General features: G+C 41.4%; 3 protein-coding genes across 7 annotated transcripts; 2 read left to right on the plus strand and 1 right to left on the minus strand.

Annotated features, from left to right (window-relative positions):
- Positions 1–8,658: 8,658 nt before the first annotated feature.
- FSHB (follicle stimulating hormone subunit beta) lies at positions 8,659–11,167 on the plus strand. Its single transcript, XM_054635582.2, has 2 exons — positions 8,659–8,817; positions 9,372–11,167. The coding sequence occupies exons 1-2, from the start codon at positions 8,659–8,661 to the stop codon at positions 9,606–9,608; spliced, it is 396 nt and encodes a 131-aa protein (XP_054491557.1). The 3' UTR covers positions 9,609–11,167.
- A 22,817-nt stretch (positions 11,168–33,984) lies between these two features.
- ARL14EP (ARF like GTPase 14 effector protein) lies at positions 33,985–40,337 on the plus strand. Of its 3 annotated transcripts, none has more exons than XM_077179521.1 (4): positions 33,985–34,119; positions 36,317–36,826; positions 37,696–37,823; positions 38,837–40,337. In XM_077179521.1, exons 2-4 carry the CDS (start codon positions 36,398–36,400, stop codon positions 39,063–39,065), a joined length of 786 nt encoding a protein of 261 aa, XP_077035636.1. In that variant the 5' UTR covers positions 33,985–34,119; positions 36,317–36,397; the 3' UTR covers positions 39,066–40,337. The 3 variants fall into 3 exon arrangements, with proteins under 3 accessions (XP_077035636.1, XP_054490435.1, XP_077035637.1); XM_054634460.2 differs by having other exon boundaries at positions 36,317–36,820; XM_077179522.1 differs by lacking the exon at positions 33,985–34,119 and adding an exon at positions 34,146–34,462.
- A 37,170-nt stretch (positions 40,338–77,507) lies between these two features.
- MPPED2 (metallophosphoesterase domain containing 2) lies at positions 77,508–197,618 on the minus strand. 3 transcript variants are annotated; one of them, XM_054635019.2, is made up of 7 exons: positions 197,277–197,618; positions 192,203–192,445; positions 154,570–154,751; positions 131,171–131,396; positions 85,080–85,195; positions 82,346–82,459; positions 77,508–78,941 (listed from the first exon to the last, which is right to left on the minus strand). In XM_054635019.2, exons 2-7 carry the CDS (start codon positions 192,328–192,330, stop codon positions 78,823–78,825), a joined length of 885 nt encoding a protein of 294 aa, XP_054490994.1. In that variant the 5' UTR covers positions 192,331–192,445; positions 197,277–197,618; the 3' UTR covers positions 77,508–78,822. The 3 variants fall into 3 exon arrangements, with proteins under 3 accessions (XP_054490994.1, XP_077035638.1, XP_054490997.1); XM_077179523.1 differs by lacking the exon at positions 197,277–197,618 and adding an exon at positions 196,157–196,304; XM_054635022.2 differs by lacking the exon at positions 197,277–197,618 and adding an exon at positions 195,212–196,082.
- Positions 197,619–288,358: the final 90,740 nt, after the last annotated feature.

The raw sequence follows: 288,358 nt of genomic DNA on the forward strand, positions 1-288,358 counted from the left end.
AAGCAAAAAAAATCCTGGAGTTATTAATCATCATTGCATTTCAGCAGCGCTGCATTAGCCCCACTCTTGCAGGGAGAGCTCTGACACCTTTTTTTTGCCCAAAGGCTGTACCAGGGTGAGGAAGGAGTGAGCAGAGAGGGATCTGGCCCATAGCCAGCAGGGTGAAGTGAAGCTGCAGTGCCAAATCTCACTTTGCTTGCTGCAGTGCTGTACAATCTGCTTCAGCTGGGCAGGAACTTCCAGCAGCGTGGGAACTTGACCTGGGAACCACGAGATGGCACCACAAGAAGCCAGAAAAGCTGCTCTGTTATCTGCAGCTCCCATCTAGCTGTTTATATAATTAATAAAGCTATTGAGCAGCACTGTTTCTCTTTCAGAGATTACAAATGGATCTCTGCTAAGTGACTTTTCCATTCCTCTAAGCTGAGCAGACAGTGTTTAGGCTGATCCATTTCAGGCAGCTGTGCTGAAACAGACACAACACAAATCAATGTTTAAAAAGGTGATCCGTGCCCACAGGTATCCCATTTCAAGGTAATTTTAATCACATTTAGGAGCACACATTTGGCAGGCTGGCTCGTGGAGTTTTCCTGCAATGATTCCTGGTTTTTCCTCACTGTTCAACCCCTCTCTCCCCCATCCTCTTGCAGAGCTGCCTCCCAAGGCATACCTGGCATGATGAGGTCCCATGCTCCTAAAGAGGGAGAAGAAAAGAAATTCTAGGCAAGATAAGAGGCAAGGTTCATCCTAAAGAGAGTGATGGCCAGAAAATGAATTTCTAGGCAAGATAAGAGGCAAGGTTCATCCTAAAGAGAGTGATGGCCAGAAAATGAATTTCTAGGCAAGATAAGAGGCAAGGTTCATCCTAAAGAGAGTCATGGCCAGGGTGATGGCCAGAACATGAATTTCTAGGCAAGATAAGAGGCAAGGCTCATCCTAAAGAGAGTCATGGCCAGTGTGATGGCCAGAAAACTAATTTCTAGACAAGATAAGAGGCAAGGTTCATCCTAAAGAGAGTGATGGCCAGAAAATGAATTTCTAGGCAAGCTAAGAGGCAAGGTTCATCCTAAAGAGAGCGATGACCAGTATTTTCTGATGGCAGGCTGGCCAATGCTCTGACCCAGGGTTCCAGCCATCAAATCCCTGTCCTGTTCTGCATTTCCATCTGCTGGCACCACGGCAGACACAGGAGTGTCTGTCTGTCTGGCAGGCTGGGCACCCAAACCTCCATCACAGCACAGCCTGTGCAGGGCCTGCTCTCTGTCCCACAGCATGGAATTCCAGCAGATCCCCCCCAGGAATTTTTGGGATGGGATCATTCACATCCCTTTCACTATAAAGCTGTTTCACCCTCCTGTCAGGAAGAACATTCCTAGGTTTGGGTTGGAAAGTCATGAAATGGTGGCATGGCTGACAGAGCACAAACTGCTTGGTGGACTTCTTATCTCAGCCTTCAAGGATCACCAAGGAAAAAACTTCAAATCCAGATCCCTTTAATAAAATCACAGAAACAAGTGTGTCAGAAACACACACTTCCAAATGAGCTTTCCAAACATATATTTGCATGAATAAATGCCTGTGCATCACACCCTAAAATAGGTTTAGCCCTCACACAGCAAAAAGTTCTCAATACTGTGATTTAAATCAAACTGACCTCCTGACTTCTATCATATTCTAGTTTAAGACAAGGCCTCTGGTTTAATTATTACATTTTTTTTAATACACATTCATTGGGAATTCAGCCAAATACAATACTTGTTTGCTTATGTCACCATTCTGCTGATACAACCTAACTTGTTAGACTTGATTCTCATATTAAGATATGTACTGGGCTGATACCTTAAAAGTATTTCCTTTCAAGTTTCAGATCTGTTTCCTCATTTAAATTCTCTGATCCTGATTCCTGCTGCTGTTTCATAACATTTCTTTGCCAGTTTGCAATCTGATACCACTCCAATTCCTGTAGCTCACAGGGCAACTCCATCACCCTATAATCTGCTCCAAAATGGCTCCATGCCCTAGAATAAAAAGTCCATACAACTGCTGAGAAAAAAAACAAGAAATTAAAATAAATTGTTCAGAACCCCTAAAAGCAGTTAATATTTTAGCTAAAGTTGGTCAGAGAAAACATTAAAATTGCAGCCAAATGTGGCTAGGGCTGTATGTATTCTTCTCAACCTATTTTTCTTAAACAATTTGACCTAAAATTACTACACTTGCAAAAAAACATGGGTCAGACATCTTCAGCCCAGGACTTTATGCAGCAAGTGAACTGAGGTGGGCTTCTCATCCTTCCTCCAAGAGTGCCAAACCATTCTGCACCAACTTTGTTGTGTTCTCAGTGCAGACTGCCAGCATGATTCACACCAGCCTTGTGTTGCATATCATAGCTGCAGTTTGGAAACAATCAGCAGCTGCTGGGTTTTATGTATGAATGAGGTTCAGTCCTGCCAAATGTACAGTTTTAGAAGAAGAAGGCATCATAAAAAGCATCACAGAAGCTTGCCCAGCTCCTTAACATAACAGAAATAGGGATGAAATATTACAGTGTCTGAAATATTGGGATTTTTTTATTATTTCTAGGTTTAGCAAAATAGGAACATGGCAGGTCAATGAAACAACCCACCTAGAAAATAAATGCAAAACATTCCTTACACAAACTAATGGCAGCTTTTGTCCTTTGGACTCCAGTCATTCTATTATATTTGGGCCTTGAAATATTATTTACATAATAATTAAATAATAAATATATTTTAAATGTAAAATAAGTAAATAAAACCAAAAGTTAATTAAATAATATTAAGAAAAATTAATTGGATTTTACTTTTCAAGGGAATATTTAGACATGTTTGTTTGTTTTTCTCTTTGATTATCTTTCTGATGTTCTCAACAGCATAATGACAACTCCATACAGAGCCAAGAACTGTTCAGGTAACAAAAAGGAAACCCTAGCTGATCATGTATTGAATAACTATATATATTCCATCAGGTCTTTCCCTTGCTTTGTCATTTTTCTAATATGGCTGATCCATGACAATGCTTTCTAGTTGAAAAACACTATAATAACGCTTTTTAATCCATGACAATGCTTTTTAGTTGAAAAACACTATAATACTCAGAAAAACTTAAAATAACCCAGCTGTACTCCAGGGCAATGACAGAATCAAGACTTCTACTTACTTATACACAAAAAAGGAAAAAAAGTACTTTTCATTGGGAAATTAAAATACTCAGAAACTACAAGATAAGTAAAAACAAAAGAATGACCAAGAAATAAAAAGAGAGCATTTTTAGCCAACATATATTTTTTATCCTTGGTTTACCCCTGAGCAGAATCCTAACAGATACCACTGGAGTTACCACATGATCTTATATAAGGAGCCAGGACCACCCTGTGGCTCTGCAGGAGAAAAGAGATCAAGACAATAAGAATGCCATCTCTAAAAAGCATAAGAAATACAGCTGGTTTATATATTTAGAAAGGTGGCATAAGGATCAGCCATGAATGAATTTATGTCACGTGAGACAAGAGCTACAAGAGACGACTGAATGACACCAAAGCATCTGTGTCACAGACATATTTTATGAAAAATCCTTTCACTAGGATCCTTTCTCCTGAGAAGCTGGGAAGCTTCAGCTTCTCTATGTTTTGCTGCTTTGGAATGTGATTTGGAGAATTGTTTACCCAGAATGTGAATTGTTTTTCCTTGATGACCAATGACAGCCAGCTGTGTCGAGGCTGTGAGCAGTCACAAGATTTTATTATCATTCCTTTCTATTCCTTGCTAGCCTTCTGATGAAATCCTTTCTTCTTTCTTTAGTATATTTTTAATATATTATTTTCTTTTAATATAATATATAACAAAATAATAAATCAGCCTTCTGAAACACGGAGTCAAGATTCTCATCTCTTCCCTTGTCAGGGGATGCATGCAAATTGAGCACATCTGGATTGCTGTGTTTATTAAATAATTCTCAGAATCTTTCATTTCTGCTGCTGTTGGCTGCAAGCAGGATTTCCACAAGGCTTAGAAAGACTAACAGCTTGTGTAGGTATTTGAAAATACAGGATACATAACCTCAGCTCCAAGGAATGGGAACTTGTATCTCCCGAGATTTCTAAAACCCTGTGCTACTAAAAGCACAGTCAATCCATTCTGGCATTTTCTTTAGTCTCCTGAGGGTCAAATATTCTGCTTTCATATGAATGCATATACAAATTCATCATTAATGATTAAGTCTTTAGCTGACACTAATTAGTTTCAACTATCTGCGTGCTCAGCAGGCCCGACCTACTTCACAGTTCTGCTTCATTAGTGCTGGCAACTTAAAACAACATCAGTAAAAATTCTATTGACCAACAGTGCCCAGCCCCTCAATGCAGGCACCACTGAAGGCAGTGTGAATTCAATAAGGGTCACAGTAAACCCCAAAGGCACAGGGAGAGGCAGAGCAGTGGCAAAAGTCATCTCCCACCAGCAGCAAGCAACAAAAGGGAAAACCAGAACTCCAGTCCATTTATTCAGCACTGTGCTGCTGTGCTCTGAAATTCCAACATCTCAGAGGGAGCTTAGGCTGCAGCACAGAAGCAATTTGTAAGCTTGGTACTCCAGGGATATCCATTCAGTCAGTCCCTGGGGAGCAGCAGCAAACCTCAGGGTAAATGTGGAGCTGAGCAGAAAAACATTTGGACAAGCACAGAGAGGGGAAAGGAAGAATGCTTGGTCAAGTGTCCAAAGAAAGCTGGCAGAGGCACACACCCAGCAGGGTGGCACTGCTCCACATCTTCATGGGGTGCAACCACACAGAAAGGGAATTCAGCCACAGATTTAAGCACCTTGGACATGCCTTGAGACACTTCCAGTGCATTCAGCTTGCACATGCAGAAGCTGTTTTCCTCAGTAACATATCTACTTATCAAGAGCTAAAACGTGTAATCACAACTATGAACATAAGAAACTTCAAACCACATCCCCTGACACCTTTAAGTTTAAAAACATGTAAGCATTTAAGGTTACATTAGAAGCTAAAGCTCGGCTGCAGCAGGAATTGTCACAGGTATTTTACACCAAACATGTTTCTTTCCCCACTAGAAGGTTGAATGCATCTTCTGCCAGGACAGAGTCAGATTTATTACTCGTGGTAGATGTGTTGCACACATATAATCAAGTCTTCCAATAGCATTTGGACAGATGCTGAAGTTCTCTTAGATATCTAAACTACCTTCTTTTAAGCAACACACACTTAAAGCCTGTAGCAATAGACTCATCAGTCTTAGTACCACCACACTTGAAGAAAGAAATCCCATTTTTTTAGGACATATAAAGAAGATAAAAGCTTGCAGTTCTGTATTAGATGCTGTTGCAAGGAAAACAACCCAAACAAAACAAAAAAACAATATCCCACGTATACACACACAAAACCCCAAAACAAAGAAATAAACTAACCACAAGCAGAAGAAAACAAGCATTTGCAGATAGAAGGGAAATAAGAGCAGAATGTGTCACAGCAAATTTATTTGAAGAGATTAAAAGAGGCAAAGCAAAAGCTCCCTTGTGACAGCAGTGGTGACAATGGCTTGCTAGGTTACAGCAGCAAACAGTCCAAGGGAAGGAGCCACAGAACACCAAAAACACTAAAAAAGCAGCAATACAAGAAGCCTTTCATGTCCCCAAGAAACCATGGGAACCTGCTGTCCTCTGTGACTGCCACAGGAGCTGGGACGTCACTGTAGGACACCAAACAACATGAGTGCACACAGCACTGCTCTCAAGGTGAAGAAAAGGCAAGTTTATTTTGTGACTCCAACATTTACAGTTTTCCAAGAGTGACAGTGGATTGCAGGGTGAAAGTGCCCCCTCTCCAATGACACTGGACAGACCAACAGTGCATCAAATTTCTCCTCCTCCATGAAAAAATGCTAAACACTAAGTTATTTACAGAAAGCATGTAAGAAAGTTTACTACAAGAATGCAAACATCAGAAGGCTTAGAAAATCTTAAAAAATCAGGGTGACACTGGTGTATTTGTATTTTGCCCCAGCAGAACCCGAGTTTGATGAACCAGCCCCGTGCTCACATTGAGCATCTCCCTTGAGAGCATTTCCCAGATTCCTGCACTCCCTCCAGCAGAGTGCAGAGGTCTTGGCCATCAGCTGCTCCCTTAGGGCTCTTGAAATCAGGGCAAACCTTCCATTAAAGGGTTTGCATTGTGTTCATGAACTCCATGAACTCCTCAGGAGAAGACTTTCTGCTAATCCCAGCCCTCATTCACACTCTCCAATCAATCCCATTGCTTACACTGCCACACCTCTTGGTCTCACTGACAAATATGGATTTCCAACAGTGCTGTAAAAGTCAGCTTTTCCTTTGAATAGGACAATTTCCCTAAATTTTGCTCCTGAGAGCTGGGGCAGTGAAGATACAACATAGCAGGGGCTAAACTTGCTCTGTCTGCTTGCCAAACCATGCGTTAATCAAAGTATATGACTTCCTCAAAACATGAAACAGAACAGATATTTTCTGTACTGCCCTCTGCCAATGAAACTTATTTTGTCTTGCTTAACTTGCATAAATTAGTACTTAGAAAAGATCAGATCCTCAGTAGGGATCTAACAAAAGTAATCAGCTTTTGTCTGACCTCTCTGGAATTGGAGATTTGCAGCAACTGAGAACCTCCTCTGAGAAGACAGACTGTGTTGACACTAAAAGCCACAAAAGACCATTATCAAACAGTCACAGGGTTTATATTCATTCAGAGAAAGATGTCTATTTTTTTTTTTTTTACTTCTTTATATATTTAAGTGAACTGTCTTATTCAAACGAAGTTTTTATTACAGGAGACACCCAGGGAGAATTTTCAGCTCACTTTCTAACTTGGGTGAGATGCAAAATTCATTTCCAAATGCAGGTACTGCAGGGAAAGTGGAACAGATGGGCAGCCTGCAGGACCCCAGCAAGGTATGACACACTTAAAGGGCTCATTTGTAAAAGCCACTTGGAAAAATACCCTGATTGCAGGAACCTAATAGGCCAGGGAGAACTTATTTGCCTGATAAAATGCTTTTAAACTCTATGTCCTTGTCTAGTTTTCCTTCACAGGGATGGATTTCTGTAAAAGTCAGACTGACCATAATAGAACAGTCATAACAAAGCAAGACTGGCTGTTCTGGACAGGTAATAGTAAATACAGTGCTGCTGTGAGTCATCCTCTCCAAAAGTGGTGTGTGAAGCTCAGAGACCTTTCTCTGTCCTTACTCTGGTGAAGAGGCACACATCCCTAACTTGTGAATGCAGGAAATACCCTTAACACTATCCACACACTCTTTTATTCCCATGGAAAACCAAGGAATGCATTCAAGTTGGATTTGCATGGTTGTCAGCTAAAAATATTAGAATTTTCCCTGGGACACGAAAATATTTTATCTGAGATCACAGACATAAAAACACAACTCTGGAGCCTCATTCTGACATCCTAACAGCTTCTTTCCATGACACAAATATCCCTCACGTAAGTTAAAAATGTGATCATGACAGGAACCAGGACTGCATGTACTGGGCTAGAAAAGAAAGGCAAAGAAAAGAGGAGTTCTTGGTGGTTTGACAAAATTCACATTCCTAGCTTTATTGCATCAATGAATAAACACATATGCAGCTCACTGGGTAAGACCTAGCTCAGAGAAAACCAATTAAAATTGAAAATTTCTCTGAAAAAAATAAACAAGAACATAATCGTGAGCTAAGAAACACTACAGCAGTGTCCCCACTGTTAGGGGTCCTCCACTGCCAGAGGACCAGCTTGCACCCCAAGCCATCACTTTGGGGGCTGACAGAGCAGTTTAAACACCTGACTGAACATTTCATTTCCAAAAATAGGCTTCTCAACCTTTTTTCAGACTGTGAAATGGCTCAGCTATTTCTAAATGCCACCGAATCAAACCCAGTGACATGTGGGGAGAGACACTGTGACAGTAACCTTCACCACCCCTTCCTGAGTGTGTTTGGCTTTTCTTTTTTCCTCTCAGCAAGGCTTAATCTCCCTGTCTGGCTGAACACTAATCCTCTTTCACCAAGTCCCAAAATAATGCTTGCTGCATTAAGACACTGCAAATCCTCAAGGTATAAATTACACCCAATTCAGTATAAAAGGAAAGCACAGGGTTTTCTTCTCACTACAGCTGGTGCTTCTAGGAAGGCAAGTAGAACACAGGTAAGTTCTCATCACATCCTGATGGAGAAATCTTTTTTTTTCATATTGCAAACTCTTAAAGTAATTAATTGCTTCTGAAAAATACATTATACTTGGCTCTTTCTCTCTCTTGCTTTCTTTGTCTGTCCTTACAGACAGGACACATTCTCTCTCCAGAAACTTAGATAAAAAATATTTCATTGGATGTAGTATGGTATTCTGTTATTATTACCATTCTGCAGAGACTGCTGCCATGCCATTTCCATTGCATGGGAAAACCAAACTCCTTGAGCAATTAATATAAGGAAGATCTATCTCATGTCCCTGTTCTCACTGATGATTCTGAACTCCTGCTGCTACAGAGCCACTTGGGGATAAAGCAGAGACTCAATTTCTCCCTGCTTCTCTAACTACTGGAAATAACTATACATTTTGCTCCAGCTGAGCTCTACTTTTTGCTTTATAGACAGGATGAAGACCCTTTATTGCTTCGTGCTGCTCCTTTGCTGGAAAGCAATTTGCTGCAACAGCTGCCAGCTCACCAACATCACCATTGCTGTGGAAAGAGAAGAATGTGAATTCTGTATCACAGTGAATGCCACGTGGTGCTCAGGATACTGCTTCACCAGGGTGAGACTCTTCATTTCAGGCACCAGAGTTGAATATTTCAGGTGATGGGTGGATACCCCGTTCCTGCAGTCCATAGTGAACACAGACAGGATGAGCCTTGTGAAAAACAGGCTGAATAGCTGAGTAACACAAAAGTAGACACACTGCAGCACAGACAGAAGGGTGAAATATCATCATAAAATTCAGTTAATTAACTGGCTGCATGTATTATGTTCATAATGTATGACCACAGTTAGAAGAATTACAATCTGGATCTCTGCTTTGTGCTCCATTTGTGGTTGCAAGCAGATACAATAAAGCAGCCATTCCTATGTAGATTCCTCTGCTCTTTCAAATAATTTAGACTCAAGCAATTGACCTGAAAGATTGTCTGGTGATGGGATAACACAAATTTGCTGTTCAGTCCTCCTGAAAGGGGAAATATAAAGATCTAAATGAAATTAGATGAGTCAGATCCAAATGCTTTTGATCTCAGCGGGATTTTCCCATTTTATACAAGCTCTGAAACCTAGCCCACAACCAATTTTAAAACTGTTATTTCCTTCTAATTTCAGGATCCAGTATATAAATATCCTCCAGTATCAACTGCTCAGCAGACCTGCACCTTCAAGGAGGTTGTGTATGAAACAGTGAAGATCCCTGGCTGCGGTGACCACCCCGAAGCTTTCTACTCCTACCCAGTGGCTACAGCATGCCACTGTGACAGCTGTGACACTGACACCACTGACTGCACTGTCAGGGGACTGGGGCCAGCCTACTGCTCCTTCAGCCAGAATGGAAGGAACCAGTGAGGGGCACTGGGCACAGCAGGTTGGCTCGGAATGTTCCCTGCTAGGTGAAGGTCCTGTCCAGGTTTCATTGGGAGGTAACAGGCTAGGTGTATTCAGAAACTGCCAAGACTGAAACAAAGATTTTTAAGGCCTAAGTGAAGAGCTACTGACTAAACTCCTCTTCATGCCTTCTTTACTTAACCTATCATTTGCCTTAAAATCACTCTCATAAGTCTATGAAAAACGCTGCTTCCAACCTCTTCTGCCTTTCCCCCCGTCTTTATCACAATCTTGTTATTTATATTCCTGTATTTCCACTGCCTGCTTCACAGAGATTAATCTATGATATTCTGTGCTGTCAAAAATTCCCAAGTTTCGAGTCTTTATATTCTCCTGCTTTTCATCTCTCCTAAGAGCACACTTATTTATCAAAGCCTTGCTGCTGGTTGTGTTAGCTGGACTGTAAACCTCCCTCGGCTGAGATTCTGACTGATTTTTCTTTGCATTGTGTTCCATATAGTCATCATGCTCTGCCAATAATAACAGCATGCATTATTTAAAGAGCCAAGAATCTATGTTCAAGTGTTGAATGCCACCTGAATTCTTGTACTTTCTCAGTAAGGCTTGTTAGCTCAGCCTCACTGCAACACAAGGAACATGAACTCTGCTTCGTACCTGGCTAACTTGAAGAAATCATCAGCTCTCTGTTCTCACCTGAGTGCAGGATGCAACAAAGAGCAATGTTCAGCATTATTTAACACAGGAGTCTCAAAAATTGTTTAGGGATGGATCCAGAGGCACCTGACCCCAGCAGTGCAAACATGGTGTGCTCACGTGCCTTGAGAGCTGTGCACAGGAGTCCCTTCAGAGAATGGCAATTCACAGAACCCTGCAGCAACCCAACTCTGCAAATATCAGGATGAAGTTGGGTCTGGAAGTGAGCTGGAGGACTGACTGAACCAGCATGGGAAATTACCTCATGTTGTTAAGAAAATTATATGAAGCCTACAGAATGAGCTCCTAGGGGGAAAATGAAAATACTTCACCAGAAAAATCCCCTGCACAGGCACAGGATGGAAACAGTGGATTCTGCAGCAGCCTGGCACTGCAGGCTTGGTGGTGTCAACAGCATCCAGCAGCAGCCCAGAGCTGCAGGAACGTGGGGGTGCAAGGAGCAGAGCCCACAAGACACAAGCTACCTCCAGCACTCAGCTCTGCATGGCAGGGCTGAGTGCTTCCTTCTGACAGAACTTCAGAGCTCTGAAAAACCAGAGAAAACTCACACAAGGAGAATAAGAATGGAGAAAGGCCTAAAAAAAACACCAAAAAACATCTTAGGAGAAAAAGATGATTTAAATAAATATGGTTGTTTTGCTTAGGGGAGGGAACACTTGGGGGGAACATCAGCAGAACATTTCACATGCTTGAAGACTGTCAGACAGAGAAGAGCAGTCAGCTCTCCGTGCCCAAAGAGAGCAGAACAAATGATCAAAGATTCAGAGCAGGCACCAGCAAATCCCTGGAAGCTACAGCCAGCCAGAGCAATGAGCTGGGAGAAGGAAGGAAGGAAGGAAGGAAGGAAGGGTGTGGGGTCTGTGGGTCAGCGAGCACCACAGGGCTCCAGAACACCTGGAACCTGTCGGGAATGCCAGGCAAAGCTCATTCAGCACCGGGCAGGGCAGGGCAGGAGGAGTTACCTGGCTCTGGTGACCCTTACAGCTGTGTTTATTCAAGGAGGATTTGCCTGTCACTCTGAATCTGTCTTGTAATAGATTATAGTTATTTTAACTTAGCTTTTTTACTAAAAAGTATTCATTCTCGTGATTTTGGTTCAAAGATGTATGTGCTTGGACATTTTGTCTAGTGAAGCTTTAAAAGTGGCAAGGTACTGGATAAATCATATTGGGTCTCACTGATTTCAGTTTCAAACATGAGTCAATTTCAGTTAAAACTAAGCATATTATTAATATCAGCAATTATTCCATTCTAAATGAGAGAATTTTGAATTACAACTGCAAAACAAAGTAGCTTGTAGTAGAAAAGTATGCTAAAAAAAATTATGTAAAAAATTATGTTTTCAAAATAGAACTGTATTGTCTCAAAATAGAACTGTATTGTCTCTTGTGTATTTTCAAATAATAAAAATAATTTTATTCCACTTCTCTTATGGGTCTTAATAAGCCAATTTTAAAACTTAAGAGTCCACCTGCCAACCTTGTTATGCTTTAAATTGCATGGTTTTTTCTTCCTCTCATAATTTTTTTCCCATGTAACCAGCACAGCCACCAAAGCCATGTATGCATTATATGGCCAAATCACATCAAACAAGACACATCAAATAGTTTAGCCTGATCCAATAATGTGATCATGAAATATTACATAGTTGCAATGTAAGAGTAGTGTGGATAAGAATAATGATAATCACTAATATTTTATTTACATTATAGACATTAGAACCTCTCCAGACCTGTGTCCACACCTGTCACAAATTAGACAGCATGCAGAACCAAAAATCCTACAGGTCTCATTTCATCTATCACACAAACCCACCAACATTTTCCTTTTGCAAACAAAACTATCCAGAACCTCTTCAAGAAGCTGCTCAGACTTGGAGATATCTTAGTCTACATTTGATAGTTTGTAAGACAGACTTTACCTTTTTAAAAGTTCAATTTCCATTGAATGCCCAATAATTTCATTAAGCTTACTTTTACATCAGTGTTTCTGCAAAGCTTTAGTGAAGGCACACAAAAGCCATGAATATCAGTACAGTATGATATCCAAATCTGATTTATTATTTAAGAAAAAATATTTAAGAGGTCATTTTTGTGCTTGTTGTCTAGGTCTGTCAAGATAAATGCCAGAAGGTGAAAGCTTCAGTATGCTACTTGAAAAAACAAATTGGTGGATAAGCTTTTAGCAATGTTTCTAATAGAGTTAGAAGTAGATTTTGAAGAACTCCTACCATGGGCCTAACACTTTTCATTGAAATCAATCAGTAAACTATTTTCCAGCATGAACAGAACCATTCTGCCAACAGCAAGCTTTTCCACAACTGCATATTAAATCCATTTTTAATGTCAGGCTCTGCAAAAAGACCTGGGAATGTGCAAGACTTCAGCCTGCAAAATCTAGTGTTAGAAGCAGTAAAAATTAAAATGGACTGATTTACTTGTATTTAAGCAAAACTATCTCTTCTTGCATGAGCCTGGTAGAAGCAAACCTGGAAAACTTCAATTTACACCCCCTGGTGAAGGCAAACAGCACAGAGGCAATGCACAGTGGTGGACTGAGAGCCACTTGACACAGGATTCCCTGTGCTGCAATGAATGAATGCCCAGATGTGTGGTTCAAGTGCAGGCAGAGTCTTCATTTGGGGGCAAATTCATGTTCTCTGTCATTCCTTCTGCACACAGCCTGACCTTGATCTTAGGGGGCTGTGCCAGCTGTCCTGGGAGCTCTCCAGATGTCAGGGTGGGAACACAGAGTGCAGCAGCATTCAGAGTCCTCCCAGGGAAATGACCAGTTAATCCCAGGGCCTTGTGGCGTGTAAAGCACAGCCTGGTTTTACAGGCAGGCAAGGAAACACTCATGGCTCACCTTGAGGGCATTAACAGAGCATCGATGGCATTAGCATCACCAACCACACTCTTGTCAGTGCTCAGCTGCTATTCCCAGCCTAAATAAGTCATTGCTCCTAGTTTAAAACAGGCTTGCACTTGCTTTTTAATTTATATTATACAGAAGATGCATATTAAATATATATATTATATATATACACATTATATTTTCTACAAACTACACACACTACAATGTAAACCACACACACTACAATGTAAACCACACACACTACAATGTAAACCACACACACTACAATGTAAACCACACACACTAATTTATACTATATTTATAAATACAGCCCATATAACTGGGTTCTATTTTTTTGCTTATTTCTGCCTTTTTTTTTTTGTTTATTTCACCAAACTTCATTTTTTACTACGAGCAAAAAATATACATGTCCTCTCCCTGTATAAACCCAGCTGATGAATAAGAACTCAGCAGCCACTCACAAATCCTCAGAGAAATCCAGCCTGAAGCAGAGGTAATTACAAATGGTGGGAAACAGGAATGTTTTTGTCCAGAAGTCTGGTCAAAAGGAGAGTCAGCAGCACTCTTGGCTTGGGGCTGCACTTAACTGGGACTATTTAAATGGCAAGGGGAAATGCACTTGAGCCCGGTGTTCCCATGCTATGCTCCTCTTCCACCCTCCCAGCACAGCAAGGACATTCAGTTTTGTCAGTGTGCAATATTTAGCCACATCATTTATTTTCATTTAAAAAGTACAACTGGAATCTTAGTTGAAACTACCAAAAAAGCCTGAAGAAAACCAGCTAAACAGCTAATCTGAAAAATTCATTTGGAGAGGGCAGCCTTGAGATGAGTGGCTCTCCTCCACTCAGGCAATGGGATCTATGACATTTTTCTGAGTTTCTCATGTTTCTCTTCAATTTATGTTATTAACACGGGCTCTCAGAGCCTTGGTCTGTCAGCATGACTTATGCTGATAGACATTACAGCAGCTCACAAGGCTACAGTCTGGGAAATAGAGCAAACCAGACGACAGCAGCAGGGCTGGAGAAAGGACACCCTCCCAAGAACCCAAATGTCAGCGCTGCATTCTGTGTAGGTGGGGAAGGCAAAGAATTAACCCTCTGTGCTCCACAGCCATTAAACATCAGACCTCTGAATTCACTGCAAAAACATGGCAGGTGGGTCAGATGTACTTTTTTTGCACTCTGTTATTCTGTGTGAAACAGACATTATATGTAAACATTGTTCTGTGTGAAAAAGCAAACCTAATTATGGGGCTAACACGTTTGGATGGCATTCAGCTGCAGATGCATTCATTGAATAATGCTAGAGACAGATGTATTATTCAGCCCAAGCCCTAAACTATGTCCTTGTTAAAATGACAATATTCAAGACACATAACTTAATCTAGCATTAGCCAATGGCTTGCAGACAAACCTTTGAACAACTTAACCAACCCACTTTTCCTTCATGTGTTTACATTTAAATTTTCATTCAAAAATCATCCTCTCTGTCATGACCTCCTTCTTTCATTACACAGTATTGGCAAGACTCGATGCTTTTGTGAATGCTGTGGACAATCCCAGTCAAAATAGCATGTTCACAAAGAAAAACCTTCAGGAGGTAAAGAGAAGATTTTTGGATCAGACACTCTCAAAATTTAGGTCACAGTGAGGCAATGGGTTATGGATAAGGCCTGTGCCCCAAACAGGAATTTGGAATCACCAACAGCTAGGTAACACAAACTGGGGTCTGCACCTCATCCAGCCCAGTGATCTAGAAACAACACAGCCAGCTTGAAACTAACCCTGATCCCAGCTCCAAAAAGTACCCTAGACAGCCCTGCCCAGCATGGCTCTAGCCCAATAAATTAATTTTTCCTACATGATTTCTCCTTTTGGAGAAATACCTTGATCTTGCTGACAATTCTAAAGTGAGCTAATGCTTTAGACAGGAGACTGATCTGCACCGTGGGTGTGACCAGACCAAACTTCACCTCCCTGGCTTTGTTTACACAATCTAGCCTTAAGACAAGCAGATCCTGGTCCACAAGTACCTAGATGTATCATATACTTGGATTATTATGTCTGGAACTCAAAACCCCTTCACACTGTGATGCTTAGTTCAGGGACAATGTAAAAGCTTAACCAAATTACTGTCTGGCTAGTCAGTATTGGTTATCCAGCAAGTACAGCACGTGGGCTGCCATTTCATTGAGCATTTCTCTAAGCAGAGTGTGGAAATCCCCTTGTCAAATTCCAATATCCAGCTAATAAATTCATAGAGATAATGAAGCTGTGGTGCTTGGACAAATATTCAGTGCAGCCCCACACAAGCCCCAGACATCACCCCTAAAAACGAGAAGTGTAATTAATGCAAGGTATGTTTGTCTGTAATGCTATTATAGACTCATAAGAAGCACTCCAAGAATATTTATTTTCATCTACTTAACATGATGTTATTTTAAGACTAGGACAGCCATTTAATTTTGCTTGCACTGTGTTGCTTTAATAATAAAATTAATTTAAAAAATAGAAGAAGAGGAATTCTGGAAATGAACATAATATCATAATTAGTAACCCCTAAGTATGAATTCCAATGCTTCAGGGGCTAAATATTTAAGGGCTTGTGATGTCCTTAAATAATTCAGTCTGCATCCTTCCAGTAGATATCTGAGCCATTAAATATTCACAAACACTTTGAAGACTGGAATAGTGTCAGAGCTCAAATTAGAAAATTTCCCTTTAATGTCACCCTTACCTTAATTTCTGCCATCTTATTTCAGGTTATTTCCCCCATCTCTAACTAGGTAATACTGATAGCACAAAAAAAGTTCTCCTCTTTAGAACTCAGGATGTCATATGACCAAAACAAGCAACTCTGCTTCTGACTTACAACCCATTGCCTTCCAAACAGGAAAAGTGGCCTGCCCAAGGATATGGCATGGATAACAGATTTCAGGACCTCCCAGCTTCTCACTCCAGCAAAACAACATGAAAACACACTTTTAAATTAGTAATATCACTGCAATACACCAGTCAGGCAAATCTCACTGCCCTTTCACTGCCTTAACTCATGCTCAGGATTTCAGGCTGTCTAACTCTCTTTAAGACTTCTGATCAACAACAACAAAAACAGAAACCCAAAAAAACAAACAAACCACCTCTCCCCCCCCAAAAAACCCCCTAAAAACAAACAAAAAACCCCCAAAAATGACCAAAACCCCCCAAAAAACGACCAAACCCCCCCCCAAAACAACCAAAAAAACCCCCCAAAAAAGACCAAAAAACAAACCCCCCCAAAAAAAAACAAACCCCCCCAAAAAACTACAAAACCCCCAAAAAAACCAAAAAACTCAAAAACCAAAAACAAACACAACCCCAAAAACAAACAAATCCCCCCAAAAAAAAAAAAATACCAACAAATCCCCCCAAAGCAAAACCGACAAAAAAACCCCAAAGCAAACAATTTACTGGGATATTTTAAATTTCTATTTCTAAGTTTTAATAAACCAGCTGCTTTCCTTTTCCTTACCACATTTTCTGGCTCCTGACCAGCAGAAACAGAGGCATTCTTGCACTTTTTGACCATGGCATTGCTAACAACTCCCATTTGCTTCACATGAAGCCTTCTGAAGAGCAATCTGGTCAGTTTTGAATTCTGTTCTCATTCTTTTCACACTGCAAGCACCTAAATCCTGCCTTCTTTTCCCAAGTGCATGCATGGCACTTCTCAAGTCTGCAGGTGAAATTTATCTATATGCATGCATCCAGTAGTTTTGCACTAATATTAATGGGACACAGTCTCACTTTTAGGAGCTCATAATGTCACATATAAGCTGGAAATTCAAGTTAACAGTAATTGATAAATGGCAGTGACAGTCAGTACCAGGAACAATCATCAGTCATCTGCTTAAGATGGTGAGTGGATGTTTCTGAAAATACCTTGCACCTAATTGCACAACAGCACGTGTCCTTTTCAGAAACCCTAAGCTGAAGGGCATACAACAAAATTACACCACTTAATTATGAAATGCTCATATTCTGCAGTGAAGAAGGTGGCAGAAATACCTTCTGAACCACCCACAACTCTGGTTCTCTTTGGAAAAATCTCTGCTACAGGAGTAAGTCCCTCCCACTCAGAAAAAGGTACAGTCAAGTCTGTAAAATGCTGTCAACTGCTATTTTTAAATGTTGCTTTAACTGAGCCTATTTTACTGTTGTTTGATCAAAAATCATTTAAAAATAGAATTAAATTGATATTGTGAACTCATAATTAAACATGTGAGTAATGCACTCATAAAGGTTGCTTTCAATGCAGAACAAAAGACTATTTCCCCTTTCACCTCTTCAACTCAGTCAGCTTTAAGTGTTTATTGAGCTCAATGTTTTGATTTCCAATAATGTGGTTTTTTTTCCCCTGAATGAGAATGTTCTCTATGTGCTAACTGCACTTAGGTAAAATTCATTGGGAAACCAAGGCCAGACAGATTTTCCTGTTGTTTTGGAAACTTGAGTTTCCAAAACAAATTACATGTATTTCATTGTGAGCAGTACTTTCAGGAACTCAGCTTTAGTTATCTAAATTAAAATCTCCACAAGTCAGGTTTCCTAAATCTCATTTAGCCTTTAGTACATAAATGTATCCCCAGTAGCAGAATAAGCCACAGTCTAAGTAAGAGTTGCCTGAATTCAGCTCTGAAATTCCATCTAACTTGTAAGACTTCCTAAATTCAGAATTCTTCTATAAAACAAACTCTAAATCACAAACAGGCTTTTCAGCATAAGAACCCATTCTCATTTGCCTATGGAGCATTGAGAGTGGCAAGGAATTAATGCAAACCAGAGGTTTTATATTTAGGTTTTTGGTGGTGCATCCCCTCTCCTACCCCTTTCTTCAGGCTGCTCAACACTCTCAGGAACCCTTGTTAGGCCTCAGCCTTGATTAGTGGTTTCTGGGCAATTCATCTCCCTTGAGCTCATCAGCTTTCTGTTCCCAGAAAGTTCTACTGCCCAAGGAACTTCTGTTGTCTAACAGAACAAGGCCTTGAAACATGATTTGCCAGAATCACAGCTAGAGTGAATCAAAATTAATGTAGCAGGACTTCTGAGGAAAATCCCAGTTATTGCCACCTCAGACTGTGGCCCGGACAGGGACTGGCAGGGGACTGAAGCCAAAGGAGTGGCAAACCATGAGCAGCAGCCCTGTGACACCCTCTGAGCTTTCCTGGGGGCTGTGCCAGCAACTCCCTCTGAAGGGGAAGTGTCCAGAATTTGCCAGCCCTCAAATTTGGGATGCTCAGAGGACCATCAACACAAGGAGACAACAGGGCTGATACCCCCCCTTTGACACCTTGTGCAGGCTGCCCTAGAGCAGAGGCTGGGCAGAGCTAAAGAATCAAGCAGGGATTGATTCAAAGCATCTCCTCCATGGATCCACCTTGGGCAGCACCAGAGCCCAGCCAGGCCTGCACCCAAGATGAACCAAAATGGCCCCAAAATGCACCAGCGCTCCCGGGCTCTCTCCCTTGGATCAGTTCTGCTCCATTTGCATCTTGCAGTTCATTGTCCCATCCCAGCTTTAGCCCCTGCAGTCCCACCCTGCTTGTTTTTCTCTCTGCAGCCCACGGGGTTTGTGCTCTTGGGGCTGAGATTGGGATCATTTGTCCTTGGTGCCCAGCTGGAGCAGGAATTGTTTTGTCTCCCTGCTCTGTGCACAGAGCTCAGCATCCCCTCATGTGAAGCTCAGACCCACACACTAAAGCAGCACAGAATGTGACAAATATACAAACTAAAACTCAAGACATCACCTCATGGAGGTGAACCCTTTACCCTGTGAGGGAAAAGCAACCAACATAGCTCAGTGGGGAATTTAACACCTTTGCACATCGTCCTTTGCATCTGTGTGTACACAAGTGTAGAGTAAATGCTGCCTTCTCAGCTCCACCGTTAAAGTTACTCCTGAGCTCATATAAATCCTACTGGATTGTTTTGCAAATATTAAATTAGTCAATGATTAAGTGCTGCTAAGTCCTTTAGAAATAAATTATGCCAAACTGATTCCAAGCAGATTTCCCTTTTTTGAGCCTCACCTCTCTAGTAAGCAATGGAGTGAGCCTTGCACTGAACTTTGTTAACAGTGTTGCTTCTGCATATTTATATTAAATCTGGTTTTGCTAACATTTTTGAGAGTGATTCTTTCAAGTGACCTACACCACTTATTTGCACCAAATCTCAAAACTCATTTATGGGTGCCTTCCCATCATTTTTTTAAGTATGTACTCAACTCCAGAGTAATTTAAGAGGATCTCTGGGCTATGTCCCTTCCAGGAAATTGAGAAGAGATGAAATGGAGCCAGCTACTCTTTAATTTGGGATGGCAAGAGTCTCTTTCATATGGTGTAGATGTTCCCTTTGACTGTAAAATGTACCCTGGCAGTAAGGAGCTCATTTCCTTTCATTTCAGTAGATAGGGATCTTGCCTTAGCAATCTACCACTGATCTTTTTTACCCTGTCAAAGACACAGAAAGACTGACATGGCATCTGATTCTGGAGTGGAGGCAGTTTTCCTTTTAACTCCCATAGACCTTATCTGGAAGCATTATTACTCTCTGGATCAATACTTACAGCATTCAGAAAATAATCTTAGAGTAGTGTTTGGAACAGCACAAAAACGCCTAGGATATTAAGAAATTAATATAACCTCTTTCTCGGCTCACAGAATTCTAGAAACTGATTTATCTGGTGATTTTACCCCCAGACTGCTTTAGAATATTTCCAAAGGAAGTGGTAAAAACTCAATATTTGAAATCCTATCAGTCTTAGCAGTTATGGTGAGTCACACAAACCAAGCACCATCAACCTTTTCCAGCTGAAGAATGTCAACTCTTACAAAGACTCCTTGGCATACCACCAAGCATGGGTATAGGTATGATAATCCCCACATGTGAACCTGAAAGTCAGCCTCCTTGAACAATTGGCAATAATAATTCCTCAAAGGTATTTTAAAAAAGATGCTAAAACCAGCAGAGCATAGCTGCAGCACATGAAGTGTGGAGGGGGAAAAAAACCCAAAAAACAACTCAAAAAAAACACCTCAAATATACACAGAGAAGTTGATTCTCCTAGTTTGCAAGCATCAAATAATGGCCAAATAGCAATGCACTGACAAACACATGCCAGGCACCTGTCGCTGTCATATTTTCTGAAAAATCCCTTGGCCAGGATTTCATCTCCTGAGAGGCTAAGAAGCCTCAGAGAAAGAGGTAAATAACAATTATCTGATTCACTTCTCCTGTGTTTTGCTGCTTTGGAATGTAGTCTGAAGATTGTTTATCCAACTGGTCATTGTTTGACTGGTTCCATGTGAATTGTTTTTAATTAATGACCAATCACCATCAGCTATGTTGGACTCTGAGGAGTCAGTCACAAGCTTTCATTATCATTCTTGTTAAGCCTTCTGATGTATCCTTTCTCTATTTTTGGTGTAGTTTTAGTATAGCATTCTTTAATATAATACCATAAAATAATAAATTAGCCTTCTGAGAACACAGAGTCAGATTCTCAATTCCTCCTTCATCCTGGGGAGCTCACAAATACCACAGGCACCCACCCCACCTCTGCTAAGAGGGCATTTCACACCCACAGAAACAATGTGGGCTCCTCTGCTTTCACTCAAGTGAGTGATGCAGCTGTGGCTTGCCAGGAAAGCAGCAAAAAGCCAATGAAGAATTAAGCATTGCTGTTTCAGATATGCTACAGCTAACAGTACTTCAAGCCTCTGTGTCATACGAGTGTGTCACTAATTTTGCTGCAAACTGAAGAACATGCCATGCCCCACGTGATGCTGTGCTCCAGTGACACACTTGGCAGAAGGAAAAACTGAAGATAAAGAACACTTCTTTGTCAGAGATTATGTTAACATCAAATAGTAAAAACCATAGAAAAGTGAAAATCTTTTGCACTTTTTGTAGATGATAGGTTTAGAATGCTGCTGCACAAACCATCAGCCTTGCTTGCCCATCCAAATCTATCTGTGCTACCTTCTGGTGACCAGCCCTTCCCCATAGCATGGACCATAAGGTATTTGCCATCACATTTCAAGCTCATTGTGACTGATCCTTCCCAGCCATCACCTCTCATCAAGTATTCAGAGGCCTCCAATCAAGCTGTAGTGACAGCTCCCATCATCTTTGTGTTCATCTTTTAGACAGGCACCTCTATACTTTCTGTCAAGTCAAGAGCTGACACATCCAGAAAAGCAATTTCTGGTTCTCTTTCACATCTTGCATAAAAGTCTCCTTTCCTATGATGTCAATAAGAAAAATCTTGTGCTCCGTGAAAAGAGATAACATGTGTGATCAAGAATATTAAATTGTCTCCCTCACAACTTATCTGTAAGTACTTTTGTGTTATTCTGAAGCCATCAATTATTTACTCTTCTTGATAAAGCCCTAGAGCTCTGTGGTTTATTAATGATAAATATGCAGGTCTCCCTCTGAGGTAAAAGAAAAGCACTCAGGAAACCCACAGCACTTACTCATTTTCCTCTGGGTGAGTGTAACCCAGCTCCACAAGATGGCATTGCACATGGCATTCCCAGGTGAGGAATTCTGGCACTGGCACACTCCCTGTCCTGCCTGCTTTGGTCTGGGAGGATGCAGCCCCCTGCAAACAGCACTCAAAAAGCTTACCCAGACAACTGACATCCTTATTGCTGTTCTTGGAAGCAACATGAGAAAACATACATGGGCAATAAAAATACATTAAAAGCTACAATTTTTCCTTTCAGAAAATACAGGGTACTCTGTCACAGACATATTCTATGAAAAATCCTTTCATTAGAATTTTTCCTCCTGAGAAGCTGAGAGGCCTCAGAAAGGAAATGTAAACAATGATTATCTGCTGCTGTGGAATGCAACAGGTGCATCTGTGATTGGCCTCATGTGGTTGTTTTTAATTAATGGCCAATCACAGTCCAGCTGTCTCAGACTCTGGTCAGTCACAAGATTTTATTAACATTCCATGCTTTTCTATTCCTTTCAAGCCTTCTGATGAAATCCTTTCTTCTGTTCTTTTAGTATAGTTTTAATATATCATTTTCTTTTAATATAATATATATCATAAAATAATAAACCAGCCTTCTGAACCATGGAGTCAAGATTCTCATCTCTTCCCTCATCCTGGGACCCCTGCAAACACCACCACTGTACTCACTTCATAGGTGATATTTTACAGAGAAACAAACTTCAGGTGAGAAGGAATAGGATACTCCAAGCTCTAGGCTCACTGTCACTGCAGAATTAATTCAATTACACCCTGACCACTGCTGCTTATTCGATTCCTATCAAATACAATTGTCTAGCTGAAGAAATGTTTTCCACACAAGCTGACTGGCCCAAAAAGGGTATCATTTAAATACAGTGAAAATTAGCATAGGACCAAAAAGGAGACTCAGCCTCTCTGTGCAATTAAACAACTTATCTGGCTAGCTATTTTTCCTATTTTGAGAAACAAGTGTACCTAGACTGCCAGAAGGATCAAAGCCAGATTTCTCATACATTATAATTTTATCAAGTGAAATTAACTGGAGGGGGGAAAATTGCACTAACTTCAGAGCTTTGGACTCCTCCATTACTTCCATTTATTTTGCTTCTTTTAATCTTTCTCCTTCAATCCTTCCTTTCCCAGTCCTTGATTCTTGCTAACTTGCATTCCCAGCTCATCTCTAAGTTAGGTTCTCAGTCAGTCCTCTATGGTCTTCCATTTATTCTATTCCCAGTCCCCTAGTCTCTCATTTTGTTTTCCTCTGGTACCTTTTCCCCTTCTGCTCATCCTACTAAGTTCTGGCACAAATTCTTTCTGCACTGACATCTGCTTTGGCTTCTCAGAGCTAAACATTTTGCAAAGCTAGAGAACTTGTCCCACAGGGTTGCACTGTACAGGCATCAACCTGCTTGAAAAATGATAATTCAGATATCACTTGGTGCTTGGGGAGACAAGAGTCTGAAAAGGATGGGATGGTTGTACAGTTTTTCCATGCAAATGACTGTAACAGAGCACGTTGCCTCTTTTCTGTTAGTCATGGTACTATCTGGAGAGTAAAGACAGTCAAAACAATTCATACCCATCCTGCCTGGTGCCATAAATTATCCATTCCCCAACACAAAATCTTTATTCTGCTTTTTTATATCTTGGCCGTTATTTTCCGACGCTCTCCATCGTTACAAAGCAAGCAGACAAACAAATACAAAGCTACCAGTGCACAGCCCATTGAATCCAAGAGTGACCTGACTCCAGAGCACTCCCCCTGACCCAAGCACAGCACACAGGGACCATATTTCACTGCACAGAATGAGCTCTCCCCTCCCGCAGCAGAAGAATGTTCCACTGTGCAGAGTACAAGTTAGCTCATGGGAACAAGCCCAGAACAAAGCAGATGCTTCTGTGCACTTCACTGTGCTGTGCCACTCCAGAGAGCGAAAGAAAAAGCGTTTACAATCTGAGAAATCTGATAGATACACAAAACACCAATTTATGAGAGCATTTCTGCTGAGACTGAAAGTTCTCTGGTGTGCCTCTCAATTGAAAAGCATCTTAGGATGAGCCTGCACATCAGGACCTTTCAGGTGTCTCTGTATTGTGAGAAGACCCAGGTAAAAATCCAGATTTAAGACGTCTCTCCAGCCAGGTCAATACATTACAAAACCGTAATGATTACAGCTGAGAATTTCTAAGAGGCTATCAAATATTAACAGTACGAAGTAGCCCTTTGGGGGAGAAGTTTTCTCAGCCTACATCCTCAGAATTAATTTGCTGCACTGTTTTGTTGACAGATTTCTTAATAGAAGAATTCAACAATAGAAGAATTCAATTTTTTGGTTTGCTGTAACTTTTTTTTTAATGCAACACTTGACACATGCAATTTGCAGACCACAACTGTGGCTCCTGGCTGTCAAAACAGGACAATCAGACACTTAGAGCTAATGAATTTCTAGACAGTAAGAACTTCTCCAAGGACTTCCTAATATTCCAAAATCCATAGACAGTTAGTGAAGGAATGTTTATCATCAATAGTAAGAATCATGGAGACTCTAAAATTTTAGAATTCTTCCACTCATTGTAGCATCATACTGCAAAGAGGCTGGATGAAAGCAATATGCATAGGCTTCAAAATAAAGGGGAAAAATGTAATAAAAGCCACCATAAACGCTGAGATTACATAAAAGAAAAGGAAATGACACAAAAGAAAAAACAACATTTTGGTTACAGTCTATTAAAGTGAATAATTAACCAACTTGTTGCAGTGGTATGTTTATGTTTTTAAAATAACATGAATTCAGCATAAAAAATGGCCCAAATGTTTATCTGGAGGTCAACAAAACCATAAAAACAAAACATAAAACAATAAAAACAAAACAAAACATGTTCTGAAAGGATTATCTGAATTTCAAATATCTGAAAGATGTGTCACTACACAGTTCTGAATACTATAAAACTAAAATTAAAATACTAAAGATGTAAGAATAAAAGGCAATTTCTCCTTTGAAAATAAAAACTGAAAAAGTACAAGGAGATATGTTCAAACAGTTAGCAATTGTCTTACAACTGGAAACCTGAAATCATGTCCACATGTCTAGACACCAGCTGGATAAGCAGATAATGGGAATCTTGTTGTTCCTGCCAAGGAATGAGCATCTGGATAAAATGGTACCACCCCCAATAACAGAACTGTTCCTGGCACTTGGGAATGGCTTGAAGAAAATCTCAGAACCAAAATTAACCCCACATGGTGAAACAATGATTTCTCTGGGATTTCCATCACCACTGAGCACATTTTATCAGCCGTGCAAAAGCCTGTGATGCCTCCTAACAGGAGCAGATTTGGAGGAGGCTGGATGGCTCAGCAACTACAAAAACATCTCAAGGAATTTTTAAAAATAAGTCTCAACCACAAGAAAAAAAAAAGTCAAATATCTTGCTACTGACTAAAAGAAATAAAAGTATATTCTATTCTCAGTCACACAGCAACACTGATTGTCCTACATGAACAGAGAAGCAACACAGTGGCCTGAAAATGAAAAATTGGTACTGAAAAAGCAATTTAATTATCTGAGAATTACACCGAGCTGCTCCAAAGCAAGCAAGAGAAGCAAAAACTCCCAACAATTTGCTAACTATAAAGCTCAGGAAAACTATGGCCTTTCCAAACAAAAAATTATTTAAACAAGGAATAATTTATTTTTCCACTCTAAGAGTGGTTCTAGATCATAGCAAATTCACATAACTAACACAAGAAACAAAACCTTTGACATATCATACAACAAAGATTTCTCAGAGGACAAGGAATGCTTCTATCAGAAATATTATTGGGGAAATGTGGAATTATGTCTGAATCAAACCAGCAGACTACTGAGCTGTGACTGCCTCAGAGACAGACATAGGAAAACCATTACAGATAAAATGAGAGCATGTCATTATGGTGAAGCTGGTACTCAACTTAGCCAGGGAAAAACTTAAAAAAGAACATTTGAAGCTGGCTGGAAAGAGAAGAATGTTATGACATGGAGGAGTAAAGCCAGCTGATAGAATGAGCTGCCTCAAGAAGCTGTTTGAAGAAATTCTAGAGGGTGTTCAGAGATAGAATAAAGAGCACCCTGGGCTCTCAAAGCAGCTCACTGCTCAGCCTGGAGCAGGCTCCAGCTGCTCCTGGCACTGGACCAACACCTGGAGCCTCCCCTCAACACTTTGGGGACACACTCAGAGGACAGACAGGACATCAGCCACCATGCTGGCATTGGAATGGCATTAAAACCCAGAGAAGCAAAAAGTCTCAATGTCACTGCCTCCACAAAGAAATGGTAATTGTGTGTTGCACGCTATCACCTTTCCTGTATCCCAGCTGTCAATAAAGGCAGATGATGAAAATTCTTAATTTGAAAAACCAAAGCTTACAATTACTGTCAAAACTAAAACTTTTTCTAGATCCTCTTTAGGATTAGTTACACTTTCTTTTGTCTGCACATCTGCTGATATTAACTTACATTCATTTCCTCTGGAAGCTGAGGAGTCCTCCTATGTTACTTGGATTCAATAAAATCTATCAAGAAAACTTGCTGTAACTCCTAATACACTGTACAACACTAGATAAATTGTAGCCTGACTCATATATTGCTTGGTTCAAGCATAACAAGCACTAGCCTGGGTTTGGCTTTGGTACCCAAAGTACACCCACAAAGTGGGTCAGGCTGAACAGGTTTTACTGGGGTTTTTCTGGGGAGTGATAAACACTTGATTTTCCCTCCATCATTTGCCAGTCTTTCTCTGTTTAGCTTTCAAAACAATGACAGAGGATAAAGCAACCCAAATCTCATTTTTTGAACACTTTTTAAAAGCACAGCCTAATGCAATATGTAATGGGTTTACATTCATTTCTGCAAGTCAAAAACTGCTAGGATTAGACCAGACTATTCACAGTAGCTGCTGGAAGCTGCTAACAGGCCTATCAATTGCAGAGAAATTGAGCATTTTCTCTCCAAATACCTAATGAGGCATGAAATCAGGGGGCAAACAGTGTGGTTTTAGGTCAGTGATTTGTCAGAAGGCCATAAAACTGATGGACAATGTAACTGCCTCCCATGCCTTGAGAAAAAAAAAAATCACTCTCAAAAGTAAAAGCAGAAAAGATATAAATAAAGTTTATTTCAGTAAAGGTTTCACAGGATAACTGTCTTATTTCTAAAAGGATTTCAAGGAACCATGGTAATTCCCATAGCTACAGCTGACAGAAAATTTTGATGTACAGTGAGTCACGGAGCAGAGCACTGCAGAACTGAACAACAATCACAGAATTTCTTGCAGAGCCCAACCAATTCTGTAGAATTTCTTCAAGAGAAATTCTTCTTCAAGCTCACAGAAACATTTCTTGTTTGGTTTGTGCATACACCCAGCTGCAGTGACCATTTTAATATCAAGACAAGAATATGTGCAACTCACTTCATAGTCAAATGTCAGAGGCAGTTTCTGACATTCCCTGCCTCAAACATTTCAGGACTTGCTGCTCCATGAGTGGAACTGGGGAAACGTGGTAGAACCCATGAGCCAGGAACACAAAACTTAGCAAGCAAACATCCTCTTGCAGTAAAACATTCTAAAGCATGTGTCCCATGTGAATTGTGCAGCAACAAAACATTGCACAGGAGATCACAAGTCCACCTGAGGCTTGTGAGGTGCTGTTACTTTGCTACCGGTCTGCTCCAGGATTTCAAGCAAGACATTCAACTTCTCTAAGTAATATTGCTGAGGACCTTCTCAATGAGATAACCAACAGGTGATTGTTAAGATAGACGTGATTTGCCCTGGAAAATATCCTTTTTTTAATATGGTATGCATCAGCTACCCATAGTAGCAGTGCTATGCCAGTATAGCCATGTCAACAGAGTAAATGTTTGCCTTGAATAAAAAATATCACAGGAAAATTTCTCCCTCTACAGACGACATCATACACAAGAGTTTCCAAAAAATGGCTAATAATCAATCATTGCTAGTTTTAGATTCCTTTCGTTTTCCATTATTATTATTAAACAGTTATTTTGCTAGATGGGTCTCCCAAAATTAGGGCTTAACTAGAGTGCTTTGCACAGGCTGCTGGCAGCCACAGAACTGACAATTCTTGACCTAAATGCTGATCTGTTCCTTTCTTCTCCTCAGCTTTGGTGCTCCATTCAAGGCAGCCTTAATTGAAGGCAAACAGCATCAAAGAAATGCTGAGTAACCATGTATCAAGCCCTACTATTTAACAGGAAAAAGCTGTGGAAGGCTTCCTGGAGTGCTGTGTGATCCAGAAACCCACACTCACACTGACATAAAGCCCACTCACAGATCATTTATTCATGATCTCTTGGCTCCCTGGGATATGAGGGTGCACTGGGGAGAAGTAACACACAGACAAATGATTCAGCATGCACCAAGTCAAAAAAAAAAAAGTAGGTTGCCCTTTTCGATTCTTCAATTCTTCACCAGCTGTCAGATTAACAACCTTCATTTGCCATCAAGCCAAGCATGGAGAGGACACTTTTCTTAGGAAAGGACAAACCCTAAATTCCTCAAGCACCCTGACCTGTTACCAGTGAGTAACCATCGACTGTCTTAGGGCTGTGCAAGGATTGGATGCTGTGGAAGTGACTAGAAGGAGGCTGAATGAGATTGCTTTTAGTAATATCCCTGCTTTTTTAATCAGAAATAAGTTGAATGCCTTTGGAGATGGGTAAAAGAAACTCCCAAACATTGGGTTTGTGTCCCAAGCTGGCACAGAGTGGCTGCACCAAATCCAAGTTTCTGAGCACATTCCCTCCAGCCCCAAAGCAGGGAACACAGAAGAGCAGCAGGGTGATGCTGCTCAGACAAGAGGAGCAGGCTGGAAGCAGCAGCCAAAATTCTCCTCAACACAAAGATCTCACCAGGCAGAGAATGTTCCAGGCTATAAATTTATAGGGACTGTCACGAAATCAGCCTGGAAAGGGCAGAAGATTCCCAAAGAGGCATCCCAAGGTCAATGCCAGGAAAGCAGAGGATTCTCTTCGTGAGACAGCAACACTCCAAGTGTTGAGGGGATTTTAGGTTTTTTTTTCAGCCTGACAGAATTTCTATTATTTCTAGATACCCAAAAACTCCACATAATATGAAACCACATATTCAACAGTTGTGTGCCAAAACGTAAGTGTGAATTTAAATAATCAGAAGTCTTTCTTAAATTGCCAAATGAAAATTTAAAAAAATAAAAGAGAACAACTAAGTCAGAGAGCAATTTAAGGCACTACATGCATGCTATTTTACCCATAGCTAACAAAATATAACTTATTAGCATGCTACAAAATACACCAAGGTAATTTTAAAGATTTTTTTAAATGAGTTTTATGGTGTTACCCAGACTTTCCATGACTTAAAGATTTGGTGTGAAATAAACAGCTCTATTTGTGACATTACTTGATGACTTTTGATAAAATACAGCACTTGGCATTATCTATAAGGAAAACTCACATAGGCTATTTATTTCCCTTTTTCCATTTATGTCTAAATGGTCCCTACCAAAGCTATCATCTTTTTTCTGCCTTTTTCCCTGCAGCAATTGCTCTCTGTATCTCTGACTTCATGTTTCTGAAAGAGTAGATGACGATATTTTATAAGAAAGTCATAGAGAAACTCAAAGCAGATAACATCTATGCCTGCTTGGTGTTCCAGCACATTTTGTAGGAGCTGGACAGAGATGTTTGCCTTGAAGAAAAGTAATAGGATCCCTGCTGTTAGCAAAAATATATAACCACAACTACATTCAGGTTGTTTTTTCCCAAATATGCCAAATAAAATAAAATGGACATTTTATTTCCATTTGACACTAAAGTTTAAAAAAAAAAATCCACTTGATGAGATATGATCCTATACTAGTGGAATATCTTAGCCTGTTCCATTTTAATGAAAAACCAATTTAACAGCATCCTCCAACTTGCTTAGACTGAAAAAGAAATTAAATCTGACACTTTCCACTATTCTGCTGATTTCTAGACCAGACTAACTGGATATCATATAGGTGAACAGAATCCCTGGGAGGTTTTTTAAATAAGGTGTAAGATCTTAAAATAATGCTGAACAATGGTCAAATGACAGACAGATATGAAAAATTTTTGCTTGATAACCTTTGAAATTTGAAGTGAACTACCTAGAGTTTATACTACATTGAATACAGTTACACATGGCTTTCTTCTGAGTCTATCACAAAGCTTTTGGCAGACAGCAACAAATCTGTCACTGCTTTAAGCTCTGGAAATCAAGGCAATAGAAAACCAGCAATTTTTAAGTGATGATGTTTGTCAATACTGCTTTGTACAGTTTTTACACAGAAGGGAATAGAGGGACACACAAATCACTGACTTAGTGAGCAGACACAAACTGCAGAGAGTAGGACTTGTGCTACTGCTCAACCAAAAATCCATCAAAATTTACCTTGCAATACATATTCCTTTGCAGCACGAGCTTTGACACTTTGCAGATACCCTTATGAGTGAAAATGGCAAATGGAGCCAACCTGTACCGGCAGAGAAACAAATTTAAATTCCCACCTACCACAGCTGAGACAGCCAGGACCCACAGAGCGCCACCATCCAAGTGCAGAGAATTTCAGCCCCTACAGAACAGCACCAACCACCTCAGAAGGTTACAAATACCTGCTCTTCCTGTCCTTCAGCCTTTTATACCCCTCATGCCCTGCACCTGTGTGATTGCTCAGCACCCTGGGCACTCCCTGGCTCCTCACCTTTAATATTGCTCACCTGCTTTTCACAGGTGGGAGACAATTAGGGATCAGGCTCAGCTGCAGCCCCACTCCCAATCACCACAAACTGTGTGCCAGTAGCACCAGAATATCAGAATATTTCTACCACACCCAGTTCCAGTTCCCCTTCATCCTTATGGAGAATCCTTTAAATCCCAAAGCCCTGCCTCATTAAAGCACCATTCCATTGACACAGAGGACAGCTAACGTGATCAACCAACACCAGTCTAAATCCATGGCTGGCAGATTTGTTAATAACCTGGAAGCAGCCCCGTGCAGTCAGCCTCACATATTGACACTAACAGTGAAAAAGTGAACACACCTCACTGCCCTTCCTATATTTATGTAATACAAATTGATGTCACAACCTGTAGCTCAAACATCTCCCCTCATGAATTATTCCCCTCCATTAACTCCACATATTTCATCCCAAGCCACACAAGTCAGCAGAAGCAGCCTCACTGAGGCTTTCTTGAATGATAGCACTTCACAGTCTCTCTGTCACTGCTGACTCACGGCATGATTTAATACATGGAATTTACAATGGTTTTCTTTAGTGATCAGATGGAGAAACAGCAAATGGCACAACCTACATGATGTTATTCTCACATATTAAAGCTTCACATTCCCATGCTTTAGAACCCTGGGTATCTCTTGAAGCAGGGATAAAATAATTTCTCCACAGGTTTTTAATTATTTCAGACCACAATCCTACCAATTCTTCAACACTGTTCAAAAGGTTGGGTAAAAAGGTATCCTGATTTAGAGTCTTGCATTCTAAAGGCAATTTCAGTGTCATATTTCTAGATGAAAATACCCTCTCCCTAATCTCTTTCCTAGTACTGACAAAGGCTACTGTAAATAATAGACTTAAAACAAGAAAAAAAAACCAAACAAAAACCACTTTGCTGTTTTGGGTCTTTTGTGATGTTTCTACTCCATGTGCCCAGCTGGCTTCAGTAATTAATTTCCTAATACATAAAAACGTAGCAAAAATATACCAAAGTGATAAAAACCTACTGCTAGGTCTCAAGAGAGCACCTAGCACTGTACCCAAATATTTATGGGTAAATAAAGCTGAGCTTCTATTACCCAAACTGCTGCCTCATCTCAGTCCCAAATGATTTCTTTAGAACCAAGTGTCAGCACAGCTGTGAAACCCCATGGAATTCACTGTTCTGGTGCTTACACCAGTTCCTATGGCTCACTACAATTCTGTTTTTTAGGTTCTTGCCACGCCTTTCTGTATTTGCCCTAAGAATCAGGTTCCTCACTATTAACACCCACTGGAGATCTGTTGGAAAGCAATTATTTAGTTAAACCAACAAAACCTTTGTGTGGGCATTAAGAGGTAATATGAGGCTTTATTTTAGATATCACTAGTACCATCATAATTTGAAACATTTTAAATTTAAGCCACTTACCAGGGCAACTGTGTTCTGTCTGTTCTTTGAACTCTAGAACTAACTTTGTTCTAAAAACAAAAAACTCCAATAATAATCAGGCTGTGCTGTCACTATTTAGACGTGGACCAAATGAAGGCGGGTCAAATTTTCCTATCTCCTCCCTGATAAATCCATTTTTGTCCTGAAGGATGGAAGAGACCTTCAGGTTGTACAACCACCACACCACCGAGGCACCTCTTGAACACACAGCAGAATTTATTTTAAAAAGCCAACCAACCAAAAAGAGTAACTTTTGAGGGACGTTCTGGCGACCAAAAAACAGTGACAGACTTTTGAGGGATGTTCTGGTGACCAAAAATCGTGACAGACTTTTGAGGGATGTTCTGATGACCAAAAAAGAGTGTCAGACTTTTGAGGGATGTTCTGATGACCAAAAAACAGTGACAGACTTTTGAGGGATGTTCTGATGACCAAAAATCGTGACAGACTTTTGAGGGATGTTCTGATGACCAAAAAAGAGTGCCAGACTTTTGAGGGATGTTCTGATGACCAAAAAAGAGTGTCAGACTTTTGAAGGACAATCTGGTGAGCAAAAAAAAAGAGTGACAGATTTTTGAGGGACGTTCTGGTGACCCAAACTGCATGTTGGATCTTTTCCCCTGAATGAAGAGAGAGATTTGAGGGGGGTTGGTTTTATTTATTTATTTGTTTGTTTGTTTAAAACAAAGAACAGCTTTGGTAACAACCGACTTTGGGGTTGGGCTGACATGAGAAAGAGAGGCTGAGGGACCTGGGGGAAGCACAGGGTATCCCGGGATAGCACAGGTGGGACAGCAGAGGGTATCCCGGGACAGCAGAGGGCACTCCTGGATAGCACAGGGCATTCCCAGGATAGCACAGGGCATTCCCAGGACAACACAGGGTATCCCGGGACAGCACAGTGCATTCCCAGGATAGCACAGGGCATTCCCAGGACAGCCTGGAGTTCCCCGGGATAGCACAGAGCATTCCCAAGACAACAGAGGGCATTGCCGGAATAGCACGGGGTATCCTGGAATAGCTCAGGGCATTGCCAGGACAGCAGAAGGCACTCCTGGATACCACAGGGCACTCCCGGGATAGCACGGGGCATTCCCAAGACAACAGAGGGCATTGCCAGGATAGCACAGGGTATCCTGGAATAGCTCAGGGCATTGCCAGGACAGCAGAAGGCACTCCCGGGATAGCACAGGGCCTTCCCGGGACAGCAAAGGGCATTGCCAGGACAGCAAAGGGCACTCCAGGATAGCACAGGGCATTCCCAGGATGGCACAGGGCATTCCCGGGACAGCACAAGGTTCCCCGGGATAGCACAGGGCATTCCCGGGACAGCACAGGGCATTCCCAGGACAGCATAGAGTTCCCCGGGATAGCACAGGGCATTCCCAGGACAGCACAGGGCATTCCCAGGACAGCATAGGGTTCCCCGGGATAGCACAGGGCGTTCCCCGAGATAGCACAGGGCATTCCCGGGATAGCACAGGGCATTCCCAAGACAACAGAGGGCATTGCCGGGATAGGACGGGGTATCCTGGAATAGCTCAGGGCATTGCCAGGACAGCAGAAGGCACTCCCGGGATAGCACAGGGCCTTCCCGGGACAGCAGAGGGCATTGCCAGGACAGCAGAGGGCACTCCTGGATACCACAGGGCACTCCCGGGATAGCACGGGGCATTCCCAGGATAGCATAGAGAACCCCGGCATAGCACAGGTGACACCCGGGACAGCACGGGGCATTCCCGGGACAGCACAGGCAACTCCCGAGCCCCGGCACGGCCCCGGCCCCGCTCAGTGCCGGTCTCCCTCAGCCCCGCCGCCGCTCTGCAGCCCGGGAGAGCCTGCAGCGGGCCGCGGCCCTCCGCTCACCGGCCGCACCGGTGGCGTTCGCTCAGCACCGGCCCCGGGAAACACCGGGAAATAAACACCGGGAAATAAACACCGGGAATCACCGGGAAGCGCCGGGAATCACGGGGCCCCTCAGGCCGGGGCTGCCCCTCCGCGCCGCCAGGTGTCGCTGTGGCCGCCCGCCCGCCGGAAGCGCCGCTCCGGCCGCCCCGGGCTCTGTGGCGAGGCGCCGTTGATGGCCGCCACCCGCCGGGCAGCGCGGAGGGACGGAGCCAACGGCCGGAGCGGGACAGGGCCCACACGGCGGGACACACACAGCGGGCAGGTACCGGCACGGCAGGGAGCGGGGCGGCCCGGAGAGAGCAGAAGGGCCGGCCCTACCTTTCCCCGGACGTTGCCAGGCCGGCGTGGGGCGGCCTCCTCCTTCGCCTGCCGCCCCTCAGGGAGCTCGGGTGTGCGGGGAGCGCTGGGTTACGTCGCACACACAAACCCCGGGGGTTGGGGTTTGCAGCGGTTTCCTCTTTCCGCCAAGGAGAACTCACAGCAAAAGCAGCCGTGTGCTCCTCCCAGGCGGAGGAGAAACGCTGCAGCTTCCACCAGGAATTGCTGTGGATTAATGGATGAGTTCCCCGTTTCCCTCTGCAGTGCTGTCGTTTGAGCAAAGCGAGGTGACAGACTTGTTGTGCTTTTGTGCAGTTTAATATCACATAGCGAATATCACATAGCATAGTACAGATACCACACGTTGTAATAATTATTTGGATTGGGGTTTTATTCCTTAGAAGACAAATTGGGTTTCTCAATAAGAACGTCTTCCAAGAGTCCTGACTTAAAATCCACGTGCAACTGTTGAAAATTCAGACTATCACGTGTATATTGGCATGGTGTGTTTCAGCCATACACTCACGAACCCCACTTTCCACAGCAGGAATCAGTCTAAAATGCACATTAGCACTTGAAGCAGGCTGGATGTAACAAACTTCTTTGACTAAAGTTGGTATTGCCTGAATTGCTGCTCAGATGTTACTCGGCTGCAGTGAACTTTGGTCGTTAACAGCTCCAGTTACCTTGGCTTGAAACACAAACTTTGTGCAGCTAATAATTAAAGATTGTCATTAGAGCTGGTTCACTAAGATGGTGAAGTTTGATAGGTGGTCTTTAAAAAAAAAGATTAAAAAATCGTTCACACACCAGCTGCTGTGAAAAATTTGACTCTCTCCCAGACACAACCAGTAGACTGCTTTTCCATTTTTCTGGGTTTTGCCTTTGCAGAACAGGGTGTAGATGAACATGAGCATCCCAATTAAACTACACTCATTGTAATTAAGGTTCTTGGAGAATTTGAGAGCAAGTGATTCCTTTCTTTTGGTAGAAGTTTGGTTTTTACATTGTGGTGGAAAATAGTGCAAGATGGGCTCAGGCTCTGGTGTGTTAGGGCCAGCACTGGGCTAGCAACAAGCAGGGTGTGAGACCTAAATTATTGTTACTTTTAACCCAATAACCGATCACCCGTGCCCACAGTGTGGACTTTATTATCCAATTACACAAAACCACCCAAACCCCTGGAAAAGAAGGTGAAGGAGAAGGACCAGCCTCCACCTTAAAGCCTCCATCTTGTTTTATATATATTACTATATTCTGAAACCTTAAACTCTACATTTTCAACCCTGTGATATTACACACTTCTATCCAAACTCCACACCCACAATTCCAGTTCTGTCATTCCATTTTGGAAGCCTTCTCCACAGCCTCAGGTCAAATGCAATGTTCTCTTGGGGGTCAGTGCCTGCCAGCACAGAAAGTCTGAAATTCTCAGCACCCAGGGTTCCAACATCAGTCTGTAGTGGCTCACCTGGCATCTGGTAATTTAATTTGGTGTTAGTGTCTAACTGTGAAATAACTGCTCAACAGAGGGCTGCACACAAAAATGCACACATGACCCCAGAAATGCACACATCTGGAACTGCCAGTCTTGGTGCACAGCCCAGCCTGGCTCTTGGAAAGGCTCAGGTTGATCCAGGGTGTTTACCTGCACCTGATGCATGTGGCAAGAACATACAGGAAAGTGCTGCTGGATGGGAATTGCTGACTGACACCAGCCAGCTCACCTTCTGCAGCTTTTTCCCCCCTTTAAAAACTACTTAGATGAATTGTGTAGCCATCAGCAGTCCCTTTCCTTGGGCAGCTGCATCTTGGCTAGCAGGGATTGTCCCAAGAGTGGGGGTCCCCAGGAAAACCAATGACCAGATCTGTGTGAACAATTCATCCACATTGCTCCCAGATTGCTTTTGAGACAGTCATGCCACTAAACATTTTGAATAGATACTTACTTTAGCCAAAAAATAAAAGCCTCTGAAAGGAATATAAAATGAATGGTTTAGTTCCAGAATAAATTTTAGTTTTATCTGGACTAGAAGGCTATATTTTCTTTACATGTTTTTTAAATTACTTAAATCCAGTATGTCAGGCTTATGGAGAAAAGTTTGCACTGCAAATCTGATTGATTTTAATGCTTTTTCTAGGGTGATCTTCACAGAAACCCAAAGGCTTCAAAGATTTATTTTGGGCAAAATAAATGAGCTGAGTTGTTCTGATAAAGCAAGATGGATCCTTGTTCAGTTGGAGTTCAGCTCCAGGCCACCAGCGAGTGCCACAAGATCTATTACACCCGTCACACCGGCTTGAAAACCAAACAAGATATCTCTTCATCTGACCTCCTGCTGCTGCAGCTCAGGACTGGGATAACCCTGTCAGACAACAACACAATCTGCTTCCACCACGCCAAAATTTACATTGAGAGGTTTGAAGACTTACAAAAATCCTGCTGTGATCCCTTTAACATCCACAGGAAACTGTCCAAGAAAAACTTGCGAGCGATTGACTTGGACGACGCGGCCTTCCTGAGCGCCAAGTTTGGAAGGCAGTTTGTTCCTGGTTGGAAGCTTTGTCCCAAGTGTATGCAGATCATCAATGGAAGGGTGGATGTGGAACCTGAGGAGCGACAGAGGAGAAGGCTGGATCCAGATGTATGTGTATGGATCAGTTTTCCCATCCCCTCTGAACTCTGCAAGCTATTACACTTCATAGAACTACCACATCAATTGAATTTTTCTCACCTAAAAATAAGAAAGGATGTAGTCTTTTAGATGTACAGGGGTTTGCTGTATTTAAACCTTTGTTTGGAGAACCTTAAAATCTTCTTCTCTAATTAAATAATACGGCCTCTAAGTTTTGAAAAATTTTGTCTACTTATAAATTCATGTGAATGCCAGACTGCTGCTGGTATTTTAAGCTGTTATTCAAGCCTTGCAAACAACAAACTCCTGTGCTTGAAACTGAGCACTGCAAGAGTTGCTTCTAAAGGTGTCTCTTCAGTTAAAAAGGAAAAGAAGGCATTTTCTGCTGCAGCTCATTATGAAATGAGCCTGCATTGAGGTGCATTAAGTGTACTGCTGTTGTGGTGTCTGGGCTGTGAAGGCCGTGGCATTTGGTCAGGGACACTGATGAACGGGTGTGGGAGGACACTTCTCCAGGTGCTGAGCTGGGAATGTGGCTGGTGCCTTGCTGGCTGCAGTGTTCAGGCTGTGCACAGGGAATCTGCACCCTGAGCAAAGAGGAGTTGCACCCTAGGAGCTGTTCCTTCCCCTGCTGTATTTTTCAATTATGTGTCAGTGCGATGAGGAGGATGATTTGACAGCGTTGATTAAAACTGCCACTACAGAGCTTGTGTTGCTGGGGTCAGAGGCAGGTATAGTTCTCCAGCATAAAGATTTTAAGTTGTTCCTCCTGGGAGATCATAGAATCATAGGTCAAGAATTCATCTGAGTTATTACAATATCCTTGACTAGATATTTTCTTAAGATTTGTATTTCTAATGAAGTGACATTTTCTCTTCCTTTAGGGGCGTACAGCCAAGGCTTTAAAGTCTCTCCAGTTTGCTAACCCAGGACGACAGACTGAATTCACTCCAGAGACCAGTAAAAGGGAAAAAAGAAGGCAAACAAAAATCTCAGTGTTTAATTCAGACAGGTAATTTGTTAGCTCTATTTACATGAACTTTCATTTGAAAATAAAATAGCCTTGATGGTCAGCCTGTTACATTAGCTAAGTGGATGTTTGTGTGTGTATGGATTGGGTTCTTGGTTTTAGGGATGTTGAAGATCCCTCTCATTCCTGAGAGAAATAAAAGAGAAGATAAAATGTTAGCTTACAGTTCATATTCCAGGCAAACACAAAAAGGTGTTTGTGAGGCACAATACTACGCAGACCATAGATGTAGCTATTAATACATACATAAACTAAAATTCTGATAATAAGATAAATTTGAATACAGCAAGATCAAGTAGGCTACACTTAAAATATTGGTCATCATCTTTCTGTAAACTCAGTAGTTACACTGGGTAAACAAAAGCGTGCAAGTTAGGACCTTACCTTCCTTTTGAAAAACAAAGTTAACATCCAAATTGGATAATACTGGATAACAAGTTACAACCTTCTAATGCGACTGATTAAAAAAAAAATCGAAAAATAGAAAAAAAAATTCCATTTGTCAAAATATACAAGAAATAATCACATTAGTGTGTTGTATCACATTAAGTGTAAATGTACCAGACAGAAACAGACACTAAATGTGCTGCTCACCAACTACACATCCTTCCCTCTCCCTCTGTTTCTCCTGCTTATTTTGGGCACAGAATGGAGATACAATTTTTTGGAGATGATACAATTAGGACTGACAAACATTACCAAACACAGTAGGGTATCTTTGAGATTGACAGTGTTAAAGTGAGCACCTGAAGAAAGCAAACTCCCCTCCTGTCCTGGTTTTGCATGGGAAGCATTCACAAAAGTGAAGCAAAGCTTTTAGCCACTAGAAGGCTGTACACAGCTCTGTGAAAAAACACATGCAAAAGACAAAAGAAAAACTTCTTTCCGGGAAGTTCCTTTTTTCCTTCCAGCCTAAAAAATCTCAGCAACTTAGCATCAAAACAATAAGGGGATTTTAACACAGAAAAAAAACCTGTTTGTTTTTGATTGCACAGGCAAGTGATTCCAGCCAAGAGCAAGGTGTATGACAGCCAGGGGCTGCTGCTGTACAGCGGGATGGACCTGTGTGACTGCCTGGACGAGGATTGCCTGGGCTGCTTCTACGCCTGCCCCAAGTGCGGCTCCAACAAGTGCGGCACCGAGTGCCGCTGCGACCGCAAGTGGCTCTACGAGCAGATCGAGATCGAGGGGGGCGAGATCATCAGGAACAAGCACGTGGGCTAGGGGCCATCCTGGCCATTGCTCCATCCTGAGGGGATGGGCCATGCTCTGGGTAAACACAGCACATGCAGGGTTTGGTTTACTGTCATCTCTTGGGACTGGTCAGGACCCACGGGATGAATGCGCTCACTTTCACAGTCGTTTCAGTGTGGTTAGGGACATAACCATGCTGCTGTGTTTGCACTGCAGTCAGGCTCCTTACTCATGCAGGTAGGATCTCACTGAACAGCTGTATTCAACTACAAGGTGCTCAATTCTAATGTGATCTGTCCTGAGCCACTCGCTATTCTTTCATACATTGCTCTGTAGAATGTACCATCTTCTGTGTATCCCTCATTTCTCCTTCTCAAATCCAGGATCTGAATTAAAAACAGTTTTAATCTGTTTTATGTCAAAGTTCTCAATGAATTTACATGCAGTATTAATAGAGCTCTCTTTCTAGTATTAATAGTGAATACTGTATTTTCTATAGAGTATTGAAGCTACATCTGGTAAATCCAAACCTGTTCACTTAAAAAGGAGTCAAAAGCATTTAGGTGGTCAGGTCTCATCCCAGTTACTGGGATTTGAGGTCAAGTTATCCTTATGAATTTATAAGAATATTAATTCATATTAAAATATTGAAATTAACCTGTCAAGGCACTGTGTTAAAGTATTACTTCTTACTTTGTTGATTTCTGTAGAACAAAATTAAAACAATTTTGCTCTGTTACCAGTCTGTAATTGGACTGAACCAGTACTTCAACAGCCCTCTCCCTGTTTTTCTGTCTTTTTACTGATTTTTAAAGTTTATAGGCAGTTGAAATGAGTTTGAGTGTCTCTTTCCAAACCAAGATTATCTAGACTGTTACCAAAAGAACACAGATGAATGGAAAGGATCTTTAGTTGATACATTCTCTGTCCTCGTAATATTAAACTATTACACTATAAGAAGGTTTATTGAAAAGATTTTGTAAATTAAGTCTTAGTAACATTTTTATTCTTTGTATTTTTGTTGTGTTTTGTATAAATTTCCTATCCTTTGGTGATTTGGTTTGCTGGGTTGCATTTTTTCAATAATACTGTTAAGTTCTTGCAGACTTACTTGGTAAAGTTGTAAAATCTTGCAATGTGCTCAGCAGTTCTTTCTCTGTTCTGGTAAGCATCCTGAATGTTGCCTTGCCAAAATCCAAAGTTATGCTTTGAGTTATGCTGGTCCTGCTGGAGTATAAGCACTGAGATGCTACATTTTTATTAAATCTGTTCTAAAAATAAATCAGACTGTTTTTTTGGTCAGAGCATTGGCAGCTGTTGCAGTGGATGTCTCTCATTGTTTCATCTCTTAAGCAATCTTTTCAGGCAGGTGAAAATACAAACAGGTAACTTCCAGGAGAGTGAGAAGGGAAAAGAGGTTGGGTTGTGTCATTTACATACATTTATTATTTTTTTTAATTAGACCAGAGTTGGCAGTACCCACTGTTAATAAACTTAACAGGCTTCCATGTGTGTGATGAGTGTAACCCCTTCAGGTCCACAGCCAGATTTTGGATTCACTACTTACCTAATTAACTACTTAAGGTGCCTAGAGCATCTCATGATCAGAACTGCATTTCTGCACCTCCATGAAGTCTGTGCAAAGTTAGTACATTCAGCCTCTCATTTTACAGTTGCACTAGCAGGTGATTACTTTCCCAAATAAAACACTTGTTTTCTAGCAATGCAAGTAGTGACTACTGTCCCTGAGGACACTTAGGGTTTGGGCTTTTTTCTGGTAAAAAAAATGGTATTTTGGTGTTGGCTGTTGCCATGTCCTCCTAACATATTTATGACATTTCCATTTAGCTGCATTTCCTAACATGCCTAGGCTGTAGTGTGTCATTAAGTTCAGTAGCATGTTTTTATACAGCTCCACATGCCTCACAACCATTTTTCTCTTAAAAGACATTGTTACAAGTCAAACTTTGCTAGATTTAACCTGCTTACAGCATGAATTTCTCTTTTTGCTGTTTTTATAAAGACCACACAAACTATTTTGTCATCCTTTAAAGTGAGGGCATGTGTGGGGAAGCAGATGTCCTTCCCCATCTGCCAGAATTACTCACAATTGAGCCTGTTAAACAGGACATTATTTTAATAGAGCCAAATAAAACATCTACTTTCCACAAAATCCAAAATCCAGGTGTACCTCAGTGGCTGTATTAAAACTTTCCTTTTGCTATTAATTGCAAAAATTTATGTCTTGGCAAAGTTTACATAGTAAAGGGACAAAAATCAATGATAATAAAAGACTCTGCTTTATGAAGAATGCATATCCCATTAATCAGTTATTGAGCAGAAGCTTCAGAATTGTGTAAGAAACCAAGCCAGTCCTTAAAACTCTACTTTCTCACAGAGAGCAAACTTCACTTCATGTTTAGAAAATGATCAAGTTTAACATCTTCAGAAGTCAGTGAGGGTTCTTCTGCTGGCCCTGTGAGAATTGCTGCTCAAACCTGTGGTCAGACCAGAGACAGGATGTGCCCCTTTGTGAAGCTGAACATTTAAAACCAATGAGCTATCCCTTGGGATTATTTGTGTTAAATACTCAACAGTATAGTGCAGTCAGGTAATAAACTCAGAGAAGCTTTACACTAACTTTTTCAGCATTATGCTACAAAAAGACATTTATCTTTGGAGGATGTAATAGCCTTATCCTTAGACACAGCATGAATCTGGATTTTGGGTTTTTTAATCAGTTAAATTCATTACTTCAGTAACTGACATAAGACAACTCCTGACTTTTGAATCTCTTACCATTCAATACATCAGAAAGATCTGGAAGTGGACAGACCTACACAAAAATTCTAATTTTGTAAATCCAGAAGTCAGAATTAAAGCTTCTAAATGAAAAGAAGAAAGTCAAGATAACAAATTTATACCTATTTGAGATCTGTTTTCATATTCCCTTTAGCCTTTTCTCATAGGCATTACTCATACTGGCCAGAATGGACAACTGCACCAACTCTCACTGAAACCCCATGGTGACAGAGCTCCAGAGAGGTAAAGTGGACATCTGTCCCTTGGTGTGTGACAGAAACAGCTACAGCAGTCAGCATCAAGGCCTTAAGAGTCCTCAGTCTCATGGCAAAACACAAACACACCATTTCCAGCTTTAATTGGTTTTCCCCTAAAATTCCCAATTTTCTTTTGTCATTATTGGTGTGTCAAGAAATGCACTTCCAGCATTTCTCAGCTGATCTCTCAGTGGAATATAGGGTGTGCTGACATATGGGAGCTTGTCCCTCATGATCCAGGTCTTTTTCCCCAGTAACTCCTCAGCAAACATTCTGAAAACTTGGTTCATCTTTATACTGGTTTCTAACCAATACCACACTAATGCAACTTTAAATAAAGGCCCCTTCAGACACTTCTCTCTAAATTATACATTCTCTTAAAGCCAGCTAATGGCAGAGGAGCAGTTCATTGACATTAATATATTCAAAGATCATTAATTACAAGTTGCATCTAATATTCACCAAGGTGGAAGCCATAACCAGAACCACTGTTATTAGATTGCAAATCAAACAGACACCAATTAGATCTCAAATCATCAGCTGCCCTCCAACATGTATTAAAAAACCATTGTAGGGAGGTGTGAACCCTTGCCATTAAACTGTCCAGTTGAGTGCTGGAAGGAGTTTTGTGCCACTATCCCACTCTGAAATAAGGAATTTCCACGTTTCTAGTCTCTCACACCCAGCAGAGGGCATCAGCCTACTGCAAACCTGCCCACGAGTTCTGTGCTGCACCTGCAAGAGATGCGACCCCAGAGCTGGGGGATTCCTCAGAGAGGAATTCATGGAAGCTTTCAAAAATCGAGCACAGGAGGAGAAAAGTGTCACCCACAGCCACGAGGCTGCAGTAAAGCTGACTCAGGCACAAGATTTGCACTTCAGAGAAACTGATTTGCTTTTTGGGCTTGCCAAGAGCTTTGCAGCCAATCCCCAAACACCTCGATGATTGCTAGTTCTTCCAGAGAAGAACAGCACATTTTAATAAATACATTTGAATTTTACTTTCCACTATGAAAGTTTGGTTGAGATCTCAGAAATGCAGTATTGGGTAGCCAAGGAGGCACTCACAGCAGGGCCCTGCTCTCCTGACAAAATGGAAAACTTTCCACACAAACAGGGAAAACTTTCCACACAAACAAACAGGGACAGCATTTTCCCAGAGCAGCAGCCAGAAGCAGCCTAGCCTGAGGTTGGGGTAAGGAAAAGACAAGAGAGGGACTTGGCCTGGTTCTCCCACCATAACCAAGTGGTGAGAAAATCGCCCTAATTCTTGTCTCCTTCCCTTCAGCAGCCCTGTGCATGTACTCAGCAGCAGATGAAACCTGGATCTGAGTGACTTGCCTTTCTGAGCTCCAGTCAGGACAGCATTAACAACTTTGGTCCCAAGCTCAGCTCTCCATCTCACCCACAGATGTCAGCATCCCCTACTGCAACCTCCTGAGAGAGGCTCCCTGCAGAGCTCCAGCCTGCAGCCCCAAGTCAAAGCAATTCTCTTCTATCATCTTCTGAATTGTTATTCTCCTTGTTATTCTTTCAGTTTTCCTTGCATTTTAACTGGTAGCTCTACCTGCTTTTAAATTGATTGGTTTAGCTGCTGAATTAGAGCCATGAAGTAGAAAACAGGAACATATTAAAAAGAATATAAATATATGTATGTATACACCAGCTGTGCAGCCTGGGTAAACTGGTTACCAGCACCATCACAACTTAAATTCTCAAAGAGAAATCACTGGGAATTCAAAGATCCCACTTCATTCACAGCTTTTAAGGCCTCACAAGTCATCTGAGAAACCTTTTAACATAACCACTTGGCTTAAAGGTAGAAAATAAAATTTTAGCAAATGTCAGTAACATAAGTTTTCTTAATTCACCATTTCTTTTTCTAGTTAATCCTGCATTAGAGTACCTTATAATCCAGGTGAGAATGAGTTTTCTTCTCACTTCATCCATTTTCTGTTGCAAGTTTTTTAGCACACAATAAAGACACCCACAAACAACCCCCAAACGCCACCCTCAAGCCTCCAAGCTGCTCCTCTCCTTCTGTTTTATAACATGGCAGTGCACTCTCAGCTGTCTTGCTTGTCAGTTTTCAATCAGATGGGCTGGATCTTGACAGCTGGCTTCAATGCTCCTGCAACTTCTCTCTTAACCATCTCTTTTTAGCAGTCATTGTAATTAGAGTGATTATCTTCTGGCTTAGCTTTCATTTGTTATCTTTGTGCTGCTTCCTGGGAGTTTCAGTTCAATCTGTAAAAAAAGAGAAAAAAATCAGAGCTAGTTCTCTGTTAAATACACCTGTGGTGCAGGATGCCAAACCTCCAGCAGGCTCCTGAAATTGTCAGCACTGAGGGAGCCCCAAACCTCAGCTGCCCTGTTCCATGTCTCACCAGTGAGCTCCAAATAACACTCCTGGGGCTTGGAGTGGAATTGCTTAGAGCAGTGAAGGAAGCCAAGCAAAGAGGTGTGTTCTGCCCAGGTGAAACATGTCAGCATGAAATGCTGGGACTGACAGAGCTGTTTGGACAAAGTCACCTCTCACCCTCACTGCTTTTGTGTGAAACAGGAGGAGAGATTGTGCCCAAGATCTTGTGATCCTAAGGAGCCACCATGGAAAAAAAAAGCAGCTACAGAGTGTACACCTAAAATAAAACCGCCTTCTGTTGTGGGATTCCCAAAATAAAATGCTGGGTAACCTTTGCAGGATTGTTCCCTAAAGATCCACAGAAGCCTGAAGTGCCAAATGCCTGGATCTGAACTTCAGTACTTATGTTTCCCCCAGGATGAGGCTTGGAGATGGGGACAGGGCAGCCAGACGGGCATGAGCAGAAGAGATGACTTTGCTTCTGCTTTCTGTTGGATGTGGTCAGTATAAACAACTGTACTCATGAAAGTTGGTTATATCTCCAGACAAAACCAGAATTTTATTTTTCACAAGAGAAGATTTTATTTCTTCCTATTGGGTTGGAGGGTTGGGTTTTCCCTTTATCAAAAAACCCCAGAAAGGCCAAATTTATCCAGCCTAGCCTCTCTGTTTTATGACTCCCCTGGGTTAATTTTTTGTCTGAGAGCTGCTGACTTCTTGAAGTACAGATTGGGCTGGCTGTGCTTTGGAGCAGATGAGGGTGCAGGGGTGCTGTCAGAGGACATCTGTCACAGGAGCTGCTGCAGAACACGTCTGCAATTCCTTCTGTGCTGGGAGGGGCTGCAGCACCCAGCTCTGTGTGCACACCCCATCCCACCAGGCACCTCTCCTTGTGCACCCTCTGAGCACATCCTTGGCTATTCGATTTTTCTACAAGTTCTATTTCTGCTGCAGAGTGGCAGAACCCACCTCCCCAACACTGTACCTGTAACTTATTTAATTTCTGTCTGCACAGTGCTCCAAATGGTGCAGGGCTGAGCCAGATCTCAGTGATGTGTCTGTGTGCACACATGTGTGCTTGTAGGGCTGGAATGTGCAGTTAACCCAGCCAAACTGGGTGCATTTCCTCTCTCAGAAATACCAGGTACAAGTGGCACAGCTCTAAGTTGATCTGGATTAGTTTGAAACTGCCCAAGAAGGAAGAAGTAAAACCACTTTTCTGCCTGAGTGTGTGTTCTGTCCCACAGGGTATGAGGAAAGGGGACCTGCACTCCATTGTATTGACCTTAGTAATTATTCAGTAGTCAGAACACCACCATGTGCAACAGAGCTTCTGGAGGAGCAGAGCTGGAGCCCTTTCCCCTTCCACATCTCTTCTTTCCACTGACACCACTAATTATTATTATTATTATTATTATTATTATTATTATTATTATTATTATTATTATTATTATTATTATATTTTCATAATATTTTTCCCACCCAGCGCTGATTGCTGGTGCTTCTCACATGTCCAAAATGGCTACAGACATTTCAACTTTTTTTATTATTATTATTTTTCTCTTTTCTTTGATGGAATTGCAGACAACATTGATATTTAACTAAAAAAAGCAAATAATGCATGTCAGAGTATGCATCAGGGAACATCAAATTGGTTTTTTTTCCAGTTACAAATCTATTCCAAATAGGGTAATGAAATTAAAGGATAATTACTAGAAGTGCAAGGCCAAGGTTATGCTCAGAAATGGTTACCCTTTCACTTCAAAGGGCTGTCTGACTAAATAAAACATTCCTGTGGGGCAAGTGACCCTGCATTTCTGCAGGTATCCACAAGCAATGTGTCTGGCACTACAAGCAGAGGGGCTCTTCCAGTATAAACCATCACTTTAGGAAAGGGGACAAAGATAAGAGGCCTTATCACTGATTGACAGTTGTGCAAGTTCACTTCAGGATAGGATATTAATTAATTATACATTAGTAGTTTTGAATAAGCAGAATCTTAGCACCTTTTAAATAGTAACGATGGCAACCTAGTCATACTTCCCCAGCAGTGAGCTTAGTTTGAGCTGCCATTGCTTTGATAAACAACAAGCAGCAAGATAAAGAAGCAAAAAGGTAATTCCAGTGTTCTGAGCAGTTCAGAACTGCTGGAATTCAGGGGCTGCTGTTCCCCAGGGGGGGAGATCAGATAGGGTGGAGGAGCTGCAGAGCAAAACCCTCAGCCCACAGCAGCTGTGGTGCCCTCCTGTTGCCACAGGCAGGTCCAGGGGCCCAAACAAATTGGCACTGGTGATGTGGCTCTGGCTGTTCATCCCTGTTTTGGTCCCCAGACCAAAACTGAGCCAAACCAACACACGTGTGCTGCACCCTGAGGGCCCTTCAGCTGCCTGCAGGAACACATTCCCTGTCCTTCCAAATGGCAAAGGAGCTCAGCCTGAAACACTGCCACAGGGACCTCCCACCTTCCTGCATCCTCCTATAGCCAACTGGTTTCAACTTTTCTATGTTTCCCATTCTGTGCTGCTTTAGTGTGTGGGTCTGGGCTTCACATGAGGGGATGGTGAGCTCTGTGCACAGAGCAGGGAGACAAAACAATTCCTGCTCCAGCTGGGCACCAAGGACAAATGATCCCAATCTCAGCCCCAGAGCACAAACCCCGTGGGCTGGAGAGAGAAAAACAAGCAGGGTGGGACTGCAGGGGCTAAAGCTGGAATGGGACAATGAACTGCAAGATGCAAATGGAGCAGAACTGATCCAAGGGAGAGAGCCCGGGAGCGCTGGTGCATTTTGGGGCCATTTTGGTTCATCTTGGGTGCAGGCCTGGCTGGGCTCTGGTGCTGCCCAAGGTGGATCCATGGAGGAGATGCTTTGAATCAATCCCTGCTTGATTCTTTAGCTCTGCCCAGCCCCTGCTCTAGCTCCAAGGCATCACCCCATGGCAGCAATGGAGCCATGGGGACAGCCCAAGGGGGAACTGGGGGATCCCCTCTCCCATGGAGGGGCTCTCCCTCTGGGCTTTGGCTGTCTCCTGACAGGAGTGTTGAGGTGAGCCAGAAGATCTCAGAAGTGAGAAGTTCCTCTTCCAGAGCTGATTCCCCTTCCTGGGGAGCAGCACAGCCGTGCTGTACCCCAGCTCATCTATTGGGAATCCAGCCATGGCATCTGTGCCAGCTGTGCCAGCTGTGCCACCCACACACAGCACAGAACAAAAAATGACTTTCCTGTGGCACACCACACTTTTATAACAAGCATAAAGTATTGTCACCCCCTCTCTCACTGCCAGCACCCTGGGCAATGGGGCTTTTTCCTTCAGCTGCCTCAGAGAAGGCTAAAGAGGATCTAAAACAGCTGAGAGCTGTGGGAGCTGTGGTTATAGAGGTCAGGGTGCTTCAAACTTCATTCAGATGAAGTCATGGACTCCCACCCTTCAGAAATCCAAACCTGCTGGCAATTCCTGCCTTTCTGCAGCAGTCTGTCTGCTGCTGTAGTGCTTCAGCGTCAGAAATGATTAGCAAGGTTCTGCCAATCTCTTTTATTTAAATGCAGGAAATAAAGCAGCAATCCTTTATTATTAGCTGCTTTATTGGACTGGTAATAGTGCCTAAAAAGGGTTGGGACTCCAATTTGCTCCTCTTGGAACCACTGTTTGCTGTGAGAGCACGTGGCCTCATTTCCTGCAAGGCTTTCACAGGGACAGGGACTGAGGCTTGATCCTGCTTCATTTGTCTTCATCTTTTTCCTGGAGGTGCCTGGCAGGCACTGCAAAGTACCTGTTAACTGCACCATGGGAACAAGCCTCACTTCAGTAAATGTTCCCAACCCCTTGGGTGAAAATGCACTGGTTTTGGCTGTGCCCACTGGCTTTGCCCTGCCAGGCCCCACAAAAAGGGTTTCATGAGGTTGTCCTGGGAGGCAGCTGAGCCCCACTGAGATACACACCCCAGATAACACAGAAGGGTTCAGCCCCTGGTGCTGTTAATCCCCTTGTGATCCCCTGATGAGAAGCCAGATGGTGAAAATAAACATACAGAGAATTTGGTTTATAACATTTACATTTTAAACAAATATAATAGTATTAATAACAATATGAATGATAATAGTGATGATGATAATAATAATTATAGTAATGATAACATATTTCTATTAAGTGATAAATTATTTTATTTCTCATGTCATACATCCAAAACATTTATTTTGCCTGCATCCCACAGTACCTGAGGCAGACAAAATTGCTCCTCTGTTTACAAACTGGGTAAATGGGGCAGAACAGCAGACCAGGAAATACTGAGCCCTGTGGAGCAAACAGGGAGTGGAAAAGCAGCTGAGGTCAAGCATTTCCCTCATTCCCTGGAGGTATTTCCCTGTCTCAATGACTGGAGGAATAATAAGTGAATAAATACAATGTCTTATTTAGCTGTGCTGTTGTTGGAGCCCTTTGTCTGCAGCGTACTCAGGAAAAACTTTTGGATTGATCTGGAGTGCACAAGCCTATTTTCTATTAAAGTGTATTAATGCCAGGTTCTGTGCAATTAGTGAAAAGTCAATTCCCATTACTAGTTAACATTATTGAGCATCTGCTTTCTTTAATAAAAACCTATGTCCAGCATAAAGACAATAAATCGATAGGCAGCCACTTTCTAAATCTATTCTGTCTCCTCCAAAAATGCAGAGAGTGCTGCTGTTTGGAGTCAGAATGGATTTACAAGAAGAAATCCCCTGCAACTCTTTTTTTTTTTTTTTTATATTTTAAAGCTTTGCTTTTTTCCCAAGAGCTGTACACGTGCAATCTGGTGTTAAATTTTACATTCATTCAGCAGCATCTCAGAAATCGGAGAAAATGAGAGAAATTAGAGAGTCTCACATGTTTGAATCAAATATAACCAGTATGATTTCTTTTTCTGTGAGGGTGCTGAGGCCCTGGCACAGAGAACCCGTGGCTGTCCCACCCCTGGAGGTGTCCAAGGCCAGGCTGTGGTGGGATGCTGCCTTTCCAGTGCTCATGGAAAGGGATTCATTGCATCCTGCCATGGCAGCAGAGACTTCTGAGTGCCAGGAGCTCAGCTAAAAATCAGATCTGCAAAAGGGCTGCTAGGTGTGTTTTTAAGCTTTTATATATGCAGGCTTCATGTCTGGTTAGCCCTGAAATAAATGAGGAATGTTATTTGAAATTAACAAAAATGGGAGGGGAAAAAAAACCTTGTTTTTCTTTTGGGTGAGAAAAATGAAAGCTAAAGGAGAATTGAGAGGAGGGGTGAAAGATTTATTGTTCTTCTCCTGATGTTTCTTTAGTTTACTCTGGGCTTTCACTTTCCCCATGGAGCTGCAAAACCCCAAAGGCTGCTGCTCAGAAGGGAATAAAAGGCAGCTGAAAGGCAGCTGCTGTCAGTGGCCTTTTTTGTGGCTGTTAATGTCACCTGCAGGACCAGGGGGAAAGCAGTGGCTGGGTGGCAGAAGGAGCTAAAGAGGACTCAAGGAAAGCAAATGGATTTTTCCTTCATCCTTTATGAGAAGCAAGGAAATAAAGCTGCTCTGCCTGTTTTAATGATTATTTGCTAAACATCCGAGCAGCTGAGTTGTTAGTCAGAATGAATGTAGATGAAATTCAGGCACAGACAAAGCTATTTGTAGGAATTTGTTTTTTATAGACACATTGGCAGTACTTTTTGCCCAGAAGTATTACATTTTGATTTAGCTGAGGAAAAAGAATTGTATTATGTGATTTAATTACATGATTGTGACTCACACTTTGTTACAAATACTAAGCAGTGAAAATGGGAGCAAAATGCTAGCTATCTGTTAGGTAAACATGTTCTTTTAAACTGTTGGCTGAATTTGAATAATGAATAAATTGGAGCAAATGGCAATCTGCTTGTAGAGGTTTCAGAAAAATAAAGAAGGGCTAAGCTCAAAAGGTAAATTATTAATGTTGGTATATTCGCTTTGTTCCTGTTATTTATAACATAGGAAATGTGATTTGTGTGCATGTGTCATTTTAATATTAACTCACTTGCCAGCTCAGATCTGAAATAATGAGACAGATGCAAGTCTTTCATTTCCAGAGAAGCATTTTTAATGCAAATGAAATCAATATGGTCAAACATTCTGCCCAAAGAGGAGCTAAAGGCTGGGGTTTGGGAGGTTTTATACTCTTCATTTTCTCCACCTGTGGTGGGGCAGACACATGCACACATGGAAGAGGATGGTGGCACCAGCTTCTGCTCCTGACTTCAGCACATGCTGGGCTCCTGTCTGCAGCCAGCTTGATCAGGAGCAACTACAGCTACTATAAGGAAAAAAAATTAAAAATCAGATACTTGGACACAGCTGTGTCCAGCCAGTGAGTGAGAGCTGATGCTCTTGGGGAAGCCTGCCCAATGCTCTGGTGAGTCTGCAAGGCCACAGCAGCACAGGAGCACTCAGATCCCCTCCTCCTGTAAATGGGAACATTTCAATTACCATGGAATTCTTCTTGGGCACCAAAGGGAAGTGGCAGACTGGGTCTCACATGGCTTTGAAGCTGCTCAAAACAAGGAGGGAAACTCCTTGATTTGTGAAGGAAATCCTGTAGAAAGCTGGGGAGATCCCTCCAGAGAGCAGATCTGCTCTCAGGATGCTTGCAGGGCTGCAGCTCCTTCTTGGGCTTTGTGTTGCTGAAATGGCTTTGGAGGTATTAAAGAGTCCTTTTTCTCAGCCCCACAACTGAAGAAGAAGTTGAGATTCCTCAGTTCTGCTTTTCAAGGTTGTTTATTTGCTCTTATCTGTTCCATTCCTTCTCTGACCTGCTGAGGTCTGTCCAGCAGGTTGGGTTGTGGCACAGTCCCTGCCCTTGGGGTGGTGTTAGCTTTTCATACTAAAAAATACATGTACTTTATTTACAATAATTTTCCAATACCCATCACCTATGTTAGACAGTCTGTCTCTCCTCTAAACCAATCCAGAAGTGTCACCACAGCAGAAGATGGAGGACAAGAACAAGATGAAGAAGGAGGAGAAGAAGGACAGGACATGCCCAGATTTCTCCATCTTGCCTCTTGAACCCCCATTCTAAATCCCCAAAATTCTACTTTTTCACCCTGTGACAAATTCACTATCATTCTACTCAAACCCTTGTGGCTTGTATCTCCTCACACAAAGTTGGGAATTGTTTCCATGGGCTAAAATCAAAGGCACAGGTGTTTGTGACTCCATGCCAAGGTCTCTGAGCCCCTGCCAGGGTCTCAAGTCCTCCAGGGCAGCCAGAGCAATGTCCTGGGCTCTGACATCTCCTCTCCCTTCCCTGCTCGTGGTGCCCACCGTGTTTGCCCCAGAAAGGGAGCATTGGTGAGCAGGCCCTGCCACCATGCCCTGTGGAGCATCCCTTGTCATTGTGATATTTTATGGAAAATCCCTTTGCCAGGATTTTTCTCCTGAGAAGCTTTTTATTAAATTAAATGGAAACAATAATTATCTGATGGCTTGGAATGTGGTTTGGAGGTTGCTTACCAAAGGTGCATCTTTGATTGGTTCCATGTGAATCGTTTTTAATGAATGACCAATCCCAGTCCAGCTGTGTCAGACTCTGGTCAGTCACAGGTTTTTATTATTCATTCTTGTCCAGCCTTCTGATGTCTCCTTTCTCTTTCTTTACTGTAATTTTAGTATGTCATTTTCTATAATATATAATATGATATGATATGATATGATAAATATAATATCAGCCTTCTGAGAACTTGGAGTCAATTCTCATCTCTCACCTTGTCCTGGGGACCCTCCCAACACCACAACAATTGGTGACCACAATCCCTGGGGTCAGGAGAGGCCACCCCTCTTCCATCTGGGCTTGTTTAGCCCCACTGAGCTCCAGCTCACACCTGAGCAGCTCCTGGTGCATCCTGGCCTGGCCCCAGGTCCCCACAAGTGTCACACACAGGGCAATGTGATGGGCAGAAAAGCTTGGAGCTGTCCCCATCCACTGCAGCTCTCAGCTGGGATTTTGGCTTTGCAGGCAGGGGAAACAGAGAGCATTGAGTATAAGCATTCACCTTGGCCTGGAGGGTTGTTTTAGACCAGAGCAGCCCTGTGGTGACAGGTGATGGCACAAGAATGAAATAACCCTCACCACCTCCAAGATCAGCTCTCTCAGCAACACACACAGAAGAAATAATAATGGGAGTTGGTTTTTTTTGTTTTCAGCTTGGGCAAACCTTGTGCCAAGTTCAGTGGAAGTTCACACCTACGAGCTCCAATGTGTGAAAATAATATTGCCAGGCAAAATTCAGCTGTTATTTCCATACCACAGGAGGACAGCAGCTCAGGTGCAGTTACAGGTTTTTATTATTCATTCTGGATAAAAATGCCTCTTTATTTGACTCAAAGGGTGGTGGAGCAGAGGTGAAGACACTGTGGAGTTTGGCCCAGCACCTCTCTCCTTTATTCATGCCTTCAGCCCGTGCTGTCTGGGGGTGGACCCAGCTTTCACAGCCAGCTGAGCTGCCCTGCACAGAGGCCAGGAGAATGCTGGCTTCCTCAAGGCTTAGAAATTTCCTCTCCTCTTACTTGCCATGCTGCTGACTCTGTGTTCCCCAGAGGCTGCTTGTTAACAGCACGCATCACCGCCAAAAATTAAAAACAAAACAAAAACAAAAAAAAGAGGAACGGGATGGGGAGAGGGGAGGAAGGATGAGGAAACAAGACAAACCTGCTGTGCATTCCCTCTGTGTCCCACCAACAGTGTCATGCAGGAGGAAAATTGTTCCATCAGTGAGTGTGTTAGATTCATGACCCCACCACAACCTTGAATTGGCCTTTAGTTGTCGCTGATGGGAGCTGAAGAACAGCTCCTGTCGACATGATTGCTGCTCTCCAATGAATCAGAACACACAGGGCACAGAGCAGCACATTAAACCAGCAACAGAAATATATCACTGCACTTTTATATAGATGTATTGCTTTTGCCCAGGCACATAAATGATTGGGCTATCCACTTATTTTTTTTCCAAGGACTATAAATTAAAAATAAGCTAAGGGTTTGGAAATTATGTTCTCTCTCTTTCCCCCCTCCCCTTCTCTCTCCTTTATTTTTTCAATTTTTTTTTTTTTTAACAAAGCTGGGAAGCTATTTTAAGTCTACATTAAAACATTTTAAAGGTAATCTTACTGCCTATGCCTACTTGACCATCCTTTTTTTATTTTTTTTCCTAAGAGAAATCTACCAGGGCAGTCCTTGCTTAGGTAATTTAACATTTCATTTTGATCCCACTAACTGTAAGTATGGATCCCCATGCTACTTCTGCTGCTAATGAACACCTACAAGGCTGTATTTTTTCATCTGGCCAGACAAGTTTCTGAAATGGCAAAATCTATGTGTGCCAGGTGCTGGGGGCTTTTCCCCTAACCCATATTTTATAAAGTAAGATTATTTCAATATACTTTGACCAAAGGTCACTTTGACTTGAAAGTTAGTGTGATGCACTGCTACATAATTCAAGGTAGTGCCTCAGAAATGGAAATGCTTCACCATTAAACTGCACTTAATTTTTGCAACTTTCTCTGCTTGCTGATTGAATCACCTGTTAAAAATATCCCTTTAAATTCGAGGTGATATCAACAGATATCTGCAAAAACTGGGGTACATTCTGTCCATTGCACACTTCCAGTTTTTTGCAGTTTATCACTTACCAGCTTTGCAGCCAGATGTAGCAGCAATAAGAGAGCTGCTCCCCTTGCATCCTTCCCCCAGCTTAGGGAATTTTGTTTGGGATGAAAGGCAGAACAAGAGTCCAGGGATCCATTTTTTGTGGTCTGAGCCAGGGCGGGCAGGCATCACCTTGTCCAGGTGAGCAGCCCTTGGCTGTGAAAGTAGAACAGCTGATTACCACAGGGCATTTTTTTCCTACAAGGATCCGTGGGACTGAGCTTACCAGATTGCTTTCTGCTGCCTTTTTTTTGTGTTGTAAAACCTGTTTAACTTTACTTTTCTTGGTCTACATGCTAAAGGAGTTTGGTGGTAGCCATATATCCATGTGCTGAATAAAATGGTTTTGCTGACCACAAGCAAATGAACTGGTCAAAGAAAATAAATGAGCTGGTCCCAGCTATTTCCCTTCAAGAGTCATAAGCAGCATAATTGTGTTTCTTCTGTGCCTTTTCAGCAAGCCTTGGGTGATGGAATCTGTGCTGTGCACCGCTTCCCAGCAAAACCAGTAAGATGCAAATGAAAACCTGGCTGCATCATTGTCTTCAAAAGAGCAGTAACCTCCAGAAGTTATTCTAGCATGGTCTCAGGGCCCACAGTTAACCCAGGGCTGATGGGTGAAGGGCAGCAGCTCCTCTTGGCTGTGTTTTCTCAGGGAATGGAGGCACAGCTGTAGGATGAAAGGTTTATGGTGATCACCTGCATGGAGAGCCACGCTTTGCTTGCCCAGAGGAGCCAGAGGTCAGGCTTGGACTCTGCCTTGACACAGCCACCAGCCAGCCAGCCCCATCTCCTGTGCATCCAGTCCCTTCCAGAGCCCACCTGTGGGGTGTTTTCCCCAGGATGAAGGAGGATTTGAGAATCTGACTCTATGTTCTTAGAAGGCTGATTTATATTATATTATATTATATTATATTATATTATATTATATTATATTATATTATATTATATTATATTATATTATATTATATTATATTATATTATATTATATAAAAGAATGCTGTACTAAAAGTATACTAAAGAATAAAAAAAGGACACTTAGAGAAGGCTCAACAAGATACTAATGAAAAACTTGTGACTGACTCCTCAGAGTCCCGACACAGCTTGGCACTGATTGGCCATTAAGTAAAAACTATTCTCATAAAACCAATCAAACATTCACCTGTTGGATAAACAATCTCCAACCACATTCCAAAGCAGCAAAACACAGGAGAAGCAAATCAGATAATTATTGTTTTCATTTTTTCTCTGAGGCGTCTCAGCTTCCCAGAAGAAATCCTGGCAAAGGGATTTTTCAGAGAATATGACAGTGACACACCTGGTGGTCTGTCCATGTCCATTTCCATTCTTAGGGTAATGGATGCTGATAGCCAGCCCTCCAGATTTAAAATTAATGTCATTTTACTTAAAGGGAAAAGAGACTTGCTTTGTGGCCAAAGGGCTGCCCAAAGTCATCTCTCCCTAATTTACCTTGTGGTCTTGGGAAAGCCAAGTAGCTGGTACCTGTTTGCTGAGCTAGGGCATTTGGAAGTTTGGAATGTCTTCCTTTTTCCTTTTTACAGAATTGTGGTAAGCCTTCACTTTCTAACAACTCTGGCATATCCTAATTGTTTACAAACTTACTTTTAAGCCTGACTGGTGCTAAGTTCTAGACCTAACGAAGTTTTGTGTCTCAGGATTTGCTTCTGAGCACTTTATGCTGTGAGGATGAGTCCATTTCCACTGCCCTCCTGTCAGGCCTGGGGGAGATCTCCTGGCAAGGGCATTTCTCCCTCTCTGTGCCCAGCAGAGAGGGATGCCTTGGAGGGGCTGCCTAGAAGAGAGGCTAGACAAGATTAAGAGAATAAAGTGGGTATTTATTAAAGGCTTTCAAACAGCATAGTCAAAAGCCTCTGAAGCTGCACCCAAGATGGATAATGGTCACAAGGTTTTCAGACAATTATAAGTTTGCTCCAATAACATATCAGGGGTTAATCCTCCAAATAAACTTTCAGGTAATGAAGTCATATTTGCCCAGTTCCCCCCATCCCCCAAATCACTTTTGTTTATACTTCTCAGAGCCTGAGACTATAGGGTTTCTTTGGATCACAGGCTGAGAGGGATTGTTCTCTTTGACCACAGTGTGAAGAGAGTTAACCACACTCTGTACGGAGTTTGGAGTTATGCACTAATGCAGTAGAGGATTTCAAAACTATAAAGCTAAAATCCTCAGGCATCAAGAGGAGCAGAGGGGGCAGAGGCACAGCTTGGATTTTGCTCTTCAGGGACAAAAGGAAGATCTCTCACTAAGCTGGGGGCTGGCTCAGGTATCTCCCTCTTGTGATGCCTTGTGAGGCCTTGGAGCTAGAGCAGGGGCTGGAGAGAGCTAAAGAATCAAGCAGGGATTGATTCAAAGCATCTCCTCCATGGATCCACCTTGGGCAGCACCAGAGCCCAGCCAGGCCTGCACCCAAGATGAACCAAAATGGCCCCAAAATGCACCAGCGCTCCCGGGCTCTCTCCCTTGGATCAGTTCTGCTCCATTTGCATCTTGCAGTTCATTGTCCCATTCCAGCTTTAGCCCCTGCAGTCCCACCCTGCTTGTTTTTCTCTCTGCAGCCCACGGGGTTTGTGCTCTGGGGCTGAGATTGGGATCATTTGTCCTTGGTGCCCAGCTGGAGCAGGAATTGTTTTGTCTCCCTGCTCTGTGCACAGAGCTCACCATCCCTGAATGTGAGGCTCAGACCCACACACTAAAGCAGCACAGAATGTGGAGGAAGGAACCTATAGGACTGTCAGGCCAGTGAACCTCTGCCAGCTCTGGGCAGGAGCATGCCTGCATGCTGTTTTCTATAAAATACCACATCACTTTCTGATCTGGTCTTAAAAGGCCAGAAAAAGCTCTTGAGAGCAGCCATGGGAAATGAAGAACAAGGCTCTAGGAGCTGTCTTAAAAAGGGATAGTGGTGGCCAGGGAGCAGCACAGGCTCCCAGCACAGTGTTCCAGGCCCTGAACTATTCACATCCAACTGTAACTCAAGCTGGGTCCTGATCTTAAGAGAGGTGAAGTCTGAGTGATCAACACTTGTATAAACACCAGTCCCCAGACTCAGACAAACCTGAAATACTCCCCCCCAATAAGCATCACTTGAAGGACACATAGAAAGTCACTACTGAAAGGTGCTAACTTTCCTGATAATGAATTCGTTTTCTGACTCCTTGAAGGCTTTGTCAGCCCAGTCAGGAGATGGTTTACAGCACAGCTCTGGCATTGCTGCTTGCTTATTGATGGCATGAAGTCCATAATTTTACTTAGGGTTCAGGTTATCACCAGATGTTGAGATTGTATTGGGGGATGGGGAGAAATCTTGCAAAGTCCTCACCTGATCTATTCAACTGTTCCTGCAGCAGCTGATGTGAAGGGGATTGACAAATTCCTGATCTCAAGCCAGCTGTCAGGAGAACACGGGGTAATAGCTGTCCTTGTCAAACGTGCCAATGAATTCAGCAGCCTGTCAATGCAGGGGGGATTGATGGACTCCCCATTCTGGCTGAGTAATGAAAGCCTAAAGCCTTGCTAAGCCCATTCCAGCTCCTAAGAGATCCTGCAATCTCACCTGAGCTGTGCTGAGGGGCACTTAAAGACACCCAACACACAGAACAACAGCTTGCTGCAAAAGCAGGTAGAGAGGTTCCATGTGAATCTTCCTTTTAAGGGTGGAAAAGGATGTGAAAAGAAAGGCTGTGGAACAATGCCATCATATTTTGGAGTGACAGTTTTGTTCAAATGCTGCTTGAAGTCAAATAGAAAATGCAATTAGAGGAATTATTTCTCTGTGAGAAGCAGAATGTGTTCTGGAGCCTTCCTGTGTTAATGAGAGAGCTGCTTTTAGAAGAAAATGTGGCCATTGTCTTAAAAAGTTGTGGAAAGGCAGTGTCAGCTCAGCAGGCTCATTAGCATAATCCTTTGTCTGACTCAGAAATATTTGTTAAGAACTTATAAAACAACAACAAGAATTGCTGTTGGGGTTCACTGACTGACTACTGTGCTGGCTCATCTACTTGCAATGGAGATTTTAGTTTAGTAAATAAAGGCTTGAGGTCTTCTGGCTTTAGAGGACAGGTTTTATATTAGGCACTCATTTTACCCAAAGGAAAAAAAACCAAAACCAAAATCAAAACAAAACAACTTTCTTTTTTATCACCACAGCACAGGGATAAGGCCGAGCAGAAAATAATAATAATAGCATAAAAAAGAATGAAATGTGTCTCACCCTCTGCTGGGCTGTCACAGCTGGGGGTGCTGCAAATGCACCAAGGCTCTTGGCTTTGAGAAATACCTGCTTGCTGAAGGAGCAGGGCCAGGGCCAAGCCTGCTTCTCTGGGCTAGCACAAATCATCAGCAGGAGCCCCAGGGAGGGAACAAAACCCACCTGGGATTTTCATGGATGCTCTGAGAGTCTGAAATTAAAAAAAAAAAAACAAACTGATCTTCTAGGATAATTTAGGACAGCTTTTTATGGGGAGGGACTGTGGGTTCTTTATGCAGTTCAGGAGGTGATTGAGGGACATTACAAGCACTGGCAATGATGAGAAAAGCAGATGAAAAAGGACCAGCAATGCTGGTAGCTCTGCTTTCCTGCTTCCTAGGATTTATGTACTTAGGGATGAATTTAATACTTGGTGATCAAAAGAGTTCAAATAGTGGTTGTATTAATGATTTCAGCATAACCTCTAAATCCCAGGATGGCAGTAGGAATCTTCAGCTTGGTCTTAATCTCCTGACATTTTTTATTAAGAGCAAAATTAAGTGCTGTTGCCTGATGATAAAGCCTCTTACAGAAGTGTGAACTGAGGCACTGCCACCACACTGTGCCCTGGTCTCAAGCTCTGAGCACACCAGCCAGTCCCTTCCCAACAAAATGAGTTATTGGAGGACAAGATCCTCTTTGGTTTTGATTTTTGTTTGGTTTTTGTTGTTGTTGTTTTTGGGGATTTTTTGGGGGATTTTTTTGCTGGTATTTGGTTAGTTCTTACCTGGTCTTTACAGGTTCTGGCTCTGACTCTGCAGAGTGATACACATTATTGCCTACATTTGTCACAGTGCATTGCTGTGTTATATACTGAGCCTCTGCCAACTGCTTTGGTCCTAAATTACCACTTTTTCTTCCTGTTTTCTCACTAAATGTTTGGTACCCATTAAAGACACCTGCAGGGCTCCCAGCTCATACACGTGTTATGCATCTTGCAGCAAAACCTGCCTTGTTTTGGAGCTCAGCTCACCTGTGATCTGTGCTTTGTGGCCAAAGAAATATTAATGTGCCTCCAAGTAACATGGGAATCATCTCACCATCACTCTTCTCCCCTGCCTCCCACACTTTCCCTGAAGTCTATTGATCTTTGATGTGCTGCCTTTCTGGAGCCAATTTGAAGACAAATTGGGATGGAAAGAAGTGATATTTGAAGCTGCTCTCAAACCTCAGGACAGTTTATTCTGCCTTTGCTACGTGAGTCACAAAGACTCCTCAGTTTCTCAGTTAGGGGTAAGTGTTATCTGCTAATTGAAGGCAATGACATCCCCAAAGATGAAAACTGCCAGCTCTAGTCTTGATTTTGAAGCTATAAAATGTGGCAAGGTCTGATCCCAAGGGCCTTGAATGCAGGACAGGGATTTTGGGGTTGACATGCTATTATTGTACCGCCCCCATTGCAGGGGGGACAGAATTCTGTACAATCCTCCTGTGGCAGAACTGGATGGTGATAAAAGAGATAAAATAGTTTCTGCAGAGTTTCTTCTTCTCTCTTACATGAGGGAGCCCAGATCTCACCATATCAATTGTGATGTAGCCTGAGAAATGCTGGGGACAGGGGTCTGATAAGCTCCTCCACAGTGCAGGACTTGTCTTTGTCCTGCTCCTCCAGTCCCTCAAAAAACACTCCAAGATCTTTGGATCAAAAATTAAATGCTTATTGTAATGTTATTCTAATTATTAATTAATCAAGAATTAATTATAATAAGTATAATGACATAATATTAGATATAAATATTTGCTAATAATATAATTAATTATATTAATAATTATAATTATCAATACAATTATAAATATATATTATATATAATATATAATATATTCTATATAATATATATAATAATATATAATGAATATAATCTTATAATAATATAATATAATGATATATAAAATATAATATATAATAATGTTATATATATTAATATATGATATTATATATAATATCATATATAATATTATATAATAAATTAATATAATAATATATAATAAATATATTATTTATTTATTATTATAATATATTATAAATTATATCTTATTATTAATGTTATTTTAATGTTCCCACACAGGATGTGAGGAAGGCAAGGTGTTATACTGACAGCTCCTACTTATTAAAATGCATCTAGGATACTTCCAGAGGAAAAAAAAAATGGAAGGAGAGCACAGTGGCAGCTTCTCCATGCTCCCCCAACTCCCTGACCCCAGGTTAGCTGAGTCCCTGTTTGTGTAAGATACATGGCACTAATATCTGAATCTTGTGGCCTTCAGTGAATGCAAGGTTTAAGATGTGAAGGGGGAGACATCCATAAATTCTCTGTGATGAATGGCTGGCAGTTTCATTTGAGTACTTCCTGCCACAGATATTTAACATTTTCCCCAAGGTGTCAAGGTTTAACCCCAGCTGGCAGCTAAGCCCCACACAGCCCCTCACTTATTGTCCTCTGGAGGGATGGGGGAGAGAATGGCAAGGGTGGAAGTGAGGAGAACCCTGGTAAAGGATTTTGCAGGTAAAGACAGAGGTAAAGACAGTTTAATAGAGAAAGCAAAAGCCCCATGTGCAAGAAAAGCAAAGCAAAGCAAGGAATTCTCTCCCCAGCTCTCCTGGGCAGGCAGGAGCTCAGCCATCCCCAGGGCCCAGCTCCCATAATGGCACCTTGGGGAGACAAATGCTGGCACTGAATGTGTCCTCTGCTCCTTCTTGCCCAGCTTTACGTGCTGAGCATGAGGCCATGTGGCCCGGCATGTCCCCTGGGTGAGCTGGGCTCAGCTGGCCTGGCTCTGTCCCCTCCCTGTCCCTTGTGGCCCCCAAGGCCCTGGCTGGGCCGAGAGGAGGAAAGGCCTTGGTTCCATGGGAGCCCAGCCCAGCACCAGTTCAGCTTTTCTCTATTATTAGCTAAGCTTTTTTAAACGAGTTTTTAAACTTTTCTGTGTTATTACAGCAGCCTGTCAGGACCCAGGACATTCCTCTGGCTACCCTGGAGGACTTGAGACCCTGGCAGGGGCTCAGAGATCTTGGTATGGAGTCAAAACCACCTGTGCCTTTGATTTTAGCCCATGGAAACAATTCCCAACCTTGTGTGAAGATTTACAAGCCACAAGGGTTTGAGTAGAATGATAGTGAATTTGTCACAGGGTGAAAAAGTAGAATTTTGGGGATTTAGAATGGGGGTTCAAGAGGCAAGATGGAGGAATCTGGGCATGTCCTGTCTTTCTCCCTCTCCTTCTTGTCCTCCCCCTTCTGCTGTGATGGTGGCACTTTTGGATTGGTTTAGAGGAGAGACAGACTGTCTAACATAGGTGATAGGTATTGGGAAATTATTATAAATAATGTACATGTAGTTCTTTGTATGAAAAGCTAACACCACCCAAAGGGCAGGGACTGTGCCACAACCCAACCTGCTGGACAGACCTCAGCAGGTCAAAGAAAGAATGGAACAGATAAGAGAAAATAAACAACCTTGAAAAGCAGAGCTGAAGAATCTCAACTCTTCTTTGGTCACAGGGCTGGGAAAAAAAGAATTTCTAACACCTCAGGAGCCATTTCAGCAACACAAAACCCGAGAGCAGCAGGCATGAGGCAGAGGGAGAGTTAACCCCAGCACAAAGGGGCCAGTGGCAGAGACCAGCAGGAGGAGCAGGAGATGGTGGTGGTGGTGGTGGTTTCAGCTGCACACTCACACCCCCTGGGCATGGACACCACCAGAGGATATCAAAGCTCAATCCAAGCCAGTGGCCCCTGTGGCTTCCCCACACAATGGGAAGGGTGCCCTGCAGGGAGATCAGCTTTGTGGACAGCAGCACAAACATGCAGAACCCCCTCATCTGCAGAACCCCCTCATCTCCAGGGTTATTGCCCTGGATAATAGGCTTGGGGAGAGCCAACAATCAGTAGGCATGCAGGATTGTCACAAGCCACCACTAAAAGGTGGGAGCAGCAAGCTGGAAGCTGTGCTGGTTTGTTTTGAAAAGGCCAGGGGAAGCTGGGCACCCTCTCCCTGCAGGTTTAAGGCTGCACTCTGAACCTGCTGGGGGGGAAAGGCTAACAGGATCTGAAAGGATCTGAAACAGGATCTGCTTTCCTTACCTCCAAGGACTGGAGCAAGGCTTCTTTGTGCCCTGAAGCCCACTTGAAAAGAGTAGGGCCTGTTATCCCCACTCTGAATCAAGTTGAGTTTCCCAATGTTCAGCCAGCAATCAGAAAGGGAAAACTCATGAAATCTGTTTGTGAAGCCTTTATCTGTGTCCTCTGCAGCATTTCTGACCGAAACCACATTCAGTTATCTGAGGCAGAACTCAGAAGGAGCATCTCATATTCTCCTTTTGGTGAAACAATTGGATCCACAAAGCTCAGTGCAAGGCTCATCCTTGTAAATGGGGAGGAACAGAGAGATGTCAAAAGAAAAAGCATTTTACTTTGTAAATGGCCTTGTCCTTATTTATTTTTCAGGGTGTTTTTCAAGTTAAGTTTTTTTCCCACGGTTCTGTGATCAAAATATGAGGGAAAAAATAATCTGCTCACCACAAACTTTTTTTTTTTTCATTTAGAAATATTTCAGTGTGAGCACATTGATTAACACAATAACTACAAAGTGACAGGGTGATTTTAAATCATGAGACATGAAAGCAGTTCTGACAAAAATTTGTGCCAATTGTTTTAACTCTACTGGGCTCTCTGTTGTTTCCACAGAAGTGGAACAGAAGCTCAGGGTGCAAGGGGCTGATTTAGGGATGGGATGGTGTTTGGGATGGAATTCATTTCCTCCATGGGAGCAGGTATGGGATTGTGTTTTGGAAACAAAGTTGGTCATGCAGGGATGCTTTCCTTGCTGCTCAGCAGAGTGTCAAGGCCCTTTTTGGGGAGTTGGGAGGGGACACAGACAGGACAGCTGACCCCAGGGATGTTCCAGACCATCCTGCTCCCATGGAGAGCTCGGGGAAGAAAGAGGGAAGGGGGTGATGGTGTTTTTCTTCCCAGGTAACCCTCCCTGTGATGGAGCCCTGCTCTCCTGGGGATGCTGAGCACCTGCCTGCCCTGGCAGTGGGGAATGAAGCCCTTGCTTTGCTTTGCTTTGCTTGCACCTACGCCTTTTGCTTTCCCTGTCCAGGATTTTCTCAGCTCCACCCTTCCCATTCCCATCTGGAGGGAGGGAGTGTTTGTGTCCTGGTTTAGGGCAAATTTGGGAGAAAACATCTAAAGGGGTTTAGAATTTGCTCTAGAAAGCAAAGATTTCCTTGGAGAAAAGGGGGAAAAAACCTGTTTATTTAACAGGCAAAGCATTCACCAGCACAAAAAGTGAATACTATTAAAGAGCACTAAAAAGTCACCCCAGGACACTGCTGGGCTCAGCTGCTGGCTGGAGTTAAACCATGACAGGACAGGTCCAGGCAGTAGAGTTACCCAAGTCTAAATGTTATGAATATCAAAGATCAATCTAGAGGGTTAAATTTCTGTTCTTACCTTTGCACACAAATCCAGGACCTTTCCCCTTGAACGCCCAACATTGCATTTCTCTCCTCTGAAGAAAACGTGAGTGGAGACACAAAACGCAGCAAACTGAACCCAGCAGCGTATTTTGACTGGAGAAACCACAAACAGAGAGGGAACAGAAGGTGCTCTGAAGGCTGGATCACTCTCTGGCTGTCTCTGAAGGCAGAGTTGGGGCAGCCCAGCTGCCCTGAGTGAGGGATGTGCTGCACCAGCATCCCCATGGCACAGCAGATGCCACCCTCAGCCTGGCTGGGGAGCAGTGAAAGCCAAGGGAGGAGCTGAACAGCAGATTTAGAAGAAGAGTTTTGAGGCTGATTTCCCCCAGCCCAGCTGTCTCTGGAACTCCTTGTCTGCTCCAAGCCCTCCCAGGGCTCCTGGGCATTCGGTGTCCCAGCAGGGTGACACAAGCTCCCTCCTTAGGTGGCTCCACTCCCTCTGGCAGTCACCACCAAGACACCCTGGCTTCCTCAGCCATGCCCTATTGATTTCTGCAGCCTCTCCTTCCCTCAGAAATTGATCCAATGAAGAGCAATCTGAGCATTTAATGGGGCTCCTTCAATATGATGAAGTTTGATTGCTTGAAGTTGAAGTTCATGATAATTTTTTATGCTGACAGCAGCCTCACAGACAATAAAGCCTGGCCCTTTCCTGAAGGCCTCTCTTCATCAGGGAATTATTTTAATCCTGCTGTGCTTACCTGATACACTTCTCATTATTTAATATATTTACTATATATATTACTAAATATATTAATTATCAAGTATACTTACTTCTCATTATTAAGTATGATAACAATCAAAGAACAAAATGTATTCTATTTCCACCAAAAGTGGTACCAAAACTCTTGTTTTGGTTCTGTTCTCACTTACCAAATAAAACCCAGTAGCACCACACCTGCAGTTTGGAGGTTAACAGCAGAAGCTTTAGCTCTTCTGGGTGGAGGATCAGGGCTCTCCCTGCTCATTTGCACTTGCACAGGACTTATTAAATCCATTTGTGATGAAAAGTGCAGCATTTTTGTCATGTCTAAGAGGTCTGCCTGTAATCACCACTGTGACTTAATAAACAGATTTATCTGTGAGCAAGTGTTTTCATGAGTGACAGAGAGGCTGAAAAATAAATCTCTTGCAACTTCTCGAGTTCTATCATTAAAAACCCTCGTGGCTGGGTACAATGAAACCATCCTCAAAACGTGGCTCTGTGTGTGTGTGTGTGTGTGTTTGTGGGTATCCCACAGAACCTGAGGATGTTTGTCAATGCACACAGCACCAGCAGGTTTGCATTTGTGCTCTGTGCACACACACACACACACAAAAGTGAAAACAAGATGTGGTGCATTTATACCCACATATAGAAATACACAGGTGTAAAGGAGCCCTCCACTATAAATGGAGCGGTGCAACTCCTCAGCCCACCAAAAAGTGAAAAGGCAAAAAAAGAGAAGGCAATTTTCTGATTTTCTGATTAGTTTTTTTTCCTTTAACTTTCCTCCCCCCCCCCCACCAAACAACAGCTACATCCATCCTCAGAGCTGTTAAAATAGAACACATTTTGGGACAGACCCACACAAGTGCTGCTTTTCTGTGGCAGGGAGAAAAGCAATGCCTGTGGCTTTCCCAGCAGCAATGTAGCACTCACCTGGGCTGGGCAGCTGTTGGAACCCAGGAAATCCCTCTGGCTGCCCTGGAGGACTCCAGCCCCTGCCCAGGGGGCTCAGAGACACTGGCACAGAGCCCAAGACCCCTGTGCATTTGATTTTAGCCCTTGGAAAAAACAATTACCAACCTTTAGATGAAGAATTACAAGCCACAAAAGTTTAAGCAGAATGATAGTGAATTTATCACAGGGTGAAAAGTAGATTTTTTGGTGTTTCTAGAATGGGGCTTCAGGGGGCAAGATGGAGGAATTTGGGCGTGTCCAGCCCTTTCTCCTTCTTCTTCTTGGCCTCCATCTTCTGCTGGGATGTTGGCACTTTTGGATTGGTTGAAGGTAGAAGCTCACTGTCTAACATGGGTGATAGGTATTGGGAAGTTATGGTAAATATTTTACATGTAGTTTTTAGTATAAAAAGGTAACACCACCCCAAGGACAGGCAGTGCCTCTGTCTGTCCTGCTGAATGAACCTCAGCTGGACAGGAGAAAGGATTTTATAGATAAGAAACAATAAACAAACTTGAGACTGAGAAATGAAGAGCTCTGACTCCTTCTTCAGCTGCTGGGCCAGGAAAAGAGACCTGAACACATCTTGGGGTCACTGTGAGCAGCTCAAGCCCCCAGAGGCAGCCCTCCTGGCGTGGAGAGGATGTGGACAGGGCTCTGACACAGCCTCCCTTTTTACCTCAACTTCCTGGCCACATTTCCCTTCTCTCTTTCCCCATTAGCTGAGGTACTTGAACGATATAAACTTCCTGATACACCTGATACCAAAAATTTCCTTCTGATATATAAACCTCCCTTTTGATTTTTAATTCTTATAGAATTTAGGGGTTTTTCTTCCCCGTTGTTTCTTTCATCTCTCAATGTCTAATTTCATTTATCAGCAAAACCTAAAGTTTATTTGCAAAAGCAAATACCTTTTTCTATTCATTAATCAGTAGAATCCTTCCCATTGTTTCTTTTATCCCCCAGTGCTGGTTTTATCTACCAGCAAACCCACAGCTTGTTTGGAAAGACAAATCTGCTATTCCTCTCACTCTCCTGCAGCAGTGACAGGGAAGGAGCAGCTGATCCAGGAGGGGAGGAAAGCACATTGGAGGAGTTCCCTTGGATGGATGGCCTTGTTTATTCCCTGCTTTGGCTCTCATTTGCTCTTTGTCACATCTCTGCCCATCCCTTTTGGACTGTGTGTCAAAGCACATCTCGTCTGCCTGGATTGCTCTGACACCCAGGGATGCCTTGGCTGCCTCCATCCATCCCCTTGAGGGGCCAGGCACAAGAGGGGCTGGAGCTGCCCCCAGGACATGCCAGGGTTTGCATTTTGGGGGACACTTGGCTGCTTGGAGCAGGGGAGGGGTTTTTTTGGCAGCATGGCTTGATGCCATGAAAGAAAAGGGCTTCAACTTGCTTCTCATTTGGAAAAAAATAATAAAGCAGGGAGGCAGGGAGGGAGCTGCTCTGTTTCCATAAGGGAGGGAGTCTGTGTCAGCCCCTCTGCTGAGCAGTTCCTGCCATTCCCTGCCCTGCTCCAAGCTTCTCAGTGACACTGAACTCCAGGTGACCCTCACACACAGTAATTGCTTTAGCATGGGCCTGACAACAACAGCAACAACTGCCCTAAAAACAAGCAAAGCTTAAAATAAATTCCAGCTCTGGAGAGCTGCTTGTGTGAGGAATCCAGTACATCACCTGTGTTTTCCTTGAAGAGCACCACAGTTCTTGGCAGCTGGAAAAAATGAGAGTTTTCAAGGGATTTCCAGTGCCTAACCTGGTAGGGAATTCAGCCAGAAAAGACAGGAGGTGGCCTTGAAGGGAACCTCATGGGACAGCTCCAGGCCAGCATCCCTGCTCACTTACCTCACTGAAAGGTGGGATTTAGAGAAAACCCAATTTCATTGCAGCGCCTGGGATAAATGCCTTTCCTTGCTTTGTAGCTGTAACAAAATGAATTTCAAATGGGTTCATCATACCTGGCAATAAATAGGCCCTAAAAGCTGTTCATCAGATATGCATTTAGTCCTTGGGAGAATGAAACAATTCCCTGCCCCTCTGCAGGGCAAGGGAAAATTCCAGCTGCAGGAATTGTGTGTTCTGGAAGAGGTGCCCACAGGACACACACAAAGCAAGGCAGGTCTGCAGTTCCAGAGCACTTCTGGAGCATTTCCTGCTAGAACAAACCACCTGCAAAGTAACCATCATGGCAAATTAGCCCTGGTCCTGCAGAAGCTTAAAGAGGTGGATGTACCTTGCTGCTACAATGAATCTGGAATGCAAATTTTCAGTAAATTCAATAGAAAGTAACCCTTCCATTTTCAAGAAGAAAGTGTTTGACTTGGAGAGAATGCAGTTCCCATTTTCCAACCCACACAGCAGTGGCACACACACAGGATGGATTTTGATGAGTAATGAAGAAGAGAAATCATTTTTTTTTTCCCTGGCTCTTTTTTAAAGACATTTTCCTCAGTTTTCCAGGCTGACTTTCTGCAGGCAGCTGTCTCACAGTACGAACTAGTGAAAGTTAGAAAGTACCTGCCCACATGGCACAGCCTCCCCTGCTTCATCTTTTGGAGGATGGGACATTAGGAAAAGGCTTTCAGGACATTGGAGATGAACCCCAAACATGGAATTGTACACAGAAATGAATTTGTAGAAAATTCTTAAAGCTTAATCTGGGAAGTAACCCAGGCTCCTGTGTTTTATCCTCTTAGGAAGACTTCAAGTATTTCAAAAAAAGAATTCACATCAAGTTTCAATCCCCTATAGCAAACATATAGAAAATAAGTGTTCCAAACTTTAAATACCAGTGGGTTCCAGGATGTGTTGTGTGAGGCAAGAGGAGACATAATTTCCCTGCATATAGCTGTCTGGAAACTGGTTTCTTTTTCTTTTCCCTCCCCCTCACCAATAAAAGCCAGAGTCAGATCCCAAATGTAAACTGAAATACTCACCTGACAGCAAATATTCAGATATTGCAGGCCATTTTAAAGCAGCACTTTCTCCTGTGACAAATGAAAGGTCTGAATTCTGAAAAACATATATATAGTCTACAACCTTTGCCTGTTGTCTGATTAAATACACTTCTGCTCTATCATCACTGCTGAGGTCAGTTTGGTCCAACAATTTTTGATGAGACACTGCAGTGGACTTCCTGTGGCTTTTTATTAAATGCCTGCATTTTAGAAAAAAAAAATTCTCTATATCAGCTTGCTAAATAACACAACTCATGGAATTACTTCTTTTAGTCAGCATTTGGATTTGCAGTCATTATGCCTGTAATAGTAAAATGAGATTTTAATGCTGATTAATGAAACTGCTAAATTGTCAAGACTGCTGGCCACAGTTATCAGTCTCTGGAGACTGTGCCCTAAACCAGTTGTCATCATGTGTGTAATATGGCTCCTTTTGTGGGGCCAGATGTGAAGCATATGGTGACCTATTACAGCAGGGATGAGCTGCAAGTCCACCAGGGCTGAATTGTATTGGACAAACTGTGAAAAAATAACACCCACTGATCACTGCAGGATCACAGCAACTTTCCAGAGGGTGAGGGGTGAGGAAGGGCTTGGGAAACTGCCTAGCTGAGGTGATCATTGCTGTAATTCTGATTTTCTTCCACGTTTGCTTGTGTCCTGGAGGAAAGCTGTGCATGCAAGCACGCTGTAGAACATATTGCTGCTGTTTGCACTCTTTATTCTCATACTGTTCTCTTTCCTGCCTGTCTCAGGGAGGGAAATCCAGTGGGGTGCTGGGTGCTAGCAGGGGGAACCTGTGCAGTTCCCCAGAGGAGGAAAGGTGCTGGGGGATAGGAAGGATGCTGGGCTAGCCAGAGCACCAAGCAGAATGCAGGAAAATGAAAATTAATGTCATGAAACTCTCTGCCCTCGTATGCAGAGAGAGTTCTGGTGTGTTGGGCACATTTCAGCTCCTTTGGCCACTGTCACCGGGGCAGGAAAGCAGAGAGTGGCTCCACTGAGCTCAGCAGGGCCATCCTGAGAGCACTTGTGCCCCTGGGAGGAAGAAAGAGAGCAAACTTCTCTGAACAGCCATATTTCCCTGTGCTCATTACCTTGATTGCAATCAAAAACTGTGCTCAGTGCTCAGTACACTGGCAGGTACAGCCCAGAGCAAAGCACAATGGGCTGCTCTTCAGTTTTGCTACTGCCACTTTGTGTCACTCCTGAAATGGTTCTCATTTTGTGAACAGTTTAACCTCTTTACTCACATGCATGAGGACAGGGTTGAAGATCAGAGGGGCTTCATTTGCCCTGAGGAGCTTCTGCCTTTTCTCAAAGGGAAGAGCAGCAGCTGAGCTGGATGGCAGGTCAGGCACTCTGTCCCAGCACCCTGCCAGCCCACGTGGGGAGGGACAAACAGCCACAGAACACACACAAACTGCTTTCTAGAGGCCAGGCAAGTGCACACAGCTATTTCAGTGACTAAACACACGAGTCAACGTGCAGGATGATGCAGATGGTTCATAGGCACATGCACTGTGCTTCACAGTCATTGCTAAAATCAGTGCTGTGGTTGCTGAGGGTCACACCTCAGGCAAGATGCTCCTGTTTGAAATATGCTTGGAGGAGGGAGTAAACCTTGTGGAAACCCCTTGAAATCTGTCATTTTTTCCCAGCTGCCAAAATATCTATTAGACACCCTTCCAGGATTTCTCCCATTGCCCTATTCTTGGGCTTGAGGACTGCTCTGTCCAACAAAAGTGGACAACAACTTTATTATCTTCCTACAACAACTTCTTCCAACAACTTTTATATCTTCCTACAACCTGCCAGGTCTCACTGCTTTGTGTGTGGCTTCACAGCACCCAGCCCTGCACCCTTGACACACACGAGCAGCAGCACCAACTTCACCCAATCAGATCCTCAGAAATGCTGAAACTCCACCCTACCATACTGTAACCATGCAGGGATTATTATTATTATTATTATTATTATTATTATTATTATTATTATTATTATTATTATTATTATTATTATTGTTGTTGTTGTTGTTGTTGTTGTTGTTATTATTATATGTATTAGATATTAATATATAACATATACTATATCATAAGTCTAACAGAAAATATAATAAATATCGTAATACATAAAATTATATAATTATAATATATAATGTGCAATTATATAATATTTAGAAGATATTATATATTCTATATTATATATAATAGAAAAGCTATACATTATATATATAATATATAAAATATTTAATATATAATGATACATAATTATAATATATAATATAAATTAATATATAATGATATGTACTATCTATAATGTCTATTATATAGTAAATATATTATATATAAACACATATAATATATATAGCATATATAACATATAATATACATATAATATATATATTTATTATTTATATATATATATATATATAAAATTATATCAGATAATGAGCATCAGATTTACTACAGCAGAAGCTCTCTTCAAATTGTCTGGCAACAGAAACTGAGGTATTTTTATTATAAGGCCAAGCTTTCTGTGACAAGTAGTGCCACCACAGCTTAACTGTCATTTCTACAAATACCCAGGACTGTAAATGATACTGGTGGAAGCCAGAGCTACAGCTGGGGCTGTCTGCATATGGTTACTGCACTGGGGCTGGATAATTTGTTCCTTGGAAAAGCCTGTTTTCACAAAGCAGCCTCTCATGTGCCACAGTGTGGGGAAAGCACATCACAGGCAGAAGGTAATGACTGCTGACACCAGAGCAGCTCTCCTCTTGTTCCAAATAAAAGCCAGCAAACTCGAAATCATCAGCGCAGCCACGCCGTGTACCTGCCCCCATTGTTCAGCCTTGGCTTTAAGCTGGGAACAAAATCTATCAAAATGCAGCTTCAGGGGGAAAAAAATGCACTGTGTGACACGTACAAGTGCAACTGGCTGCTCTGAACAAAAGTAAACTGGGATTAAGATTTCAACAAAGAGCACTTCCTACTAAGGAATGGTGCCTTGGGAATTACTCCATGCACACATACACACAAAAAACCCTCCAAAACTCCCCTCTCCAAACAAAAGAAAAATCTGGGGTGGGTTGGTCCTGGATTTGTTCCTGCCCTGGCATTTTGGCACACACAGCCCCTAAAGGAGGAAGATTCCAGCAAACAAGCCATAAAGAACTGTTTGTCCAACATTTGCCAAAACTACCAGTTTGTGTCTCAAATGCCTTTTCTGTTACCTATTGGTTATCTTTGGCTCAAATGATTTCACTTTCAAAAAGTGAAATCTTTTGTGGGCTTTCAAATTATTTCGTTTTTCCAAATGAGGACGAGAAAGCTGATTCATTCTCATTGTGTGATCTTTCTAAATAAAAAGTTGTGAGGAACTAAACAGCAGCAAAAATCAGAAAATAAGGATTCCATCCTCAGTTTGGCTACAGGCCACTGGTGTAACTGTGGCTAATCAACTTGATTTTCCTCCCACAGCTGCTCTAACAGTAAAAATAGCACAGTTATTGGCTTTTTGCTTTTCTCTGATTCTTGTTTGACTCAGGCTTCACAGTGAAGGGACCCTCTGACCATGTTTGACAAGGAACACCAAGTCAGGGAAGTCTTTGTGCTCCTGGAGTGCAGCTGAGAGCTCCAGCTTTTATTCACACAGCTGACAGTTTGCTGCAGGGCATTATACTAAGGAAAGTAAATTTTATTATCTGACTATCCACAGTGCTAAAGTCTGACTGGTACCTACAGCACCTCCAAAAAAATCTTAGAACAACAGGTAAGAATTTTTTTTATAAGACATGCCAAAAAAACCCAGGATTTTTAAAACATATTCCCAGATACAACATGTGATGGGGAATTCAAGAGTAACATGTTACTGGCAATGTAAACATGTCTGAAAATCTGGCCTCAATTTGGTAACAGAAATGCAAATCACTAATAACAACAAACCACCTGAAATTCATTTTAAACTGATACAGCTCTTGGGTTTCAAAGTTCTGTACTGAATGCAGTTGATTATGAATAAGTCTATGTATTTTGGAGTTTCAAGTCTGCAGAAAATTCAATAGCACTTTGTGCAAGAAGTCGTTTTGTTGATTAGGAGACCTTAATCAATACAATTTAGCTCCTCTTAGGAACTGCCCCTCTCCCAGCCAGAGCTGGGCTTCAGCCTTGTGGTGTCAATATGATGCTCAAACCGAGCCTTCAAAATTCTCCAGATACCTCCTAACACAAATCCAATAACAGGGTGGTGTTACAGACAGAGCTGCAGTTTCTACCTCACAATAATGCAGATTTTCTACCTGCTTCAGACCTCTCAAAGAATCTATGGTAGTGCTCATAAAAAAGTTCACATTCTTCCTGCAATAGCAGTAAGTCACCAGAAAAGAAAATATTTTGCTGTGGTCCTTGCACAAGAGTGAATGTTGAAAATGCTTGAGCACAGCATGCAAAAGCCCTCATATTTGTGGTGCTGTTCCTTTAGCAACTGAGGGCCCAACAGACTGACACTTCTGAGCCACTTCAACTGTCATGGTAATAAAAAAATACATCTTAATGCAATTCCTTTTATTTTACACTTTGAAGTCCTTGCTTTCTAGCCCAATTTTTTGAATATGTTGCCATTTCTCTGAACTCCTTGGACTTTGTGCAGTCTCGGCTCCTGAGTCCATAAATCTGACAAGCTGCCACCTCCCTAAAGAAGCAGTACCCACTGTTTGGGGAAGAGATGAAGCTGGGCTGTTCACTCAGTCATCCTAAACTCAGGGTTTTGTCACACCCCCCTTTGTGAATGTAAACCTTCACAAAATAAGGGACTGAGCTGTGTGTGGTAAGAATTACAGGGAAATGCTGCCCAGAGGAAATGAAGGGCTCCTCTGATTCTGTTCTATAATCAATCAAGAAAGCAAATTGAGCCTGAGGAAAACAAGAGGGAAAACAAAATGAGATGCATCCACATAGCCACATCCTAATGGAATCACTGCAGCACTGCTGGCTCCTGCAGAGGGGCAGGCAGGAAAGGGATAACTGCATGGGGAAGAAACAAATCAATATGGATCACTGCAAACTGATTTAGAGCACTGAGCTCACTCAGACTTCTCTTGCATTTTCCCTTGATGAGGCTGGCAGGAAGTGGGGGTGAAAATGTTCAAACCTGTCTTTAGCCTTCCATGCTGCACTCCTGAGCTGGACTCCCTTTGCCTGCATTTCTGCAGAGCTCTGGCAGCTGGAACCTGCCCCCAGGGGTGTCCTCTGGCAGCTGACAGCCCTGGCCAAGCCTGATCAGAACACAATTTCATTTGGGTAGCTCAGGTAAATTAGCTGGTGATAGTGCTCAACAGCCTGGCCACAGCAAATGAGGAACCTGCAAGGCAGTTAGGATTGGTATGAAGGAAAGGAAATACAGCTGCTTTTACAATGCATTTCTCTTTCCATTAGGAAGCTGTGATGTTAGGCAGAGAAAATTCAGAATCCCTCCCTGCCTCTAACTGCTAGAGAATATTAAGTTGAAAAAAAAGACATGGGGAGGGCAAGGGAGAGAGGGGGTGAAAAGAAAATTCCAGAAACGTAATTCAAACACCTGTAGTCAAAAAGCAAGCTCTCAAGAAAGGCCCTGGGGTCAATGTAACAGAATGGAAGGACTACAGAGTTTGGACTTTAAGTCATTCCCTGTGACCTAAATTCCAGATAGTTTCCAAGAGTTTCCTTAATGAAATTTGTCTAAGGAGAAAATATCGGTGTCAGTGAGGGGAAAAACTCTGATCCACAGAAAATGGAAAAGAGAAAGGCAGCCTCAACTAGGAGCCAGTCATCAATCTATTGCTGAGACAGAGTCTTGGCAAAACCCATCCTCCTGGTAGAACTTGCCTGGAGTAGAGCAGATTGATTTGACAGTCTCTTAGCCTAATAAATGCTTGACCCCAAGGTCTGCTGAATTCACTAAATCCACTATGCAGGGAGAATTGGGAAGCAGTCACCTCTGGGGAGCATCCTGCTCCTCAGCCCTCCCCTGCTGAAGGCCTTGACTGCTCTCAGCCTCGTGGAGATGAGGAGATGGGAGCTGCTCTCCCAGGAAGAAAGGTTAATCGACTGCACTGCTGTTAATCAATCACCTGGGAGGCTTCAGCAATTACAATAGGTAGGGCTCTCCTCCCACCAAGAGATTCCTGCATCTTAACCAAGCACCATCTCCTCCAGCTGGAAGGATGAGTAATAGGCAGGAGCAGAGTCCAGAGGGATGGCAGGTGTCTGATCCAGAGCCAGCTGAAGTCAATAGAAAGGCTCCTGGTGAGTTCACTGCGCTTGGGCCAGACCCCAAAGAAAGACTTATTACCCAAGGTTTGTTCTGCATACATGCATCAAGCTACTTTCAGCAGTGAAAGATCCTTGAAAAGAAGCAGATTGATCACACAATTTTGCCTCCCTGTGAAATCAAACTTCTACAAGCCAGGCTGTGTCCCAGGCACCCTGATTGTCAGATATGGCTGACATCCAGCAAAGGAGAATTACCTGCCTGTGACAGCACACACAGACACCTAGAGACATTTAGAAATCTCCAAGGAGCACAAGAAGATAAAAAAAAAGCCCAAGTGGTAATATTTTCCTGGCCTTTTTTGTCATTGCTGCTAGCCAAAATGAGAGCTTCCTCAGAAGAGGAAAACTAGATCAGTTCCTAAAAGGACAGAAGAAAATGGAGGGAGTAAAATTTAAAATACCCTGGCATGGAGGAGAAGGAGCTCAGTGCTGAACCACCAGCAAGATGAAGCTGACAGAGCCTGAGAGAAAAAAATATCAGGAGAAACCAGAGGGTTAGGAAGTACCCCTGAGGACTTACCTCTGTACATGAACAGCTGCATTTAGCACCAGCACCAACTGATGACACAGCAGTGACTGTCCTTGATGATTCTAAATGGCAGGAGGAAGCCTTAGCCTGCTGGGACAAATCCAGGCTCTTGCATCCCAGTGCAGAACCCCTTAGTAACACACCTGCTGCACCACACAGCCAAAAACCCACGTGGCAAAGAGCTGAAACCAAGACTCACACCTTTAGGACACCCATGGCTACAGGTACCAGCTTGGAGGTTATCCCAGAGGCTGCTCAAGATCTGTTCCCTCACAGCACTGCTTCTGGTCTGTCCTCACCTCCAGTCTTAGCCAAGGCACACTCCTGGATGAGCTTCCACTCCTTTTGCTGCCAGAAGTCTGCTCAAGTCCTGGAACAAAGCTGTTGGCTTGGGATTTTTGCTTTTGCAATAAGCCAGTGTCTGTGAAGAGGCAGAGCCATGACAGCCTGGTGCTGTGGGCCTCCTGCTGCAGCTAATGAAGAGGGGCCAGGCTCTCCAGAAGGCTGGAGAGCACAAGTGGTTATTCTCTGCTCACCTGAAAATTCATGGCACTGCAGAGCACCTGAGGCTGTGGGACTTCCTCCTTAGGCAGTGAGGACAAGCAGGAGATCAGTGACACAGAATAATCCAAGGTGTGCTACACACATGATTTCTATGTGCTCCAAGAACTGCTTTTCTTCCAAGGACAGCCATCTCAAAAGCTCTTTGCCAGCAGACAGCTGTGGCTGTCAAAACCAATTTCCTTGTGTTCTCACTGCTAGATGAAAAAAAAAAAGCCCAGACCCTGCATCTAGACCCAAAAGTAAGGACTAATATTTGGTGACCTTTCTTCCTTTGGCTCAGTTGATAAAATAAGCAACACTGCAAGCAAAGTGAGGCAGATATCATTAAGGAGTGAAGGTACCTGTCTATCTCCTAAGGAAACCTGACAAGGAATTCCACATACACAACAAGAACTAGATTTAAGAGATACAGCAGCTTCTTCCCCAAAAAAGACTTTGGTATGGCAGCCTTATAAATCTGAAGATTTTGGCCAAGATCTGTGACATGCATGTTGCATCAAAATACAGACAGTGGCCCTCTAAGTTGTACTCTGCTGTAAGAGCCTTGGATTTGTTTGTCTATTTTGTTTGTCCCATTTTTCTAATCTTTGTATCACAATAATGTCCAAAGTCACCAACCTGTTAAGATAAATGGAGATGCTCTGTCTCTCTCCAGGTGTTGCTGTTCCTGAGAATGCAGATTCATGCAAACTGTAAGTTATTTTCTCCTGTCTAAAAGCAGATTTTTGCAGCCATAGCTCCTGGTTTGGAAGAAGACTCTGTTATTATCTATACACCTGGATGCAGCATCACCAGCAGCTCCTGCAGGGTTTGTCACCCCCCTGGCATGCCCAGAACTCCCCTGCCCTGCCACTGCTGCATCCTGCTGCAGCCACAAAACTGACAGGAGATCCACAGAAAAACTGATGTATTTCACCTACTGACAATAATTTTTTAACCCAGAGTGGGTGAGCATGAGACACCTGCAGCTCAGTGCCAGTGACCAAGTGAGGCAGCAAAAAAGTTATTGCCTGATCAATTCTTCCTGGTGTCACCTGGAGGAGGGTCCCACAAGGCTTAAACTTGGTCACACAACACCTAAAGACAAAATCCCTTCTGCCTGAAAGGAATGAGAGATGGATGGCACAGAAACAGAAGGGAAACTCTGAGCGCTCCACTGAGCCAGCTGGCATCTGATGAATATAAATATAAACATATTCAATAGAAATGTGTTGAGAAATAGAAAACTTCTTACTTACCTTTATCATCACTCCCCAAAATTGTTCAAGGCACAAAAACAGCCACAGAATTCCCCTGAACCACGTATTTAAAAATCTTGCAATTTTATTTGCATATAAAGGCCGCTAGATGTAATATCACAATAAATTTAGAGAAAAAACTGCAAATCTCAAAAGGAATGAGAGATGGAGGGCACAGAAACAGAAGGGAAACTCTGAGTGCTCCCCTGACCCAGCTGGCATCTGATGAATGGGCTGCAGTATAAATGTACTGAGAAATAGAAAACTTGTTACTTACCTTTATCATCACTCCCCAAAATTGTTCATGCCACAAAAAAACCACAGAATTCCCCTGAACCACGTATTTAAAAATCTTGCAATTTTATTTGCATATAAAGGCCGCTAGATATAATATCACAATAAATTTAAAGAAACAACTGCTTTTCTAAATTCCATTAACAAGGTAACATAAAACAGAATGAAGCTCAATAGCATTTACAGTGGTGGAACAGAAATAACTATCTGCAACAATATTTTGTGCTAGTGAGATTGCATTTACACACAGTGCAAAATAAGAAAAAGGAAATAAAAAAGACAAGAAGGATATTTAAATATAAAGGACAACTAAGCCTTATTTTATTTAGGCTTGATTGTATCCATTTGACTCTATACATGCCTGAACTACAACAAAGATTTAACTCGGGCTCTCGAAGGCCTTGAGCACTTGGAAAAACATGTCACATCCTTCATAATTTAGATGTGCTGTACAGCATAATTTTGCAGATGCTATACTGGCAATATTAAATCCTAGCTTAGTTATAATGCACAAAAAATACATATATATATAAATTCATATTTAAAAGGAGTCCGCATTTACAATTTTTTTCTTTTTTTTTTTACTGCATGAAATACCTGCTCTTTGCAGCTTTCACCCCCAGTCTTTTAAAGCTAAAATAATTTAAAAAAATAAACAACAGAAGGTAGATATCACATACAGGCTGTGGCTATCAAGATCAGTCTTTATAAAGCAGGTAGAGACAAACAACTGAGAAGTCTATTCTCCCCTTGCTGCATTCTACCATGAATAGAAACAAGTTAAAGTACATGCACACATGTCAAGAGGCAAATGGACCCCAAAACACTGTTTGTGCTACTAAAAAAATTGATATAAATTGAGATAAAAAGCTAACATTTAAACCTAGGGAAAAAGAAGACACTTAAAAAAACCCCGACAATAACAAAAGTTGTGCAAATTTGGGTGTATTTAAATGCTGCCTATTTTTTAGCTTATAATATAATATTAAAATAAGGTTTCTCACTTATTAAAAGAAAGCTTGGCTGTCCTTTTGAGAACACTATAACAATTTACAATGGCAAATTTATTGAAAAACAAAATTCATTGTACAAATTCACACTGCTTTATCAATTTAAAATGAATGCTGCATTTCCAAAAAGCACAACCTCTAACTTCTCTTCTTGTTTCTTTGCACCAGCAATTTACAAATTAAAAAAAGAAAAAAAAACCAAACAAAAAACAAAACCCCAAAACCCAACCCAAAACAAAAACCCCCCACGGCTCCCCCAAAATCCCCCCCAGCCCCTATTTTGAAATAAACATGAATGTAAGTTTTTAATTAGAAAATGGCAGTTTATAGACCTTCCCCAGTAGTGCTTCAGGATCCTTGAGGGGTGGGAAGGTCAAAGATGATGGGAGGGTTGGTGGGTTGGAAGCTGACGGTGCAGGTGGAGGCGTTGATGTAGGTGGTGTAGCCATCTGTCATGATCCCATAACCTGTGGGGACAAGGGGCACACTCACTGGGATGCCTCAGGGTTTGGCTTTTCTGTTTTTCCCATTCTGTGCTGCTTTAGTGTGTGGGTCTGAGCTTCACATTCAGGGATGGTGAGCTCTGTGCACAGAGCAGGGAGACAAAACAATTCCTGCTCCAGCTGGGCACCAAGGACAAATGATCCCAATCTCAGCCCAAGAGCACAAACCCCGTGGGCTGCAGAGAGAAAAACAAGCAGGGTGGGACTGCAGGGGCTAAAGCTGGAATGGGACAATGAACTGCAAGATGCAAATGGAGCAGAACTGATCCAAGGGAGAGAGCCCGGGAGCGCTGGTGCATTTTGGGGCCATTTTGGTTCATCTTGGGTGCAGGCCTGGCTGGGCTCTGGTGCTGCCCAAGGTGGATCCATGGAGGAGATGCTTTGAATCAATCCCTGCTTGATTCTTTAGCTCCCTCCAGCCCCTGCTCTACGGCAGCCTGAACAAGCCATCAACTGCCAGGGACACATGGAGCACCCCACGGCTGCTGGGGCATCCCTGCTGTGCAATAAAACCAAACTGACCCCTTCAAAATGACACCAGCCCCTGCTGGTACCTCTGCCACAAAGGCTCGACTGTAAAAAACCCAGTGGGCTGTGTTTGAGATAAGAACGGGCGCTTTTGGTTTATGTAGAAACCTTTATTCACCCCTGGGAAATCATCTATTGCAACTGGGTGTGGCAGAAACACAAACCACACATGTTCTTTTTCTAATTACTTAATTAGTGGATTATAGCTGGCATACCTGTCAGAAGAAAAAGACCATTCAGAGGCAAAAGATTTTGAAGTAACTTTGGTTTAACCTCAACACCTGCTCTCCAACAAATGCCCTGAACTCTGTCACCTCCCCTGTGCTGGCCCTTATCACCCTGCTCCTCATCCCAGCACTGCCCAGCTGCTGCTCACACTGATTGATTCAAAGCATCTCCTCCATGGATCCACCTTGGGCAGCACCAGAGCCCAGCCAGGGCTGCACCCAAGATGAACCAAAATGGCCCCAAAATGCACCAGCGCTCCCGGGCTCTCTCCCTTGGATCAGTTCTGCTCCATTTGCATCTTGCAGTTCATTGTCCCATTCCAGCTTTAGCCCCTGCAGTCCCACCCTGCTTGTTTTTCTCTCTGCAGCCCACGGGGTTTGTGCTCTTGGGCTGAGATTGGGATCATTTGTCCTTGGTGCCCAGCTGGAGCAGGAATTGTTTTGTCTCCCTGCTCTGTGCACAGAGCTCACCATCCCTGAATGTGAAGCTCAGACCCACACACTAAAGCAGCACAGAATGGGAAACATAGAAAAGCTGAACCTGAGGCATCAGCTTCTGAGACCTCAGGAGCTCCTAAGCAGGTTAAAAACAAACACATTCACACCCTCAGGCTGCCCAGAGAAGCTGTGTCTGCCCCAACCCCAAAGTGTTCAAAGCCAGGCTGGACAGGGCTCAGAGCAACCTGGGATAGTGGCAAGCATCCCTGTACATGGCAGAGGGCTTGGAATGAGAAGATCCTTAAAGTCCTCTCCAATCCAAACCATTCTATGGCTCCATTATTTAATTTATATATGTATTTCAAAAGAACTTTATAAAAGTGTGTGTGTTTTCAGCTAACATCCACAAAAAGCTAACCAAGAAGCTTGAAAACATCCAGGATCTATTTGGCCCAAATGCACTTAAAAAAAAAATAATTGAAAAAAACCCCCAGAGTATCATGGAGGAAGAAAGCTTCCCATTGCAAACCCACAGAGGAAAAAGGTTTTTTCTTTTAAACCATTATGATAGAGTACAGATCACTGCTGTCTGAAAGCTCAGATAAATGCAGCTACCCACAGTGCCTATCAGAAAGAATAATCACTTCAGAATTGCTTCCCTGTCCACCCATATCACTTTATTTATTTAGACTGGCAATTTTGATTTAGATCATCTCATGGTGGGAAAAACCTTGTTTGTGGTTGTTTTGCTTATCAAGCAGGGGAGAAAACCTGCATCACCAACATGTGTATATGGCCTCTGTTGGTTCAAGGGAATGTGATCCATACTCATCTCAGCTGAAGCTGGATAAAAGTTAATTGCACCCTGAGATAATGCTCTTTTCATTTTGCAATTTCTTCCTGTACTGAAACGAGCCATTCTTATGTCTTCTGTGCAGGTACTAGAAATTATTTTAATTTTTTTTCTGGTGTTTTTACAAGAAGTTATTTGAATGCTCACTTTTAATATGTCCTGCCACCTCTCCCAGGAGATTTAAATGTGGTGCTTTGGTTCTGTACATTCAGACACCCTCCTCTCACACCCTCAGCACAATTACAACCACAAATTTCACCACCCAAATTTACAATTTACACATTTCAGCTGGGAGTCTTGCCATGTTCATTTATTTTTAATATGTGAGGACTAATGCTTGTACAAAATACCCAATCTTTTTAATGGGTGCATTAAGGGACTGTTATTTATGCCTCTGTGCAGAGGGTCATGTCAGTATTCCCAGTACAAACTCTTTATTTACAGATTCCAGGCATGGAAATCATTGTATGAAGTCACAAGGGCTTCAGAAAAACCAACACCATTGGCAGAGAGAGCTGTCCTCTTTTTATTTTGCTTTTATGAAGTCCTGAAATCTTTAGGCCTATGGAGAACCTAGTTAGAGACAATGGAGAAACCTCCAGGGGGAGAATATAAAACATTTAATGTGTAATTTTGAGTTCTGGGGTCATGAAGTCTTTCACTCTCTCTCAGGCAGAACTCCTAGTGTTTGTCTCTCAGCCACATGAAAGCCAGAAAATTGTATTAAATATTGAAGTATCTCCAGAATGTATTTAATCTCTCAGTGCCACAGACTGAGCTGGTTGTTCCTGAAGCTGACACGACGCTCACGCTGCCTGTGCTGGCAATCACAGAGGGGGAATACCTCCCCTAAAACATGAGACTGAAGCCTGACTCCACATGCCCTCCTTTCTGCTTCCCCTTCATACCCTGAGGGAGGTGAGCAGAGGCAGCAAGTTGTCTGCACATTTCCTTTTTCTCCTCCAGCATCTTTCTTAGCTCCTGTGCTCGGAGTAATGGGGATAATTTTCATTTTGGCTCGCAAGTGTGGGAAATCTCATCTGTTTCTCTAACAGAGTTTGTCAAAACTTGAATTGCTTTCAAATAACCTGCATGGAACAACCTTTGCAGCACAGTGAAAGATGTAGGTGGCTAAATGTAGCACACATTCCTGAAAGAGTCTGCTTTAATTCTGGAATAAATTTACAAAGTGCCACGCAGGCAATCACTTCCCTGAACTCCCTCCCTTACTTTAATGCAATCTGCCATTACCCACTGCAATACACCATCCAAATGTGCCTCTGGAAATGTGAGATGAAGCAGGGAACAGCTCTGCTGCTTACCTTCATGAATCCCACCAAAGACATGCAGCTTGGGCCTGACCCTCCTCTGCACTGTGTTCAGCAGCTCCACACAGCCCACTCTCTGCAGCTCCTTGGGAACCCAGTCTCGAAAACCTGGAGGCAAAAAGCAGTCAGAGCATTAATTTCCCCTATTCAGGTGAGGTTTCACCTCTTCTTTCAGGAAGTCATCATTCACACAGGGCTTATTCCATTATCTCCAGTCGTAACCTCTCCATTAAAGCGCACAATGGCTTTTAAGAAATGTTTTTCACTGTCACTTTGTCTTCCTTAAGATTTCCTCCCTCCATCTGCATTAATATTTTCCCTGGATGTGATTTGTTTTTTTGAACTATAGGTTTCTTCCACCTTGAAACCCCAGGCACTGCTGCAGAATTTTCCTGGCACTGCTGCAGATTTTGCAGATTTTCCTTCCCTTTCCCTGGCTCTTAGAGCAGTCAGCTCCGTGGTTACTCCAGAAACGAAACAGCTCAGGGAGATGAGCTGAGCCACCTCTCAATCCCAAAGATTTAAAATACACAACCCCAAAGATTTAAAGGACAGACTACCACAGCTTCTGGAGGATGTGGTCTGCAGGCATCAGGTCAATCACTGTGCAAAAATTGCAAAGCAACTCCCAACAAGCCAGTGCTAATTGACCACGCTGCCACTTGGTGTTCTGGACAGTACAGAAAAATGTAAAAAGCTGCCATGAGTCCCTGCAGGAGCCTGCTGGCTGGACTGGCATGGAAAGCATCAGCAGGACAAGGGAATGGGGAGAAATGAAAGGGAAATCAGGAGCCACGTCCAGTGTAGCACCATTCTACTGACTTTAAAATGAGCTTGGCTAAATTTTAGAGTGGCCAAAGAGTCCAGTTACAGCTCTACTTCCCTTAATATTCACTTAACATTAGTAAGTAAACACTTATTTAAAAATCAGTATTTTATCAATGTTGTCATGCAGGCTGAGACCTAAAGCCCCTTATTTTAGGGACAGTACTGACACCTAATCTGTGTCTGTAGTTAAGACACAGTGCCAACCTTTTGAAACAGCTTCATTATCTCCTTCAAACACAAAATTTAAGCAGGCTTATTTAATGACAGCACTCATGAGTGTCTGCAGCATCACAGTATTTCTGTATGAACCCAGTGGTGGATGAGCAACCCATGTAAAGCAGCACCCATGAAACATTACAAACACACTTGGGTTGGTTTTTCTTTGCTTCTTTGGGAAAATGAAGGGATTAAGAGAGTGCTGTTCAAGGCCCTGGTTTGCAGTACACTGGCAGCTCCAGCAAGGTTAAAGGGAATTTGCTGATCTTCTTACAACATTCTCTAAGTAGCATTAAAAAATTAACCAGAATATAAAAGAGCAGTGAGTACTTGGTCAAAAACTTTTTCTGGAGTTTTCTTCTTTTCCCTTAGCTTGGATTGCTGACTCTTAACTTAATTGTGGTAAAAAAACCCACAACTAAGTGGTTTTTAAACATGCATTAATTCCTGACTCCACAGTCACCAAGAAGCTCTAAAAGAACACTGAGCCAGCCTGGAAACACTTAAAATGCTGGTTTATTTGATTAAAATGCAATTCTGAGAAGATTTTTACATATTCACTACCACAAATGTAGTAAGTGACTGTGACTTGGCCACTTCCTGTGACTGTGTGACCCCCTTGGGGTCCTAAAACCCTGACAAAAGCCCTAAAACCCTGACAAGAATCACTCTTCTCCCAGTAAGGGGAACGAAGCCACTGCCACACTTCCTCATGGTGATCTGATAAGTGACATTTGTAAGAGTCTCAGGTGCTGTGAACCTGAGAGAGAGTGAAGCCACAGTCCCAGGCTGCCTGCCACGTGTGTCTGGAGCAAAGGCAGCCAAAAATTCATTATTCTGCCTCTGGGGGGGAGACAGGAGAGTGGGGCTTGCCAAAAGGGTTCAGTGAGGGCTCCAAGGATTTCAGATATGCCAAAGTGAGCCCTGCTCCCTCTCTGCTGGGTGAGTGTCCTGGGGTCCTTCTGGGACTAGCAGGGCTTGGTTTAAATTAAAAACTGAGCTCAGCCAATGATCCACACTGACAAGACAAGCAAAACTCAACTAAATGAGAAACTTTAGCTGCCTAATGAAGAAACAAATTATGCATTCAGAGGCTGGTGCTCACCTGTCATTAGATCAAGTTAGGAACAATTATCTAAGAACATAATTTTATTCCTTCACAAATTTTTTTTATGAGCCAATTAATACCTTTAAAACTATTCTTACATATTCTAAGTTTACAAGGACATTATCAAGGAGAAGATGTGACTGCAAAGTTCCAAACTCTTGACTGCTGCTCTCAAACCTTAAAATGACACGACACTGTAGTGAGAAAAGGTTTCAAAAGTTTTAGTCAATCTCTAAAAAGTCATACGGGATTGAAAACTGGTTGTCAGATGAATACTACTCTTAAATGGAATGTCATACTATAATGGTTATGGTGTCAGATATTTGATCTTCCCTAGCTTGAATTTAATAAAAAAATTCAAGTTTTTTTTTTTTTTTTAAATGGAAACTCAACAGATCAGCTAAGCCTAATAATAATTTTCCACTTCTTTCAGAAAGTTTTTCAATGCACAGCTTTTACTCTGGGTGCAATTACAACATATCTTACAGCACTATCAACTTTGCTCACTTCGAAAGTAAAATTCTCATGCAAAAAAAAAAATAAAAAAAAACCACACAGAACTTTTGTTTCACTTACCAAGGGGAGGTCCATGTGTCATTAGTATATCAATTCCCTCAGGAATAAGGTTCCACTTGTCTAGCAAAGACTGACCTCTGGGTAGATTAAAGCCCCATCCATTAAACCATGGTGTCCTTTGGGGAAAATAAGACAAACTGCATCAGTGTAAAATAAAAACATCTCTTCCCTTCGTCCATTATTTTTATGAATTAAAACAATTTCTGTGCTTCAGGGATTACCTGCAGACAGCCTCTTTTGAAGGGGGTGCCTCTAACACACACTGATTTAAATACATACATATGATAAAATGTACATTTGAATTTAGATTCATGTCTGATGTTGTTTTTGTACCTTGAGTACATTCAGCCCTGGGGGCATTTACTCACTAGAGAGAAAGGGAAAAACACTAAAATAACAAAGTCTAAATCTCAAGCTTTTTATCAAAGTTTGGGAAATGTTCAAACACAAGAACTCCTTCCCTATGCTAACTACCAAAACAACCCAAACATTTTTTTTGGAGGCAAAAATCAGTTTCTGGCAGCACAGGGCAGCAGTAGCAGTTCAACAAGAGGCTCGATGGGGCAGCACCATCTGTGCCACTGCGGCATCTCACTAAACTCAACCTTGCTCCTTTCAGCACTTTTATTACCAGAGCACTGTCACAAAACTGGGGTTTGAACCCCTGAGCCTCCTAGAGATGCAGGAAAAACATAATAAAAATAATAAAAGAAATAAACATTCACACAGTGTTTAGCCTTACAGTGGCTTTTTAAAGGCATCTTATAATTTAAAATCCATTTAGTATTTCTCAAGGAAAATTGACACCCTCAGTGTCCTCCAGCTGAGCACAGAGTTGTTGTGAGACATTTTATCCACCAACCCAAGCATGCAGCAATGAAAAGCACATTTTCTAGTAGTTTTTCAACATAGTTTTTTTATCATAGAACTTTTCCAACACCTACTTTTGATACAGGTCTATCATAACAAAGCCTTTCCCTATCAAACAAGCACACAATTGCTCTGATGAAACACAGGAATATTTAGATTTGTTACCAATAACCTTTCTTAGTAGTGTACTAATTTTAAGAGTTTCCATCTGTGTGTGTGTTTCCTAGAGCTCAGGCAACAGTTTTAGACTTTGATTTCTGGGTAGGATTCTCCTGTCCTAGCCCTGGTCATATTTCTGAAAGTTCTAGGTAGGATTCTCCTGTCCTAGCCCATATTTCTGAAGGTTCAGGCTACTCCTGAAATCTTCTGTGTGCTGCAGTTCTGAAAACAGAAAACAAAAACTGGGGCCCAAGAACAACCACAAACCAACCCTGAAAATACCCATACCTGTTAAAACAGAGATCATTCGAGTCCTGTGTCATTTCATTATGTAATCTGCCTCCTCTACCCTCTAAATTATTCATTTTTCCAGCCTCAAATACGCATTTGAGTGGGAATGTCCTGCTGAGACGACATCTCTAATTTTTAATTTTTATTTTTTTTATAATGGAAGCATTTTGTTTTGCTGAGACACCAATTGGAGCAATGAGGACTGCACCCAGCTCTGTGGATGATCTGCATTCCTGACAACTGGCAGGATGGAAAAGCAGCAGGCACTGCTAATATAGGGGCAGGAAGGTCACTGGTGCCTTTGTGACAAATAATAGACATATCCCATGTACTCCTGCTGCATAATGCTCATACTACACACACACACACAGCAACTCATTCAGGCCAGCAGACTTCCTCAATGAACACTGACAAAAGATAGGAAAATGAGATGTTGGCCAAACATTTCATGTGAGCCGTGGGCTCCTCGTGTGCTCAGCCACAGGAGAGGCTCCACCTCTCAGAGCTGCCTTGCTCTGCACCCACCAAAACACCCCAAAACCCTCCTGTGCTTAAAGCAAGGTGCCACCAAGGTTTGTGTGCAGCTGCATTAAAAATGAAGGCTGGGTCTTGGCTTTAAACCACAAGAATTTCTGCTTTCCTGAAACACCTATCTAAGTTCCCCTTCCTATAACATTCCTGGCTTTTAACCCATGGAGATTATTGTAACCTTCAGGGCTGCAGGCAGAAGTTAAAATATCCCTTCCTCTAACATTCCTAGATTTTAACCTATGGAGATTAAAATATATCAGAAGTTAAAATATAGTTTGGCTAAACATTCAGCTGCTTAAAACAAACAAACACACAGAGCTGGGGTCAAACTTTTCACTGTCAATTAATGATTCTTTCCCCACTTGCATTTCTCCTGCAGATAAGACTGTAGTTATTACAACATAGTTAAAGCTGAAATGTGAAACCACATCTGTGATTTCTCTGCAGCTCTTTGGAGACCACGACCACAGGAAAAAAAAAAAAACTGGATTTGTCTGCAGGATTTTTATTTTATTTTCTTCTGAAGCACTGTGGAAAGAGGAGGAGGGGAACCTGAGCTCAGATATATTCCTCATTCACCAACCTCTGTAATTAGCTGTGACTAACAGGCGCCACATGGGAAGAAAACTTTTGAGAAACCTTCCTCATTATGCACAAAAAAAGATGGTCAAGTACTTATTTAATATACTAAAGATTTTTATACAAAAGGGGCAAATCAAAGAGAAGAGCAGGCACGACTGAAGAACACCTGGATTACAGATTTAGGCTTCAGGCATTTAGAACATGGAACAGTGCATAACTCCTGACAGCACTGCAGGCTGGCCAGGCAAACTGAGGGTGCCTGTTTTGGAGGGGGCTCAGGCTTTGCCAGAAAGCCAAGGATGTGCTCAGAACAGCACCAAGAAGCCAAGGAGCTGCATGGCCCAGGCTCAGGGAGCACAGGGAAGGTGAGCTGGTGTTGGCTGTGAGCACGGGATGGGGTCGGTGTGCTGTGAGCCCTGGGAGGGGCTGGTCACCCCAGCAAACTCCAAATTCCTGCAGGAAACACAGAGCCTGCTCTGTGGGTCACAGAGGGAGATTTTACTGCTGCTAGTGCCTTTTGTTGCATACCCAAGAGTCAAACAGAGTCACTGTCAAGTCTAAATAACTTAGAAGAAAAGAGTTGTGCACAGAGTTAGGTGCCTCCTGCAATGTATTTTCAAGCTGGTTACTTACTGTGAGAAAGCACTTCCTGTCTAGGAAGAAATGTAGATGATGAATTTTGGCTGCACTGTCATGGTTTAACCCCACAGCCCTTTTCCTTACCTCCCATGGGGTGGGAGAGAGAATCAGAGGGGTAAAAGCACACATACCCACTTGTGGCAATCAAGCACAAGTAATAAAGGCTACTTAGTCATTAGCAGCAATGTTTCAGATCTGACCTAATTCTTTTTTCCTATGGATCTCTGAGCCGAATATTTCAGCTAATTCCTAAAACTTCATTTTTCAAGTATAGCTGGCAACAGCAGCAAGTTATTGAATTTAATAAAAAAAAAATTCAAGTTTTTTTTAGGGATAATATGATGCTGAATAATGCCACAAGGGAGGCGTGGATGGCAAACCCCCAGGGACTGGTAATGAGAGATTACAAATGATTTTGTCATTTTAGGTTTGATGGACCAGAACACAGCCCATGTGCAGAGGAACCTAACTGAGGCTCTGCTCCTCAGAACCACAGCTCACAGCTTTCCCCACGTGCCAGCAAACCCCCACGGGCATCCCTGCTCCCCAGGAGCTCACCTGGCAGCTCAGGGAACATCCTCATGAGGGGCAGACAGCTGGCCCATCCCTGCTCTCCTCAGCTCCCAGTTCCTGCAGGAATCCCCACAGATCCCCCTCCACCTGGCCTTTTGGGAGCCACCTTTTCTGCAGTTCAGAGGAGGAGGCTGCAAATTATCTTCACACCTCGTGCTGCAAGAGGTGCAGACACTGCTGGACATCGTGGCAGGAGGGAGGGAATGCTAAACTCCCCAACAAGGCTCATCCTCCTTTCAATCTTTAATTTGTTTCTTAACAAATTAAGAATTTTTTCCAGGTGCACTGGGAGAATCCCTGGACAAATCCATCTGCTTCCAGCAGCAGGGAGCTGCAGCTTCAGCAGGTGACCAGGTCTCCCTTCTCCCAGGTAAGCACTGTACAGCTTTATTATTTTACTAATACATTAAAAAAACACCCCAAACGAACCTGCAACAAAAGCACAGCCATGGAGCATGATTTCAGGGCACAAAAGATCACAACTGCTCCTTGGTGCATTCACCTCAGAACCAACACTCCCAACATGAGGAAAGGGGACACAAAGCCCAAAGTTCACCCAGGTAGCACAGAAATGTCAACTCCTTCTGCAACTTTAAAGCTTTTGAAGGGTGGCAGCTCCTACAACCTACTTTCATCTCTTTGACTAATGAATTTAATTACCTGATCCTCAGAGCTCAACAACTCCAAAGGTAAATGTACAGTGAGACCTTCTAGATTCACATTTTCCTCTGAACTCGACCAGCAAATCCATTTATTTCAATAGTTACTTCTAAACAGGATTAGAAAAATGAATTATCTCATAGGTCTTTAATCTCAGGTATTCATTCATTTTTAAGGATACACAGTCTTTTAGGAAAGCTTCAATTTTATCTTTAATCCAATGAGTAAAGTGCACAGGAGGCAAAAATCTCATTCAGTCTCCTTGCACAGGAAGGAGGCAAAAATCCCATTCAGTCTCCTTGCACAGGATAACAGCTGAGGGAGCATCTAAAAGGCATCCCAGTGGGAAGCACTTCCACACCACCAATACCAACAACAAAATGCTCTCTCTATTTGTTATCAGCATTCAAAGGGAGCACACAGCCCTGGCTCAGGAGGGAGGGAGGCAGCTCCAGCAGCAGAACAGAACTGGGGGGACAGGACAGGGATGTGCAGCCCTGGAACCATGGGAGCACCCTACAGACACAGCCCCAAAGCACCCACTGCACTCCTGGGCCAAGGCTGCAGGGCAGCAAAGCTGTCAGAGCCCAGGACATTGCTCTGGCTGCCCTGGGTGACTCCAGACCCTGGCAGGGGCTCAGAGACCTTGGCACGGAGTCACAAACACCTGTGCCTTTGATTTTAGCCCATGGAAACAATTCCCAACTTTGTGTGAGGAGATACAAGCCACAAGGGTTTGAGTAGAATGACAGTGAATTTGTCATAGGGTGAAAAAGTAGAATTTTTGGGGTTTTAGAATGGGGGTTCAAGAGGCAAAATGGAGGAATCTGGGCATGTCCTGTCCTTCTTCTCCTTCTTGGCCTCCATCTTCTGCTGTGGTGGTGACACTTCTGGATTGGTTTAGAGTAGAGACAGACTGTCTAACACAGGTGATAGGCATTGGAAAATTATTGTAAATAATGTACACATAGTTCTTAGTTAACACCATCCCAAGGATGGTCAGAGAAAGAATGTAACAGATAAGAGAAAATAAACAACCCTGAAAAGCAGAGCTGAGCAATCTCAACTTCTTCTTCAGTCATGGGGCTGGGCAAAAAAGAATTTCTAACACCTTGGGAGCCATTTCAACCACAGAAACAAGGTGACAAAACAGCCATCAACAGTGACTTTGTGCAGGGAGAAGGAGAAGGAGAAGGAGAAGGAGAAGGAGAAGGAGAAGGAGAAGGAGAAGGAGAAGGGAGAAGGGAGAAGGGAGAAGGGAGAAGGAGAAGGAGGTTCCAGTGCCCCCTGTCCCCAAGGGCACACACACAGGGTTTGCCAGGAGCAGCAGCACACACTGTCCCATGGGAATGCACACACGGGGACAGGGACAAGGGCAGGAGGGGAGAGCCTGGGGCATCGTCCAGACAAAACACTGAGCAGGGCAAGTGCACAATGCATTTGAACCTCAGATTTTGGCTTTTCTATTTTTCACATTCTGTGTTGCTTTAGTGTGTGGCTCTGAGCTTCACATTCAGGGATGGTGAGCTCTGTGCACAGAGCAGGGAGACAAAACAATTCCTGCTCCAGCTGGGCACCAAGGACAAATGATCCCAATCTCAGCCCAAGAGCACAAACCCCGTGGGCTGGAGAGAGAAAAACAAGCAGGGTGGGACTGCAGGGGCTAAAGCTGGAATGGGACAATGAACTGCAAGATGCAAATGGAGCAGAACTGATCCAAGGGAGAGAGCCCGGGAGCGCTGGTGCATTTTGGGGCCATTTTGGTTCATCTTGGGTGCAGCCCTGGCTGGGCTCTGGTGCTGCCCAAGGTGGATCCATGGAGGAGATGCTTTGAATCAATCCCTGCTTGATTCTTTAGCTCTGCCCAGCCCCTGCTCTAGGGCAGCCTGCACAAGGCATCACATTGAGGAAGCACATTTTACAGCAGCTTCTGTAAAGCCACTGAAACCTGCCTTTGGTGCCACTAAAGTGCTTTTTTGGGCGAAGCTCCTTTTTATAGTGAAGACTCAAAAGCTTTTTCATAATGTAACAAGCAGCAGGAAATGGTAAAGGCTAAATTGTTTCCTAAATGTGCTCATTATGTGCAGTGCTGTGACGTGGGTGAGAGGCACAGCCTGGGGGCTCCAGCTGGATGCCATTCCCACCAGCACTCACCTGCTGTGCCTCAGTGTCCCATTTAGAAAGGGAGAATAATAACACAGAACAGAAAGGAGCACTGGTTCCTTGGGATTTTGCTTACCCTGCATCTTGAAACAGCTGAAGCTCTCACAGAAGTGAATCATCAGTGCTGCAATTATGTTAGCCATGTACCTTCTTATTACCAGCCTGCACTTCACTCAGGAAGTCTCTAAAACATAGTTCAGCTATTTTCACAAGGTCAGAAAAACCTGAAACCTCAACAACCTGCTGGTTGTTTTGATTGGTTCTGCTTTGCAGTTTTTTCTTTCTCTAACTCACAGTCTCTAACCTCTGGTTATCTAAATGACAAAGCATTGGAGGTGCAGGACCCCCATCCTGCACTGAGTTTGGAGGGAAGGAGCCCTGCAGTGCCTTTTCCCTGGGGAGCAGGGAATGAGAAGCTGCAGGATCCCCTCAGCAGCCAGCATGACCTGGCATCCTCCTTGCACCAGGCAATTCTCAATTTCTGACTGGCCAGTGCAGGTTTGAGTTTAAACTCCTGTCAGACTCAGATTCAGGCCTGGATCTGTGAGAGCTGTGAAAAATCCAGGATCTTTATACTGCTGCCATACATCCTGTTCCATGGATGTGCTGATCTGGACCAGATCATCACATCAAACAGTGACAGGACAGCAGCAAGTGCAGCTTTAGCCATCCATACAGCTGCAAAATGGAACATGGAAAGAATTCCCTCCTGCTTCTCCCCTCTCTCAGTGTCTGCAATCTCTGCCTCCAGGCTGATCCAGCTGTTATTGGCAGGTAACTGAGCTCTGGTCCCCAAATCTACAGCCAAATCTGTGGGTACCTTTCACTTATTTCTCATCTCTGATGGTCCACACCAGCCACTGATATCTCCCACCCTATGTCTGCAATAGTTAGCCACCCTTTTTGCCAAGGATTGTCCATTCATGATAACAATACCAGAACATCACAGTTTTTATGAAAACTCATCTGTGGGGAAGATGTGTTTTAGTAAAAAGAAAAAAAAAAAAAAAGAGTTAAGAAATAAATAAAAATACACCAGGGTTTAAGAGACTTGAGAGCAAAGGAGCAGGAGGTGGGAAGCCCAGAGATGTCACAGAGACACTGAGGACAGCAGGACACAGCAGTGAAGAACACAATGAGGCAGAGCAGTGGACAAAACCACTGGAAAGGAGAGGAAGGGAGTAGGTGAATTTCTCAAGTTTATGATCCAGGCAACCTTTGTTTAAGTACCCAAATTGCTCATCAAAGGAAATTTCCTCCAAACCTTCTGGGGCTTCCCAATCCCTAACTGCATTGCAATTATTTTATTTAGGGCTTTACTTAATGAGATCTGGGAGATATTTTAATATCCCCCCCAAAAAATGAAAATAATTTAAACTTGACTCAAGGGCTAATTTCATTTTACTTTTAAAAAGCACAGAATTACAAAGGCCTATGAACAGAATCAAGTAGCAGACTTTACACATCTGCTCTGTAGAGCTGGGGCTGGCTGGAAGGACAGACCTGGCTTAAGTTAGGACCAGACTCAAGTGGATCCAGACATGAAGCACGGGGGTGCTGCACTGTGGCAGCTGCTCAGACCCACAGAGTACACTCTGGACTGACTTGCAGAACTCCTTCTCATTGTGGAGTGAGCCCTTGTAGTCCTGCAATCCCACACTGCATCCCAGTGCAGGGCACACGTGCCCTCGAATCATCGAAGGATGCTGCAGCACAGAAAAGAACTGAAATGACTCAAGTTCTTATGGCAAAATTGTGTGGTCTTTGTAAAAACACACAGAACCTTCAAGTATCTGTCTAGAGGAAGGAGCTCTCTGCTCCTGAAGCTCACCACAACATGAATCAAATCTGCTCCCAGGGACATGCCAAGGGAAAGAGGAAACAAAAGAAAAAAAGAACAAACCAGCTGTCTAAAATTTTGATTCAATTTTGCTCAACAACTGTGCATGTTTGAGAATGATGCTTGGACGCCTGATTTCTCAGAGTAAGTGTGATCATAACATGCTATTGCACTACATCTTAAACTAATTAATTTCCTACATTCCTCTCATTCTGTGCAGGAAATGTAAATTGACAAAACTTCCACCCCAGGTCAGTCTGGGAGAGGCTTTTACTAGCAGTCCTGCTTCTGTGATGACAACACACATTAAAGTAGAGCCAAAAAAAAAAAACCCAAAAAAAAAGAAAAGTAAAGAGCTGTCCCCCAACACACACTTAATAGTGCAGATCTTCAATCCACGGGGGTAAAAACAGCAACATCTGAACAGATTTTCTGAACAAAATCTAAAATACTGGTCTAATTACATCCAGTAGTTGAATATTTTATATACTTGTAAAAGCAGCATTTGGAAAATATTAACAGAAACACGTCAGACTTTAAAACAAATAAGCTGCATTTCAGTGAATTATGAAAGAAATGTTGCCAGATGTAAGTTAGTGTAACAAATAAAACACTCCAAAGTAGTTATGTCAACCTGCCCTGTTAGTGAAATTGGTTCTTGCTCTAAGAAACAACCTCTAGATATTTAATTACTTGGAATGCTCCTTAAAGCAGAATTCTTTAGCATTGATAAAGTCTCTGTAGTTCCTCCAAAAGGCTCTGAGGGTCAGCAGATGTGATAGCTTGTTCATTAATTAATGCCACAGGCCAGACAAATTCCAGACACATATTTTTATGCAGTGTTTCAGCACCTTTTTATATGTTTATATCTGCTCCTAATGTACACAACACTTAATGACACCTACAGGAAAGGTCTTTTTTGTACTGAGGAGCCCTAGCACATAACATCACAAAGAAAAAGGTTTGCCTCTGTGTGTGTCTTAGCTGCCTGTGCTTTTCCCATTCCAATTCCCAGAGTTATCAAACCACTTTGGTGTTCCTAAAAAAAATACATGAACCAAAACCAACCCAAAGGAACACCAGAAGCACCAACCTCCATCACAATCACAGGAACTTGAAGGCTTTCAAAAACTCTGTCGGGTGCTTCACAAGCAGTCAATAATTCAGGCTCAGAACTGGTCAGAGCACTGTTCACAGAGGTGCAGAACTAGGCTGGCTAACCCAAAAATAAATTTGCCAGAACACATGCCTAAGAAACTTGCATCAAGTCAATCAGACAGCAGACACAGAATTCTGCCCTCCATGGCTTTCACCATTAGTCTTTACCAATAATTTAATTATTCTTAGCTATTCAGAGACCTAAAATAAGACACTGAGATTGCTTATTGCCAGATGGTGCTGTTAATCTAGAAATGCCACCACTATTTTCATGTATGTTTTGCTCAAAATGCTGGCCAGCATTCCTCAATAAGAAACTGAAACTTTCCAGAATGCCTGCTAGGAAAACCAAACAAGGCTCACATGCATTAAATCCTCCAAACACGCACAGCCCCCAATATTTAATTGTAGGAACTCGTAACGTAATCTTCTAAATATTTACAGGAAAGAATGGAAACACTTGGTTATAATTAGGTCACAGGATACTCCCAGCATTTCTTGTTTGTCTGAGGTCTGTGCTCCCTTCCGCTCCAGCTTATTCTTGATGGAAAGTCTCTTATCCTCACTAACCAGATGAAAACTGAGTTCCCAGTGTCACAATACACGCTTAGCTGGCATTCAGGTAGGGTACAAAACACCATGGCTTGGTCTTAAGCCATCCTTTACTGGTTTTCTGTTTAATTTGAAGTTCTAGGAAGTGTCACTCATGTGAAAGCTATGCAGGTTGGTTCATTGTCTTCATTTATTACAGACCTTGCTTCATGCAGAAATTCAACACCTGGCATACTCAAAATTCCACCTTTGCTGAAAAACGTGATCCAGCCTTGGAGCCTGCAGGAAGGGAAAGTTAAAGCTCCTGTCCAGTCTTCATCAAAACCCACTGCTACCTCATCTGCCAAATTCTGCCTCCCAACAAACATCCTCTGCAAAGCCATCTGGGGAAAGGGATGATCATGGGTCTCAAAATGCACAGCACACCTCCCTCTCAGCTCAGGAACCCTCAGGAGACTCAACTGCAAGCAAAGTCCACACAGACAGAAAATCCCACACCTGATGTACACCTGGTGCATACAACACGTGCACTTGGGCGTGGATATATTTATATATATGTATAACATAAATAAACATTCATTCCCTGCTGCTCTGCTCGTATCAGGGGAACTGAAATACAGCTTGCAGAAATGGCTCAGTGCACTCCCAAACCAACGAGGGCTCCAAGTGCAGCAGCTCTCAAGCATGGCCACAGCAATGTGAGCAAACATTTCCAGGTTGTTACCTGGAGGAGCTGTCTCATGTATGAGCCAACTCAGCAAATCAATTAAGGTAATGCAGCTACTTGATCAACAGATGAACACAAAGGGAGAGATGTGAAAGAGGAGATGTGAAAGAGGGGAAAAACATAAGGATCATAAAAAAAAAGCAGCTGAAAAGACTGGAGAGAGCATTCAGCGTCACAGGGGCAAACAAGAGAATTATTTTAATTGAAAAGGATCTGTTTAAGCAATGGGTCACTCCTTTTTGTTGCCCTCAAGATTAAACAAGGAACTCGGATGACAGTTGTGTCGTTTACACAACATTTAATTTTTGGAGCCACTCCCCCTTGTCCTGTCCCTCCATGCCCTGGTCCCAGTCCCTCTCCAGCTCTCCTGTAACCCCTCCAGGCACTGCAAAGCTGCTGGGAGATCACCCTGGAGCCTCCTCTTGTCTCCAGGCTGAACAAGCCCAACTCTCTCAGCCTATCTCTGCAGGAGAGGTGCTCCAGCCAAGCTGGAGTGGCACAATTACATATTCACCCCTTGGGATATTATATACTCATAATTTTTTTTAAAAGCTGCATTCAAAGAAAAGTTGTGAGCTCATATTACAAGTTCCCAGCTGAAGTAAATTTTTTACTGATGAGTTACCAGCCTATGAACTGGTGGTTTATAACAGAAAGGCAGACTGACATTTAAATAGAGTGGCACTAGAATAATGGCTTTACATTAGTATTTTATGGGAGGCCGAATAACCACAGAGTTAACATACTGTATTTTCTGGCAATAAAAAACCCTTTGAAAACAAAAGGTCATTTTATTTGATAATGTAAATGAATTAGATCTGTATTGTACGGCCGAGAGAGTAAAGGAAAGATTAATTCTTAGAGAAGAAGTCAATATATCAGCATGGCTAGGATTGGTTTGGTTTTAATTCCTTAAGCATGCTGTAAAGCCTGCAGTTCATAACCCACAGCCATATATTGCTGTACACTGGGGGTTTTAGCACAGGCCCTGGACTTGAGGCTGATCTGATAAAAATCTGGAAGCTGCAGCAGGCCATTATGTGGGCAAACGATTCATTTTCTATTCACCTCCTTGTCGTGTCAGTGCAGGGGTCATCTAAAGAGGGGGCCCAATTCATCAAACTGTCAGAGCCCATGAGGAGGAGCATGTTAATGGGACTTTTATTTCACCCAGGAAAGCAGGGCTCTGACAGCAACCAGAAAATATGGCCTTGATGTTGCTGTTTATTAGCAATGCTGAGATCAGCCCTAATAGGTGCCAAGGAGGCGGTGGTTGATAAAGCACGGGGTGTCAGAGCCTGCAGCAGGCACAAATCAGGCACACGAGGGGCAGAGTGCGAGCACAGAGCCTGAGCCTGCACGGGACACACGCTGGGGTCTCCAAAAGTACGTTAAAAATAAACAAAACCGACAAAAAATGGAGAGAAACAAAGAGAGAAACCAACAAAAACAAAGAAAGAAACCAACAAAACAAAAAAAAAAAACCAAAAAAAAAACCAACCCCCCCCAAAATACCAACACAAAACCAACAAAAAATAAAAAAAACCAAAAAACAAACAACTACAAAAAAAAGATCAAAAAAAAAGAAAAAAAAACGAAAGAAAAAAAAAGCCAAAATGCAACAAAAACCCAACAGAAAAACAAAAAACAGTATACCCAAAAACCAACCAAAAAACCAAACCAAAAAAATCCAACCCCAAAAAACCAAAATGATAACAAAAAACCCCAAACAAAAAGCAAAAAAAATCTCCAAAAATCCCCCCCAAAAAAAGAAAAAACCAAACAAAAAAACCCCAAAAAACCAAAACCAACCAACCAAACAACAACAAAAAAAGGGGAAAAAAACCCCGAAAACCAAAAAAAAGTCTCAAAAACCAAATGAACAAAAAAACCCAAAAATCCCTAAACAAACCAAAAACCAACAAAAACAAACAAAAAAGCAATAACAACAACAAAAAAACCCCAAAAAAACCCCAAAAAACCCCAATAAGCAAAAAAACCACCCAAAAACCAACAAAAAACCCCAACTCCCCCGCAAAAAAGCAAACAAACAAAATAAAACCAAAACCAAAAAAACCCCAAACAAACAAAAATAAAACCAAAAAAGCCACCCCTCACCCCTAAAATACCAAAATGCAGCAGCTCTTTTCCTGCACTTAGAGGTGAACCTTTGCTGTACTCAATGCCTGCCTGGCTCCCCTGCTAGGCAAACACAGGGGCTCAGAAAAAGCCCTAAATTTGGTGCAGGAGTGCTGAGCTTCCAGGATTGCCTCGATGGGAGGCCAGCACAGCTCTGATGCCCTCTGAGAGCACTGGAAATGCTCCCAGGCCAGCCCAGAGCTGGGCTTAGCTAAGCCAGAGCCAGGCAGGAGCAGTCAGGTCTCTGCCAGATCAGGTTCAGCCCTGGCCCCAAAAACACAGGGCTAAAATAATGCTAAAATCAACACACAGAGCATTGCATTTCTTGCCCAAAGCCTCTCTCCAAAATTGATGTTCTTAACACAAATTGCCACCCCAGAGTAAAGAAGCCAACCAGGATATATCTAAAAGGGAGTGAGTGGGAGATATAAGAGATGCTCAGTTTTTGAAGGGCACTGGACTCATTTTAGCAGCAGCCAAGTCATTTACTGTGTGGGTGATAGATGTAAAATTTTAAATTAATTATTTTAGTAATGCTCCCCTACATGATTTCTCAGACTGCAATGTATTTTATACTGCAGGCCATGGTAGGCTTTATAATTAACTACTTTTTGAAGCCATTTTAATTATTTCCCCCCACCCCCCAACACCATTATTTCCAAATGAATAGAGAGCTAACATTAAATAGCCTTCTAAATAGAGAGCTGCAGGAATCTGCTCTGGTAGGATGAAGCACTTGCAATCACTACCCCAGCAATGCCCCAAAAAGGTTTAGGCAGCTGAAAGGAAATATGTTGTCAAAGGGAAACCTCAGGCACTAACAGGGCATGCAAGTCCCCAGCTGAGTCAAATTTTTTCTTGGTGGAAAAGGAAAGCTACTGTGGTTTTGGCTGCTCAAAATATCCTCATCCTGAATTATCTTTTCCTTTTCTCCATTGTCTGGGTCTTCCTCTTGAAGGCAGCAGTACCAGAGCTGGAATGAGGTGATTCAGAACCAAGTTCTCCCTGACTGGGGTGATTCAGGAGCCTGGGGTGGCCCTGCCTTCCCTCTGGGAACAGCTGCCCCTGGAGGAAATGGAAATACAGAAACTTCCACAGACACTGGAGGGTTTGATTTGCAGCCTTGGAAGAAGCTTGGGTTGATGTAAAAATAAAAGTCCACAGACATAAAGCAGAAAAATCATAAACTTATGTTTCTATAGTTGTAAGTAAGAATATGCCTTAAGTAAGTGAGAAACTGCATTGGGTAAGGTTGTGAAGGGGTTTTAGTGCAGTAATGTAATTGTACAAGAGTTCAGATGTTATAAGAGGAGCACATGTGTGTGTGCATGTCATAGCAGCCCACTGGACACAAGTATCCACAGTGCAGCAGAATGAAGTCAAGGTGATAGGTTAGAAAAACAAAACAAACTTTGTGTCACCTTTGCATTGGATTAGAAAGTTCTGTATTGCCTTGTAATGAAAAAACTTGTGACTGCTCTGAGCTATGGCTGAGTTCTTGCTCCTCTAAAATCTCCCAGCCTCTGAGGTTGATGTTTATCTGAGCAATAAATGGTTTTTAGCCCAAAAACACTCCCATCCCTTCATTAAGGCACCAATAATAGCCCCCTGCCAGTGGACAGGCACAACTCCACCTCCAGAGGCTGCAGAAAGGTGTTTTTCTCTGTTAACAAAACATCCTGCTCCTCTGCTGAGCCTCCCCCTGCCACAGGCACTGCTCTCTTTTCCTGATGAGCCCGAGGGGAGGCCACTGACAGCACCCTTGTCAACAAAAATGGGAAGAACTTTTTGGTTGTTTGCTTTTACAGGGTTCAAAACTTCAACCAGCCCAAATGTGGGACTGGAGAATGAGAGCACTGGGCTCAGGACTGGCTGTTCAGGGCAGGGGCTGCTTCCCTGACAGCAAAACCCACAGCCTTAGCACCAAAGTACAGCTTTGAATAGAACAATGCACTCCTGCTGCAAAAGAAATAGATGAAGAATAAGAAAGACACTCTTCCTGTCCCAATCTTCTGTTGACAGTGCCCTTTTGAATGGTAAAAATTGTATTTTCCCTTACACTTTCGTACTTTTTAATTTAAACATAAGGCACAGCACCTGTACTGCACAGAAAATACATTAGATTGAAAAGAAATGCAGGAAGCTAAAAGGTAGTTAAAATAACTATCTTTGAAACATTTAGATGGCTGTTTTCACAGCTACAAGAAATAGAAATGTTGATGTGTAAAATCTTAATGGTTATGAGCTTCATGTTTGTATTTCTCAGCGACAGTGGTGTTAAAAACATTAAAGTCAGTTCACTGGTAGCAAATGGAGCAGTACAGAAATTTGGAACATCTTTTAGAAAAGTACTGAAGAGGGTTTTCTGTCATTGACAGTGCATTAATTAGCCATGACCACAGTATTCTGTTAGTGTAAGTACAATTACCTATACTGTACTATTAACTTATAAATAGCATCATAAACTATATAAATAGTACTTATAAACTAAATAAACTTATAAAGAGTATTATTAAAAGGTGTTATAAGTATAGTATATAAACTCAAAATACTTACTTATAACAGTATTATAAACTATAATAATAATAATAGTATATAAACTTATAATAATATTATAAACTTATAAAACTTATAGGAGGTGAGGTCTGAATTTTTTGGTAATGTCACACCTTCATCTAGAAACATTGTGTAGTCAAACCATGAGCACAAATCTGCTCCAAAAGCTTTGCAAGAGTGTATTCCTAAAATGCCTGCCCAACCTCCTGGAGATATTGCTCTTATTTTGAAACAAGAGAAAACCTGCACGTTAATCCCAATGACATTGCTACAGGAACCTTATTTACAGTATGATTAAAAAATGGCCCTTTCTTACAGCCTCATTAAATCTAAGCCTCATTTAACTACCAGGACATTTTTACAATGGGTTTGCTGACATGCCATGATAAATGTCTGTATAACATCCTTCAACAATAGCCCTGACTGCAGCCATAACCACAAAGTGTATAAACACTGCACCAGCTCTAACAATGTGCTGTCCTCAATAGTAGGAAGTGAAGTACCACTAAAGACATTTTTACTAAGCCCCACGTCTCCAAACCTGTGTTTTGCTTTAGGTTTTTTCATTGGTTTCTCTTTTGTTTTGGGGGGGGCTTCTTTGTTTTCCCTTCTCTGTGGGAAAAGAAATTCAAATGACGAGAATTAAGATGTTAAACTTTGAAAAATATCACAGGCCCCTTTGAAATGGTGACCTAGGCAGAAAGGTTTCCTGAAATTTGATTCTTTGGAGATAAAAGGGCTGGCAGGAGGATGAAAGCAGCCCTACCCTTTTTTCCATGTCAGAGAAATGAATGGCACAGCTTATGAATACGTGTAAGGCACCCATTGAGGAGCCACGCCGGTGCCTGTTTGTCCTGAAATATCAGTGTCAGGTTACTCACAGCACTGTGAGCCAGCACCAGCTCCATCCACAGCAGCCACGAGGGCCACAAGAAGCACTCTGGAGACTTAACAAACTTTTCCAACTTGCAGGCAAGGAATTAAAATGCATTTTTGTGGGAATCATGCTTTCAAAACACCTCTATAAATGGTTCTCCACTGTAACTTACTCCTGCAAGGCATCAGGAGCACCAGAAGTGTACAACAAACCAAAAGTGGGCAGGCTCAAATGCTTTCCTGTTCCTAGCTGGCCTCTGATTTAATTTCACATCAAATGATATCTCAAAGCTGGACATGGTAAACCTACAGTATTTTCGCTGGAGACCAGGGTCTGACATTCTGTCCAAATGAAATTTCCCAGTTGTCCCAAACACTTTTTATCTTATTTCCATGCTAGCAGTTTGAAATGTCACTATGCATTGCCACAATGACAGATGAGCAAAGGCACAAGAAAACAACAGAGCTGCTTTCTCCAATGAACCATGCCTGGCAAATGTGAAAATTCACTTTTACCCCTGGCCCACTCCCAGGTATTGATGGTAACAGCTCAATAATGTGACTTCACACAGGCTGAAATACAGAGAATGAGTAAAGAAAACTTTGTATGTATGTATATATATAAATACTCATGTAAAAACTTATTTAAAAACACCACTAAGGGTCAAATCTTGCAAATATTTGTATCTATGTATATAAATACTCATTTAAATACTCATGTAAAAACTTATTTAAAAACACCACTAAGGGTCAAATCTTGCAAATATTTGTATCTATGTATATCAATACTCATTTAAATACTCATATAAATACTTATTGAAAAACATCACTAAGGGTCAAATCTTGCAAATATGTGTATGCATGTATATAAATACTCATATATAAACTTTTTTAAAAACACCACTAAGGGTCAAATCTTGCAAATATTTGTATGCATGTATATAAATACTCATTTAAATACTCATATAAAAACTTGTTTAAAAACACCACTAAGGGTTAAATCTTGCAAATATGTGTATGCATGTATATAAATACTCATTTAAATACTCATATAAATACTTATTGAAAAACACCACTAAGGGTCAAATCTTGCAAATATGTGTATGCATGTATATAAATACTCATATATAAACTTTTTTAAAAACACCACTAAGGGTCAAATCTTGCAAATATGTGTATGCATGTATATAAATACTCATATAAAAACTTGTTTAAAAACACCACTAAGGGTCAAATCTTGCAAATATTTGTATCTATGTATATAAATACTCATTTAAATACTCATATAAATACTTTTTTAAAAACACCACTAAGGGTCAAATCTTGCAAATATTTGTATGCATGTATATTTATACTCATTTAAATACTCATATAAATACTTTTTTAAAAACACCACTAAGGGTCAAATCTTGCAAATATTTTTTTGCTTTCTTACCACAGGTTATCAGATTCTGACAGCAACAAACACCCTGGGATACAGGAGATTAAGTCACGTGGCCATAATACATATTTTATGTGGATTAATAGACTGAGACCTAGATGATAGTGGTAAAAAAACTAGAAAACCCTTCAGAAAACATTTTTGTAGGAGATGATGCCTCTTGCTCCCAGTGATTTCAGAACCTACAGGCATCCCTTCAGTGGCAGCAGGGGGGAGAGCACAGGAAAATTTCTTACTGCCATAACTTACAAATTCCTACCAAATACAGTGGGCAACTTCCAACTGTGAACTGGGCTTTTCTCTTTGCTAAATCCTGCAGTGCCTGCTCCTGTGTGGTGCTGAGAGGAGCAGGGAGCATTGGGATGGGATGGAGCAACCCCCACACCAGTGTGTGAAATGCTGCTCTCAGCCAAGCCAGGGTTGGAAATTTCACCCATGATTTATTTTTCAATAAGTTCATCTCTTGCTGTCCTGCTCTTTGGTATTGCTTTGCTGCTGAGAGCACAGAAGGCACGAGAAGGTGCATTTCTGTTAGCAGCATCTCCTTTAAAAATTTGCATCCTACCCTCTCTAGAAGGCCCTGCTGCCTTCCATTCCCCAAGCCAAGCTGTTGCTCAGCCTTCCCCTGCCTTTGTCATCACAAGAAATCATTTTGACTGGCACAATAAAGCCCAGAGGTCACCGTGGTGTCTTTTATGAGCATTAGGAAACAAACTTTTTAGTGGAAGGTAGGCTAAAATTCAAACCTTGCACCGTATTTTGGCTACGTTCCCCTGCAGAAGTTCATCTGCACGACTCTTTTCTTTAAAAGTACAAAACCGAGGCCCCATGTGGCCAGAATTCCCCAGGGCTGAGATGACACAAATGAGGCACACCATATTTTGGGGGTGTATTTTCAGAGCATGGTGGGATCCCCCTGAAACCTTGCTCTGCCAGGGATGCAGGAGATCACTCCTGCCCCCCTCACTCCCACAGCCATTTCCTTACAGCCATGCAAGCTTGGATTTCTCCTTAGCTCAGCTTCCCTTGCCACACCTGAGAGCCAAAGGGAAAGGGAAGACAGATGGGATGGTGAATTCAGTCCATACAATACTCCAGTAATATTTTAACCTGTATATTTAAGGTGTACATTATATTTTACTCTGACTTCTATTTGAACCGATGCAAGCGGTGGAAAAAAACTTTGTTCAGAAAGCTCAGTTCAGGAAGAATGAACAAAAAATTGCTTAAAAACCAAACAGAAAACTAGAGAAACAGCCTCAACATGTCCTACACACAAGGCCAGTACCCCTGTGCATGCATGCAGAAACACAGTGCCTCTATTACACTTACATGCAACATTATTATCCTTATATGCAGCACACTCAATTTTCTCATATCTACACATAAATAGGCAAGAGGCTGCAATCTAGCAATGAAATCAGCACGAGGATTTGGCATGTTGAAGGAGTTTGACACACTTTGCACATCAAAACCTACAAGCCCTACCAAACTTTGTTCACCTAATTGTTACAGCAGCTCGATTTCTGCCTGAAATTTCTATTTATTCTATTTATTCTATTTATTTATTCTATTTATAATAGAATTTAAATTCTATTATAAAAATTTCTATTATAAGTTAGAATTCAAACATTTTGTTCTATATTTAGAAATAATATAAACATTTATATTTATAGTATAATAATATATTATATATTATATATAATTGTATATAGATATAATAAATATCTATATTTATAAAAATATAAATATTTCTTTATAAATGTAGAAATTTTGATTATAAATTGTAATTTATAAATTAGTTTATAGATTAAATTTAATTTATATAACTGAATTAAATTGAATTTATATATTTATTTATCAATTATCATTTCATTTACAAATTAAATATAATAAATTATAATAAAAAGAAATATAATAAATTAAATATAATAAATTATAAGTTCAATTATAAAATTTATAGAATTCATAATTCACTGTTGTGCCTCTGCCTAGTTGCCACCTTCATTGCAAGGTGCATTTGGCCAGATGAATTAGCCAAGTGTTTGAAACACAAGCAATGGCCCTCAGTCATTTTTTCCACTGCATTTAACGTTTTGCAGTGCTTCAATGACTTCCATGACACCCTTACAGAGGTAACTTTATTCCTTACAAGGCACCAGGACCAAACACGACCTGTTTTCATTAGCCACAGTGCATGCAAGCCTATTAACACTGCAGCTAAATGCAGCTGTTCAGAAGTCAAATATTTGGTGCAAGGCAGTTTCCTTGGCTCCCTTATGGGCAGCAGAGAGAGAAAAGCCCTTTTTGCAGAGGGTGCAATGTGTAAAGCAGCTGGGATGGATTGCAAGTGCTGCTTTCAGCCTCCTTCCATGAAAACAGGGAGATGAGGAGCTCCTGCTTCGTTTCACACTGCAACTTTTAAATTAAAACAAAAAAAATATCAAGGCTCCAACCCCAGATTTACTGTACCTTAAGGGACATGATGCATTATATAAAATAAAGCTCCTGCAGAAATGTGGTGAGATAGGTGTTTGTTCACACGAGCATGCACGTATATATACAGCACATAAAATCTGACACCTAAAAAAATATATATATCAACTTCTGGCAATATTGAAAAGCCTTCAACATGCCTCTTGTGTGCAATTCTTCTAAGAAGGCAACTGTGATACTGCTTTTAAGCTATTTTAGTAAGGGCCCTTGACAAGCTTCACATAAAATATTCAGCATTGATGCTTTCAAGTCCACACAATTTAACTTAAAAAGCTCTCTTCTTCAACCCACATTACAAATATGTTTATTCTGAAGGTGGTGTGTGGATTAGATGTTTCCCTTATCCTTCCCAAAGAATGATTGTACTGGGCTGCAGCACAAGCAGAACCTGAAAAACAATTTCTTTTTGAATTAAAATTATTTCTTGAATGTTTTGATAGTTTTAAGAAACTCAGAGGCATTTCACACACTGTTTCAAATAGTTGTGTTTACATCTCCAACAAGTAACTGCAGGGCTGAAAAGCAGTCAGAATTAGAAGGGTATTCTATTAATTTTAGTCCTCCAGTGTGAAATTATTGCTTTATTGGAAAGAATTTGTCTTCCAAACTAACCTTTGAAATTCCATCCTTTCTTTACAGAACTGAGGAGCAAATGCTACTGATTTCAGAGAGAGCTGACTTTCATCCCTAATCTTTTATTTTTCATCTGCATAATGAACTGATAAACTGCTCAATGTAAGAAAGTTCTTTAAATAATACACTGAAGTACTGAAAAACCACAGAAAACACAGCAGTCACACGACTTTTCAAACTATAGCTGCAATGAAGGCATAAAAGAAAAAGCCTTTTTCAAATCCTTACAGGCCTGGAGACTCCAATATGTTTTCCTGAGCTGTTTAGATGCCCAGGCTGGCACCAAGATGCCTGCATGCTGTATTTCACAGTGCCGTCCTGAGTCAGCCACAATTCCAAGTACCCAATTTTCATTTTTTTTCTCATCTGTTGTCTGAGAACCCCAGGATCAAACACATGATTTAAAGCCTACTGAGATCAGGGGGAAAATCCTATTGGCTTCAAGGAGCTTTGGATGAGACTCAGAGGACCTGAGTCAGAAAGTTTTCCAGGGCTGGAAATTGCATCTAGCGAGTTCTAGGCCAATTTTGTAGCTCAGCACCAAAATTTCTGGTCAACTTCGTTTTTTATCTCAATTTTTCAATCCCAAACTTTAGTAATCAGACATTTTCTTTATTCAAAAATCTAATATTCAATAATCAAATGTGCCTTTACTCCTCTGCTTCTCTTCTCTATTTGGTACATTTGGGAATTTTATCACTGACAATAGAACTCATGATAAAATAGAGACCAATAACACTTTTAACTTCTTCTAGTGTTACACAAAGATATTTTAACTGCTGTTGAACTCAAGCTATAGGAAATGGTGATTTCAAAGTGAACTTGGTACAGTCACTGAAATATTTCCTATAAATATTTTAGATGGTAATTCTATTCTTCCCAAAGAGAAAATGACTTAATTATCAGGGGCTTCTGCTCACAGTATTCATGGGAGCAGATATACTTTTTAGCATATTTAAAGAAACTAAATTATGAAAAGCAGTTCACACAGTGTAATTATTTGATAGTTCATTATGATGAACAGTACATTTATTTATAATAAGTGTCATGTTTTATAGCATGATACCAAAATCAGATACTACTTCATAGCTGTTAGAACTCTGGTTATTGAGAATTTTTGACTTTTTGTGCTGATAGGCACTGACTCCTAAGAGAATATTACATTTGACTTGAGGCTGTAGGAAAGGTTTCTAAAATTGAATTATAAAACTGGGATTATGGGTGTGTAGTTTAAATAAAAGTGCGTAATATCACATAGTAAAAAACTTAAGAATTTAAGGTTTTAGGCTACAGTAATATTTATAAAGCAAGACAGAGGTTTTAGAGTAGAGGCTGGTCCTTCTTCACTTTCTGCTTCGTGGGTTTGGGTGGTTTTGTGTAATTAGATTAAAAAATTCTGCATTGTGGGCCACAAGTGGTTAATTATTAAGTTAAAAGTAAAAATTATTTAGGTGCCATTTCTTAATTAAACAAATTTATCCTTAAAAAAACTATGCCATTCCCCGTTGGTTTATAATCCCCCCTTTAACCTTGAAGCACATGTTCACCAAAAGCTCTACAGGCACAATGGCTTTCTTCAGCTGGAGAGCTCCAGGCACACAAGGCAAGGTTTGTGCAAGGTTTTAACTTCTGCTTGACTGCAAGATATATCAAAACAGTCTCCCTGTTTGTCTTGGGATGGAGCGGGGGAACAACGTTCCTCTGTCTTCTCATCCCAGGTCTGACAGTCCCTGACGCACACTGAGGCTTCACCTCCCTCTGAAATGAGCAATGAGAGCTCTGCCCAAGGATTTGAAGTGGATCAAGATTTAATTGAGGTGAGTATTGGCAAGGCATTTACTGCAGAGTTATTGCAAAACACATTTCATTAATGACAATGATACTAAAGCATTGGAAATCCATACGGGCGGAATCAGAAAGACGAAACACTCACGGGAGTCAATGGAAATAAGCTCAGGACCCCACTTTTGCTTACAAAGCAACACCTTCTTTACAGTTAGTAAAATTTTACACAAAGGATTAGTGGCATGCTACCTATTATTTACATAAAACCCTCATTAAAAATGTAAGAGAGTAGATATGAATAGTGAAAACACAGCAAGGGAGAGGAAGGAGACCCTAACACACAATTACTGACACTCGTTCAGGGGAGCCGCTTTAACAAGTGACATTTTTCACACCACAATGTGCAGGACTGACTCATCCCCCTACCTTCAGCCACCCCATCCCCTATTTTAAAAATCAAGCACAGAAACCACAGTGTGCAGACTTGACCTTGAGTTTTACCAGCAGCCTTTCCCCCCTGCTCAGCTCCCCAAGCTCAGAGGGTCTGGCCAGGAGCAGCAGCAGCACAACAGGATCTGTGCTCAGGGCCCTGTGCCTTGGAGGAATCACCACCCTGATGGAAAAAAAGAAACCCCAGCTGCTGGGACAGAATAGCAAAATGAGCAGTTCCTGCTCCCTGGCAAAGTTTGCCCTTTCTTGTCAGCTTCTGCTGAAGTAAAAATGACTTCACCTGAAATATAACCACCAGAGTGAGGTGAGAAGAAAGTGCAATATTATTAGGACCAAAGTGAAAGCTGTGATGTGAAAGTCACAACCCCCTCCACCCCCACTATTTATTCCAACTAGAATAACAGCTTTGCTCACGCCGATATTCACCTTCTTGTCACTTGAAGAGAAAGAAAAGTCAGACCAACTTTTAAATTAACTTACATACCACACCTCCAGAAGTGATTAATTCTTCTTGAAAGGAGAGTTAAGAATAGCAACAAAAGAAAAACCTAGATTACTGTAAATGGACACAATTTCTTCTTGACCTAACCTCAGACAGAAAGATTTAATTGACCATGTTGTAAGGTCAGCTGCTACAAAATTCTGATTATCTAAGGTTTTCGGTGCACAATTCAGCATGATGCTTCTGTGACAGAATCACAGAATTAACTAGATTGGAAGAGACCTTTGAGTTCATTGAGTCCAAGCTCTGACCTAACACCACCTTGTCAACCAGCCCATGGCACTGTCAAGAATTCCTCCCCAATACCCAGCCTAACCTTCCCCTGGGGGAGCTTGAGTTGGGCTGAAAAACACAGGCACCTTCCATGACAGAAACAAAAGAGGCAAAGGAGGAAATCTGTGGGAAATCAATCCCTGGGGAAGGGAGACTGACCTGCAGTGCCTGCCCCCATGGACAGAATCCATCAGCTCCAGCACCACCAGGAGCACTGGAGCTTCCCAGAAGCTGCCCCTGGTGTCAATCTCTGCTGGTTTTAGCCAAAACAGAGCTCCAGGAGCAGAGCAACACTGAATTTCAGCTTGCTGTGTGTGCTGAATTTCTGTTTGCAGGGAGTGGGATGCCTCGTTATTATTTGTTGCCTGTTTGCATGGTGGAAGAACACTGAGTCCTCTTTTACCTCTAGCAAAAGGTCTCCAAAAATTTTTCAGACTCTACTGACTGGTTGCTTTCTCGCACAAATTATTTTAAATAAGTTTCCATGGAAAAGGGTATTTTGGAAAGCACAATTGGAATGATTAACAGCTAAAATTAAAAAAAAAATAAAAATAAGGCGGGGCCACATTTGTAATCTTCAGCACATTTTTGGTGCAACCTCCTCACATTGTGTAGCTAAACATCAACTCAAGTGTCACAAGCAGCTGCCACTCCTGGAAGAAAAGGGGGACAAAAGATCCTACAGGAAAGAGAAGAGTAGCCTGGCATGTGGCTTCACTTGCAGCAGAAATTAAGATTCAAAAAACAAAGGGTGGCAGCCAGACAAACTCATATTTCTGATTTAATTCACGTGGATTTTTGAGTTTTTACATAGCAAATTCTGGTTTGTATGAAGTACATTATTACTGGTTTGGAAAGCTGATTGTTTTTAACACTTACCCTAAAGATGTAACCACCCACACAAAGTCTACACTTAGAATAATATCATGAAATCATTAATACCCCAAAAAATAAGCAATATTTACTTGTTCCTAAAATTAAAGGTCAACCATTTAAGTGAAAGAAGTCTCTGAATAAACTCTTAGAATTACAGTTTGCTGGAAAAATTGTTACAGGATTCATTTCTGCTTTCCTAGAAAATGAGAAATTTTTTGGTTTAGTTCATATAAGTAGTACATACTTCTGCTTGATTAAAATGAAAAGGAAAAAATCCCCAAAAACCTGGGAATCCAAACAGGAAAAGTACCACCTACGATTTATGAATAAAAACTAAGCTAAAACACTGTCCCTTATCTCTGAAATCTTGAAAGACTGGCTTGACCAGGAACAATAGATTAGTTGAAAAAGCTGAGACAAAGGCAATATTTTTCTTATAAGATAAAATTTGCTGTAATGAACTTTTTCCTTATGCATTCATAGTCCTAAGCCAGTTTCATTCTGGTAAGATAATGCATTTTAAAACAATCTTTATGATAATTTATAAATTATTTCTAATAATTTGCATCAAAAGACAGCTGGAATTCATGAAAAAAAAGGTATTAAAAAGCATAATTCATCACTTTATAGTAAGCAAATATTTAAGTATATGTACAAAAAGAACAGCAAAAATATTAATGTATTACATTTTTATACTGCTGCTTAAAGAGTCAGCAGCATACTGTCCCCAATTTTAAAAAATGACATGCTGCCAATTATTGACACTCAATTTCCTTCACCTAAATAATCCCTTGCAGATTTTTAAGAAATAAAATAGCAAAAAAAAAAAAAAAAAAAAAAGGGGGGGGGGGGAGAGTTACAAAAAAATGAAAGAAAATTACAATACATTACAAAATAAATCAAAAAATTGATTAATGAAAATAAAAATAAAAAAATAAAATAATGAAGTGCATAAATAATCATCGATTTAATAAATTATATAAAGTCAAGTGAGATTAAATAATAAATTAAATGAAATAAATGAATTAAGCAAAATAAAGATAAATTAAATAATGAATTAAATACATAATAATTGAGTGAATAGATTAAATAAATAAGTGGAATTATGTGAGATTAAATAATGAATAAACAAAATTAATAAATTAATAAAAATTAAAATAAATTAAGTATATAATGATCTATTTAATAAAATAATTTTTAATTGATTCCAGTGACATTTAAGAATAAATAAAATAAAATAAAATAAATAAATGAGAATTTTAAGAATGCACTAAATTACATAAATAAATAAAATTATGACTTAATTAAAATAAAGGACAAAAATCACTTGACCCAGCCCACCTTGCAGAAAAGAAAGAACCCTTCCCCACACAGGAGCCCTTCCTTCCATCTGCCCCCGAGGTTTTTCCCTAAGCAGCGCTGCCTGCTCTTTGTGCAGCTCCAGCCCAGGCTGCACTTCCCACTGCCCTCGCCCTGCACCTCAGCCCTGTTTATCCCCCTTATCAGCTCAGGAAGAAATTTGGGCAAAACTCTTCCTCTGGTCACTGATAGCTCTGGGAACCGAAGCCATTAAGATATTTGTGAGCCCTACTCGTGCTATTTTAACTGTCTGTTGTACAGGAAGGAACTGATAAAAATAGGATTACAATGCCCTCACAGATGAACTAGCAGGAGGCTTGATTGTGATTGATGCCTGAATAAATATACAATAACAGGCCCTACATTTCAACAGGGCTTTTGATGGAAGGTAAGAAGCAGTGTCAGTTTTCACTGCCTGGACTGCAGGACTCTTTGCTCAAATAGCTGCTAAGTGCCTTTCCTTGGAGATGGAATCTTCTACCTTTGGTCTGCCTTGAAATAAAGAGCAGGAGGTGGTTATTAGGAGGTGGGAATTAATATTTGTATTATTTCGTGAGGCACAAAGGTGCATTTCTTCCCACAGGTGCTCACGTGTGGCCCACCCTACATTCCTTTGAAGTCTCAATATCATCCCCACAGATAATCAGTGCTAAGGTGGGTGTATTTTAAAAACACACAGCACCATAACAGCAGTGTGGGGGAAAAAAAATGGGCTGGAAATGGAGGTTGGGAAGGCTGGGATTGTCCAAGTCATCTGTGCATTGGGAGGTGAAGTTTCCAGCAGTGAGCCAAGCACAGGCTTAACCCAGGAAAGAGTTTCTGCAGGAGGCCAGCTTTGCTGGGCTGGACAGCACAGGAGAGAGCAGATTTCTGTGCCAGATGGCTCTCCCTGACCCCATCCCCTCTGCAGCCTCTCTGCATTCTTCCAATCCTTCCTAATAACCCAATTCTTAATGAGCAATGTGTTTACCACCCAAAGCAGAAATTTCAGGAAGTAAGCTCCGAGCTGTGCAGTTTTTATTTATTAATCTTCCTCTTTTGGAGAAGAGGGCTTCAAGTGTCCTGAAATCACACGTTATCAGCTCCCACTTCAAGTAACACAGCTATCTATTCCACTTCAACAGGATCTCAAGAACGCCCCTTCTTATCCTGCAAAAACCAGACACCTCCTTAGCTCTGCAGTGCAATGATCCAGCCAAGAGCCCCTGCAAGCACAAAGACTTCCAGGGGCAAAAAAAAACTCCCTCTGGCTCCTCTGAAACCATTCAAGGAGGAAAGGCTTGAATTTGCTCAGGACCTTGCTGGATCATCTGGCTAAAAATAAGTTAACAATACTTGGCACTTGCCAAGGGTTTTCATGTGCTGAAGTTCCTGTGAATTTCAGAGGTGATTCCCTGCTGGATTACCTCTGAAACCGAGGAGGTTGAATTTCAGAGGTGATTCTTTGCTGGATCGCCTCTGAAACCAAGGAGGTTGAATTTCAGAGGTGTTCCTTGCTGGATCACCTCTGAAACCAAGGAGGTTGAATTTCAGAGGTGATTCATTGCTGGATCACCTCTGAAACAAGGAGGTTGAATTTCAGAGGTGATTCCTTGCTGGATCACCTCTCAAACCAAGGAGGTTGAATTTCAGAGGTGATTCCTTGCTGGATCACCTCTGAAACCAAGGAGGAAAGGCTTGAATTTGCTCAGGATCTTGCTGGATCACCTGGCTAAAAATAACAACAATACTTGGCTTTTTCCAAGTGTTTTCATGTGCTTGAAATTCCTGTGAATTTCAGAGGTGTTTCCCTGCTGGATCACCTCTCAAACCAAGGAGGTTGAATTTCAGAGGTGATTCCTTGCTGGATCACCTCTGAAACCAAGGAGGAAAGGCTTGAATTTGCTCAGGACCTTGCTGGTACACCTGGCTAAAAATAAGTTAACAACAATACTTGGCACTTGCCAGGTGTTTTCGTGGGCTGAGATTCCTGTTTAAAAGGCAGTCGTATAACTGTTACTTGTTTTGTACATAGAGAAATTAAACAAAAAGTTGGGACTCCCCTTCCCTGCTCCCTCATCCACATTCTCCACTCTTCTGGCACCCACATGTTTCTCCTCACTGAAGTCACCCTCACAGCCGTCTGCAAACAAATTTAAAAACTCAATTCCACCACCCCTTGCCACATTAATGCACATCACACACTAAAATCAGCCCAACCCCAGTGCCATGAGCAGGGACACCCTCACCAGATTGCCCAGGGCCCCATTCAGGCTGGCTTTGAGTATTTCCAGAGCTGGGGCATGTGCCCCATGTCTGGGCAGCCTGTGCCAATGTTTACTGCACTCCCAGGGCCATCCCTTGCTATTGATTTCATCATTTGCTGTCAGCTGCTGCCCCTGGGCCTTTTATTTTAGCTTAACAGGTTTGGGTTTCTTCCTCTCACTGATTCTCTGTGCTTTTCAATTCTCTTCAGATGTACCAGCTGGCATTTTTTTCACAAGGAATCCCCTTTTCTTACTTATCTCAGTGTTTCTAACCTCCTTTGGCATCATTGCTCCCCCCACTGTCATGTTTATAACACTTCTCACTAGATTGAAATCTGTGAATTTAATTAATGCACTGTTTACCCCCTCTTCCAGATCATTAATAAAGATGTTAAATAAAACTGATCCTAACACCAATCCCTGCTAATGCAGACCTGACTGAAGTACTAATTCTGCTGTGAAGCCATCATCCAACAAGACAGTAAATCCTATTTTGGTGTACCTGACACTAGAGCTCTGTCAAGCCCAAACCAAGGCACTGCAGCCAAGTATTGACCCAGTATAAACCTGGCCAGTCCAAAATTTGGAGCACACACTTCCTGAGTGTACTCTGGAGAAGAAAACAGAGTTTCCCCCCAGACTGACTTGGAGGAAACTGTTAAGGGTTAATATGGCAGAGCTCAGACTAAGACAGTGGAACTGAGATTAAGCCCTGTTCCAACCTACCTTCCTCTCTCCAGTTCCAGTGAGGTTTAAATGCTTCCAGTGGTGTTTAAATGCTTCAGATCACTGTGTTTAAAGCCACTGAAATCAGCACCTCAGTGCTGGGGGAAAAGGGAGAAATCCTGGCTCCAAGTGCTCCTGAGCACAGGACCTAGCTCAGGCTGCAGAGCTGCCCAGCCCCAGCCAGCAGGGTTCAATATCATGCCCAGGTTTAATTAAGTTAATTAAGTTTAAGTTTCAGTTTCAGTTAATTCTTTTTGAGGTTGTACCTCAGTGCACTGAAGATGTTACTAATGGGAACTAATATTCTGCTTAAATGTTTCCTAGGTTTATTTTATTAAAAAAAAAAACAAACCTCCAAACTGTGCCATATTTGATGAGGAGCCTAAACGTTTCTTGTACCCTACATGATGTTACTTTTCTGGCCCTATGTCATTTATTTTATAGCAGGTTGCTCTGCTTTTGTGCTCCTCTAGAGCTCTGCATTAGCACAGACCTAAATCAGCCAGATTTTAACACCTCTTCTTAGCCCAGATTTGGTGATTCAGTGGTGGTTTGCAGGGCATGCCATTCCAACCAAGGTGGGATAAATGGCTTTTCCAGGCTACAATTTATAGAGTAAAAATGGGGGTTTTGCACAGAGCTTGTAAAATCAAGCCAAACACAGTAAGAGAAAGTGAAATCTCACAAGATTGGTTTCATTCAATGGCACAACTCATTATTCCAGTTTGTACTGATGCACACGATGAAGTTGTGAAGCACAAAATTTTTCCTATTCCAGTTGAAATACCTTTGAATTGAAAGGAAATTTTTCCTATTCCAGTTTAAATACCTTGGAATTTAAAGGAAATACAAATTCAGTGTGCTATCAAACAAATTCTACAGACCCCCAAGCTGCACAGAAAGAAAGCACTCAAACCAACATTGAACTTAAAAAGATAAATCTCAAAAATTTCACAATGATGAGTCATTGGTTCTTTGCAGGGCATGCCATTCCAGCCAAGGTGGGATAAACAAATTTTCCATGCTACAATTCATAGAGTAAAAATTTCCTTGCTACAATTTATAGAGTAAAAATGGGGGTTTTGCACAGAGCTTGTAAAATCCAGCCCAACACAGTAAGAGAAAGTGAAATCTCACAAGATTGGTTTCATTCAATTGCTGCATGACATAACTCATTATCCAAGTTTGTACTGATGCACACAATGAAGTTGTGAAGCACAAATTTTTTCCTATTCCAGTTGAAATACCTTTGAATTTAAAGGAAATACAAATTCAGTGTGCTATCAAACAAATTCTACAGACCCCCAAGCTGCACAGCAAGAATGCACTCAAACCAACATTGAACTTAAACAAACAGATAAATCTCAAAAATTTCACAAGGATGAAAGTGTGCACTTAAAATTAAGACAAGAGTTTACTATTGCTTTTGCAAACACATAAAAATAAAATTTCAAATAGACAGGTGTATACTTACATATAATTAACTATATTTATATTTAATTAATGATCTAATTTATAATTAATTTAATTATATTCTATTTAGTCAATTATTATCCATAACTATATATAATTTTGAATTTCATATTATATATTATATATAATATATATAATAATAATTTAATAACAATATAATAATATATAATAATATAATAATTTTGAATTTATATTATATATTATATATAATATAATTTATATTATATATTATATATATGTCTATCTATATATACATAGATAGACATATAGATAATATTTTATATGTATATAAAATATACATATAAAAAATATATCTATATGTCTATCTATATATAATATAATACAATACATATTATATATTATATAATTATAAAGTATATAAAGTAATTATATACTTTATAATTATATATATATTATAAAGTATATAAAGACCATAAAATGAATACTGCAGCCAACCAAGCAGTAGACAATTCAAATATATAATATATACTCTATATATATATAAAATAAATAAAGTATATAAAAACCACAAAGTGATTATTGAAGCCAACCAAGCAGTAGACAATTCAAATATATAATATTATACTATATATATAATATATAATTATAAAGTATATATAATTATATACTTTATAATTTATTTTATATATATATATATATATATATATATATATATAAAATTATAAAGTATATAAAAACCACAAAATGATTACTGCAGCCAACCAAGCAGTAGACAATTCAAATTGCCACTAGACTACTGAAATATCAACAGAACCATTCCATCCATAGTAGTTTGGTATTTAAAATCCAGCCCTGGAGAAGCAGTGAGGAGCACGGCACTGCTCAGCACACTCTGAATTACAGAGCCATGCTGAGAATCCTCTCCTAGTAAATCTAAATCGAGCCCAGAATAAAATGCTGGTGTAACTGGGGTGGGTGGGGGTGGAGGAGGTGTAATTGCTCTAAGAAAGCAGAATTATAGCTACTCAGCTGCCAAGATCTCAAAACACTCCAAAACCACAGCTCTATTTCATCACATTTAATTTTTGTACATATATTAAATTCAGCCAAGTCAGTAGATTAAAATAATAGAGTAGATTGTATCAACCCAGACTTTGGCAAAAATGTGACACAATCCCTTTTCAAAAAGCCCTAAAATTGGCTTGCTTGTGAGGACTATCACATGGCTGAATAGTGGCTAAAGGGCTATAAATAAATAGATTGCAGCAGCACAAGGGAGGTGCTAGCACATTGCCACAGGGATTGGTATTAGGATCAGCTTTATTTAACATCTTTATTAATGATCTGGAAGAAGGGGTAAACAGTGCATTAATTAAATTCACAGATTTCAATATAGCAAGAAGTGTTATAAACATGACAGTGGGGAAAGCAATGATGCCAAAGGAGGTTAGAAACACTGAGATAAGTAAGAAAAGGGGATTCCTTGTGAAAAAAAAAATGCAGGCTAATCCATCTGAAGAGAATTGAAAAGCACAAAGAATCAGTGAGAGGAAGAAACCCAAACCTGTTAAGCTAAAATAAAAGGCCCAGGGGCAGCAGCTGACAGCAAATTATGCATGGGCTTGCAACATGAATGGGGAAAAGAATAAAATGATCTGGGCTACACACATGGCTGTACCACCACATCAGAGCCTGATGCAAGCCTGGACCTCCTGCAGAAGCAGAGGAAAAACACAGTCACCATCCTTCAGCAGGGTTCCAAGCATCCAAGGATCCCCTCATCATACAGCAGTGACAGAATGCTGCAGTTTGGGTCTAAGCCTTGTGAAAATTTGGGGAAAACAAATAATAATAACAGCCCAGACAATCAATGAACCAAATACTTTGGAATATCAGGCATCTTAACAGAAATAACAAAGAGGAAAAGAGAAAAATCTGAAAGGATTATGAAGGCTGAGAGTATAAAATAAATGACACAAGGCTAGAAAAGTAACATCATGTAGGGTACAAGAAACCTTTAGGCTCCTCATCAAACATGGCACAATTTTATTTTTAAAAATAAAATAAACCTAGGAAACATATAAGCAGAATATTAGCTCCCATTAGTAACATCTTCACTGCACTGAGGTAACCTCAAAAAGAATTAACTGAAACTGCTTTTCTTCATTCATTGAAACTGGGCATAATATTCAAAAATACAGTGTTGGAGACCATCCTGCAAAAGCAGGATGATTTAATAGGTCTTCTCCATCTTGAACTTCCATGATTCCTTAAGAGACAAGAAGCAGAGAGACAACCCTCTGCAAAATTAAATCTCTGGGATTCAACTGGAGAATGAAAATTAAATCACAGCAAAGTATTTTCTTCTCTGTAAGCATTAGCATTAATCACATGCAAAAGTAAAATATTAGTTAATTTGATTCCCTGTGCCTTCCAGACTCTGGTCGAAATGAATCAATGCAGGGAGACTGATTTCTCTGATAACTGGGGAAATGATAAGGAGGGAGGAAAAAAAGAAGTAAGGATGGGGGGGAAAAAAAAAGGTAGAAATAGCTGGTGAAAATGAAATTACCAAAAGGAATTTGACTACAGAAAACCATGTTAGAGCACCTATTTCTTCTCTATTCCTAATAAGAACAGTACATGCAAAATTTCACAGCGGTGGCTTTGAAAAAGTCTTATTTAACCATGGCTAGAATTGGGATGAGTCACCTTGGGCAGTACAAACTCTCCAATTTACTGCTTTAGGTGACTAAAACCTTTGAAAAATGGCTTTGCCCTGTGTCCCCTTTGGGAGGGCAGCCCTCTGCAGCACCTGGGGCTTGCCACAGGGAGGGAGAAGGAGGTGGCACACCAAAATGCCAGCTCAAACCCCACCAAAATGCCAGCTCAAACCCCACCAAAATGCCAGCTCAAACCCCACCAAAATGCAGCTCAAACCCCAGCCAGGACTGGCCAGGAGGAGTTTACAAGGCACAGCTCATTTGGGTGTCCCTTCTCCTGCCCTGCTGTGACAAACAGGTTTAGGAACCCTTTCTCCTGCCCTGCTGTGAAAAAATTCCTTTGGGAACCCTTCTCCTGCCCTGCTATGACAATCTCCTCCGGGAACTTTATTGACCTGGCTAAGGGGTACATCATCAACATCACAAAAACTTAAAAAAAAAAAAAATTAATAAAGGCAAAAGAACAAAATAGAAAAAAAAGAACTAGCGATCTGGTTTGTTTCTTTTGGAACATTTTAAAATATGTGCTTTCCTCCTAAAGGCAAGAAACACTGCATTTAATTAGAAGAATAAATCATTACATTTTTATAGTTAGCAGTTTCATCTACAATGAAACTAGATTAGTTTCTCACTACACATGCTGTTTATTGTTCAAGCTTTATGGTAAGTTCTAATAATTCAAATGTTACAAACAGTTCAGTTTGAGGTTGTTTTTGGGTTGGTTTTTTTTCTATTAAACCAGCTCTTAGACTACTCTTTTGTTACATATATATATATATATATATACATACTTATCTATATAAATATATATAACAAAACTTGTTATATATATTATATTATATATATAATATATACATTTATATATGTATAAACAAATATATTGAAATATATGTCTCTTTCACAAAAAAATCTCTCTGGCTTTCAACCTCTTGCAGACAAATACACTTTCTCTTAAATGACCCACTGAATGTTATGGGGATAGACTTGTCCCTCAAATTTTACCAAGAGTTTAAAACTTAGTCCCACCTGTGAGCAAAGTTTGAATTTTAATCCTCACACTTATAACTCACATCCAAAACACAGGTAAAGCAGTGGCTCTGCTGTGACAGCACCTGTCCTGCACCACGTAGCCACAAATGTCACTTATTTATGCCATTTTCTGTAGGACTGCAATTATTGCCCTGTATTTTCCCCCTCCTGCAGCCACACAATCAAGATGTAAACACAAAGAAAGTGCAGCAGACACCTCCCTGATTTCAGTGCCATTTGAGACAGGCCCAGCAGCTCTGTGCTCTGGGCTGATGAGGAAAGCACATTAAGCACTTGCAACAGAACATCCAAGCAGACTTGTTTTGCAGCCTGATTAATAGAAACAACCTCTGAGGACTAATCACAAGTCAAGCCCTGTTTTGTAGATTAATAGGACAAAAGCACAAGAGAATAGGGAAGGTTACAGGACTGGAATATAAATAAGAGAAGGTGTACATTCTAGGCAGATTGACTGCTAGTAATTATCAGCACATCCTTACAGCAAGGTCTTGCTGCTCTGTGCTAGAACAGCTCATTTCCAGATGAACCATCAGGCTGTGTATGCTCCCAAATATATCTATATATCTATATCTATATATCTATATATATCTATATCTATCGATATCTATCTATCTATATATCTATATATATAATATATAATGATAACAATAATATATAATCATATATAACATATATAACTATTCAATATATATAATTATATATTAAATGTATAGATATAAAATATATTTTTATATATCTATATACCTATATGTATACATGCATATAATATATATTAATAAATATTAATAATTATAAATAATTATATATTATATATATGTAATTATTAAATATATAATAAATGTCTAAATATATATTACATATAATATTATATATAACATGCACAATATATAATTAATATATATTAAATATAATTAATAATTTATATAGAATAAATATATATTCTATATATAATTAATTAAATATATATATTTATCTATGAATAAATAAAATATAATAAAATAATTAAATATATATTTAATTTTTGTATATATAAAATTGTAATATGTCTATATATATATATATATATATATATATATTCATTCTGTCCCCAAAATCCACAAAACAATGACAAAAACAGTGTTTGTTCTGTTTGTTCCTCTGAAACAAATCACACCTTCATCTCACTCTTTCAGGTCACTTGGATTTCTAGGCTGACATTAGGTGATTAAAGCTGGTAGCAACTACACTTTTCAGCTGAGCATCTGTGGGTCAGAAAACCAATCCTGGCACGTGAGGAACTGTTACCCAAGCCCTGCAATATGGGAGCAGATGCTGCAGCCCAGCAGAGATGCCCCATACCCCATCTGGCCCTGCAGGAGCTGGGCAGAGTGATCCATACTTGGTTTACTCTGTCATTTTCTGAGCTGTCCCAAATGTTCCACCTCTATACATGCAGCAATGTCAGCTCTTGAACCCTAGAAACCCAGGAGTTTATAAAAAAAGATCTGCAGGTTAGGCAGTGGAAGACAATATTCCTTAAAATGGCATTTTGCAGGTTTCTCAAGAAACATGAAACTTATGTTATATTCATCAACAGAAGAAGGAGCCAAGCTTGCTAAAAAGTGAAAAACCAAATTCAGGGAGCCATAACTTGAGATTACAGTGTTTTAGGGCATCCCATATTAAAAATGTGGAACGCTTAGAGCTTTCAGACTAGCAACTCAGGTTGCCTTTCTCCTTTTTCTTGAAATGCAGGCCATGGAAGTGTCCCAAGCAGCCCAGATGGAGCACCAAGGGAAGTGTTAAAGAGAACACCTTTCTTGAAATTTATTACATTCCCAGTTTTGAAAACAAGATGCATTAAAATCTGTGCCAGGAAAAGGAGACTGAAAGACAGCCTTGCCTCTTACATAAAGCTCACTTTATGTAAAATTGGAGGCGAAACACAACTATAAATAACAGCAAACCTGACTCAAGAGATTAATACAGTTAGCAGCTGCAAATATCAGCTTTTGTCAGTGAGACACACTGATTCACATGTGCACAAAAATAAACAGGCTTTCTGAAGGACCAGAGCCTTCCTGCAAGCTGTACCCATCCTACAAATGCTGCTGAAGGAGCAATCCTGGAGGTGAGAGTTCTCCAGAAGCACAGGACAGGCAGGCTGGCACATCTGCAGGGACAAAACTCAAGTGCTTGCACTGCTTGCAAAATAAACACAATGGCACAAGGGTCAGATGATTTCAAATCATCACGAGATTACTTCCTGGGAAGCATTATTCCCTTTGTGTGTTAGAAATGTCAGCAATGCTCACATTTTACAGGCACACAATCCATAATCCAGACCAGCACCTAAACCTCGTAGGGGTGGTTTATAAATACCCACGGGTCTCATTGATTTCCTACTGAATCCATGAGTGTTGACCACTTCTGAAATGAGGTGCCAGATCTATTCTACTGAACAGATTCTCATGAAAATCTGATGAATGCAGTTGTCACTCTTGACCTTTATGTCTACGCTCAGATTCACAATCAGTAGTCTCTTATTTAAAGTGCATGTGCAATTTTTGCTTTATTTCATAGCTTCTGAGAATTACTTTAAGAATTTGATACACATGTCAGGGTAAAGCTAGCATTGTGATTAATAAGTATTAGATAAATATGACCCAAATCATCTGAAAGACAGTCATGAGAGATCTTACCCTTGCAAAATCTAATCACTTGCTTTTGGATTTAAAAAAAAATAAAAAATAATTGCTTCTCCATTTCTATTGCATTTTATCCCCATCACATCACGTGAGCTTTATTGTCAACTCTACCTGCAATGTAAATTTCTCCCACGTTTTTCCTGTTTGTCCTGAATAGATGAACTGTGAAACAAACCACTTGTAGATTGCATCTGTTTCCCATACCCAACCACCTTCCTCCCTGTCACCTCCTCCATCCTCATTTCACTCATTTCACTCCCCAGGAAGCCAGGCTCCATCACATGGAGTGCTGGCTCCAGAAGGCAAACACTGCAAATACCAAACACCATCCCCCCACTTTCCTTAGCTTTTCCATCTGAGCTGACATCACGTGCTATGGAATATTCCTGTGGCCAGTGTCCCAGCTGTGAGCACTTCCAAAACCTTGCCCAGCCTCCTGATGGAGGGGAGGGGTGTTGGAGAAAGCAGTGCTGATGCTGTAGCCAAGCACAGGTGTGTTATTAGCACCCTTGCAGCCCCCAGGGCAGAGCACAGCTCTGGGATGGTGCTGTGAGGAACAAACTCTGGCTCAGCCAGACCCAACACATCCTCCAACAGGCTCCTCTGCCTGTCACTCAGAGCATCCACCTGCTCCCTAATCCCTCTTGCTCAGGGCATAGGGGAAATGAAGCAATGAGAGTAATGAGGCTTGAAGAGCAGCACGCAATGCAAAATCCATCCTGGTGTCAGCTTGTCAGAGCTGCAGCCCCTCTCTTACTTCTCCACTCTGCTGCTGGGAAGGTGGCTGTCCTAGAGAGAGGGAATTTCCCAGTTAACCTGAACAGCAGGGTGTTCTCAGCTTTGTCTGCCTTCCCTTCTGTACCAGACCACCACAAAGAGGCCTGGGGCACGTGCAGGTGAAAGGAAATGGAAAAGCAGGAGCCCTGAAGTGCAGGAGAATTTATTCAACAAGCATCAACACACTGCAAGGAGTCCTGCCCTGTACATAACAGCCTATCTCCAGATTTGCCTAAACAACTCCTCTTTCCCAGCTCCCATTCTTTCAGGGGTTTCAAACCCCTTCCCAAGACAAAGCCTGATGCTCCAGAGTTAAAAATGCCAGGAGTTTTGCAGTATTCTGTTTCCTTCTCTTGGTAACTCCTTGCTGGCTGTGAATACTTTCAGCCTGCTCCTTGCACAGTGACCACTGTGTTATTCCAGGGCTCAGCTAAAGGAAAGCAAACTGCTTGATTCTGGCAATTAAAAACACTCCAACCAAAGCAAAACTACAAGTTTAAGCACAGCTTGTCTATCAAAATGTCCTTCTTGCTGAGCAAACCATACTTCAACCTACAAATGAGGAGGGCACCATGAATGATGAGCACCCCAACACCACAGCTCATTCTGGCTCCTTCTGGCTCTCTGCTTTTTTCCTGAACTCCAGGAAAATGGAGCAAGAATTAGAGACTCAGAGCAGATTTCCACAATAATTTGTCTGTACTGCTGTGGAAGAATTCAAATCCCTGTTTCCACACCAGGAAAGATTTAGGAGAGCTATTATTTTATGTCTGGCTTAACTGGCTAGAATTCCACTCACAAATAGGCACAGTTTATTTGTTAACATTAGTAAAGAATACTCTAGAGTTCTTATTCCTGCTGAAGTGAAGCCTGAAGAAAAGATCAGGACTCCATGATCTGTCCCAGTGCCAGGATGCAGAGCTATCCAAAGAATTAAATAAAATAGGGCAGGGCTTGTGCCACAGGATTAAAAATTACTCATGAGCGAGTGTATTTAAAATGCCAAACATCCCACTCTTTATTACAAAAAAAAAAAAAAAAAAAAAAAAAAGGAAGAAAAAAGAAAGAAAGCTTTTAAAAGTAATCAGGACAATTTTTTACTTGGGAGTCAATCTGATATCAAAGAGACCAAAGAAAAATCAGCCACATTCCCGACAAGGCAAGAAATGTAAACAAACCTCTGCAATTCTAGACCAGGGGGAATTCATTCTTCCATTCTAAACTCAGAGACCTGGAGGAGAAATGCCAAGAAAAACGAAACAGAAGCCTGCACCTTTAAACACAGCCACGCTGCAGTGGTGCTGTGTTTGTTTAACATACAGACAGGAGACTTCAGTCTTTGCCAATAATTCTCTCAGTTGCTGACTTCTACTGCATAAACACAAGAATTCCTGAAAAACTGGTGCAACACACACACAGCCTTGTCCAGTCTCCCCTGGTTTCCTCACCATTAAACAGCAAAGAAGAACTTTATTTCTGAATAGCGCAATTTCTATCCCTCCTTTTTTTTTAGACAGGAGCTAATTGCCAGCTAAGACCATGAAAATAAAAGAAATGAGATCCATTCCAACCCATCAGTGTATCTGAATCCCATCATGTGAGTTGCCAATTGGTTTTCCAGTCCTCACGCTCAATATCTGCTGTTAATTTGCTTGCTATTTCAAGAACTTGAAGACTGTCAGCAAAACCCATGATGCATTACAAAACTTATAATTGGAAAGGAAAAAAAAAAAACCCTCTGACACCTCTCTGACAGGATAAACAGAGAGTCTGAAAACACTGATCAGAACAAGGCAGAAGTACTAACTTGGAGCTGCTTGTACTAAAATATCATTGCAAATGAAGCAGAGAAAGAAACCGAGTCAGAGAAATCATTTTTAACTGATGTAAAATCATTTGATGAAACCCCAGATTTTACACTGGGCTGAAAAGAAAAGATTGCACAAAACATTATTTTTGAAGGAGATGGCTGAACCTGCCTCTGCTTTCTTAAAGTTGCATTATCTATGCCAATTAAAACTTTGCTTCTGAAAAAAGAGTTAAGGCACTTCCTCTGGAGTTACTAAAAAAAGCAAATGAAAGCCTTGGCTGTGCAGACGTGAGTGATAGTGAGCTGTTTGTTCCTGACCTCTGGATCACCCTCCAGATCAGATTCTTGGACATAGGAAAAACCCACTAGGATTCATTAAAAGCAACTGGGAGGCCAGCTTTGTGCCTCTGTTCCCGAGACCTGAACCAGCTGCAGCCTGACAAAGGTGCGGGATGCTGCTGAACAATGCTGCTGCTCCTGCAGGAGGGGAGAGCTGCGCTCCCACCCGGCTCAGGGGGAACTGGTGTTCATCACAGGGATGCAAAGCACTGATTGCAGGCAGGATTTAAATATTGATTGCCATCTTTTATGTTTGGGCTGCTTTTTAGTTATCCACGACGAGCTGACTCTGTTAACCATTGACATCCATTGATTTGTACAGTATGGCTTTTACACTGCACATTTCTTCCTTCAAAAAGATACGTCTACCTCCAGTTATCTAAACAAACATATAGGCTGAAAGTCTCTATGTAATTATTGTTTATATATATTTTATATATATTTTTATATAATATATATTATATATTCATATATATTTACACGACACCTTTCTTCCTTCAAAAAGATACATGTCAGCTATCTAAACAAATATATAGATTAAAATATAGATGAATATATAGATAGATATATAGATATAGATATATAAAATATATAGATATATAATATTATATATATATAAATTTTATACATTTATATATAATTTATATATACCCATATAAATATATGTTATATATATAAAATATGGTATATATTTTATATATATTTATATATTTACATTTATATTTCTTCCTTCAAAAAGATATATATATCTCCAGTTATCTAAACAAATATATCGGCTGAAAGTCTATAAATTTTTATATATATATTTTATATATATAAATATATATAAATATTATACACATATAAATATATGTTATATATAATATGGTATATATTTTTTATATATTTATATATTTACACTACACATTTCTTCCTTCAAAAAGATACATCTATCTTCAGTTATCTAAACAAATATATAGGCTGAAAGTCTATATACGTATTATTTATATATATTTTATATGCATATATATTATATACATTATATATATAATACAGTAGATATTTATTTTTATATTTACATATTTGTATATTTTTACACTACACTTTTCTTCCTTCAAAAAGATACATCTATCTTCAGTTATCTAAACAAATATATCGGCTGAAAGTTTATATATGTATTATTTATATATATTTATACGTGTATATATAATATATATTTTTATATATTTATATGTCTATATATATAATATAGATTATATTGTAAATATTTATTTATATATGTACATTTATATATATTTACACTACAGATTTCTTCCTTCAAAAACATGCCTATATCTCCAGTTATCTAAACAAATATATCAGCTGAAAGTCTATAAATTTTTATATATATATTTTATATATATAAATATATATAAATATTATACACATATAAATATATGTTATATATATAATATGGTATATTTTTTATATATTTATATATTTACACTACACATTTCTTCCTTCAAAAAGATATATATATCTCCAGTTATCTAAACAAATATATAGGCTGAAAGTCTATATATGTATTATTTATATATATTTTTACATGTATACATATTATATACATTATATATATAGTATTGTAGATATTTATTTTTATATTTACATATTTGTATATTTTTACGCTGCACTTTTGTTCCTTCAAAAAGATACATCTGTCTTCAGTTATCTAAACAAATATATAGGCTGAAAGTTTAGATATGTATTATTTATATATATTTATATGTGTATATAATATATAATATATAATATATATGTATATATAGAATATATATTATATTGTAAATATTTATTTATATATTTACATTTATACATATTTACACAACATATTTCTTCCTTCAAAAACATACCTGTATCTCCAGTTATCTAAAGAAATGTATATTTATTATTTATACATATTTATATACATATATACATACATATATATACATATATACATATATATATATAATATTGTAGATATTTATTCATATATTTATATCTATTTACACTACACATTTCTTCCTTCAAAAAGATACATCTATCTCCAGTTATCTAAACAAATATATAGGCTGAAAGTTCCAGACCTCCAGCTTTACTTCTCATTCTGCTCATTCTGTGAGTGGAATTTGCTCACACACTTTCATAGCTAAAAATGATGTAAAGGATTGTTTTGTTAGATTATTTTACACTTAGAGCTTTTGGCATTTTCTGTGAAATTCTTATACAGAACGGAATTTCAAATCCATAAATAAGCCTATTGCCTCTTTCTTCATAAAGGTAAGAATCACAAATTTCAATGCACACAAAGTAAAGTACATCAGAACATTGTTTTTCTTTTCAACTACTTTTCTCTTTCAAATAGGCAAAAACCTACAAAATTATAGAGCTGATCAGCAGAATGAAATAAAACAGCAAAAAATATTCTCCCTGAACAATTGTTTCTGTCAAAATGTGGTTTAAACAAATTCTGTCTCCAGTTAACTGCAGTCCTCTGGTGGTTTGAGTGCTTTTAAAGCTTCATTAGAAAACACACACTGTGAGAAGATTTGCACCCAAATGTCTACAGCACACTGTGGTAAATTCAGCCCTCAGCATGGATGAACCATTTCAAATATAATTTAAAAAAAAACAAGACATATTTTAAAATAACATTTGAATATAAGTAAAACTTCGACTAATTCACTTATGCATATTCAGCACCCAAAGCTGCAGTAAAAACAGACTGTGTCTCCTTACCCTTTCACAGATACATCAGCATGAGTTATGCTCATGTTTACTTCACAGAGGGAGTTTGAAAATTTAAAAATTCATAAATCCATCACTGGTTTTATTTTCCATCCTGTTTAATAGCAAACCTCAATCTCGAATTTCCCGAGGAGGAAACGTTTTCACTGGAATCTCACAGAATTTTTTACTGCATAAACTATCAATTATTTTCCCAGCAAACAAGCCAGGTTCATAGGGCAAAGTCAGAAGGAAGAGAAAGGAGGGGAATGTTTTTGTGGATTGTTATCTATAGACCAAATGGAAAATCTTCAGCCATTTTGTTCCTTCAAGGTACATCAAAGAATCTCCTATTTAAGGTGTGAAAATGTCACTTACATTCTTCACCTCAGAAAATGAGCAGAGCTCTGAATGTGATTTATGTCCCACCCCTGCACTTTTCTCTTTTAGGAGCTGAGACTCTTCTTTTCAACTTCCCTCCAGCTAATGCCATTTAATGCTCTCAGAACTATCAGGCTAAATTCAAATTTTCTGCTCCTCAGAGGCTGTTGTTATGCACCACGGCACATTCCAATTGCAAACACACACCAATGCTCCCATGTATTGTAAGTTATTTTTTTACTCACAAATCCTGCTAAATTGTAAGTTAGGAGGCACTACTTGAATTCTCTTAGGTCTTTAGAAAGCTTTTAGATGTACCCTGAGTAATAGCATGTAATGAATATGAACTGATATTTCCTCTCTGTATTTACACTGAGATGGCAATTTACATTTTCTAGATAGATGAATTATAGCCAGCCTTCCCAGTACTCTGGCAATTACTTCTTAGAAACCCCTGACAGGCTCAAACCTCCAGGATCACATCTGTTATTCTTGGTTTGATCCCTCTTTTTTAAATTAAAATCAGTAGCTTTATCAGCAAATGAGAATTTTTTTTCCCCCCTCTGGAAATACTTACAAAACTGCACATAAATTGAAGATGCCAACTCATCTCTTGTTAGGGTTGGCACATCTTCTGGGTTAATGACCAGTGCCCCATTACTGTGACAGAATTAATTGGGGTAAGGAGGCTGTAAATACACACAAAATCCCACAAATTCACCTCCTTTGGGTAATCTGAAGATTTATAGGAATAGAGCAAGACGTGATTGGAGGGGAGAGAGTATAAAAATTTAACAAGTGGTAAAATTCTTGTCTGATCATTCTGTCTCAGTTTCCAGGCACAGAACAAAATTAGAGCAGATTTTACTAATATCTGATGGGACTTTTCCTTCCTCTGAAAGATTGGCTAAAACACAAAAAAAAACTAGTAAATTTTTACATTTTCTAAAAGCTGTCATTATTAAAATAAATGAAAAAAAGAGAGAGAGAGAGAAAATGCATGGACAATACCACATTTCTACTCTCAACACAGACTGGCTGATTGATCTAAAAAGCTGAATTGAAAATGGTAACCTCAACTCCACACCAGCAGCTGCTCAAGACATGATTTAACAACAATTTTTGGCAGCTAAACACAAATGAAGATCAAGAGAGAGAAATCCTCACTTGGTTAGGGCTCAGTGTCAATTCCTAATAATCTAGCTTCATGTATCAGGCATCACTAATGGGAAAAATCCAGCTATCAATGGACTATAGGAAAGATTAATTCAGGTTTGTCTTCCATGGCTAGGTCAGGAGACACATGCCATTCATTTTTTACAGCTAAGACAACTCAGGGCCTTGATGTGATGCCCCTTAATATTCCAGAGCAAACATTCTAAATCCATGTGCACACCTGCAAATTGAAAGAACTTCTAAATGAAGCTGGGGACAAAAGGATGACAGATTTCCATTACAGATTTGGGAAGGAAAAGAGAAGAAAAAGGAACATGATGAGTTGCCGGTATGTATAAATTTAAGGTGCATCACACAGTTCTCTCCTGTGTTCTCCAGGTCACTCCAGCAGTGCTGTAGGAAGCTGAGTTCATTAAATCTGATCCAAATAAATTTGGAAATATGCCTGCACTCCCTAATCACTGGAGAGGCCCTCCCAGTCTGCTGCACACACACAAAAGCAGCTGAACACAACCCCAACCTCAGCAGAACATCTTCCTCAGCTCCTCACCCTGCAGCAAACCTCAAACCCACCTCACTACCCAAGGCCTTCTGTGCTGCTATTACAAAAAAATTACTTTGAAATGTCTCCAGGAGATGATTCCTAACCTGAAATTAAGATCATCTTTCCCAATTTGCTGATATTGCAAGGATTTAGAGCATTACTCTTTTTTTAGCCAAGCAATGTCAGGCTGATTTAAACTAGTAGCTAAAGGCTATGACTTAAATTAAAAGATTAGCAGCTCAAGTCAGGAATGTGAGATACAGAGCTAGATCACAGCTTTCCAGCCAGCACTGATGCATACAACAGCACCAGGAGAAAGCATGATCAGAAGCATCAACATGTGTGGGGCCACACCAGCCACCAAGGAATGCAGGCCAAAGCAACAAAGATCAGCTGAAGGGGAAAATTTCTAATGCATTTATAGGTTTGTCCCATTTCCTGGTTCAACCCCTCTCCTGCTTTCACCTTTAAAGCAAACCTGACATCAAAACTAAGTTATAAGCTCATAACAAGCCCTTCTTATAGGTGTGCATAAATTAGCATCTCAGTACTTCTGCTGACAATTGAGAATGCCAAGCAACAGAGTGATTATCACCATCACTCAAGTTCAGGTCTCTGGTAAAGCCTGAGAGGACTGTGGCTGTTCTCAGCATGAGAATTTAGAACAAGTGCTACCCAAGGCTCCAGAGAAAGATGTCAGGCATCACAATTAAATGACATGTAGAAAAAACAAGGCAGGATCTCCTTAGCACAAAACTGGGCAGCAATCTTTCCTGCATGACATGCTTGACACATGGGTGGAATGAGACCAAAAGTGCTTTGGAATTCTGTTATCACAGCTTTACAAGCAAAAAGAAAACAATGCCCAGAACTGCTCAAAAATAAGGCTTAAAGCACCTGCTGCCTTGTGCCCTTGTGCTGTGTGGGTGTTAAATGCCACCACACCAATCTATTAGCACAGCAGATATATAAATAGCTCAGCAGTATAGAATGTAATGGAGTTTCCCTAATGCATCCCAAAATGCCACCACAGTTCATCCACAAGCACAGAGTCAGTATTGACTCCACAGTTTAGGTGCATTCAACAGGCAGAACAGAAATAGTTACAAGTTCCTTTTGTCTTATTTCACACACATGGCTAAACAGAGATTATCTACCCAAAAAAGAAAAGGAAAAAAAGATTAAAAAAAAAAATAAAAGCAACTGTGTCAGAATGGTTACAGCTAGGTCTGATTCTGTTCTGCAGGGCAATGCAACAAAGCAGCTTCATGCAGTTTCAGCAGGAATGATTCCTGCTGGGGTTCAAGCAATAAACAGCAAAGAAAGTTGAAATTGAGACTTACCACGGGGCACCATATATTCGGAATCCTTTAACTGTTACCTCTGAATCTTGTAAGTAAATACTATTTGTCAGGAGTGACTGAACATTGTCAAAGTCCTCTGGTTTCAATTTGGACACAGAGGGAAAGCGGTAGTAATCTTGTTTAACAAGGTCTGCCATGAATTCCTTATCAAATGTCAGTTCATGATTCCCAGCAATCACTATTTTATATTCATATGGTAGGTTTCCTGAAATAACAAAAAAGAGGACTTCATTAGCACATTTCCTCCTCCCACAACAAGCAGCCAGCCAGCAGTGACAGAGCGGAACACCCGAGGCCTGGGAGCATCTCCGTGCTGGGCACAGCACACGGATGGATGCTGCTCCTCCTGCACCCACTGGAACAGGGTCAAAATGCACAGAATGGCACACAAAGCCATGGCACAGCACAGAGCCCCTGCTGCAGGGCTCAGCAACACAGCTGCTGGCAGTCACACCCCTCCAAAGGGGGCATGAACCAGCCCTGCTGGGTCATTCACCCGAGGCTTTAACGCAGGTCAGTCCCCAGCAGTGACCGGCAGTGAGGAGCCTGGCAGGTGAGCAGGGACTGCAGGATGCCAGCCATGGCCTGAGAGCACCAGACTGCTGGGGATGGTGGTTTTTAAATTATGGCTTTATTTGGATTCATCTGTATTCCAGTGACATTTATTTGCTGGAACCCTGGATGCTGAGAATTTCAGGGTTTCTGTGCTGGCAGGCACTGACCCCCAAGAGAACACTGCATTTGACCTGAGGCTGTGGAGAAGGCTTCCAAAATGGAATGACAGATCTGGGATTGTGGGTGTGGAGTTTGAATAGAAGTGTGTGATATCACAGGGGGGGAAACTTAGAATATAGTAATATATATATATAAAGCAAGATGGGGGCTTTAGGGTGGAGGCTGGTCCTTCTTCTTCACCTTCTTCTCCATGGGTTTGGGTGGTTTTGTGGATAAATTGGATAAAAAGGTCCACATTGTGTGGTTGGTTATTGGGTTAAAAGTAAAAGTAATTTAGGTATCATGTCTTAATTGGACAGTTTATCCTTCAAAGGCCTTGCAGAGAGGGAGATTCAGCTCCATTTTTAGTTTGTTAGAGTGAAGTGCTGCAGAACTCAGGGTTTGAGAGACTGTAACACAGATAAGATCTAATAAACATCTGAGTCTGAACAAAAAAAATACCTTCTCACACATTTAATCCTGACCTTGGCAAAAAAGAAGCAAAGAATCCACATTTATTCAAGACCTGGCCTATTCCTCAAAGCTTCAATTCATTTGCAACATACTTTTATATTATTATTGTTATTATGTTTATGGCAGTATCTCATTTCTTGTAAAAAGCACACAAGTAGAAGCAACCATGAAACTCAGCCACATAAGACAAACTAGGAAAAAGGAAATCTGATTAATTCATTTGCCATCAGAGTCAGAAGTAAAGAATCACATGTTTGCTCCCCTCAATTCAGGGGAACTAATACCATTGTTTGGAAGGAGGCATGGATCATGCTCACAGTGCCAGATTTTTGGAGCTCAGAACAGATTTTCAAGCACTCGGTACCAGCAATCAGTGCCAGATCTTCCAAATAAACATACTGGGTGCTGAGCTCCCTTAAAAATGCAGTCCCATACTGTGGTGTCTTCACAGAAGTTAGGCTCTCTTACAAAATCTGTCCCACTGTGACTTGCCAAAAATCCCACGTAGGATTGCATCAAAGCTAACTGCTCCTGCCTTCCCCACAAGCCTGATTTCTTAGCCTCATTACCTTACCCTTCATTTTGGTGTTTATTACTAAGAATCATTTAGAAATGGTTGGGTTTGTTATGGGGATTTCTGCAGTTTGTCTTTGGTTTTTGTTTTTTGGTTTTTGTTTTTTCATAAAGGCGGCAAAATGAAATAGAAAGCTTTGGGTTTGTCTTCCAGGTCTGGAACTCACAACATCTGTCCCAGGGAAGAGAGAATCAGGTGCTACACATTTCTTGTGAGTACAGTGCTCCTAAACTGAAGTGGCTTTGCTAGTTGGAAACTTGTCATTCAGCTTTTGAAACTGTTTGGTTTGGGTTCTTTTTAAAAGTGAGCTTCAGAGTAAAGCTCTAAGTATGTACAACGAGATTAACTTTTCCCCTAAATAGGACTTACAGGGGAAGCAGTCAGAACCCTCTGCTTTTTCAGCATTTACAGCACAGAAACACAGGAATTACACAAGCCATCATCTCTGCAAAATTAGTGAATTCTGGATGGAAAACCAAAATGATACAAATCCCTTGAAAAAACCAAGCAGACTATGTTTTTCATACACACCTCAGGTCTGAACAAAATCCATATTCATAGCTCTCTGTGGTGGTGCTGCATTAGAATAAAATCTGGGGAGATGCAATAAATGCTCCTCTACAGTTTTTGACTCACTCCTTTCTCACTTTCCTCCCCTTGCCCATCTCTACTACGTGCTGCTCTGCAATGCATTTTTATTTAAAAACTCTGTGTGGCATGTACCTACAATTCCTGCTCTCTGTGACTCCTGGGCACAAGATAAAATTGCTATTTTTTCTCTTCTCCCAGGAAACATAAAAGATATCACCAGCATGAAATTTGATACACTTGTCATAACCATCAATCCCCCAAAACAAGCTAGGTGTGATAATATTCTCAGAGAAGTGGGATGGAGGAGTTAAATTCAGGTTTCAGCTAAGTTATCAACATTTGCCTGTTTTAACACAGAAAACCCTTCATCTTACCTGATACATGTCCAAGCTTTACACTTCCAATTATTTTGATAGACTTGAAAACCAGCACGTTTTGCTCATATTATGCCCAATTAAGCCTGGAGAATTTTTGCCCAGTATTTTTTTTTTTTATCTTGACATTTTAAAAATAAGGGCTTCCTTTGGAGGCACACAGGACATGCAAAGGCAAAGTAATGGTGAGATCAGTAATTATTAAAACACACAAATGTAGCATTATACATGTCATATAAGCACCTGAGATCTGTAGGGGGAACCCAGACAGTGTTTCTTGCAATTGGTGTGAAGACAGTTGTTGGGATTTTTTAGGAATAAGACACATCAAAAGCCATCCAAGAGAAAGTCTCATTCAATTCTTCTGTCTTCCTTGAGGAAAAGGACTATATAGCACTCATCACAGTAATAAATTACCTGCAGTCAGATCAGCTATTTATTCATCACATTCTGGTTTTTCCTTCTTGAAAGGCCCCATGGCATTGCACAACATCCACTCTCTCTGATATAATTTGTGAAATATTTTGTTTTCTTTTGGCAGACCTGCCCTTTGTCTATAATCTGTTGACCTTGTGTTTAATATGGAAATAGAAACAGTCATCTTCAAAAATCTCCTACTCCATGGTAATTTAGTTTTATCTTGACCAGATTAATCTCTGTGTCTCTGCATCAGCGCTGCCTGTACAGAACAACACAGAGGTTGGAAGGCTTTTCCTCATTTTCCTTCACTAAATCTTTGTTTAGACACATTTGGTCTTTATTAGTCTGATTTCCTAACTATCAAATCTTCCATTATGCACCAGCAACACCATCCATTCTAAATTTATACTGTGACTCTGGAAAACAATTAGAAAAATCCTTTTCCAAACTAGAAAAAGTGGGATCTGTTTGCTGGGCTGAGCACTTCAGAAACTCCCATTATTAACTCCCAGTATAATAACTGAATAATTTAAAATACTTAAATGCTTAACAGGTGAGATCAAAAGGCTAAAATTACAGCTACCAAAAAACAACCAGGGCACTATGTCTGTGAAGCAGAGTCACTTATACTGGAGTATTTGAAACTCATATCTATGTCTATGTACACACACACAGGGGGTACATGTGTATCTTCAAAATATATCCATTATTTTGGTTCAGATGTTTTTCAACAACCCTCAACAGTCCAAGCAAGGGCACAATGTAATCATTGATCAAGAAAATACTGCAAATAAACAAGTTGTTCTCTTCTGGAAGCCAAAAGGTCAATACTGCTCTTGCTCAAACAAAGGCAACAATGGTTATCTCTGAATGCCTTGGGAAAATTGAATTGTTTACAGTAAATGCATTAATCTGGGAGTCTCAGAAAACTTCTGTGACTGGTCTAACTAAGTCAACCCTCAAGCTATAATCCCAGGTACCTTTGTCCCCCAGAGGTTCATCTTTACTCCTGTGCCACGACACCTTCCTGCCAACACAAGGATTTGGTGGGCACAGAGCAGAGCGCATCAGATGAAAATGAAAAATGAGGAAAAGATGAAAAATGATGTGGCAAAAAAGGAGTGGGGGTCTGAATGCTGCTAATGCAGAACTTCTATTCTATTGCTGGCTGCAGCCACTTACATCACTGCAAGTGTCAGCTGAACAACAGACTGACTTTAAATATCTATATTACATGGGACAAGGGGGCAAGCTTGGGGGCCAGAGGGCTGTGGGGTTTTTTTAACCTACCTAAGGAGTTGTTTCAGTGGCTTTCTTTAAATTCACCTTAAGCACTTGGAGCCTAGGAAGCCTTAATCTGTTGAACAGCCATTCCCCTTTTAATAGCATGCTTCATATGAGTACAGTTTAGTCACACAACCCAAGTTCTGCAGAGCTGCCAGACATGAAAAGAAGTGTGCCTGGCAGTGAACGTTAACTGCTGAGCCCCTATAAAAATAGAAAATCACATTATTTTTCTACTACTGTTACCTGCAAACCCCACAGGGAAGTAGGGGAATGAGAAATAATGTGATACTAGCTGTCTGTGTAGTGGTGGAAACCTGTATTTACACAAAAATGATATGCAAGTGGTTTTGATGCAAAGCTCTGAATATGCATACGCATGCATTAACTATTCAAACCACACAGCACTTCCATGAAACATGGAGCTTTTTTCATGCCTGTTTCATAGCCTCATAAACCCTTTGGCCATATGCTGAGAAACAGCCTGAGAAGCCTTGAAGTATAAATCTTAAAAAGAGGGAAAACTGCACAAGAGAGAGATGTGCGTGCAAGTGAATCACCTCAAATTTCTGGTATTTTGTGCATGCCCCAAAAGTGCAAAACTGGTCATGGAGCATTTCCCCTATAATCAGCACCATATACATCCAGGGGTAAACACAGAAGGAGCAGATTTTGTGCTGCTCCTGCAGACTTTGGTCCCCACAGCTGCAGCTATTGAGGGCAGCCAGCAGAGCCCAGCTCTGGTCAGCAGCTCTGCAACTTCTTCCTGAGAGGTTTCTCATGGAAAGCCCTTGGCATCACAGGGCCATGGGCACTCTCTCTTCCCAGCACAGTCCCAACACACAGAAGCTCCTTTCAGCTTTTAAAAACAAAGCAGAATTTCTCAAAGGCTGCTATTTCTCCTTCAGCAGCAATAAGTGAGTTAGACTGCATTAAGTACAGTTATACAGACTTGAGCTTCCACAGGATAAGCTGGGCCTATCCCACCAACAACCCACTTCAGGTACTGAGATCCAAAACTGGACAAGAAAAACACCTTTTCTAAGATGAGACTGACCAGCTGACTATGAAAATATTTTGGCTGTTTTAAACAAGTCAGCCTTCACAAAAAGTCCTCAACAGAACAGCTCAAACTGGTATCAACCAACACACTGGCTGAAAACATAGCCCATGAATTTCTATGAGGCTTGGCTCCCTGTGTCTGTAGAAACCTACACAATGAAACAATTAAAAGCAAAAAAAAAAAAAAAAACCCAAAAAAAAACCAACCAGCAAATAAGAAACAGAACATGCACAAAACCAGAGCATGCTTCTAAAACAGTACAAAGAACTGAAGCACAAGATCTCTCAAAGTCTTCCCAGTGAAAAATATTCCGCCATCAGTTCTGATGCCTCTTTTTTTCTTTTTTTTTCTTTTTTTTCCCCTCCAGTTTTGGAGAAGAAAAAAGTAAAGGCAAAACACACATGGGCAATAGAGCAAGAAGAGAGGATGAATGAACATGTAAGTGTTTTGCCTTTATGCAAAGAAAACATCGCATCGCAGCACAGGGAGAAGCAAAGGCTGAGACCCTGGAATCCCTGCGATAAATCCAACGCTTGTACATTAAAGCTCCCCTTTGTTGAGAGCACTGTTAGACACAACAAAACAGAAATGTTAGGTGAGTGCAAGCTCTGCCTGTGACCTTTCCCTCTGTAGCCGTCAGGCTTCATTAATTTCCACAAGGCCTGACAGCTCCAGCGTTAATACTCACGCTTGCGGATCGAGCCACACAGCAGGTTCAGAGTCTGCTGCCTTCTCCTCTCAAACTCATGCATTAGGATTTCCTCCATGCTGGCAATGGAAAACCAAGTCTAAGGAACATTAAACACAAAAAACTACGTTACAATAATGCCGGGGTTGAGCCATAAACCCATGAAAGCAAGGAAGCACTGGGTGCATGTGGAGCTCGGCCGAGCGGTGCCCAGGGAGCACGGGTGCTGCTCCACCCGTGCAGGCACTGCACACAACTCTGATGTGCACTATCACTGGTGCCTAACACCAAGTTTCCACTCCTTCTCTCTCCTCCACAAGAAAACCTAGTGAATTTTGCACGACACAAGGCCAAAACATCCCCACGTGCGCTGCAGAACCTGCTGGGCCACAGGTCTGGTCTAACCACGCTCTGGCACTTGGTCACCATTCCTTGCTTTGATGTTTTTATGTCTCAACCATAACATTATTCTAATGTAACTGTTTGTGATTAATATCTCCCTCCTGTCTGCTGAAAGTAGAAATGCAGCACTAGCTAAGTGACAAGCTTTTGTTTCCCTTCAGCGTTCCGTGGCTTCCTTTGCGTTATTCTGACATAACTTGTCCTGTTTTTTGATCTCCAAGCTTGTTTTCAACCTCACTGGGCTGCTGTTATTGAAACATGGAAATCTTCACTAAAATTTTAACAACTAATATGTGACATTTCTTTGTTTTGAAACAGAACCTGAAGTTTTTCTTCAGCCTAACCTCAAAAGCAAAAGGGAAAAAGAAAAAAAAAAAAAGCCTCCAGATTTTGCAGCTCACAGCACTGCCAACTTTAGGTGTAAAAAGTCCCCCCAAATTGACTTTAAAATTATGAAATCTGAAACGCAAGCAGCACAGATTGCTTGCTAGTCCCTGGAAAGGCTCTCTTTTCAGGCTTTTAATTATGCAACCTAAAAGATAGAGCTTTCAAGAGGGGAAAAAAAAAAAAAATCACGTAACTTAAAATCAAAGGAGCTGGCAGCTGTGAAATTTCTCTTTAAATCTGGCCAAGTCTGAGACACCACCCTACCTGGAAATCGCAATAGCTTTGTCTATCCCTTTTCATTTTCACAAGTGCTTCCTGCATTCATGGGAGTTCCTGCTCCTCTCCTCTTTGCCACAGCAAATTGATAATACCTGAAGGACTCCCAGGTCTGTGCCATGTGCCCCTTCCAAGGGATCCTTTAAGGGAAATGGTGCTCACCTTGAAAACCATCGGAGGTTTTCAGGCCAGAACACCTTTTGTCTGGCAGAGCTGAAGGGTGCTTCCCCAAACAGAATTTCCCTGTATTTACAGTGACAGAGCCACCTGCATCAAGCCCCTGCAGTTCAGGGCCTGTGTGTGCACTGTGCATACAGAGAAATAAATCCCATTTTGTCCAACAGAACTTTTGATTTTCTCCCGCAATTGAGATCTTAATGTACCAGGGCTGACCAATTTTAGGCCAATTTCAGCACCTTGTGTGGCTTCAAATGCCTCTGACCTTGAACTCCAAATACTAAGGCTGGAACTTAAGCTCTGGCTTCACAGTGCCAGTAGGGCTAAGTAGAAATGTCCTTCTTGGACTTAATTTAGACTTAATTGAAAAGAAACATTTTTGGTTACTATTGCATTAGGCTAAAACGTAAAAATGAACCCTAATACTATCTAAATCCAATAAGAGAAAAGCATCTCTCTCTCAAAACTTTCAAAGCATTCTCTATAAATGCATCACGGATCAATTTACATGGTGCTTTTGCCAATAAGCAAAACAAAATCACAGGTTCCAATTGGCTTAACTCATATTGGAAAGCACGAAAGCGAATGCTAGAAAATGCAATTACTGCAAACAAACTCCATTTTCTCCACTCAGGAGGGAATTCCAGAGAACATTTTATTGCCCTCAAATAATATTTCTAAAGGCATCAATACACAATTCTATTTTCTTTTCAGAGCACACCACACTATATAACCTAATCCTCCATGAAGAAATTCACCAGATTTTGAAATAATATATTGGTTGTTGATATTACCTTGTGCACACACGTTACTGTATCAATTTAAATTATTTTTCTTCACAAATTTTAAGAATATAAAAACCAACTTCCACTGCCTGACACAAACAGATCTGGACCAATTTCCCAGAACATACCCTTTATCTCTGTCATCTACAATTCCAATTAAGTCTTTTTTCCCCCCCCCTAAAATAAATGAGCAAAGCCACCAAAAAGGAGGTCATCTTGAGAAACAATTATACAGAAAGTAATTAAGCTAATCATAATTATCACAGACAATGTCTTGGTATTTTAATGTACAGGGATTTTCACATTGCAAAAGGCCAGGGAAAGCTAAAAGAACGAAACTTTCCAGAAAAAGTTTATTTAAAAAGAGAAACAAGGTTTGATATCATTTCTTCACTACTTAGTGAAGGAAATGAGAATTATGAGTGCAGGAGCCAGATGTAGATTCTGCCCCAGGTTCTTCTATCTTACTGACAGAGACACCTTGAAACAAGCAGCAGAACTTCCCTTTCTGCCCACAGGACTGACCAACAGCCCCCTCCATCAGGATCCTCCCAGTACCTGCCCACCCACCTGAATATGAGCAAATAAATGCAGGGAAACACATGATCTCCAAAACATTTTCCTGTTTCCCAAGTCTTTGAGCTACTTCCCAGCATTTGCTTTCTCATTTTTAGAAGAAAATCTCTGAGACTTACAAATGCACCACAAAGCAGGAAGAAATCACCTTCCTCTGTCTTCTGGCCTGGCAGAGCCCAGTCAGTATTTCTGAAAAAAAATCCCTTCAAATATCTCCTTTTTCCTGTATCCCAGGAAGGTATCCACAGCATTTCTTACAAAGAGAAAAATTGCAAAATACCCAAACAAGAAGCTCCTAAAAACTGTTTTCTTTATATGATACATTATATCCTACATAACTTCTGATTTTATACCTGGAACTGAAATCCTTCCTTTAAAATTATTATTTTTGAGCATATTGTTGGGAAACTACAAAACATACTGGGGTTCATAATTATCCAGCTATCAGTACCAGTGTTATGTGGATAAATGTCCATAAGGATAAGAGGAAAGATAAATGCAGGGATAGCAAGAATTATCACAAGGAAAATAAACTTAAAGAGAAGCAATAAGATAATTTTTTTAAATATCCCAGAGGCTTTAAAAGCATGAACTACTGCCTAAAAGCAGGATTACAGCTTTTTAATAATTCTAAGAATGTAACATTCTCCAGTGTGCCAAAGCAATCAGCTGCTCTTGAGATTTTACCCTGTGACCAAGGCTTGTGCTTTTATTTGTAAATACTGAAGTATAAGAAGCGAGTTTGATATTCCAAGGCAGTTTTAAACATATTTTCACGTGGCAATACTGATGCTTGTTTGGAGATGTTCCTTCCTTCCTTCCTGCTCTTCCTTTCTTATCTAATTGCTTCTTCCTTTTTTAAGTTGGAAGGGCAGAAATCAAAAGCTTGAGCCTAAACTCCACTTGTAGAGTGCAATATCCAGCAGGGATATGTGTGCTCCAGAACCACCTCCAAGGGCCCTTTCTGAGCTGTTTGTGGAGGACAGAACACAAAGAGAAGGTGCACAGAGAATGCAAACAGAAATTGCAGCCAGCTCAGATGTCCAGTCAGGTCTTCAGGAACCTCCAGCGCTACCTGCTGAACCCTCTGTTTAAATTTATTACTCCAAACAAAGCCAAACATTCCATTGCAGTCTTCCAAGATGAACTTGGATGCCAGGAATCTCCTGAGCCCCCTAGGGAAATTCCTTTTGAGGAATCCAGCTCACAGAGAGGTTCCTCAGCTACTGAGAGAGACAACCAAATCACTCCACAGCTGCATCATGTTCCTGCAAGGAGCTGAATTCCCCTTGTGCAGGTTTTCCTCCTGGCCATCCAGAATTCCCTGAGCAGGAGGGAATTCCAGAATTCCCTGAGCAGGAGGGCACAGATCCCTTCCTTGTGAGTGTAAGCACAAACACTAAACACTAAAAAGAGAGTGAGAAGGAAGCTAGAAGGCCGATAAAGGTTTGGAGTCGTAACTATGGACATTGGCACCAGTGATTTCTCAGTTCTGTCTCACCCCTGGCTACTGTTTCTTGCCACCTCCTCTTTTCTACTGGCACTGCAGAATTTCAATTTCAGTTTATGGGCTGTAATTTGTGCTGCAGCATCCCAGGATCTCACAGCAGAACGGTCAAATTCACACTGAAGTATTTTTTAAGAATCCAGATCTTTGAATTTCATTGCAGAAAAGTGAAATACTTCCTAATTCTCCTTCCAAAGGCAGGACAAAACAGAAAAAAATTAAAAACAGTGCATGCAATGTAAATCCCATTCTGCAACAGAGAGTTTGCATGCTTTTATTTGTGACAGAATTCAGGTGAAACTCTTGATCTTTCCTGCCCCTGTTATAGGAAAAGGAAAGATCTGCTGCTGCCACCTCTGCTCCTCAATAAGGATAATTGTAAGCCTCTAACCTAGCAGTGAAATGTTTTAAAATGAATGTGTGGGATTTATGGCACTTATTGTTGTGAATTTGAAAATGCTCAAGCAACATTTTCACAAGGTGCTTGAAAATCTGCATGATGCAGCATCTGTACCCTAGTGCAGAGAAGGACACTGGCAATTCTGATCCACCAATAAATATTTCTCTGTAATTAAATGTTATGGTTAATTGTTGGAGCATGCAATTTTTCACCTAGTGTGCTTTCTGCAGAGTAGGATCTCTCTTGACTTCCCCATTTTAGCCATCTTTCCTAGCCTTTAAAACCAAAAAATGGGATGAGAAACCTGCTGTAAAAAGCCAAGCCATGATATGCAGGCAAAGTTCTGCTGAATAACACGACAACTACAGGTAATCAGAGCTGGTCATTAGCACAAAGCATTCAGAGAGCAGCTACTTCAGTCACCTAAGGCAAAGGGAGCAATTTATTCCTTATTTATTCTCCTTTCTGCCCAGGTTTTGCCCTCTCACCTCGCAGGCAGGCATCATTGTTTTCACAGCTGGTCTCAGGGAAGCAGCTGTTTATGAAGAGCTGTATTGCTTCCCCTCTAGCTGGACACACTCTGGCACCTCACTGCAATGCCAGAGCCCTTCCAGCCCCAGAACAGAGGTGTCTGCTTCCTCCCCCTGTCCCTGGGTGCCCACCACAGCAGGGCATCCCCTCCTGCCCTTCCCACTCCAGCTAATGGCACAGAACTGTCATTTACATCATGTGGGGAGTGGATTTCTGTGCAGTGGGGGTTACAGAATTCACAGAATGCACAGGGTTGGAAGAGACCTTCAAGATCATGGAGTCCAACCCAGCCCCAACACCTCAACCAAACCCTGGCACCCAGTGCCTCATCCAGGCTTTGTTAAACACACCCAGGGATGGGGACTCCACCACCTCCTTGGGAATTCCCAAAATTCTCAGAATGACCAGGTTGGAAGAGACCTTCAAGATCATCAAGTCCAGCCCAGCCCCAACACCTCAACCAAGCTCTGGCACCCAGTGCCACATCCAGGCTTTGTTAAACACGCCCAGGGATGGGGACTCCACCACCTCCCCAGGCAGCCATTCCAGAACTTTATCACCTTTCTGTGAAAAACTTTTTCCTAATATCCAACCTAAATTCTCCTTGGCACAGCTTAAGGCTGTGACCTCTGGTTCTGTCAGTTCCTGGAGAAAGAGCCCAACCCCAGCTGAGCACAGCCACCTTTCAGGGAGCTGTGGAGAGTGCTAAGGTCACCCCTGAGTCTCCTTTTCTCCCCCAGCTCCCTCACAGGGCTTGTGTTCCAAGCCCCTCAGCAGCCTCATGGTGTTTTGGAGGGGACAGCAGTCCAGGACCTTTACTCTCAGCATCATTCTATTCCCAGCAACCACTGAAACCTGGGACAGAGGAGAGGAGAAGGAGCAAATTCCTTCCCTGCCATGCTCAGGAGACGTCTCCTGCACAAAGCTGCAGCAAATCTGTGCCTGCCCTGCAGCCTCTCTGCTCATCTCTCAGGAGTGAAGGCAAATGCCAAGTGCTGCTGAGGGAGCAGGGAGCCTTCAGAGCAACATATGGGGGAGAGCAGCTCAGGGAAAAGTAAGGACATGTGGGTAATTCTTTATCATTTGCAGCTCTGTTTTAAACTTAGAACCCTTTGTGTCAGCTGGTTACACCAAAAAAAAAATTGTAATGGCAACATTCAAGAGAGAAGGAGCTCCTGCACTCTGATACCCAGCCTGCCCTGTGATGTGAAAGCTTCTGGTTCATTAGAAAAGATGCACGTAATTCTGAGGTCTTCATGGTTCACTTACCAAAAATTACAGGAAATTCAAAGTACAGTGTTCCTGAAATCTCATATCCTAATTTTATTAACTCAAGAAGAGATGAAGCTCTGGAAAAAGCAAGTGAAAAAGAGCAGGCCCAGTACTTTATGTCCCTGTGCTCTCATTTGTCTCCCTCTTCTTTGTAGTGTCCACCCCGCCCCCAGTTTGATGTTATTTTGTTCTCCCCATGCTGGCTTTCCACAGCCTCTCTCCTTACACTGCTGTTCCCTGGTGTGCTGCTTTGCTCCTTCTCCACCAAAGGCACCATCAGTGACCAGAGAGGGTTTGGTGACTGTCACCTCTCAGCTGGGGTGCAGGACGAGCAAAGAGACCAGAGCAGCTCAGTGAAGTGAGGCACTGACATGACCTGAGCCTCAGAGCCACCACAAGTCCTGAGAAACATCCCAAACATTCCCAAAGTTCTGGCAGGGCCACCACAATCCAGCCCTCCCATGGTGTCACAGGCTGAGGAGCACTGAGGGGCCTCCTGATGCCCCAGGTTTTGGCTTTTCTATTTTTCCCATTCTGTGCTGCTTTAGTGGGTGGGTCTGAGCTTCACATTCAGGGATGGTGAGCTCTGTGCACAGAGCAGGGAGACAAAACAATTCCTGCTCCAGCTGGGCACCAAGGACAAATGATCCCAATCTCAGCCCCAAGAGCACAAACCCCGTGGGCTGGAGAGAGAAAAACAAGCAGGGTGGGACTGCAGGGGCTAAAGCTGGAATGGGACAATGAACTGCAAGATGCAAATGGAGCAGAACTGATCCAAGGGAGAGAGCCCGGGAGCGCTGGTGCATTTTGGGGCCATTTTGGTTCATCTTGGGTGCAGGCCTGGCTGGGCTCTGGTGCTGCCCAAGGTGGATCCATGGAGGAGATGCTTTGAATCAATCCCTGCTTGATTCTTTAGCTCTGCCCAGCCCCTGCTCTAGGGCAGCCTTCTCAAAGCATCATTAGCACTGATGCCTTCAGGTTTAGATTTCATATTTTCCAGATTTTGTAGTGCTTTAGTATGCAACTCTGAACTTCATATAAAGTGTTAGCAAGTTCTCTTCACAGTCTAGTTAGACAAAACAATCCTTTTCCAGCCCAAGGACACCATTGCAGCTTCAGGCCCAAAAAGTGTAAAACAGCAGTGAATTGAGGAGAGGAAACTGGGAGGATGGGACTTCATAACCTGAAGCTGTAATTGGACAATTAACCCCAATATGTAAATGGACCAAAACTTATAAAAGGTGCAAAAACTTATGACTTGGAGTCCATTTAGGGTGCAGCCCTGGCCAGGCTCTTGTACTGCCCAAGCTGCATCCCTTGAAGGCCTTTTGATAAACCCCTGCTTTATTCTTTAGCTCTGTCCAGCCTCTGCTCCAGGGTGGCCTTCCAAGGCATCCCTCCCAGGGCTGAAGGTGCCTCCTGTGGGTGTTAGAGCCACCCTACAGAGCAGGTGCCATCATTCCCTGCCATGCCCAGCACAGAGCAGGACAAGGAATACAAAATGTCCTTTAGCTCTGGGAAAAGTGGTTCTCCTTTTTCTCCTTACCAGTGGTTGGTGCCCACAAACATAACACCCACTCTCCAAAACCAACCTACTCCCTAAATACAGGCAATGAAGGTTTGAAAGTCTCCTAGCAGGCCTGACAGGGCTGGATGGGACACAGGACTCTGTTTCACACAGCCCCTGTGTGCCAAGACACATCCTTCCCATGCAGGAATTGCCCAAGCTCAAACCACTCAGCCCCCTGCAACAAGAGGGTTAATGAACAAGCCACGCAGGCTGGTTATAGCCAGCAATAAGCAGCTCTCTGTTTTTCTTCAAGAAAAAAAAAAGAAGTCAGTAATTCTTGGAACATTTATTAACCCCCTAGTACAGGCAATTACTGTAAGAGAAAGGTCTGCCAGTCTTGCATTACCATAAATTGCTGCATGTTGCTTTTCTACAGCACAGTAATGCCCACAACCAGTGAGAATAAATGCTAACATTTGAGTTTTAAGCTCAATTCAATCCTCTCGATCGAACATTTTTAACAGGTCTTCACTTTCAGTGGCTGTTGGGCCACAAAAATAATTATTTTATACAAGCCCAAAAAAGCCAGGATGGTGTTTCACTGATAGACTGTTTTGTAGCTCAGTTTAAGGTAATCTCACATATTTCCTAACATGCAGAATGGAAAAGAGAAAGGTAGGTGGGAAGTACAAAACCCCTAAGATCATTCCTGCCATCGACGAGGTTTTGTAGTCACATGCAACATAAAAAAATAGTGGCAATAAAAAAAAAAAAAAAAAGGCTTTGTAATAGACAGAACACCACCAACCAGCTTTAAATTGAATTACACAGCCTGCTAATCTTTATGATGAAATAAAATTTCTTTGAACACTTCACATGATACTAAAATCCGCAGTGCTTTCTCCCTAGCCCCAACCCCTCTCTGCTCAAAGCAACTCCTCCACCCCTAAACCATTGTTCTTCCCAGCCTGCAACGTGATGCTCTGCTAACAGAAGGGCTCATTTTAATTAGCTATTGTTAATATGGCGTGCACAGGGTGAAAACGTAGGGGAGAAGTACTTTTGCACTTTGTATTTTTGATGCAACATTAAATTTGCAAGTGAAGGAATTAACTGATGGTGTACAAAGAATCAATCCCTCAACTGTTCTCCACTGAAATCATTCTCATTTCAATATGGGGCTGTGGAAGCAGCACTGGAGGAAGAATCTGATGAAAAAGTTTCTATTTGAGGGGCACTGGCTGTCCCATGCCTGCTCAATACAACAGGCATAAATCTCTTTTCTGTTTCAAAGTGGATTTGTAGGAAAGGGGGAATGGAAAGGAAGAATTATTTGGGGGTTTTTTATACATTTGTTTTGGTTATAGCTTGTTATAGGAAACCTGATCATCTCCTCCTCCCTTCTAAGACAACATTAGCAGCCCAGTGGGAAGCAGATCCAAGAAATGACCGAGCAATTATTGTGATTGAAAATCCATTCAGGAATTGTGCAGTACTTTGCAGTGCTCACTGGCTCCTTCCTTTCATTGAAAATTACCAAATGAATATATTAGTTTAAACTTATAAAGAGCCACTCACTGCAGAACATTATTCTCTTTGAAAGCACCTTTTACCTGAGCCAAGTTTTCTAATGGCTGTCAAATAACACCTTTATGTTTGCTTTGACTGACCATGGCAATTGGTAAAGAGGATTTTACACTTTAGCAGCAAACACAGTCTAAAACCCTCCGTTTCTCTAGAGACCATTAGGAGATAGCAAAAATGGATTTTTTTGTGCAATCTCTTCATGAAGAATTGCCAGGAATAACAAGAGCAGAACAAGAAAGAACTGATCAGATATGAATGATCTTACACTGCTTCTCAGGCATAAATTCCATTTCAGTCAGTGGGAATTTTACTACCTCAACATTCATTTGATCCAATGGCTTCTATTTTACCTTCTAAGTTGCACTTCTGGGGTTCTGTTTGCCACAAAGCATCTCACATCTGACCCAGAGCAGAGGATAAATATAAAGCAGCAGCTATAACCCTGGCACAAAAGGAGAATTTTGCACTTTCTCCTACCTTTGTTTTCACACTGCACTACACCTTGCTACATCAAGAAAAATTATTCAGCCTATTAACAAAAATCAATAAGGCTGTGTTTTCCCACTACTTTACAAATATAATAAAATGAAACATTCAAACTATTTTTCCATTTGTATTTTTGTGCTATTTTGAGAAGAAAAAAACAAAGATAAAAATTAGCAATAATAGATCATAAAAAGGTATATGCCAATAAAAGCTGAGCAGACTATTAATTCAGGCAAGCCATATGGGAATTGAAAACTAAGTACAAATGGGAATTTAAACATGACATTAAACACAGTCTGAGTTAGAGCAAAAGCAAAGGAAATATTCTTAAGTATTAATATAGGAAAGGAACTATAAAAGCAAAGGAAATATTCTTAAGTATTAATATATTAATAATATATAATTAATATAATTAATAAACCCAAAATAAACTAGGAGGAAGTTTTTAAAACTTTATGCTAAAGGCAGAGTGAGATACATAACCCATAGAACTACTAAATCACTAAAAAACCCACAAGTCCTCAGCAGCAGCTCAACCTGTAAATAAAATATCTCCATCCCACCCCAGTGTCTGGAGCTTCTCACCAGGGCCATCATGGAAGACAGAGTTGTTTCCAAAATTGGATTAACAGATTTTCCAGGGAGCTGCTCCCCTCTCTCCCAGAACAGCTGTGCCAAACTCACACATACTTACAGGATTAAAGCCACCTCAGCATTTTCTTTCACTTGCAATGAATGCAATTTCTTTTTTCAAGTGCCCCGAGTTTCGTTCATCAAAATGGTATTTTATGTTTAGTCAATTATTCATTCTAGCTCTAACAAGCAGAGCAATATAGAGTTCAAAATATGCTCCAGATGGTAAAAAACACAAATCAGAAATAAATCAATTTATAAAAAAGGAAGGGATTTGTTTTTATTGCCATAATTTAACTTTAAAATATTCACAGGCTTCCTTCTGCTTCTAAATTACCCTGGAATACTTTAAGCTAATACCCCTCTGAATCTGGAGAAATTTAGAACTTACTGGTTGGTTTTTTTAATATGAAATAGTGTGATGTCAGATGCCAAAATAATCAGAAATACACTTTCAGGAAGCCAAAGCCCTCAGGAACAAACACTTGATCACACTGGAGCTGTCCCCAGTGTACATTAGTAAAAGGAACACACTCACTCCAAACCCTGCATGAGCCATGCCTGGAGAGGAGATGAAGCCAGATAACTAAGCCAGACCAGAGAGATTGAGAAAGGATAAAAGTGGAATGTGACCCTGCATTTTTAAACAGTGATAAGAAAAGAGCTTGATCTTACTATTATATTATTCTGGTACAGTTCATTTTTTTTTTTTTTTTTTAAACTGAATTATGCTATCTTCAATATCAAACACATTCTGGCAGGTGTCTGGCTCAACAGTTTTGAATATAATTTCAAATTTCCACAGCACTAATGCATAAATTTAACTGTGGACTGGAACCAAGTGTCTGTCCACAGTTCTGAGAGCAACGCCACATTTACATTTTGTCATCTATTCCACCTAACAACCAGCAATTCCAAGGTGATGCTGCTATTTTCAATTACTAACAGTCACACAAAAATGAGCTTTAAAATAATTGGCAATACTTTGCTGAGGACCACATCCACATTATGCAGAGGTTACAAGAAAAATTCTAAATTAAAATTATATAATCATTCTATTCTTCTCACTTCAAGTAACATGATCAAGGAACTACAGCACAGAAAAATAAAGTTGATTTTTTTTTAGCTCTAGCAACAAACTAGAGGCAAGCACATATTACAGGAAAAGAAATATTTGCTCCAGTACAAACCCATATGTATTTGGCCACTAAACCATCCACAAAGTTTTTACATTCATCATCCCAAAGCAATTTAAAGAAATAAACATTCAGAACAAAAGCAAGACTTAGAATTACCATGAAAGAGTCAAGTTGCTAAATCCTAGAACAACTCAGGAAAAAGCTAGCTAAATTCAACTTTCAGCCCCACAGACAATAGCCAGGAGTAAGATCACCTACTGAATTTAGCCAAGTCTACCACTGCAAGATTTTGGAAGCTCATGCAGTGATATTCTTTATAACAGAAACCTTGCAGGGGGGAAAACCAAACAAACCAGAACCAAAAAATGAACACAGTTTGATATAAACACTGAAGAAAAAAGTACAGAATGGGCTAGTCGAGAAAAAACTCTAAACTGAAATCAAATTATTCACACATATGCACAATCAGGCCCACAGTAACTGAGCAAAATAAACACATCAGCTCATTAAAGATCTATCTGCCTGAATTTATCTTTGCTTTCTCTTCACTTCTCATGGGTTATTCAATCACTTCCCATCACCCAGGAAAGGAAACATTGCACTATGAAGACAGAGCTATAATTAGATATTCCTCTATTTCATTTCACATATATGACTGAATGAGAATGGATGAGAAAAATATGAACCGAGATAATAATGGCAAGTTGAAACACTCAGTAAAAAATACATTTGGCACAGAATAACACCTCAATTCTTCCTCAGCACAGTAATGCTGTGTTTACTGCAAAATTAGTTAAGTTAGCAGAAGAGATTTTTAATGAAAACAATTATAAATTTAAAATAACTGTGTTTAAAGCATTTAACAGTCCCTAAGGTCAAGTGATTACAGCAGTTACAAGACCCGAGGGACATGTTCACACCAAAACAAAGTGAATAAATTACCTCAGCCAGTGTCTGCAATCACTAAGTGACCACAGAGGTTATTCAATGTATAAGCCCAGCTGACTTCCACGCAAAACCAATAATGAAAATGTAACGGCCAAAGGGAAAAAGCATTTAACTAGCAAAAGTTGCTGGAAGGGCTGAGAACTGGGGAGAATGGGAAAGGGAGGGTGGAAAGCAAGCTCCATGGCTGGGCTGTGGAGGCAAGCAGGAAGGATGAATGTGGGTGAAAAGGACAGGCAAAATGCTGAACATTTTTCCCAGGTGAAAGACCCAAACTGTGGCAAAAGGATGCAAGAGTCCAAAGATATAAACCAGCAGGGCTTTAAGCAGTGCTCTCAGCCCTGTAAAAGTGGCATATGTAAGGCCCAGAGAAGGACAAGCAAGGCAGGAGCTCAGAATAATCATCTCTCAACCTTCCCCTTGGCTTTACTGCCAGCAGAAACAGTGGACAGTCATTGTGTTTTAGTTATGCCATGATAGAATCCCAATGGAGGCAAGACCTGGGTTTTACCACAGAGGGGGTAAGATGAGCTGCAGAACGAAAGCCAGCTTTGATCTGGCTTCTCTGCCTCATGACATAAATGACAAAGATGCCTTGCCTTCATTGCAGCTCCACAACACAACTGCCAGGGGAGAAAACCAGAGCCAGGAAAGACAGAAAAACATTTTTCCATATGGACCACCTTGTATTTGATGCATTTGATTCTCAGTGTGTAGCTCTGGAACAAGGTTCCTACCAACTAAGGTGAAAAAGGATGCTACTGAGGAAGCAAAAGGAATCCTGCCTGCTCCTGGTATGAATTTTTTAACTACAGCACATCATCACCTCACATCCCTGAGGTCATTAAATCTTCACAACACACACAGTAAATAAGAGCATAATAAATGGTAAAACACAGCTAACACATTTTGGAGACAGGAGCTGAAATGAGAAGCAAAAGGACACGGCTGGATTTGGTGTTTTTGACTCCTGGTGGGGAATATTTGCACTGAAGCAAGCATTCATCAACGTTCCCACAGGTGAAGCAATTTGCTGGGCTTGCCCTGTGCCAGGAACCTAATAACTGGTATTGTCATATACATATATATATGACAATATATATTATATTATATTATATTATATTATATTATATTATATTATATTATATTATATTATATTATATTATATTATATTATATATTATGTATATATTATGTATATATTATGTATATAATGTAATGTAATATAATGTAATATAATGTAATATATAATATAATATAATATAATACAATATAATATAATATAATATAATATTACATTATATTACATTATATTACATTACATTACATTATATTACATTATATTGTTATAGTATGTATTCTTATATTATATTCTATTATATATTATTATATAATAGAATATAATATATATTTAATACATAAATATATGATATATAAATGTTATATATATAAAATATATTATATATATACACACAAATATATACTTATATATGTGTATATACATATATACTTATATATGTGTATATACATATATACTTATATATGTATATATATGTGCATCTATACAAATATATCTGTATATATATATACACATATATGCATATATATTTATACATATATATGTGTGTGTGCATGTGTATGTATAGATATGAGAAAATGTAAGTGGACTCTCAGCATGTAAAAAAAGGTTTTCTTTGTACCTGAACTATGAAAGCCTGAGGCCAAAGCCAGCAGGCCCTCCAACAGCCAGAGCTTTCAGTTTCAGTCAAACTGCCTGCAAAATCTGCTTTTTCAGATAAACACTACACTGTCTTCTACAAGAAACTATGCATACATGCTAAGAAAGCCCCCTGGTAAATTATTGAGGCTGGAACACAACCTATCCAAAGGGTTAGAATTCTTCTGTTGGCAATGTTATGTTGGGACCTATTCACTAAAATAATATCCTTATGATATTATGAGGATATCCTCATGAACCCCCTGTGAGATGCAAGCAATGCCAAGAGGATGCCAGCACTGCAGGAGTGCCCAGGGAAGGGTGAAAGCATCCTGGCAGAATATTTGGGCTGGCTTTCTGCAGCCCTGAGTGTTTTCAAATGCCAAGCACTGGCCACAGGCTCTGGCTGTACCTAAAGAGCATTTGTGAAATTTGTGACATTACTCAGGGGCCAAAGAGGAACTCAGGTGGCCAGACACTGCTCTCAGCAATGCACTCAGGGAGATCTGTGCTCTCCAAGAGGAAATTCCTCCTCTGGAGCTGCAATTACACACAGAAAAAGGACAGCTTTGAGCCTATCAAATCTAGTATCACCTTCCAGAAATTTCTATTTCTCTCTAGAAATAAGAACAATGCAGCTAAGTCGCAGTGGTGTGGCTAGAGAGCCCCACTCCCACGTGCACAGCAATAAAAAAATTCAAATAGGGTTTTGGAAATCAGAGGAGGTCAGGTAAAAGAGTATGAAGAAAATGCAAAGAATGATGACAAGACAGACAGTGTAGGAGTCCTTCTATTTAAAAATTCCTTTTGTAAAACCAAATGTCCCTTACATATCTCTTGAAGGGTCAGCCAATGCAATAAAATTCTGTAGACATGCTACATATGATAAAACAGGTAAGATAAACATAAGATAAAATATGCAGAAATGCTGCAACCACACAGCAGGCAAGGGAGAGTGCACTAAAACCTGATGACAGAGCTTTGCTTCGAAATATCTTTTATATATTAAAAATACATTTTAAAACCCATTCTGATGGTTTTTGAAAACCAGCTGCTCAAGCCACCCTCAGCCCTGGGTATTTCTAGAGCAAGGGGTGAGCTGGCAGTGCACAGCCAGCCTGCCAGTGGCATTGCCAACAACAGCAAAGTTGCTCCCACACAAGTTGCCTCCTTCCTTTTGCTTCTCTGCTCTTGCTATTGAATTGCCCTCACTTCCAGCAACATGCTGTCAAATGCAGCAGAATATTCAAGGTGTTTGTAGTGGGTTTGGTTTGTTAATTTGAGGTTTTTTGGGTTAATGTACAAATGAGTGTGGTGGGTTTAGTGCTGGCTAATCACCAGTGCATTCACTAGGATGTACTCTCTTATTTCTTGTTGTGAGGTAGGACATGGGGAAAGGTAAAGCTCAAAACTTTCAAAGGGTATAAAGAGAAATTTCTTAATAGTAACTAAAAGAAAAAGTAATAAAAATTGGAAAAAGACTTTTAGGAAACTTCGCACCTTTCTATGACCTTTTCGTTCTCACTGACCACGTAAAGAAACAAATCCTAAAATTTTAGTTAGTTTACTACTTTTAGAATGATCTTTCTTTGGTTTACTTAGAGAGATAAGCCTTTTTTGTTAATGTTATGGAGACTTCTCTATAAGAAAATAGTTTTTTGTGTTTCTTTTTATGAATAGTAGCTGCTTGGGGAAATTTGTCATCATGAAATTTCTTCTATTTTTTATAAGCTTTTTTTACAGTTGTCTTTATGGGCTATGTTAACTAATAGGGGTACTTTTTTAAAGATGAGTTGTTTAAAGGTAAAGGTTTGCATTATCTATCTTTAAAATTATCTTTATCTCTGGGAATAGACTCTTTTTTTTCCTCTCCCTAAAAACACTATTCTACCAAAGAGATGCTGACAGCCCATGATCAAGGATAAAATGCCTGTACTCCAAATCAAAGGGGCAAGCATGTGAATATCAACCTCCCCCTAAAAAATTCTCCAAATATATATATCTATATCTATATCTAGATATATATGCTTTATACATTTTATATATATTTAATATATAATTTTTATATAACTATATAAAAATAGATAAGATATATATTTATCTATATATATAAAATAGTATATATGTATTATAGATACTGTATATACTTTATACATTTTATCTAGTATATCTATTATGCATTATAATTTATATAATATTATATAATAATTATATAAAATATATCATGTATATATTATTATTATATATTAACATTATAGAGTATTATTATATATCTCTAATATTATAAATAGAGACATTATATATATATATATATAGTTGTTACTATTACTATATATTTATAATAATACTCTTCCAAACAGTATTATTGTTTCTGCCACATGGGAAAAAGGACTTTGATCATTTCCAATACATTGCAACTTCCAACTCCGCTGTAAGCTACAGCAAACCCAAAACACAGTGAGCAGCAGGTTTTGGAGTGGACACAAAACCCCCCCCAGCACCAACTAAGGGGACAAACTGCATCCTTTGCACGAGGTGCCACCACCTCCTCAGCACTCCCAGGGGGCTGCGATGAATCCTTTCCCCGAGGTAATGCAGAAATGCAGCAAAGTCTTTAAATTTGGCTTAATTAACAGTATATTATTATTATTATTATTATTATTATTATTATTATCATTATCATTATCATTATCATTATCATTATATTTTATTATTAATAAGTGAGGCTAGAAGCAGCACACGGCACGAGGACAAGCGGAGCGAGCGCGGGGGGAGATTCTCGAGCGCCCTAATTCAATTAGCAGGCAGTGAGTGACACTGGGACAGGAGGGGTTAATTGGGGTCACCAAAAGGCAGTAATTCCTTACCTAACCAGTCATTAAACTTCTTAACCTCGGAGGGCAGTCCCAGCTCGGTGAAGTCGCCCGTGTGGAGCAGGATGTCCCCGTAGGGCATCTGGATGCCATCTGTTCTGGAGTGCGTGTCTGAGACGCAGACAAAGCGCGTGTGGCCCGCTGGCTTTGGAGTGTCATATGGGATGGGGTCGACCCTAGAGCAGACACAAAGATCCCACAACAGTCACAAGGTTCAAAGCCTCACATCCATTATTGCAGATAGCAGCACGCTGCTCCCTCCAGGAGAACTGCCGCGCGTCCACCGACAGACGCCGCGCGCTGCCAACAACCCAGTGCTGCTAAAGACTTACCTGGTGAGGAGAGGAAGATCAAATAGACACAAATATGGCCACTCTGTGGTACTAAAGTGTGTTTAAACACAGGGGAAAATGGATTTAGGAAGCTTTGAATTGGGATGTTTTACATCCTGTGCCTTAGACATGGACAGGTACAGGGAGATAAAAGTATCCCAGGTGGGCCAGGAACGGGCTCTCACCTGAGCTCAGCTGTCACATTCACATTTTCTGAAAAATCCTTTCACCCAGGATTTTTCTCCTGGGAAGCTGAGAAGCCTCAGAGAAATAGGAAAACAATAATTATCTGATTTGCTTCTCCTGTCTTTTGCTGCTTTGGAATGTGTTTGGAGATTGTTTACCCACAGGTGATTGTTTCGTTGGTTTCATGTGAATTGTTTTGACTCTTTGGCCAATCAGTGCCAAGCTGTGTCAGGGCTCTAGAGAGTCACAAGTTTTCATTATCATCTCTTTAGCCTTCTGTCTGTATCCTTTCTTTTTTCTTTAGTATAGTTTAGTCTAGCATTCTTTAATATAATACAGTATCATAAAATAATAAATCAGCCTTCTGAGAACATGGAGTCACATTCATCGCTCCTTCCTGCCATGGGGGTCCCAGCAAATACAACACTCAGCAGCTGATTTTGTTGAAGGACACAGGTTCTCCTACAGATCCCAGCACAGAGCATTTGTTTACACACAATAAGGTACATCCAGGAGTGCTTGGATGGAGGCTGGAAACTGCAGAACCAAGTCTAGTGGCAGCTTCCTAAACTCAAACAAAATCCTGAGCTCATCATCCCAGAATCTATAAAGTCAGGGCTGATGTGCTATCACACATATAAAACTTTTTTTTTTTCTATAGCAAACAATGCTAGAAATTTAGTTCACTTGGTTATTTGCAAGCTGTATTTGGTAATTTGATCTTATCAACTACACGTGACCCGTCATGGAAGTCTGGTCATTTGGTTTTTGGTGACTTTTTTTTTTTTTTGAGCACAATAGAGGAAAAAAATAGGTACTCTAAATGCTTTATGCATACTTAGTGGTTAGAAGCTCTAATTTGTAACAGAAAAACTTAAATACAAAAGGCAATCCATTGCCTACTTTGGAATAGCAATTATTTCTCTGCAGAGTTGCCATAATTTGATTTGCTCAACACTTGAATAGCACAGCATCTGGATTAGTGCCACAGAAAATCCCATCCCAATTCCACAAAACTTCAGCTCGTTCCATTGATGTGCCACTTTGATCATGGTTAGAGCTTAGCTTCAGCTAGAAATGTTGAGGTATTTAGGAGTTATGTCAGAATAATAGTCCACTTACATCTCAAATTATCAGGCTAGTGAAACCAAGCTCCAGCTACTTTAAAGCATCCCAAAATAATGCTGTTCTAAGACTTATCTGGACAAACTGGCACAACAGGCATTCAAAAATCAGTGCCTGAAAGTAAAAATAAAATTAAACAGTAATAAGAAAACTAACTAATAATAAAACCTTTAAACAGGTTTTATTAGTTGTGCTCTCCTCACTGAAAACAAACACCAGTAGACATCACTGTGAATTTGTTGTCCTAAATCCCCACAGTTATGATGAGATGTATGGTCAGTAACAGAAAATAAAGCACAAACCTTAAGAAAATACTGACTTTTAAAGTATTACATTTGTTTACTGAACTGTAAACTACATTAACATTTAGTTTTCACTGTACACTGAACTGTGTGAAAACTTCTACCAGTGCCTTGAATTTCAGCTCCCTGCACAGGTGAAAAAGACCAGAAGCATCCTCCAGGGTGCAAATCTGTTCCCTGCCCTGAGGAGTTTTTAGAGTGGCTCCAGAAATCAGACTCCATATGGATATGCCCTGGTCTCCCAGTGGAAAACTGCCCCTGGAAATGCACTTACTAACAAGATCTTACTGAGTTAGAATTCAATTTTGTTAGAATTTTTAAATTATATTAATTGTTTGTTAGATAGTAAATATATTATATTACATTAATATATACTATATATATATAAAATATATATTATATATAAAATATATTATTTATTCTATTTGTTAGACTATTCACAGCAAAAATATTACTGAGGGAAGCAGTAGGGAGGAGATATTTGTTAGATTGATTTTTCCTAGGTACCATAAATAGGTCTTTCCAATCAAGCTGTATTTACCAGCAAAGTACCATACCTTGTTGACATTGGCCACTGAATCAATTTGCAAAATTCAGGCTCTCCAAGATGCTGCTTACTTTAAATCAGATTCTACTGCCAGCTGGGCTGGAGAGCAGAGAATCTGGTGGATGACTCTTCCTGGGGTTTGGTATTGTACCTCCTGTTCCACCCAAAGCAGCAGGTACAATTACCTGAGCCATGAAACTGTTACCACTGCAGAAACCCGGGAGACAAATCCAACAATCAATGGATTATTTTTTTTTCTCAGCAAGGGTCTGAAATTAACACAGTTATTATTCCAGAGAAAAATTAATTTACCCATTGAAATTGCACTGGCAAGCTGGGCAGAACTGCCATCATGGTGCTTTCCTACATGGTGTCTTCCTTCCAAAATAAGGGGATCCCCAGATCAACATTTCCCTACTTCCCAGCAAGTTTACTCCAGACAGCACAAAAAATGAACACCAGCTTTCATCATCAGCACAGAACTTGCTCAGAACATCTCTGCTGGAGCTAAACCAGCACTGCCTGCCCTGGGGAGCCCAGTTTGGTTTGTACACAGCAGCCAGGCTTTGCTCTTCTCTGCAGCTTCCAAACAAACCCTGCTCTGCATTAGGGTACGGCACTGAAACCTGCTTTAGGATTTTTCCATTCGTGCCATGACTTACAGAAAAGTCTATCATCAAAATTCATTAAGTCCCTGACCCTTCTTTCTCTTACAAACACTTTGATGTTGCCAAGTAACCTTTTTTCCACATCTTAGCTTCCTTCTCTCATTCAGTATTTCTCTACTAAGTATTTCCAAGTGAGATACTGCAGGTGATTGTGTTCAGTCCATCCATTTATCATACTCAGAACAGTCCTTCAATAGAAACTTAATAAAAGTGGTGTTATTGCCAGTCCTAAGGGCTCAAGCTTTCTTTTCACCCACAGCTGCAGCATGGCAAACAGCAATATGAGAGCCTCCTTTCCCACTGCATTCCAAGAGGATTGGGCTCTGAAGGCAAGGCACTGCCCTGTCACAGCTCTGGTGACACCCATTTCTCCTGATCTACCTTCTTCCTTTTCTACTTTCACCCTTCCTTCTGATCTACTCACAGCCCAGCAGCTGGGGCCTGCACACTGGCATTGCTGAAATCTCTGGGACAGTTCTGCATCTGAGCCTTCCTGCAGATAAAATAATAAATAATAAAATAAAATCATTCTTTTGGCCCCAATAATTCTAATTAATCCAAATTATTTACGTCCACCACCATTCTGCTGAATCAGAGCACGTACCTAATTCAACCTGTTCTTTACCTTTGCTGAACACACAATGCCTTCAGCTAACTCTGACACTCTCCATCACCACCAACAATTTGGTTTTTTTCAGTCTTTTTGACATGGCAGACTGAAACACTTCACAGATTATTTGATTACTCCACTTGGAGCAGCATGCTCATGGAAAGATGCAGTAGGAGATATTTCAGAATAATTTAAATGTTCATATATTAGGATGAATACAGAAATCAGGATAGAGGAAACAACATAAGTTATGTTGCACCTTAGAAAATCAGGCAATTGGCTGGTTTTTTAAAAGCTCATGTAAGACCCAGAACAAAATCCCATAAGGCAGCTGAGCAATGGCTGCTGTGTGAGATCACGACAGTAATGTAAGATCTGTCACATTTAATGCATTTATGACAAGGGTCCAGCAATCAGAAGGGACAATGTAACCTTCATACACTTCTACAAGAACCTTGTTTATCAGATAAATACTTTAGTAAACTGCCCTTACCACCAGTGGTTCTCACTTAGAGTCTAAGAGCCCCTCAGATTTGCAAAATATGGGGGCTCCTGCAAAATATGCATTTCCTCCCACCCTGCCTGAAAGGACAGCATTATGCAGGCTCTCATTTGGCTTGCTCAGGTGGCACTCAGCAAGGGTCTGAAATTTTAGATATTATATTACATTATTATACATATATATATATATATATATATATATATACACATATATATATGCCCCTTGCCCTGCCAGCTGTGCACACAGCAGCCCAGGCACTGCTCCATCCTGGGGCTGGTCCTCCCCCATCAGACAGCAAACCCCAGCCTGGCTTTCCAAGTGAGAGATGAGACAAGCAAGAATGAGCAACACACACCACACCAGGGGGGTCTGACCAGCAAGGCAGACTGGGGCTGAATTCAGGAACTCACAAAAGAGGAGCACCTTGGGCCTTGCACATGCACAGGGGTGTGGATGATGCCAGCCTGGTCAGAGAGGAAGTCAGATAAAATTCCCCAGGCATTGTTCTGGGGAGTTCTGAGAAAGCTCAGAGAAAGAATTAAAAGAATGCTTAATCTTTGCATCTGGTGTTTTAAACTTGTTTACTTGCAAGATGTGCACAAGGAGAATGTTTTTATTACCCACTATTAAGTACACTGTATGTGTACAAGAAGGGTGTTGTTCCTATTATCCTATGCTGTTCCTATTATCCAACACATTATTATTATCCTATTGCTCAGGATAATAATCATGTGTTGTTCCTACTTCCTGTGCTCCTGTACTTACTGGCTACATCTGTGACTCAATTTGTGGGTTAATTTTTATGACATCTAAATAAGTATTAATTATGCATCCATTGAAGCACAGGCTTCAAATCTGTGTGCCACATCAAATCCACGAGTGTTGTTGCACTTCTTTGCTTCTGAGATGTGTACAAGAAGAGTGCTGCTCCTAATTAGCCAATAATGTGAGGAGTGTTAATTGAGGACCAATCCGGTCTGATCTCAGAGCTATCCATAAAAAGAATGTGATGTATAATAAACTTCACATTTACCTTTTAACAACATAAAAATCTGTGTCACTTTATTCAGCCGTCCCTAATGCAACAGCAACACAGGGGCAGGGGACTTGATTTAGGATGTCTTGCCACAGAGGAGACATGTTAACTGTGCATTTCAGCCCAAGCCTACCCCAGTTACTCATAAGGATGTCTTATAAATCAGCAGGGCTGGAAAGCTCCTCTGAGACAGGCAGGGCAGTGCAGCCCTCCTGCAGACACAGCTGCAGCCACACTGGGACCCTGCTGCAAAAAAAAAACACCTCAGCAAACACACAAGCACCACCTTCCTGAAAAGAGTCAGTTTTGATGATAAAGGATAACTCTGCATGGGTGAGTTCAAATGCTGAAAATAAGGGTCTTGGGGTGTGTGGGAAATGAATTTGCAGAGACTTTTTAAAGTTTAATAGAAAGTTTATGCAGTATGTTTTTGTGTACAAACTTTGAGATAAGAAATGTTGATTTAGAAATACTGTGGAATAAGATAGATACTGTTGAGAGAGAAATAGAACTAGAAATAAATTTTAAAGGTTGGTTTAGTAAATAAGACTAGGTATTTTAAATAGAACTATGAAAGATGCATTGTAATAAGACTTATGAGGGGTGATTTTAGATGATTAGTTTTTAGATTAGAACATTTATAGCATAGTGTGATTAAAATCAATAAGTTAAGAAACACAATGCATTGTAATTAAGAAATAGTTTTTGATTGTAATAGTGTAAATTATAACATTTGTATTTTTTACATGAGAATGAAAATAGAACAAAAGTGTTTAAAATGTTTTTTAGCTATTTTATTTCTGAGTTAGAAACAATTTAATCTAACAAGGGTGGGTTAGCCTGGAATGCCTGTGGCTAGAGAGCCCAACCCCACAGACTGTTCACTGCCCTGCTCTCACAGCTTGTTGAGATATGCAGACTCCAAATCCCCTCTCACAGAGGGATTCCCAAGAAACCAATCCATCCTTGAGGATGGAATAAAAACCTTAACCATTGAGCCAGGAACGTTTCCAGTTCCTGCCGTGGAGCAAATCACTCACGCAGCACCCATGATGGACAAAACACCACCAGATGCTGCAAACCCCTCCTGCAGCCCCAGAACCCAAACCAGCATCATTGCTGCTCACAGCCCAGCCCTCTGCAAGCTGCCTCTGCTACAGGTGAACAGCAAGGCAGGAAATCTTCCTGTCCCCAGCATCTCCAGTGCCAGGACACACGGGCCACGTCCTTCCCACATCACACGCTGCCTTCTCCTCTCACTAATTACTCCACTGGGTATATCTGTGGCTGCATTTGTGGCTTTATTCTTTATGACATCTAAAGAAGTACTCATTATGCATCCATTTAAGCAAGGCTTCACCTCTGTGTGCCACATCAAATCCACGTGTGTTGTTGCACTTACTCTGTTTTGGGAGTCACTCGGAGACATCCTCTCTCGTAACTAGGTATTTAAAACACATCTATACAACTAGCTTTTAAAAAGCATCCCACCCATGCTTCCTGTGAATAGCCATCACTGTGTTTATTTACAGTTTGGCTTCCTCTCATATCATTTCATTCTTTTCTTGCTACTCCTATTTTCAAAATTTGCAAACAAAATACTTCTTCAAAGAGCCAGTTAGCTTGGTGTGTTTATTTTAGGATTAAAATACAAATATTTTCTGAAAAAAAAACCCCACTTTTAAAAGCTTGTTTCTTATTGCTGTTAGTTCCCCCTCCTCAGCTAAGTCAATGGAAGAAATTTTTTTGAAATGGGAAAACAAAAGCAATATATTTTTTATATCTTGAGGGTTTTGTTTCTCTGAATTCACACCTCTGTCTCTACACATGCTCCCTCTGGCATGGAAAATTCAGGAGAAAAGAATGGGTTTTTCTGTGAAAACTGCAAATGTATTAGTTTCTGAATGCAAACCTCACAGCTTTGTTATGTTGTGATATTTGTTACTGCTCTTAGAGCCAGTCCCGAGTCCTGGAATAGGGCAATCATGTGAAACTTGTGGCTTAATTAATTTCTGTTAAAATTTATCAGAAAGTCTCTCAGCTGAAGGAAAAAAGCATGAAATGCACCTGCATGCCCGGCAGCATCCAAGAAACGGAATGAACGTACCAGATGTGTAATTGTTCTTATTTAAAACAAACAAACCAACCAAACCTCAACCCTGTTAGGCCAACTTCACAATTCTCCACTGAGTTTCTAAGGCCACAGACTAGAAGGACTATATCAAACTGTAAATGTGTCTACATTTTGAAACAACAATTTAATATCCTAATTTCCAAACCTTCAAAACGTGAACACAAATGTCATTTAAGTTCTCCCGTCAGAAAACATTGACATGCCCATAGCTGATTCTGTGAAACAACACATGCTGAAGACACAAAGCCAAACACTAATTTCCTCTCAATACACAAAATTAATGCCCAAATATAGCATTGCTTTAGTTGGCCACTGTCAGCCATTAATTGTTTAAATCATACATATTAATGCTTTTGTTAACTTGATTCTGTCTTCCAGTGTGCTCAAACACCAAGCCAACATCTGGTTTCTTGTCTGACTGAAAACAAAGGGATGCAAATACCTTTCCACACCCTCCCTGGCAGATTTGATTTGTGCAAGCACACACACACACATCTCTAAGAACAGACTCCCCCAGACCTGCTGGAAAGCCCCACCTCTTCTGGAAACCCCCATGTGCATGTGTCACCCACCAACGCCTCAGAGGGGTCTGGAGAGCTGTAAAACACAGGTCTGATATTTATTACAGAAATGGCATTAACTGTGTCTTGGTGCAATGGTGGGGGGGAAATAAATTACATTTCCAAAGCCACAGGAGGATTCAATGCAGCGCTCAGCAGCTTACTGCCAACGCTTCCAACAATTATAGCTGCAGGGAAATGATGGATCTTTTTATTACAGGTTCTGGAGCTGTTTTACTTCCAGTGAGATTTATGAGATTAAACAGAAAAGACCTATATTACCCACTGTCATCATCTGGGCAAATTTAAGAAAACTCTTCTTTATAAGGAATTTATAATAATATATCTCCTCAGCCCGATTTAAACCTTAACTAATTAAAGACTCCAAACTCTGCTAAACCCAGATTGTGGTCAGTAATAAAAGCAGAAAGAGCTAAAATCCAGATTTGCCATGGTGTTCTTTGAGGGGCAAACAGAGAGCTGGCCTTTTCTGAAGTACCTGACCTCTGCCTTTGATACTAATGGGAATTCAGAAACAGAATTGCTTGAGCATTTTTGAAAATCCTACTAATCATCCCTTTGCAGAAAAAAATTTCTTATAAGTCAACAAATTCTAAAATGTAGCTAATCAGTGGCTTTCCAAAGGTTAGAGAAGTAAAACAGAACTGAAAAAAAGAGTTTCAATACCAGTGTCAGCATCACTCTAAGGCCCAGACAGAAGTCTCCTTTAAATAAAATAGTTAACCATTCTTATGCCGGTATGGTTTCAATTAAAATTCATTAAGAAACACTTTTCCCCTATTCTTTTGCTCCTGTTGTTGGGGGACTGCTATAAACTATCTCCCACCCTGACAGAAGGCATTTGCTGGCAAAACTGCACCTACTAGGAGGGTAAGTCAATAAGCTCTCTACACTCAAAGATTTTTTATTATTTCCTTACTATAAGCTCTCCAAACACCAACTCATCAAATACACTCAGAAAGTACAACCTGGCGCTCCAAGTTTAGATCCAATTTTAATTTAAGGACAATGAGGTTTGAAAACTGCACATTTTGATTTATTTAGCAAGGCTAAATTCATGCGTGGTATCCCTCCAATCATTTCATTTCAACTGCAGGAATCATAAAATGTGCTGGATTTACTTCTAGGATGGAAACCACAGAGCCCTTCTTTCAACAGGAAAACAGTCACCAAAAGAGCTCAGACTCCACTGGGCAAACACACTTGGGAGTTACTGAAGGCACAGAATGCCACCAAACACCACTAATGAGTTCCTAAAGGCACAGAATGCCCCCAAAAACCACTTGGGAGTTACTGAAGGCACAGAATGGCACCAAAAACCACTTGGGAGTTCCTAAAGGCACAGAATGGCACCAAAAACCACTTGGGAGTTACTAAAAGCACAGAATGCCACCAAACACCACTAATGAGTCACTAAAGGCACAGAATGCCACCAAAAACCACTTGGGAGTCACTAAAGGCACAGAATGGCACCAAAAACCACTCCTGAATTACTAAAGGCACAGAATATCACCAAAAACCACTCCTGAATTACTAAAGGCACAGAATGCCACCAAAAACCACTTCTGAATTACTGAAGGCACAGAATGCTACCAAACACCACTTCTGAGTCCCTAAAGGCACAGAATGCCACCAAAAACCACTTGTGAGTTCCTAAAGCCACAGAATGCCACCTAACAACCATTTCTGATTTGCTGAAGGCACAGAATATCACCAAACATCACTTGGGAGTTACTGAAGGCACAGAATGCCACCAAACACCACTTACGAGTTACTAAAAGCACAGAATGCCACCAAAAACCACTTGGGAGTCACTAAAGGCACAGAATGGCACCAAAAACCACTTGGGAGTCACTAAAGGCACAGAATGCCACCAAAAACCACTTGGGAGTTCCTAAAGGCACAGAATGCCACCAAACACCTCTTACAAGCTACTAAAAGCACAGAATGCCACCAAACACCACTTGGGAGTCACTAAAGGCACAGAATAGCACCAAAAGCCACTTGTGAATTACTAAAGGCACAGAATGCCACCAAACACCACTAATGAGATCCTAAAGGCACAGAATGGCACCAAAAACCACTCCTGAATTACTAAAGGCACAGAATATCACCAAACACCACTCCTGAATTACTAAAGGCACAGAATGCCACCAAAAACCACTCCTGAATTACTAAAGGCACAGAATGGCACCAAAAACCACTTGTGAGTTACTAAAGGCACAGAATGCTACCAAACAGCACTTGGGAGTTCCTAAAGGCACAGAATGCCACCTAACAACCATTTCTGATTTGCTGAAGGCACAGAAGGCCACCAAACACCACTTTGGAGTTACTGAAGGCACAGAATGCCACCAAACACCACTTGGGAGTTACTGAAGGCACAGAATGCCACCAAAAACCACTTGGGAGTTACTAAAAGCACAGAATGCCACCAAACACCACTAATGAGTCACTAAAGGCACAGAATGGCACCAAAAACCACTTTGGAGTTACTGAAAGCACAGAATGCCACCAAAAACCACTTGGGAGTTACTAAAAGCACAGAATGCCACCAAACACCACTAATGAGTCACTAAAGGCACAGAATGGCACCAAAAACCACTTGGGAGTCACTAAAGGCACAGAATGGCACCAAAAACCACTTTGGAGTTACTGAAGGCACAGAATGCCCCCAAAAACCACTTCTGAGTCACTAAAGGCACAGAATGCCACCTAACAACCATTTCTGATTTGCTGAAGGCACAGAATATCACCAAACATCACTTGGGAGTTACTGAAGGCACAGAATGCCACCAAACACCACTTCTGAATTACCAAAGGCACAGAATGCCACCAAACACCACTTGTGAGTTACTGAAAGCACAGAATGACATCAAACACCACTAGTGCGTTCCTAAAGGCACAGAATGCCACCAAACACCACTTTGGAGTTACTGAAGGCACAGAATGCCACCAAACACCACTTGTGAGTCACTAAAGGTACAGAATGCCACCAAACACCACTTCTGAATTACCAAAGGCACATAATGCCACCAAACACCACTTGTGAGTTACTGAAAGCACAAAATGACATCAAACACCACTTGTGAGTTGCTGAAGGCACAGAATGCCACCAGCATGCCTGTGGGACTGTCACTGATGTTAGGAGGAACAACCAGACTGGAACACCACAGACCTCAAAAAGCCATGTGCTAGCAGCTGTGCAGCATGAGATACTATTTGAAACATGGCATACTGCTGTAAAGTAAATTAGCAGACATCATGTGTTACCTGCAACATGAATTTGTGCATGTGAACCAGCGTGGCTGTTGTATTGAGGATGGGTGAATACAGTGACATTTAGACTCTAAGGTTTTAGAAGGTAAAATGTTGAGCTTATTAAAAACTGCACATTTTTTTATAGGCAGTTATGATAAAAGTGGACTTGATTGGTGATTAATTAGTACTCTTTACACTGTTGGTTAATTAGGAATAACATTTTTTTTGTAAGCACTTTACAATTAACAATAAGTTCAAAACACTAGGTGTATGATTGTTTTAATTCTAATTAATACTCTTTACACTGTTGGGTAATTAGGAATAACGCTCTTTTTGTCAAGGCTTTACAATTAACAAGAAGTTCAAAACATGAGGTGTAGGACTGCTTTAATTCCTTCTCTGAGCTTTACCAGACATTCCTGTGGGAAGTTTTGAGAAAGTTTATCTGACATTTTTCTCTGACTAGTTCCCAGTACCAAAACCTGTCTCTGTTAGGATGCACCTGAGTTTTAACAAGCCTCTCCAAGGTGCTAGCCATAAAATGCTTCTCATCAAACCACAAGCACTTAACACTGCTCCTACTAAATAAAACCCTGCAGAACAGCCCTGCTGTCCTAAAAGGCACTCAGTCTCATCTATATGAGCCATTTCAGCCTTGGCCAAAGGTTTCTTTTCATTTGTCTACCTCCTAAGGTTTAAGGAGCTTGCCACAGGGAAGATGATAATATTCAGACACCATTTAGCTCTCCCTGCAAAGCTAAGCCCTTGTGTCTAACAGGAACAGAGAGGGGATTATGGACTGCCTTCTACCAGCACCAAAGCACAGGTCTCTGCCCAGCATCCAGGGTAACAAAAAGCTCAGTACCACATTAAAAGCTGGAATTAGGTAAGCTTTCCTGCCCTAGGAGTCACACAGCTGGCCTAATATTTTAAAATTTTGACACCAGTTGTCTTAAGCTCAACTTGAACTCTAGATCTAGACTAGTGACAAATCTGAAGCAGTTCCAGGATGTATAAAAAAATATATAGTTATCTCATCAAATTTTCTTTGTTGCAGAGGAGGAAACAAACAAAAAAAGAAACAAAACAAAAACAGGAAAAAAAAACCCACCTAAGTGTCAAAAAACAATTTGTGCTCTTAAGATATGCTCTTAACCTTTCACAGGAACTTTGCTGGAGACACAGAAAGGTAAGAGACAACTTTGGGTTTAAAATTCTGCTGGAGACAATTTAGCACTTGAATCTTTCTATCCTTTATGTTTCCAGTGCAATTGTCTTCATTACAGCTAACATGAAATCCAGTCCCAGGCAAAACTGGATTCAATCACAAAACTGCAATTCCTTGCTGGCTGGATTGGAGGGGCTGCAGTGGGCTGGACCACAAGCACTGAAAGCAGGTTCTTTTAGTTGTAAAACTCTGGGCCAAATACATCCCCAGCTGAAAAGATTCTACCTGATAGCTTTCCCCACCTTTTCTCTCTCTCTCTCTTTCTCTCTCCAGTATTAAATAACTTATGACCAGGAAACCTCAGGTCAAACACTACACATTCCACAATATTTCAAGATGCAAACATTAGCTCAAGTGAGAAAAAGCTTGGTGGATAAAGCTGTGGGACAGGAAAAAAAAATCTCATGTTTTCACTAGCAGAAAGCTGCACAAAGGCAACTCCAGCTGGAGATCCTCCTTGGAAATGCACAATTCATTCTGATTTGCTTTCTCCCCCTTTTTAATTTTTTTTCAAATCTCTCTTATTATTTGGTGTTCTCATTCATTTTCCATGATAGAGGCTGCTGAAATCCAGACCACCATCTTCTCACAGAAAATACAAAATATCTCATGGATAAAAACCAGCACTGACTGTTTCAGTTGTGCCATCACTTTAACTTGACTGTGGCATTTATTTGACACACATCACATTTATACAATATTATGAGAAGCAGTGCTGCATACAGGATCAGGAGGTTTTATCAATAATGTAGTTAATAGGCAGAGTGTTTGTGGGCAACCACAGTGCCACAGGTTACCTCAGAACATTTGTGTTTTGCTTATACTTCTATAATAAAAATTAATGACTTCAAAGTCCTCAGTGGGAGTATCTAGGACATTCATATTTATCAGAACTGTTACTGGCTTCTGCAGCAAGCAATTATTCTTATTGCATTAAACCATTCATTTCCAAAGATGTATCCCCAAAAATCAAATAAATCCAAGAATGAATTATAGTCAAGATAGAAATTTACCTCAGGGATACTTTTAGAAAACTCAATTTAAAAACACATTTACTTTCGCCTCTGTGCCAGCAACAAAGGCAGGAGAAAAGGGGGAAGAACAACAGAATAATTTTGATTTCAGTGTTTCCTACAAGAAAATTCCAAAGCCAAACGAGCTGCAACCTCAATATCCAGCTTCCATCTGTGAAGGGTAGGAAGGCATTGCCACCTATGACTCAGAGGTTGCTGCTAATTGTACAGACCAAATGAATAATGCTGAATATGCAACAGAATATTGCTTTAAACGTTGCCCTTGAAATCTTTGAAAACTCGCTGCTTCCCAATTCTTTTGCTGAGCCCTACCAGGATTTTAGCTGGCATGACAGATGTAGGAGCACATCTGCAGAGAGTAATTCCTGTGTCAAGTACAAAAGGCAAATAGTTGCAGTTTGAGATTTAGAGAGGGAACATCACAAGGAGAAGCCCTGGGAAGGAGGAAAACAAGCTGCAGCACATAAGGTTTTACGATACAAAATGAGATGTGGGCAATGCAATTTCACTTACGTGATTCATTTTATAAGCAATGCAAATGCAATCTCACTGATTATGCTCCAAAACAAAAGAGGGAATTTCATTACTTCAGCCAGTGCAATTAGACATGCAGGAATCACAAAACATCCTATCTGCAGCAGAACAAATGGAAACCAGCATTTCCCACTCAGATGGGTATAACCAAGGTGGGTGAAACGCATTCTGTGCTGGTGGGTGCTGAGGAGGCATAAACTGAATTGTGCAGCCTTTAAGCTCACTCAGTCTGTGCTACAGACACTCACAGAGATTAATTCCACCACATTTGTCATAAATGAGCTAAAGATACCCCAGAACCCACATAACATGAGGTAAAAAACCCTCAAACAACAACAAAACTAACAAAAAGACCCCCAAACCAGTGTCTTCCCCAACAAAACAAAACACCACTAAAAAAAAAAAACACCCCAAAACTGCAGACCTATTTTTTATACAAGAGTCTTTTGCAGTTTTTATTTATCTTCTGCTTTCCCAAGGCTTGAAAACAGGCAGTTACTCTGAAGTCAGGCAAGCTGTGTGAATTAAGAGTACCATTGCTTTCCCTATATGGCTCCCCAGGGAATCCATTTATTAGGCACAGGCCTGTTTTCTGATTTAGCTGAAGCACTTTTCCTAGAGAATATCACTGTCCACAGCAAGAGGAATTTTCAAGTAACAGCTGCAGAACAGCCTTTTTCTGTAGGAACTGTCTTGAATCAGTTCCCCTATATGGATACACAGCATTGATTTCCAGCCTCATACTCCTCTTAGTACTTAAAAGGAGAAGAAAATTATATGTTTTTAATAGGTAGTCCAATAATAGAAACCGCAGAAAAGCTTCAGCTTCTTGAAAATTAGCAATGAAACTGACACTGACAAAACCAAAACACACAAATAGATGGAATAGCAGGGCACTCAGCTATACTAATTTGGGTGTGTTGCTTTCTGTTTAACAATCAAAATCACTTTTGCTTTGACTAAGAATACGTGTAAAATTGCACCCACCCAGCCATCCACAGTCATATTTCTCAGTAAATGTGAAGGAAATCCTAGTTCTTTTGATTTTATCCATTAAGGAGCAGGAAAAGGTGCCTTCCAGAGACAGACTACAACAGAATTCCACAGCTCTGCAAGGCTATGGGGAAGTGCAAAGGAAAAAAAGGAAAAGCATGTTTCTATGAGCTTGCAGCAAAAAAATCATTACTGAACATTCTGTAAAAGATACAGGGTAGCTTTTAAGGAAATTAGGGTTTCCTTTTTTTAAGGAAAAGACTATTAGGGTAGTTTTTAGGGAAACAAGCTAATTCGCTAAGTTGCTTAAGGAAACAAAAAGAGGGGAAAAAAAAAACACTTGAAAAAGCATGGAACTTAAAGCCTGGGAACAGCTGTCCTAACCATTTCTTTCTTTACATCTGGATGCACTGGGCTGTAATTTTTCTGTACATTTCTGCACTCTGGAGTGCCAGTGAAATCCCCAGATGCCCAGCACCAGGGCTGCCTGTGCTGGTGCTTGCTGCATCAGTAAAGTCAAAGTTCACAGTGACCATAATAGGACAGGAATGTGAGCTGGGTGAAACCACTCTGTTCACATCAATACTCTTACAGTCACCTACATCACACAAAATTAGCAGTTAACAGTCTCAGTTCTGTGACTGAAATGAGTAATTTCCTGCAACCTTTCTCCTCCTTCCTCCCTCCAAACGTTTTGGCAATCAAGAGCAGGCTTAGGGACTGTTTCATAATGAATACAGCCCTTAAGGGTAAAACTGGCAAGATACTCCAGTCTGTTCCAGAAATCCCTTCTGCATTTCATTATTCCCTCTAGTTCTACTCTGCTGGTTTACTCCAGCCTATGAAATCCTGAGATCCTTCATCTTCTGCAGATTGTGAAGACTTGAGACTAACTATACTCCTAAAGGCCAAAACCATGTCTTTATAGAACTGAAATGCTCTGCTCTCCCCACCTCCTGGAAAATCAACTCAGCTCTAAATCTTTCCTCAAGAAGGGCTTTGCCTGCATGTTGCTGTTGAAAATGAAAGGTGACACGCTCAGAGGCTTTCCACTAGTGACTCCTCTTGCCTCAGAACCCATCTCTAGCACTTGCTTTTGCCTGCTGTTGTTACCTACAGCAACAAGAACCACATCTCTTCCTCTCCTTGTCAAACAACATGACAGATTTTTTACAATAACAATCACCTCCAAGTGATGAAGAGAATCCCATGCAGCTCCAAAGAGCTGTGCTCATCTCACCCACACAAATGACATTTTCCTGTCTGAAACATCACCAATCTTCCCAAAGACCCTTCCTCACCAAAGCAACGCTTTGCTGTTACTGTGGCTTGAGAGCTGCCTACCCTTTACAGAGAGCAGCAAATACAAGTCATTTTAACAAGCACAGGTGCATATTTTCTGCAAAAACAGCAAAATCACTTCACTTAGATCACTGTGTCACCATACCTGTCCTTACAAGCCAGGCTGTGCACCCCACCCCAGCAAACATGAGCCAGTCAATGGCTCTGCCCTTGACCTTTGCTAAGCAAGCAGCCCCAGAGAATAGCCTGAATTACAGACTTGCCTTTGAACCACAGCTTGAGGCAACCTGCCAGGTGTGGGCACCAAACCATCCTCAGGGAGCAGGGCTTTGCTGGGCTCAGCTCAGGCAAGCAGCTGTCTGAAGGGAACCTAACCTCACAGGAATCCAACAAGGTGCCATGTGCCACTCGCTTTTTCAGTTCCCGGCCTGATGGCAAAAATGGGATTCTGGTCCAAGCAAAAATGGAATTCCAGTCCCAGCCCGATGGGAACATGTGGAGGGAGTGTGGGACAAAGGGAATTCAGCCCTGGGACTTTACTGGTGGCCTGCCAGCAGTGTGCCAGGTGTCAGAGCTGCACTCTGACAATGCACAGCCACTTCCACAGCCAGGAGCAAGCACGGGAAGTGCTGCTGAACTCAAACCCTGCTGTCATTTTTCACACTGCTAAGCAAAACAGACCCAAGTGTTAACCACTTTGAGGACCTGTTGTGCCCTGGATTTTCTCTGATCATTGTTACTGTGTGATTCTCTGTTTTATGAGTGTCTGAGCAAGCTCTCACTCAGGGGAGATAATACATTAGGAAGCCTATCAAGGGTGAAATGCCTTTAACACCCATTCCATTCACAGGTAAAGGCTACTTTTCCTTCTTCTTCTTCCCCCCCTGAGCCAGAACCTACACCCAGAGCTCACATCCTCCCAGGAGCAGGCATGTGGTCAGTCAAACCTCCTCCCAGCCCCACACACTCACAGAGCAGCTGCTCCACTGACTGAGAGTCAGGACTTGCACATCACCAGAGAGGAGGATTCCCACAACAGCCGTGCAGACCTGCTCTCCTGTGCTCCATATGCCCCTTCCCATGGGGTGGCTGCTCACTTGGGAGTGGTCCTGGAAGCTGCCTGGTCCCTCCAGGACTGGATCCAGCTCATCAGAGTCAGCTGGGTCTGAGCACAAGTGAAGCAAAGGAGGAGCAGGGCACAGCTGCCTCCTTTCTGCTGCACACTGCATCAGCACAGCCATTCATTCTCCCAAGTGTTGAGTGGGGTGGTGGTTTTTTTCCTCTTAAGGCAAAAATGAGGAGCTCCTTGGTCTAATGAGAGTTTTCACTATCTGCAGACACAGTTTGGTCTTGCTCTGCATGTTCAACTTGCAGGTGACTCCTGTTAGAGATGGTGTTAGGCTTGGGTGGCAAACAGCCTCCTGAGCAGGCAAGTTAAAAGCAGACAAAACAAACGAAGGAAGAAAAAAAGTAAAGCATATATTTTTAATATATTATAGATAATAAGAGTCCTGGCTGCAGTTTCCTAATTGTTCTAAGGAGCTGTATTTCACAACCTTCTTCAAACCTTCCAGTCACACCATTGTCGCAGACATCTTTTATGAAAAATCCTTTCTTTAGGATTTTTCCTCCTGAGAAGCTGAGAGGCCTCAGGAACAAAATGTAAACAATGGTTATCTGCTGCTGTGGAATGCAACAAATGGATCTGTGATTGGTCTCATGTTGGATGTTTGTAATTAATGGCCAATCACAGCCCAGCTGGCTCAGACACAGAGCCTGACTTACAAACTTTTGTTATTCTTCTTTCTTATTCTATCCTTAGCCAGCTTTCTGATGAAATCCTTTCTTCTATTCTTTTAGTATAGTTTTAATGTAATATATATCATAAAATAATCAATCAAGCCTTCTGAAACACGGAGTCAGATCCTCGTCTCTTCCCCAGTCCAAAAACCCCTGTGACCACCGTCACACACCTCTCAGCCCTGACCATCCAGGCTTTTCTGTCACTCCATTTTTTTTATATCTTCCTTGGCCAAAACTGTATCCTCACATGGTCTCATGTAGCCCCTGAAGCAGTAACAGCACCAAGTGACCATGCTATACACAAAAAACCCAAATGATGCTCTGCCCAGTCTCACAGGCTCTGCTTTTTCTTTGCTTTCCTGCAACCACCACCTCATTTTTCCTGAGGGACACGAATGCCACATTAACTGCCAGCCCCATGAGAAGAACATCTCAATCACCCACTGTAACCAAGGATCAGAGCTCTCAAGCCCCCTGGCCAGGCTGTTTTGTGCCCTTCCAGTAACCCTGCAGCGTGGCTATCACTGCCACTTCTTATCTTATCTGCTCCAACATTGTCTGCCAGGGGCAGACAGGGAGCCAGACCTAAACAATGATGTTAAGTGAAGGCTTCCTCCCAACACAGTCTTGAACTTCTGATCAAACTGATCACTCCTCAGCAAGATAACAAGCCCTGCTGGGGGTTTAAGGGCTTCAAAATCCAGCTCAAGAGAATGCAAATAGGAAGCAGGCTTCCAAAAAAAAAACCAGCAAAGCTCTCAGTGCATGCAAACATTCTCTGTGGTACCAGTTATATGTACACGAACACACATGGACACATGTGGAAATAAATAAATATACAGCATGGGGATGTTTGGATTCCTCAGTCAAATTCTCCTCTGCTAAAAGAAAAAAAAAATTAAAGTAGGCATTTTAAGCTCCTTAGACTTGAAAACACAGCTGAAGCAGCAGCAACTTTTCCAAAGGGAAGGAGCTGGTATTTTTTAATTCTGTTAAAATTCAGACAACTCCGCACTAGAATTTGATGCTTGTTAGAGAAAATAAGTTTTTCAAAGCTTTTATAAGAGTAAAAAAAACCCCAATAAACACAAAACAAAACCAAACCCCTAAACCTAGGAAGCAGCAAGACTTCTGCCTCCATCAGGCTACTGCCCACCAAGACCATAAGCTTTAGCACCACATTCTGTGCCATTCCTGGGCAGATCTGTTGACATCATTAACATCAGAAGTACACCAGCTGCACTCAAGTGCACATCTGGCCTCTGCTCAGATTAACTGCCCTGGTAGAAGTTCTCAATGGGGATTTAGGGTTTCCAAGGGTGGAAGACATCACATCCTGCCCAAGGCCCCATTCATTCCACCTGCAATGGGACCATGTGAGGAGACAAAGGACTCTGCAGATTCAATGTCCATCGAGCCAAAGCTGTTTATTGTGCTTCTGAGCCTTGCTTATATTTACTTCTTACCTTGTCATGCATTGTTTGATTGGTAGCTCTGCTTTGGCCATGAGGAAGGCAGGCATATTTTTATTAATCTAACTGATAGATGCTCTAAGTGTCATTTCACTGGGGTTGACACCCTTTTGTCTATTAGCAGCTTTCCTGCTGCTTCTCTCTTCTCACAGCATCAGCTATTTTACCCATGAAAATGACCTGGTTCTTTAGCTCCAGAGGGTCAGGCTGGTTCATTCAGGACATGTCCATTTTCCTGCAGAGATGATCCCACAACCATGGCCACAGCTCCACCAAGGCCTCAGCCCAGCTCCAGAGCCCCTGTGGGGCTTTGTGGGGGGGGTTTAATCTTATAGATTATATAAATTAGAGATTTATTTGGATTTTAAATTTCTGTAGATTTTTTTTTTCATCCTGGAGACAAGTCTTTCACTTTCTATGCAAGTTAGTAAATCATGCACAGTCTGCTCTTCCAGACCTTTCTGGCAATGGGCTGCAGGATTTGGGGGGTGTCTGGTGGTCCTGTTCCCCCCCTAGAGCCCATGCCCACTCTGAATCTCATTTGTGCATTTGTGTTGTGCTATCTCCAGGCACTAGGACGAGGGTACTTGTCCCAGAAAAGTGCTGCCCACCTCCACATGCTGTCCCTTCTCACAGCATGTTATTACCAACAACCCTTGGCTGGCTCCACAGCCACCTGACCATGGGTGTTTGAGACAAGCACAGAGCCCTCCTGGGCTCTGCAGACACTGTCCCACCGTGCAAAATGCTCTGCTACTCCTGCACCAACCATCGCCACTGTGGCAACGCAGCTCAGCACTCTGCACGCTCCAAAAGTGCTGCAGGAACTCAGAGTCTCACTGATCCCACCACAGGTGCTCTCAAGGCCCTTCAGGATGTAGAAATTAGCTCATATTAAAGGAGATAACCTTGAGCAAAGTTGGGAAATTCTTCATGTGCTGCTGGGAAATCACACAGAGGTCTCGTGTGGGTTCATTCCACCCTTGGACTTCACTGTGTGGGTGAACTCTAAACCAGCTGACACCACAGGAGAGCACAAAACAGCAACTTCACAGCTGTGTCTCCTGAAGGGAGCACCTTTTGGAGCACATCTGAAGCACCACAACCACAGGACAGCCCAACCCAGCCATTTCACAGATGTGTCTGATGAAGGAAGAACCTCTGAAGCACCACAGCCACAGGACAACACAACCCAGCCATTTCATAGCTGTGTCTCCTGAAGGAAGCACCTTTTGGAGCACCTCAACCACAGGTCAGCCCAACCCAGCCATTTCACAGCTGTGTCTGATGAAGGAAGCGCCTTTGCAAACCCTCAGGCACGCATTAAACACAGGGAATCCCTCATCTGTGCAGGGATACAGATCCATTACCTCACCTTCCACCAACAGGGCCAGCCCCTGCAGCTCCCAGGCCCCTTTTTGCTGTGCCCAGCTCCTCCTCCAGGCCAGCACAGGCACAGATGGTGACTAGGGCTGGAGAGCTGAGCTGGGCACCAGACTCCAGGGCTTTCTCTGAATTGCCAACTTTGCTGTGCAGCACAGGCACGAGGGCTGCTCCAGCTAGCAGCAGCAGCACCAAGCAAGCAGGGCAAAAGGGATCTCCTAAAACCTCTCCTCACTCACCTCTTGGCATTGTGAGTGCAACAACAGTGGCTGGAAGCACTCAAGCCATGCTGGATGTTACAGGAGAACTCAAAGGCAAGCCCCAAGGTGCAGGTCTTTGAGGAATCACTGAGCAGATCAGATTGCTGGCCCAGAGTTCAGCATCACACCCAGGCCTTGACTAGGTGTGCGAGTGAATGCTTCCTTTCATCAGTGATTAAGCCTTACAAAAAGGGCAAAAGGACCAGAGGAAAAGGAAAATACAAAAATATTACGTTTTCCTTTCTTAGCACTACAGTTTAGGAGAATATTCCATGGCATCTTGCTGTTTCTGCAAGGACAATGAACACCATCTCAAAAATCTTGATCCCACAGGAAATTGTCACAAAACTTCCATGCACAGAAGCTGCATTTCACCACTTGAAAACATTTCCCCAGCTGGCCTTTCAAATGTGTGTGATGGGGCAGTGAAAGCACACAGCAGTGAAGTTCTACCCTCTTTACCATTTCCATAAAACATTTAAGTCAGGTGCTGCATAGGCAGCATCACTGAAAGCCCCTTCCAAGAATGAAATTCTGAGAATTTCATCACTGGAAGCTCCTTCAAGTTTCATTCCAAGAATGAAATTCCAAGAATTTCATCACTGGAAGCTCCCTCAAGTTTCATTCCAAGAGGGGTCAGGATCAGCCACCCTCTCACTGAGTGCAGGAAGCAGAAGAGCCAGAGAGCAAGTGGAGCTGTCAAGAGAGGGAATAATTGCCTGTATGCCATTCCTCTCTGAAAACACAGGCACTGTGGAACCCTCAGAGACCTTTCCAGGCACACTCTGTCACCACTAGCAGCTAAATTTTAAGTCAAATACTGGATTAGCCAAAAGTGCAACAAATAAACAGCAAAGTTAATAAACAGCCTCGCATAAAAATGAAACCCTAATGAAACCCAGTGCAGTTTGTTGATACCACGTGCAGTCTAGGCTACATGCATAATGTAACAGTGCAACTGCTAACAGCAGGCTCACAGAAGATAATTTACACTTGTTTTTATGGACATGAGGAACTGATCTTTGAAGTTGTCCCTAATGAGATGCTGCTTGGCCCTAACAGCATCCTGAGAGAACGTGCTGGGGTTTTTTTTTTTTCCATCCCTCCCCTGCATCCGGTGCATATTTATGATGCAGAACCCAGAGTTACTGAAATTGCACACGTGCACTGCTGTCCCCTCCCTGTGCCATCTCACAGTGGGGGCAATACCTCCTAAAATGTCTCCACTCAGCTTCGAGCCTTTGCTGTAATTACCAGCCCACCTCTGCCAAGGACCAGGAGCTGCTCAGGGTTAATGAAGGTGGTTTTATCCCCCTGCACTGCTGCCCTCCCGAGCTGGTGGAGCTGCCAGGTCAATTGGCAGCTGGATCACACGTGGCAGAGGGCACACCCAAACCACAGGCACAAGGCTCCCCTGAGAAAACACAAGCGCAGCCCTGGATCTCAAAAACACAGGCAGCAGCACATTGTGAAAAACTTCACAATAACCAGTTTCCCCCAGCGGCTACAGTTTTCCTAAAAGAACCACAAAAAACCTATTTTTTTCATCTTGCAGAGAAATCTCCACGACATGAACATGAGAGACTTCTCTCCCTAAGTAAACTAAAAAAAAAAGACTATTTTAAATGTAGTAAATTAACAATAAATTTTAGGGTTTGTTTCTTTACATTAGCAGTTAAAAAAAAAGTTGCAAAGAGAAGAAAAGGATTCTAAAAATTTGTTTTAATTCTTACTACTTTTTCTTTTTTTATTTATCAACAGCTTATCTCAGGTTATTTCTGGGTATTTGAGATCATTTATACATTTCTCTACTTCCATTTATTGGTCATCTAATAAAATTTTCTTTATCCCCTTTGAAAAATTTAAGCCTACTTTACCTTTCTCCTAATCCTGTCATCCTACCTCCCGACAAAAACTAAGTACCTAAGTAATTAACCAACACTAAAACCCACCACACTCATCAACACATTAGTTTAAAAAAAATCTCAAAATTAAAGAAATCTTAAATTAACAAACCAAAAACCACTGCAGCAAGGCAAATAGGAAAAGGTTTTTGCTGTGCCCTGTGTGGTCACTGCTCCATCCACCTGTGACAGCCTAAATTTCACTCTCTCTTCCATAGTTCTCCCAAGCAGAGCCATCCATATGCCTGGCTTCTTGATTATCACTGCCTCAGGTCCAAATGTTCAAGTAAACTGAGTGCAAACTAAGGCAGTTCAAGAAACTCTTTCATGCTCCATTCAAATGTTTCTTCTACAGCTTTTGGGAGGGTGCCAAAATCAGAATATTATTCTATCTATTTTTAATTGTATATATTATATTATATTAATGTTATATTACATTACATTATATGATACTTATTATATAGATATAATGTATTGTGCATATTATATTTTATATGTATTATATTATATATTATATATGTTATATTATATAAGTGATATTATGTATTTCTCTATTATATTATAGTTTATATTTATTATATTATATAAGTGTTATGTTATATATGTTGTGTTATATTTTATATATGTTTATATATTTTTATATATGTTCTTATGTTATATGTTATATTTTACTTTGGTTATCCCAGCGGAGAATCGACATTTAAATTCTTAAATTTCTGCCTTTTTCTGCTTGGAAAATAGGGAAAAAAAAAAAGATCCCTAAATTCTTGGAGCACACCTGTCAGCAGTGTCTGTGCTGTATGAAAGCAGAGCATGCTGTTTAGGATTAGGTGACTCAGAGGACAGTTAGCAGGATGCTTGATTTTTCATTTAGAGCTCATTATCTAATAACACACTAAACAAACAGAAATTCTACCCCACTGACAGCCATTTGTGCCTTAAAAAAAAACCAAAAACAACCCCACAAAAACCAAGACAACACAAGAAAATATTCTTCTTTAGCTCCTGTAAACACCCTCTTGCTCAGCATGACTGTGCTTCCGTGCAAACAACTACAAGGCATAAGTCTGGAAGTTCAAAATCTAAAAAACCCTTTTTGTTAGGAAAATAATGAAACACATTCAAAGACACAAAAGACAGATTCCAACACAGCAATATATATCATATATATCTATATATCTATCTATATATATATATATATGTATCTCACACTGCTGCACTTCATGCTAGGGCAGGAAAGTCTTTAAACTCATATGCAGAGAGTAAAATTGTAATAAATAAATATGGCTATATGTCCAAGGTGTGATAAGAGTTTCACCTCAGGCCAACAGCTTATCTCAGGTTATTTCTGGGTATTTGAGACCATTTATACATTTCTCTACTTCCATTTATTGGTCATCTCCAGTACATTCCTCCTGCAATTTATTTTGCAATTGTTCTGGACCCAAAGAAATGGCACTGTCTCTTTATAGACAGATATACAGAAAATTGCCATGTCTATTCCAAATCTTCTACAGGACCCCATTTAATCTGAACTAATTAATAGAACTAATAATGTAATTTGAACTAATTAATAAAAAAAAAAAAAACCTCTACCAACTTCCTGGCTCCAGGAGTTTCAGTTCATACCTCTTAACTCTCCACTGAATGAATGATTCACAAGAGGTTTCCTCATGCCCTGGAATGACATCTGTAAAAGCTGCTGAGAGGAGCACCCACTGAAAGCAGCGACAGCATGAAATGATGGTATGAACAGACTCTCAAGGAAGCCAGGTAATCCAAAACTCATTTTCAACCTCAATTAATATTTTTCTCTTGACAATCTAGACCGGATGCAAAGATTCTTTTCAGGAGAATAAGCTCTGTAATAATGATATCTAAAATGAATGAGCCAGAAGACAAGACAAAATTCCCTCCGAATTCAGACCACTCCAGCACCTTGAGACCAGGGATTTCCTTTCTGTCCTCACTCCAAAATGAAGCCTTCATTCTACATGCACCCATTTTTAAACCAACCAAGGCACACAAGTGGTGGTGACAGATTACTAAAAAGAAATGACAAGTCCATGCATTAAAAGCCTGTGTTTGGTGCCATTGATGTGCCAGGTCCTGAGAGGAGCAGTGTGTGTGTGATCCTGCCATGCACAGCAGCTGAGCAGAACACCACCAAAGGTCACAGTGGAGATGATAAAAGGGGGGAAAAAACCACATAGCACCCCTGGCATTACCATCAGCGTTTAAATTCTCTGAGGGTGTCTGAAATTCCTGCTACAGCATTTGATCTGTGCAGTCTCATTAGGCATTTGTAGGAGAAAAATGCTCCTGAGAAGTTGACACAAACAATTAAATTAACCTCCAAAACACCTAACAAGTCACAATATGAATCATAACTCTCTCTCAAACACCCAAAGAGTTCCCATAACTGGAAACTGTCAAGGTATAGAACAGCAGCGAGAGCAGAACAAAATTAATTCTTGTAAACATCCCTTTTTAACAAACAAAGTGATAAAAAAATCAAACTAATGTCAAGAGAGACATTATCAAAATGAAACCATTATATATATAAATTTTCAAGTAATTAAAAGATTACACCTGGGTTATTTAGATAGATAGATAGATAGATAGATAGATAGATAGATAGATAGATAGATAGATAGATAGATAGACATATATATATATGACTGTGAATTTATTTAGTTTGAATTTATTCACTTCCTTTGCACCAAGAGGAAAAGTGAATGCCTGGATGACTTTAAATTTACAAAATAAACACACCACAAAGACGAAATTTCCCTCTTCCTTAATATCTGTCAATTACCATAATCTTCTATGCACACTGCTAACAGCCAGAGAAAATAAGCCCTTGAAAGAATCATTGCTTAAAAGTGAGGGAGCTGCTTAATCTGGTATTTTTAAGTGGCAGGTCCTGTCCCACTGGAAGCAATAATGATGTCACTAATCACTGCATTTCACAAGTATGGGACAAGGCTCCTATTTATTAAATATGCTGGCTGACATGAAATTTTAACTCTGAACGTTATTTTCCCCAAAACTACTACCTCACCATTCACAGGAAAGCAAATAACCCATTGCTAATGCTCACTGCTGGCCAAAAGTGGCTTGAAGAAAGGAGGAAGCCTGGAATAATTAAAAAATAATGACTTTTTTCTCCTTTGTGCTGCCTGTATGAGAGGAGCAGGAGGGAAGATGGACTGGACTGGCAGCTTTTCCTTCCCATCAAGTGATGGAATAGCCAAACATTGAGGAGTAATGTGCTGACCTTCCTGCTCACTCAATCCCTTATCCCAGGGAAATGGGAAACGTGGCAAACAGCAAGTTTGCTGGCTCACAGCTCCATCAGAGCCAGCCCCTCCATCTCACACCCTCCTTCCTTCCTCCTGCCCTCCCCCAGCCTCCCTCCATCTGCTGCCCCCCTGGGAAGGGAGAGCTCCCCTTAATGGCTGTGTGCTTTCAAGTCTAATGTGCTGGATATAAGTTAATGCCCACTGCTCTAAGTGGAGACTCTGCTGCAAGGAAGCCTCTGGTGCTGGTTTTTTCCCTGTCAACATCCAGCAGAATCCTCTGTAGCCCTAATGTCAGCCAGGGTGCAAGGAAGAGAGGGTCTGGGAAGATGAAATTCACAACCTGTGACAAAAGCAAACCTTGAAAGATACTACACTGCACAGTAATTTAAATAAGCTTTTAGGGAAAACAGGAGACAGTTGGGATTTTGTCACTCCCCTCCACATAATGATTTAAATTTAGAAAATAAGCCCACTATAAAATAGGGCATATAAAAATAAGGGCAAGCGTCTCTCTGTCAGTGGAGAACACAGGTGAACTTGCAGCAGAAATAAAAAGGGCCTGATGTATCAGCTATGAAGAGGACAGCTATTTGGGGATGGTGGATTCTGGATGATGAGCTGCTCTGCAGCCATGCTCTGCCCCACTCTGAAAGATCCAGCATGCTCATGGCCCAGCCCTGGGTGCCACAGCAGCAGCAGATCCTGCAGCATACACAGAATCACAGAATGATGAGGTTGGAAGAGACCTCTAAGATCATCGAGTCCAACCTATGCCCTCACACCTCACCTGGACTATAGCACCCAGTGCCATGGCCAGTCTTTTTTTAAACACACCCAGAGATGGTGATTCTACCACCTCTCTGGGAAGAGCATTCCAGCACTTTATTATTCTTTTAGTGAAGAATTTTTTCCTAATATCCAACCTTCCCTGATGCAGCTTGAGACTGTGCCCTGTGTTTCTGTCAGAGACCAACCCCCCCTGTCTGCAGCCTCCCTTCAGGAAGGTGCAGAGAGCAATAAGGGCACCCCTGAGCCTCCTCTTCTCCAGGCTGAGCACCCCCAGCTCCCTCAGTGGTTCCTCACAGGGTTTGTGTTCCCAGCCCCTCTCCAGCCTCGTTGCCTCCTCTGGATGTGCTCCAGCATCTCCATGTCCTTCCCAAACTGAGGGCCCAGAGCTGGACACAGCACTCCAGGTGTGGCCTCAGCAGTGCCAGTACAGGGGCAGAGTGACCTCCCTGCTCCTGCTGGCCACACCATTCCTGATGCAGGCCAGGAGCCATTGGCCTTCTTGGCCACCTGGGCACTCTGCTGGCTCCTGTCCAGCCAGCTGTGGAGCAGCACCCCCAGGTCCCTTTGTGCCTGGGCACTGTCCAGCCACACTGTCCCCAGCCTGGGGGAAGAGTGGAGGGGATTGTTGTGCCAAAATGCAGAACTGGGCACTTGGACTTATTCAACTTCATGCTCTTGGACTCTGCCCATCCATCCAACAGATCTAAGTCTCTCTGCAGAGCCCCCCTTCCTTCCAATAGATCAACACAAGCTCCCAGGGCTGGGGGAACCTCCAGCTTTATCGAGGTTCTGAGCAGGCTTTATGGCCAACTCTTCAGGAGATAAATAAAATGACTGCAATGCCAGCTACCTAAACCTTATTGTTTGGAACTCAAACTTGCTGTTTTCTGCTCCAACCACCTGGTACTGCTCCAGGAACATTACTGGGTGCAAGATTATCCTCTCCTAACTTTTTGTCTGAAAAAGGCAGCAAAATAAAAACCATTTAATGGAGTCTAGTCTCATTTACCCCGGGACAGAATTGGTTTGACTTCAGTATTTTAAATGCACACATGTTGCCTGTTTTATTTTATGTCATCCTAACTTGCTGGATTTTTTTAAATATATTGGTTAAAAATTTTTAACATTTAAATTTAATTTTTTAACTTTTTTTTTTAGTTAACATATTGGTTTATATTGTGGTGGGCCTGGCAGTGCTGGATTAATGGCTGAAGTTGATAATCCAGCCTAAACAAATCCATAATTCAGTCCCAGCTTCCTCCTAATTAAAAACAAACACACAGATATACAGATATACAGACCCACCACTGGTGAGGCTACACCATGAGAGAGATCACTGGAAGTAGCTCATTGGAAAAAAACAGAACAAAACCAAAACTTCAGCTACAGCACACCAGCTAAAAAACTGCAACCTTCATGGCCCACACCAAAACTGAAAGGAAATGGGTAAGGCTTGAATTTCCAAACCCCAGCAAACGAGTTGTGCCTTCTGAAGGAGCTGCCATGAGGTGTGCATGCATGCAGCCTCTTCTGCACTGCTCTGATGCTCGCTCACAGCACAGGGAAGAGCTCAGAGCCACTCTCAGGCCCTCTGCAAGCAGGAACAACCTCCTCAATGCCATAAAAGTGCAGCTGCACGTGCCAAGTATGAGTCAAACCACTGGAAACAAGAAGTCATTGCTCCAAGGACCAAAACTCACAGCTTGCTGGAAAAATCCACTCCTAGGGACTCAGGAAATTGTGAATTATGCAGGGAATGATTTCCCCATGCAGGACAGGGGGGACTGCCCACCCAGCACCAGGCTGGGCTCTGCCTTCCCAGCAGCAGCTTCCCAAGCTCAGTGCCCCCAGAGATGCTCTGAAGACATTCAGAGATCTTTTAAAGGCATGTCCCTGCCTCACTGTACTTCTGCTGGGCCTAAAAGCATTTATTTTCTCAAGCTGCATCGTGGCATGTCACAGAATTCAAAAGCAAGCTGTTCAAGTGTTCCTTTGACAGGGAGACACGCCAGCCCTCCATTTCTGCATTTTTCCATGATGTTAGGCAACTGACTCCAAAATTAAGCCACCTCTAGGAGCTCAAGATCAGAAATGTAAACTCAAAATGACCATGCCAACACTGAGTGCAAAAAAAAATTAACATCCACAACCAGCACTTGATCACTTCCGAAATAAACTTCTTGCACCACTAAACTTCTTGCATCAAGCATCAGCAAGCTGCACATAAAAATTTAACATATAACACAGGCATCTAAACTCACATTGTTTACAGGGCTTATTTGCCAAAAAAAAAAAAAAAAAAAAACCAGCAAGGGTTTGCAAAAGAAAAGTCAGATGTGTGATAGGTAGGTGGCTGCAGCACTTTGTGTCACAGCCAAGGGAGCAGGCTCCCTCATCACTGGGAGAAAACCAGGAGCCAAAATTTCTCCAGTGGGATTTGCAGTGTGGGGCCTGCAGACTCAGTTGTTACCTCTCTGTTTGGAAATCCACCCTCTAGAAGTTGTTTCACAGGACAGATTGTGCCTCACCCTTCAAGCACGAAATAAAAGCAAGAATCTGCTCCGATTCTGCAAGAATCACTCCACAACAATATCCCTCCTGCCCTGGTATTTCAAAAAGCAGAAATTCACAAGTTTCCAGAGACAGCACAACATCCTGATTGCAATGTATTTCCATCTCTTTTGTCAAACTGCTTCACAGCAGATTTTCCTGGGTGAGCACAAGGTACTGTGGCAGGAGCCCCTGCTGCACACAGCATTCCTGGCCACATCCCATCACATTTCTCCCAAAAGGTTTTTGGGACACACACACACACACACTTTTGTGTGCTGTACATAAACTTGGAAGTGCAACTCAGCCGTGTCTCAGTGTGACTGACCACAAAATGAACCCTACAGCCAACACCATAAAATCAGGTCATGTAATGAAAATTTCCTTTTTTAGTGCTCAGCTACTGAGTGGGGCCTTACAGATAAAGTGTTTGTGACCTGAAGGCTCCTGTGCAGCACAAAAGGACACCAACACACAGGAACACCACAAAACTTCTCTTCCCTCCCTCTCAGGGTTTGGCAACAGCAGCCAGGCTGCCTCCACAAGGTGTTTAAACAGCACATTTTCATCAATGAAAATCTTCCTCAGTCTCATTTCTGCACCAAAGGTGAACAAATACCCCCTTCCTCCTCTGCCTGCCCACTGGTGGATCCATAAGCACATAACTCATGGCAGGTATTTCAGCAGATACAAACAGCTTGCTTGCTGGGGTTTGGAAATTCAAGCCTTCCCCATTTATTCTCAGTTTTGATGTGGGCCATGAAGGTTGCAGTTTTTAGGTGGTGTCCTGTAGCTTAAGCTTTGTGTGGTTGTTCTTAATTAGGAAGAAGCTGGGACTGAATTATGGATTTGTTGAGGCTGGATTATCAACTCCAGGCATTCATCTAGCACTGCCAGGCTCACCACAATATAAACCAATATGTTAAATGCTAAAGATATTAACAAAAAAAAAAAATCCAGCAAGTTAAGATGACACTAAGCCAGCTCCCTGTCCTGGCTGCCCCTGTGACCCTCCACTGGTGAGGAGAGAGATCACTGGAAGCAGCTCATTGGAAAAAAAAACCAAAACAAAACAGAAATCCCACTGAACAAAAACCCCACCCCACTAGAAGGACATTTGTACCCTGGACTGTTCTCAGGGGTCTCTGTGGTCCTGGCTGACCCCAAGATGCATCAGAGTCTCTTTTTTCAGCTCTGCAACTGCAGAAGGAGTCAGGATTCTTCTGTTGTGGTTCTCAAGGTTGTTTATTTTCTGTTATCTATAACATTCTTTCCCTGACTGCTGAGGTCTGTCCAGCAGGTCAGTCAGTGGCACTCTGACTGCCTTCAGGGCAGAGTTGTCTTTTTATACTAAAAACTCCCAGTACTTTATTTACAATTATTTTCTAATACTTATCCCTTATGTTAGACAGTCTGTCTCTACTTTAGACCAATCTAAAAGTGCCACCATCATTCAGAAGATGGAGGTTAGGAAGAAGGAGAAAGGAGGACAAGGCACACCCAAATTCTTCCATCTTAGGACTACGAGCCCCCATTCTAAAAACCCCAAAATTCTACTTTTCACTCTGTGACAAACCATCATTCTACTTAAACTTTCATGGCTTGTAAATGCTCATATAAGGTTGGTAATTTTTTCCATGGGTCAAAATCAAATGCACGGGGGGGTCTTGGGCTCTGTGCCAGGGACTCTGAGCCCCCTGGCAGGGGCTGGAGGGATCCAGGACAGGCAGAGGGATGTCCTGGGTTCTGACACACTGTCTCAGTGTCCATCCAGCAGCCCCCAAGGCTCTGCCAGCTCTGCAGGGGCAGGCAGGAGCAGCAGGTGCAGCCCTGAGGCCTCTCCTGTAGCAGGGATGTGCCCCCTGAGTAACTGCAGGGACTGATGGACTGGTTTGGATGGGCACAAACCGCTCTGGCAGCCTGGTGCCCCAGCACAAGAGGGGTTAATCCCCACCTGAAACCACACCTGGCTCCTGTCTCAGGGCAGGGTGATGTGCCAAGACACTAATAACAGGGCAGTGGTGACAAAAATAAATTATTTTAAACCTGTCCTACATTTATTATAATAATAATAATAATATTGGCACTTTTACAGCATTAGCCTTCCAGGGATGTCAGGCCATTTTTTTAAAGGTAGGTTGGTATTACTCCTTTTTACAATGACAAAAAGAAAGGTCAGAAATTTAATCAAATTTTCAAGAGTGCTTAGCACATGATGACTGCACTGTATAAACTCAATACAAGGGGCCTAAATTTGAATTTTAATTACAAAACTGAGCCTTACACCACCACTGTATGAACACTTGCAGTACGCTCCACACTCCAGCATCCCAAATAAGTGCAGCTTCTTTAAAAAGTTATTTTCATTTTAAACCTAAAATTTACGTTTAGAACTTAGATTTTTGCATAAGTAACTTTGAACAGTGTAAAAATCAGTGAGATGGGAGAGATCTTCACTCACACAGACCTTCACAGGCACCAGTAAGAGTTTTCTTAATGACTAAACATGCACCAAGGTGAGCTGAGCATGAGCCAGGACCCCAGGAAAAAATCCCTGGCTTAAGTGCACTCATTCAAAGCACTCCTCTTTCCACAACTTAAATGTCACTTGATTGTTTCAGAGACTGTTTTTAATATATTTATAATAAATAGACACTTATTATAATATATATTATATACTAATATATATAATATATATATAATATATATTATATATATAATAATATAAATGTATATATTTATAATCAATAATATTAAATGTTAAACTTTACAATAAATAAATGTTAGACTAGACAAATTTAAAATAAATATGTAATTCTATATTTATTTACTTAATAATAAATAAATATTTATTTATTTGGAAAAATCAGTAGTGAAAAGAAACCTGAATGGTTATAAGGTATATATAATGTATTATATACATTATATGTACATTATATATATATATACACACACATTATATATACATTATATATAATATATATATTATACATATATAAAATACACATATTTAATATATAAGATATAATATATATATATATCTTCTATATATAAAAATATATATTGTATATATTTTTAGATATATATACATATATACATATATATATATATATATATATATATATAGTGTTATTAATGGCCAGAGCAACAGTTTCCAGCAAAACCACACCAATTCTATCACATCAGTGGCAGCTGAAACAGCCCTGCCCAGTCAGTCATACAGGTACAGCTGACTGCTGTCAGACTGAATCTCTTTTTCTCCCAACCAAAAACATCACAAGTACCAGCTCCACTTTTCTGTAAATGTCAAATGAGTTCATATTTCGCTAATGCCAAATATCACACACCGTACAAGGAACAAAAATCCAGGCTGCTGCAAATCAAGTCCATGATTTCCCACTAATCTCAGGGGGAGTTTATAAAGCCCATTAAATGCAGGATGGTTTCCCCAAGAAAAGAAAAGGAAAATAAAAAAAAACAACAAACCAAGATCCTCTCTTGTCAAGGTTAGTAGTCTAAAAAATTCTAACGATGTAAGGTTTCATCACAGCTGAAAGTTTTTCCTTCTATGATCAAACAGTGGTTTTATTTTTTTATTATTATATTCTGATTTTAAAGCAAAATTTTTAACCTAATTTCTGATTTTAAGGAAGTTGTAGTACTGAAGTTTAAAATTATTTAAAATTCTGTCACTGCATCTTACGTTGAAGTTTCTGTTTTCTAGATATATAAATATGTAAGTATAAATATATATATATGTATAGATATATACATCTATATATACATTTATCTCTATTTATTTATCTCTATTTATATATAGATATTTATAAATATATTTATATATATAAATTTACACACAGACATTTATGTACTTTGTTCAACCAGACATATATTTCTGCCAACATAAAACTATGCTTCTACTCTTTAAAATAAGAATATTCACATGGGGGATTGCTGTAGTGCAGAAAAGGCAGTAAAATTATATAGTTACAGATTGAAAAATGTATCTCCAGGTATGAATAAACTTATTTAGAGGACTTTTGCTCTGGCACAGAAACCCCTATTTTTCTCACTCCCCCGTTATTGAATTTAAACCATAACAAAGTATGGTTTACATACCCTACTTTATAATAACAAAGTGTGAACATGCAGTCAAAGTACCCTAAAAAAAAAAGAAGCCACCACTACTCCAAAAGGCTCAGCCTACAGCTATTTTATTATTTCATCTTCACAAAACTCCCTCATCCTCAGCAGACAGGCCTGTCCAAAGGTTTATTTTCCATAAGAGAAACACCAGGTTTATTTCACTCTTGACTTTTTTTTTTCCCCCTTGCAATTAAATGGGGTGTTGTACCTAAACAGGAAGATTTTTCTGTCTGGTTAAAAATTAAGGAAGGAGTTTTTCACTTGGATTTGTCCTCAGGCTGCATCCTGGTATTGTTGGTACCACTGCTAGCAGCCTCATACAGAATATTTAAAAGTCTCAACGGGCTTAAAAGCTGGTTTAGTTTAAAAAATAAACAAACAAACACCCAAAAACCTCCTCAGACATACTCTTATACACCTAAGGAGCAAGAAGCACTTCCCTCTTTAAATCACAATACTTGCCAAAAAATTTGAAAGTATGAAAACTTTCAAAATTATAATAATAATCAACACGAAGCACAGAGAAGCATATTACAGGTGTTATAATATTGATCACTATATTATAGCTATTTATAGCTACATTTTTAGCTATTTTTTATTATTTTACAGCTGCCCTTGAAAGCAGGAAACTGAAGTGATGCTGTAAATTAAACCTAACAGAAAGTAAACACTAACAGGACAAAGCATTCAAATACAAGCACTTTGTAACAGTCTAAGTAACTAAAAGTTACAGTCCAAATGTCAGTCACAATCTGACTGTAACTAAGTAACTGAAACCTGGGGGTGGGAGCATGGCTTGAGGACGACAAAATAATATTTAACATTACATCCCTTTATGCAAAACAATTGTGCAGCAAAAATTGCCTTTAGAATACCTGTTCCAACATTAATTAACAGAGAAATGAAATGAAATTTAATGAAATTTAATGAAATTAATTGAAATTAAATGGTTGGACAAACTGATTCAGAAGTTACACAGACAAACCTGCTGTTGCTGCTGGCCCAAGCAAAGGGAGCTGTAATAAATTCTCTGTTTTTAACTGACACTATGCTTAAACAAATTGACTAAGGAGTATAAAAAATACATCTAAAGATAAGAGAACTCTATCCCAGCTGCCTGAACTACATGAAAGGCACAAAACAAAAGTGGGAGAAGGAGCCCAGGATGTGTGAAGTGGCACAGTTGTGCCTTACTCACCAGATTGGTGCTGGTGATATTCCATGGGTTCTCCTCTACTCTGTGTAAAATCAGAGTTAGGCCCAGAGGATACAGGACCTTGCAAATGGCTCAGTGTAGGCCAAGAAACCAGTTCTCACCTTTGCACAGCATACCCATGAAGAAATGACTTCTAAAACCAATATTTCCTTTAGCAAAGAACGCTGCCTTCGAGCTGCACCCAGCTCCTGATTGATGTCCTGCAGCAGCAGATTGCCCTGCTGTTCACATACATGGCACAAAACTCAGCCCCCACGTTGCTCCACTCATTTCTCTTCATCCCATGATTTTTAAAATACATTTTTCGCTAGAGAATAAAGCCTCTTCCAACTCCCTCTTAGGAAAAAAAAAAGAAAAAAAAAAAGAAAAAAAAAAAAAAAAAGAAAAAGAAACCAGCAAACCACACAGATGCATTACTTTAAAAGACAGCAACAAAGAAAAGCAGACGGTAAAACCAAATCAAATCAATCCTGGCAGCTGCGGCAATGTAGCACTAACAGAGCCAGAACAGGGTAAAAAGATGATGGTTTCTTTGTTAATACTGCTTTTACCAATTTTCTGTTAACATTTCTCACTTGATGACAACCTCTTTCAGATGAACACACAAAACTTCCATTACAATACATTAAGAAGCCAAATAAAGGCTCCATCTGAGGCTACCACATAATCCAGTCTCCCCCCCCAGTAATAATTCTGTTTCTCACATCACACAAACCCTCAGCACACCCAGATCTTCCCTTCCTTGCTGGCCTCTGCCCACCTGGTGAAGGATCCCCACTCTCTCAACAAGTTTTCTAAAATCTGTCATCTGCTATCCAGAGCTGCACCTGAACTCAGCTCCTGCACTGGAACATTTCTGTCTCTGCCTCCTCTGGCAATCTGAGACTCATTGCCAGTTTTTCAAATTTTGATCTCCCTTTCATGTGCCACACCCTCTGCCGAACCAGAATTTCTGATTTTAAGAAAGTTGTAGTATTTAAATTTAAAATTATTTAAAATTCTGTCGGTACTTTGAAGTTTCAGTGTTTATTTCAACTACAGGGTTTTTCCAAACAAGTGTCTTTCACGACATCCATCAAGTTAATATCATTTTACACTATCCCTTAGAGGAGTGCTTGGATGTTTGTGAGGTTTTTAAACAAAGCATGAGCAATTTTTACAGTGTTGAACACCACACTTAGTCCTAAACTCAGCTCCCGCTGAAGTCAATAGCCATAGGAAGGGGTTCTTTAAAACTGCTTTCTGATTTTCTTTTGTTTGCTTTGAATTCCTTCTCTAAACAAGATTTGTACTTAACGCCAGTCAGAAGCCCAGCCTGAAGTGCAAAACACAGCAACAGAAATTTGCTGGCAAAAGGTCTGAAAAGTCGCGGAAATGTTTCTAAAAATCCAAGTTACATCATCACCGTGGTAGTAACAACTCAAACGTAATTAATGGGAAGTTTTCCACCTTGAAAAGCGAGAATTACCACAGACACTCGTCAGCATCCTTCCTAAAGTTGCCTTTAGGAACATTGTAACCACACGAAATCCTATTAGAAGGTGCTGAACTCCTACATTGTCACTCTTCCGGCAGGCTTCTACATAACAAAAATGCAATGAAGTACCATACAACTTTCCCCCCTTATTATGCAAAATCCTTATCAAATTCAATAGTGTGACATGGTTCAAAATCCTGCCTGACAATGGCTCGCAGGATGTCCAGGGATGTCGGCTTTGTTTTAGTTTCACGTGCTTTTCAGTCTATTAATGCTAAGGGAAAAAAAAAAAAGAACCTTCGCATAAATAACCGATAAAGATCAAAACCCCACTGAACAATGGGAAGGAAATTCAGAGTTGGAACCGGTGCTTTGCCGAGCGAGCAGCCCTTTGTGCCTAGGTGCCGACCCTGGGTGCCACAGCAGCCAGCAAGGAGGAGGCGAGGGAAGGAGGAACCTCCATCTCCCCTCTCTCCACGGTGTTCCCTGAGCTCGGGCCAGGGCTGGGCTTTGCAGGGAGGTGCTGGAAGGGTTCGCAGCTCCCCGGAGGAGCCGCGGGGCAGCCCCGGCTCCTTTGTGCGGCAGGTTGCGGGTGGAATGTGGAATGCGGCACACGTTCCGCTCGCAACCGCCAGGACAAAGGATTCACTGATCGGGGGGGACAATTAGTCCCAATTAGGCCTATTTCGCAGCTGAGTGTAAGCGCTGGGGGAAGGGAGCTTAAATCTTACAGCAACGGGTCCCTCAGGCGAGTGAAAGCCACATCAGTGAGGCGACAAGCTTGAGTCACCCCGGGGTGGTGGCACCTCCATCCAGGAGAGGATGGAGCGCAGCTGGCATACAGCGGGTCAAAAACCCGCTGACCATTCTGCCTCTCAGCTCCCAAGGCCATTTCCCAGTTCTCCAGCCCCTCGTGGAGCAGCGGTGCCGCTGTCAGGGATACTCACATGTGCACGTGGGGAGGCTGGAAGCGGCTCTGGTTGATGTTGTAGTGCGTGAACGCCTGCGTTGGGTTGGAGCTGTACTCATCCACCGTTATGGTAACTTTGCCTTGTGAAGGAATTCCATGAGCCATCCTTCCTCCTTATGGACATGAGCAGCTCACAGCTTCCCAAGGCCAGGGGCAGGGCAGGGCATTGTGCTCCGGGCAGATCCCGACTCCCAGCAGCTCCGCATCAACTCCGTGACCTCTGCCAGGAGAGACAGACAGCGCACGCTGCCGTGAGCCACGAGATGTAAACACACACTGACCTACTGCTCCCAAGCTCTCCCGAGTTCCATTCAGATCTGAGATCTTTTTCTATATTCCTGATGTACCCATCACCCCTCTCCACGCATTACTATTCACTTTGTTTTGTTTTTTTTTTTAATTACCTCATCATCCAACTCCATCATCATTAGACACATCCAAAGGATGAATGTTTAAAGTAAGGGTTTATCTTCAGGGGGTGGGGGAAGGGGGAATAAAATATCTGCGTTGAAAGCTCCAGTTTAATACTCCCCATTTTGTATCCTTGATTTTAAATAACATCTCCTGTTAATTGCAGCCACGAAAAACTCGCAAGCGGACCCAGCTTCCTGAAGGACAAAAGACTTTCCTCAAATATGCACACTTGTTTTCCAGCCGCTGCTGGCTTTGGTACACGAACAGCTGAGAAACTTAAAGAAACTGATGTAAAGAACACGTTACAGTTGCACAGCTAAAGACACACCCAAACACCTTTGAATCGAGGTGTTCGAGTGCCCAGAGAAAGGCGACTATCGAGGCAATGTTAACAAAATATCCATATTATAGCATTGAAACTGGTTTGGACTCGCTGCTAGCAGACAGCAATGATTTATCTGACTTTAGGGTGATTTCACGCATAAACATTTCTGCGTAAAATGAAAGAAACAGGCTCTTCCCTCTCTCTGCATCCCTGTCTTTGGCTTCTTCAGAGTTCTTACACATACTTAGAGCTAGACCTGGATGTGTACTGTGGCATCAGCACAACCCAACAGCCAGAACCTCCCAAACATGCCCCGCGCAAAATCCGAGCTTGGATTTCTGCGGTCGGTAGCTGAGGACACCTCAGGTTATTACATAAAAAAGCTGCCTTCCTTTCTGAGGGCATCTGTGGAAATGGATCAGCCCATGGTCGAAGGGTGCTTCCAAGATGAGCAGCTCTGTAAAAGCCCCGTTTAGAGGCAGGTGCTCAGCTGGGACACGCTGTGCCAGCTGCAAGGACTTGGGTGAAATCACCACTCTCTGAAATTCCTCCCTTCAGCTGCCACCTGCAAGAGTGGACTTCCCCTATCTGGAGAGCATTTTGCAAAAGTGAATCCTTGCTTACTGGGAAGACAAAGAGATGGGAAAGAGAAGAGCCCTGAGCATCCAGCCAAGCAATTTTTCCAGTGCAATTTCCCTGGGCTTCTCTAGCTCTCAGAGAGAAATGTGCTTGCCATGTGTAACGCTGAGCATTTGAAATCTTTGATTTGTATTCAAAATATATTTTTAATACAAAGACTAATTTCCAGTTTGGCAAGAGGCACGATGAAAAAGCTCTGCAAATGGCAGATGGCCTGCTATAGGCCATTTATTTTACTATTTTACCACCTCAGGCCTATGTAGGCTTCCATATGTTGGTTGGGTTGAGACATTCTGCAGCCTTCATTCTAGTAACTGGATTCTAACCTTCATCTTCCTTAGCATTGGAAGGAAAAAAGGAAAAAAAAAAAAAAGCAAAAGGAAAAACTTAAAAGAGAAAAAAAATATGATGAAGATGAAATGAAAAGGAAAAGCAGCAATTTCAAAACTGTCACTAGAGATGGTAGAGCACTGTAACTGTGGTCACAGCCTGGTCCTCCCCTGTGAGACCTGGTGGACCTCTCTCAAGAGAGCAAGGTTTCAGCAGCCAAAACCAGCAAGGGTGAGCTTTGCTGGAACACATCTTTGCCCTGCTAGATGCGGTGGAAGATGCTGCAAGAGCTGCTCACACAATGTAGTGGTTACCACCACGCCAAGTTTGCAGCTGTTTCGTGAATTTCCTTTACAATTATATTTCAGTGTTGTTTTGCATAACAGTAAAACACAACACCTGCTTCAGACTGCGGTCCCCGTTCCAAGCGCTGCAGTTCTTTTGAGATAGAAACTACGAAGAGTGAGCAACAGCAGAGCAGCATAATTGCCCTGCACTGAGAAGTAAATACAAATGAAAACATCTTCCTGCCACAGAAATGACTGTCATTAACAAGACAGGCCATCAGAGCTCCCAGAAAAAAAAAAAAATAGAGTTTTTCTTTTACACTGCAAGAACTTTGGAGCCTTCATATGTTAAGAAGTAGTGTGAAAATTACATGCATAATGTTATTTTTTTCCGCAATTAAAAGCAACAATATAAAACAATGCATTAAACCAACAACAAAAATATGCTTGGGCTTTCAAAAAGGCTAAATGACACTGCTTTCAACAACCCAGCATAAGAAAGGTCAGAACATTAAATTTCATATTATAGTTCACTCATGGAAGAAAAATCCAATTTGTTCATAAGAATGAATTATACATAAAGATAATAGGCGTTTTTTACAATGTTTGTAACAGTCCACATTACAGAAAGAAATTACAACTAACTGGCATAAAACAAATGACAAGAGGACACTTAAAGAGCTGCATTAAATACTTTTAAGTTGACTCTCAGATTATAAGTGTATAAGCCGCAATTGCTTCCCATTGTTCTAATCTTTAATCTTAAAAATAAATCTGTACTTAAATTGAGACAAAGCTGAACAAAGCATCCTTTTAAAATGAAATTCAACAACAAATGCCAGATTGGTGGTAAATATATATATATATATAAATATATATATATATATATATATATATAATTTGAAGCTGGCTTCTGTGTCAATTCTCTTAATTTCCATTTAATACTTCATAGAGTACTACAGCTCAACTATCAGAAGTATCTAATTATTACCTTCTTTACTGTGAACGTCTCTGAAGAAAAGAGAAGAAAGAAGCTGAACACTTCAAAACTTTAAAACGAACATATCTTAGGCCCAAAATTAAGAAAAAAGGAATTAAAAGAGACTTCTTCGAATCGCTACCATTCTTCTTTCTCCAACTATGAGCACTACTTGAAGGTTACACACGGGAGATGAGTACGAAAAAATAAAAGTTGGATTATCTTGCCATCTATCAAGGAAAAAACAACGCGTAATATCTTCTGCGCCTTTCGAGGCAGTTTCAAGTAAGAACGCCTATATGAAAACCCCAAATGATGCTTTTTCAGCACGTTGCCTTTTCCCAGCTACAGGCTGTTATCCTTTCGCAGCGTGTATCTGTAGCAAGACAGGAGATGTGCCATTGTACACTCTGCCCAGCCTTACAGGTATAAACCGGCGCTTTTTCCGAACGGGGCTGGCCCAAAGGTGAGCTCAGCTAATTGTAAACCCTGTCAAAAAACTGCCACGAAATCTGCCCAGCTCAGTCCATTTCAGTGCAGCCTTACATCGCCCAGAGAGCCACTCACACGAGCCCTGCCTGTGCACACCAAGGCACGCGAAAAAACCATTTCCCCAAATAAAATATTTACGCCTTCCTCATCTGAATTTCAAAAATTCGCCTCTAGCTGGGCTCGGGCTGTGGCACAAAACGCTGAAAGGCAGGAGCCGGGAAGGGTTAACCCCGTGTCAACACCTTCTGGCGCTCCGTGCGCTATCCCGGCGCTGTTCCACCGACGCGGCACGCTGCACCCACCGGGGCCGCGCCTCGGCCCCCGGAGCCCCCGGCGCTCCCGGAGCGCTCCCGGCTCCCCGAGATGCTGCGCTGCAGTTTGCCCGCAACTCCGCGCTCCCGCTCCCCCCCGGGCTCGGCGGAGGCTCCGCACCCCGGCTCTCCCCCGCCCCGTTCCCCCCGGTACCTGGGCCCCCGGCCGCTCCCCACCTCCGGCTCCCGGGCCGCCCCGGCCGCGGCCCCGCGGGGCGCCGGGCTCGCCCCCCGGTGATTGATGGCTCCGGGTGGCCAATGGCTCCGGCGCGGCCCCGTCCCGGCGTGTGCCGCCGCAGCCCCCGCCCCGCGCCCCCTGCCCCCGCCCCGCGGCACCGGGGGGCATCTCTGCCCCGTCTGCGCCCTACGTGCCGCGCCGCACAAAGTTCGCCTGGCCCCCGTCCCCGCGGTGCCACGCACCCCAGGGGCTGCGGGGGGAGGATGCTCGGCTCGGCTCGGGGGAGGGATGCCATGAACTCCTCAGCAGCCGCGGGCGAGCGGGGGGTGATGCCCGCCGCTCTTTATTGCGGCCCCGCCGAGCCCCGCGCCGCGGCCCCAACCCCTCCGAAGGCTCCAAGTGTCTGAGGCCTCCGGGATCAGGGTTTCAGAGCGGCTTCTCTGCCGGCGAAAGGGCGAGGGGCAACTCCGCCGGGGAACGCCGAGCCGACCCGCCTTTCCCTCCTTACTTTTGCGGCGTGTCCCCCCCCGCTCTCCCTCGCCCCCGTGCCCCGCTCCCTCCGCGCCCGCAGCCCCGTCCCCGCGCCCGCCGGCTGCCGCCCGCCCGCCCGCTGGCCCCAGCCAGCACAAAGCTCCCCGGCCTACCCTCCCGGCCCCGCCGCCGCAACCCCCGCCCCGACCCCGCACGCCGGCCCCGCACGCCGCCCCCGCCCCCGGGCCGCCCCCGCGCCGCCGCCCCCGCGCCCGGCCGGGCAGCGGCGGAGGGCAGCGGGGGCACGGCCTGGGCAGCGGAGCAGGGCAGGGCAGCCTCGCTCAGCGCCGCCGACATCGCCGCCCGGGCTGCGGGGAAGCGCCGCTGCCGCCTCACCGACCCGACCCGACCCGACCCGGCGGGCTCGGGCGGTCACGGCGGGGGCGCGGGCGGCCGCGCTCATCCCCAGCATTGTTCGCGGGAGGCTGGACCGGCGCCGCCGCCGGAGCTGCCGCCCGGCCCCCCCGCGCTGCCGCCCATGACACGGCACCTCTAACCCGCCGCTTTGTGCGCCGCTGCCCCCGCCGTGCCCCGCTGCGCCCGACACCGGCCCGGGGCCGCTCACCTTCCTTCCCTCCGCCGGCTGCCGCTGCGGGCGGGTCGGGGACGCCTTCAGCGCGGGCAGCGGGGCCGCTCCATGGGGCTGCGGGGGCGCGGCCGGGGCAGAGCCTGCGCCCGACCCCGCGGCGGCGCCCGGCGGCGGCGGCGGCCCTGGCTCGGCTCCGGCTCCGGGTCCGGCTGCGGGAGCGGCAGCGGGGCGGCGGCGAGGGCGGGCGCGGTGCAGTGAGCGGGGCTGCCACTGGGGTCAGGGAGCAGGCACCAGGAAACACGGCGGCCACGGCGCTGCTCGCTCACACACAGACACACACACACACACACACAGAGACACGCACGGCTCCTCCCGCTGCCTCGCACTTCGCCCCCCCGGGCAGGGAGGGAGAGAGAGCGAGCGAGCGCTGCTGCATTTCCCAAGTGGCGCACAAGGCTCCCCGAGCTGCGCTCTCCCTGCCGGGGTCACAGAGCCGGAGCCCCCCGGGACCCCCGACCCGCCCCGCATCCCGCATCGCCGAGCGGCTCGTCCGCTGCCCACCGAGATGACAAAATAAATAAGTAATAACAATTAAAACCCCCCAAATCCTCAGAACGGGTTTTCGCATCTTCCGCCGCACCTTTCGTCAGCGGGTGTTGATGCGGTGCCCTTCTCCTTTGTAGGTAAGCTCACCTCAGCGACCAGAAACACCAGGGTTCGCCTTTCAGGCCGAGCATTGTCTTAGGGTAACTGGGGCTTTCCTATGGGAAAATAAAATCAGGGATGTGGCTGTTGTCTTTTTTTTTTCCCCACTTCTTTCTTCCCCCTCCCACCCCCGCCAAAATCACAGCAATTGTGTGTCAACAGCCACAACAGTAACAAAGATTTGACGTGTTTGTTCTTTTACCTTCAAGACAGCAAATGGAAAGGGGAGACTTCCAAAAATATATGACAATGAGGGGAAAGACAGAAGAAAGACAGAAGGAGCAAAAGACAGAAGGAGCAAGCCCAAATATTTTTGAATAGTTGAGCAGACAGAAAATAAATAGCAGGCCTCTAATAGTGAGTATAAGTGACCTATATATTTTAAATAAGTAATTTTGACTCTAGCCATCCTTCAGATATGCATGGCAAGCAGGCAGGTTTTCCTTTGTTGCTGTAAGCCATGAGAAGGGTCTCCTGTATTGCCAGGCAGAAATCCACTGCGATGGAGTGTCCTGGTTAGAAACATGGCAAAGTAAGAAAAAATCAACCTGAAAAAGACTAAATGGCATAAGACTTTTTTTCCCAAATTTTCCCTTTCACTGTGATTTTTTCTTACAGTTGTCATTGTAACTTTTGAAAGAAGTGCAAACCACCACAGGAAAACTCCTGCTTCAGACAAAAAGGCCCAGAGATGAGTTGTCCTCCTGACCAAATCAGAGCAACACTTCCAGGGAAACTTCTCCTGGGATGGAGTCTGCACGAGGATTTTTAGCTGGCTTCCTGTGACCCAGCTGTTAAACCAGCAATCCAGCATCCCACCCGTGTCCCTGCACCCTGGTGGGAACAGGGAACCCACCAGGGAAACTGATCCACTCAGCACCAGGAAAAACCTTCTGCTCTGGTGTGGGTCAGCCTCCTCACCCAGGCCACTTCACAAATGCTCCTGCTGGGACTATCCAGGCAGAGAGATGAGCAGCTGAGGGGAAAAAGAGAACAGGAGAGCTCCCCTGGTCCCAGGAACACCAAGGGGGGGAGTGACAGGGAGCAGGTTTGACCCTGAACCTGCTGCATCCCTCCTCCACACTCACAGCACCAGGACTTGTCCTGTTTTGTCTTTACACATCTGGGGCCCCTGGCACTACAAAAGGAGCTCCTAGCACAGAGGAACAGGGAAGAAGCCTGGGTAGGGGACTGGAATTAGGAAGCTCACAGACCTTGTCTGTGGTGGAGAAGGAGATCAGACACTTCCCTGGCACTTCCCTGCCTCACTAGTCCTTACACACAGCAAGCTCCTGGTGTTTGGGTTTTGCTTGTATGAACCCAGACTGGGACCTGCTTCTAAGCTCACAGCTTTTTCACAGTAACACCTGCTCACCAACAGCAGCAAGCTGTAACACAGGCATCAGGAGCATTTCTGTTCATACATGACTTAACAAACTCTGAAACATTTTCTGCTAAGGGCACCCAGCAGAACTTTCCCCTTTTACAAACTGCTTGTTTTCAGTATGCTTTCCAAAGAGGTACTCACCTTAGAAACCTGCTGGCCCCGGAGTTGCTATAGGAAGGAAAAAATATTTTACTTAAACTAAGTAAAGGGAAGGAGTAGAGTTTTTCTAAGTGAAGAGTTTTTCTGAGGGAAGGAGTAGAATCCTGCTTCCTTTCTTCACTAATTCATAAGAGCAGCATCAAAATGCAAGCATACAAAAATAAAATATCTATATTGTGGCTGGAACATGCATTTGTTAACAAACACATGACAAAAGGATTTCAGAGATAAATTCAGAAACCTAAAACGTAAATGCAGTGTTTGAGTGTCACAGGAATGATTTTTCTAGCTGGGTGAAATTCAAAACAGTGAACAAACAGCTTTTCTTTACCTTAATACTGCCTATTGATGATAATGAAAGACATGTTATACATGAAACTTTAGTTCTGTTCAGAGTTGGCACTGGATGTTGTTGTTTTTTTTCACGTGTACGAATCCAAAGTGATTATCATCAAATGCACAGATTGAGGAGATGCATGTTCAAAATTATAAAACACTATAGAATCCAGAAAAGCACAGCCATTCTTCACAATCTATTATGTCATCTTTAATACATTTCATAGGTATCACTGCCTCCAGTTTCTGCCAAGCACAGGACAGAGCTAACAGCTTATGAGACACACACAGGGTACTTCAGACACCTTCAACAACAGACACCTACCTATTTTTGCTCTTTACTTCAGGAAAAAAATTTCCCAATTATCTGTAAAGCACTCCAAGAAAGTATAACTTCAAGCCCACCTCTGAGCAGTCATTCCTTAAATAATCAGATTTTTTCAGAGATCTTTTGCACAGAGAGGAATTCAAACCAAACCAAACCAAACAAACCTTTTCAAACACAGGCAAACCACAGAAAAAAATGAAGAAAAAAATTCAGATTTTAAAAAGGCTCCTTCCAAAAGGGCAGAAGGGGTTTTGAGGCAGACCCACAGCAGTGTCATGAATCCTTGTGCTGGCACAGCATGTGCTGCACCTCCTGAAAGAGCCAGGCCTGGGTTTCACACTATTTTTCCTTTGGACACAGTACCAGAGGGGTTTGGGTTGTTTGTTTCAATTTCCTGGATTTTTTTTTAGCCATTTTAAGACCAGAGCACCAAGGGTTCTCATTTGCACTGCAGACAATTCAGTTTCAGCCCGCAGAGACTGGGACACGCTGGTACAGTACTAGGCAATGCATATTTTAATTTCCTAACTTTTTTTTCACTTTCCTGACATTTTAAGAAAGTGGATTTTGGTCCAGTGGATGGCCACTGGTAGCAATCTTCACCAAAAGTCAGTGGATTTACCACATGTCAGCAGAGACCAGTGCAATTCTACCAAAAAACTGCATTAAACCCCCGTTAAAGCAGAAATTCTTCCCTAACTGTGGAACAGAAGACAACAGAAGCAAACTGCATCAGTTTGGGCTTCATGCCCCACTGAGCCCCACGAGGTTCCAAATTTGCTGAATATGTTTGGAGAGATTCTCCCTTGCTCTGTTCTTTCACTTGCAGGCCATAAGTCACAGGGCATTTGGTGTGCATGCTGGCCAACAACATGAAAACAACAGAAAAACAGAGCATTACTTACAAACAACAAACAAACAGGGAAAAAAAAACCTCGAGAACAACAGGATTCCAATTTTGCAAGTTGGGTTTTTTAGCTCTTAGGGCTTCTTAACAAAATTGCAGGCTGGAACTAGCAGCTAATTGAATCCCAAAAGCTAAAAAACCCCCCAAACCTCATGGCTTTGGACTTTCATAACCTGTCCCATTATGAATTTTTAGCTGACTTTTCCCCCTCACAAACAGGCCTATAAACTGTTCAGTACTCCAGCAAACACTTCAGGAAGAACCCACAGCCTTTCCATAGAAAAGGAAGGAGGAGGAAAATGACAATTGCCAAAAGGAACTGAAATTGGAGCCTTCTGTCAGAACCTGGAGATACAGAAGAGCAGGTCATTATTCTGCTGATAGAGCATCAGGTAAGATTACTGAAGGAAATATCACCAGCTGCCCTCTGGGCAGTCTTTTTACATTTGATGGGCCAGAACTTTGTCACAGGATAATGCCTGTCTGCTGCTTCGCCCCTTTAAGTTAAATAAAATTCAATATTTGATTGGAATTTTCCTACTTACCCTCTGTAAAAATAAAGTGATGCAAAAATAACACCCAGCTGGAGGAGAAGTGTCTGTCCTTCTAAGAGCTCCCAGTGTAACTGATAGTCATGGTACCTGGAAAAGAAATAATTAATCATATTAAACTTTTTAATATTATATATCATATAATATCAATAATATTAATCTTATCAACATTATATAATATTATATAATATTAATAATATTATGTATTATATATTTAATACGGTATATATTATATATATGATAAATATGTATTATATATAATATATATTTATCATATCTATATAATAATATTATATATTATATTATATTCATATAAATATGAATAATTTTTTTCCCTGAACATTCTTTTTTTTCAGAATTAAGAAGGATCCATGGGTGATGTATTTCTTCACAACAGAGAAGGCAGTTTTGTATGTACATAATGCTGCAAGTGTTGTTTGATGGAGAGCAGCTCCTGCACAGGCATCACTGCAGGAACTCCCAGGTGCTGGAGGCTCAGGGCACACTTCAAGGAAAGGTTTTGGGGGTCACACTCTGGTCAGGGAGCTGTGGCAGGGAATACACACCAGTGGGTGTTTTAACATCCTATTTATTGCATTTAGAAGGTGGATGCCTTTTATCGCCAAGTGATCGTTTTATCATTTAATTAGTTTATTATTTGACTCCAATTATTCATTGAGTCAAAGCCAGGGCATGGGAAAACCCTCAGTTTAATTCACCTGCAGCTCAGGCACTCAAAGCCCGTTTTGTACCAAACAATTTTGCACCAAAATCTGATGATGTGTGAGAAAACAGGCGTTGCTAGTACAGAAGAGTGTCTCACAAACCTCTCCTCTCCTTGACCTTGTACTTATTCAACTCCCTGGCCTGTTCATCACAGAGATTGTCTCTCCTGTGGCAGACCCTGCTCACACACTGCTTCTGCTCCTGGTGTAACATGAACTGTGTCCCCAAGGGTCTGAGGAGTCACACTGATAGCAGATGCCCTCCTGTCTACACTCTAACTCTACCCCTGTCCCTCTGACTTCAGACAGAGGATTCTGCCAAGTGGTTTTCCTTTGCATTTTTCAAATCTCAGGCTCCACAAACCGAAATTCCTGCAGACGGAGAAAAATTCTTCTCACTACTCGTGAGAGAATATTGCTATTCTCTCCTATTGCATGGAAAGTTATGTATGAAATTCTCCAAATCAGTCAAAACTCCACACGGAAAGCAAATGGCAAACCTGAAATTGATCTTATTTCTCAGTGCAAGAAAAGCATTTTACATGGTATTAAAGAGGAGAGAGTATTACTCCTGTGCTATCTTCAATACATATTTTTTTTGAAGGCTACAGATTTACTGGCAAATTAATCTGATGATGATGATGACTATTGTCAACAGCTACTCAGAGTTAACCTCTTTACATCTAAGCAAATAGAGCTTCACTTCATGCCTTGCATAATTAACTTCATGCTTTTGACAGACACGAAGAACTGTGCTCTCCAGGAAATCTGCAGCTAGTTCTGGTTCATCCAGATTCCCTCTGGGTCAGAACTGTGGTGCCCTGACAAAAAATTGCAGGATAACCATAACAGAAAGCCTTTAAAGGTTTCAGGTGTTCCTATGTGGACATATTTTCCAATCTGAGCTCTCTAAATGAAGGAAAAGATTTTCTCAGGAGCCTTGTCACTTTAAATGTCCTGGTAACGCTGCTGATCCGAAGGTACACTTAAACCTAAGAGCCTGAAGCCAAAATCTTTACTGTGTGCTAATTATCATCATTATCAGACTCTGCTGTACAGGAAATACAGCTCATGTTGCTTAGGAATCCTCCCATTCTGTGGGGAAAGAGCAAACCTGAAATGCACAGGCGGTGCTCTAATGTAAGCCAGCTTTCTGGGAAGGAATGGTGAAGGTCCTACAAAATCAGTACTGGTCAATGCTCATTTTTATCCCTCGATCTGGCATTTTAAAAGCAATCAATATTCCTTACCAGTTATTGTGTGGATTTTGAATGCATCCAGGCTGAAAACACTTGCTAAGAACTGAGGGATGTTACACTCTTTGTTTCAGGCACCCTCGGAACAGAAATCCTGTATTCCAGTTATTGTCTGGAATTTGAGCTCAGTGTTGGCAAACCAGGCCCTGCATGTCTTTGAGGCATATGGAAATTGATGATGAAAGTGTCTAGTATAACTACAAGTATAATGTGATGGAAACTGGAGCAGTGAACTGTGAGAAACTGCTAAATCAGTGTCATCAAACTCGGCTTGAAAAATAATGAAACAGAAACACCACCAGGACACAAGCAACGCAGTGCAAAGGCTGTGAAACCAGAGAGCACCTACAAAAAATTAGGGAAACCCACAAGAAATTATGTTAATTGTTATTTTTGAAACAAACATACAGTACAGCTTTGATGGAGACAGTGACATCACGTCTCCTCCAAACTGTTCAAGCCCAAAAGCTTGGCAGGAGCTGCTCCCGTGGAATATCATGTTCAGCCCTGGCACTCTCTCCTGCCTACCCAGAACCATGTGCAGAATAAGAACAGCACCGTGGCCAATCCTAGTGAGAGCTCAAGTCCCTGGGGGCAACAGGAAAACACCAAAATAGAAAACGCATTACAGTTTTAAAGCAATAATATTACTGAGGGGAATAAAATAAATATGACCTCAGAAGTAAGATGACATTTATTGCCTAAAAGTTAACAATTCCTGAAGCTGTAAAAGTATAAATAAGACCTGATGATGGCAGTGAAAGTATCCTGATATTGCTTTATTCATACAATTTGAATGAAAACAAAACAAACTTACATAGAGATCTGAGAGCGAGAGGACAAAGAAAGAAGATATTGTAATTTTTCTGTATTAGATGTATGTTTTGTTTACTGATGTTTACCTACATCAGTAAACACACACTCATATTACTGGGGGAAAAAATGAATTATTCTATTTAGTTCTACCCGTGTTTTGAGATAGAAAAATGTGTATGTATGCCCAAGAAAGGGATATAAGCGTGCACATTCGTAGACTTGCCAGAAAATTTGTACAAAAAGATCACAGGGAGACAGAGACAGCTGGAAAAAGTGGAGCAGGGGCTCTGATTTTCATGCCAGTGTTACACCTAATGCAAAGGGAATGCAGATGATGGACTGCAGCTATATGTTATTCCTCCTGACACATCTCAGTGTGCCTGCAGAGCTGAGCAAAGACTGCAAAGTAACTAAAAAAACCCCAATAACCAAACACAAAAATCTCCAAAAACCCACACAAATAAACAACAAAACACACAGAAATTATAGAAACAGTGTTATTATTCAATTCAAATATGTATCCCTCAGTACAGTCATCAACATTTTCATGTACAAAAGACAATATCAAGATTGAGCAGTGGATACCAAGCAGGAGCTTCTAAAATTGGAAAATTTAACTAAGCTGTACCTTCAACCCCACCATGACACAGGGATGGCAGAAACCATGAAATGGAAAATGAGCAGACACAAACATCTCCTGCATGTCCTGTATCATGTTTTCAAAGAATGGTAATGAGACATTTCTGCATATGGATTTATGCAGATTAATTACCAATAAGCCTAATTAGAAAGCTGATATCTCATAATGTCTAATATCTAGAAGATATTATCTTGAAGATTCCTTTCTACTAGGGAATATACAGATAGGAGCTTAGTAGAAAAATGCCAAGTGGAATCCTGAGAGGACTTTCTGGAAATACATTCAGGTTTCTAAACTAATCTAGCTGTGGGTTCTGATCTCTTTTCCCATGAGGTGACCTCAAAACCTTCATGTTAAAAAGTCATTTTCCCTGCCAGCTAACCCAGACCATGCAGGTGAGGAGTTTTTCAGTGTTTCTTTGCCCCCCTCAGACCCACTGATCACAATTCCATCTTTTGTGACTTCTGTGATCCATCCCAAAGTGGGACCACGCTCAGAAAATTGCTTTCTCAGAGAAAACCAGTTCATGAAATCAGCTCTAAGCCTCAGTTAGAATTTAACCAGGGTACCCTGGTGTGCCCCAGGGAGGGCTTCTGTGGATTCCTGCTGTGCATTCAGACCTGCACAGCCTTGGGCAGGGGCTCTGTTTGTACCACCCTCCTTGCCACAGTGACCCACCCACTGGGATGTCCCAAAATGGGACATTTGATCTGATTTATCTGTTTGTAAAGACAAACTGTGTCTACAGAACAAGATGTCCCACCCCGGGGAGGGAGAAGGCAAAAGGAAAACCTTAAAAACACAAATATGGCGATGCAGAAGACAAAGGAAAAAGTAGGGGTTCAGTTCCAGCTTTCCACAAGCCCATATCCAGTACAGGGCCAAGCCTACAAAACGCTCCAGCTTTTAAAACAAATCCAGACACAAAACTTCTCCAGGTCAGCTTGTGGCTCTACCCACCAGCAAGACAAACTAATCATCTGACAGTGATTTTTTCCCATTGAGAACAAACTGCTAGCCTTAAGGAGGGCAAATCTAGAATAAAATGTATACTTAAGCTTCTGTCCAAGCTTCAGGCTGAGGGCTGTACTTGATGTTGAGCAGACAATACAGGATCACATTCACGCCACTGAAATCCTTGGCTTCACTTCCAGTTAAACTGATAAAATTGAAAAGAGCACACATGCTGCCCTGCCTTGAGATCAAGCTCCTATTTTTGAGATTAGACATTAGCTGTGGATGTAAAAAAACTTTAAGTATACATGATTTTTTAGCCAGCTGTTTCATACGCAAAACCCATGAAACCAGAGTATTTTATTCACTGTTGTTGGCTTCCTTCTACTCTTTCAAGTTTGGCCTGTCATAAAGCCCTCTGTGTAAGCTTAAGAAGAAAATTTCCCACATATGGGAGTTCTACAAAGGGCAAATTACTCCTCCATATCTGGGGGTCTCTATCAAAATGAGGAGTGTGAGCCAATGAACAGCAAGGGAAGAGCTCACTGCTGTCAGTCCCTGCTTTGATTCCTCCAGCCCAGAAACCAGCTGCACACTCTCCTGGTACTTTGAAGCATTCCCTTATTTTCTGATGGATTTTCATTAGAGTGCTCTTTTCCCACCTATTTGTCGGGTCTGAACGTTCAATACTGCCAAATTAACACAGCAAAAAAATCAATGATTAAAGCCCACCAGCCACCAGATTGCCATAGTCTGCAAGATGCCGCTTAATTTCCATTTCTTCAAATACTTTGTTCTGGTTACCTTGTTGCAAGAGTCCCTGTGCTGTAATTCTATATTTATGTCAGAAAGTGTGCAGGAACTCAGAGAAAAGTCCTGTGGCATTGCCTCTGGGTGAGCTCTGGTCTCCCAGAGATGAGTGTGACCCCCAGCTCTGCACCCACAGGGAGCTCCTCCAACATCTGATATCTATCCTTCAATTCCAGGCCTCAGAGCCCCTGACAGAAGAGAACTTGAAAAGTTTTGGGCTCTGGGCCCTTGCACATGTTGTAATCAAACATTTATTTCTTTGTGTGAGTCACAGGAAAAAGAGCCAGGCTGTCAGGATTTTAGAAGCCTGAGTTTAAAAATAGAAACAGGAGGAAAATATGCTCCTGAACTGTCCAAGAACTGATCTGACTGTCACTGTCTTAAAATACCTCTGGCCATAGCAGTACTGATTTATTACCATTGTTTTCTGCTTCCCTGAGAGGAGTGACAGGATGAGAGTCATCAGATGGGATATTTTATCTGACTTCTCTGTTTGTAAAGACAAACTGTAGCTCCAGAACCAGAGGAGCTGGAAGGGCTCCAAAGATGCTGTTGAGTAGGTACCCTCTCAATAGACTGAAATTTCTCTTTAAACACAGGGCTGAAGCCCTGGCTCCTTGCAGAGCCCCAGGCTCCTTGCAGGCCCAGCACAGCACACTTGGTCAGTTCTCAGTGGGGCTGCAGCAGGGCTTTGAGAAATATTGATTTGATTCCTGTCTAGTGCCTGAAGAGCATCCCTCCCTCCCAGCACCAGCAGCATCCCCCTGCTAAGCAGAGCTCAGGGTTGGATTCCTTCCTTCCCACCAAATCCCACTCTTTTTAGAGACAGTTTAGGGTTTGCAATGAATGCAGAATTTCCTTTCAGACTCCAAATAAATATTTAGAAGTCAAACTTGCTGCCATGAAAGAGTTTTGCTGTTAGTTTAAACAGAAGTGAGAGGAAGTTGCAGACTTACAAACCTGCACTTATCAGTGCATTTTCCCTTTCTTAGGCTTGGATTTTGAGCCCAAAAAAGGCCCCTTCAAAAGCAAACCCAAATGTAATGTACTTGGAATTCTCCCTACCAACGACAAGAGCAGAGGTGTCACTGTTGTCACTGTGTAACAGCACAGGATGTTGATAATGGTGCCATCCAAGCTGCACAAATCTGCACAGATTCTCTTCTAAAACAGTAGCTGGTGCTAAATCCAAAGTTCCTGGTTGTGAGCTGGAGACAGGCTCCACTCAGTGATTGATGCTGCCTGCTCCAGAAGCCATGCAGCTTCAGGAATTTATTTATTTTTCTTTTCCAAGCTCACACAGCAGTTTGAAAGTCTCATCCAAGAGATACCAAGGGAATCCCAGCCAGCAGCTCATCCCTACACACCCTCCTCTAGCACAGCCAGGATTTGCATTTCCTATTCCAAGACAATTGTGGAGTAATGGACCTAGACATATTTTATTAACCAAAGTCTCCACATCCAATAATCCACTTGTCACTATTCTTAACTTTGTCTCTCACAGCATTTATTTGGTACAGAAGGATGATCCATGCCTTATTTTAAATAGCTACACTGAAAATGAATATTAGAAAATCCTGCATTGTATTTTACCTGTCAGAGGTCATTGGGAGCTATATTTCAAGAAAACTGAAGGCATTAGATGTAGTTTGCCCAGTAGATTAATACTGAGCTGTGAACTTTCATCCTCTGCAGCAAGATTTCCATCCAACTGACACAGAACTGACATGCAGTAACACTTACAACCAGGGGGATCCAATTTAGACAGAGTTCAAATGGTTTCAAGCTACTCATAGGTCACAGAGGTAAAGTATGCATAAGAGAGCTGGCTTTAATCAGGAGGTTTGCAGTAATGTCACACCAGAAGTGATGGGCTACATTGAAAATGAGCTGAATGTCAGGCTGAAGAGTTAAATTACCAAATATATTTAAATATTCCAAATATATACTTTATGTCCCTTTCACAGGCCCAAACACTTGGTGGGTTTTTTCCAGAACAATACAAAAAGACATGGCCTTCTACATGACAAAACCTTTCCTCTGTGGCATCACAGCTGTGATGTCTGTCTTCAGAGGCTGTTGGGGAAGAGATGTGACCCAAACCTAAAACAAAACAGCTTCATTGTGGGTGACAACTCGGAAATAATTCAAAAAAAAGGCTCCACATTTTCTCCACTACGGCGCGTTAGAACATAGGAAAATTGAGAGGGACAGGCAGGATTATAGTGAGAGAGAGGATTTAGGAAACTCCAATTTTAATGCAGTTATCAAATGCTGACCTACTTGTGGAACAGGCAGGTGGAATCTCTGTCAAACATTTGATACCAAAGAACAATGTGAAAGTGAGGGAACTCATTGAAAGACATGTCACTGAAAGACCATGTGCTATTCTCTTGGGCCTTTTAAAGGTTACATTCCACCCAGAAACCCCTGCATCTGTCAGGTGTCCTCATTTCAGGTTTCCCTGATCAGTTTGACTGCATCCAAACAGGCAGATGGGCTGTGAGCTTTGTCCCCATGCCACCAGGTACAACAGGGAGTAAACTGGGAGTTGGCAATGCAGCTTGGGAATCGTGCACCACCTGCTCTGCATCCCAAACACAACAGCAGTTCCTGCACAAAGCACCTCTTTATTCCACCCCACAGCCACCTGGAACCCTGGACAGAGCTCAGCAAACCCATCCTTGAGGGCATCTTCTCAGCTCATCTCCAAGGGAGCAAGCACTTCTGTGGAGGCTGACCTACAACTGCAGGGGGAACTGCCTTAGGAGGAGAAGAGGAGCATCTCAAATCTTCCCCACCACCTGCAACTTGTTTTAAATTTCACATGAAAAACGAATCCACACGTGTATTAAACACAGACAAAACCACAACACCCCAAATCAAGCATTAAGAGAAGGAAAAACAAAGCCCAAACACCCACTGCCCCCCAGAAACCAGCCTACAGAGCAGGTTACCCCATTTTAAAAAATAAAACTCCTCCAGCTGCTACTGAAGAGGTGTCAGAACCTGAACATGAGAGTTTCTTGCCCTTCTGCAGGGCTTTCTTGAGTGCTTTTTAAGGAGCCAAGCACAGCACAGCACAGAGCAGTAACTTTGCTGCAGAACTAGAGATGGCAGAATAGAAACAACCATGCCTCAACATGTTATCCACACCAAGCCCTGCTCACAGCCTTCTCCTCACTCTGCTTTTCTGACATTGTCTTCCCAGGCTCTACTCCCTCAAATCAATCACCCAGTTATGGCATGTCAGCTGAAAAGTCCTCATGAGAATAATGCTTTCCTCGCTGAATTAAAGAAAGTACAAAACACCCATTCAACTGGAGAGTGATGCTACAGGACATGAGATATTTCATGGTTTTTACAAATGATTGGCATCCAAATCTGTCCCTAAAAACAGTGACAGTTACAGCAGTGAGACCAGCTGCACTGTGTGTCTGCACACCACCTTAGAGGAAAATCAGCAGAGGGTGTTTATTGTGGTCCTAAATGGGATTTATCTGTGGCCTCCTCAGCATTCATGTGTCTAAAGCCTCCAAACCATTAAGGTATCCCTTAATATAATAATCCCCAAGACACATATCCAAAAACATCCTTAACAGCCTCCATTTCCACAAGAACAGAATGTGTGGATTGGAACATTCTGGTCAGCTCACAGGGATCAAAAAGTTGATTGGGAGCTCCTGGGGGAAAACAAAAAAACCTCTTGGGAAAGGAGCTACAAGGGTTAACTTGTGGGCAACCTCAAACAAACACATTCGTGTTATTTGCAATAAAACACCAAACTTAATGACCATCAAATGATGGTTGCATGATCTGAGATTTGGAAAAGCTGGACACATTCAATTGCTTTCTCTGATGAAGTCTGTACTTATTTGGCATTACCAGAGATATCTCAATCCCTGAATAATTAACCTACAACCAATACATATGAAATTGCCTCACTAAGCTCACTAGCCAGGACTGTTTGCTGTTAAATTAGCAGAATAAATAATTTACACCAAAAAAAAAAAAGTGTGCACAGGGTAGCGCCAATAAACCTGGAGGAACTTGTTCATTATTTCTAAGAAAATTGGATGAAAGCACAATTCCCCAAGTACAAGCCACTCTACAGAGTAAAAGGTGTATTAGTATTATTGCAGCATGTAGGGGACAAATGAAGGCTCCTGACTGCTCTCTCAGACTGTGCTCTGCTCATCAGCCTTTCCTCCACAGCTGTGCAGAAATATTTGCAGTGCACTGCACATGTGAGAACACAGGAGACTCAAAGTTTGCAGGCAAAGTACATTTTTGTGGGGAAAAAAATAAAAATATTGTAGTTTTGTCATCGCTTGCTTCTGAGCAAGCAAGGACCTAAAAAAGTAATATATAAAAATATATTTATTATAGATATTATAAATATAATATCTATTCGAGCATATCTTCTGTACCTTTGAGAACACAGGAGACTCAAAGTTTGCATGCAAAGTATATTTTTGTGGGGAAAAAAATCATAAAAATATTGTAGTTTTGAGAAAGCAAGGACCTTAAAAAGCAGTATTTATAAATAGATTTATTCTAGATATTAAATTATATTTATAATATATATTATAGTATATCTTATGGATATTTTATATATATAATATAAAATATATGATAAATATATATTATATATTTACATTATAGTACAGTATAAATAAATACATTCTATATTTATAATATAGTATAGTATATATAAATGCAAGTATATAAGATATATACAGTATTTATATACTTATATATAAAGTATTTATAACTATTTAAGTATTTATATATGGTATATACTACTTATATAGTGTATATAAATACATAATATATGTACTTTTATATATTATAATATAGTATAGTATATATAATACCATATATATAATATTTTATATATTACAACATACATAATATAAAATATATTTAATATATTAAAATATGATATATTATGGTGCATATATAAATATTTTATATAATTATATATTTTATATATTATTTTTATTTATTATTATATTTAGTATATATACTATAGTATATTAAAATATATTTACTATATTTGTATTTGTGTGTATATATTTCTATATATATTTATATATATGTATATATATATTTGTACGTGTGTGTGTATATATATACATACATATACACATACATTATATATATATATAGTATTTAACATTGAAATGACAGTTGTGTATCATTTGGGAAACCCCCAAATCATTTTTTCCAGTGGCAAAAGTCACTGTTGCTCACTCCAAATGCTCAAGAAAAGTGCTCTGTGAATCCGTAATTCGCAGGATCTTTATCATTTTAGAGATCACTACAAAATGAAGTGCTGATAAAAGTTATGTCTTGGAAAAGCCCATCTCTGCAGGGTTACTCCTATAGACCCTGCTCCAGCACATCATGAATCAGTCAGCATCTCCCCACTCATGTCCCTGGGAGCTGGAGCAGGCCCTGCTGGCTAAGAGAAACAATCCTGACTCTCTGCTTAAAGCCCAAGAACACTTGAAGAGCAGCTACTCAAAAGGCACATGCAGAAGTCACAGCTAAGAACCGACATTCAGCAATAAATAAATGAAATTCAGGGAGAAGGGTTTGGCACAGAAACTGGTGCTGAGGCCAAAACAAAGCTCATGGCTGCTGTGGGCCCATCTCCCGTGAGGTTCTGCAGAACTGCAAGCTCCTGTGCTCCCATTGTCTGTGATATACTCACATAAATATGCTCAAATTGTCAATATATATGCTCCAATTGAAGGAATGGCTTGCCCTGCCCAGAGGGACAGCAGGAAGAGGCTCCCCCTGCCCACTGTGGCTTCTGCACAGCTTCCCTCTCGGGGCTTGAGCTGCTCACAGTGACTCTGAGATGTGTCAGAAAGTCTCTTTTCCCAGCCTGGCAGTCAAAGAAGGAGTCAGAACTCTTCAGTTCTCGGTCTCAAGGTTGTTTATCGTTCCTTATCTATAAAATTATTTCTCTGCCTGCTGAGATCCATTCAGCAGGTCAGACAGAGGCACCCTGCCTGTCCTTGGGGTGATGTTATATTTTTATACTAAAAACTACGTGTACAATATTTACCATAACTTCGCAATACCTATCACCCATGTTAGACAGTGAGCTTCTACCTTCAACCAATCTAAAAGTGCCAACATCACAGCAGAAGATGGAGGCCAAGAAGGAGGAGAAAGGCTGGACATGCCCAGATCCCTCCATCTTGCCCGCTGAACCCCCATTCTAAAAACCCAAAAAATCTATTTCTCACCCTGTGACAAACTAACTATTAATCTACTTATACTTTCATGGCTTGCAGATCTTCATATAAGGTGGTAAAATGGGTTTTATTACCCATTTTGATTATTACCCTTGTTCCATGGGTTATAATCAAACCCACAGGCACCTTGGGCTCTGTGCCAGGGTCCCTGAGCCCCCTGGCAGGGGTCCTGGCAATCCTGGGCAGCCAGAGGGATGTGCTGAATTCTGACACTTCCCTGCCCTCCCTGCATCACTCCTCAGCTGAGGAACATCCTCCAAACCCTGCCTTCCCTCCCAGCTGTGCTTTTCTTACAGCCCCCAGCCTCAAGGGACAGAGGCACAGACACCTCCACCTCACCCAGAGCCCCTGGCTATGGGATCCAGCCCCTTGGCTGAGCTGCAATCAAATGCCTGATTTGTTGGGGTTTTTTGTTATTTCATAGCAAAGTATCCTGGGACGTGTTTTTTGACCTCTCTCTGTATTCATGCTGAAAACAAACAGTCTCTTTATAAAACCCCAAACATTTCTCCTTAGATTATGAATCATGTAGTTGCATGACCTGTGTCCCAATGCTTCCTGCAATCTGTCTTATTTAATACTGCAAGAAATCATAGATATGAATGCCAGCTTGTCTGTTCTCCTACAAAACAATGCTGGGAATAGCAATTTCACTCATCTTTATCCCAAAAGAACAACAACAACAACAACAACAACAAAAAAAATAAATCCAACAAAAACCAGGTTAGCCCTGTGGAGTAAAAGGTGTCTCAGTGTCATTGTTGCATGCAAGGATCAGATAAGCACTTGGTTTGTGCTGTCTCTGAAGACAGCTTTATCCAAATAAAGCAAAGTGCATTTTATCATTCTGTAATGGAAAAGACCTGTCACTCTTTGAATATCATCATATGGTCGGTGGCCAGCAGATAATGGACTGTTAAGTGTCAAGGTGACTGGCTTTGAATGTGCACAAAACTAAAAATTATAGACCTGTCATTCCACAGGCAGGCCACAATTAGCTGTCTATGCAACTTGAAATTCCCATTTTGCCAGCTGAATAATCAACTGGCTACAGTTTCTCAATGTGGATGCCTTTTTAGGTTCTTTGCACTTAGGATTTTATCTTTTTCATAAGGTATTTCAAATAACTGCACAGTGCATTTAGGCAGAGGAGGTTAGCAGTGAACTGCACAGTTATCTCCTCCCCAAACACACACATGAATACATCCACTAATATTACACAATCAACACTTTTTATGTTCATTTCCTCTCACTGTGCTCTACCCTATATTGTTTCTGCCAGAGATGTGGTGCTAAGGAACATGAGTTACATAAAATTCAGACAGCTTCAGACTTCCTAGCTGGTTTTTTTTCTTTTAGAAACATAATATTATTTTTCCACATTTTGCTATCAGTCCAAACTGATACAAGTTAATAATGCAACCTGACTTGGAGATAAAATGTTTTCAATGGCCAGCTTCAGAAAGGAAAATTATTTTCCTTTGGGAGAATTTTTTTTTTCTATTTCACTTTTTCCTCTATCACTAACAAACATTTAAGGTGGTTTTTGGCCAAGACAAGTACAGTAATATACATCCAGAATGACCCTCACTTTCTGCTAGGAAACTCAAGAAGTAATATAATCAGAAGCATGGAGAATCCCAGGACATACATTAATGTATGTGCTGCAGCCCTTTTTGTCCTGGACAAGTAGCAGGCATTTGATGTCTAAAAGGCCATTCTGCACTTGAGAAAGAAATTGCTTAACATTGTGCCAGAAGATGAAAATAAATAAGGCTAAATTCTGGGTTTATAAACAATGTAACATCAGGACAATTGCTGCCTCAATGCCTTTTTGATATGAACTCCTTTCTAAAGAAATGTTATTGCAAATGTTTTCCCTTTGGGTTGTTTTTTTTTCTTTTCTTTTTTATCTGAGCCAAAGCCACTTGGAATAACAGAAATACATCTGGGATCCTTACTGGACATTGAACCCAGCTTCTTTAAGAGGCCTTCCATCTTTCCAGTGCTTCCTATATGGATGGCTATATCCATATATATCCAAAACATGCTGGCCTGGGAGGTGCAGGGCTACTTGGATTATCTGAAGAGGGCTGCTGAGCACCCAAGCCCATGGCTGAGCCTGTAATTAAATGGCACATGGGCTGCCTGCCTCAAGTGACAGGGGCTTGAGGAAGCCCTGGGCTTCCCTCAGACCCATTTCCTTTCTCCCAGCACAATTCACTCTCCCCTCACTTGCCCCATTTCAGTGCCCCCCTCGTCCTTTTTTCATGATGACTTTTAACAGCCCTGATTTGAAGAGTGTAATTTACAGCAAGTCATGGAAATAGCTGTATGCACAAAGCTGAAGACGTGGCAAATTACAGCTAGAGAGCAGGAATGAGAGGCTGGGGGGAGCAAAGGGGAAAGTTCTTAAATTCTCACTGCACAGCTACACTGTTAGCCTGGATTTGCTCTCTGCTTTTTCTCCTCTCTCCCTCTAGAAATAGAGGGTTAGGCCATTAGAGGATTCAATTGGTTCCAGATGGACCCTTAACCCAGTTCTTCTAATAAAAACATTTTCCTGTTAAACAACCTGTGTCACATGGAATAGATGAAATTCATTTTTAGTGTACCGCCACTGAAGCCTGGAAAGACAAACCTACAGTATGAGGATCTTTATCTCAAATAGAAAAGGGCAATGCAGCAATGATTTATATTGGGCAGTGGTAATTAAAAAGTAATACTGGAAAAGATACATAACACAAGTTTCTAAGGAAAGTTATAAAAAATTATAGCTGCCCTTTTTTACAGGCAGTGGTCCATTTTTAACTTTTCTATTATATTACTTAGAAAAATCAAAATATAACAGTATGACTTCTAAGTAATATTTTTATGAGCTAATTCCCTTGTTAAAAAAACTTCAGTTTCATTTTACTTCTGGTTTTTTAATACATAAATCACAGAGCCAGCTTTCCTCATATAGAAATCACTAACAAAAATCTTGCAGTTGTCTCATCAGACCACGGTCTTTTTGCACATTAGAACATGACTTTTACCTTTCTAGATTAACACTTAAGGTGCCTGAAAAACAAGAAGGGGCTGAGATTTTGCATTTGGCAGCAGGTTGCTGAAGCAGCTCCCATCCTCCCTCCTTGGGCTCCACGTGCCAAGCAGTGTTTTGGCTGGCGCAGTCGTTTGTGTTGCCATGCAGTCAGCGTGTATTTTATCTTTTACCAGCTGGATCTGTTCCTTGATCAAGCTCTCTGTACTGCTGTGCAAACAGTTGTGGCAGCACATGCAAGAGCTGGGTTCAACCTGCCAGGAGGGGGGAGATGCCTGAACTGCCTAAGCTGTGGCTGCTGGTGAATCAGTGTTCCCAGTGCCACAGCCTGGCTGGCTGGCTACCCCAGCTCCTCAGAGAGCTTCCATTTGGCTTCAGCTGCTTTCAAATATATTGTATTCACACAGCACCTTTGCAAGAAGTACTGCAATTCCCAATCTTGCAGCTGTAGATCTGAACTGCAATGATTTCAAAAGTATCTTTCAGACAGATTTAAATTGTGAGTGCCTACGAAGCTTTCAGAATGAGCTTTTAATTGACCTAGATGCTTTTGAAATGATTTCCTTAAAAAGCAAGCAAGACATGGTTTCCAAGCTAGCATCCTAACCAGCAAGCTGTCCTGGCACCCCTGCTTTGTGTGTTCCCTTCCATTTTCCCACCAGAGATGACTGCGATATAATTTATTACGATCATGAAACTGATTATGCATTCTGAAGTCAGCAGATTTACCTTAAAATAACACAGTGCCTCAGTGAAAACCATTACATGTTCACAGTGGAATCTGTCTGGGCAAATGAAAAAAAAAAAAAAAAAAAAAATGCAACTTGCCTCAGATTCCATCCACCCTCCTCCAACACCCACACACACTCTCTGGTTTATTCTCTTACTATTTTTGTCCATTCTGGAAATTTAAAATTTCCCAGAGTTGGGGTTAGTGGATGTTTCTGTGGGGACCTGTGCTCAGATCATTGTTTGATCCTCTCAGAGCTCTGCTTTGGGAACAGGGAAGAGTTTTGGCACAGCAGCTGGGAGCATTTCTGCCATCTCAGGCTATGCAAGCAGCCTGCACGCTTTGCTAGATACTAGCAGTGGTTTGGAAGAAAATTTTAAAAAATCACACGTTCACATTTCTCTTTCTAATGTCTCTTCACCTCAGAGGGTGCTCTGTTGCCAGACCATCCACAGAAAGCTGAAACCACTCTCAGTTAAACTGGCCTTTGGTTAGACCAGTCCCACACACGTGCTGCCTTGTAAAAACACTTATTTACTTTTTTTCACCAAACAGTGCCTTCCTATGGAAGCTTATTAGCCTGGAGATCAGGAAAGCCTCACATCATCACAATTCCTGTTGAGAGCATATGGAAACACCTAGGAACATCAGCTATATGCAAACTTAGGAAAAGGGTAAAACAGGGTAAGCAGCAAAATGAAGACAAGGCATTTGCACAAAGGGGTGCAGAATTGTACAAGAACTGTACGAGCTCCCCCCCACCTCTGTGCTTTTGTTTCTTCAACTAACACCGCTCCTGCAGCTCTGTCGGCCATCCCTTTGCCTGTTTTTCCTATTCAGACTGCGAGGGGCAATGCTGTGATGCAGGGCAGAGCGGTGGATGCTGCTCCTCCCAGCGCATCCTCGAGGAGCGGCCCCGCTGCTGCCGGAGGTGATGATGTGTGAGAGATGTGGTTCCTCCGGCCCTGCCCTTCATGCACAGCCCGGCCAGAGCCGGGCAAGTTACCATGACACCGAACCACCCCTGCCTTCCGTCCCACTGCCTGCCATTTACGGGTTGAAGATGGAGAAAGCAGCAGCAGACACAGCGCTAAGTTAGGCCGGACCTATCCCCGGAGCTTTACCTGCACCAAGGCCAAGGACTGTGCTCTGCACACCTGATGGGCTTAAACTCTCAAAGCACTCATGCTCTCAAGACATTCAGCTGCTGAATGAGAGACAGGCAAAATTGCTTAATTTCTGAGCAGGAGAAAACACTTGCTAAAAACTACCACACTCTTAAGTCCTGCAGCTATTTCAACACCAAAGGTCTCCAAGAGCCCACTGCTGGGTTTTCTTTCCTGAAGAATAGAGTACACTTTTTAGGCTCTATATTAAATCTAAATAATATGGAAGCGTACATTTAGGCTCTATATTAAATCTAAACAATATAGGGACTGCAGGCATTAAGTTAATATTCCAAACAGGGCCAGCTCGATGCACACCAAACAACCAGGCTGTCCCCAAGCTCACACAACCCGGGTGGGTTCCAGCCCGGCACACACAGAGGGGCAGCCCGGGAGGGCCCCCTGAGTCTGCCGTGCCACCCCGGAGGGACACCAGGGGACACGGGGATGGCTGCCCTGGGCTCCGTGCTGACAGCCCTGGCTTCGTGGGGACAGCCCCGGCTCGATGACAATCCTGATCTGCGGTGGCAGCCCTGGAGCGGTGACAACCCCGACTCTGCGGGGACAGCCCCAGCTGGGCTGGGGCAGCCCCATTTCGGTGACAATCCCGCTGGCCGTGGTGGCAGCCCCATCCCCGTTTCGGCGACAGCTTCAGTCCCGCTGGCTATGGTGGCAACCCCAGCCCCATTCCAGTGGCAGCCCCGTTCCGGAGGCAGTCCCAGCCTAGTTTCGGTGGTGACAGCCCCGTTTTGGTGGTGGCAGCCCCATCCCCGTTTCAGTGACAGCCCCGTTCCGGTGGTGGCAGCCCCACTCCGGTAGCAGCCCCAGCCCCGTTCTGGTGACAGCCCCGTTTTGGTGGTGACAGCCCCAGACCCGTTCCGGAGGCAGTCCTAGCCCAGTTTCGGCGGTGGCAGCCCCGTTTCGGTGGTAGCAGCCCCATCCCCGTTTTGGTGACAGCCCCAGCCCCGTTCCGGTGGTGACATCTCCAGGCCCGTTCCGGCGGTGGCAGCCCCGTTTCGGAGACATCCCCAGCCCCGTTCCGGTGGTGGCAGCCCCGTTCCGGCGGTGGCAGCCCCGTTTCGGGGACATCCCCAGCCCCGTTCCGGTGGTGGCAGCCCCGTTCCGGTGACATCCCCAACCCCGTTTGGGTGGTGGCAGCCCCGTTTCGGTGACATCCCCAGCCCCGTTCCGATGACATCCCCAGCCCCGTTTCGGGGACAGCCCCAGCCCCGTTCCGGTGGTGGCAGCCCCGTTCCGGGGACAGCCCCAGCCCCGTTCCGGTGACATCCCCAGCCCCGTTTCGGGGACAGCCCCAGCCCCGTTCCGGTGGTGGCAGCCCCGTTCCGGGGACAGCCCCAGCCCCGTTCCGGTGGTGGCAGCCCCGTTCCGGGGACAGCCCCAGCCCCGTTCCGGTGGTGGCAGCCCCGTTCCGGGGACAGCCCCAGCCCCGTTCCGGTGGTGGCAGCCCCGTTTCGGGGACAGCCCCAGCCCCGTTCCGGTGGTGGCAGCCCCGTTTCGGGGACATGCCCAGCCCCGTGCCGGTGGTGGCAGCCCCAGCCCCGTTCCGGTGGTGGCAGCCCCGTTCCGGTGGTGGCAGCCCCGTTCCGGTGGTGGCAGCCCCGTTCCGGGGACAGCCCCAGCCCCGTTCCGGTGGCCCCGGTGGCCGCCCCTCGCCGCGGGCTCGCCAAGGTCACGGCGGCGGCCGCTGGCGGGATTGGCTCCGGCGCCACGGCGTGTTATTACTGTCTGGTTTGATCGGAGCGGGGGGTGGTCTCCAATCAAACAGAGAAAAGGTCCTGCAGAAGGTAATTAAATCCTGTCAGAGGCAATTATCGGTTCCAGGGCCATGACTCTGGCACTGAATGCAGATGATCTGAAGCTCTATTCTTGTAGAAATTCAAGAGGGCTTCTGGCACGGATCAGTCAGACATAAAGGAAACAGCAGGCTTTTTGCAAACAATGCCGTGCTGTATTTTGAAGCTCTTTGCACATCTTTTTTTTCCTCCTCGTTCTCAGAGTTTGGTTACCACTGATCAAAAATATTTCCTTCTCCCCACATTCTCATTAATTTAATAGATAAGATTTACTTACGTATTGTACACGTAATGACAAGCTACATAAGAGAGGTCTCGTTCTGAAACACTGCCCACTTAAAATGTCTTTCATCAAGACAAAACCGCCTCAGACAATAGAAGCATATAAAATTATTGATGTTTTACTGGAAAAACCAAAAGCTGCAGAATTGGATTAGGTATCCAGAAGGGCAATAGCTCATCTCTAAATCCCATGGATGCCAAAAGGGAATAAATAAATGACTACTTCCTAGCCCAGGATAATGATGCCAACACAAGTGTATCAGAAGTGGCCTGATGCTGAAAAAGACACGCATTTCACTGGTACAAACAATTCACTGTTTACATTTAGCTCCACAATGCCCAAAGTATTATGTGCTGGTTTTTCTTTTCACTTTACTCTGATGTCACAAACCCGCCTTACAAATGAAACCCCCGTTTTTTAACCAGAAATTTAAAAAAAAAACAAACTAAAAAAAAAAATAAATTCTCACAGTTCTTCTTTACCAAAAGCATGTCCCTGATTTTACACAAGACCTTTTTTTCACTCAAGTCTGCATCAAGTTATTATTTCAGAGGCAGATTACAAGCTCAGCTGTGACACAGTAAATCAGGATTGACACCATTAAAGCACATGGAGCTACTTTAGCTCTTAGGGAGGGCAGAGGCAGGGCCCCAGAGCCTGGGCTGAATCCCTGCCACAGCCAGGCACAGGGAAGGCAAAAAGAGCTGGGCTGTGTGACAGGGGGTCCTGGGGGTGACAGGATTTCTCCCAAATTTGCCCTAAACCAGGACACAGGGCTTGTGGGGAATCACCCTCAAAGTGCAACCATAGCTCTTCCTGAGCAGGCTTTGCTCACTGGCAGCACATTCTGCTCCAAATTATTTACAACCATCTCAAATTATTATTCATTTAATCAAAAACCAGGTGTTTACTGAGCCCTTCCTTTCTGAGTTCTTCCTTTCTGAGTTCTCACTTGCAGAGCTGACTTGGTAAACTACTGTTTAAATACAAATATTGCTGTTTAAAAACAAATATTGCTGTTTAAAAACAAATATTGCTGCTGCTGGAATGCTTCCCACACTGCTGGTGTGAGCTCTGTGCCATTCCTGCAAGGGCCCTGGGGTTTTGGTGGGGTGGGGGTCTCTGGGTGTCCCTGCAGAGGCCACGCTCTTGCATGGCATCATTTCATTCCATGGCAAGGCACACCTGGAGAGAGGGGATTAGAGCTGCCCTTTCACATTTCCTCACGCAGATAAGGCCCAGGGCTGAGTGAAAGAAATGAATTTAAGCTTTTCTTTAGCATTTCAGTCGCCTCATAGCGTAGGGAGAGTGTGTGTGTGTGGTGAGTCCTATAATGGTGGGTCCTCTGCTAAGGAGGATTATTTCCTCTCACAAGCAAGCACAGCAGAGGGAAAGATTTTTTTTTCCCTCAGACCAGGCCTGGAGGCAGATCCTTCTCCCATCCTGACCCACAGCTCACTCAGGTCTGCTCCTGCATCACCATGGAGCCTCATGAGGGTCTCCCTTTGGCCAGCGAGCTCACATTAAAAAAACTCAAGAAAAAGAATCATAAAGGGAGAGACGCTCCCATGAGCCTAACAGAGCTAAAGCTGGAATTCCACGAGTCTTTATCAATCCATTTGGGGTGCCTTCAGCTGCAGAGAGGAGGGCAATTACAGCTGTAGCAGCCAAGGAACATCCAAGCCCTTATGGTTCACTCATTCTTGAGTTTCAGTGCAAGGTTACCCACAGCAGCACTTTGGTTGCTGATAACCACCACAGGGGCTTCTGGAATTCCAGGCTCTTGTCGAGGGCTGAGCAAAGCATGAACTTGGTTTGCACAACTGGCAGCTGCCAGAGCATGACTCCCTCAGTCGCTGCCAGCCTGCAGCAGGCTCTAAGGGGTGACACATGGCCTGTCACCAGCCAGGCAGGCCATGCCCACGCTGTGATCGCTCAGTATTGGCACATTGTCCCTGTGAACCCTCTGGGAAAAGGAACATTCTGCTTCTGGCTAATGTCTGTGAAGGAAGATAATGCTGATCCTGATTCTGAGGAATAATTTTTGAGCATAAAATTGTAAAAAAAACCAAAACAAACCACCAAATAAAGGTTTGGCTTTGCAGTGCCATGGCTGTGGTAACCCAGACCCTCATCTGCCCCGCTTCAGGTCCTCAGCCTTGTCAGCACAAACATGTGTGCACACTCCTAAACCACTGTATACATCTGCATACTCCTAAACCATTTTATAAAGGCTTTGGAGAGTTAGAAAAAAACTTTAATAATTACTGATAGCTTATAGAGAACTGAACAAGATAACTGAGAGAACAAGTGGAGTTACAGGAGCTGATTTTCACTGTCATTATCACACTCTGGAATTCTCCACAAAGGCACATCAAACCCAAAAGATTGAGCCAGTTCTGCAGCTGTCAAAACTGACATCAGGATTCCATACATTCCCTCTGAAGTTGATACCATTCTGATTAATTGCTTGTGAAGCTGATATGATCCTGATTATGCAAATGCTTGGCTATATTAGAAGATAAGCACAATGCCTTCAATTTGTACCTGTATTTTAAAACATGCTCATTCATATTTAACTCTTTTCATACATAAATCTGTGTGTAAGAGACAGAGGATATATTTCTGTTTATGGGCCAGCAATTAGGAGAAATATCATTAAATGTTGTCACACCAAAATATTTCATTATTGATTCACAGACACAGCATGGGACAAGTTCTTATTTGTATAAAAGCAAATCTTAATCATCTAAGTAAACTAGATATTTTGTTAATAATGTTAAAAGTGTTTTATTTCATGGGTGCTCTGAAATATTTCCATATCTACTCTTACACTTAATAGGAAATTTGAGCAAGAATGATAATAAAAAGCAGAAAGAGTGAATACCAACTTAATTACAAATAAATACCTCCTAAGCTTTTTCTTTTTCTTTTTGCAGTATTTGTTTATGTGCCATTAATATTAATACTCTTTAAAGCAGAAAACCAGAAAGGTCAATAAAACAGTTGATTGCAGCAGCCATAAAGGGATAGATTCTCTTAGACAATCCACAGTCATCACATTACATAGGTAAATTTCAAGGAGCCAATATCCAATTTTCTGTGGTTTCTTTCTTCCCACACGTGTCACACTTCAAATCCGTTTTGACATCTAAACAATGTTTCCTTTATTTCATTATAATTCCCTTATCTAGAGTCAAAGCTTCGTAACAATTCCGTGCAAAGCAACATGAAAAGACTTTCTGGTAGATGGGTTCCTTGTTTTAAAGATTTCTTACAAAGGTACACTGACAAACAATCCAGCTGCATGGGGCTTCACAGGCAATTCCTAACTCTTACCCCACTCACAATCCCACTGGAGATCCAATTCTCATGATAAATATTCAGCCTCCTAAAACATAACCCCAAAACACCCCAGGTTATTCCTCATACCTCATTTCTGCATGGTTTTTTTTGGTTTGTCTTTTTTCCCCTTGAGGCTGAAGCATGTGTGTTAATTCCCTACCACCAGCATGCACACTTCTAATTTACTAAATGCAGTAAAAAATATTAGTTGTCAGTTTTGCAATACATATTCACTTCTTTTTTTTTTTCCAGTTTTTGTATAAATGCACCCTCATTCATAACCATATAAAAGCACTGAAACATATTTCAGCACAGGGATGCAGCCCCTGCTTGCTAATGCACAGCAGCAGGGCGAATTAATGCTTGCCCAGTGACTGCAGGAAAACTGAAGGCTTCCCAGCAGGAAGCTGCAGAAATGAATCAGGAGCACATCCTGAGACCAGTTTGATGCCAGGCTTGAGTGTCAGCCTGGCTCAGGAGGAGCCACATCTGCCTAGCTGTGCTCCCCAAAGGGATGCTGAAGTTCAAGAGCTCTCCATTCCTTGCCCTGCACATCCCACACATCCTCTCCTGCAGTGCCAGGGGTGTCAGGAGGTTTGCAGGCTGCCAGCCCATCCCCTGAGGAGGATGAGGGAATGCAGACCTGCTCCTCAAGGCTCTGAGGAAGGCTGGAGCTGGTCACACACTCTGACCCACACCAGCAAAACTGCAAGGGCCAGGAGGCAGAGGTAGAAGCAACAGACCAGAAAAGTCATAACCAGGTAAGGAAGAGCGCAGGAAAACAGTGATAGGATCTTTAAAAATCTCAGCTGCTGTGTCCCCTGGCTTTGTGGCACAGCTGAAAATGCCATTGTTGTTGTTCCCTCAGTGCCATGCCATCGTGCTCAAAATGCAGCCTGAGACAGGTGGAGAGACCATCTAATGAATCCCAAACACAGGGCAGGAAGGAACCTCCTAAATCAAAATTAATTGCCTGCTATCACAAGCCACATCATCATCCAATCTGGCTTATAAATTAATCATATTTCATTTTAATAGCACCTTGGCATCTTTCTCCCTTTTCTATCAGCAAACAGCATTTCTGGCATCTCCCTCCTCCAAGGATAGAGATCTCCTCAGAGATTTCCAGCCCAGATATCTGCATCTAAGACCAGGTGATACACAACTGGCCCTTGTGCCACTATTTCCCCTTCTCTAATGCAGGAAAGGGGTTTTGTTCTGCCTGGTGTTCACTTCTTTAACTGGCAAAGAGCTCACCTGCTCTCCTAGAGCTTCTTTTGGAAATAATTCTGCAGCTGCACCCAACTCCTGCTTTCCTCCAGCAGCCACATCACAGTGGGAGCTCCCCCTTGTCCTGGGATCCTTTTTTTTTTGTTTTGTTCAACCGACCAGCCCAGACCTTGCAAAAGAAATCCTTATGTCTAGTTTTAAAAGCGTGGCATCATGCTTTGTGGCATTAAATGACTTCCCATTTCCATTATCCTCAATCAAGTTTGTTCTTTATGAAGCCAATCTCTTAATAACGATGACATCATAATTTAATTGTGCTGTACCTGCTTTTTTTTCCTCCAGTGTTATTCTAACAGTGATTCATGGGTGGCCTTTAAAGAAATTTCCAATCCAAGTTTCTACTTTTAGAACATTTTAGAATTCTTCAGCTACTTTACATGATTTCTCTTACTTGCCTCTATCCCTTCTTTACTGAAGCTAGGTATAAATAATAATAATTCACATGAATAATGCAATTAATCAGAGAGATGTGGCATAATTTATTTTTGGTAAATTCAGTGTGTGCTATCCAATTTTAAATCAATCTCCAGAAGTTGTTGTTTATTCTAAATATCTTCCTTAGATCCTGATTACTAAATCTTGAAAAAGAAACAGTTCCCTAGGCAAATCCTCACCTCCATGCATTGCACTTATTACACAAAACTTTAGGTTTTTGGCTTTTGGCACCATATGCAATTTTACTGGTCTGTAAAAATAAAAGGGAACTACAGGAACCACAGTTTCACATGCCCCCTTTTTCAAGACTTATTCAGGTTTTTCTTTTCCCTTCTTTCTTCCTGCCAACTTCTCATATCATACTTTCCAAGTTTTCATTTCATTTTGGCTTTACTCAGATCATATTTTCATACTTTCTATTCTCATTAAGAAATGTGTGGCTTCCTTGACACCCCCACCACCAATCACCCAACTCCAACTGGTTTGGCCAAAACTAGATTATCCTTGATCATTTACATTAAACACAAGTCCCATTTCTTTCAAGCAACTCATTTTCTTTAAAAATATAAGAAAAGGAACTGTTTACCGTTGATTGACACTGATTTTTTTTCCCCTCAAGTCTAAGACGTCTTGGCTTTGGCACTTGTCACATCACACTTACCAGACAATTTTCCTACCCACACCAGACCTCTTCCTCTGTTCCCTGGCTTCTTTCCTAAATTCTAGTGGCTTTTTATTTTTCATAATCCTTCAGGCCATTGCCCAGATTAACACCACAAAACTGGGCCTCAAAACCACCCTTACAAGTTTATACCCTCTGGCTCAAGATGCAAATTTCAAACGATTTTTAGGCCAAAAGTAGAGAGGTTTCTGAGTTTTACAGTCCAAGTGACTCCAATGAATAGCTCTTTACTTTGATGTCTTTAAATCATTTCTTCAAAACCAGTCTGAGATATATTTCTCTTTAATTTGAAATTAATCAAAGGATGAAGCAAGGAAAAGTTTCCTCTGTGAGCAGCTCCTTATTATGTACTCACAGCTTACCAGAGCAGAGGATTGCCTTTTATTCCTTCTGTAGCAACTTGCTAAAGAAAACCAGCACTCTCACACTGAATTAAAATTGGGCCCTACCACCAACTTCTCCATTTTTCACCCATTTTTCTGTGGAACATTAAATCTCTGCACCACCACCCAATTCTCACAGTGCACTGTCAGACCATGTAACAGGTTTATTTCCTGCCAACCAGCTCTCAGCTTGGTGGCACATAGCTCACTGCTGATACTCTTCTGGGGGAAACAGTGAAAATAAGAAGAGTTTTAGAAAGCTGGGAAAGCAGTCCTTAGAGACAGAAAGAGCAGAGAGCAAGCTGCAAAGTCTGAAAGCAGAAAAAGTTACAATGGCACAGCAAGCAAGGACATGAAACAACAGCTTGAGTTTTAGGCTTGGCTTAGATAGACCTTAAGACTGCAGGAAAATGTGCTCAGCAAGATAGTAGAAGGTTTTAAGCTTAATGATGGAATATTGTGTATAATAATAATATAACAATGGTAATAATAATATAACAATGGTAATGGTAATAATAATGGAATAATGGTAATGGTAATAATAATGGAATAATGGTAATGGTAATAATAATGGAATAATGGTAATGGTAATAATAATGGAATAATGGTGATGGTAATAATAATGGAATAATGGTGATGGTAATAATAATGGAATAATGGTAATGGTAATAATAATGGAATAATGGTAATGGTAATAATAATGGAATAATGGTAATAATAATAGAATAATGGTAATAATAATAGAATAATGGTAATGGTAATAATAATAGAATAATGGTAATAATAATAGAATAATGGTAATGGTAATAATAATAGAATAATGGTACTAATAGAATAATGGTAATGGTATAATAGCAGACAAGCCAGCACTGTGTGCAGCAGGTGTACCTGTGCTTTTGGTGACTGGCTACAACAACTGTCTGTAAGCTTTAGCAATGTGTCACTGGCTAGAAAGTTTTCAAAATGCTCTGTAACAGAGAAATCTTTGGCTGCTGCTGGTTGTATGTGAGCTTTGCCATCTTTCTGTTGTCTCAGCCTTGTGATGAGGCTGGTGCTGCAATGAAGGTCAAGGATTGTACCCCAGCAGTCCCATCCTGCTCAAAAAACCTCCCAACACACTCCTCCATCATTCTTGAGCTAACAGTGAGCCATTTCAGTCCCAAACCCGTTGTTTTAGCCACTCCTCCATTGTGTGTCACTTCACAGGCTGATGAGCACAGAGTCTCCCCTCTCACCTTATTTTCAACATTTCCTACAGCTCACACCCTTCTAGAGGGTTCCAGAGCCCACTGCTGCCTGCCCACCTTGCTGCAGTGCCCAGTCCATGCCAGCTGTGCCCATAAACCCTTCTCAGGTTCCCATGTCACCTGCCAGCTCTCTAATTGAATTAGACATTTTTCTCAATGACCTTGCCCCACACCTGATCATTGTTGGCACCTGCCCTGTGCCTCTCCTGATTAATGCTCCTAACAGGTGCCACAAGGCTACACTGAGCTAGGGAAGCTGTCATAAATTCTTCTGAAGTTTCATTTGCCTTTAATGATAGATTAGTACACTTCTCATCTCCTTAGTTTCCATTTAAGGGCAATATTATTTCACACAGTCATCAATAGTTCTTGATATGTATATTAGCACACTCAGGTGAGCTGCCACAGTTGTCATAGAGATTTTCTTCACATAATTTCCCTTTTATTAAAAGAACTTCTGTAATTGTCACTCTTCTTCTGCTTGAAAAGGCAGCAGATGCTATGGCTGATAATGATTAGCTCAGAGTCTGAGCAGTGACATCAATGCAGCCAATCCCCACTCACAGCAATGGGATCAAGATTTAATTCCTGCCAGAGCTGCAGTGAAGCATTGGGATCTGCTGCCAGGTTTGGTGTTTGAAATCAAACACATTAGTGTGAGTTTAATTGTCAGCTGGTGGACCCTGATAATTGCATAATTAAGGCCACCTTTACAAATCCTCTTAATATTATGGCTACTACTTAACAGCCCTGAGTAGTATTTCTCATACAGGAGAGATTTGGGAACAAAGTGGATCAAAGAATAGAATACAGAAAAAAAGAAAACAACCAAACAACATTTTTGTAATGGATCTTCCCCAGTGCAGACTTTAAAAAAGAACAGAATTGTTGAGCAATTTACACCTGTTCCCTATTTGACAGTAGTTTATTACAACATGATAGAAATATTTAATTCTGAAGCACATGTTTCTTCTTGGGAAGTAAAAGAAGTATAGTTCTAGCTAAGGTTAAGGTTTAGGGTTTTTGAAGAAGTCTTTCTCTGTGATGTTTCATGACCCTTTTACCTTGAAGGACCCCATCAAATGACTCAGGCTGTCAAGAGTATGTTACAAAGTTTGATTCTTCTACAAAAATATAAAAGTCAAGAAAAAAGTTAATTGCAGGTTGCCTTTCAGAAAGCTGTTTTATCTCTGGATTAAGACAAGTCTTTGGGATTAGTGCTTCTGGAGATGAGCAAAATTGTTAAAAGGAAGTCTCATTAGGAGCACATAGTCCTCTTGCCACTGAACATCTCAAACAAAATAATATAATTGAAACCATGCAGCTTTGAGAGAAAATTCTGCAGTATTTACAGCTCTGCTGTGTGACAGGTGTTCATCCTCAGCAACAAAACCTGCACACAGCAAAGCAATGGGAAGGACCAAGTCAGCATCCTGCTTTGTTCCCTTCTGATACCTCTCTATTTCTGCCTGACCCAAGCAGATATCAAAAAGAAGCTGGCAACAATTAAGATAGCATTTGAGAAGTAATTAAAATGAGAATTAAATTCGGGGTAATTAAATATCTGTTGATTACTGTATACACTTTCAAAATCATACAGATGTTGTCTCACCCACTGCTGATATTTACTTAGAAGTGAAATTGTTTTATAAACAACTGACTGAAACTGCAGAGAGAAGTGGGAAAGTACTTGCCCAAAAATGAAATTACAGTAATACAGAAAGAATATAGCACTGGACAGCTTTATACCTTATCCACATTGCAAAAACCTGAGAGTAAAACTGCCCCCATTGCAGTACAATGATAAATACACTCAATCCTGACCCTCAGCAGAGGCTGTCTGCTAGAGCACTGTACATGGAAATGCAGGTAGGAGCAGAAACCAGCTGGCAGCAGTGGAAAAAAAGAAAAATGAAAACACCAAAGGGTCTGAAATGCTTGTAAAAGCCTGGTAATACTGACTCAGTGTGGTCCTACATGGAGATGTAGCCCACCTGCAAGCAGCTGCAAGCCTTCCTGCCTATTTTATATATTTTTATATATATATATTTATAGCTATTTTCTGTTTAATGTCTTGTCTCACATCAAATGCACAGCACCAAGGTGCCTTGGAGTGAAACTGCCACTGCAAACCTGGGGCAAATAAGATATGCTGAAGAAATAAAGTTGCTGCTTCCCCCAAATATTCTGTTGAATGCTTTGCTGTTTTCTCCCTTCCCAGGGAGAAATAAGGGATTATTTTTCCATCAGGAAGAGGCAGGTTCTGCAATGCATTCCTAAAATTCATCCTGTGGTGCTAAAGAGCCAGACTGCTTACACTACCATGTTTAGCACATACTGCTGGCTTTGTTATATCTCAGAATAGACAATTATTATTATAATAGTTGTTGATAATAATAATAATAATAATAATAATAATAATAATAATAATAATAATAATAATAATAATAATAATAATATCATCAGATAATAGATAACAATAGATAATGGATAATCACTAATTGCTGTAGTCTGGTCATCAGTGCCTACCACTGTCAATTCCAGGGTACAGACAGATTTTTCTGACCATGCTACTCCAGTCTAGCAGCATTGCACTGCAGACACCAAAGTTGATAAAAGTTTATATTTGCTTCTAAGTGATGGTCACAGATGGGAAGGAATTGGCTGTCTCACCTTCCCCTCTGAGAATCCCAAATCTGAGAGAAAAACTGCATCACAGAGAAAGGTCACACCTATCTTCAGCTTCTCTACTCTACCACCCCTTTACTTAAGGATACAAACAATTTCCCTCTCAACAGAAAAAACTGTGAATTTCTGAGAAAATACTCAGTGCACATGTAAAAATAAACTAAAAAGCACTGCTTAAAATCAAAGCCTTTTCAAATTATATCAACCAAATAATATTAACATCGGCCATATTCGCAAATATAAAAGCTGAGCACAAAGAAACCCAAACTGATTGCGGACAGTCGGATTTTTTATTGAACATCCACTGTTGTCACATTGTTTTCTATTATTCTTCATCTGAGAATTGTTTGAAAGTTAAAGAAGCTTGACCCCAAGAGAATTACTATGATTTATACAAGGATAACACTGGTGTCGTTTTTCACTGACAAATTTTTGAGGAAAATAGAAATTTTTTAATGTATTGATAGATACTGCAAGAATGATAGAACAGGACTTAGAAGACTTTTGCAGCAGTCTTCATTTCTACCTTTCATTTAGAAGAATACCTGTACTGGGCAGACAAATGCAGTGCAAACATTCCCTCTCTGGGGACGGTGGGAGAAGCATCACAAAATTCTCAGGTGAGAAAAGAGGAAATTCCATTCAAAAGGTTCATGGAGGATCCCTGAGTGTGCTTTCCACATGAGATTTTGCTTTAACTCTACAATATTGTACCAAGTGTCATTAGTTATGCTACTCCCTGTTGCAGACATCTTTTATGAAAAATCCTTAAGATTTTTTTCCTCCTGAGAAGCTGAGAAGCCTCAGGAACAAAATGTAAATAATGGTTATCTGCTGCTGTGGGATGCAACAGGTGGATCTGGGATTGGTCCATGTTAGATGTTTCTAATTAATGGCCAATCACAGTCAGCTGGCTCGGACAGAGTCCGAGACAGAGCCTTTGTTATCATTCCTTCCTATTCTATTCTTAGCCAGCCTTCTGATGAAATCCTTTCTTCTATTCTTTTAGTATAGTTTTAATGTAATATATACCATAAAATAATAAATCAAGCCTTCTGAAACATGGAGTCAGATCCTCATCTCTTCCCTCAACGTGAGACCCCTTTGAACACCATCACAACTCCCTGCAAGGAACCAAAATAGGAAAGAACTTGAGATAAACCACAGAGTGTTTTGGGTTGGCCATGCTGGAGCAGATTTCCTGGCAGGATTTGTGACCTCTTGGGGACTTGTGTGGGCTGTTCCTGAAGGGATGCAGCCCATGGGAGAGTGGCCCACACTGCAGCAATTTCTGCAGAACCACAGAATGGACTCACACTGCAGAAGTTCATGGAGAGCTCTCTGCCATGGGAGGGACCCCAGGCTGCAGCCAGGGAAGGAACAGGAACCTCTTCTGAGCAGAGGGAGGAGCAATGTGTGATGAGCTGACCATGGCCCCCATCCCCTGACTCCCTGCTCTGCTGGGGAGAGAGGATCAGCCCCAGAAAGGACCCCAAAGATCCTCCCAGTTCCAACTCCCCTGCCGTGGCCAGGGTCACCTTGCAGCAAGTTCCTCAGAGCCCCATCCAGCCTGGCCTGGGACACTTCCAAGGATCCAGGGGAAGCCACAGCTTCTCTGGGCAGCCTGTGCCAGGGCATCCCCACCCTCACAGGGAACAATTTCTTCCCAAAATCTGACCTAACCCTGCCCTCTGTCAGTGTGCAGCCGCTCCCCCTTGTCCTGTCACTCCATGCCCTTGTCCCTCTCCAGCTCTCCTGTAACCCCTTTAGGAACTGGAAAGCTGCTGGAAAGTTCCTCCTAGAGCCTTCTCCTCTCCAGGCTGAACAACCCCAATCCTGGAGGTGCTCCAGCCCTCTCAGCATCTTTGTGCCCTGCTCTGGGCAGATCACACTGAAGATTTATCACAAGTTCATGCGATCCAGAAGAGCCTCACCATCCACCCACACAGGTGTAAGCAGCTTGGACCAGAACCTTTAGATAAGGTGAAACAAGTATTGAATGAAAAGAGCAGATTGGGTGATTTTTAGGTGCTTTCTCTGGCAGCAGTTTTGTCCCTGGCAAAATGCAGTTGGACATGCACCATAAACAAAAGCAATGATCAGAAAGTTGCATTACAATCCCAGTTATCACTGCTGCAGACAGTGCTGCTGCTGCAAATCATTCAAACTCAAAACAAACCAAAGGAGTTTTTCTGTGTTTTTTTTTTCCTTTTTCCATACTCATGGTATTAGAAAGGCATTAAATACTTGCAATAGCAGTGGTACCTAGTGCTCAATAGCTCACACACAGCTTAGGCAATTAGAAGCTGTTTTCTTTGGAAAGAATGCATTCATATTGGCCAGGACAGCATAAGGATAAGTCATGGTGTTACTTGTGTGAGACTGACTGCGATAAGGAGATTATTTGAGCTTGGCAAAGTGATAAGTCTCTGTGGAGTGAATAATTTCAGCAGCTTGGGAAGACTGGAAGGGCTTTTGCTGCACTGAGCAGCACAGAGTGCACAGAGCCATGAGCCAGCTACCTGCAGAACCAGGGGCAGAAAGCTCACACCAGGGCAACCCTGTCCCATGGCTAACTACTCATTTCTGCAGCTCACTCCAAGCATTCAGCAGAGGGGGTGCATGAGGAATAACCAACATCATCAACAAGCAAGGGAAAATAGATAATAAGATCTAAATAAGCTGCAAAGAGCCAACCCCAAAACACCCACCCTGATCATGCAGTAATAATTTATCTGAAATTCTCTCCTGGACACTCATAACTCCACCTGATTTATTCAATTTTGTAAAGAGAACAGAAGACTGGTAAGGCAGACACACCAGGATCTTATTCTAGAAAGCCACGTACAAACAGCAGAATCAGCATCAGTGATTTGTGACTACTATTGAGGAAATTAGAAATAATTGCAACCTTTCATTACAAAACCTGTCATTTGGTATCTGCAAGCAATTTGGTGTAAAGCTAATCTTGACGACTGAGTCGCTGCCAAACCTAATAATTTGCTGCATAAACATTAAACCATATAATTGCTCAAGGTGAATGCAAGAACCTATAACATTAACTGTTGCTATGTCAAGACCAAACCATCAAGTTCTTGACTCAAAGAAGTTGGAGCTGTAGGATCAGGCTTTTATTTTTATTTTTTTCCCCTCTTTGAACATAGTGAGGGTAAATATGAACTCAAATTTCAGGAAAAAAAAAATCCATAACAACATCTCCATTGAGTAAGCTTATTTTGGATTACTCACATGAACTGCTGAATTCACAAACACTGGGCTCAGGATTTTGCATATTTAGACCTCAACTGCTTCAGCCAAAACAACTGCACAGTGTGGAGAACCCATTAGCATTTATCACAAATCAGATTAAACCCAACAGATTATTTCCACACACAGACTGTGGATCAAACATCCTCATCACACACAGCTTAGAGTTATGCCTGGATTCTGCATTCTCCTTCCACTCCTAAGCATTTTCCCCTAGATTAGTTCCTGCCCAGTTTGCAATTAAAAACCCCAAACCCAACAAAATATTTTATACCATAAAACGTAATTGATCTGTGCCTTCACCAAAATAACCTGCACCAGTTTCTTGTAAACCTCATGTAAAAATCAGCATTTCTGTCATGGAAATGATATAAAAAAACTGCATTTGCAACCTATCTTCTCTTGCTAACTACCATTGCTATACCCTAATCACTGTATAAATATATTTTAACACACTCCCATGGGTCTAAGCCCATGAGTTCCTACCCAGTTTGCAATCAAAAAAACCCAAACCCAACAAAATATTTTATACCATAAAACGTAATGGATCTGTCCCTCCAGCACCAGAACTTTCACCAGTTTCTTGTAAAGCTGATGTAAAAAAAAAAAATCAGCATTTCTGTCATGGAAATGATATCAAAAAGCTCCATTTGCAGCCCATCTTCTCTTGCTATCTACCATTGTTATTTTTACCCTAATTACTGTATAAATGTATTTTAACACACTCCCATGGGTCTAAGCCCATGAGTTCCTACCCAGTTTGCACTCAAAAAAACCCAATATATATTTTATACCATAAAATGTAATTGATCTGTCCCTTCACCACCAGAACTTTCACCAGTTTCTTGTAAATCTGACATAAAATAGGCATTTCTGTCATGGAAATTATATCAAAAAACTGCATTTGCAGCCTGTCTTCTCTTGCTATCTACCTAATTACTGTATAAATATATTTTAAATGAATATAAAATGATTGTATAAGTATAAAATTATTGTATAAATATAAAATTACTGTATAAATGTATTTTAACCCACTGCCATGGGTCTAAGCCCAGCTGGACGCCAGGACAGGCACTTTTATGGATATCCTGCTTTTCTGCCAATTTTGTTCCAAGGATTTGGAGAGAAAGGTGGATTGGCAAGGGGTTTCAGATGCTCCCACAACATGTGAAAATAAAGTTCAAGTCACAGCGTGGTGCAAAGCATTATTGGAAGAGAAAAAGAAAAACTCTGTCCCACAATGTGTTGAAAGCTTCCCAAATGGTGAGAGCTATTTCAGAAAGTTTATTTTAGGTAAAAGAAAGCTTTTTTTTTTTTTTCCCAAGGAAGTGTAACATAGGATTACACATTACAAAAGTTTGCTTTCCAAAGCAAAGTAGAATTATTTTACTTCTACTTCTCTTTTCAATATATCCTAGTTCTCCAGGACAGAGAGAAAATGTCTGGACAAGGCTAGAAAATATCACCTGGTTCACAGCCCATGTGTGCATGTGGGTAGATTTCATTTTTTAGCAAAACTCTAAGCTAAAACATAAATTTATTAAATGAAAAAAACTTCTCCCACCTGTTAGAAGCACTTGAGTAAAAAATACACTGGGTTTCCACAGAACTAGAAAGATTCCTCAGAATACTCTTTTTGACGTGTTCAAGTGAGCCTTGCAAAAGGAAATGTTAAAAAGTCATTGCAAAATGAAATGTTAAAAATTCATTCTACCCTAAATCCAGCAGCTGCATCCCAAATATGACCTGTGCTCTTGAGCTTTCCTCTGACAGCACCTCAGGAGCTAAACAGTTCCTTCCCCTCCTCTCCTACACTTCTGAATGAACAACTGGGAAATAAATTTGACTGTCCTGATGTGAAGGAAAGCTTCCAAGACAAATAGACTGACTTTCTGCAGTAAGCCTAAAAATAAAATGAAATACAGCATTTTAAATTATTATATTATTTTATATTATTATTATTATTCCTACAAACCTCACAGGAACTATAAAAACAGAGCTGTAGCTACAATTAAGAACTAAGTCCCTGAAGGGAAAAGGAGGAATTTTTTACATATTGAAGCTGGCCCTAGATTCAACCAAAGCCAGTGAAATATTTGATTTCTTTCACGAATTTCCAGTGCAAGTGACCTCTGTATACAGGCAGGCACCTACATCAAATGTGATGTTAGCCCTGTTAATGCAAACAAGTTCTTTATTGATCTGCTCTAGTGAAGGCTTGAGCCTACACAGGGAAATAACAAGGGGAAAAAATCCCTGTGCCATTTAAAAAAAAAAGGATTTTTTTTGGTTTGAATTAGTGGTTCTTACAGCTCGCTGCCATCAAAAGCTACCTCAGTAAATTTCACATAAAAGGGGAAACCTTCAACCATTTTTGCATTTATCACGATAGTCAAGTATTGCGAGGTACAAATGTTCAAAATTCCAAGGCACAAGGTACAAAGTGTTGTTTCTTCACAAGAAAGCAACACAGAAAACTGACAGAAGTTTGGTCTTATTAAAGCTACTCAAAGAAGAGATTTCCCCTCCTGCATGCAGTGGTGTGAATGTAACCAACAGGCACAGTGGGGAAGGTCTACGTCACATGGGCATCAATAAATCATAGCTTCCTTAGCAAGAATAAATAATAAGAGAGTATTAAAAATAATTAGAATTTTTAAAAGATAAAATTAGAATAAAAAATTAAAAATAATAAGAATATAAAATAATATTAAAAATAATAAGAAGAATAAAAATAACATTATAATTTATTATAATATAATTATCGTATATAATATTAATATATTATATAATAATATAATATAATTATTATATGTAATATTATATAATATATAATTTATTACTATTCTATTATAATTTATTCTTATTAAAAATAATAATAAGAATAAAAATAAGAAAAATTGAGAAGAATAAAATAAAAAATAGTAATAGAAAGAAATAGTAATAAAAAAGCAATAGTAAATAAAGAATAAATAAAAAATAGGAAATAAATAAAAATAAATAGTAAATAGAAAACAGCAAATAAAAATACATAGTAATAAAAAGCAATAGTAGATAAAAAAGAAAACTAAATAAAAAATAAATAGTAAATAAAAATAAATAATAAATAGTAAATAAAGAAACTGTAAATAAAAAGAAATAGCAATAAAAAGCAATAGTAAATGAAAAAGGATAAATAAAAATAAATAGTAAAGAAATAAAAATAAATAGTGAATAAAGAAACTGTAAATAAAAAAGAAATAGTAATAAAAAGAAATAATAAAATAATGAATAAACAATAAAATTAAGAATGATAAGAAAATAAAAAATGTTAAAAGGGCAAACTTTACAAGGATGATCAGTAAATGCAAAATCAATTTTGCTCATTTATTTCCCTAATCTTTTCATGCTGTAATTGAGTTTCAAGTTAGATTTTCCCTGCCCCCCTCACCTGGAATTTAAGCAGGCAGATGTTAAATCACTGCAAATGGACTCTGGCTTTCTAGGCCCCAAGAGAGCGTGGCTGTTCACTAATGTGTGTCTAAAAACAGCTTCATTTTGGGCAAAGCTGAACACTTTTGTGCTCCTGAACATTGGATGGAGAGCAGATTCTCCATGGCTGATCACTGTGAGATGAATTTTACTTCACACTGTGCCCACAATTGTGCAATTAATGAGAGAAATCCAAGCTTTCTTACTGTCATCCTAAACAACGCCATTACCCCATTCATTTATTTCATTGTCTAAAGCATGAAAACCTGTAGGGTTTCACATCAGATATTTCCTTAGTTGTTCCTGGCTAAGGAGGACTGAATGCTTGAGAAGGATGAGAAATATTTGCAAAGTTGGTGTCCTGTACTCAAAATCACCCCCAGGGTTCCTTCTGCAGAGGTTCCCCCTCACCACCCAACTCTGAGCTTCAGTTAGCAGAGCCTGTGTGCACAGAAATTGGATTCCAACTGTGCTGGCACTTGAGAACCACAAAAAAAATGCAAAAAACCCCAAACCAAACAACAACAAAAAAAAAATACACTAAAAGCAAACACACAAGACCCAAACAAACAAACAAAAACAAAAGCAATAAAAAAGGGAGAGAACGAGTAAAAACCCCATGTTTTTTGCAAGATCATATGGATTAAAATATTGTGGACAAGGCATACATAAAGCAGAAGCACAGTTCTGAAAGAAGCCTCAAAATATAACATTACACAAATATTAAAGCTATGAAACCCAAACTCCTGGAAGCCCACTATAATTGCTTCTTTCATATCTGGCATTGCACTGCTGAATTCCTTGGCTTCCAAGAGCAGACTTATGGAGATGCTGCACTGTTTGATTTGGCACTATTCACAAGCTTTGGTAGATAATCAAAACTAGAGAGAGGGCACAGAAGAGCAGGAAAACCCTCAAAAACCTGTCTGGGCTGCTGTTGTGGCTGCCCCCATAGGCAGAAAATTTGTAAGCACAGAGCAGCTGTGTGATTCACTCTGGTTTCATTTTTAGACTGCTTTTTATGCATCTTGACAAAATAAACATCAGCATCTCTTCAGCAGGTATTGATGCATATCCAGGTTAACCCTCCTCACTTGCCAACAGGTAGAAATTTTATTTTTTCCTCTTTGCAGTATTTTGGAATATATGAGTCACGTTTTATGTTAAGTGAAAACAAAAATGTTACAAAAAGCATCAAGAAGTAAACAGGGCAATTTAACAAGGTACTTTAAAAAAAATTCCCAGATTAAATCGTGTTTAAACCAGGAAGATTTAAAACATTCTGTGTATAAATATTCAAGGGACATAAAACTGATTTTATGAAGACTGGGTCTTCAAGAAGACCCAGTAATGACCTGGAGAGTCCTGAAAAGCTGCCAAGAAAATGGTGCTCATGTGGAAAACCAGGGGCAGAGGGAGGGGAAGATATCCAAGGCACCCAGAGGCAGCAGAAGGCTGGCCTAGGATGCTTACACATGGCTCTAAATACACAGGAAAGCCTTCCAAGTAAACAGGAATCTCCAAATATCAATACAGCCACCAAAAAAAGCTCTAAAAGCAGTGCTCAACTCCTGCCTGGGTCAGGCTGTGTGCAGTGCCAGGGCACACAGGAGATGGGAGAGCTGTTCCCAACACCCTGGTCCCTGCTTGCTGCCACCAAAGCCCACGGTGCTGGATGTGTCAGAGCCCTGCCTCTGCTGCCAGCAGGAACCTGTGTGGGAATCCTTAAAATCAGAGGGTTTTGGGAAAGCTGCAAAAGGCAGGCCTCAGAGACAGCAGAACTGTGATTAGAGCTAAGCAGCAGCCATGAGATTGGTCAGCAGAAAAATTAGATGTAGAAAGTAAGAACAACTAAAACAATGGTCTGTGTATTAACACTGGTCTAGAGTAACTCCCTAAGCTGCAGAACAGTATATCTAGTGAGATATTAGAAAGTTCTAAGCTTAATAACGGAGCTCTGTGCATTGCAAATAGTCAAGTACAAGTCAAATACAATACCTGTTTTAAGGCTTACAAGCAGGTATTGTGTTTGAAATCAGCAAGCATTGTTTTAACCAAAGGTACCTGTGCTTATAGTGGTTGGATGGAACTACTGTCAATGTGCTTTTGCTTTGTGATTGGCCAAAAAACTTATAAAGTGAATTGTAACATTTAAGTTTTTTTAAGTGCTTTTGCTTTGTGATTTGCTGTGTGATTGGCCAAAAAACTTATAAAGTGAATTGTAACATTTAAGTTTTTGGTCTGCTGCCTGGGATGTGAGCTGGTGGCACCTTCCCATTGTCATAACCATGGAATGAGGCTGATGCTGGAAAATCAAACAGCTCAAGGCACGTTCCCAGCAGTCCTGTCCTGTTGGTGATTTGTACACAGACCCCTGGCCAGCAGCAGGAACCCTCCAGAGCTGCCTGGGCAGAGGATCCCTCACTTGTGCTGGGAGCAGGGAGGCAAAGAGCAGGCTGGTGGCTGCAAGGGGAATGAATGCTCCCAGCAGTTTAACTCCTATTCACATTTGCACTTGGAGAGCTGCCAGGTTTCCAGGGAAGCAAGTCATCCAGAGCAGCTGCTGCCCAGTTATGATCTCCTCTCTCTCCCCAGACTTCCTCCACAAACATAGAGCAGATCCTTGTTGGCCAGCTGGGGCTTTTTGAGGCCCCCAGAGCCAGGAGAGGGCTGGAGCTCTTTGCCTGCCTCCAGCTCTGGCTGTTTGTCCTCCCCAGCTCTGTGCTGCGAGTGCAGAGCAGCAGATTGTGCTCTGTGCAGCACGGCAGTGCTGGGTGATGCCCTCGGGGATGAGAGACAAAATAAACTCTCCCGTTTGAGCACAGCCCCTTGTGGCTCAGCAGTGAGCAGAGGCACGGGACTGAAGGCACAGTGCGGGCAGCAGCAGACACAGACCCACTGTGTGAGCAGCACCACGCTCAGCTACAAAGCTCAGTGTGGCTGTTGTGCACAAGAAATTAATCCTCACAGAGGATTACATAAAAGCCATCCCACAGTCTTCCTCCTTTTTCAAGATTTTGAGATTACTTTCCCTTCCCCCCTCGCCTGCCGCTCCTATGTGCACATGCTTGGGGACAGACGTGTTCCTTAGGCAGCAGGAATGCAGAAAAAGTGCCTTCTTCTGAACAATGCTTTCATCTCCTTATTCCAAGAGTTTTTACAAGTCTTTTATGGCCAACTCTGCTTAGATTTGCCACGTTTCAAGTGAAGCAAAGCTCCTCAAAGTCAGATGCTTTGTCTCATATCCTGTTTGAAAGAGAGCCTGAAGGCTCTGCTGCTGAACATGCCACTTGCATATGTACCTGTACAAGTGCATTAAACTGAAGGTCTCCAAGTTAAATGTTCAAGTGCTTTGCTGCACTGCTTTGACAGGTGCTCATTCTTGTGACAGCTGAAAACCAGAAGCATTCCCTGCAGACAAATATTTTTTCCTGATTTCCTTCAAACCTGCTGGCAGAGTGCACTGCCTGATCACTGGGCTGCTGTGCTAAAGCAGAACTACCCAAGTGAGCAGCATCCTGGAGTGATGCATGTCTCAACAGTTGTATTGGACAAAAAAAAAAAAATCATCTAGTGGCCAAATTCCAGTTGCAGTTATGGTCCCTTAATGAAATTACATCTTAATGGAGCTGACCTAGTTCTACATTAAGACTACTGTACCTAAAATATTACATGGATGGAAACATATTCTTTGCCATTTAAGCTGCAATTTGCAATACTGATTTTAACCCCAGATGAGACCTTGATCCAACTAAGTGCACTATGAATCCAAAAATCCTGACCTCCAGACCAAACATTTGTTCTTGATTCTAAGTGCAAGCAGACTGCCTCTCCTTTGGGTGAGGGATGTGACCCAAATCTCCCAGTTAACACTCTGGTTCAAAGAGTAATCCTGCTGCATGCAGCTTTCTTTGGGATGAAAGCTACACCAGAACAATCACCCACACACAAGGTAATGACTCCAAGTTCTCAGAGACACCGAGAACCACCAGGGTATTTTCATGCAAAAGAGGAAAAAAAAAGCAAACCCAAAAGTCAGAGTTGCAGTTTGCAAACAGAAAAAAAAAATAATCAAAAAACCTTTGATTTCTTTATACCAGAGAAAATTAAGGGAAAAGGAGTGATTTCATCTTGTCTTACAAGAGACAGAGCTGTTCACCATCCCATCACAAGACCCTCCTGCCCTGATGCAGGCACTCTTGAAAGATTTTTTCATTGCAACCAGAAGCACAGGGAACCTTCAGAGCTTTGTAATACCTGTGAGCTGGTTCTCCCTGCAGTCAGTGACACCTAGACCTCCCACAGGTATTTAGGTTTAACTCATTTTCTGCTGCTTTAACTAGGCCAAAATGCCTTGACGCTGATTTCTGCCTTACCACCCCTCTTCCTCCCAGCCCATGATGGTAATACAACCTCCCTGCTTCAAAGATGGGTAATGAGAATAAACTACTAACATCACTGAGTCACTTCCAATTATACACGGTCACCTAAACAATTCTTAGGACTTGGGGCTCAGTCTTCAATCACAGGCATGGAGCAGCCTGACTACCTGCAGTGAATGAGATTTTGAAAAGTAATTTAATCACAAGAGCAAGGATTTGGGAATTAAAAAAAAAAAAAAAAAAAGGAAATTGTGATTCTAAGCAATAGAGGAGACAGGTTCTCTAATTCTGCTCTGTGCCTTTCAGAGAATCTCTTTAAGGAATTATTAGACTTTATATGACTGAACTGCACTCTCTTTACAAAGTTGACTGCACAGCTAAAGCACAGAACAAATCAAATGGAGTGGACCCTTTTAATCCAGGAGAGCCTCTCTACGTGACCAGCAAGACAGACTCTCCTCAAACTGATCTGTTTAGTGGGATGGGCAGCTCGAAATGCTCATCCCTCTTCCCTGCTTGCAGACATGAGGGAAGCAGCACTCTCAGGACTCATACTCTGGACATCATTTTCCATTAAATCATTAGAAAGCAACAGCACACAGGAAGAGCAACAGCAAGTATTGTGCAGTACTATAGTTACTATAAAATTCAGATTTAAATTAGGAAATCCATAGGAAAAAAAACCAACCCAAACACTCCAAAATATAATCAAGCTCCTATTTATCAGAGTTTCAGCTGATTTTCTTGACAGGAACCAGCATGGCCTGCATGGAATTAAAACTAGAGCTGCTCACTTGCCAATACTTGAGATTTCTAAATGAAAATAAAAAATACCACAGATGCAGAAAACTGAAAAGCATTATCCAGGTTGTTAACGATGTGAAATTAATTCAGTCAATGTCCCCAGCCTTTACTGAACAGGGGCAAATTTAACGTGAATTTTCAAAGTGTGAAACATGAGAGGGCACAGTCATGTCTGACTTAGCACGTGCCCTTTCATCTGTCATTTTCCTCCTGGCCCAGCATTTCTGGGCTGTGTTTACTTACACTTTACAGTTGCATGGAAGTAATATTGGTTAAATGAACTCAGTGCTACAAGGATCTCAACACTCACAGTGGTTGGAAGCCTGATCTCAGGAGATGGGGCTAGAAGAGAAAATAACTCACTTTCACCACTACCAAACACAGAAAGGGTGAACAATCCTAAACACTTCAACTATTTTTGCATGCCTCAGTCAGTCTTCAGGGTATTCTTCTGGAACAAAGACTTAACATTATTATTTAGTAAGTGATTTCAAAATGCTTGAGAAAAACAGAGAGAATACTGCTAAAGAAAAAAGAGGCAGAGAAAATTTACTTTATAGTAGGAAAAAGAACTGTGCTTTTCCCACAGTAGTTCTCCCTACTCTGTGACAATTTATTTTATGCCTGCATAATGTTTTTATTTTTGAAGAGGATAACATGGAAGTTTTTGGGAAGGTACTGCTTCATGACCATTATATAAATATTTTAATGGTGCAGGTAAGATCAGAGAATTCTGAATTCTGGTAGCAGAAAACATAACTTTCTGCCAAGGTGGCAATCAAGAAGCTTTGGAAAGATCTAAAACTTCATCAACTATATGAGCATTCACAAACAACCCACCAAACACTGCTTTTCCAGAACCCTGTGAGAGGAAACAAAGAAAAATACACCACAGTGTCCATCAGCCATTGCAGAAGCACATATTACATTTGCCCTTCAGATCAGCACTGTGCAAACCATGAATGAATCATTCCTCAAAACCTTTCCTCAAAACTTCTGCATGGAAGGAAAACATTGGGGATGCAGCCAAGTAGAGCTATGTGTGCTTTGATGTCATCTTGTTATTCTAAGCAAGTGTTTAAATCATTTTACTAACCCAACAGAATATTTCTTGTTACATCTGGGTTTCCACCCTTAGGCTGAGGGTCCTGTCAGGCATCCACAGGACCTTTTTGGACAGCATCCAACTGTTCCCCCCCTCAAAACTGGGGTGTTTACTCCTTGAGAATTAATTCAATCATAGTAAAGTGCAGCAAATAACTCATGGACACAGCTCCACAGTTCCTACCAATGATAGCCTATGTTTTTTTCTGACTGGTTGTTAAATACAGGGGGAAATTAGTAATATATAGTCATTGACTTTAGAGAACAACTCATTTATAGTCATTACTTCCAGAATCAAATATTGCAGAGGTGGCTCACAAGTATTATTTAAATCATTTTACTAACCCAACAGATTATTTCTTGTTACATCTGGGTTTCCACCCTTAGGCTGAGGGTCCTGTCAGGCACCCACAGGACCTTTTTGGACAGCATCCAACTGTTCCCCCCCTCAAAACTGGGATGTTTGCTTCTTGAGAATTAATTCAATCATAGTAAAGTGCAGCAAATAACTGAGGTGGTTGGATTTCACGAGGATGAGCTGCGGTGAAACTCTGAAATAAATGATAATGCCAAAGGAAAAATTCTTCACTGTTGTCAAGTGCTCGGAAAGTGTTAACACTGTTCATTCATTTTCTGCAATACCATGCTGAAAACATACTTCTGCTGGTCTGCAGTTGATTGATGTACATTACTCATATCAGGCTAATGGCACTTTATTTTCCAACAGTAGCAAGTAATGAGTGACCTTGAGTGCATATTGTTTTGCTGAGAGGTTTTGTTGCTCCGTGTTCTCTACGAGCACCCCCAAGGAAATGAGGGCCCCGTGTTGGTGTTTTTCAGCAAACCTCATTTCTTTCATGGCTTTCTGTAAAAGAATTTGATACAGGGATAGAAGCTAACCTAAGTGAGTAAATGAAATATTGATCCACACTACTCTGGCCTTGCCTTCACCTTGTCCCAGGGCTGTGAGTTACTGACTTTTCCGTTTTGGCTGTAATAGGAATTATTACAACAGGCCTGTGCAAGTAATTACTTGGCATGGCAAAAAGGAGGGTCCATCATATATTTCTGTAGAGACGTTCCTTTCCATCAGGCCAGCAGTCTGCTTTTTTGGCCCTGTCTTTCCTACTCTTGATTCAATTCCTTTAACCATCATTAATCAAGTTCCTTGTCAGCAGAAGTTTATCAAAAGTATTAAGTGAGCAAGGTTGCATGGCCTCCTTTGAAAAAAAAAAAAAAAAAAAAAGAGAGAGAGAGAAAAAAAAAAGCCAAGAAAAAGAAACACCAATGCAGGGCAGTAAATTTCAAAATATGGAACGCTGGCTCCATGATATATATGAGTGTCTCTTCAGCTGGAATGAGCAGTTTGTTTTAATGATAGATATTGTAGTTTGAGCCCTGATAGAATCCTTCTCAAGTTTATATGCCACGGACTATCATTTATGAGAGACCATGTGTTTCTAAATGGTGAAGGTCATGGCTGATGGCAAAAGTAAAAGCAGTGGTGATTCATTAAAAATAGTTAATAGGGCCTGCTGTTGACAGGGATAAATAGCAACACCCTGCATTTGCAACCCACCAGCAACTAGTTTAGGCAAAGCTTCTTCTGTGTTTGCACCACCCCTGGCTGCCAGAACACCCAGCTGTGAACATCCACTGCAAGATTGCTTCCACCCTTCCTGCCCACAACAGATGCACCGCGGGTTTCCAGTGTGAGCAGCTTCTCTGGAGGCAGATTTTCTAACCAGCAGCTCTGTCAGACTGACTCAACACCCAGCTGACACTAATTTTAGTGAATAATCACACTGTACACTGAATTCTGAGGGGCCAAACGGGTTTGCTAAGTGCCCTGCTGGGATCCCATCCTCTGGTTTGAACCCCAGCTGATGTCCCAGGTGAGCCCACATGTCATCATCTCTGTTGCATAAAGGACACTGAAACAGGACCTGGTAGCCTTGGCATGACTGGAATACCCATTATCTTTATTGGTATTTCAGTATTTTATTTATCTCTATTGGATCCTCAATCAGAAAAGTGCAATTTCCTTAAGGTGTTTTCGTGCTATTCAGAAAAAAAACCTCTCCAAATTCAGTTAGAAAGAAAATACTTTAACTGGTTGTTGTGATGCTGTCCCTTTTTTTTGTTTTGGCTTTAGTTTTAAAATGCAAACACACACAACAATCATCACTACAACAGAGATGTACTCCACTTAGTAAAGTTTACAGATAGATTTTGTCAAACAGATTTGGGGCTGCACTTTGAAAACATAATTGGGTGAATGTTCTCTCATAGACACAACTCTACAGCTCCTACCAATGATAACCTATGTTTTTTTCTGACTGGTTGTTAAATACAGAGGGAAACTATTAATATATAGGCATTGACTTTAGAGAACAACTAATTTATAGCCATTATTTCCAGAATAAAATACTGCAGAGGTGGCTCACATTTAATTTTTGACCCTCCTTGGCCAACCTGTTCTGTTTCTCCTGGGACATTTCCCTACCTAACACATTAAAATACATTAAAGTGACTTTTATTTTGGGAGAAAATTTTGTTGCTTATTCAGCTCAAGTAATTTCCTCCTCAAGTGAGATTTGACTCAACTATTTAGAGAGTTCCATTTCTTGAAGCACCATCAAAATTAACACAATTAACAACTTCCCTAGGAGTTGATCATGTGCTGCGTGAGTAGATACTGGAATGGTGCAAGTAACAGCAGCAAAGGAAAAAATAAAAAAGGAAAAAGAAAGAAAAAAATTAAATCTTCTGCTTAATTAAAAATAGTAACAAAGAGAGGAAATGAAAGTGAATCCATTCAGGCTTGGTTAATTCTGCCATCTCCAGTCCTTTCTTCTTCACATGATAGATATGCTTTGCAGCTGCCTAGATCAGAGCTGAAATCCTGATTATTCCATAATTACAGAAGCTCCCTGACTTTCTTCCCTCTCCCTTTACCGTGGAAAAGGAAGGTTAATTTTTCCTTACTTGATTGCTGAATACAAATGCTTTTCTAAGCAAGCCAGGAAATGGGGCCATGTTGTCTGGCTGAGAACCCTTCCTAAAATGTAGTTTTGCCTCAAATGTTTCTACCTTTCTTAGGCACTGTTTAAATGCTGCTTCCCTTGGCTGATCATCTGCAGAAACAACAGCAGCCTCTAAATTAGGGAGGCAGACAGTGAAAAAGATTTGATTACCAAGTAGAAAGGTAAATGAGATAGCTGTTGTGATTATTTTAATGCTTATCTTTCAATACTTCTATAAAAGGATCAGTTACCCTAATATAGTCATTCAGAGAAAGACAGTCTGCAGTGGTTACAAATTGACTTTTTATGGAGGAAAATAAGACTGTTCCTAACCTATTGCACTGATATTATATTTTGTTAATATTTTATGAAATAAAAGTCCTCCCATTAAGGGTGGCAAATTGCTTTATAATTATAGCACTTCGCACACTAGAATGACTACTTCATTTTATGGAAAAAAGCTCCAAATACAATTTCATTATCAGCCAGTGTCTTTTCTGCCTTCTCAGGCTTTCAGCAGAAAGCACGGTCATATGCATCCCCAAGATCTCCTTTTTCAAATATTAGTTCAATTTAAAGAAGGGAAAATGATGATTCCTGTTCCATTCTGCTCACTGTTAATGAAATAGTTGTGTACAGGGGACATTTGTACCTAGATGAGTCAAATGAACCAAGTGAACAACCATAAAATATGGACCTTGTAACTTCTGCATTCAAAGCTTGATTTATATCAGTCTGAGCACTGAGTTAACTCAAGTGGTTTAGAAACAGATTTAGTTAAATCTGTGCCACTCCATGGTGCAGTCTATCTTAAATCAGTTTAAGAGAAACTTCAATCAATTTAGCCTGATGTGGTTTACAGATCTGAATGGGTTTCTAGACCCATGCAGTTAAACCAGGTGTCCAGGCTGTAATCAGACAGTCTCCAGTCCCTCTCTGACCTCAATCCAGAGCAGCACACTGCTGCAGTTCTCACATGACAGCAAGGCTGCAGCACCAAAGCTTTTCTTTTTTTCCATCTCATCTTCTCATTTTTTTCATCTTTCCCCTTTGAAGCCTTGGATAAAACCATTACAGCCTTCTGCTGGAAAGCATCAGCTGCTTGGCACAGCTGCAATCTCATCTCCTGGACAGCCCAGGGACACTTTTGGTGCTCAAGCCTGCGAGCTCCAAGGTTATTTGGTTTCCTTGTCTACTAGAAGATCATCACTGCAGCACCATCAATACTGCAATATCAAATCTATATTGCAAACCAAAACTCAACTGATATGTGTAACTGGGAAATGTCAGTAAAATATTCTGATTCTAAAAGAATTAGCTCCAAAATGCCCTAATTTAATCAGCCATTATGCAGAAACTGCTTTCAACCATAACAAACTAACAAACAAAGCTCCCCTCCCTCCACTGTAAGAACTTTTTGGAATGACCTCTGGAGAAAATATTGGCTCCATGCAAAAGAAGTAAGAGCAAAGCAGAAATTCACCCCAAGCTCAACCACAAAACAGAAATGCACCCCAAGCTCAACCACAAAACAGAAATGCACCCCAAGCTCAACCACAAAACAGAAATTCACCCCAAGCTCAACCACATGTTGCTGCTTTGAGCTGGAGCAACACAAGCCTGAAATTTGGCCTTTGGATTCTGAAGATTTCGGCCAACATAAATGTCAAGTTGGGAACAAAGTGATTGTCCTGACATGTCTAAGACTTAAGGATCAAGAAATTCCAATTCTTTAGTACTGTGAATCTTTCCCTTACACCACATAATATATAAATCCCTATATAGTAAATTTAGTTTGCTTTTGGTGGTTTTTTTTCTCTTACCCTCTACACACAGAGAGTAACTCTTCTATTTTTACTCTTCTTTTTTGTCTTTTCCCCTCTCTTTTGACTAATGCCATGACATCTTGTCCTACAGTTTCTGGTTTTACAGTTTTAATTGCTAAGCAGTGAACTTCAGTGCTTGAGGAGGGTGCAGGATGCATCTTCTGCATCTGCAGGATAAATGTCATTTCCTCCATATGTGGAGCATTGTCCCTGCACCACGTATGTTTAATAAAGTCTGGTGTTTACTTGCCAAGAAGATAAAATAAATTGCCTCTAACTCTTCCACAACAATTATGTTTTATGAACTTCAGCCCTTCACAGCTAGTTCACTGCACAGAAATACTTGGTTAATTTAAAAAGGTAAATTCTCCCTGTGGCACAACTTGTGTGGTCAGACACAGAAGAAAAAATGTCATTATTTATGTTAGGAAAATTGGTCTAGCTAATAGATTTTCATTTAAATGTACTTCTGAGTTTAAAAAGTATTAAAACCAACAGAACTCTAAATTCTGGACTAAGGACATTAAAACCCAGGCACACCTTTCTATTTCCCTTCTGTCTCTCTCTGTAGATAAAATGTAATTTGGGCTTTCTTTCAAAATAAGCAAGCAATATATTGCTCAGTCAGGATTTTATGAGGTTATTCTTCTTGAATAACTCTGTGTATTCTTCTGTAATCCTTCTAAAATAACTTTATTCTTACATAATCACCCAAAGCCAGAAATCAAAATTATTCTGGGCCGAAATTCTCCATGCCCTATTTTTTTTTTTGCCCAACATGTTTTGTGATGCTGTTGGCTCCATTTGAGGGCACTCTACAGCACAAGCCAGGAAGGCACCAAGACACTGAGCTGGCAGAGGAAGCTGGGGCAGCACCCAGAGAGGTGTCTGAAAGTTGCCTCTATGGGTGCTGCTTCAAGGGATTTCTGAAGGTCTTGCTTATTTTTAATGGTTTGTTACTGTCAGGGACAGACTCCAGTGGGGTTTTTGATATTTGCTAGGACCTCAGGACCCCTGCACTGTGAGTGGAAAGGATATCAGTGAAGGAAGGTGTCCTTACCCACCTGGACAGCCAGAGTTCAAGCCAAAGATCAAGAGCTATTTTGGTTTAAACACAGCCCCACACAAGGCACTTGCACATCTCATTCCTGGCCGCATTTACAGGCAGGAACATGAATGGTTTCAGATTTCAGTTACAGTGTGAAGGAAGAGAAGGCTTTGGGCCTTGGAGGCGACAGCTGCAAAGAGAAAGAAGGAGGAGAGATTGTTTCCAGCCTGCCCCCCCCTTCTTATCTGGCTCTGGGATGATATCACTTGAATGTAAACCCAGACCTTTCCCTGATTCCCCAACACTATTACACACTCCAATTTTTACACATCAGGACCCTTAGATTATTTCTACACTGGCTCTGCACCAGTATAAGCACTGGCAGAAATTCAAAACATTTTTCAGGGAATGATTAATTGTGTAAGTGCTCTGAGATGTACAACAAATATTCCCTGGTTCGAGTGACCCTCCCAGGCTCTTGTTAGCTAAGATGACTTTGCAGAAGCTCACAGAACATTTTGACTGATGCCAAACCAAAATGCAGAGTGCAGAAACTCCAGCCAACAGCATAGATCAACCAATGCCTGCTCCTTTCTGACTTATTTTTTGTCTTTTTATTTTCATTCTAATGACACAGCTTCTGCTGCTGTAAACAAAAAGGTGATACAAATGCATATTGAAATGTGCATTTGCACATGACATTTCCCAGCGTCTTTCAATGGCACAGTATTTCCACAAACTGTCAAAATGGCTAAAAACCAGCTACTATTAAGTCTCCAGCAGAACAAAGAATAGGAGCAGATCACCTCACTTAAATCAAAGGCTCACTTTAGGTTCTGTGCTGCTTATATCCCATTAAAAAAAATTAAAAATTATGCACCTCTTTAAAGATTGTGTTGGGAAAAGAGATAGAAAGATAGATGACAGATATTAGGTAGATAGATATATTAAATAGATTAGCTAGACAGAGCCACAATCCAAAGTAAATATTTGTACTTTCTGGTAACGAACAATGCATCAGAGCCCACAGGCTTTTTCCTCCCTCTTTTGTTTCCTGTTCTCATTAAAATATTTTTAAATGAAAATGTCATTGGTATGTCACATTATTTCACCCACATTCTACTCTCAGAGGCTCATTACTCTTATTCTTCAGATAAATGTTGGTCTAAGAACAAAAAGCTTTTTTCCCCTTAGGAGAAGAAGGGTATAATAATAAAAAAATAAACTAACTCATCAGCAAACCCCATTCAATTCAGAATATTGTTTCAAGTGCTCTAGTATTAATTTAATACCCTAAAATTGCAACATTCACTTAATTCTGAGCACTCTATTAAATTTTCTTCAGTATCCATTTGTAAATGGAAAGCAACCTTTATTTAATACACTGAACGAGACCATGGAATTTTAAAACCAGAGGGTTAGAAATTAGGGAAAAATCTGATTAGAGACAGATGCAGAAAAATGTAGACCCCTAGAAACAAAGCACATGAAATCAAAGGCCTGGAAATCTAATGCTGCTAAGCCAGTGCTCTCAACCTGACTTTAATTAATGTTTTTCCAATCACCATTATTCCTAGATGAACCTCCATAGCAATTATTAATCCCTAATAATAAATGATGAGCAGACACACGTATGAAATCATTCTAATGGAGAGAGTCACGCAACTGGGAATTGAAAGCACAAAAGGACAAATCCCAGAAGCAGGTTGAATTTTTGGAACTCCAAGGCTTGGTATCCAAACTTCAGCAGGCAGAGAAAACACAGCTGAGCCTTGAAATACATCTGAAACTTGCTCCTGCCACCAAGCATGCCCAGCTTGAAAACTGAAATGCAAAATGCTTGAGGTGTTTTAGGGTGACCCAGTCTGTAAGATGATTTCATCACAGCAATGACTTGCAGGCTTTGTGTGTCCTTTTTCAGACACTGAAAAGACTGCTGGTACCATCAGTGGAGAAATTCATTAGAGAAAAAAAAACTTGCACCATTGGAGACTAAAGTTTTACCACCTTACTTCTAAATTCTTAAAAGGCTGTTGACTTCCAAAAGCACAATAAATGCAGCTGCATCTTTGAGTTCACCCAGCATGAGCACAAACCTGGGTCCTGTCCTAACGTGCACACTTTTGGGGAGACAGCCCCCTGTTTTATTTTGGTCAGGAGGTCATTTCTGACATGTGCCCGTTGGGAAACAAGGGGCAAGAAAATCATCTCTTTTCTGACAATAATATTCACAGTAAGAAAAACATTCAAATGCTGCCTTGAAATTGGCAGGTTATTTAAATTATTGCCTCCTGTAAGTTTAGATAAAGTCAGATAAAGTCAGATACAGCTTTTGAAGTCTGGAAATGGAACCTTTTATTTTCAGAGGCTTTTGGGTCATGGCATGACCCAAACCAAAATAAAGGTGCAGGTAATTATGAAACAGAAAGTTCAAATCAGATTCCAGCTTTCTGATCCACAAAGCCCATTTTTTTCCCCTTGTGCTTTCCTTTAAGCCAAGTAATTAGTGCTTTATGAGAGATCTTAATAGCAAAACTGAAGCTCCATCTGTGACTGTTTATACAAACTGCATTCCTCATCATGTATTACTAGTGGTGCAAAAGAGAAAATCTCTATTGCATATTCCTATATTTTCTTGGGGTGATGCCTTTGTTTTTTTTTTTTGCTTACAGAAGTAAGAAGGGTTTCCAAAAGAGTGATTTCAAAAATATTTGTATTGTATATTTGTATTTGTAATTGTATACAATTTCTGTATTCAGAAATATTTGAATATTGGCAATTTCTGTAAATTGCTACCAAAACTAAAGAAGCTTTTTTTTTTTTTTGAAATATATATTTAAATACTAATTTCTCAGGCTCTCCCTTAAAATCTCCTTAAGACAGGTAAATAATACTTCTGTCATGGAGGAAGTAGAGTGCCTACAGAAACAGACACAGAGAAAGCAAACTTCCTTTTTCCTAACAGTTTTCTGAAGCTTGATTTTGAAACTTTGGGGAAAACCAAACAGGAACTGTTAGCTGAAATACTGTCGTATTAAACAAAGAAAAAGGTTTTATAAATTGAAAACCTAAATTTTCAAATACTTGAAAACCTAAATTTTCAAATACTTGAAAACCTAAATTTTCAAATACTTGAAAACCTAAATTTTCAAATAATTGAAAACCCAAATTTTCAAATAATTGAAAACCCAAAATTTCAAATAATTGAAAACCCAAATTTTCAAATAATCGAAAACCCAAATTTTCAAATAATTGAAAACCCAAATTTTCAAATAATTGAAAACCCAAATTTTAAAAAACTGAAAACCCAAATTTTCAAATAACTGAAAACCCAAATTTTCAAATAACTGAAAACCCAAATTTTCAAATAACTGAAAACCTAAATTTTAAAATACTTGAAAACCTAAATTTTAAAATACTTGAAAACCTAAATTTTAAAATAACTGAAAACCTAAATTTTAAAATACTTGAAAACCTAAATTTTAAAATAACTGAAAACCTAAATTTTAAAATACTTGAAAACCTAAATTTTCAAATAATTGAAAACCTAAATTTTCAAATAATTGAATATTTAAATTTTTATAAATTTAATTCCATGGCAAACACACAAGTCAGGGCATGAGTGGCAGAGGAACTAAAGCCTTACAGACTGCAGAGGTTATAAAGTAAAGTTTGACTGGTGCCACCCTGCTTCTCAGACTATGTGTGCAGGCCAGCTTTTAAAAGGTGTCACAGACACATCCAGCCAAGTTGCCAACACCCTGATGTTGACACAGAAATGCAGCTCCAGCCCCTGACAGCAGAGCTGAGCTGATCACTTGCAGTTGGGATGTAAAGCCCAAGGGCTGTTAGTTCACACTGTCCTACCCACAGCTATAATTAATGCCTGCATGGCAGATGAATTCATCCCCCAAGGATTGGTTTGCTGTCCACATGAGTGTGCCCACAAAGATCTTGCAGCTTCAGAAGCACACCAGCCACCTTCCCACAGCCAACAAAGCTTTCATTAGCTCCTCTTCCTCCCACCTAGGGGGGGTATTTTTACTTGGAGCCAGCTTTTTTAGGCACCAAGTAAAAATACCCCTCTCTGTAGGAGGAAGTGCAGTTTGGTTTTAAATCCAGAGCATATCTGTCACAGCTAAATAAACACAGAGTTTCAAAGTAATACCTACCTAACCACATTCTCTGAAGGACTTTAAATGAGTAAAGAGAAAAAGAGGGGGGAAAAATGTTTTTGGCTGCTCTAAGTACTTCCCCATGGCTCCATCTCCATCTTGGCTCCCACAGGGCCTCTGCCCTTCCCAGAACTTTCCCTGTCCAGAAGAAAGCCAAGGCTTTAACACACCACCACAGAGAAATTAGGGTATTTTGGACTGAAATCAAACTTGAAGTTCAAATAATTTCTAGCAGGAGGCATCAAAAGGGGGCAGAGTGTTCCCAGAGCCCCATCCCTCCCCAGATGAGCTCAGGCAGTGAGGGGTGATGGGGACATGGGGCTGCCCTGATGGCAGGGTGGCACCAGTGCCCAGGGGGTCAGGACTGTGGTTCTGGGGCATTTTCTCTGCTTGGCCACATTCCTACAGACCTCAGCTCACATGAGCCCCCTCCCACTGCTCAGGGAAGGACAATGTCCATGGCACTGTGAAAAACAAGGTTCACTCTCCTGGGAAAATGTCAAAGTTTGATAAAGGACAACAGGAGACAAGGACAATAAAGATTTACAGCCAGGGGGCTTCTTGGCATTCCACCAAGAGCACACCTGCTATTTTGGAAATATCATTTCCAATATTTCCATTTTGGAAATATAATTTCCTTGAGATATCATTTCTATGGCATCAGCCTGTTGCATATTCATAAACAATGATGCATTTTTAAGCTTTTCCCCCAAACTAGTTGGCATGTTCCAAGAACTGTTCAGCATGGCTCCTCCTCCATTCCACCTTTTTAGAGCATGCCCTATTTCTTGGCTGTGGTTTTAGTCCATTCTCATCACCTCCAGTTTTGGGGCTTTGGTCCATACTTTCTACCAACAGTGAGTGCTGATAATTGGCACATCAATATCAGGGACCTCATCCTGTGTTCATTGATTGTTATCCCAACCAAGCAGGGAGTTTAACGCTGTTTCACTACTATATCTAAGTTGAGTTGACAGAATAAACTTGACAAAATAAGTTTATATGCATTTATTGTTATGGTAACAATGTCAGTAATTATACCTTGTGTACTTTACCGTGCACCACAAACAATAAACAAAAGCACCAAAAAAGTTTTTTTCTGTTCAAGAGAGAGGGGGAAATGTGGGAAATGCATTTGTTGAGAATGCTCAAAGCCTGACAGAAAGCTCCCATAGGGTGCATCAGTATGTAAACTTGGAGATAAGAAATGGTGATTCAGAAATGCCATGGAATACAAAAGACATTGCTGAGAGAGAAATGGAAATACAAACAAAGTTTCAAAGGATGGTTTAGCAAATAAGACTAGACTCTGGAGAAATAGAACTATGAAAGATGTAGTAGGACCCAGGAGGGGTAGTTTTAGATGATGAACTTTAAGGCTTTACAGCATGGTGTGGCAAAAGCTGATAGGCCAAGAAACACTTATAGTGTATTGTAATTAAGAAATAGTTGGCTTCTGATTGTGATGGTGTGAATTGTAACATCTGTATTGTGAGACTGAAAATGGAATAAAAGTTTTAAAAACACCTCTCAGTTACCCTATCTCTGGGTCAGAAAAGGGCTTAATCCAGCAAAAAGCTACAGCAAAGTTACTTTAAGATTGTACATACAGCATCCACTTAAATATTTGCAGAAAGTCAATATTCTAATACAAATCTATAACAGCACCTACAAGGCAGCTGCTGGGCAAGAACTTCCCCGGCCCCAGAGGAGCTCCCAAGGCAGAGCCTGAAGCTTTGGAGCTGTGAGAAGTCCCCAAGTGTAGCAATAGGCTCCAGCATTGCCACCTTCTTGAAGTGCCTATGATGCCTCAGGTTTCAGCTTTTATATTTTCAGAGCTATATTTTCTGCTTTCAACTATAAATTCACATTTTCACTCCTAGCACCTGGGTTTGGAAGCCTTTTCCAAGGTCTCAGATCAAATCCTGTGTTTAATTCTAAGCTTTGGCTTACAAACCCAAAGTTCTGGGAGTTCCCTGTGATGCCTCAGGTTTCAGCTTTTCTATTTCTCCCATTCTGTGCTGCTTTAGTGTGTGGGTCTGAGCTTCACATTCAGGGATGGTGAGCTCTGTGCACAGAGCAGGGAGACAAAACAATTCCTGCTCCAGCTGGGCACCAAGGACAAATGATCCCAATCTCAGCCCCAAGAGCACAAACCCCGTGGGCTGCAGAGAGAAAAACAAGCAGGGTGGGACTGCAGGGGCTAAAGCTGGAATGGGACAATGAACTGCAAGATGCAAATGGAGCAGAACTGATCCAAGGGAGAGAGCCCGGGAGCGCTGGTGCATTTTGGGGCCATTTTGGTTCATCTTGGGTGCAGCCCTGGCTGGGCTCTGGTGCTGCCCAAGGTGGATCCATGGAGGAGATGCTTTGAATCAATCCCTGCTTTATTCCTTAGCTCTGTCCAGCCCCTGCTCTAGGGCAGAATTCCCAGGGCATCACCTGAGCTCAGCCACGGAAGGGGTGGCAGGAATTTTTCAGCCTGCAGCTCCTCGGAAGGCTGCTCATACATCATGCACTATGAAAGCTAACACAATTCCAGGAGCTGTACTACATGGCCAAGGTCAGGGACATTTTCTCTGCACTCACACTTTCCGAGCACTTCACAAAAGCTTGCCTTAAACAATGGGTTTGTTATGATAAAGACCAAACAGCCCACAATCCTGTGGGATTGTGTTTATTGTTTTAACCTTTGCAGGCAATGAGAGTTAAGAATGGAGAAATCCAAGGTAATGCACAATTAAGGGGCTAATTTACGTGATTATTTGTCACTATTTCTCACACATATCAAGTGCTACTTACGAATGGCTTGCTAAATACCCATTTGTAAATACAGATATAGGATTTGTGCACAGCAGATACCCTGCTTAGTTTGACTGCAGCGCTACAATCCCAGAGCACTAGGAAATAATAAATGTGTGGAAACCAGAATGCAAGTATTTAAATAATTCAGAATCACAGTATTCACATTGAAAATTTTGCTTTATGTATTCCAAAAAAATACACCCAATTCAAAGGTCTTCTATTAAAATTAAGTCCAGGAAGAAAAATCTTTTAATTACAAATCTTCTATTCCCAAATAATACTATTTTTAAGTAAATATGTGCAAATGTATGACTTGTATTACTTTAATATTGATAATGACTATTAGAAAAACATTTACAAATGCTACCTGAGAAAAAGTGGAACATAATTAAATGCAATATTAACAAATGAAACAAGCATGGGTTTGGGGCATCTGAATGTTAGCCTTCCTCATGAAATAAATTTTTAAAAAATAAATAATACATACAGTACTTTGCCCATACTGTAATTTGTCAACTGTTGAGGAAATTGGCATGTCTTTTCTGCTGATTTATTGGTTAATCCCAACAATTCACTGCAGAAAAGGCCAACAATGAATTACAATGTGAGGAAAAATTAAGCAGCACATTTAAAAAGTGTTTAACCACACAGCCCTTAAAGCGAATTTCAAAATTCTCATATACCTAGCTAAAATATTTTGGGTACTGCAGTAGACAATATTTTCTCTTTTATGTATTATATGCTCTATAGTAGCTTTGCTACTATTGATTTCAAATATGTTTTAAAAAATATACAACCCTTGGGTTCCCAAAATATAAAACATGAAGGCATGCTGGATTTATTACGTTGATTTTCTAGGTACTGGGCATTTCTATGCATCAACTAAACAAATTATTTAATTTAAATCAATGACTTCCTGCTTATTGTAATGGATTATTTTTTTTTTTTAAGATGAAGCAGGTTTTAAAATAAAAATACCCCAACAGAGGACTAGGCACTTCTAGACTTGGCTTATTTTCACATGAAATAATGGGCACATTTTTAAATTATTATTCACTTCATGTAAATTCCTTTCCCTGTCCCCCCTACACACACAGCCCCAGCTAGGGCTGAGCTGTCCAGTTTGGTACTGGCTTTCACATTATTTCAGATGAAGCTGGGACCACAAAGATTTTTTGTAAAAATATTTATTTTATTTCCTGTAAAATATTGGTAATCAGACTTGGCTTCGTCTTAGGCTTTGCCATGCAAGAAATGGAAAATAAGTCAGCTGAGGTCAAAATAAGCCCCACTTGCTGCTTTGGGACAGAATTCAAAGCCTGGCTGTGGACAATTGGAAATGCACAGCAGGTTTGAAGCAAACGCTTTTTGAGGGCACACCTTGAAAAGCTCCAGCACACCTTCATGTTTCATATTTTAGATACACTGCATGATACAGAACTGTGCAGAAAAACACCAGAGGCAGCATACAGCCCATATCTGGTGTACACCCTCAGCTTGCACCCTCTTTTCGGGTCAGAGTTTTGAAAAGAACCTTGGGCTCCACTCAAGAGTTCCATCTCCTGGTGCTGCTTCTTGAGAGCTGTGCCAGATGCTCAATAACTAGCTTTCAACCTGAATTTATTCAATGCAAAATTATGCCCATTTGTTCTCCCACCAGATCTCCATTAGCTTAACTCTTGTTTTGGGGTAGGCAGTGAATATGATTGTTTATGGGTTGCATCCCTTAATTTTGGCCCTAAATGACCTCTGTTGTAACTCTGGCCAGTGCTCTGTGATTGGGTACTTGATTGCACATTTCATGGGTATATCCTTAAACTGAAGTTCCAGAGCACTTTTCAATTCCATGGACTCAATTCCCTAAACTCTTCAGAGCAGTTCATTTCATTGATCCACCCTTAACTGATGCATTTCTCAATTTTTCCCTTCTGACATCACTTTGATGTTCAGGCACCTTCTTGCACATAATTTAAACTGAATCACTTGTGATCACTTCTTTCCAAGTCATCACCTCCACATTCCCCCTGAGTCACTAAATTTAAATCTAAACTATCATCATGTGGTTGGCTCCACACAGCACATGCAAAAACAGATTTTGTCACCTTGAGAATAAGCATAAAACACTTTCCAAGACAGAATCCACAGCTTCTGTGTATTTTCAGGCACAAAGCATCACCTTTATTCTGCTCCCAAAAGCAAATCTTATATAAATATTTGCTTATATATATATATTTAACATTTAGCCAGATGATTCTTTTAATTATATAATAAAGCTATACTGTGTATTCCTTTCAGAGAACTGACATGCTTAGTTTAAAAATAAAAATAGCAAAAATCAACAAAACTCAAACCAAACTCAGACAATAAACTCTGCAGATCCCACAACCTGGTTTCCTTATTGTAGTTGTTATTTCAGTAAATTTCCAAGTATTTGCCTTGCAACCAGTCAGCAGGCTATAACTAAACCAGAGAACCTGGGAAAGAACAAATTCTAAAAATAGCAAGACATTATTTAGAGCAAATACTCTAAAATAACAACAAACTGTTCAGTTTGCTCTACAAGTTAATACCACTTTTCACCCTCAGACAACAGGCTAATGTGTCCAGAAATATCACAGCAATCAGAATACAAGACAGAAATTCTAAAACAAAAGAGTTATTTTTATAAAAATGATGAAATCTGGGGTTTGGGTTCAGTTTTTTGGTTTGGTTTTTGGAGAGCTGGATTTCTTTTTTGTCTTTTTATTTTTTCTTCAGAAACTTCACAAACCAGATTTGGGTCCCAGAATGCTTGACAGAAACCTGTAATACCCATGATTCTCCAAGAAGGGAGAAAACCCCTTGCAATTCTAAAAGCAAACACCTCCGCCACAATTAAAAATTTTCATCTGTTGAGACTTCAATACAGTCACAAACTGCAAAATCTGGCCCAACAAAGCCCAAGCAAGGACACACATGCAAAATTGAAACAATTATCAAATACACCACGAGGTTTAGTCTGGGTCATCCAAAACTTCATGGACAAATCTAACAGGGAATTTGTGAGAAACCCATCAAAATAGTCTTAGAGAGGGAAAAACCATTTTTGAAGGTGAAAATTCTTACTTGTCAGTTACAAGCAGAATTTCCCAGTATCTGCAGTGCAAGGCCAATACATTTCAAGATGTTTCTCTCCTTAGGGAAACCTGAACCTTCATTTCTCACTCCACAAACCAAACTCACACCCAGCCTCTGCCTGTGTGCTCTCAGTTTCTGCTGTTGATGCTCCTTCAGTTATAACAAAATACAGAAATATTTAGTGAGACAAAACCAAACCAAAATAAAACCTCCACAGGCAGAAAGAAAATGAGTCTATTGCCTAGTCTTACAGTCAATTTTCTCAGAGATCCAAGCTCAAATATATATGGGAAAAGTAGTGAAGCAGCAGTCCCCTTTTTGTGCTCCTATGATTTGTTCAAATTTCCTTTTCCATTGAGATGAGACAAGACAAGACAATAAATAGTTAAGATTTGCTCCAAATGAAAATAAGTTCTTGACTAGCATTTTTTCCCCTTGGCAGCTGACCTGAAGAGCCTAATAAAAAAGTTATTTTCAGGTGCTTAATTGTGATTGCAATCTGGAGCCAACAGGATTACCAAGAAGAAGAGGTATGAGTTCCATCTGCTGGCTGATAGTCCAGACACTGGGAGGGAACAGTTATACCCCACCAACAAATCACATGCCAAGAAGTGCCACCAGAGAACATCCCATCTGTCAGGGAATTACTGGGCAAGGTGAGGATTTGGGCCAGGTGATGATGGGGAAGCCTATTGAGAGCACTCCCAATGGTGCCTCTGGGGAACTGGGCTGAGTTAGCAACCCCAGGGACATCAGCCTGAACCAAAGCAGAGCAGAGGAGGAATGCTGCACACAGCAAGAGCTGAGGGCACAAAAACATCACCAGGGCACACAGCTCAGCACAGGGGAAGTGAAGAGAAGCACCTGGGAACTGTGAAGGGACAAGGAGCACTCTCCAAGAGGAATTTGGCAGCACCTCGTAGCAAAACAACCACTCAGCAATTTAAAAAATGACAGAACTGTGATGATGCCTCAGGGGGGAGATGATGCCTCAGGTTTTGGCTTTTCTATGTTTCCCATTCTGTGCTGCTTTAGTGTGTGGGTCTGAGCTTCACATGAGGGGATGGTGAGCTCTGTGCACAGAGCAGGGAGACAAAACAATTCCTGCTCCAGCTGGGCACCAAGGACAAATGATCCCAATCTCAGCCCAAGAGCACAAACCCCGTGGGCTGGAGAGAGAAAAACAAGCAGGGTGGGACTGCAGGGGCTAAAGCTGGAATGGGACAATGAACTGCAAGATGCAAATGGAGCAGAACTGATCCAAGGGAGAGAGCCCGGGAGCGCTGGTGCATTTTGGGGCCATTTTGGTTCATCTTGGGTGCAGGCCTGGCTGGGCTCTGGTGCTGCCCAAGGTGGATCCATGGAGGAGATGCTTTGAATCAATCCCTGCTTGATTCTTTAGCTCTCTCCAGCCCCTGCTCTAGGGCAGAATTCCCAAGGCATCAGTGACACCAGAGTAGACACTGCAGAGTTTTTGTGCGTGTAACACAATCTCTCATTTCAATTGCCAACCTGTGCATTTCACATCCAGTGCCTCTGTCCTGTACACACAGATCTCAGCTTTTCAACAGTGATGTCATCTGTGAGCACTTGTTATTTGATAGAAATCCCATGTTTGTGTGATGTCACTACTTCAGATAACTGCAGAGGAGTTTGATTTACCCTGTCAGAACAAAAACTACATAACCTCGTTTCCACATTATTTCAACTCCTTCGCTGCTGTTTATTTCTTACACTGAGAATTTTATCATCTTTCCAAACCTGACATCAGCAAGCACTGCTCATTGCAAGGGGTCATGTCCTGGATCCTTCCTCTGCTGCTCCAAGGGAGTTTAGAGAGCTAAAGCTCTGCTGCAGCAGCAGCTGGGGGATGCCCAGCCACGCGGACAGTGCCAGCCCACCCTGTGCCACACTCCCAGTGCTCAGCAGCACGGCAAAGGCACTGGGGGCCAGAGGGGAGCACAGCAAAGGCAGCACAAACCACAGCATGCAGCTCCCAGGTGGAACCAGCCCCTGGGCAATGGCTGAGGACAGCCCAGCAGCATTGCTTAGAGATGTGCTGGGAGCCCCCCCAGAGGGGCCACGGGATCAAGGGTTGCAACAAAGGTGTTTTGTAATCACATATATGGCACAGTTGAAGAATAATCCCACAGAATGTATGAGGTGCCCAAATTCATTCCGATTTTAATGCTTATTGATTTTACTATACTGCTCTTCCATGTTGTCTAGTAGCACTTTATAAATGTTTTATGTAAAATAAATAATTCAAGAAAGACACTGCTTTCTTCAGTAAAGTTTATGACATCATAAGAGCTATTTTTTGTGACTATGCTGACTGCAATGATAAAAGAAAAAGGAAAACTGGGATCTAGACATTTCAAACGTGACCATTTTCTAAATCACAGCTGCTTTTTCTGTTGCAGCAGCACTGTGTTCAGAACTGTATTAGCTATACATAGATATAGCTAATACATATTATACACACAAAGCTATATTACTACGTATTTTATAGTACTATAAATATATATTTATATATATAAATATTTTACTATATATTTTATATCTATATATAACATACTTCTGTCCATTTCTGGTACAATATTTAACATTTTTCCTCCCCTCTGATCCCAATGCCAAGTTCTTAAATATAGCAGACTGCAGTTTGTTGAATTAAAAAAATAGTATAAAAATAATAAAATAAAAAAATAAAAACCATTATAAAATACTATGAAATATTTTCTCTATGTCCCCATCATGCTGTCCCTTTTGTTCTACTGTGTTCAGCAGCACTCCCATTATATCAAAGGGAGAGCCTGCAAGCTGAAAGAGGCACTTTTGACTCAATTGAAAGAAATTGGAATCTGGCTTTTTAACATAATTTTGGTCTACTGACTTGGCAACAGCCAACCAATTCTAATGGTTAAAACTCTTTCTAATAAAAATATTTCATATCCTTATTTACACTCTCCTTTCACCTTTCTGTCAATTCTTGTGGAGCACACCATAGGATTGAAAACTTACCTATATTATAATATATATATATATTATATAATATATATATAACCTATATATATATCTTTAGTGGTTCCTTGGTGTCCATGTGTTTTATGCCAGCACATTAACATTTACACTCATCACTGAAAGGGAATTAATAGATTATAAACCATGGTTACATGTCTGTATTTCTTCCAGCTGTTAATCCTCGCAGTTTAGAAGGATTCCTGACTTTACAGAAGCACTGCAGCACATGGAATGAATAAATCCTGCCTGAGGCACACACACACACACACACAGATAGTGTTATGCAAACCTTGCTGCAGGTCACCACAAAGTCAGAATGCTCCTCACCTCCCAGGAGCCCATCCTGGAGGGCAGACAGACAGACAGACAGAGAGAAACAGGCAAAGGCACCAAGAGCTGGAAGAATTCTGCTTGGTTAATTCTGTCCACAAGGATTTGCTTATGCATTTTTACAGTGGTCTTCAAATCTGTTCAATGGAAGCCCAAGGATAACTCCACTTCCTTGAAATTTAATCGGCCTGTGGGCAAAACTCGCCCTCACCTTCAAGGAATCATCTGAGCATTTTGAAACAGAATCATTTGAAACAGAAGATTGCTGGGCTACAGATAAGCTCAAGCCTCACCAAGAGCGAGTAAATAAAATGAGAGTTTCTGTTCACTTCTCAGTGAAAATACTGAGCTATTAAGTGCCAAATGCCATTCACCATCTTGCACTACCTTACACACTAGAGCTTGGTACTTGCAAGTTTCTTGGCTCTAATTGTGACAGCACTGTTTTAGACATGCTAAAAATGCTAAAAGTGCTGGGTGAATGAATAAAACAAGTAAAAAAGAGCATTGTTTCAGAGAAGAATGGAAGTCATTAGCATTTTTTTCACCATTATTGCTTAACAATCCGACAATTTGGTCTTATACATCCATACATTATATTCTTGTCATATTTTTAAAAAGTGCCACAGTCTGAGGGCAGCTAAGAACCAAATGCTGTCAAAGACTGGAGCAGGGTTAGCAGCTGGAGAGCACCATTGATCTTTAGTGCAGCTGATAGAGTCTCACACATCAGTGCTGGAACAGACATTTCCACACCACTGTGCAGTTGGATAAGAATCTTCTCATCTGAGCTACAAGCACAGAGATTACAGCTGGCAGCAACAGGAAGGAGATCCTTCTGCCAGAGAGCAAAGTGACTTTCTGAAGGGATGGGAACCCTATGCTAATGCCTGCAGAGATTATAGGGCCAGTAGGAATAGTTATGATCATTGTTTCATCTTCTGAATATAATAAGCCTCTCTCTCCTGTAACTTGCTCTTTTCCATTCAGAACTCGAACACAATTATCCAGTGTGCAGTGGGAGATGATGGGCAAATGGTACCACCCCAGAGTGATGAAGCAGCACAAATCCAGCTCCATTCTGCACTAAGCACACAAAACATATCTCCAGTATTACATCAACATTGCTATTATTGCTTCTGGTGAATTCAAATGAGGATGCAAAAAACCCCAGCACACTTTATTTATCAGCCTTAATTCACGGCCTGCTGGGCAGAGCCTTTACTGCAGATTCATGTTTGGGGTGTCTATCTACCTCTAGAAAGGATGTACACCTTCTTTTTTTCTTCACACTACCAGTATTTATCACTGCCAGTTATTCCAGGCTGTCATTAACACTTACAAATCACATCACTGAAGACTAGAATTGTATATGAACCTTAGGAAACTGCTGGTGTGAAATGCTTCATCTTCACTGACTCCAAATGCGCATGGCCCATGAGAAAGAGAAATTAAACTGCTGCCATGCAAATGCACGAGAGACTCACAGAGCACAATTTCTGCCTGGCTCATTTGAGGCAAAGTCCACACACATGGCCAGGGGATGGCTGAGCACACTCTGCAGCAGCCTCACCACATTCTCCTGCCTTCTACACTCAGTCTTGGGCAGTGACCAGCATGTTCAAAAACACAAAACATCAATACCATCACCATGACACCAGCACACTGTGGCTGCTGCTTATTTCCATGGCTCAGCACAGTGTCTGCAGCAGGAGCAAAGCATTCCGTGCAGCTGGTAAAGTGTTTCATCTAAAACAAAACTGCAGCTTTTTTAGAAAAAAAACCCCACTTTCCCAAATCTAAGACAACCAGCTGCCTCAAAACTGAGCCCTGATATCATTTGCTTCCTCAGAATGGTTGTCCTAAGGTTCCCAGGGGCCACAAAGGCAGTGCAGGTAGCCAAAAGAATGAATAAAAACAGGGGCTTTACTTGTTGAATGAGAACTGCCAGCAGAAACGCTTTGTGCAGGAATCAATAAAACCTGTTAGACAAGTAGAAGGTATTTTGCTCAAACTCTACTGAAAATTTTATTTTGCAAGGCAAAAACAACGTATATGCATTTTTATTTCTGTCAACAGCAGAGTTAAATCCTACAGAAAGAAGGGTTTGTTATTAGCAATAACACACAGCACACCAAAGGCATTCACTGAGAGCAGGACACTTTGGGCCAGTCACCAGAGAGGTGAACCTCTGATGGGTTTCTGAGCTGCACAAACGAGGTACCTAACAAGTTAAAAAGGTCTTTTGGTGAAGTTTTGAATGAACAGGCAGTCTCCACACTTTTCCCAGCCGCACATATTTCACACGGGTTAGAACAGATGCGCCCCAAGATGGTTCTGTATTGGTACAATGTCTGCCACAAGGCCAGAATCAGGTCCTCTAGCTTGTAAACTGTGTGACATCATGATGTGTTCAGATTCATTTCACACCTCAAATGGCAACATTTCTGCACAACTGGCACTCAGACACAAAATGTTCAGTGAACTCCCAGATCCCATCTTCTTTCTCTGATAGTGAGGCAGTCTTGATGTGCCCTTGTGCTAGCAAAGGGTTAAAACCTTTTCTTATGTTCCTAGAGGGTTGTAAAAGAAACTGCTGAAGCTGATCAATGACCACTGTTAAGACCTGGAAACCAATTATAAACCTGAAATTTGTGATGAACAAAGCTCTGAAACACTAGGATGAAAACTACTGAATTAGTCTAGTTCATTAAAATCATTAATAGTCATGAAATGAAAACCACCAGAGTCCAAAAAGGCTTAATGCCCTATCCATATTAATTAGATGGGAGCAAATCTGAAGTGAAAAGCAGCACATGCTTTGTAGAATTAGCAATTGCTCTCTACAGACTACACAGATCTCTATTAAAATTCAGTTTAATTAAAATTGATCACGTTAAGAAACTGATGTGGTTAATTAACTGAATTCCTGAACTTCTTTTCATACATTTCACAAATGCATTGTACACTGTTTTCCTGGGTGACAGCTTATGTTGCAGTGAAAATCTCGATTTCACAGGTTAATGCTGCATGTTCTGTGAGGCCCAAAGTTCCTGTGTCCCTGCCAGGAAACCCTGACACTACAGGGAAAATGACAGGCCTTGGAAATTTCCAAAATCCACCACCAGAAAGCCTGGCTGGAGTTTTAAACAGTTTCTCTTTTAGGTACGTGTGGAACTGTGGGCACGTATGAGGGAACATCCCAAGAGCTGTGGTCCCATAGGGTCTCTCATTAGAGAGACAAAATTTTCACACAAAATGAACAGGAAAGCCTCCAACAGACCCATCAGAGATGCAAGATCAGCACAGACTGATGTGGACAGCCAAAGGCTCTGCTCCATGCAGGTAATGAATGTAAACACACAGACTGCAAGTGTTTCAGCTCTTAAAAACCATTTTCTCCCTGTGTCTCCGCAGCATCCATGCTGAAATAGGGCTTGGCCCAGGGCTTAAGCCAAGAGAGGTCCAGGAACACAGGACTCTGCATGGAGACTCCCAGGGCAGTCTCCAAGAGGCTGCAGGACTGTCAGAACCCAGGAAATCCCTCTGGCTGCCCTGGAGACTCAAGCCTCTGCCCAGGGGGCTCAGAGACCCTGGCACAGAGCCCAAGACCCCTGTGCATTTGATTTTAGCCCTTGGAAAAAACAATTACCAACCTTTATAGGAAGAATTACAAGCCACAAAAGTTTAAGTAGAATGATAGTGAATTTATCACAGGGTGAAAAGTAGATTTTTGGAGGTTTTTAGAGTGGGGGTTCAGGAAGCAAAATGGAGGGATCTGAGTGTGTCCAGCCTTTCTCCTTCTTCTTGGCCTCCATCTTCTGCTGGGATGTTGGCACTTTCAGGTTGGTTTAGAGTAGAGACAGGCTGTCTAACACAAGTAATAAGTATTGGAAAGTAACTGTAAATATTGTACATGTAGTTTTTAGTATAAAAAGATAACAACGCCTCCAAGGACGGGCAGTGCCTCTGTCTGTCCTGCTGAATGAACCTCGTCAGGCCAGGAGAAAGAATTTTATAGATAATAAACAGCAAACAACCTTGAGACCAAGAACTGAAGAGTTCTGACTCCTTCTTTAAGCACTGGGCTGGGAAAAGAGACTTTCTAACACATCTCAGGGTCAACTCTGACCAGCTGAAGATCCCATTCTCTAAACAATGAGGCAACAATTTCCAATTAACAGCAGACTTGGCAGTGCTGGCTTAATCGTTGGACTCCATCTTAAGGATCTTTTTCAACCTAAATGATTCTGTGATAAACCACTAGTGCCCTACCAGCTTCAGGAGAAAGACTGAATTGCATCTCCTGAAGACTCATTTTTATCATTTATCATCTCGTTTTTATTTTCTATTGTTTTAAACAATAAGGCAACTGTGAATTGTGCCATTCTCTTTTTTTGGTAGGAGGACTTCAGAATTTTCCATGGGCATGGTTTAGCCTATGGAAGCAGCTTGGTTATGAAGTAGAGCTGCAAACAATTCTCATCCTTTCACAAAATATCAGCAAAGGGTGCAGAACCTGCCCCTGGCATCCTGCTGTGAGAGAGGGCATCATTTCAGCTGCTGTTTGAAGGGAAGGGGATGGATGACCACCCGATCCAGCACAGAGGATCACGCTGCAATATCAAGATTAACATCTGAACTGCCAACCAAGTGGCTTCCCAACCTTTCAGGGAGCAGAGTGACACATGGGTTCTCAAAGACTGATAAGCAACAGACACAGCCCAGGGCACACCTCAGAGATAAAACCCCAAATTTTAGAATTTTGACAGCTAGTGAAGGGGTGTGATCTAAGGTCTGAAAAATCTCAATGTAAATGGAGGCTAAAATAATCACCCAGGAATTATAACACAATAAATACATGACAAAGAACAGAGTTTCACATATACATTTTACACGCCCTTGATTTAAATTCAAATCTGTATGAATAATAGCACTGAATTTGGTATGACTGCATCTCATTCTTCATTACTTCTGACCACAATCTAAATGCTAAAGTGGTATTTTCTTCTCTGAATTCATTTTGCTAAAATAAAGTGCATCTGACTAGGATGTAAGATACACGACTGACTCTTAATTCCCTCGTGGCCAAACCCTTGTTAATGTCTTGGCCTGTTTCAGTAAAATGATCATGGTTCAAGTAATGTAAAACACATGCATTCAATCATTTTCCTTTTCCCTAAAGGCAAATACTTTCTTATCATGGTAAAACAGGAGTCGTGTGCTGAGGCATTGGAGAGCCAAAGTTCTTTTAAGCCTCATCAGGAAATTGAACACTTACTGCAACCTATGGCTTGGAGCTGCAGAGTGAAACAAAAGCATAATGCAAACAAACATGGGAGATTCAGTCAGCATTCTCTGGTATTGCATAAGCCTAAGCAGCTGCCTTAGAAAATGAGAATACATAAGCAAAGACCAAATAGAAAAAAGAAAAATCAAATAGAAAATTTAACCTCAGTGAAAAAAAAAATCTATTCATATTTAAATCAGGATTTCATAGTTAATAGTTAAAATACAACCAACTGAAAGGAGATGCTCATGATATGCTTGCCTTGGAAGACAGGTTGTTTCTCCCAAGTAACCACAAAGACAGCAAGGACTTAACACAGCAAGTGTGCACTCTTTACTTGTGCAGCATCTTTTTATAATCCTCTTTTTGCAACAGAAAGGGAATATTGGAAAAACTGAATGACAGTACAACTGGATGAAATAGTATAACAGAAACTACATGGTAATTAAAGCAGATTCTTCATTGGTTAAAAAAAATAGAATCTTAGAACAAGATATTTGAAGTTGTCCTACTCAGGTTTCTTACAGGAAACCTGTACTGGATCTTCTGTTTCTCAGAGTGGCTTGATAATTTCCTGGCTACCATGTTGAGCCACATCTCCTCCCTGAGCAACAGCAGAATAAATGGGAATTGTCCCTTCCAAAGTGAAAGCCAGGCAAGCTGACTGGAGTCGTGAGAGGTGACAGAAAGGGAACCAGAAACACACGAGGATTAAACCTATCCTTCAGGAATAGGGTCAGGCCCCAAACCCTGAACAACTCCCCAGGTGTTCACTGAGCCACTCTAGCCCAAATGTCTGTAACGCTCTGCTCCCTGCACCTGCAGCTCCAGAAGCTCCCCAGAATGCCCCAGCTCCTCAGGAACATACTTGTTTTTGAAACTCCATCCATCCTTTGCCCATCACATCTTTCCTAGCAAGGCTGACCCCCAAAAGAAGAAGATCCAGGTTCATAAAGGGTGAACTCTCTGCTGCGCTCCTGTGGGAAATGCATTTGTAGAGAAATCTCAAAGCCTGACAGAAAGTCCACACTGTGTGCATCTGTATGTAAACTTTGAGATAAGAGATGGTGATTTAGAAATGCCATGGAGTAGGACAGACATTGCTGAGAGAGAAATGGAAACACCAACAAGTTTTAAAGGATGGCCTTGCAAATAAGACTGGATATTTTTGAGAAATAGAGCTATGAAAGATGCATTGTAGTGGGACCCATGAGGGGTAGTTTTAGATAATTGGCTTTAAGGCATTTACAGCAGTGTGGCTAAAGCTGATAGGCCAAGAAACACTTACAGTGTACTGTAATTAGGAAATAGTTGGCTTCTGATTGTGATGGTGTGAATTGCAACATCTGTATTGTCTCACCTTTCACATGAGACTGAAAATGGAATAAAAGTTTTTAAAACACCTCTCAGTTCCCCCATCTCTGGGTCAATAAAGAACTTAACACTCTCCTACCAACTTCTTTTTCTTGCTGCTAACACAGCTTAAACACAAGCATTAAATTCATTTCAGCAGTGGGTGACACAACCTGTCATTGGCCTGGAATGAAAGGTGTCATGAAGCAACGACAGGGAGCAATCTTTCCTAGTAATTAAAATAGGATTCTAAATCAGATCATACTTTCCAGAACCTGAAGCCCCAGAAATGAGGATTTACAGTATATTTAGCCCTTTTTAGCACTTCCTTAGCCTACAAGTGCTTTTCTGGCAGAGCAATCATCACAGCACAGGAGGTACAGGACTGATGAAACAATTCCATGCCTTGAGCAGGCACATCATTCTGAGCAAGTCAGACCTCATAATAAGTATTTATGTAATTACACCCCACAAAACTGAATGACACTTAACACAGAGCACAAATCTTCATCTGTTTTATAACCACACAAAGCTATTACAAATCTATTAAGTTGGTGGCTTTCTCCCACTTATATGTAAAGCCAACAAAAAAGGACAGAGAAAACCTTTCATTTGCCACTGTGTAACATCATATGCAGCAGCCCCATTTAAACTAACTAGAAACACAAAAAACCCAAACTAAAATCCACATCATATGCAGCAGCCCAATTTAAACCAACCAGAAACACAAAAAAACTAAACTAAAATCCACATCAATTTCTTTCACAGTTAAAAGTCAGGAACTTCAGAAGGAAACATGTTTACCAAAAGACTAGTCTAAAAACAATAATAGGAAAGTATTATGCTCTTTTATATTGTTGACATCAATTAATTATTTTATATGGCTTTTGCAGTCCTCATGCACAAAGAATGTAAATTCAATAATTCCTCCTCTGGGCTTCCAAATACATCTTGGGCCTGTTACCTGCAGCAGTAGGTACAGAATGCAGACCTTGTCTGGGCTCAGGGCAGAAGATGATGTAAATCATTTAAATGAACCTGTGGAAAATGGAGGCACTGCCAGAAAATGTTACTGCTGGACTTCATTCCCAAAGTCTGCCTGAGTGCATTAAAGGGAAAATGCAGAGAAATCCTCACAGCTGACTTTGGGGAAAAAAAACCCCTGGCAATAGCAATTCTCTGTAAAGCAGTACTAAAGGTACACTAGGGTACAGTTTGGTCCAGTTTCTTGTCAACTTGCTAGCATGGAATCAATGAACTTTTGTGTCTCATCCCCTCCTATGCACAGATTTAAATACTGCATGGAATATTAGAGATTCTTTAATTATTTCTTGATGAATTACTAAGTAGGCAAGGTTAAGTAACAGCTGCAGTCAAAATGTGGAGCTGAGAGGAACTTTTCCCTAGATTCTATTTATTCATTTTATTTCCATAATGATTATATAATTTACATAATTATTATAATTCACATAATGAGTATTTGTATTCATGGGCACCTGAAAGAAATGCTGTGCTCATACACTGAACATTTACGACTTTCTGAAAGTTCAGGCTCATCAGGATATTTCAAGGGAATGTTTATCTTGACTGACTTCTTCAACCTTGGTGAAATGCTCATCAGTTTCTGACAGAATTCTTGTCATCTGTCTTTTGTTATCTCCCTTAGTGTGACCCTTTATGCTACAAAAATCATCAACATTTAAAACACTTAAAAGTGGGAACAGCCAAACTAAAAATTCAGGAAAAGGAATTACTAATTGGATTTTAGATAGGAAAGTCTCCCACACTATACAATTGCATGTGAATGAAAAACTTCTGTCCTTCTTGCTGTTTGGGAAGGAAATGCTTTCTGTGTATGAAGTACATGGATGCTTCATGCAAATTCTCATAAGCGGAGTTGTCTTACTTAGCTAAATACATTAAAGTTTGCTACTGGTAAAATATATTCATTATTCCTACAGTCAGATTAAAACCTTCATCTTGCTGCTGAACTGAGAGGAAAATGCTCCAGAAATCCCAAGTGAAAGCGCCTAGAATGGCATGGAGCATGCTGGACAGGGAGGAGGATGATGCACATGAAGAGCCCACCCTCAGGAAGCTCAGTCACAGTTTATCATATCCCACCAGAGCCCCTGCTTCAATCATCTATTCTTCTGCTGGGCATGAAGCAAGGAGCTTGGAAGCAAACTCCTGCACTAATTTTGCATGAAAACACCATCTGGCCCTGAACAACTCTCTGGGCTGTGGATCTGTTAGAGCCTAGATGTGGTCAACATGATACTGAAAGGTCAAAGAAGGGTCTAATTATATGCCTTAGTACTTAGAGGCCATGGTCATTGGAGCATGAACTTAATCACTCAGGCCAAACAAGACTCATTTATAATTTTAATTATCAGTGAATCAGACATGTCTTGAAGAGTTGTCCATGTAAAGGAGTTATATGACTGTTGCTCAAAATAGCTGTCTTGTTTGTCTCTAAAATAACCCCTTGAGACACCCTCAATGATTCCCTGCTGATATATTTAGAATCTATCCATCTTCTCAAGCACCGCATGTTAACATATTTGGAGTATTGTATAATTGCACACAAAAAAAACCCTCCTTGTGTTCCAATCTGTTACAATGGAGCTAGCAAAAAACCAAAATTCCAAACCTGAGATGTCTCAAACCAGGGCTGACCATGCAATTCCATTCACTCCCTCACATGGAACAATGCAACATGTACAAAACAGACTGAAGTGATGTTTTAACAAGTGTGGTATTTTTGGGGTCCCCCGTGGCAGGAAGGAAATGATGAAGCTGACTTCATGTTCTTAGAAGGCTAATTTATTATCTTATGGTGTTATATTAAAGAATAGTATACTAAAGAATACTGAAAGAATACTTACAGATGGCTTAACAAGATAGTAATTAAAAACCTGTGACTCTCTCCTCAGATTCTGACACAGCTTGGCACTGATTGATCATTAAGTGAAAACAATTCACATGTTGGATAAACATTATCCAACCATATTCCAAAGCAGCAAAACACAGGAGAAGCAAATCAGATAATTGTTTTCCTTTTTCTCTGAGGCTTCTCAGTTTCCCAGGAGAGAAATCCTAGGCAAGAGGACTTTTCAGAAAATATGATGGTGACAAACAAGTCTCCAGGCTCACACATTCACTGTATGTGGTGGAGTCCTCTGTGGGGTGGGAAATGAGCTGTAATTATAGGAACACCCACTCTGGCTGCTGGGGAAAAAACCCAGCATTTTGTTTGTAAGGGACCAGGAGGACACCACATGAAGCACATGTTGGTAGGTAAGCTGATCTAGAAGGTGCACAACCTCCTCAGCTAAAAATCCTAAAAATCACCTGAATAACTTTTTTGCCCTCAGATAATAGGATATTCTCATAGGAGAGAATATATATATATATATATATATATATATATATATATATATATTCTCCTATACTCATAGGATATGCTCAGTTACAAGGGACCCATCAGGATCATCAAGGCCGATTCCTGGCCTTAATCAGTGTCTCAGGGAAAAACCTCCTGCAGGCAGAGTTTACTTGCCCAAGTTTAATACTGTGACATATGCCCCTGTTACCACTCATTTTACCCACTCACAGCTTGAGTTCCTCCCATGTTTGTACACGGCTGAGGAAAAAAGGAACAGATAGTTGTATAGTCAAAGCAGCTGGAGTAAAATACAGAGCTAGAATCAAAGATGCTTATCAAATAGAAAAAGGTAATAAATTGGATCATTTGCTCCCATATTTCCTTTCAATCATTAATCAAATCCATTTCCATATCTAATTTTACAATTTTTCTTTTCTTTTGACCTTTAATAAAATGTTTCAATTGATCAGGGTAATAAAAATGTGAATTATATGAGCTGGCACAGACAAAGAAAGACTGTTGAGTAATCTGTGCTCCAGATATAACAAGGAAAGTGCCTCTGATTAAGTACAGGCTAAAAGGCAACTTTAAAAAAATTCCAAGTATTATATTTTTATATCAAGAATTCTGTGAAGTACAAACTTCAAAAAAATTCCAAACATGAACAACGAAAACAAGGGGTCCCAAAATGTGGGACTGCAGCTGTCCTTGAGTTGACATACAGAATCTATTTGCTCATTAATACAAATGTTTTTTAGCACAAATAAGAACATACTTTCCTTTGCTCTTGAAGTTTATTTCAATTATATCTCAAACACTAAACTGCTTAAATTGTTTCATAGCAAAAGCACTTAAAAGTTGGGTTTTTTTTTGGATTTTCTAAACACCAGTGCAGTACTGTCAGCAAGAACATAATCAAAGCAAAAAGCCTGCTGAGCCTGCCAACCAGTAATATTATTTGTTTCAATAGCTTTCCTTTGAATAGAAGTATTGATTTTCTACATCAGAACTCTTCTACAAAGAGCATTAAAAGAGAAATTAGACTTCCTATTTTTTCTCCACCTTATTAAGGACCATTGTTGAAGACTAGCAATAGAGTCACCAGGGATTTAAAAGTTTGAGCTAAATAGATCAGCCATTTAGGAATTCTAGGAAATCTTCCTTATCTTCTAAGAATTCCTGCTATGGGGCAATGGCACTCCTACCAGAATGGATAGGGTTTTTGGGGTTTTTTTTTGCCTTGGACAGAGGCAATTAGGTAAATTGCATTATCCCATGACCATCTGGCCTCAGCTAGCTGTGTTCCTCACATGAAGCCCAGGTAGAGTGAAAGGAGGTAAGAAGAGAAGCACAGAATCAAGGGTACCAGTGGACTGGTGGAAGGGAGAGGCTGAATGCTGGGAAGGGAGGTCAAGGTCAGAGGTGTTTGGAAAAAAATTTAAATGAGTTCTGCACTTCATGACACTTCTGAGCTAAAAGAATACCTACATGCCAGGAGAAATCCCTAATGACAGGTGGCTCAACAGGTTTGGTTACTCCTTCAGCAACGTCCCCTGCCTGGATCACAACAGCCTGGGAGGGTTTTCAGGTCTTGGGCAGCAGCACCCTTCAGCAATGCTCTTTCAAGAACAGCAGTGTTTTTTGACTTCCTCAACTTAATATCTATTCTTAAAAAAAGCCCAATGAACTAGAGAGCTACTACTGAGTCGAGTTTAGTGGAGTTAGTCATGTCCATTGAAGAACAAAGACTGGCCTCACTTTTAAATTTTTACTTAAAGTATCAACATCTATTAACATATTAATTATAATTAGCTGAATATCAATTTTCAGTGAGCACATTCCCATCATATTAGAATAAATTTGGTGCAGTTATTTCACACCAGCATATTGAAATTGGAGTTAGCAGAGCTACAAAGCAAAGATTTGGCCCCACTTCCATGACAGTGTTGTTTGGTTGAACAAGGGTGACCCTGGAGTATCCCCAGTGACAATTACTGCACCAGGATCACTGAGGAGACACGAGCAACACATTGCCTTTGCACTCTGACTACTCCCTTGGGATTAGGGATGGCCAATAAAAGACACAGGGCTCTACAAAGGACAGGCAATGACATTTAACTCCTAGGCTTCTGATTCCAAGGAGGGAATTCAGATTTCTGGTGCCTGCAATGCATGGAGGAGCTCAACATTTCACAGTGGGATTCAAAACAAGTAATGCACTTGAAGCCCAGAGAAAAACCTGAGCACACAGAGAGAGCACCTAAAATGCCAGACTGAAAACATTTGCAGACAAGTTGTGGCACACAGAGCTGGGCACCTCCTTCCTCAGGCAGGCTGATGTGGTCTGACACAGGGCTTGCTAAACATGACCGATGTGGTGATTACACTGCTCACATTCAACCACAGCTCTCACACCTTTGCTGAGGGTGCACGAGGTCACGTTCAATGCTATCCTCGCCTAACAAGGTTCAAGTTTTTCCAGCTCCTTTCCCCCAGGCTGTGTATCAAATGACACAGCGCTTCCTGTGATTCTTCCTGCTAGCCCTGTCCTGTCATGCAGAAAGAAATTCTGACCTCAGCGGGGGAAAAAAGCCAAACCCAAACACAAGCAAGAATCATAGCTGGTTTTAATGACTTCTTGAGAATACTTTGCCTCTGGGTTCCCAGATGTTGATGTCAGCCCCTGAGCCTGTTCTGGGATAGCTCCTACCCCCCTGGCAGTTCTCTGTACATGCACAGGTGTGCCAAACCCAGAGAACTGAGGCTCCTTTCTCACACTGCATGACACACACGGCTCCCCCACCTCAATCATTCAGCTGCTCCACCAGTCACACCAGAACATCCACTCACACCCTGCACATTTCTGGCTTTCCTTCAGAACTCCTCTTAGTTTGCTATATTCTAACCCATTCTTTCCAGCACCAACACAGTTGATGCTATCAGTTTGAGGTTGGAATCTCAGTAGGGCATCATCTCCCCACAGGAAGAGCTCCCACATCTGTGCTTGAGGAGCAAACAAGTGATTAGAAGAGTCCAATAAAATATTGGGAGTAGAAGTCTCCAAAAGAGAGAAATGTGGTGGAGGGGGATCCAATTAAAGAGCAGCTAAGGAGAAAACTTCATCCCCAGCTTAAGCAAAATCTAAGAGGAAGTTGTGATTACTACAGTGTGTTGGAGTATCATTACCAGTTCTGGACTGAAAAAAGGATATTCAAACAAAAAGCATATTAACTCAAAGTGCACATTTTTATTTAATTAGAGGTAAAACAGAAAGACCAGTAATAGGTCAATAATAATGACTTATTACTTCCTTTATGTGGCACATTTACAATAAATGGTAATTTACCATTAGAGAGAGACTTATTAAATTTTTTTCTGCTAAAGAAATTAACATTAGTCATGTGGAGAAAGAGAACACTCTCCACTTCCAGCTCAAGGATTTGCATTCACCAAGGCAGTCAGGGGATATTACAGACCCCATTCCCCCTTCAGCAATGCAGGAAGAATTAAAGCATAACCGTGTATGACATCATTCCAGCTGTAGGCTGATGGGCTACAGATCGTTTCATCCATGCTATTTGAAAAACATTCCACTTTCCAGTCATTAGACCTGCTAAATGGATTCACCTGCCATACCCTTGGAATCATTAAAAAAAGAAAAAAAAAAGTCTTTGGCACACAGACCTGTACTTTAGTTTTATTCTTATGGCTGATGTACTATTACTTGTACATCCTAAAAATAACTTCAAATTATTTTTTCACTTTCTCCATCTACATTTAAGTTCCCTGCTTTTATTCTTGCCCTGGGCTTATGTCAAAGTTTGTGATTAACAATTTTAGCAAACAAATATAACGTGACTTTCTAGACAAAACTTGTCATTACCAGGGTTGCACTGTGCCTTAGTATTTTTTAATAACAGCCTGTTAGCCTGCTCCAAGGAAAACAGGAGCAGTTTACTCCTCAGAAGTCTACTTCTGTTAACTTCCTTAATTGTTTGACACGAAGATAGAGAGCTGCTATTTAACACTTCTTCCAGTCACAGGAAAATATCACACCATTTGTGCACTCATTATGGCCCTTAACTTCAGACTCATTTGAAAGCTTCAACTCTACAGGTGGGATTTTCAAAGCTGCCTCTAAGTCATTAATTTCTAATTGGACACCGCAACCCTCTAGGCAAGCTTTAAAAATCTCATCCTAAATAATCAATATTCTACTCCTTAATAACCTGATCTGCAAAAGACTTGACAGGACAAAACATTTAGTTACTAAGGGAGACTGCTGTGATCATGGGAGGAAAAATAATAGATTGTATATCCTCATCTTAATGGCAGGATTATTTCCTACTCCCCATCAGGTGTGAGAGGGACCAGACTGACAAAGGACAGAGAAGAGGAGGGAATCCTCTGGAAAAAAAAAACACAAATCCAGAATCAGGAGTACCGAACAGATTCAACAGTGCTGTGCACTGCTGTGCATATTCACAATAAGTCTAAAACAATATGATCAGATGGCAAAAAAAGCCCAACAACAGCTAAAAAAGTAGAACAAAATGCTGTACAATGACACAAAACAATCTATTTGATAAACAGAAAACACCAAATAATTAAGGTATCATCATTACAAATCTAACCCCACATGTTTGAAATGCATAAGATGGGGATTTAAAACACCAAAATAAATATCAGATCTTGCTGGGTTAACTAATAGTTAAATAGAAAATAAGATTTCGTTCAGGGTATATACATCAGCCTGAGTGACCTAATGAAAATGAGAGAACTAATTATATTAAATCTGAAACAACAGCAGGGAAAAAAAAGTCAGAAAAATATTTGGGAATATCTCACCAATTCAAGACTGTAAATAATTTGAAACATACTCTCCAAATACATGAGAAAGGGAGAGAAGGTAATCTAATATAGACCATCCCTAGTCTAATTAGCAGGCATTTGAACAACAGCATTTTCTCAGAGGGAAGAAAAATAACCCTCCCAAAACCCACACATTTAGAATTTTAATTATTATTTTCTCTCAGTTTCCTACATTCTAGAACAGTTACAGAACTGGGTAATAATTACCCTGTGGAGTCCTTCCAAAATAAAATACCCTCATCCACCTTGCAGCAGGAAAAGGATTGCATTTGGCTTAACACACTGTATTTAAAAACACCCCAAATCTTTACATGCTGCCATCCAGGTAATTCAGTGCAATCAGAACACAGCTCTTTCCCCTAATGGTTCTGTAAAACCTCCTTTGCCTCTGCCTTGATTTTTGCACAAGTTAGCCAATGACATGGATTATGCATGTAAAACCACAATAATGGTATAACTTTCAGCTATTTTGTTTTATAATCAGCCTGTTGCGGGGTTTTTTTTTTGACATTATATGCATGAAAACCAATCAAGATTTTAGAACAGCATCTGTCAAGGAAATTCAAGTTCCCTTTCTTTGATAACTTCCCAGCTGAATCTTGATATAATACTGTCAAGTACCTGCTTCACATTTGGTCTGACTTGAACTGGTAATCTGAGATATTGAAAAATATTCTGTTACTAATATTGCTCTGTAAATCAGCAGATGATGTCTGGAGAGATGCATTGTTATGAATTTCAGATGTTTCAAAACATTATAAATAGATATTTTTATTTTGAGCATTATCTTGGAGATGCACTTATTGTTTTGTTTTATATAATCACCGTGTATGTAAAATTCGAGGAGAATTAAAAGAAATTTTGCATAATGAAGAAGTTCAGCTTTTCAGTGCCAAAGCAGCGTGGACTGAGCAGGTTGAGTTCCTAAGTAAGGTCAGCATCAGGATTTTAATGGGCCCAATTCTCTTTTTGACTTTGCCCAAAGTCCTAGCTCAGACTCAATTAATTCTACATTCTCCAGACTTCTAGCTGTGGCAAAGCAGTAATGGTGCTGAATGATATTGGGACATTCTTTGAATTTCTCTCACTCACAAAATACCTTAATGAAGCTTTTCTTTCTAGTGTGTCAATAGCTAGTGACTTTGCTGCCTTTCTCTAGAGAGGTACTGCTGCTGTAATGCAAATAAAACTCCAGAGCTGCATCAAAGCCCAGCAATTGTTTTTTAACAACCCCTGGTGTTGATACCAGGATATCAAATCTTAGAAATCAATTCTGCAGACTAATTACACAAACAGTTGGACTCCTAAATTTCATTTGAAGTCACTAACACAGTGGATAGCATCTGGGCAGTAATTTCCCTTTCCCATCTTGATACTGCAGTTTGGAGTGGTACTCCAAAGGGCTCTGCAGTGATCCTGAGCTGACACACCCAGGAGTGAGCGATCCACCTGACAATCGGCCTGTGGGAAATACCTCCATGCAGTTCATGATCAAACGTGCTGTGCTAGAGCTGACCTGAACCCCTGGCATGGTTTTTCCTCCTAGGAAGTGTCAGCAACCCCTGGAGACACAGTGCCACTTGCCCTGCACAGGACAGCAGCAATGCTTCACAACTGAACACACTGCATCCTGAACTGAGAAACCCTTCGTGTTTTCCACATCAAAGGAGGAGAAAAAAAACACAAATCCAGAATCAGAAAAAAAATCAAATCCAGAATCAGGAGACCAGAACAGATCCAACAGTGCTGTGCACTGCTTGGGTGTATATCCAGAATAAGTCTAAAACAATATGATCAGATGGCAAAAAAAAGCCCAGCAGTTAAAAAGGAGAATAAAATGCTGTACAATGCCACAAAACAGTGCATTTGTTAAAAAGAACACCAAATAATTAAGGTATCGTTACAAATCTAACCCCCCGTGTTTGAAATGCGTAAGATGGGGATTTAAAACACCAAAATAAATATCAGATCTTGCTGAGTTAACTAAGAGTTAAATATGAAATAAGATTCGCAAGGGTGACAACACAGGCAAAGCCCTGACACCTTTTCGGCAGCCACTGAGGGTCATACACGGAGGGACAAGGATCCCAAAGAGCACAGCTCTGCTTCTTTGTCCCTGCCATTCCCCCCACGCTGTGCTGAACCACCCCAAGCAGCTCCTCTGTGAACATGTACAATTTTCCACAGAGATAAACTGGCAATTGAAATGTAAAAGCCCATGACCGCTCACTTTCTAGGTACAAAATGCTGTAATCTTGTAATCAATATGCTATTTAACACAAAGGCAGCGCAGCCCCTGGGGGAGGGGAGCTGTGCTGGGAATATGTAAGTTAGGTGATAAGGTCTGATGCTGTCTTTCTGCTTCGTGGAAACAAACAGGACCTAAACAGTACAAGCTCAACAATGCTATCTGATGGTCACCTCAGATTCATCACAAACAACGACAGAAAGGAACTGCAAGGCAGCCCTTGAAAACAAAGAGTACCTGTTGGTGCTGTCACAGCACTCACAGGGGTTTTGGAAACTTAGCCAGCTGGGGGAAGCTGAGAAACTAAAAAAAAAAAACAACAAAAAACAACCAAACCAAACATGCACAGCGTCGTTTGGCAGAAGTAGAAACACTGGTACGTTTCTAATAATTTATGTTATGCACAACATTTACAACATTCACCCTTTAAAAGAACTCAGAAGAGGCAGCACTGGTTTACAGAGTCTATTCCAATTCTAATGAAATTACTAATCCATTCTTTAACTCTGATAATGTTCTACTAGCAAATATAGCTTTTTTAACAAAAGCATCAGATACTACTACCATTTCTTTGGGTTTAATTAGGCAATAAGGAATTAACAGCCAGCTAGATAAAACCAGAAACAGTCAAAGTAATTCGAAACCTTTAAACAATTTCTAGATGTGTATTTAAGTAAGCTGCTGCCTTGTCCTTTTTGACCACTGGTGGAGACAGAACAGTGAATTACACAGATAAGAGCTGTATAATAACTGACTAGAAGCAGGGTATTAAACACAGAAATTGTCTCATGTGGAATAGCAGGGTTGTTGTCTTGGTTTTAGCTTGCATTTTCATTTGTACTTAGGAAAACAGTGTGACAATTACAGCTGATAGCAATTTGACATAAGTGGCAAAACCACACAAAATTACAAAATTTGAAGTAACTATGTAAATTAGAAATACAAGCAAACTTAATGTGCATCAAATATGAATCAAAGCACATAGAACAGAAAACAATCATGCAAGCTCTCAAAAAAGAGCATTTCCCTGTGAGATGTTCCAAACCCTATTAAGCAAAGTTCAACTTTCTTGTTTTTTGCCATCTCACACTCTGCTGAAAGCTGCAGGGACACATCCAGGTGATGTGTCCATTCTTCAGTTTCCAGTTCAGAGGCAGGCACATTATAATGTAAACCACTATTGATTTCAGGTCACTTTAATACCCTGGACCGTGAACTGTGGTGGTGGTGGACTCCAATTCATAATTCCTGTCAGATTTAGCTCCCACAGCTAAATCCACAGTGGTTGTGTATAAAAGAACTTAGAAATCATTTCAAAGTGAGATATGATCCAAACAGGGGAGTACAGTTTGAGGATATAGACACTGAGTCAGAAGGTAAATTACTAACAAGCTCTGCTCCTAAAAGAGCTGCTTTAGTTGAATGGATACCATGAAGCAGGAGCTCAGACACACCCTGTTATGAAAGCACTGCCCACGAGGAACAGGCAAAAAGAAATCACAGCAGAGCTCCTCTCACATTCTGGATACTCTGCAGTGCAACACTGCAGCCCTTCAGGGAACCAATTCCCCCATATCTCTTCCCTCACCCTCAAAAGTATCACCCCAAAGGAGGTGAGTCCAACCACTTTATCAACACAGACCTCAAAAGGAGCCTCCCACAGACGTGCTGCACTCTCTTGTTGCAGCACATATCACAGCATACATGGCAGCCAAGATAGCCACAACACAAAATACACAGAGTATCACCACTCAATTTCAGAAACCTTTAAACATTCACCAAACACAGCAACACCCTACCTCATCAGAAGGCTTCAGGCATCTGCCCACACAGAAAACCAACACATCCCACCAGAAGGCTGTGAGCTACTCCTCCTGTCCCTCAGCCCAGCCTTTTATGCCCTCCTGTTGATGCACAGCACCTGTGTGCCCTCTGCTCCCTGTGTGATCGCTCAGCACCCCATGGCTCCTCACCTTCAATAGCATTCACCTGTCCTGCACAGCTGCAGCCAATCTGGGATGAGGCTGGGCCCCAGCCCCACTCCCAATCACCACAAACTCTGGGCCCACACTCTCTGGGTGGGTAAGGTGATCAGCAGTAGTGCTGTGCAAAGGTCTGTAACACCAAGCATTGCCCACACAGGCTGTGCCTTCCTTGACATTTTGCTGTTTTGTGCTCTTCCTTCCCAAGCCTGTGTCTCTTTAGACCATAACCTTGTGTGGACTAGCACCCTCCAAGCTATAGTTAAATCTGTAGAAGCCTTCCTAGGGTAAAATTAATCATGTCACAGGTATATTCTGTCTCTCCACTGATATAATTCCAGTCATGATATCTAGCCCAGTGGTAGCCGTTTATCTAGAGATACATTCAATATGAGATTAATTCTACCTCAAGTCACTAGAAAAATAACTAGGAGTCAAGCAAAAAAAAGAACAAGAACATCAGATTAGCTATAAAAAATGTTCCCTCTCTACATGAAATAAAGGTGTAACATCTCCAATTTTTAATTTTTCTAAAGGATTGGGCAGACACCTCTAACACATGGTCCTTAAGTAAAGTTCTGCTAGACAAGAAAAATTGGTGATTGAGTAGTCAGTTGCTGATTTTCCATCAGTAAGTCTTATTATTACCCAAACCAGTAACAGCAGCCAGCCCCCGCTGCCTATTGGCACCCAGAATCACCTCCCCAGCACTACATGACTAACCAGAAACTCACTCCCATACCTAGACTACTTCTGTAATTTTAGAAAACCAATCAAAACCAAAACAATGTGATTCGATCAAAATGAAATAACAGACAACCAGAAGCTCATTTTTGTTTGCATTTACTTTTGCAACATTTTACAGTCTGCACTTTGGCAGTTCAGTTCTGTTGTCATACACACAGAAATAGTTGTAAGAAATAAACATGTCCAAGCCCTCTCTGCAGGTCATTATCATGTGTACAAGTTTTGAGAATGCAAGCTGTAGTTCACATATACATAGAGGAATCCCAGGGACCCGCCCCATTCATAGCCCTGGGGAACCTGGCAGTTCACAGGGGCAATATCAGAAGATGAGATATTTACAGTGACAAACTGGCACCACTGAGGCAAATACTAATGAAGCAATGTCAGAACAGAGCCCACAGGGCTCAGGAGCTTCTACAGGTATTTTAAGAGAAACTTATGATCTCTGCTATCAAAAGCCACAGGAAGATCAGTAAGAATTAAAATTGACAATGTGCCAGAATCCACCTACTATGAAACAGAAGGTCACTACAAATCCTCATTAAAGCTGTCTCTCTGCTTTGGCCTGATTGAAATTTTTCAAACAGTTTATTATTACCATGAAGGTAAGGGCTGCAGTTGCCCTGCCACAACCTTTTTTCAGGACCTTTGCTAGAAAAGTAGATTTGAAACAAGGTGGAAAACTGAGAAATTGCCTGAGGACAGCAAAAGGCTGCTTAATCAACTGCTCCAATCTCCAGCAAAGAAGAAATGCTTCGAGATGCCAAAGAGGTGTTAATGATAGATATTATAAAAGGGAACTGCTACGGTGCATCTTCCAAGGACTGCTACAAAAGCCTTGCTGGCAAAAGATCAAGAAAACAGCTTGCAAGTGCAAGACCATATCTATAATAAAAGTACAATGTGACAGGTTTAAAATCCATAAGCTATGCTGAAGTACATAGTTCAGAATCCCAACGACCCAGCTGGAACTGAAGTTATTGAAAGCCTTGGCATTTAACCACCACAGGAAAAGGAAAGACCCCAAAGCCTTTTCTCATCTTCTCACATCTCTCTTCTAGTAGACCTTATGCCAGGAAGTGCAGAAGCCCAGATTGCTTCTATGTAATCACTTGGAAAACCACCACGCTCAGAAAACTTGAGCAGGTGTTAATCACAAAGAATATTAATCACAAAGAACAGCGGCATTGAGTAACACAAACCAAAACCCCCAAGCCCACCACAGGTCCTTGAAACAATGGGACAAACTGAGCACTGAGGGTCTCCCACGAGCTTCCCTGGCCTCCGAGGCAGTGCCTTAGCAGGCAGTGAGGCCATGCACTCACAGGTGTACAGCAAGGTCCTCCCAGATCAGCTCCTCTGACTCTTCTCTTACAGTGCTTCAGTTCCTTCTGCTCACCACGTTCATTGCAGTGCTCCCTGTCCCATGCACATCTGCTCAATAAAGGAGCTGCCTTTCTGGGTCAGAAACCAGAAAGAAAACCTGGGAACATCAGCTGGTTGCTCTTTTGAGACTAGCAGAGTATCACCATGCCCCTGTCACACTCATATTCTCTGAAAAATCCCTTTGCCCAGGATTTTTCTCCTGGGAAGCTGAGAAGCCTCAGAGAAATAGGAAAACAATAATTATCTGATTTGCTTCTCCTGTGTTTTGCTGCTTTGGAATGTGTTTGGAGATTGTTTACCAACAGGTGATTGTTTCATTGGTTTGATGTGAATTGTTCTGACTCTTTGGCCAATCAGTGTCAAGCTGTGTCGGGGCTCTGGAATGATTCACGAGTTTTCATTATTATCTTTTTAGCCTTCTGTATGTATCCTTTCTGTATTCTTTAGTAGTATTCTTCAGTAGTATAGTATTCTTCTTATGCATACTCTTCAGTTTCGTATTCTTTAATATAATATAGTATCACAAAATTATAAATTAGCCTTCTGAGAACATGGAGTCACGTTCATCATTCCTTCCTGCCACAGGACACCCTGCAAATACAATAATATCCCCAAACCCCAAATCCCCCAACAATCCAAACATCTCCCCCAAACCCCAAGGATGATAAAGGAGCAGCATTTCAGTAGTTCCCTAAGTCTGAGAAGGATCAGCATTTGTTCACGTCTTTGGCAATCTCACTTCTTTTGTGCTCAACAAGCATTTCAACTGAGCAAAGTTTAACCAACTTTGATGCTGCTGAACGTTTTATTTCAGCAATGGTACCATTCTCAAAGATCTGGAATGACCAAAAGGGACTGCATGGAAACACAAGCCTGCAGGGAAGCTCTTGGGAAAGGAGCACATGGTCACACCCAAGTCCTGAGACAGGAGCTGCTGAGAGTGCTCTGAATTCTTGTGGTAGTGGCTGGAAGAGGTGGTGTGACAATGAATGTCATTGAAAGAACGAGTAGATGTCCAAGGAGTGAAGGGAAGGAGATGCATTAGTATTTCATTCATAGATGAAGTTCAGCAATCAAGGAATTCACTTAGAAAATGAGGTTGAGGTATCTTGTGATATTATTAGTGAATGGACAACAAGGGAACCAACAGTAGAACAGGTCATCAGTGACACATGACAAAGAAATGCTGAAATGCAAATAAATTAAAAAAACAGCCTAAACTTCAGGTCTTGTATATCTCCAGTATTAAAAGAAAGAGATGAATTCTGGATTAAATCTGAGACCTAATACATCACCCTCTTTGCAACAGCAACTAGTACCAAAACTTCTGACAACATCTAAAAAAATCCCATAACAAAAAATTATGATTTCTGGAAACACTTGCTTTTTGTCTTTTGCTCATGCCCTTCTGTAACTCTCTCTGTGTGCACTTCCACCACCTCTGTCCTCACCCCAGCCAATGGCATTACTTATACAAAGCATCCACTTCTTTCTCTCTCCTGAAACCTCCACCAGGCTCTCACTTTCATAGCAATGAGAAGAAGCAGCTGTTTGTTACATTAAAAAGTAGCATTAAAAACATTTTCTATGAAAATTTAAAACATCCTGCATCTACCTTGATGCCTTTTGAAGGCTGACCTAGAACAGATCTTAGACACAGTTAAAGAATCAAGCAGGGATTGATTCAAAACATCTCCTCCATGGATCCACCTTGGGCAGCACCAGAGCCCAGCCAGGCCTGCACCCAAGATGAACCAAAATGGCCCCAAAATGCACCAGCGCTCCCGGGCTCTCTCCCTTGGATCAGTTCTGCTCCATTTGCATCTTGCAGTTCATTGTCCCATTCCAGCTTTAGCCCCTACAGTCCCACCCTGCTTGTTTTTCTCTCTGCAGCCCACGGGGTTTGTGCTCTTGGGGCTGAGATTGGGATCATTTGTCCTTGGTGCCCAGCTGGAGCAGGAATTGTTTTGTCTCCCTGCTCTGTGCACAGAGCTCACCATCCCTGAATGTGAAGCTCAGACCCACACACTAAAGCAGCACAGAATGGGAAAAACAGAAAAGCTAAACCTGAGGCATCATTTCCTCCCTTTAGAGGCTCGACAAGGCCTTTACCTTCTAAATATTTACTAATAACAGGTATTTAATAACAGATAAGTATCTAACAATAGTAAACAACTACCAATATAAACATCTAATCATAAACATCTAATAACAGATAACTATCTAATAGTAAATCAACATCTAATACTGGATAAATGTCTGATTTATCCAGTAAATATCTACCAGTAAATGTATAATAATAGAGAAACATCTAATAATATTATTAATAAACAACAATAAACAGTAAGAAACATCTAACAACAGTAATGCCTTGCACAGTTGGGTATCATGCAAAGAAGAATAATGATTATTGTGAACAGTTCTTTGGACACAGAAGAGGAATCATTTAAAATAGGTTTTCATCTGCATCAGTCTCTGTTTTTACAGTAGTTTATTTGTATCAATACCATAACCACCTTAGCTAAAGGAATGGAGGATAAAAAGTACCAGGTTATGTCACTGTAACAAAGTAGTGAGGTCAGAGCTGTGTATTTTATATCAATTCTGTCTTTGTTTTATAAGGATGTGAGGAAATAAGAAGTTCATTATTTTGTCCAAAACAAAACAAAGGTCAGTACCATTCCTGACAATATCACCTGTTTGTCCTCCAATAGCTGTTTATTTGTTTCATATTTACTATAAACAAGGATCTCCTCTTCAGCTCCCTCCCTATATTGTTGCTGTACTACATGGATGTCACAAAACTGTTTTCTCATTTGGGCTCCTGCAGGTGACAATCCAACGCTGCACCACAATAAATGCATTAATAAAAACTTTAAACACTTTCCTGTAACCTGGCTTTCCACAGACTTGAGCCAAGCAAACCACAGGAGTGCCTTGCCTGTGTGCTGAACACGGTGACGAGAGGTGTGACTGGCACACAAATCACACAGCAGGCACACTGCGAGCTCATTTTTTTCTGAAATGGAGATGCAGTTCCCCGGTCTGGCACACAGAAATGTGAAACTTTGGAACACAGTTATAAAATCCATCACAGCTCTCACACAGAGCCAGGTCTATATTTCAGTTCTGCTGGACTAGACATGAGCAATATATGGATCTCACAATCTAGCTAAGGGAAAAAAGGGATCAAACAGATGGGTATCTTCAAATTCTCACCATGAGAAGAAAATAAAGTGTGTAAGATGCAGTTTGTCTGCCTGTGTTTTCAGTTCAACTCCTCTGTGCTCGACTCCAGGTTATCATGATGAATGATATTTTCTTTTGAATTTGTTCATTCACTAGGAGTTTTTGGCAGAAGGATAGTCTGAAGTCTTTGTATGATGATGCTCAAAGTTCCTTAAAGTTTTGTCTGCAGAAGCTAAGCACTTATATAATGAAAAACACAGGAGGACACAGAATTACTTAATTCCACAGCTTTGTCCCAAGAAATAAATCTGCTGGAACCCTGCAGTTTTGCAATACATGATCCTCTTAAAGCATGATCTATTGTTTAGATGTCTACATACAAATCAACTGATAGTGCCTGATATTGTTTCCCCTAAGAATTATGTCTGAAGCTTTACTAGGAATATGACTCACATAATTACCCTTTTGCATGCCTGCAAGAATTCCCACAAAAACCAGTAAATCAGCAATACCTGTGGGTACAAAATGTATTTCACATCTCCATGTTTTCAAGCTGTGAGAAAAGCTCAGAGTTTCCACCTGTTTTCACAGCAGTAGGAGGCTGGGCCCTGGCCATCTGAAACATCCTGTGGGGCTCCAGATGCACACCATGATGTGGTCACTCAGCAGCCACCCCCAGGTCAGTGTCCCCCAGGGCACAGTGTCACCTTCTGCCAGGGAATGGAGCAGCAGAAATGCTGCAGATCAACCCTCCAGTGCCTCTGCTGTAAGGATTAAACTGATCAGCCACTTTGGGATCACAATTTTATTTTCTCACAGGCAGCTTGCAGTGAGCACCATGATCCCACTTTGAGCTTCTTACACGGACCCAACAGGACAAAGGAACAAATACAGAAGAGAGAGAGGTAAGATTCACCATAAAGCTCCTCAATTCTGACCCAGACAGGAAGCAAACTGCCACCTCATCCTTGCCAACAGCATGTATTTACAGGCTGGTCCACAGAGGAAAATATTTCTCCTTCCTCTTCGAAAAACCTCCTGCTTGGGAGATAAGGAGCAGAAAAGATATTAACATATCATTAATTATGCAAACAAGAAGGCATTTAGGTGTCTGGATTAGGAGACAATGCAAGAAAGCATTTGGATAGAATCGTAGAATCCCTCATGTTGGAAAAGACCTTTAAGATCATCAAGAGAAACCATCAACCCAGTACCACCACCCTGTTCACGATTAAACCATGCCCTCAGGTGACATATCTACAGGATTTTTAACACTCCAATGATAGTGACTCCTCCACCACTTCCCTGGGAAGTCTATTCCAATATTCTACATCC

This window comes from Agelaius phoeniceus, chromosome 6 (assembly GCF_051311805.1).
Source record: "Agelaius phoeniceus isolate bAgePho1 chromosome 6, bAgePho1.hap1, whole genome shotgun sequence".
Taxonomy (NCBI): domain Eukaryota; kingdom Metazoa; phylum Chordata; class Aves; order Passeriformes; family Icteridae; genus Agelaius; species Agelaius phoeniceus.

What these genes read in the sequence shown, in the direction of transcription:
- FSHB (XM_054635582.2), top strand. Translation starts at nt 8,659, where the DNA reads ATGAAGACCCTTTATTGCTTCGTGCTGCTCCTTTGCTGGAAAGCAATT. An exon ending in CAGGATACTGCTTCACCAGG is followed by an intron (nt 8,818 to 9,371) that starts GTGAGACTCTTC and finishes TTCTAATTTCAG; the next exon opens with GATCCAGTATATAAATATCC.
- MPPED2 (XM_054635019.2), bottom strand. Translation starts at nt 192,330, where the DNA reads ATGGCTCATGGAATTCCTTCACAAGGCAAAGTTACCATAACGGTGGAT. An exon ending in CGAATATATGGTGCCCCGTG is followed by an intron (nt 85,196 to 131,170) that starts GTAAGTCTCAAT and finishes TTTTCCCCAAAG; the next exon opens with GACACCATGGTTTAATGGAT. An exon ending in GACACATGGACCTCCCCTTG is followed by an intron (nt 82,460 to 85,079) that starts GTAAGTGAAACA and finishes TTTTGCCTCCAG; the next exon opens with GTTTTCGAGACTGGGTTCCC.
- ARL14EP (XM_077179521.1), top strand. Translation starts at nt 36,398, where the DNA reads ATGGATCCTTGTTCAGTTGGAGTTCAGCTCCAGGCCACCAGCGAGTGC. An exon ending in GGCTGGATCCAGATGTATGT is followed by an intron (nt 36,827 to 37,695) that starts GTATGGATCAGT and finishes CTCTTCCTTTAG; the next exon opens with GGGCGTACAGCCAAGGCTTT. An exon ending in TCAGTGTTTAATTCAGACAG is followed by an intron (nt 37,824 to 38,836) that starts GTAATTTGTTAG and finishes TTGATTGCACAG; the next exon opens with GCAAGTGATTCCAGCCAAGA.